The 234966-nt window shown below is 39.9% G+C and overlaps 10 protein-coding genes across 18 annotated transcripts; 4 read left to right on the top strand and 6 right to left on the bottom strand.

Moving 5' to 3' along the window:
- Positions 1-8682: 8682 nt before the first annotated feature.
- LOC134217024 (uncharacterized) lies at positions 8683-13144 on the bottom strand. The gene is made up of 5 exons (XM_062695778.1): positions 13077-13144; positions 12979-13017; positions 12496-12612; positions 8857-9103; positions 8683-8793 (listed from the first exon to the last, which is right to left on the bottom strand). Exons 1-5 carry the CDS (start codon positions 13128-13130, stop codon positions 8744-8746), a joined length of 507 nt encoding a protein of 168 aa, XP_062551762.1. The 5' UTR covers positions 13131-13144; the 3' UTR covers positions 8683-8743.
- A 6978-nt stretch (positions 13145-20122) lies between these two features.
- On the bottom strand, positions 20123-20983 carry LOC134217023 (uncharacterized). Its single transcript, XM_062695777.1, has 3 exons — positions 20736-20983; positions 20395-20671; positions 20123-20332 (listed from the first exon to the last, which is right to left on the bottom strand). Exons 1-3 carry the CDS (start codon positions 20940-20942, stop codon positions 20283-20285), a joined length of 534 nt encoding a protein of 177 aa, XP_062551761.1. The 5' UTR covers positions 20943-20983; the 3' UTR covers positions 20123-20282.
- An 8676-nt stretch (positions 20984-29659) lies between these two features.
- LOC134217022 (uncharacterized) lies at positions 29660-30557 on the bottom strand. Its single transcript, XM_062695776.1, has 5 exons — positions 30460-30557; positions 30339-30377; positions 30161-30277; positions 29849-30098; positions 29660-29788 (listed from the first exon to the last, which is right to left on the bottom strand). The coding sequence occupies exons 1-5, from the start codon at positions 30508-30510 to the stop codon at positions 29742-29744; spliced, it is 504 nt and encodes a 167-aa protein (XP_062551760.1). The 5' UTR covers positions 30511-30557; the 3' UTR covers positions 29660-29741.
- A 9298-nt stretch (positions 30558-39855) lies between these two features.
- Positions 39856-41032, top strand: LOC134217021 (uncharacterized). Its single transcript, XM_062695775.1, has 5 exons — positions 39856-39966; positions 40031-40075; positions 40135-40251; positions 40328-40607; positions 40901-41032. Exons 1-5 carry the CDS (start codon positions 39889-39891, stop codon positions 40945-40947), a joined length of 567 nt encoding a protein of 188 aa, XP_062551759.1. The 5' UTR covers positions 39856-39888; the 3' UTR covers positions 40948-41032.
- Positions 41033-46149: 5117 nt separating this feature from the next.
- Positions 46150-47549, top strand: LOC134217020 (general odorant-binding protein 67-like). The gene is made up of 5 exons (XM_062695773.1): positions 46150-46254; positions 46783-46815; positions 46867-46980; positions 47057-47336; positions 47392-47549. The coding sequence occupies exons 1-5, from the start codon at positions 46165-46167 to the stop codon at positions 47448-47450; spliced, it is 576 nt and encodes a 191-aa protein (XP_062551757.1). The 5' UTR covers positions 46150-46164; the 3' UTR covers positions 47451-47549.
- Positions 47550-57144: 9595 nt separating this feature from the next.
- LOC134212872 (locomotion-related protein Hikaru genki) lies at positions 57145-162794 on the bottom strand. Of its 8 annotated transcripts, none has more exons than XM_062691127.1 (13): positions 162664-162794; positions 88215-88615; positions 87170-87393; positions 64022-64714; positions 63546-63740; positions 62922-63259; positions 62702-62864; positions 62466-62639; positions 62098-62295; positions 61889-62032; positions 59166-59375; positions 58805-58999; positions 57145-58413 (listed from the first exon to the last, which is right to left on the bottom strand). In XM_062691127.1, the coding sequence occupies exons 3-13, from the start codon at positions 87339-87341 to the stop codon at positions 58199-58201; spliced, it is 2697 nt and encodes an 898-aa protein (XP_062547111.1). In that variant the 5' UTR covers positions 87342-87393; positions 88215-88615; positions 162664-162794; the 3' UTR covers positions 57145-58198. The 8 variants fall into 8 exon arrangements, 6 of the variants coding, with proteins under 6 accessions (XP_062547111.1, XP_062547114.1, XP_062547115.1 ...); XM_062691130.1 differs by having other exon boundaries at positions 62098-62232; XR_009979363.1 differs by having other exon boundaries at positions 58274-58413; positions 58486-58999.
- Positions 162795-186827: 24033 nt separating this feature from the next.
- Positions 186828-188389, top strand: LOC134212884 (uncharacterized). 2 transcript variants are annotated; one of them, XM_062691153.1, is made up of 3 exons: positions 186828-187035; positions 187327-187443; positions 187505-188389. In XM_062691153.1, exons 1-3 carry the CDS (start codon positions 187005-187007, stop codon positions 188365-188367), a joined length of 1011 nt encoding a protein of 336 aa, XP_062547137.1. In that variant the 5' UTR covers positions 186828-187004; the 3' UTR covers positions 188368-188389. The 2 variants fall into 2 exon arrangements, with proteins under 2 accessions (XP_062547137.1, XP_062547138.1); XM_062691154.1 differs by lacking the exon at positions 186828-187035 and adding an exon at positions 187172-187218 and having other exon boundaries at positions 187312-187443.
- Positions 188390-188818: 429 nt separating this feature from the next.
- Positions 188819-190348, bottom strand: LOC134212882 (uncharacterized). The gene is made up of 3 exons (XM_062691152.1): positions 190043-190348; positions 189794-189973; positions 188819-189731 (listed from the first exon to the last, which is right to left on the bottom strand). Exons 1-3 carry the CDS (start codon positions 190143-190145, stop codon positions 188854-188856), a joined length of 1161 nt encoding a protein of 386 aa, XP_062547136.1. The 5' UTR covers positions 190146-190348; the 3' UTR covers positions 188819-188853.
- A 3205-nt stretch (positions 190349-193553) lies between these two features.
- On the top strand, positions 193554-195637 carry LOC134217019 (cyclin-dependent kinase 9). The gene is made up of 2 exons (XM_062695772.1): positions 193554-193859; positions 194424-195637. Exons 1-2 carry the CDS (start codon positions 193690-193692, stop codon positions 195454-195456), a joined length of 1203 nt encoding a protein of 400 aa, XP_062551756.1. The 5' UTR covers positions 193554-193689; the 3' UTR covers positions 195457-195637.
- A 26605-nt stretch (positions 195638-222242) lies between these two features.
- LOC134217018 (uncharacterized) lies at positions 222243-224063 on the bottom strand. The gene is made up of 5 exons (XM_062695771.1): positions 223905-224063; positions 223635-223847; positions 223444-223569; positions 223268-223378; positions 222243-223207 (listed from the first exon to the last, which is right to left on the bottom strand). Exons 1-5 carry the CDS (start codon positions 224015-224017, stop codon positions 222724-222726), a joined length of 1047 nt encoding a protein of 348 aa, XP_062551755.1. The 5' UTR covers positions 224018-224063; the 3' UTR covers positions 222243-222723.
- Between the last annotated feature and the right edge of the window lie 10903 nt (positions 224064-234966).

Below are 234966 nucleotides of genomic sequence, written 5' to 3'. Positions count from 1 at the left end.
ACCCTGCGTTGCTTAGGTGTTAGCGGTAAATGTAGCCCCATGATGGCATTTGCATTGCGGTACTTTATATCGATTTCTATATGATTGTATTGAATTTACACATTCTCTAGGGTAGCCGTACCCTTGGAGAAAGTTGCATGAATAGCAGAATTTGAATCCAAATGAGAATGAAAAAATCTCTCACTTATAAGTATACCATCTCTGTATACATTTACGATACGCAGCATATCGTGAGAGTGGGGGGTAGTTCTGTTGTAAAAAAAAGCTTCAAACGCGGGGGTGCACTGGTTCTGATCAGCGATGGAAAACGAATGAATATGATCCGATTTTTTTAACACGTTTATTTGGAAGACTACATTACTCAATTTGGTACATTACAAATACAAACAATTTAAAACCGAAATCTAATGCTTCTGAAGATTTTTGATCTTTGGCTTCTAAAATGAAATTTACATATACAATAAATATTTTTAGAGCTTGGTAGCTACATCTCCTATTCATATTTTCCAATTCCGGAAATCTCAGGCTGGTGAAAGACATCCTTCTACCTATGGTGGATTCCAATCGAGACTGAAGATGATTCCATAATGCACTGGTGTTCCTACAGGTCGCGAATTTGTGCTCTAGATCTTCTTCTGAATTAGGGCAGTATTGACAGCAAGGTGTTGCAATCCGGTTTTGTCGATGAAGTAGTCGAGCATGTGGAATTTTCCCATTTACTAACAGATAGTACACTGATTGTTCCCTCGAGGTTAGTCCTCTCGTATTCAAGTTCTTCCACACTCTCCTCCATGCGATGTTGAGGTTCTCTTCCATGATTTTCGGCTTTTTCAATTTATCTCGGAAGTGCTCGTGTAAAGTTGAAGCAGATGAGTTTTCTTTCAGTTGTACAGGAAGGTATGGTATCACCATGCACGGATATAGCACCGGAAAAGAAGCTATGTTTAGCGGGTTCTCTCTAGCAAAAGGAGTTCGCTCGATTTCTCTCAAATTTAAAATCTCGACGAGAGAAGCGATTTGCATTTATACATTGGAAGGTGCAAGTTTAAGCCCCCCATGTCTTTCGGTAGCGTCAGTTGCTCAATGGGAACTCTGGTTGGAAATCGTTCCCAGATGAAAGTTCCTATATACGAAGTCAAACGTGCCACACTTTGATTTGGGACACTTATCACCGATGACATAAACCAGAGTCTCGATGTAATGAATGTATTCAATACAATAACTTTCTGATGCAACGTAAGGTTTCTTGACTTGAACATCCACATCAATCGAGATGTTTTTCTAATAATACTGCACGGTCACCTCTGAACGCTCCATCAAACTTTTGGGGGTAACGATCGACGATAAGCTCACCTTTGGTAGCCACGTCAATTACGCCTGCAAGCGTGCCTCCACAGCTATAGTGGCATGTCCCGGTCCCGGATGATGTCCAATAGCTCTGCGGTTTATGTCAGCAAGCGCAAGCTTCTGGCTAGCGTTGCTCTGTCCATACTGAGGTATGGGGGGCCAGCTTGGGGCACGGCCCTGCGTATTAACTGCTACAGAACGAAGTTAGAAAGTACGTATAGGCTCATGTGCTTAAGAGTTGCGAGTGCGTACCGTACCGTGTCGCACGATGCACTTTGCGTCATCACCGGTATGATGCCTATTGACATCGTTATCGGTGAAGACATAGAGTGCTTCGAAATGTGCGGCACGAGAGGCATCCGTAGGACTGTCAGGTTGTCCTCAATGGTCAAATGGCAGCGTGCGTGGGACAGTTCCACTAAGGGTAGATGGACTGGACATATAGGTTGATACCGGAGATAGGTGCGTGGGTCAAGAGGCGCCATGGGGAAATCACTTTCCACCTGACCCAGGTCCTTACAGGCCATGGTTGCTTCAGACAGTACCTACACCGGTTCGGACACTCGGCCCCGCCCGAGTGTCCGGTGTGCGCAGGTGTGTTGTGGCGGTGGCGGAACACTACCCCGGACAACCTAGTCCGGAGGATGTGTAAAGATGAAGTTGGCTGGAACGCCGTTTTATCGGTTATCGTCCAAATCGCCTCGGAGCTACACAGAAGGTGGTGCGTGGACTCGAGGAATGGCTAGTTCAGGGGCAAATAAGAGGTGGTCCAAGGGTTCGGAGTCGGCTTCATGGGTCATACCGGTGCCCTGTGGTCGAACTCAATCCTTTTATCGAACAAGTGGCCGCGTGAAGAACAACATGGTATTGTCGTTTTCGCGGCGTCGGTCAACCGTCGGGCGGGTTCCGAGCACGAGGACGGAAAGGACTCCTCGTCAAGGCTGGAGCAGGCGTAGGCACCGCATCGGCAAGTCCCTCTGTGTGCTGGCGTATAGGCCCTATCACAGAGAGGTCAATTTGGGGTGCACGCGGCATCACTAACCTCGAGGGTGCGTTGTGCACTGGCCCCCCTTTGAATCCTTGCTTTCTGGTTGTACCGAAGGGACTATGGGCTTGGCGGCAATGGAAACGGTTTAGCGGGTCGGGGATGTAGTCCTGCCTCCCTCGTTTGCTGTTGGAGGAGGTCCCCCGCACTTCCTGGACAACCCAGGATGTCTGTTGAGCAGATTCCCCCTCCAAAAAAAAACACACACACACACACACACACACACACACACACACACACACACACACACACACACACACACACACACACACACACACACACACACACACACACACACACACACACACACACACACACACACACACACACACACACACACACACACACACACACACACACACACACACACACACAGACATCACCTCAATTCGTCGAGCTGAGTCGATCGGTATATAACACTATGGGTCGCCGGGCCTTCTATAAAAAGTTTGTTTTTGGAGTGATTATCTAGCCTTTACGTATACTTAGTATACGAGAAAGGCAAAACGTGTATCATAAAATTTAAAGCATTTTCACGAGGTAAGTGTTTTAGTATATTCTATTCTATTCAATTTTATACAAATTACATTGTTATGCTTTTCGTGTAAACAAAAATTAGTTCAAAATTCGAAGAAAATTTGTGTAGAAGAAAAAAAAGAATGTCGCACAATCGTTACAGGTTACAAAAACAAGCTTATGGTAACCTGATATAAGTACAAAAGAAAAATAGAATCTGAGCAGCAGCTCCACCAACAAGTTATGATTAAACGCTTCAAAATCGCTCATTTGCCGGTAGGGATCATTGTTTTTTTAGCATAGCTGTTGAGAACCAGTGAAATAGTAATATCAGTACCGGTACCCACAGTAATTGTACCCAGGCTTGTAAAATGTCATCTGCATGTCATTTGACTAATTTGTTTATAACTTTCTTTAGAAGCAAAATTTCTTCCATTTCTTGAGTAGGGTTATATTTTTGTCCAAGGGTACATTGCTCTAAGTATAACATCAAAGGCTGGAGAGTGAAAACTCTCCAAAATGTCACGTGTCATTTGACATAATGTCATTTGAATGACATTTTGCCTCCCACGCCCCAGATTACATATTTACAGCAAAGTCTCGTTAGACAAAGTTGTAGGCCCATTTAACCGCTATAAGTTCGTCATACAACATGAATTGATAGCTACCTTCTGAAAAAAGTTCTGGGAAAATTATACAAACGAATGCAAATGACATTTTACAACACTGATTGTACCTTCTTCTAAAATAAAAATTATCAACAAGCATTTTCTCCAAATCCATTCATTTTTGTTTCAGTTTGCGAAAAACGTGCTGACGCTTAAGGCTCTTTTGTTGAAAATTGTTCTGCAAATACAGTAACATCCCGATTTTATCACCCCCCTGGTGAATTTTGGGGTGATAAAACAGGGTATGTGACAAAATCGGTAAAAAAAAATATTTTAATTTTTTTATTCCATTTCACAAATATGAATCATTTTATGCATTGGAAAGGCAAAATGCGTGAACGGTACCAGTTTTTTCTGATCGAAAATGCTTATAGAATCCTTCCCAGGTACTCAGAAGTCATTCATAATGAACTACTAGCGGTGAAAGTTATTTCATGGAAATCAACGTTGTTTGCAGTATTATTTAAGAAAATAAAAAGAACGACTAGAATTTTCAAAATTTTTTGGGGTGACAAAATCGGGTCGAAAAGGTGACAAAATCGGGACGTGACAAAATCGGGTCGAAAACGTGATAAAATCGGGGGTAGACAAAATCGGGGAGTGACAAAATCGGGTCAATACTGTAGTTACTACCTAATATCGATCAGTTTCGTATACGTTTCCTCAGTTGTTAATCATAGACTTTTCTATGCCCCTCATTGCATGAGTATGTATCTTGTGTGGAAGAACAGTAGATACACTATCCCCTGTACGGCAGTACAGCAACAAATGTCCAACAAAATAATTTCTAATTTTAGACAAAGATCGTTGCAATCTTTTATTGCAACTATTAGCTTTTTGTACCCTTAGTATGAAATAGGTTGAGTTTAGTTGAAGTTGAAAACATTGTAAGTCCTACATGGTCCAATTCAACCAGAGGAAAAATCCTAACTGCCAAAGACAATTGAAATGTATTAATAATAAGTAAAAATGTATCATAACGAATAAGGATTATAGTGTTAAGAAGACATGGGAACCTTTTCTAAAAGATTAATGCATGTATTAGTTAAAAAAATGAATAAAAAATAAAAAAGAAAATAAACTCTACCAATGATGCGGTTTTTTTACTATGCACACTTTCCTTTGCGTTACTGGCAGGGTTTGCAAAAATCGCTCTCAATAGATAACGAACAACGATAAAAGAGAGGCAAAAACAGTTCCGAAAACAAATTTATCAAACTTGTATACAAGTGCGAAAAAACAGAACCGGATAGGCAGCCCGCACAGAAAAATGGTGATTCTCGCTTTGTTTTCGCTCCTTTCGTGTTGGTTACTGCACAGCTGTGTAGAACAAGTTGAAATGCATCATCAGAGCCAGTGCTCCCCGCATTTGGAGCTTTCTAAAAGAAATTTATCATGGGGTATAGCATCTCGAATCAGTTCTCTATCATGACAGCTTGCGAAAAAAGTTTCTCGCGGTATGCTACATATCGTATATGTAAACAGAGATGATAAGTGAGAGACTTGCTCTTTCTCTTTAGGATTCAATAGACGAATCCAAGTAGAAATAAGAAGAAGACACACGACGGTGTTAACGTTGACAGATCCTACAGCACAGCATAGGAAGATCATTTTAAAATGCTTATAATAAATTCTTGACAAAATGTAAATTAATTCTGATTGATGTATGATACAGAAAAAGTTCTGAACTATATGATAGATACATTTTTGGAAAATATTCAAAAAATTGAGATGGCTTCCAGAACTTTTTCCGTACCGTACATCAATCAGATTATAATTACAATTTGTCTAGAATTTATTATAAGCATTTTAAAATGATCTTCCTATGCTGTGCTGTAGGATCTGTCAAAGTTAACACCGTCGTGTGTCTTCTTCTTATTTTTACTTGGATTCGTCTGTCCCTGGTTACTGGCATTTATGATGCTCACGATCTGCTCGTGAGTCACCGGCTTCGGGGTTGACGATTCGTTCCCCATAGTGAGATAAAATTGCACTTTGTCACTAGGAAAACTACTTTTGAACGCGGGCGCACTTTTCTAAAACTTATCTTTGGTCACGGTCAGCCATGAGGCTTCACGGACTTTGGATATGAAGATAAAGTTGAGAATAGGATTGCATTTATTTTCATTTGAAACCTAAAAAGAAAGTTTGTGCATAACAGAAAATAGGAAGAAAGCTGATGTGTTATTTAAATAAAAAACGAACAGTGGGTAATGTCTGTGACATAACCGCTAAGTGGACGTAGGACTTGACTTGACCATACCTTAAAGATACATAATATGTCCAAATTTCTCACATCAACTATTTTGGATAAATAATAGGTGTTGCATACCATTCCTTGGCAAAATCTTCTCATCAAACCGACACAGAAATCAAATCTACCTCGAACAAGAATCATCAAAAAAATTCAGGAAGTATCTGTCCGGTCACGAAATATTAGCCTCGACAGTGGCAACCTTCCCACTGAAGGACTGCCTGAAATAAACCACAAGTTGGCTCAGCAGGGGATGTAGACTGTATCTCAGCCCTTCCACTGAAGAGCCTTGTAATCCGTGCGATAGCGACTGAAGGAGAACATTATTTTTAACTCTTAGAGCCTTGAAAAAGGCTGTTTGCTTCGGCTAAGTGCAAAAAGTAAGAAAATGATCTTTTCAAATAACCGCGAATTTCTAGTGATGGTATAAAAAAGACTGAATGCTCAGCGAGCGAATGCACTTTTCTTTTATACCTTATTTTGAATCTTCTCTGCTTCCCAATTGGTGGGCCAATCAGCTAGTGTCTTGTATCCCGCTTCTTTGTCAGCCAAAGCGTCATCATCATCAACGCGTTCGAGAAGGGCTCGCTGCTGGCGTCTATTTCCTAACGGGACTTTTCGCTAGATACAGGCCAATAAGCCGGGCAAGCGAGCTTAGAATTGCAGTTCAGGTGGGAAGTACGTGTTCTTTTCTGAGACAACACTGTTAATAGTAGAAGGAAGGAAACACCCGGACATGGGATTTCGGGTAATAAGATTTAGAATTGGTAACATGGGACGATCATTCAGTCACGTTCGCTTTGTGTGCGGTCAGTATCAAACAATGTTTATCTACATATTTTTTTATCAATGCCAAAAAATCCAACATTTGATGAAAAATCGATTGATAGTTTATTAATGTTTGAGCTGTTATTGGTGTTTTTTTTATCCAAATAAGATTATGTGAGAGATTTGGACATCTTATGAATCTTTAAAGACATGGTCAAGCGAAGTCCTTCGTCCACTTCGCGGTTAAATCAGAAAAATTATCCACTGTTAGTTTTGGCGCTATTTATGAAAATCATGCATAAAATTTTATCTCTAGAATATTGGATTTGGCACCCAAGTACAATTTCTATCCCGAAGGGTATTGAAAGCATTGATATTGATCTCTATTATTGGCTCTCTGAAGAACCGTTTGTTTTTTGGACATACATGCTGCATCATGTGGCTTTTCTTCAGCCTGTCTCGGCTCAGCACCGATGCCGGCCGGTCTCGGCTCGACTCTGCTGCTGCTGCCGGTATCTGCTCAGCATTGCTGCTTTGTCGGGTCTGTAGAGTGGACTGCTGATGTACTGGCTAGGTTTCGGCTGATGATGGTCGCTTCGATGGTGTCGAGCCGAACCGAGCCGAGCCGGTGCAGACTTCATTCCCTGCTAAAAGGTGTGAGTGCTGTTCAATCGATGATGCGGTTGTTTTGCTTGTCCCGGTCAGAATGAAAGGAAAAAATCGCGTTGCGCTATTTTATGGCTTCTCGGCAGACCCAGCGGCTGCTCATTCGCTGGTGTCTGCACCAATGAGAACGTGGTAATGGAATGATGCAAGAATTATGCGGTACCCATATTTATAGGTTCCCTTGATCTCAATGTTTTTCATTGAAAACAGTTTCATGCCTATTGAAACAAGTTTTTCGGGTCTTATCAAGCATGGACATGGAAGGCATACTTGAAATCTGTCGGTTGAGGGGCTTACCGCAGAAATTCGTCCACTGAGACGAACGCTATTAACGTTTAAAATCTTTCAACACAGCGTAACGCGGTCGATTTGAATATTTTGAAATGACACCCGGTATAGTAAAGAGAGACGTAAGTCCTACGTCAAAATAATGAAAGAACGACGCGCTAGCATTGTTTGGTAAACTGTTTGGCTCTTGTATATATGCGTGTTATTTATTGCGCGCATATGGAATGAAGTAAGGAATTTGGTTGTAGGTTTCTGTGTCACGCTGAGTAAGTATTTAATTTATGACTGCAAGAAATGATTGGGTCAAGAAATGTTGAAACGAGGTTTTTCATCTTTGAAGTGATCTCATAGCCTTAGTATATCGAGAATTTATAGTGAGCATCAGTAGCCTTGCGAGCTAAGGCGTAGGATTGCCAAACCCGGAGATGGCGAGTTCGATTCTCGGACCGGTCTAGGATTTTTCGGGTGGGAAACCTTCTCGACACCCTGGGCTTAGTGTATCTATTGTATTTGATACACAAGATACATACTCATCCAATGGCGGGCATAGAAAAGCTTTCAATAATTATTAATAACCGAAATTCTAATGAAAAGCAGGCCAAGTTTCAGTTGGATTGTAGAGCCATCAGGGTTTGAATCTAAAAGAGAATTACAAAGTCTCTCCCTTATCGTCTTTGCATACATATACGATATGTAGCATACCGCGAGAGACTTTTTTCGCAAGCTGCCATGATAAAGAACTGATTCGGGAGGTATACCTCATGATAATTTTTTTTAAAAAGCTCCAAACGCGGGAAGCACTGGTTCTGATGATGCATTTCAACTTGTTCTACACAGCTGTGCGGTCCGCAACACAAAATGAGCGAAAACAAAGCGAAAATCATCACTTCTGTGTGGGGGCTGCCTATCCGATTTTGTTTTCTCGCAGTTTGATAAATTTGTTATCATGGCTTGTTATGATTCGGAACAGTTTTTGCCTTTCTTTTATCGTTGTTCGTTATCTATTGAGAGCGTTTTCTGCAAACCCTAAGAGCCATTGAAGAAGAAGAAGAAGAAGAAGAAGAAGAAAAAGAGGAGTAGTAAACAATACCGTATTTCTACATGTAGTTAAATAAAACAAAAACCTCTAACTGTGAATGAGGAATAAACTTTATTCTATGTTGGACCATCCTGGTTGGCAATATTTTCATTTTACCTTGAGCAGAATTCGGCGCCTGCCCTTCTCTTGTCGCATAATTCACCTAAAATAAAATAACAAAATCTAAATGATTGTTCTTAAAAAAATGACATCCAATTATTAATACTCGGATTATAAAGCTCATCCGGGCATTGTCGGTGGATCTCTTCCAGAGTGCAAACTTCAAGATCCACTGCATATGAATGGCATACGCTTTGTGATCCAGTTGTTTTAGCATCACATTTTCTGTACGCTGCGATAACCGTGCTCCGAACGTCCTCACTCATCGGCTGCAGATATTCGGATACTTTATCAAGGTTGAGCGTATTATTGACAATCAATCCGAGCCGGATGGAACGACATTCAATAATGCACTGCAATCAGAACTATGATTAGTTAATCTCTCATGCAGGGGATGTCCAAAATGTCTAGGATATCAAATTTAGGGTATAATTGAACCGGTGCCAACGAAAGTGGTACTGGTACATAAACCATTTTTGTCGATGTTGTGTTTTTTACACCAACGGCTTCTGTTAGCGAAGATCTAGTATGGGAATAACGAAAAAGTGGTTTTTGTCAACGAAATCTGGAGATATGCACTTTTTAATTTCTGGTATACATCACTTCACAATGGCAATTTCGTTGCCAGGAAAAGTTGTACAGTTCTACCCACGAAAATCAGCTTATTGAAAAGAAAATTTGACAACATGGATGTTTCCACATCAGATTTTAACCCAATTATGAATTTCAAGATTGTTTATTGCTGTTTAAAATAGAGGCCTTGATAAGAGAAACGCGGATAGGAAATGTAGCTCTGCCAACACTGCAGCCAATCTTCTTCATCAAAGAACAACATATGAAAAGGAAGAATGATTTATCCAGGTAAAATTTTACATATTGCTATTCAATGTGTTCACATCACATGACAATCGAATCCAACAAATAAAACAATTGCATTTCATAATCTATCATTGATTTGCAAAACAAATTAAAAATGCATTTAAAATTGGTTCATTCATAAATGGTGTTAAATCGAATTTAGCCGTTTTCAGTATTTGAGCCGATGTTTTGGCTGCTTGACAGGTCTCTTGCTCGATTGGCTGCTGTTTTTTGACGGTTCGATTGGCGGCACATGTCAATCCGCGTTTCTCTTATCAAGGCCTCTAGTTTAAAATAATTGTATAAATGTACATGTACCACTTTTACTGGCAACGATTTTCGGTTTCTGTTGCATTTTGCTCCCATTAGTAGTGGTACATGTGCATGTGCATCACCATTTCCTCCAACTCCCCTACATTGACTTGCATTCTGACGTGGCAGGCGCCAATATGACCTAACAAATGAGATCATAAGAAAATTATTTTGAGCTTTTTAGTGAAATGTTTTCACTTGTCATAAGACGAGTTTATACAATCCCATTGAATTCCACCACCTAATTGTATCTTGACAGATACGTATTTCGACCTCAACAGTAAGGCCGTCTTCAGTGTCTAGTACTTGTCAAGTAGTACTAGTACTTGTCAAGTAGTACTAGTACTTGTCAAGTACTAGACACTGAAGACGGCCTTACTGTTGAGGTCGAAATACGTATCTGTCAAGATACAATTAAGTGGTGGAATTCAATGGGATTGTATAAACTCGTCTTATGACAAGTGAAATCAGATCACATTGAGATCACAATGAGATTGTACATTGAAGATGTGAGCTAGTCCCAAGCAAACATCCGTTGGTTCCCTGTGCAAGAACAGCTGATCTGGTCGTAATGGAGTTGCAACTACGAGCAGTCAATCAAGCTCAAGCTCAAGCTCATTTTGCTCCCATTAGTAGTGGTACATGTGCATTTTGTTCCACCAAACTTGAAATTTGTCAAAAACTTCGCATATTTCTCATTACTACACTTAGGCACATCAGTTATAACTCATTGGTGCAGTTGAGATGCAGAAAATTGCAAATTTGTATTTTATTTTTGAGATTTTTGAAAAAAGCGTCTCCTGTAAAATTTATTGAATGTAACATGTATCACTTTCGCTGGCACCGGTTCATAGATGTGTTAACTATGTCAATTATAATCTGATTTTGACAATTGAAGGATGCCTGAACTAGAAATTTATTGTGGTTTTACGATATGTTCAAGGAACCGAACATGGCCATTGGCTAAATACTGGAAAGATTCCAGGTTTTTCGAAGGTAGGTTCAGAACCGTAAATGAGTGATGGGTATTAGGATAAGTTGTGGTTGAAAATAGAACAATATTAGTAATCATTAATAAAGCAGGGCTTCTGTTGTAATTCGAAATCGGACTAGAAGGGGACATTTCTGTTTTAGCGCCAAAACTAGTCATTTGATGGTTCTTTTTGACGTAGAATTACGCATTTCGGTAAGATAGGAGGGTAATTCCAAAGTTTCAAATTTGGGACCGTCACGAAAAGTGGTCAGGAAGTAGAAGCCAATAACTCAGCCGTTTTTCAACGGATTTTGGAGATTTTGGTATGAATCGATCAGTAATCTCTCTAAGATTTCATAAAGCTATTGTAAACAATTGATTCAATGCATTTCAGTAAGTTGGAATTTCACTTTTTCAGTAAATTGCTTACATTTCGGTTATTACCCATCCAGCATTTCAGTAAGTTGGAATTTCACTTTTTCAGTAAATTGCCTACATTTCGGTTATTACCCATCCAGCATGCATATGCACAAAATGTTCATGATCGAATTTTGAATCCACTATCGCATTATACGTAATTCTACGTTCAATTTGCGGTCGTATCTTTGATACAACCTTCGACTTTTTCATATGGTTTTCTATCAGTAAGCGTGGTATGAATATAAAACTGACCATTGACGACTTTGACCGCTTCCGGGACCTACGGATTGTCCCGGGGAACCTGTATTTATATTCATACCTCGCTTCCTGATAGAAAGCCATGGAACAAGAACCGTAGAATGACTAGCTTTGGTGTTAAAACTAAAATGTCCCTTCTACAGATTCCCTGAGGGCACCCCAGTGACTTCTTTTTGGTTGGTTCCTCATTCTTGACGTGTCAGAAGACTTCTGGAATGTAGTCAGAATGGAAGATCGGTCAAAAAGCATTATTCAAATAAATTTGTGGCCTGATCCCTTTTAAAACTATCGATCGGCAACGATTCGAAACAAATGGCGATAGCCTACTTGATTCTGGTCCGATTTTGAATATCAATCATAAAGAGCCCTACTTTATTTGTGGTTACTAATATTATTCTGTTTTCAACCACAACTTATCCTAATTGATAAGAAAATTATTTTGAGCTTTTTAGTGGAATGTTTTCACCTGTCATGAGAGAGTTTATACAATCCCATTGAATTCCACCACTTAATTGTATCTTGACAGATACGTATTTCGACCTCAACAGTAAGGCCGTCTTCAGTGTCACGTACTTGACTCGACTTGAAGTCGAGTTGAAATACGTATCTGTCAAGATACAATTAAGTGGTGGAATTCAATGGGATTGTATAAACTCGTCTTATGACAGGTTATCCTAATTCCCCGGCAATACCCACCACAAATTTACGGTTCTGAGCCTATTTCAAAAAACCCGGAGTATCTCCAATATCCGATGGCAATGGTCGGTTCCAAGAACATATCGTGAAACAACATTAAATTTTGAGTTTGGAAATCCCTTAATTGTCAAAATTGGATAATAGTTGACATAGTTACAACACATCTAATTATACTCAAAATTTAGTTTGGACGTCTCCTGTTAATCGTGTATTACAAAACTGTTATACCGATAAAAGTTCTGCTCTATTTGTTCCGGTTTTTTCTGCTGCTGGTTTAGCGCATTGATTAAAAACGGCCCGAGAATAAGGCAGGGTATAGTTGCAGCACGCCAGGATCTCTTCCCTCTATATAGAACGAATTGATAAATAAAATCAATTTACTGTGTTCTGAAAACTCATATGTGAATATGTACTATAGGTGGAAGACATTGATTTGAAAAATGTATTGGAGGTTACCACTTTCCCTTTGATGGGACTCGAACCCACGACCCTCAGTAGGTTCGAGTCCCATCGAAGGGAAAGTGGTAACCTCCAATACATTTTTCAAATCAATATCTTCCACATAATATACATATTCACATATGAGTTTTCAGAACATAGTAAATTAATGTCTACGTCGGGTGGTTTAATCCCCGGAATATAGGCAATTAACTTTGTTGAACTGAAAAAACAATCATTAAATTCAATTCAACAATATTCTTCCATACTTACATGTTCATGGAATCTAATGCACTCTTCTGCAACAGCTACCTAATTTTCGAAAATATAGCGTCAATTACGATTTTCCATTTGGATATGCATTCAATTACCTTCATGATCACTATAGAAACAACAAGTTGCCACAATAAATTTAAAGCTTCCATTTTCCGAAAGAATTTTTTTTTCGCTCAACAGTATGTCGTTGCTTTGTATTATATAGTAGGAAAGTAAATAAAAGATTGTACATTTTTTGATAAATTACTAATTTACGCCCGGCGGGCTTCACTATTTCCGATTTTTTAATGACAGAAAAATCTAGATTGCGAATGGCATGTAGAATAATTGACACTCTTTGGAGGATCTATTTTAACCACAGATAACAGATATTTAAGCAAGAACAAATTTTAATCTTGTGTGAACTTTTAAGTTGATATACGTTAATTCATTACCGAGATATTTCTGAAAAAAAGGAAGGAAAGGGATACTGATGGAGTTTCCCGAATATTTTTAGGCGAATATTTCGGACGATTTCTTGGGATAAAAAATTCAGGGAAATTTCTGAAAGAATACGTTAGGAAGTACCAGTACCCTCTCATTTGGGGCATAAATTTATACTCCAATGTCAAAATGCTCATATACTATCATAAATTGTCGTGGTATTTGTGAAAATTAGTATTGTTCACCGTTTTTACAAAAGAGAGTGATGTCGAAAGCACATATTAAATAAAATATTGCAACGAACAAAAAAAAGTAATGGGTAATGTTTTAAACATAACCGCGAGTAGACGTAGGACTTGAATAATCGTAACGTATTTACATTTATCTTTTATGGGGTTTGATTGGTATAGGTATTGATATTGGAAACGACAACATTCATACTATGTAGAATTATCAGCGATTGGTTTTTTTTTCAAATATTCTGGAAATGAAACTAATAATTAAATACATAATTAGAATCGCATTGTTTCTAACTATGGAACCCTTATTTACTCAAACAAATGTAGGGAATTTATAGATTTTAGAAATTATTTTTGCAATTTCTGATCATAATACCTGGTTTACAGTTCGTCTTTGAGTGATAAAAGATTTAATTTTAACAGCCTCGTTGGATAAACGTACAACTCGTGCTGAAAAAAATCATCTTTTTGCAACTAGTTGCACAAACTACTATTATAATTTTTTGGTTCCAAACTATGAGTTCAGTTCATTAATTCTCAGAAAATGAGAACCAAAGTATAAAATAATGTTTATTACAAATATTCTTCTGGAAATTATTTATTCGCGAAAAATTAAATAAAATGTTTCTTAACTAGTAAATCCCAGAACAAATTCCTTTACCTTTTTCATCGGACTCAAGTTTTTTCTATTTTTGAATAGTTTTCCAATATATTTATCAGCACTATCTCAATACTCTCCATTGCTTCAAGCTCATTTAAAGCGTCATGTTTGATTGGATCCCACAAATGACAGTTCTTGATTTCCAAAAATCTAAATGACACCCAGTATAGTAAAGAAAGACGTAAGTCCTACGTCAATACACCAAAGCCGTTAAAATGTAGTGTTACTTTATTCCTTACGAGAAATATGCTCTCTGTGCTGAGCAGAAACAGTTGTTTCTGGCATTATCAAAAAATTTTGCGTATCATAATGCAACGTACACACCAGTCAAGCAGTTCGACGAACATTGACTCCACCCCCAAGAAAACGCTTCGGTTGCTGCTTTGTTGGAACGTGTGTGAAGTTGTTCGAACAACCATTTGACAGTTGGCGGCTCGGTTGGAAAAAATTAAAACGGTTTGATTTTGGTTTGAGTTGTCGGGGGTGGAGTCAAAGTTCGCCGAACATGTTTGAGCATTTGTAGTGAAGTTGCACAAACCCCCATATATTTTTTGATGGTTGGTGCTCAAGTTGTCGCTTCGGTCGTTCGTGTGTGATATTGTTGGTCGAATAAATTGATTGTTCGTGCCGGTGTTGGTAAAACTTGACGGATGTTTGAATAAACGAGAGGTGGAGTCAATGTTGGTCAAACTGCTTGACCGTTAGTACGTTCCATAACATTCTCACTAACTGCAGTGTTTATTTTTCATAGAGTACGGCGTAGTGTTAGTGCCGTCGGCATTCGCTTGATTGGAGGCAACCGAGGCAATAATCGTTTAACAGCTTAAAAACCGCCTGGGATTAGTAGTAGCACCCTTCGTTGCTCATGCAGTAAATGTAACCCTAACCTTGTTTGCATCAAGGCACTTTAGATCGATTTCTATATGATTGTATTGAATTTACAGACTCTCTAAAGCAGGGTTGCCACATATACAGATTTTTCTGTATTTTACAGATTTTTGAGGTAAGGCTGTGACCTGGGAGCTGCGGATAGAGTCAAAACGAGTGCCAAATAATCTCCCAGGTAAGCTGTCAAAAAGTATCCATCGCATCGAAAGAGGTTTTGTGCATTTTGAGCGCATCCGAGAGAGTACACGTATAAATCAACTCATACTAAATACAGCTCATTTTGAACCAATTTCAATTTTCTGGCGTCATTTCAAATATATCGGCGGATTCAAAATAAGTGGACGGTATGAATTAGTTTTATATTCGACACGTTAATTTATGCGATGCAGTAAATTGACGAAATCTTTGTAATTAATTCTATAAAGATAAACACAATAATAATTCAATGTGAGAAAATCGTAACGTGTACATTGAACACCGAGAGGAAATTTGCGAGTTTCAAGCAAAATATCTTGAAAATTGGATTCGATCGAGTCCGCAGCTCCCAGGCTGTGACGAAGAAACTGTATATACAGATATACAGATTTTTGAAAAATTTACAGATTTCACAGATTTTTTGAGGATTTTAGTACCGAAAATTATTGTAATTTATGCACCTCTAATAGAAGTTAACTGAATCTCAATTTGAAAATGTAGAACTGTTAGGTTTTGTTCTTAATTAGCAATTTATGCAGATTAATGATTTTGAAATTCGATCAGATTATGTTCCGGAAAATGTTCAGATTATATTTTAATAGATGTGGTCTCAGAAAACGCTCTAATAATAATACTAAAGAATCAGGTCTAACCATCATTGATCATATCTGATATGCTTTGAAACAGTTTATCAGTACTTCTTTTCAGTGTGGCTGAATATTAGTCCAATAAAGTTGTGCATATTGCTATAATGGATCCTTGACAAATGTTATTCGTAAATGATCAAATATTCAACCTTGAGAAAGCAAACATTGTTGCCTGTATTTCTTTATTTGTAATCCTTGTGAAGAAATGTGTAAAAAATTTGCTAAATCTTGACATGTCTTATTATGCATCTCGAGATAAAATAGAATACTGCAGTTTCCTGCTGGTTGCTTCTCAGGTAATCGCAACGGTCACTAAACACAACAGAGTCAATAAAAATCTCACCCTCCGTATGCACTTGCCATGATAAACACTATCCATGTACTCAGTGACTCCGGTTGCCTCTCACTAATACAATCGAACACTGCTGTCATTTCGCGAAAAGCACGTGGTTTTGTTTTGAGCGGGAAAATTCTGCCTATCTTTTAACACGGCGGCTATCTTGACGTTTACCTTCGCAGTCGAGACTGCGAGTGTAAGACCGCCGCAGCACTCTAGAAAAAGATAAGCGCGACAATACTTGAAGTTCCGTATAGTATTTCCGTACTTTATCTTTTGAAAACTAACTTTTTTTAAAACTATTTTGATTTAGTTCAGATGGATACAGATTTGTAATACAGATTTTTTGACTTGAGATACAGAAATAAAGATTTTCTGGGTTAAAAATACAGATTTAAATGTGGCAACCCTGATCTAAAGTAGCCGTACCCTTGTCGAAGGTAGCATACATAGTAGGGCTTGAATCCAAAAAAAAAAGAAAAAAAATTCTCACTTATCGACTTACAGAGACATTTACGATATGCAGCATCCAATAAGAGTCTTTTTTTCTAACTGGGGAGCTATACCTGGGGTCTGTAGCATAATCGAAATTTTACTAATAATATAAGCAGAGTAGCTTGTAACTTGTTTTTTTTTCGTTGCATAATTAATCTACAAGTAACAATTTACAAGTCTAATATTACAAGTGAAGCGCACCGCTGTCTCCGTATCGCGTTAGGTTGTATGAATTCGACTCATACGATGAGTTTGGAAGTACTTGCGGGAGTACTGCCGCTGACAGATCGTTTCGCGGAATTATCGCTCCGGTTCCTCATCCGCTGTGAGGTTCTCAATCCATTGGTCATTGACAACTTCGAGAAGCTGCTCGAACAAAACCCCTCAATCTCAATTCATGAGTATTTAACACTGGTTTATGACGCTGGAGGTAAGCCCATCTTCGGTTGACACCAATCGTGCTAAATTCTTAGGCTCTAACAGTTCCTCTATCAGTTTTGATCTGTCCATGTAGCAGGAGCTTCATGGAATACCAGACTTCCTTCGTGCGGAGGTCATTCCTCCAATATTTGCAAGCAAATACGGGCATGCTACACAGTATTAATTTTCCTGTAAATTTACGTTTATTTTCATGCACATATTTGGAGCATGAAAATAAACGCAAAAATGAGTCAAATATTAAATTTACACTGATTGAAAATGTAGTCATGTAAAATTACATGACATGTAGTTTCAATTGAATCTTTCCAATCTTTTAATTTTACACGATAGTGTAATTTTAAATGATGATGTAATTTCTCATTTTGCTGTGCTTTTTTGTAGATTTGGTAGAAAAATTTATGGATTCAAATGGACGATTTAGGTCAACATTTGGATAGGACGTAACAGTAATCATTCCATTTAGGGGAACTGTTCCATTTTCCATCTCACTGAACATATATTCATCTCATCGCGACACAAAGAAAGACGGCACCAATTTCGTCGCTTCTTTTTGCTAACATGCGTGCTCACTGCTGAAAAATTCACAAAAATAATAAACAAACCAAATACCTTTTCATTGCTTTGTTTTTCGTGAGACCAATATGAGATGAAGTCCAGGAGCAGTAACCCTAGACGAAAAACTGATAAATGCAAATTTTGGCTATTATGTCGTTTTGAAATATTGGTCTGGAATAATAAAAGGCAATATGAAGGATACAATTTTTTTCTTCGAGATAGTCAATTTTATTGACGGAATGGAATGGAACGCAAAATCACAATTTTTAAACGGAAAACTGTATATTATATCGCCCTTCCTAAGAGTTTTATGTGGGCTTCGTGGCCGTGTGGTTAACGGCGTCAGTTGTCTAAGCGCATTTGCGTGCCGTTGAGTGTGGGTTCAATTTCCAACCCAGTAAGGAGAAAACTTTTTCGCAAAGCGGAAACTTCTCTGCTGACCCATTTGGTGTTGTGTAGTCCTGTCCGTTGTCTAATGCTTAGGCTTTCAATATTTAGTCTGTGTGACTTATGGTCGAAGACGGTGATCCTGCCTTTTTAATATTCCTGGGTGAAAATATAGAAACATAAACATACGTCAAAGCACACATAAATGTCAGTTCAATTGAATGGTAACTAAAGATAATTGCGACAGTATTATTTAAATAAAATAGTGTGGAATCGAGTTCTATAACTTTTTTGCCTTTCTCGTACAACAAAGTTGTACCGAAAGGCTATCATTTCACTCCGAAAACGAACTTAATTTAAAGGCCCTCCTTAGCCGTGCGGTAAGACGCGCGGCTACAATGCAAGGCCATGCTGAGGGTGGCTGGGTTCGATTCCCGGTGCCGGTCTAAGCAATTTTCGGATTGGAAATTGTCTCGACTTCCCTGGGCATAAATGTATCGTCGTGTTAGCCTCATGATATACGAATGCAAAAATGGTAACTTGGCTTAGAAACCTCGCAGTTAATAACTGTGGAAGTGCTTAATGAACACTAAGCTGCGAGGCGGCTCTGTCCCAGTGTGGGGATGTAATGCCAATAAGAAGAAGAAGAAGAAGAATTTAGTAGGTGAAAGTTAGAGTGTAACATCAGACAGTGTAATTCAAGATTTTTTTATGTACAGGTTATCAGACTTGTCAATATCCCCAACTCAGCCATCTTGGATTTTTGTATGGAATTTATGCTCGTTTGTTTACGTTTTGCACTGAAAATGTATGTTTCCCCCCCACGCTGGTTATTCCCATCTACTGACGAAGTCGGATAACCTGTACTTAAAAAAATCTTGGTGTAACTGTTTTGCTTTTCTTGTACATCATCAAGGTGTAAGCGTAAAGGCTACATTTATTACCTTTCTGCGCGAGAAAGGCACCATCACCGCTAGGTGGATTAATCTGGGTTTTTAAAAGGTTGTGTGATCTTTGATAATTGAAAATTTAGATTAAGAAAAATTAAGAAATCTTGCTCTTAGGATCATACGGGCGTAACTGAATTGATCGATTTCTTTTCGTCGACGTTTTCTTCCCATCATCGTAGCGAATTTAGGAAGTTTTCCGTAGACTTTATGATTTGGGGCGATAAAGGATGGTTGTATCTTGTAATCGAGAGAAATATTAAATATAACGCCATCTCACTCTGAATAAAGGTATATAAGCATGAAAATTAGTTAGTTGACATGGATGAAAATACCCAAACAATCCTGCCTATCCCACCATGTGGTAATACACCTTCCTCGTGATTAATAATAATGAATTTTGGTCATAACACTTAATCCCCGATCCAAAAAATTTTCATTTGAAAACTATGGCACCGGATTCCGCGTTGAATGCCACATGTTGTGAGCAAATCAGTTGAGAACTGTCCACAATAAAACAATGTGCTGACATTTCACGCGAATGATACTTATCAAATTCGCTATAAGTGGTCACTGTTTTAAAATAAGCAGGGGTGCCTCTAACCGGGCAATTTTCTCTACATTTGGGTATTTCCACAAAATTGGGCACAACACAGGAACGAAAAAAGAACATCCCAGAAATTAAAGGAATTAAAAAAAATCACAGGTTCGAGCATAGTTTTTTTTTTCGATTTTCTATATGAATTCCTCATGAACATTCTTAAATACTATGATTAATGAGATGAATGTATGTATTACTTCTTAAATAGTTGAAGCGGATCAAAAATTGAAAAAAAAATAATGCCAATGCCCAATATGCAAGTCATGTTAACTCTAACGTGTTTGTTCAAAACTTTATGAAGAGTCTTAAGAGAAATTAAATAAAGTCTAAGAACACCCTCGTAGGGAATTTTATTAAACATACTAGAAGTTTTAAGTTAGTCGAGGAATTTTATGTGGACACCTTTTAGATGCACACGAATACAATTGTTAAAGTTTCTTGTATTGTGGAGCGCTCTCTGAATTGATTATCCAAATACACAATCATTAAGTAGGGCAAAGTGTTTGTCCCGCTCTAACTTGATTGCAAAGTACACCTGAAATACGAGACAAGAACATATTAACAATCGTTACTACTCAAATATCGTTGAAATAGTACTTTCGAAGAAGTAATCCTTCACACTATCATCCTTGCAACGTTCGTCTACGATTTTTTTCACACAATCCTCCATAAGAGCAGGATATGAGCCACACATTGCTTTAAGGACGTTATCCTTTTTTTTCAAAAGCGATTCTTCGCAGGTCCTATAAGCAGTTTCGTATGTCGTTTGCACACGTTCATCCATTTTTTCCAGAAATTGCCTTATGCGATCCATGTTGAGTATGTTATCGTCAGCCAAAATTCCCAACTCCTTGTAGTAGCATTCCATTTTACACTAGAAACATTTTTTATTTTCATTATTAGAATATTATGTCTATGTAAAAATAAAACAAATGTACCCAATGCAAAACGGCTGGAGAAGCTGATGAAAGCTGCCTTATTTTGCGACTACAAGCGAACAGAACGTTCCGTGGAAACGGCTTAGGCATCAGACAGCAGTCTTCCATTCTGGCGGAAAGAGATCGATCGATACAATCCTGACTTGTGACGAGAATAACACTTCTGTAAATTAGAACAACTCCCAAGAGAATAGTTGTAGGTAACATTTCGTGTGGTTCAGCTGTATTTTCCGTTGTTCGTTCAATGACGTCGGTAGCTGCGAGAAGCGATGATTTATATAAATGGTTCTCTTCCTCTAACACTTTTAATAAGCAGTTTTGTTACTGGATTGAAATGGCAGATCTCATTACTGCAATTAAATAAAATGTTTTCAAGATAAAACAGCTAAACATGCGTTTGCTCGAGCTATATAGAATCCGCATCTTTAATTAAACAAAAACGACTGTGGTGTTCTTGAGAAGAAAAAACTGCACGTCTATATTATCAAATGCCGGCTCAGAATCGATGAAAGGGTGACGCGACGGAAGCATAATTGCATTCCAATTCCATTTCTTCAAACATGTCTTTTAGCCGAACATTAACTAACTATAACTAACTTTTTTAGCTGAAGCCTAGATGATACCTCGTTTCCACTTATTTAGTAGCTCAGTCTGTGAAGACAAATAATAAATAACCCGCAAGAGCTAGGGTCCATCTTGATGACTTCAACTCTGACATATTTTTTATCAGTAGCTTTATTATTTTGGAGCTGTTGCACGGCGTTCTGGACTTCCCTTGTTGAATCCCATCGTTGTGTTCCCATCGTTTGTTAAACTATGTCCATCAAGATGTTCCTATCCTTTTCTAGCAGATCTCGGCTTATGGCAAGCCTTTGCGGGATGCGTTGAGTTTCTGATAGAACATGCATGTTTCTTGAGAACAGCACAGCTGATCGATGTCCCCGCACTTGGCTTCTTCCAGACGGCGTTGTTTCCCTTAAAGATGCGAGTCTGCTGTCTGCGAACTCCAAAGAAGTATCATTAGAATTTTGGGAGTAGATAGTGCAAAACATTTCCGAATTCAACCGGCCAGAACGGTATCAGCAGTTAAACTCTAAATATGGACAAAATGTTAAACTATATCCTCACCTAAAAGGACTTTCATGAAGCGTGGAAGTGCACTTTACAACGGTGGCCAAAACGGTGATGCGTCTACCCCCACATGACCGTTTACAGGCTTGGCTACTTTTGAGATTTGACGAATTTGAGTTTCCGAAATAGAGAACATTATAAAAAAAAATACTGGCTGTGAATGTGCTAAGACAAGACAAGAGAATATTATACAAAAAAAACTAAGGGGTCGCACTCTAATAACGTAAGCATTTATGTGGGGGGGTTGGTTCTGACATTTTCTTACTCTCCATATAAACAAAAAAAATATTCGTATGGGAAAAATCTTACATGGGAGGAGGGGGGTTCGACAAACCCTGAAAATATTCTTACGTAATTAGTGTACTGCCGTCATACGCACATTTGTCCCATGTTTGGTGGGATTCCCTATATATATTGGACAGTTATGCGTATAACGGCAGTGTACGACCCCCAAGGGCATCTGAGAAAAAACTCCACCAGCATAAGGTGCCCGCCAGAGTAGACGCGACGTGCGATGCGACGCGACGCGACTCACGTAAAAGAATAACAATCATTATCAACAGGCTGTCAAATTGCACTGTCGCGTCGCGTCGCATCGCACGTCGCGTTTACTCTGGCTTCGCCCTAAGAAACGGAGGTTCGACGAATAAGTACTCCGGAGGCAAAGAGAAGCTTTATTGTCAAAAACAACGCGCGAAAGTTTTACAAAAACGATCAACAGCATGCGCAATAGAAGCGCACCGGCGCCAGTTATGATCAATGATGGTTTACTTACTTATGGGTCCTGTACATCTCCCGGTGGTGCAAAGGGCCGACTTGAAAGATCTCTATCCTGAGCGTTGTCCAGCTATCGCTTTAACCTGTTGCCAGGTTAAATTTCGGTCGACTTCTTTTATTTCTTTATTGAAACTTCGACGCCATGAGCCTCTGGGTCTGCCTCTGCAGCGATGTCCCGCTGGGTTCCAGTCTAATGCTTGTTTACAGATTTCGTTTCCGCCCCTACGTAGAGTGTGGCCGAACCAGCCCCACTTCCGATCCCGAATTTCTGTTGCTATCGGCCTGTGGTGACAATGACGATGGAGCTCGTTGTTTGAGGTCCAGTTGTAAGGCCACCAGGCCGTTGAGTGTTCTCCATTGATACACATCATGTTTCGCTGACTTATAGCAGCACAGATTTCACGTTAGAATTGAAATATTGTATTTTGGTGCGTTCAATTATCTGCCTGTTTTCCAGATATTTCTTAAACTCGCAAAGGCAGCCCTTGCTTTCTTGATCCGTGCGCCTATGTCGATCTTGATACCGCCTTTTGACGCCATTTGGCTACCAAGATATAGGAAGCTTTCAACATTCTCCACTGATTGCCCGGTTATTGTGAAACTGGATGGGGTTTCCGTGTTTACATCCAACGATTTGGTTTTGTTGACGTTGATGACTAAACCTGCCGAAGAGGAGCGCTCGGCAAGGTCGTTGAGCTTACTCTGCATATCAGAGCGCCATTGAGCGAGGAGTGCAACGTCATCAGCCAATTCGAAGTCGTTTAGGTGCTCCATGGTTATAGGCTGCCATAGCAGCCCGCGGTTTGGTTCACGGTCAATCGCACCTACCAGAATCTCGTCGATTACGATGAGGAACAGTAACGGTGATAGAATACATCCTTGCCTCACATCAGCTTTGACCCGGATGGGGTTAACGAAGGATCGTTTCACCGTGGCATCATCCAGTCGGCGTGTGCTGAACCGTCGTCCAACTCTTTCCTCCTGCCGACGAATCCGCGCAATGCGCAGGCGTATTTCGCAGATGAGAAGCTGATGATCAGACGCGATATCGGCACTACGTTTATTCCGTTCCGTACATCAAGAGTAGGACTGGTGGTGAATGCGTCAAAGACAAAGTACATGCTTGTGGGCGGAACCGAGCGTGACAGGGCCCGCCTGGGAAGCAGTGTTACGATAGACGGGGATACCTTCGAAGTGGTCGAGGAATTCGTTTACCTCGGATCCTTGCTAACGGCTGACAACAACGTTAGTCGTGAAATACGAAGGCGCATCATCTGTGGAAGTCGGGCCTACTACGGGCTCCAGAAGAAACTGCGGTCAAAAAAGATTCGCCACCGCACCAAATGTGTCATGTACATGACGTTAATAAGACCGGTAGTCCTCTACGGACATGAAACATGGACAATGCTCGAGGAGGACTTGCAAGCACTCGGAGTATTCGAGAGACGGGTGCTTAGGACCATCTTTGGCGGTGTGCAAGAAGACGGTGTGTGGCGGCGAAGAATGAACCATGAGCTCGCCCAACTCTACGGCGAACCCAGTATCCAGAAGGTAGCTAAAGCCGGAAGGGTACGATGGGCAGGACATGTTGCAAGAATGCCGGACAGCAACCCTGCAAAGATGGTGTTCGCTTCCGATCCGGCAGGTACAAGACGGCGTGGAGCGCAGCGAGCGAGATGGGCAGACCAGGTGCAGAACGACTTGGCGAGCGTGGGGCGTATCCGAGGATGGAGAGATGCGGCCTCGAACCGTGCATTGTGGCGTCAAATTGTTGATTCAGTGTTATCTGTTTAGATGTTAACTAAATAAATGAATGAATGAATGAACATCAAGAAGGCTCCGTTTCCATTTTTGGCTGATGCAGATGTGGTCGATTTGATTTCTGTAAAGCCGTCACGGGAGACCCACGTGACCTTGTGAACCGGTCGATGAGGGAAGAGCGATCCCCCGATCACCATGCCATTATTACCACAGAATTCTGCGAACAGCTCTCCGTTTTCGCTTATTTCTCCGAGATCATGGCGTCCCATAATGCGCTCATGGTTCGAGTTGTCGGATCTGATCTTCGCATTGAAGTCGCCCATACAGATCGTGATATCACCCTTCGCAATTCTATCTACGACGGCTCTGAGTTGGCTGTAGAAGTTCTTGTTGGATTATAGAAAGGTTTCGGACCCATGTTCTAAATCTGGCAACGATTATCCTTTCACTTATAGGCTCCCACTGATCAATGATCCGATCCAAAAACATGTTGACCGACCAAGCATGGGTGACTGCTAGCACTATAAGTCATTGTTGAATGGACGTTGGACAGAGAAGGCACAAACAGAATCAGGATAGAGGATGATGAACAAGCTGTCAGCGGCACCGCCAACGACGAAGTGAGCATGGCTGCTCGAGAGCTGTAGAATGTTGAGGTCAGTGGGAAGGACGAAGTCCCGACCAAGCTTCTAAAAGCTGAGAGTGACTGGCTGAACGATAAACCACCCCCTCCCTCACAAAATAATCTCCCTATTTTTTTAGCAGGTGTGTGCGGTGTCCCAATCGTCTTAATCGTTCTTCCTGAAAACCGCTTTGATATACAACGACAAGAATATCAAATCAGTTTTCGATACGGACGATTAACAACGACCCTGATGTTAACTCTACTTATCGCTTGCCCTTGATAAATTTCGAGAACAGAACTTAAGAATGTCGTAATTTCTGGTCCTTGATGCACCAAATCCTTCTTAGTGGTTTCCAAACCAAACGATGAGTCCATCAAACTAGGAGTCTCTTGATAAATCTTGCTCCTTATTTAGTTTTGAATTATACTGGACCCCCAACCAAAAGTGGACCCTCTAGCCATTTTTGCATTTTTACAGCACAATTTAAACATTTTGCTATGAAATTCCATAAGGAAAACCTACCTTACAGTCCTATGATTTGATTACATGCATTAGAAATGCTATGGAAAGTAAAATTAGATGATTTTTTACAATTCTATGAAAAATAAACACGAGAATGTCCATTATAAGAATATTTTGGGGGGTCCATAATAGGGAAGAAGAACATCCCGAAACGGAACATAAAAATCAAATAGTCGACACTATAGGGAAGCAATTTCCTATTATGGACCCCCAGAGGCTCTACTATAGGGCGAATTCAGTCAAATTAACTTGTTATTAGATATAAAGCAGAATTAATATGTTGAAAATTTCTACTCCTTATGACAGGAAGATCAAAATTCCGCTACTAGGGGGTCCACTATTGGGCATTTTACCTTAAATAGGGGAGGAGAAGACCGCCAGCTGTCATCGAGAGAAAAAGAATCATTGAAATTTCACACCTTGTGGTATAGGAAATGAAACATATTTTTGTTATTAAGCAAAAATTTAAGATGTTGTTCAAAAAAAATCTTGGTTTAAGGGGTTAGAATTTTAAAAGCACGCAAAATAGATATCTCTTCTTCATTGGCATTACATCCCCCACAGGAACATTACCGCCTCGCAGCTTAGTGGCACCGGGAATCGAACCCAGCCACCCTCAGCATGGTCTTCCTTTGTAGCCGCGCATCTTACCGCATGGCATACCCTAAAATAGACATGATATCTTGATTTTTATATTTTTTTCGAATAAGCTGTTAATGCTTAAGATTCAGGAATTTCTAACCCCACAAGTTAAAAACTGTTTGGCTAAAAAAAATTATATCGTTCTACAAGCTACATTTTCTATATCATGCCATGTCAAATTTCCATGATTCTACTTTTTATCGAAACTTTTCCAGGTGGCAGCACTGATGAAGCAACCGCCCTCATTAAACACGTCTACCTAGGACCCACGGTATACAGTGTATGCCGTGCCTAGGACCTAGGTGATACCGTTATAAGAAGACACATATTAGCAAATAACATGCCTGTTGCAATGAAAAAACCGATAAAACCAAATAGTGTCAGATTTAAATATATTTATAATGTATTTTCAACACATAAAATCTGTAACTAATGGATTGATTTAATTTTTATTTATTTATTACCAGACCAAGGCCGGAGTGGCCTGTGCTGCAAATAAAAGTCTTCTCCATTCAGCTCGGTCCATGGCTGCATTTCGCCAACCATCCACCTGCACGCTGTGACCGATCCACCTGCACGCTATGCACCTCGCCTTCTTGTTCCCGTCGGATCGTTGTCGAAAACCATTTTCACCAGATTACTGTCCGACATTCTGGCTATGTGCCCGGCCCACCGCAGTCTTTCGATTTTCGCGGTGTGAACGATGGATGGTTCTCCCAACAGCTGATGCAACTCGTGGTTCATTCACCTCCTCCATGTACCGTTCGCCATCTGCACCTCAACTACCGGTCTTATAAGCGTTTTGTAGATAGTCAGTTTGGTACGGCGGCGAACTCTATTCGATCGGAGCGTCTTGCGGAGTCCAAAGTACGTATGATTTCCAGCCACTATGCGTCTCCGAATTTCTCTGCTGGTATCGTTATCGGCGGTCACCAGTGAGCCCAAGTACACGAATTCTTCAACCACCTCGATTTCGTCACCACCGATAGAAACTCGTGGTGGGTGGCTTACATTGACCTCTCTTGAGCCTCTTCCTATCATGTACTTCGTCTTCGACGTGTTGATGACTAGTCCAATCCGTTTAGCTTCGCTTTTCAGTCTGATGTAGGCTTCCTCCATCCTCTCAAAGTTACGTGCCATGATATCAATGTCGTTGGCGAAACCAAATAACTGGACGGACTTTGTGAAAATCGTACCACTCGTGTCAACCCCTGCCTTTTGTACTACTCCCTCCAAAGCGATGTTGAATAGCAGACACGAAAGACCATCACCTTATCGTAACCCTCTACGCGTTTCGAAGGGACTCGAGAATGCCCCTGAAACTCGAACTACGCACATCACCCGATCCATCGTCGCCTTGATCAACCGTTTCAGTTCATCCGGAAATCCGTTTTCGTGCATTAGCTGCCATAGCTGGTCCCGATCGATTGTATCATATGCGGCTTTGAAGTCGATAAATAGATGATGTGTGGGCACGTTGTATTCGCGGCATTTCTGCAATACCTGACGTATGGCGAACACCTGGTCTGTGGTAGAGCGCTCACCCATAAATCCCGCCTGGTACTGCCCCACGAACTCTCTTGCAATTGGTGTTATTCGGCGGCATGAAATTTGGGAGAGTACCTTGTAGGCGGCGTTCAGCAATGTGATTGCGCGGTAGTTGCGACAATCCAGCTTATCGCCCTTTTTGTAGATGGGACACATGACACCTTCCATCCACTCCTGCGGCAGAACCTCATCCTCCCAAATCTTGGTAATCACCCAGTGCAGCGCTCTAGCCAGTGCATCACCACCGTGTTTAAACAGCTCTCCTGGTAGTTGGTCAACTCCAGGGGCTTTGTTGTTTTTCAGCCGGCCGATCTCCTCCTGGGTTTCCTGGAGATTCGGAGCCGGAAGTCGCATGTCCTGCGCGCGTGCTCCTAGGTTCATTACCATACCGCCACCGTTGTCTGCCATATCACCATTCAGGTGCTCTTCGTAGTACTGCCGCCACCTTTGGATCATCTCACGCTTGTTTGTTAGAAGCAGAGATGCATCTGAACACGAGAACGCGTGTTCGTGTTCAAAACGTTCTGAACTCTGCACACTGTTCAAGAGCACTGACCTAACTTAGCAACTTGTATCCTAGGAAAACAAATTCAAGCGACGGCATGCTACACATTTTTCGGCTAGTAATGGAACACGTGGGCATCTAACGGATAGAAAAAAAGCATGCTCGTATATTTTTGCATAGTTCTAAATCTAAGGAATCTTAGTTTCCATGATCGTTTTGCTTGAGTACCAACCCAGTGCACACTAAACTGTGTTCAGAGTTCAAAACTAAGAACACCAAGGCACGCTCTTGGCTCATGTTCTGTTCAGGATGCATCTCTGGTTAGAAGATTCCCGTTTATGTCCTATTTTATAAAGGTTTAACAGGGCCCACTGTCAAACCCCACCACATCCTAGGCAGGCGCCACAACTCGCAGATGGCCTGGGGAGGGATCGTCAAGCCCTTGGACATAGTCCCTGCTGCCCCCAAATTTCATAATAATATTGAATTTATTGTCTTATTCTCTACAGGACTCATCATCTGTTTGTGGACTATAAGGTAGCGTACGACTCAGTGAAATGGAATGACCTGTGACATATAATGCTGGAACATGGCTTTCAGGGAGAAGCTTATTAGGCTGATTCGTGCGACGATGGATGGGTCTAAATCGAGCGTCAGAATATCTTGTGAGACATCCGAATTGTTCGTGATGTTAGATGGATTGAAGCAAGGCGATGCGCTCTCTGATCTGCTATTCAACATAGCTCTGGAAGGTGCAATTCGAGGATCTGGTGTGCAAAGAAACAGAACCATCATCAACAAGTATTTCATGCTTCTTGGTTTTACGGATAAAATCGACATTATTGGTGTCGATCGCAGAGCAGTTGAAGAGGCTTTCATACATTTTAAAGACTGAAAGGAGAAGGCTGATCAGAGATCATAAACTCTGTCAAAACTAAGTATATGGTGGCTGGCAGAAATCGGGGCAGTCCAAACGAGGTTGATCGCGAAGTGGAAATGGATGGAACACTTGTTACATGTGATAATTATGTTAGGTGAGGTGAAAAAGCGTGTTGTACTTCCTACGGCTTACGTAGCCGGCTAAAGTTTTGCATCTTACAGGCACGGACAAAACTAGCAATGCACACATCGTTGATTCGTTCAGTCCGCTATGTAGGCATCGGCCCAAAAGATGCAGACTATCGATTTCGGGGAGTGTTTGACCGGAAATTACTGCGTTCAACACGTGACGGCGTGGTGGGAAATGATGAATGGTGCAGACGCATGAATCTTGAGCTAAATGTACAAAATTGCAGTCATCGGCAAGCTGATAAAATACCTGAGATTATATCAGGCCAATCATTTAGTGCGTATGCCGGAAGAGAGGTATTATTCGTATTTTGTATAGATTTCTTAATAATAAATCAATGTATAGAATGCAAACTCTCAAAAGGGGAGGGGTTGTTTATTTCACATAGCATCACCATAAATATTATTTTATACAATTCTCAAACATCAACGGCAAATCTCAGCACCAGCCTTGAGTTTATCGCAAATTTCGCCTTAAACAAAACAAATTAAATTGAAAACAACTAGACACAAATTCTTCTAACTCATTATACTTGGATTGTAGTATTCATCCGGACACTGCTGATCCAATTTTTCCAGAACACAGCCTTCGAGTTCGAGCGCGAACGAATCACATTGAGCCCGTTTCGTTCCAGCAGTTGACGCAGCGCACTCCTTGTACGCTCCGAGCAGAATATTCCTTGCCGTCTCGTCCAGTGGTTGCAACAGCTCGGCCATTCTACCCTCATCGATTGATTTGCCGTTGACTGCGCCGATTTTAGCGAGATAACATTCCATCAAGCACTGCCAGAACAAAAATCTTTAGCTCAAAACACGATAATTGTGATACTGCACTGGGAATCTACCGAGTAAAATTCATGTTTGTCGCCTCCGGATTTCCCTTTCGCGTCCTCGACACAACCTTCAACGGCATCTTTCGGAAAGGGTGCTTCATACTTGCAACATTTTACAATTTCATCTTTCTAGGGATTATGACTGATGTGAGCGGCACAATGTTTTGTATACTTAGCACCTCCTACTTACATGCTCTTCAAAGCTTATACATGCTTCTGCATTAACCACCTATAGCATCGGAAAATATATAGCAGGAAGTTCCGCAAAATACAATGTTCGGAAATAAATTTTACGGGACTGATGCACTCACCTGCATAATCAAACATCCCAGAAAGAAGCTTGATATATTACGAACTTTCATGCTGCTGGTTTCTGGATCAACGCGGGATATGTGAAGTGAGATCAAACATTTTTATAGTTTGAAAGTTTGGAAAATATTTCATTCTTGTAGCATTTAATAGTAGCTTATCAAGAGATTTGATTCCCCGCTGAAAAGTTTACACTTTTAATTTTGAAATTATTATGCGAGACTCGCAGTAATAACTACTCTGATAATCTGATAACTATGTCGAAGGTGCACGCAGAAAACTGTTTGTTTTAGTCGGGTATTAGCAAATAATTGTATTACGTATGATTTATCTGAACATAAAATAATGTTATTGGAAAAGAAACGATTTCTTTATTTTCTTGTTGGCATTACATCCTCCACTGGAACGATGCTCTCTCATAACGTGGTGTTCATAAAGCCACGTGGCTTCACAAATTTCATAGAATTTAATAAATCTAAGATTGAGGGAAATTTCCGTGACTTCGCTTGTCTTCGTAATCACTGCTAATTGGCTTTTCCGCTGAATTTTTTTTCAGAAAGCTGATTACAACAATTTTCTGAATGTTTTTAATTTATAAAATAAAGACGTTTTTGGGAAACATAACATTTTAAACATAAATAAATCCAAGGAAATCAATAAAGTCGAATTGGCCTTATTTACAAAAAAAAAACAGAATTATCCACCTAGCGGCGATTATGCCTGTCTCGTGCATCGATCGGCTGACATCAGACCTGGCGGGTCGCAAGCCAGTAGTCGGCCGGTGGCCGTGTCCTGCAGTGGAGGGTCGACGACGGTTACACCCATAGTGACCATCTGGCTCTCCGGTACAGGATAAGCAGCGAACCAAAAAAAGTGTCGGGGAGCCACTCCTCCTACAACCAGAGCGTGGAAGGTCGCCCACTTCGACAGTAGAACCTTCAGTGCCTCCGGGCTAGAAGAAAAACGCAAAGGATACGCTCGGCGGAAGTTAGAGAGGAACGCATCGAGCAATTCAAAGCAGCAAAACTGGCTCCAAACGTAGCTACTTTCAGAATCGAGTATAGATCTACGAGACAGACGAAGGCTTGGCTAGCGCCCCCATCTCGGTAGGTGTCCCACAGGGATCAATTTTGGGTTCATTGCTGTGGAACGTGATGTACGATGGCGTGCTGAGGTTAAATCTCCCACCAGGAGTCAAGTTAGTGGGATTCACCGGTGACGTAATCATGACCGTGTATGGAGAGTCTATCGAGGAAGTCGAATTGACTGCAGCCTATACGATCAGTCTAGTGGATGAATGGTTGCACAGCAAGAGGCTTTAGCTGGCGCATCATAAAACGGAGATGATAGTCGTTAACAACCGGAAATCGGTTCAAGAGGCGACTATTAGAGTCGGCGGCTGCGACATCACCACCAAGATATCTCTGAAACAATTGGGGGTGATGCTCGACGATAAGTCGAGCTTTAAGTCATGTCGACTACGCCTGCAAGCGCGCGTCGATGACGATAGCGGCACTATCGAGGATGATTGCGAACAGCTCTAGCGTGTGCTCCAGAAAGCACAGGCTGCTGACAAGCGTGGCGGTTTCAATACTACGATACGGAGGTCCAGCCTGGGGATCGGCGTTGAGCGTAAACTGTAACGTGCGAAAGCTGGAGAGTTCTCATAGGCTAATGTGCCTGAAAGTCATCAGCGCATATCGCACCGTATCTCGCGAAGCGGCATGTGTACTCGCAGGCATGATGCCTGGTCAAACTGGTGGTGGAGGAAGACGAGGAGTGCTACGTCCTCAGGGGCACCAGTTACGCTTGAAGGAGTATCAAGGCAGCAACGGTAGCCAAATGGCAGAGGGAGTGGGACAACTCGGCTAAGGGAAGGTGGACCCATCGCCTAGTCCCAAGTGTTTTTTTTTTCTTCCTAAGCAATGGAGGGGGAATCTGCTCAACAGACATCCTGGGTTGTCCAGGAAGTGCGGGGTTATAGATCACCTCCAACAGCAAACGAGGGAGGCAGGACTACATCCCCGACCCGCTAAACCGTTTCCATTGCCGCCAAGCCCATAGTTGCCCATGTTGTTCTTCGCGCGGCCAATTGTTCGATAAAAGGATCGAGTTCGACCACAGAGCATGACCACCGGTATGACCCATGAAGCCGACTCCGATCCCTTGGACCACCTCTTATTTGCGCCTGAACTAGCCATCCTTGAGTCCACGCGCCACCTTCTGTGTAGCTCCGAGACGATTTGGGCGATAGCCGATAGAACGGCGTTCCAGCCAACTTCATCTTTACACATCCTCCGAACTAGGTTGTCCGGGGTAGTGTCCAGACCACATGTGGCAAGCATGTGGTCACGCATTGCGCGAAAACGTGAGCACACGAACAACACGTGTTCCGCCGTTTCCTTTGAACCGGCGCACACCAAACACTCGGGCGATGCCGAGCAAGCCAGCTGCGTTACCTGCACTGTGATTTTGCAGCACGCTTAAACGCCGGGCACATCGAACCCTCCATGGGGTGCTTGCTATTCACAGCTTTGCTGGAACAAATCAAACAATAGGGAGGGTTCGTGCAGCATTGTGCCTCCGCAGCGTCGGCAGAGATTGCTTCTGTCAGGGCCTTTGCAGTTCCATTGGTTGTACCCCGGTTCCAGGCACTTGAAGCAAACTTCGGGTTTGCTCGTATATGCCCACAGGGCCGAGGGGGCGTCACTTTGCGATTGCACACTTTGCTGCGAAATCTGATTTAATTCTGGTCGAAAACCCATCGCCTTCTTTATCGCACCAATATTATTAATCGCAATATTAATCGCAAAATCGCGTCCCATCGCACCTCATCGCTATTTGTTTTTGCTCAAATCGTAAGAAGCAATCTAGCAGCCATGCCAATCACATTCGAGCTGTTTTTTTCCCGTTTCTGTCAACAGAGTAAAAACGACAGGATCTACAAGGTAAATTAGCATGGGAAATGATAACTGACAGAGCTGCTTCAAATGATACCTCCGCAGTAAATTCGACAACATGCGACAGCAACATGAATTACTACAGGCGCTGTTTATTTCAATTAAAGTTCCCAAATTCATTTACCGTATAGTGAATCTGACGGTAATCCGTCTCTGACCTCCAGGGATCACTAACATTACTGGACCGCATCAAAAAAATAGCTCGTCCAGAAAAGAAGTAAAAGTGAAAAAGATTATTATTCCGAAAAAATAGTGGTTTCCAAGGTGGTTTCAGTGTCGGTATGTTTCAATAGGAAAGGCTGAAATTGCCAATGACCAGAGCCACACGACCTGGCCTCCATGTTCACCAGTATGAAACGACGGATCGTAGATGCCGCCAGGGACCAGATCGCCATGAATCCACTAAACATCATCTTCGATTTCAAGCTTCTGAACGGTAACAAGTACAACGAAACAGCTATCCAGGCCGACATGAAGCACTTGGTCGAGGCCAAGCCAAATATTCTGGTGGCGTCAGGCCACCAAGTATGCCGGTATAATGTCCGGATCAAACACTCTGCGTATCATCAATGAATTGACAGTCACTGCCGTTTCCTATACGGTCTGGAGTCTGAGCAAGATTGCTGTAGCTTCGATGATGGTATCCTGTCTGTCGATGATGGTATCCTGTCTGTCGATGATGGTATCTTTGAGATCAAGACCGATTTGTGAATCGCCTCACCCAGAAATGCAAGCATAAAAAGCTGAGAATAAAAAGGATCTGTCGACGCGCTGTGTCGTCTCCACAAGCATAGTTGTCCCACGTTTATTTTTTACGATGCCATTCTCCAGACAAGTTATTTCTCAATCAGACATCATGGCTAGGCTTGCCAGCAATCCTTTCTAAATCGCAAATACATTGATGGATTGTTGTTTTGTTGGCCAACAGGGCAGCAAGAAGGCTATCAACTAAACACGACATGAGACGGCAGGTACTCCATGTCGAAGAATAGCCAAAGATAACCAGCTAGTCAGCGGTCGCACGACCTTGTCAAAACTAGGTAACGATTTGACTTGCAATTTGAAGACCGTTCACAAATTGCGTAACGTATTTCTGGGTAGATTTAACCCTCCTCTCTCCCCCTCGTAACGCATTCTGTATGGATGATAACGCTTGGTTTGACCCCCTCCCTCCCTCAACGACGTTACGTAATTTGTGAACCTCCCTTATTTGCATTCGATGAATTACTCAATAAAAAATGCATTTAATTGAATTTATTTTGTTGTCCGTACTTTACAAATCTTCAGAATACAAACATCTTTGAATCTTCTTCTTCTTCTTATTGGCATTACATCCCTAAACTGGGACAGAGCCGCCTCGCAGCTTAGTGTTCATTAAACACTTCCACAGTTATTAACTGCGAGGTTTCTTAGCCAAGTTACCATTTTGCATTCGTATATCATGAGGCTAACACGATGATACCTAATGCCCAGGGAAGTCGAGACAATTTCCAATCCGAAAATTGCCTAGACCTGCACCGGGAATCGAACCCAGCCACCCTCAGCATGGTCTTGCTTTGTAGCCGCGCGTCTTACCGCACGGCTAAGGAGAGTCATTGAATCTAGTTCGACTAATTGAAAGTTATTAGTTAAACCATTTCAACTAAAAATAGGTTTCCTCACCCCTATCACTATTTGAATTAAATTTTGCTTCAGGGTTGTTTTATATAACCTTATAGAGAAGAGCTTCCTTAGCCTAGCAGTAGAATGCGCGGCTACAAAGTAAGACTACGGATAAGATGGCTGAGTTCAATATCCCGAGCCGGTCTAGGAATGATAATGATTATCTCAGTACAGGATGCACGTACGTTGCATATGGATGAATGATTATATTTGAGTTTTCTTTCTTATTTTCTTCAAATTAGGCCGTTACAAATATTTAATTGACTTTTTGTCCTACTAGTCTTCGAAAGGTCAAGGGGGGGATAATAAAAAATAAATATTAAAATGGAAAAAATCAAAAAACTCCTCGGATTTGTAAAAGAACGCTTTGAAAATCCTCAAAATTATCCAAAACTTATTTTGTTGCCTCCTCAAAATAATATTTTTGGGCAAAAAAAATCCGAGGGGGGGAGACAAAATGGATTTTAAATATTTGTATCGGCCTTAGTACTTTCTTATTTTAATTAAATTAAATTATAAGATATACTTTTTCAAATTTAAATCATTTTTTTGATTTTATCGAATATTGTTTCCTGCTCATCGCATTACACACCATCGTCACGCCACCTCATCGGCGTTTCCGTTTGGACCAGTACGATGTTCTTTCGTTGATACTTCCAAGCCCTAGTATATCCCAGATAATCACGCTGAAACTAAAATGTTCAATTAGCGCCCACACGGATATAATGGCCATTGTTTCCTAAGACTGCGGCACTGAGGAATTGCTGTAAAAAGCTAACAGGAAGGCGATACAACAACCTTCTTCTTCTTCTTATTATTATTATTATTATTGGCATTCCATCCCCCACTGGGACATTGCCGCCTCGCAGCAGTTATTAACTGCGAGGTTTCTAAGCCAAGTTACCATTTTTGCATTCGTATATCATGAGGCTAACACGTTGATACTTTTATGCCCAGGAAAGTCGAGACAATTTCCAAGCCGAAAATTGCCTAGATCGGGAATCGAACCCAGCCACCCTCAGCACGGTCTTGCTTTATAGCCGCGCATCTTACCGCTAGGGTGAGGGGAGAAATTAGTGTACGAGAAAGGAAAAATGTCAACTTTTACCAATTTATAAATAGAGCAAAAAAGAACTTCTATTCGATGTCATACGCATTTTACGGAATATTCATTTAACCATTTCAAACAAAAGAAAAAAAGGATTTTGCTTGGAATCCATAATTCATCTTGAAATAAACAATGGATTTCACTCGAATCTCCTAAGGGTTTTCTCAATTACGATCGGTGACTCCAAAATATGTCGTTAAGAATCTCCAATGAAGTTTGTATATGTTGTCCGAATCTGAAAGAAAATTAGGGATAAACAGTAAACTCTTTTAAATATATATAAAAAAACTCACCAACGTAGATATTATGGACTTTTCCTTCCCCATTAAAAAGCTGTAACACTTGATGGTGATCTAACAGTCATGAGAAGATGAGATGTACAGCAAGCCCTGTAGACTGCGTCGTTATTGACGAACATTTTCGCATTTTACATCGTCCTGTAATTGCTCGTGGGTCTTGGCGAGTTTGCAATGATCATTTCGGGGATGAACTTTCGACATATGTCGAAGCATCCGAATCCGAATTTCTTTATCGTCTGCTATTAGAGTGAGTGTTGGATGCGCTTTCGTAAATACTGCAAATGGGTAAAGAAGATGCGACTGAGCCTAGTGCGGAAGGTGCTGGGTTCTGCTGCTTATGCCCTGGATAAGATTTTAGAAGAGTCTAACTTTGCAGCAGATGAATATGGCGATGCGGGACTGGATGATGTTATTACTGGTTGAGAGGATAGACCAGCTTCAGATCAGGCATTAACAAATAGGCCCGGCACACCTTGCTTAGATGCCGCCGGCACACGTTGCATAGATGCCACAGATGACTCCCGAAAGTGTTTATCGGATTTACCGTAAATATCAGCCAAGTGGCTAACGGAACGCAGCAGAGAACACACCTAAAGACCCGGAACTCAGTAAACACGAGATAAATGTTCACTGACAAGCGAAACTGTTATTAATAAAACTGATCGAATATCTGAAAACAAGAAATGTCATATCATTTTTGACGGTTCTTGTTGTAAAATTTTTCGAGCAGTTGCATACTGTCACCGCGTTTATCGCATCGTTATCGCGCTTTCATCGCGAGTGATCGCGTTAATCGCACGTAAAAAGTTTAATCGCAAGAAAAAATCATTCCAATCGCGAAAATCTTTATGTTAAAGAAGCTTCATCTAGGGCTCATCGTGGGAGTGGCGCACCCTCGCACAGGGCATATATATACCAACCATCCCACCTTGACGCTCCCTAACTTAACTACCTTGGAGGCGTCCGCTGCAGATAGCCGAACCAATGCTACCTGCGTCCCTGCCGGACCTTTCCGTAGCCGAACGAACACTGTCGCCGCAGTGCCGTGACGAACTCTTCGACTTCGGTGATCTCGTTCAGGTTCACCTCCGTAGTGAGTGCCCTCACCTTGACCGTCTCGCCTAGGACTTCCTCCGCCAACTTCTTGTAGGCGGCACCCGAGACGGCGCGAGACGCCCCGCTCCTAGTCCCAAGTGTGTCGGCATGGATTAGCATACCTCATGGAGAGCTAAACTTTGGCTTGACCCAGTTCCTAACTGGGCACGGATGCTTCAAGTGGTACCTACACTGGTTCGAACACGCGGCTTCTCCTGCCTGTCCGCAATGCCCAGACGTGACAGAAACGGCTGAACACATCCTGTTCACATGTCCCCGGTTTGGAACGGGGAGGCGTGAGATGTTGGAAGCATGCGGAACGGACACTACCACCGATAACATCGTCAGAAAAATGTGCCAGAACCCAGAACAGTGGAGAGCGGTCGAAAAAGCGACGTCCAGGATAGCCGACATTCTACAACGAAGTTGGCGAATAGAGCAGCAGCAAGCAGCCTTTACGGATAGCGAACCATGAGTACTCCGCCGCGGAAGTCATCCCAGACAACCACACATCGCATAAGAATGCACGATCAAAATCGTTTACCGATCCAAGTTTCATCAGAATCGCATTGTTGTTCAAAGCTCATCAGTTTATTTATAAATTTCCCGCACAGTAGGCTATTTTACGAGTTTATTCCAGCTTCATTTGTTGACATCGCATATTCCTGCAATCAAACTCACATGAAATCGGATTATCTGTCAAACAGAGTTTGTTATCACAAACTTCATCGCAATGCATAACGAACAAACTCGTATAAAAATCGTGCACATCGCATACACTTCCGTGCAACGTCGGATAAGAAATACACATATATCGCCTCCACTTTTGTACGTAAAAAGTGTTTTCGCGACTGGTAAGCGATGAAATTTGTGCGCATAGGCATCGCATAACAGAAAAACAATTCTATTATGCATGCATTCTGGTTGTCTGGGATGAATACATATGTCGATAATGAATGGGAACGCCAGCGCCAGCTACGGCGGGAACATGCTAACCAGGTGAAAGTGTAGTGTTGGTAATGTAACAGCCTTCCACGGAAGCGGGTCGTCGGTATCGCGGGAGCAAAAGGTCGAAAGACAAAAGGTCGAAGGGACAAAAAGTCGAAAAGGACAAAAAGTCGAAAGGGACAAAAGGTCGAAAGGACAAAACGTCGAAAGGGACAAAACGTCGAAAGGGACAAAAGGTCGAACGGGACAAAAGGTCGAACGAAAACTATCAATAAGATCAAAAAGGCGAAAGGGACAAAAAGTCGAAATAGACAAAAAAAACTGAAACGGAGAGAATCAATCTCGCACCAGAGTCACATAGTTGTCAAAAAAATCTGCGCTTTTATTTTTCACAATTTTAACAATTAAATAAAATTCATTCAGTGATTACAACTAATAGATAGATGTTTGAGTTTTCTAAATGTCACTTCGATTTGTCAAAATGGCGCACGCCGCACATTTTGATGTGTATTACACGCAGGTGAATTTTTGAATTCTAACAAAACTATCTAGATATTCATAATATTGTTTCATAGTCATTACTCCTTCTTTGAAAGTTGCTCATTCTTCAACTTTGATTAATGAGATGAGTATTTTTTCTGTTTGAAGTAAAATGCATTTCAAAAATTCCTTTGGAATACACAAAATCTCAACTTGTTCATGATCGACCTTTTGTCCCTTTCGACCTTTTTGTCTTTTTCGACCTTTTGTCCCTTTCGACCTTTTGTCCTTTTCGATATTTTGTCCCGTTCGACCTTTTGTCCCTTTCGATCTTTTGTCCCTTTCGACCTTTTGTCCTTTCGACCTTCTGTCCCTTTCGACGTTTTGTCCTTTCGACCTTTTGGATTTTCGACCTTTTGTCTTTCGACCTTTTGTCCTTTCGACCTTTTGTCTTTCGACCTTTTGTCATAGATTCATCATGGAGCCGAGAATGTTTCCCACCATAAAAACAACCTAGGCTGGACCGAGAATCGAACTCGCCATCGTGGATTGGCAATTCTACGTCTTTGCTCGCAAGACCTACTCGCGAGACCCAGATCATCATCAATTTGCAAAAACTACTCCAGTATCCATCTCGACTTAGCACATGAGTCAGATATTATTCATTGCCATGGCATTGTAATTTGTAAATGAATCTAACATCAGTTATTAGGTGATGATCTTTACTGTGCTAATAGCACCCTTTCCAGATGGAATCTATCGAGCATCATTCCATCCTACAAAAGCGTCACTTTGGCAGTAACACCAATTATCGTTAAAACGGGTATATAAAGCCTTAGCTTTTTTGCTATCATCGAAAATCGTACTTGTGACATTCGTATGGGAAGAAAATCAGTATTCAATATGAACTTCATTGCTTTCATCGCTTTTCTGGTGCTAGCCGTTGATACCGATAAGGTTTGAATTGTGATCCTATTCTCTAATATAGAATACCGAGACAAGATTTCCTCTATCATTGTAGGCACCAGTAACCGCCAACCAGGATTGTATCGACATGGAAAAAGATGTATGATTGAATTATTTTCCACATTATAATCAGTTCTGTCACGATCAAATTAATTTCAGGCTGAAGAAATAAGACAGTGCTGCGATATCGCTAGTCCACTTGAGATGGAGAATATTCAAAATTGCAAAGACAAATATCAAGCCGAGCTAGGATCAGACATGCCGAATTTTGTGAATGCAAGTGTTTATTTCCGACCTGATACTTATTTGAAGAACTCAAATCTAATCTTGTCGTTTAACCCATTGTATCCAGTGCATCTTCGATTGTCACGCCCGTGAGCTCGGAGTGCTGAACGATAACCAAGAGATTGATGAGGCGAAAATGCTGGCAGTTGTCGAACAAATGCCCGACGAGGACGTCAAGAAACTGGTGGGCCAAAGCGTAAAGGAATGTTTCAAAGCTAAGGATGAAATAATGGAACAGAGCAAGGGTCACAGCATGAAATGTCACCCGCTGGCATTCATGCTAACCGAGTGTATCATGCATGCCGTGTTTGCCGATTGCGAATCACTTCCAAACCACTGGAAAGACTGTAAGTATGAGCTGGGCCAATGCCATATTGGTATGATTTCTCATAAGATTCGAAAGTGGAGGCACCATGAGAGAAAATTCAAACCTTATTTTAAAAAGCTATGAAAGGAACAATGTATTGCCGGAGCTCTACTGTAAGCTTGTTTGCTCTGAATTTGACGATGTAGAAGGGCGTGCCGAAGCTCAATACCCTACTGCCAAACTAAGCCCTTCTCTCCACAAAGTCTTTCGTTCTTATGTAACAGCACCTGTCATGATGATTTTTTAAATAATTTGTTTTACTCATGCTTTTAGCCGAGATTTGCACAAAGATCAAAAATGGAGCAGCACCGTGCGCTTAGGAATTCAATGTCAATACACACATAAATGATAATTGCATAATGACACTGGTAAAATTTAAATAAAGGACGAAACTGCTGGAACATCACTTAGCCAAATTTGCAAAATATCCGAATACCTACTAATGAAAAAATCAAACAAGAAACCCACGGTGATGAATCCTCCAAAACAGAGAATACCAAAACAATTTACCTAACCATAATTTTGAAACATAGAATGTCAATTTGAAGACCAATGATGGTGCTTTCTTAGCTCCACGGTAGCCACATGAAGCATTCGTTTTACTACTGGGCAATCCAAAATGTCATTGAGTTCGGGACATGAGATCTACAGCTGCTTAGAAGCTCTTTTCGATACTCAAAGCTTCAATATCCGTTCAATTATATCCATTACACCTCTCGGGAGGACAAAGTATATCGTAGGATAGTTATGAGATATTTTGGACAATCCAAACTGTCTTTGAGATCGGAATTTGAGATCTACAGCTGCAAAAAAATCTTTTGATTTGGTGCTGGTATATTCAACTGGAATAATCACATACATATAGTGACTTTGAGAAAATGTTTATATAAGCTAGGCGTTATAAGCTTTAAGCATGTTTGCACTCCTGGGGCCCTCCCTCCTTAGCCGTGCGGTAAGATGCGCGGCTACAAAGCAAGACCATGCTGAGGGAGGCTGGGTTCGATTCCCGGTGCCGGTCTAGATAATTTTCGGCTTGGAAATTGTCTCGACTTCCCTGGGCATAAAAGTATCATCGTGCTAGCCTCATGATATACGAATGCAGAAATGGTAACTTGGCTTAGAAACCTCGCGGTTAATAACTGTGCAATGTCCCAGTGGGGGATGTAATGCCAACGAAGAAGAAGAAGCATATTTGTACTGTGACAGCGTTATAGTCGCACGTACGGATTTTTTAAATGCTTACGGTTAGCTGGAAAAAGTACTGCTGTGCCTGTAGATCGCATCTTTTGAACTCAAAGACGGTTTTAATGACCCAGGATATAAAAAAAAACATCTTAACATGTCCCTTGATGTTCAGGAATGTATCATGGATCGCAAGTTCTGAACTCAAGGACGGTTTGGATAACTCAGGATGTCCCAAAACCAACTTACCATGTCCCCTGGTCTCCTGGAATATGTTATGGACATGCTTGAATACATATCCAAGTCTCTAGTGACGAGACGCTAATTTCGTAGATCGCAAGTTCAGAACTCAAGGACAGTTTGGATGACCCAGTACCATCTAATCATGTCTCCTGATCTTCATGAATATTTTATGAATATGGTTGAATACATATCCAAGCTTGGAGCGATGAAAAATACATATCCAAGCTTGAAGCAACGAAAACAGCTAAAGTGGGGCAAGTTCTAAACTCAAGGATGGTTTGGATAACCCAGGATGTCCCAAAACCATCTTACCTTGTCTTCTGGTCTTCTGGAATATGTTATGGTAGGATACATATCCAAGCTTGGAGCGACGATTAAAATTAGAGTGGTGGTTGCAGATCGCATGTTTTGACTTCAAGGATAGTTTGGATGACCCAGGATATCCCAAAACCATCTAACCATCTCTCATGGTCTTCTAGAGTATGTTATGGATATGGTTGAACACTAGGGTGGCTCAAATTAGTATGGGAAAAACTTTTTTCAATTTTTTTGATGGGCCGCCCTCTTATTCTGTTCTATTTGATGCTCTGATACTCTGGACAAAATTTCAGCCAAATCGGTCAACATTTGGGCGGTGCTAAACTCGTTGGAAGTTTATATGCAAAAATGTATGCAGAAACATCCAAAAACAGTAAATTGCAGCTAGACTACACAACTTACGATGAAGAACTATGATACTCATTCAGATATTGGAGAATTCTGCGGGAAAACTGCGAGAAGATTAGAGTTTGCCCGGCTAAGCTATTAGCATTTCTCTGGAGTGGGGTTTGAGTAAATTTCGTTTTTTTTTACCTTTGAAAAGAAATAAATTCACCCCTACAACCCTCCAGTAAAATGATTATATCTTTGCGTAATAAACTCTAATCTTCTCGCGGTTTTCAGCATAACATTCTGTATTTAATTCTACAAGAACTGAAAGAGTATCATGGTTCTTGATCGTAAATTGTGCCGTCCAACTGCAAATCACTGTTTTTGGATGTTTCTGCATACATTTTTCCATATAAACTTCCAACGAGTTTAGCACCGCCCAAACGTTGACCGATTTGGCTGAAATTTTGTCGAGAGCATCAGGGCATCAAATAGAATCGAATAAGAGGGCGGCCCATCAAACAATTTGAAAAAGTGTTTTTTGAGCCACCCTATTGAACACATATCCAAGCTTCTAGTGGCGAAAAAATCAAGTTTCGTGGCTGTAGATTGCAAGATCTGTACTCAAGGACAGTTTGGATAACCCAGGATATCGCAAAACCATCTGACCATGTCTTTTGATCTTTAGGAGTATGTTATGGACATGGTTGAATAAATATCCAAGCTTAGAGTGATCGAAATGTAGACCAATTAAATCATAGCCACGCTTGAAGGTGCATCATTGCTCATATCGACGCACAATTAAAACAAAACAAAATGTCAAACAATTAAAACAAACGTCATGTCATCCTCCCAATCATCTCAAGGCCCCGTGAGTACGTCGGCTTCTACTTCCCAACCAACAAAAAAATCCGGTCATCATCTCGACAGACTTTATTGCCTAATCGAGCTCATTTTCTCATATGATACTAGCAAGCATGAAATTTCCTTCACTATCCTTTTGGTCAGCTCATGGAGCAGCTATCCAATTATCAGTTTGGACTTGCATCTGATGAATATATAAGGGGTCCCATACATGCTCCGACATGTTGTACAACTTTGACACCGCCCCCAGAAAATTTGGTTCAGTCGGATTAAAGTCGGACCGTCTGTGGGCAAGTTGTACTGTCCACGAGTCGTATAACTTGCCGACAGATGTCCGACTTTACTCTGACCGACCCAAATTTCCTGGGGGCGAAGTTAAAGTTGTCCAACATGTCGTAACGTGTATGGGCCCCTTAACAGACCAAATACTAACAGACCAATACGTAGGCGAACCAATAGAAGACGTTAATAGCTATCTCAAGATAATATAAAAAAATAACACAGCAGGTGATTCTTAAATATTTTTTTACAATCAAAGGGCGATCTAGATGTGGTCGTTCGAGATCTGTTGGGACCCATTAGATGAACAGTCATAAATCAAGAGAGTAAAGCATGTGCCTAATAGTCGGTTACCGTGCGTGGATGATCGCTTCCCATGCTGCATACATGAGTTTCTCTGGTTTACACCCTTTGGTGAACCCTCGAGACCTCACCAGATCCAGGTTACCAGGTTTCTATCATTTCTTTCCAGGGTGAGGCTTACATCTGGCACAAAGAACACCAGCACAGATAATCTCTGAAACAAGCAAGTAGTTGACAATATTTGGAACGACACAATATCTTCAGGGGTTTCAAATGTACCCATCTGTGCTCTTCCGGAGTCTCGCGGAACTCGTTATTGTCTTCGGTATTGCATACTTCCTCCTGTTGTTACTTCTTACAAGTGGGTACAACCCAAAATCGGAGGTGCTCTTTCCACTAAACAAGCCCGTTCTTGAGGCCCGTTGGTTGAGGATTTCAAAGGCTGTCATCACAACAGTAACAATTAAAAATTATGGTCAGCTTGATCATTTTTACTAAAATGGTCCGACTTTTCAGCACCAGGCTACATTGCTATCAATAAAAATGGTTCCCCACTGGCATGTATGTGATATTGAAGAGTGGGCTATCTTGTACTTAAATATCTTTGTTTCTGTCTCCTATTTCTGCAATGCCGCAGAAACATCTACCCCCGACACTCCTGCCAGGCATAACAAGACTTTCATGTCCCCTAATTCTGAGGTGCTGCAGAGGTATCTGCCTCCCGACACTCCTGCAAGGCCTAGCGAGACTTCACTCAATCCGTCACTGGCAGCCGGATCACAGTACTGCCTAAGCAGTCACTCTGACCAAACGTACCATGCGAGACTTACTTGTGTGCTCGCCCATACATTCGGTCCCTCACTCTGTGGGCGAATCACTTGTAATATCGCCATCTGCCATTCGCTTGCACCAGTTGTGCACCGCTCTCCTGACATTCAGTCTCTCACTCCGTGGGGATTCTAATGCCCCCATCTCCCATTTGTATCCACTTTGTGCACCTCCTGTGCATCATTTTGGGCGTGGAACACTCGGCACATCATTTGTGCCTAAACACTCACCTACCCGAAATTTGATACCAAACAGTGACACCGTTTGGGTACCTTGCAGGAGATACCCCCTGTTGGAAGTTCATAGCTCCGTCCTGCAACAGAGTGGCACCACCTACCTTACACGTCTCCGATTTCTGAGGTGCCGCAGAAGCATCAGCCCCGACACTCCTGCCAGGCATAGCAAGACTTTCGTGTCCCCTAATTCTAAGGCTTCGTAGAGGTATCTGTCTACCAACACTCCTGCCATGCCTCACCAGACTTTAGTCATTCTATCACTACCGACCATGCGTACCATGCGAAGCTTACTTGTGAGCTCACCCATACGTTCGGTCCCTCACTCTGTGGGGGTATTTTGTGTAATACCACCAGCTCCCATTTGCTTGCACCACTTGGGAGTGTGCGGGCCGACGGAGGTCCTTCGTAGCTTAGTTGGTTAAAGCACCAGTCTAGCGTACTGCACGGTCGTGGGTTCGAGTCCCACCGAAGGGAAGTGGTTACCTCAATACATTTTTCAAATCATTATCTTCCACATAATGTACATATTCACATACCGCAATCTGCGCGTAAATCTAAATAACTGCATAAAAAAGATTCGACCGTAAGTATTTTTCACGTATCCTTAAACCATTCTTGAAGAATCACGTAAAAAATCTCGGTGAAAAATCGCGGAAATCCTAGTGTACAGTGAAAGCTAGCTGTTTTTTTTAAATGTTTTATACCGTATGTTTTCACCAAAGCAAGTTCTGTTGAGTATCGTGCAAAACACAGTACACTGGACTGATGAAATAATTGGTGTGAATTAATGTCGCACATTCGATACAGCAGAAGATATCATGCTTGTCATTAGCGGTAATAACCATGTTGAGTAATTGTGAATTTGAATGCCATAAACAACAATTAGTTTTAGAAAGCTTCGAGTATGAAAAATAGCAACTGGATGCTACTCACTTTGTAATTGAATTCCGGTAGATGCGCGCTTTACGGGTTGCTGCCGATAAAATGAGTAAATTTATTTTGATTCTAGCTCAACTCGCTATATCCATTACAGTTTTCTCTCAAGTAAGTGTAAATTAAATATGTTTGATATAGTTGTAGTTCTCCTAAGTACCCATCACCAATGGAAAAAATTTTCGACCAATTTTTCAAACTAGTTCACTTGTCGCAGTTTCAATTACTCACAAATCATAGAGAGTTCTTACTCAGTAGTTGATTGTGTTGGGGAGAACGATTACTAATAGTGAAACAGTAACTGTGATTTTTTAATAAATCGACTAGATACTGATGATAAAAAGACAACATGAAATTAACATTCTTCGATAGAAAGCATTCCCGCACACGACGGTATATGAGCAAACGCCGAAGCACCTACCTGTTGCAGTGAAAAAGAATATTGTTTGTCCCACTAATACTCATTCCCTTATTTTTCAACTGGAAGCTTGACAAAAGGAAACGCTCATTCCATTAATATTTAAAAAAACGAAATTCTTTATATTTAAAACATACTAAATTATTCGACATCACGTAACTTCACGCAGAAGTAATACTTACACTCATCCCATCAATTAAAGTAAACTTGATTTATTCTAGAAAAACGGATCCGATTGTATCGACAATTCAAAGGTATGCTTTATGACAAATGTTGCAACGTTTTAATACTCATTTTTCACACAGAAAGCAGAACTCCACAATTGTTGCAGTTTTCCAACCCCCATACCAAATCATGTGGTTCCTGGATGTCGGGCAAAGTATCAAAAGCTGTCGAATGATCACCGTAATCACATAATCGTAATATTGTCCCATGAAACTTGATCCACAAATAACCGTATATCAACACTGCGTTTCAATTCCAACCAATTGCCAGTGTATAGCCGACTGTCATTTCACCGAGATGGGCGTTTTGAGGAATGGAAAAATCGACTTGAAATCGCTGCGTAATGTGACCAAAAATGAGCTCGGACCGAATGAACCCGAGGCACAGGATGCCATCAGTAGGCTGGCGGAAATGTGCGTTCGAGTAACCGGCGAGCAGAAGGACGCAATCGCAAAAGCCGGTACCAAATGTAGCGTATTGGCATACGCTTTTTTCAAATGTCTGGGCGATGGAGTTTTTAGCAACTGTCCGGATAAGTATTGGAGCACAAGTATGAATCGATTGAGCTGCGTTGGATAAAATTATTCATTCAACGTTTTTTGCAGGAGAAATTTGTACGATATACGACAAAGGGGTCCCCTTATGTGAGGATAAAACAAATTAGATTGGTCTTCCATTTATTTGATGGAAACGTTGTTGAATAGATTTTTTTTCCAATTCATACTGCGTTATCACTACGTTCTATTTTTCATGGCTCACGTACTATGTTTCCGAAAATTACTCACCTCTATTTTTCAAATAAAATACGGATAAGAATATGTTGTGATTTTAAATGAATTTTCATGCACAAATTTAATTGAATATCGAATGTTAACTCGTTTGAAGGTATGAGTTGCAATTCTACACGTCGTTGAATTTTCAAAATTATTTGCTGTGGAACTTACTTATCATTCTCATACTTACATACTTATTAGCTTGCTTGCTAGCTTACCTCTAACGTGACTGTACGGATGTCCAAGAATCCAATTGTTGAGTCGCGCTGTTTTCCGCAGTTCAATCGCTGCAGCCACAGCTTAGCGCATAACATAACTTAAAACTGACGGAAGAAGGGAAAACTTTTCAGAGCAAAAGACAAATATTTGGAGAGGAGGATTTGCGCAATAAACAGATCAGAATGTCAGTTAAACGATGACAAAAATCAGATCGCATTTAAAAATAAAACAAAAAACTTCGGAGAAAGCGTGGCTCACTCTGAGAGCGACAGCTTTCGTATTCCTGCTACACAGGACTTGGTCGGTACGATGTTAGCGAAGTTGGGGAGGAAACGCAGCCATGGGGACTGTGGGAAGCGTGGGGACTTACAGCCCTGGGAAGACCAGGGCGGCTCGCACACCTCCATGGATGGGACTTATTTCGGGTTTGGGGTACCCGGAAAGTCAAGCTGGAAATGTCATATTCGCGGATTTGTTTTGAGAAATGGCACTTTCGAGGAATTGTCATTTTTGGGCGGAATGTTATTTCCAAAGAAATGTTTTCAAGGATAATATCCTTGTATCATATTATGATACTTGCGGAAAATGTTATTTTTGGGAATATGTTATTTCCGGGATTTTTTTTTATGTTTTTGGGAATTTATCAATATCCAATTAGCTAAATAAAGAATGAGAAATTTGAAGTATGCCCAACATCCGATATGCCTATTGTACATTATACCTAACGTTTTTCACTCCTGACGTACTGACGTACCTCGCGCACCTTACTCCTCCTTTAGAGCTCCCCCTTTTGCATTCAACTCCATCTATAATCGCCTTCTTAGAATAAAGGATATATGTCTCAATTTTTCAGGATATCAGTCAAAGGGTTCAGAAGTTTTACTGAAGTGGTTGTTTTTTATATAATATACCCCACGCCCCGCTTTTTGCGATGACCTATAATCGTCCCCTAAGGATTGAGAGTACGTGTCCCAAATTTGATTTAAATGTACCCATGCGTTTGACAGAGGGACGTTAACTAAACAATAACCCTCCCCCTATCTTCCCCGATTTCCTAATGACTCTCTCAACCCTTCTGTTTTCTTCCCCTGGGGATACAGACTGCGTGTTCCTAATCTGGTTGAAATCGGACCTTGGGGATGGAAGTTACATTGAATTGCTCGTTTTCCGAAGATAACCTCTTCTCCTATACCCTCCCCCTTTTTCCAATGACTATTCCACCCCCTTTGTAATCTTTTTCTTAGGATAGAGAATGTGTGTACCAAATTTAGTTGAGATCGGTCCAGGGGTTCAGAATTTACTCTGAATTGCTCGTTTTCTGAACAATACCCCTCCTTCCAGAACTCCTTCCACCCTTCCCCAAATTACCCTCCCATATGAGAGTCTCCTCATAGTGAATATGTGTACAAAGTTTGGTTGAAATCGGCCCTGGGAGTTGAAAGTTACACAGAACCGTTCGTTTTTCAAACCAAACCCCTCCCGCTCTACACAGGAAAAATACCACCTAAAAATTACCTGCAGCAGACGAGGAACTGACGCATTGATCACTGATATCGTTGGATCCCATTGTATCAAAAGCCAAGAAGTCGAAGGAAGGTGCTTCCAGAAGATATTAAACTATTTTATTGAAAGTGTGAAAGCGATGACAAAGAGAACGACGAATACAAATCCTATTGAATTTGGAAACAACTTTTCCTTTGGTATTACAAACTTTGCATTTCACGTTATAACAAATGCGGCGATGAAGCATAGTTTCTATATTATTGATATAACAAACTTAACATGGTTTATGAGGAAATCCCCTAAAATCATTCTTTTAACTTAAACTAACTCTAATGATTTTTCACATTTTCCGTCTCTTCTACAAAGTTGTCAAACCAGCAAAATTACATGTTTTTGCTGAACATTGTAACTTTCTATCTCTTATAAAACAAAAGTTGTTCAAATATTATGATTTCTCATAAGTTTTTAACACAGCATTCGAGAAGACTCTTGTCGACAAAAGTTTTCAATATCAGTATAAAAATGAAATAAGCGATTTTCAGCATATCGTGAAGAAATTTGCGACTTTTTGTAATTAAGGGAGTAATCACAAGTGGAAATGCCTTTAAAAATATGTATAATTTAAAGATAACTTTTGTTGTATGTGAGATGGAATGTTACAATGTTCAGCAAAAACATGTAATTTTGCTTGTTTAACAACTTTGTAGAAGAAACGGAAAATGGGAAAAATAATTGGAAAGAGTTAGAATGAAAAATAAGATTTTAATGGTGTTTTTACATGAAACGACTTAAGTTTGTTATATATAAGAGATAGAAACTCGGGATGTTCAGCGAAGTTGCTCGTGTTAACATTTACTACAACTTTGCGGAAGATACTACGTGTCTATTTCATTCTGGTGGAAAAATAATTTTCTCAACTCACTTTTAGGGGGTTTAATCATCAAACTGTTTTTATCGAAAGATGCGCTCCTAAATATCTTGAAACTTCTGTGGACAAACCCTATATCTAAAATCAACACTTTTCGAGTTTTTGAATTTCGATCGTGAAAATGACGAAATAAAACAACTCATGACCACCCCGGCACAAAGCCGCTCAAGGCTTTTCTGCGAGGGCTCCACGACATGAAGGAAGAAGATCTCATTGCGGAACTCGAGAGCTGCAGCCTGAAGGCAGTGGCCGTGCACAAAATTGATCGTCAGGAGGAGATATCGCGACTAGCTTTACCTGGTCAACCTGGAGCACGGCTTCACCACGTGAAAGGACCTGAAGCTGGTTGGCGTTATTGATTACATCGTCGTTGACTGGGAGCGATATCGGCCAGTGCACCGCGACGTCGCTCAGTGCACCAACTACTTCAACTTCGGACACGGCACCAGAAACTGCCGCATAAAGTCGCGCTGCAACAAGTGTGGCGAACCCCATCCGACCGAAAGTGTGACAAGATGGAGGTGGCTGATCAGAAATGCGCCAACTGCTGCGACAAACATCTGGTTGCAACCAAGAACTGTCCGAAGCGGGCGGCGTTTTTGGAAATCCTGAAGAAAGTCTCCACCAGGACCCTACCGAAGAAGAACCGTGTTCCTGCTCTCAACGAGGTGAACAACCGCACAAGTGACTGGCAGCGGCAGCTTAGTGGGTTCAAGCTCTAGTACCATCGGCACCATCCACCAGCGAATGACCCCCACTTCCTCCCCCTGGATTCCATCACCAGGACAATGAGCCCCTTCGAGCCGAGAGCGACCCACCGCGACTACGCGATTGCAAAACACGCTTCGACCAGATCTTCACCCTGGGCATGTTCGTCATTGAAAATGGCTGCTAGGGTGGGTCTGGTCAATTGGAACGCTTGCTCACTTAAGAGCAAAATCATTGAGCTGGCTGGTTTTCTCAACGAGAGAGAGATCGACGTGGCCTTTATCACGGAAACGCACCTGAAACCCGAGGTGAGTGTACATTAGAGTGATTCAAATGTTGACTTTTTTGCCCCCCGATGCTTAAACGATTGCATTTGCCATTTTAATAATCCTCCTAAATTTTTAGCAATTTTGGATGTAATTTGACTGTACACACGTCATTTAAAGTTTGTATGGAAATTACTGTGAAAACTGACCCTTATGCGAAAGACCGTTCTGTAGGGTGACCCATGAACTATTTAAATATAATCAACACATTGCCTCCACAGAAGACTTCTCAAGTTGAAAGACAGTTGTTGTTGCGAAGCGATTTCTCGTTTGGAAGCACTTCTATCGGAATAATCACCCTCATTGCGGCAAACTGCCCAACTCAAGCCAAAGATATCGATGGTACATCGGCCGCCCTTCGGAGGGACATTGTCAAGCTGAACGCGAAGCATCAAGCCTGGGGCAACAGTCGCGGCAATCGAAACGGTGGCATCTGGAGCAACGACATGGAGGAAGGTCACTTCACGATCCTAAGCCCGGATTCCAACACTCGGCTGAGTCGGTCCGGAGTCCACGCAACGTTAGATCTGTACATAACCAACATGGACGATCACATCTCACAACCGATCGTGTACCAGGAGCTCAGCTCGGATCATTATCCGGTGATGGCCGAAATCGGTTCGTCGATCAACCATCACCAACTCTCCAGCAGGAATTACAATCGAATGAACTGGCAGCGGTTCCAGCAGTACGTTGACACCACTATCGACTACAAGGTGCGTCTGGAAACGCCAGAAAGTATCGACCGCCAGCTGTGCGCCATCGAAGAGGCAATCTCGGTGGCCAGAGAGCAGCATGTTCCAATGGCTCGTCAGGTAGCGAAACCCTAACCATTGACAACGTGGTTCGCAGACAGTACCAACGTACTGGGCTGCCTGCATTCAAAACCCGTTGCAATCGCTTTTTTGATTTTTCCAATAAGATCCGAGCTCTCCCAGACTGCGCTAAGCCGTTCTGGAAGTTGACCAAAATTCTAAAATTCAAGTCTCGACCCATTCCACCTTTGATCCCATTAGACAGCAATGGCTCTAAGGATCGCTTGATAACTCCTGCAGAGGAGGTCACTTTGTCAGCTCGCACAATCCTGGACAGAACATCATCACTTCACACGAAGGAGCCGTTAACGATCATGTTAACAACATCCATCTTATTCCCAAGGACTTCTCGGAGGGGTTGGAGATCTCAGCTGATGAATTGACGGCCTATATCAAATCATTGAAGAGCATGAAGTCCCCATTGTCTCTAAAACATCCGCCATGGCCTTACTCGATGTCGAGAGGCATTCGACAATGTATTGCATGATGGCCTGGCCCTGCTTTTCAATCTGTTCACCTCCGACATACCAGAACCTCCAGAAGGCGGCATTCTGTCTCTGTTCGCAGATGACACCTCCATCGTCTACGACGATAGAGTGATCAGAGCGCTAGTGGCAAAACTCCAACGAGGCCTGGATGCCCTGACAGAGTACCTCATTAGTTGGAAGATTTGTACAATCGTGGTAAATACAGTTCATCATTTTTCCCCACTCTAAATCCCCTAAACATGTTCCGCCTGGGGACTGTAAAAGCATCCTCAATGGCACGACTGTGTAATGGGCCAATGAGGCCGACTACCTTGGCTTGATCCTTGACAGCAAGCTTATTTTCCAGCAACAAGTTGACAAGACGGTGACAAAGTGTAACATTTTGTTGAAGTTACTGTACTGCCGTTATACGCATAACTGTCTCATTTACATAGGAAATCCCAGCAAACATGGGACAAATATGCGTATGACGGCAACCGTCGGTCGTCATTGTCCCTGAATAATAAGCATTCTGTCCACAAGCAAATTATCCTCCCTGTGATCGAATATGGCAAGCCAGTTTGGGAGAGCTGCGCTAAAACTCATCATTTGAAACTGCAACGAGTGCAAAACAAGTTCCTGAGGATGATCCTCAACACTCCCCAAAGGACACGAACTTCTGAGGCCCACCGTCTGGCCAGGGTCAAAACATTACAAGACCGCTTTGGTGAGTGCAAGGGAAGGTTTAGGATTTGTGCGCCTTTCGGACCAACCAGCGATTAGGGCGCTCGTTCCAATCTAGGTTATCAAATTTGTATGTATATATTAGTGTAAATAGGTAGTTAGGTTATCAAATTATTAGTATTAAGTTAAACATAAAACAAAATGATGCCAACGATGGTAAAACTGAACAATTTTGCAATGCAAATTATTATAAATAGAATACTAAAATTAAACTTTAATATAAAGATGAAGGACCCTTGGTCAAGCACTTGCGCTGTATGAAAAATTGTTAAACCAAAAAAAAAAGAGCAAATAAACATAAATTTTACTACTACTGCTGAAAAGTGCAGCTTAGAGATGGTCGGGTTTCACATTTCGTCAACCCGAACCCGACCCGAACCCGATTTATAAATTCTTTTCAAACCCGGACCCGACCCGAACCCGGAATGAAAAATCTTATCAAACCCGAACCCGACAATTTTTGCAGTCCTAAACCCGAGCTGGACCCGAACTAATTTTTTGGCGGAGAACTCACACTAGATATTTTATATTTCTCTTTACACTCAAAAGGGTATAGGCCCAAACAACAAACAAGCCTTAAAATAACCAGAAGTGAACAAAAAAATATTCAATATTTTATTTCTTAAACTCGTACCCGACTCAGACCCGACATTTTATCATCTCACAAACCCGTACCCGACCAGAATCCGACATTGTTCTAATTTTCCAAACCCGAATCCGACCCGAACCCGTCGGGTTCGGGTCGGGTTTCGGGTTTTAAAACCCGAACCCGACCGTCTCTAGTGCAGCTTTAACCCTTTATAAGGCAGTGGCAACCAGGCTTGTAAAATGTCATCTGCATGTCATTTGACTAATTTGTTCATAACTTTCTTTAGAAGCCAAATTTATTCCATAATTTTAGATGTATTTATAACGCTAGTGTAGGGCTATATTTTTGTCCAAGGATACATTGCTCTAAATATAACATCTGAGGCTGGAGAGTGAAAACTCTCCAAAATGTCACGTGTCATTTGACATAATGTCATTTGAATGGCATTTTGCCTCCCACGTCCCAGATTACATATTTACAGCAATGTCTTGTTAGAGAAAGTTGTAGGCACATTTAAGCCCTATAAGTTCGTCATACATCATGAATTGATAGCTACCTTCTGGAAAAAAATCTGGGAAAATTATACAAACGAATGCAAATGACATTTTATAACACTGGTGGCAACTATATTGCCACCAACAAATTATATATTTTTCTATTTATTAACAAGAGCTCTACTTATTATTTCACATGTAGTGGCTTTATTTGCCCCCCTTGGGAGAAAAACGCGAAACATTTTTTCACTTATAATGCGTTTTCTGACTAGGACTCTTCACCAGAAAAATGTAACGTACTTTGATTTGACTGGTTCTACGTAAAACCAAAATTTTAAAAATCTTTTTACATTTTTGTTGTTGCCTGTTTTCCCGAGCTTCCCGGGCAGTGGCAACTATATTGCCACCAATGTTTTGCCGCTTGCCGGGCAGTGCACACTGGTTCAGAAGCCCCCAAAACGTGCGTTTTTTAGTTTTCGACCTGAAAACTATATTTTAGAGTCATGATGTCTTCAGAAGAGTTGAAGGATATTTCTTGGGCTTTCTTTTGATAAGAAAATATCAATGATCTATCCACCTTGAAGGGCGGTATAAAATAAAAAATTTACGCAGATGTACAAAAACAGTGGTTGTCCTCTGCAATGTTATAAAGAATGTGAATTGGAACATCTTTTCTGTAGACACAATATTGGACAAACGGTTTTGTAACGAATTAGAGCACGTTTTGTATGAATGACTCCCAATAAACCATATTTTGAGGATAACTTTTTTGAAAATGACTTTAGCACTATGGTTTATTCTAGAAAGTTGTGCATAATGTCAAAAAACATGTTTGCCTAGAAGACTTCTTTAATCTATCTTAACATCTGTCAAAATTATTGAGGAATCAAAAGAAAAAATAGTCCATTTTTACATCAAAATACCAAAAATCTCCATCGAAGACGAAACAGCCACATTTAAGACGAATGGCTGTCATTTGTTGAGATTGTAACCATACAATAAATAACCAATCATATTAGCCACTTTCAATTGTTTACTTAACAGTTGTACTGAAAAACGTACATTAAAGACTATTTTAAGTTGATTCAAAATAATAGTGGAACACGGCGGAACAAAACAAAACATTGTGCATTCGGTAGCTTAAAACCGAATCTTTCAGATGGTGGCTGTTTGGCTTGCCGCCTCTTGCCGCTTTTCATGGTGTGTTGATGTGAAAATTGACTATTTTTTCTAAAGATTCCTCAATAACTTTGACAGGTTTCAAGATAGATCAAAGTAGTCTTCTAGACAAACATGTTTTTTGTCATTATGCATAACTTTCTAGAATAAACCATATATAGATCTAAAATCATTTTCAAAAAAGTTATGCTCAAAATATGATTATTGGAGGTCATTCATACAAAACGTACTATAACTCGTTACAAAACCGTTTGTCCAATATTGTGTTTTCAGAAAAGATGTTCCAATTCACTCACATTCTTTATAATATTGCAGAGGACAACCACTGTTTTTGTACATCTGCGTAAATTTTTTTGTTTTATACCGCCCTTCAAGGCTAAATTTCTAAAAAGATTTAATAAATTTGTGCAAATAACGCTGACTAGTCGATAAAATGATTTAATGTTCCTGATTTTCGAGTTAGAAAGAACATTATTGAAGAAGAAACAGGTTGTTTACAATAGTTTGATGCGCTTTCATGAAATAAAAATCTGTGAAAATTTTGCGAAATTCCTTTCATTGTTTATGTTTTCTATGAAAGCGGGAGAAAATAAAATGTAAATATCGCGTGACATCTCTCAATGAAAATGAAAATGTCAGTTCTGCTGCCAAATACTATGGTGGGTGACCATGCGTCTTCATTTACATTCAGTGGGGTACAGTTATATCGAAAAACGCAAACTTCATCCAATCAAGTGAAATCAAGGTTTTTCTGAATCGTGTTGGGTCCCCAATCAACTGTGCAAAAGATGGGCTCGATTGGTTGCGTCCCCATTTTCCGAAATTTGTATGGAAAATATTATGGGAAAACGGTGACTTGCTAAGTTATCACATAGTCTGAAAGATATCGGAATACGGAACGTCTACACAAAATGTTAGGAGAGGAGGGTGTACGCCCGGCCCCTAAGCATATGGTTCAATTAAACATAATGGAAAGCTCAAACTTCTGTAATCTGCATACAGAATTTTTCTTTAGGTCATTATTTATGCATTGTAAACATTAATGTTTAATGATCTTAACATACAGATGAAAAAACAAATACAGTAATATCCCGATTTTATCACCCCCCTGGTGAATTTTGGGGTGATAAAACAGGGTATGTGACAAAATTGGAAAAAAAATATTTTCATTTTTTTAAATTCATTCCACAAATATGAATCATTTTATGCCTTGGAAAGGCCAAATGCGTGAACGGTACCCGTTATTTCTTGTCGAAATTGCTTACAGAATATTTCCCAGGTACTCAGAAGTCGTTCGTAATAAACTACAGGCGGTGAAAGTTAGTTCATGAAAATCAATGTTGTTTTTGGTATTATTTACGAAAATAAAAAGAATGACAATTTTTTTTGGGGTGACAAAATCGGGTCGAAAACGTGACAAAATCGGGACGTGATAAAATCGGGTCGAAAACGTGATAAAATCGGGGAGTGACAAAATCGGGTCAGTACTGAATGCACATCAATCTTGACCTCATAACTTAAGTGCAGTAAGTTGTATTAGACTATTCAATCGTGTTCTAGGGAATTTGCTCAGAATCGGTTGCAACTTTTTGGAAATAAAACAAGTATTACGAGCGTTTTCGTCCGCTTTATTTTAGTTTTCATGCGACAATAATTCTGTTTCACAGTAACAATGAAAAATGTATGCATTATAATATATTTCAAAGAATGATATATATTGTGTAGTATCATTTTGTTCAACTTAACCCGAAGCGTATTTCAAGACGCGATATATATGATTTAAACTTCTGGTACTGTTGTATTTTTTGTTGTAGATGTATAATAATTATGCTTCCAGTTTTATAGATTTTTCTTCATATTCAAACAAGTAAGTCGTGTTTAATGCCGCGCAAAACAGTTTCAACGTTCAATATTGAAGTATCTTATATTTCTGTTGTAGATCTCCATATATAGGATGTCTGGTGGTCTGGTTTTCAAAACATATGTGACAGTGAATACTATGTGTGTTGATATATTGGTAAGTGAAATGTGAGTTTTAGTCATCAGAGTTATAAATGCAGCGAGAATAGTTGCAATCTAAGCGTTTCACACAGAATCAAGTGTTACATGGTTTTTGATAGACAAAGTGAGTTACGTACGTATAGGTGAGCTTCTTTCCAAGATATGACTGATATAGATAAAAATCTTATGGAGAAAGTGTGCCAAGGTCTAGTAAGATAGATTTTGGTGGGATTTAATAAACAAAGTTAGAGTTTTTTTTACGCATTTCTTCCAATATCTGTACAATTCTTCTGTCAAAATGGTGTCTGATTTACAAGTTTTTTTTTTCTCTGCACTATCGAAAGTAAATTCGTCAAGGAATTGCTTTACGGGTATTTTGTGTGACCCCACAGGTGAACTAATGTTATCTACTAAGGTACAGTACCACATGTCATTTGGATGGCTTCGAATGCTACATTTTGTTTTTTTTTTTCTACTGGGGTCAAACCGTTTCAAGTTGTACTTTTATAAAAAACATCAAACCATTATTTTCACCCGATGTCGTCGACAATCGGTGCTTCTCATTGCCTCTCGTCACACAAGAGCATCCTGTATCAGCTCCGCTGTTATCACAAATATCTATTTCGTAACGGATCCTGCCAGATCCTCCATTCCGTCTTAATATAGTTAAATCTCTTCATAACTCCGGCACTGGGGAACCGGTCCGGACCAGTCCCCTTCCGGCGTACAGCGTGGACGTTCCGGTGGTCCTCCATTGGCGCCATGCTCGACGAACCCTGGTCGACACTGAACCGTCAGATAGTCTCCGGGATCGTAGTGGAACTTCAGTGGTGCTATCAACCCATTCGGTGGATCACCCGGATAGGGACATTGGGCCTTACCTGGTGGATGGGGGAAATATCTGGTTAGGGTTCGTAACTGGTCTGGACGCGTAATACAATCGTGACACTAACTAGGTACACACGTCGAGAGCTCGTAATTGTGCCATCGCGTGCCAGTCTCGAACCAATCGGAGTTAATTGTTTGCAATGATTGAATTTCATTCGGTTAGATTTACTTTTGACATTTTATTAGATTTTGATTTGGAATCGCGTGCAAGACTTGAGCAAGCAAATTGTTTTTTGGGCGACCTAATTCATGATTCAACTAGAGATCTCTCTAAATATGCTCTAACAATGATAATCTACTAAGAAATAGGGAATTTAGAGTATCACAAACTTCTACAACAAGAAGACGAAGATAGTTATGATGCGATGAGGGAGATTTACTTACAAAACGGTGGAGGATGAGACCAAAATCCAGTTTCGGTGCAAACTATCGACGCTTCGCCAACGAGCAGATGTCCTTCGGTGCAACTAAACGTTACCAATGCTCCAACGGCATAACGGCGCTGACCAAACGTGTTCAGCCCGCTAGTTCCATCTATTCGACCATTGATAGGGACCAGTGGTTGTGGGCATTGGATCGCTGGATGTGATGGTAGAGATAGAAGGTTTGTGAAGATTACGCCATTGAATGAATGAAAGATATACAGGTGAAAAATGAATCAAATTATACGAGACACCAATTGGCTTGCTCGGGGATTTCTTCTAAATAAACTTAAGGGAGTATTTCCTTGCATTAAGAGTCATACCGCGGCATCTTGGAATCGGGCCACTCCAGTGACCATTTGGCTCACACTCCAGTCCTGGTGGACCACTAAGTCGGTAACCCCATGCACAACGGAACACAGCCCGTCCCCAGGCGGAAGTGTTCAACTCCACCAGGCTTAGATGAGGATCTTCCAGGAACAGTGGAGGGCACTGAATTGGATGACAGTTGGGAGTTGGAGATGACCAGTTACCTAGAATTATGAAAATTAAAACTTTTATTGTTCATCACTGGGTTTGCGGTAGAAGTTCAACGCAATAGAATGATAAATGACAACTAGCAGAGTAGCAATGTGGAAAAATAGGTAGGACAGATGTATCATTCTGATGAGACCAATGAATTCTACGAAACTATATTTCGCAAAAATTTTGCGCTGATAAGCATCTTAATGAATACATGGGCTCAATTCATAAATTAAATTGCATTCATGAACCAATAAAAATGTATTGGTTGTCAATATTTAGACATAAAACTCTGATTTATCCAATCGACCGCCAGCTAAGGGTTGTGTACTTAGCTGGTAGTGCAGCCTGGGCACTGTTGTCAGCTAGAGTGAGAGGGTGCGACCAAGGGGACCATCGTCCCTAACCCCTAATCCCAAGGCGTTAAGCGACCCGTGCCGAGGGGATGCATGGCCAGGGGGGTGAAATAATGAACTACCCTAGTAACATTTAGGTTTTATGCAAGTTTTAGAACACTTTTGAAGAGTAAATTATGGTCTTCAAGAGCGTTATAAAACTTAAAATGTTACTAGGGTAGGCCTTTAACGGAGCCTGTGGGGTACCTGGGCACCCTCCACAGTAATTGTCCCTTACCGCGTCATGCTGGGCTCTGGCGTGGTGGACCTCTTTTCCCGAGCAACACGTGGGATCCAAATGGAAAAACAAGTCAATTCATCAATTAGTGGTAGTAGTGTAGGCGACAACCCCTTCGCAAGAGGTGGGTTGTCCAGGTCTCCACCTACACAGATAAAAATATGTTGTGATTTTAAATGTATTTTCATGCACATATTTGGAGCATGCAAATAAACGTAACATTCAATCGATCTCACTGTTCTTTTAAATCGAAATAAATTTAAACTGTGCTTGCTTGTAAAATTCAATCAAATTTAATTGAATGTCGGATGTTAATTCGTTTAATAGAGTTAGCTGCAATTCTACACGTCGTTGAATTTTCAAAATTCTTTGCTGTGTAGGAGGCCAGAGGCAATAGTCGGCAGCTCGGTGCGCAGCGCCAGCGTGTGGCACTTAACCTTTTCCCCGGCTACGCCGGTAGAGGTTATGCATGGCCCATGGCTTGTGATGGGGATGAACCGCAAACGCGATGGGCTTTCGGCCTTCGAGATGGCGACGGAACAGCTCTTTTTGGCTTTATTAAGGAGACTTTCAGCCCGAGGCTGGCTCGTCTCCGGAGACGGAACAGCTGTTCGCCATCATCGACTTTGCGTCATCGAAGCATAATATCAGTAAGGGCCTGAAGGGAAGCTTGCTGAAGCTTCACAAGTCGATGTTGACGCCAAGCTGGAAAGGGCGGCCGGGACGGCCAAGTGCGAACCCGTGAAATCCGTGGAGTCGAGGTCTACTCAGATTGAGACCCAAGGATTCGCGGGCTCGGGCAAGGTCGAATCGGTGGTGCCAAAGTCTACCCAGACTGAGGCTCAAGAATTCGCGGGCACGTCGGGGATGACTGCTTCAACGGAGCAGACACAAAAACGGGGGAGCCAGTCTCCGGGGGATGAGCTCCTTGGAGGCCACTCCAAAACGCGGAGGGTTACTACCCCGAACAAGGGTAGTAGGACTGGGAAGCTGAACCCCTGCCAGGTACCTCCAAAACCGGGGGAGGAAGGACCTGGAAAGGTCCGCCCACCCAGGAAAGACGGTGGTAAGGGGTTACGGCAGGCTGAGAGCTCTCAGCCGCCACAGACCAGGGGAAATATAAGGGGGTAACGCCTCCTGGACCCTAGTCAAGAACAAGAGGAAACCGAAGACGTCAAGGGCCGAAAAGAAGGCCCAGGCGAATGAGGGTAGCAAGAAGTCTAGGGTAGGCGCCAATCGCTTCAGGGGCGATGCCCTAGTCATCAAGGCGGACAATGCTAAGTACTCGGACGTCGTGAAGCCGATGAGGAGTGCCGTCAAGCTCGGTGAACTCGACGTCGACGTACGTCGAATAAGACGTACCCGGACGGGCGAGATGATCCTCGAGCTGAAGCGAGGTGTCTCGCAAAAGGGCGTCGCCTACAAGAAGTTGTTGGAGGAAGTCCTTGGCGAGACGGTCAAGGTGAGGGCACTTACGACGGAGGTGAATTTAAGGGTTAAAGACTTGGACGAGATCAGCGAAGTCGAAGGCACTGCGCCGACAGTATGAAGTGGAGGCCGATGCCGTACTGACGCGCGTGCGTGCATGAACGAGTCAAACCACTCGTAAAACAGAATATCAGCAAGAGGAATTATTTTGTCTTGGCCGCGTTCGCGCACGCACACGCGTCAGTATGTCATCGGCCTAAGCAGTCAAATTCCATGGCGTACCAATAACCAATTGAGCTGATCTGCCTGTAATCGTATAATCCTGTCTCATATGAATGAGAAACGATAAGGATAGATGTGCGATTAGAGGCCGTGAAGTTTTAATAGAATGTTTTTTCACCCAAAATAAAAATCGGTCAGCTTAATGTGGATTTTATAGGAAAACCGAAACTAATGCACTTACCTGACGCTAGACATGTTGCGTTCGCCGTTCCTTGTAAACTGTAACCAAGAGGGCACCTATACAATGCTCGCTGTCCAAGCTTTATACCTTCCAATCGTAACGATAAAGGTGGCTTTGGTTCCAAAAGAGTAGAGCACTGCGATACTGAAATAGTGAAAGCAAATTCACGTTACTCGATTTCTCCAATACCAAATAACATCCATCCGTACTAGCCACAACGATTACAATACTGTTGGTTAGTCCCCGTGGCGATGCACAAGTGTACGTTCCCGAGTCTTGACTCTGGATGTCCTTGATGGTGAGCCGATAGCGAGATGCTTTCTCCTCCGGTACGGCGGACCAACCTATATTGAAAAAATCAGGAATCGGATTGAATTGGTTAACAGCAGTACCACTGCCGGGGGTATCTACGAGGGATTAGTATCGGGAGTAGAGCAGAATTGGAAAACGTCTTGTGAGATAGGTGAGAGGGAATTGCAACTGTACACAATGGGGTGCTGTAGATTTTGAGTAGATTTATTCCAAGCTTCAATCGGTTTATGGGAAACATGAGAAGTTTTTGAGATATTAATCGTACCAGTTAAGTATTGACGGAACCAGCCGGTCCAAGTCCATTCCGGAGATCCCCGACGTCGAGGATACATGCAGTCTAGGTGAATTGTACTGGTGGGCAGTACAGCAAGCACGCCGGATGGCTCATAGGCTGCAGATCCCACACCCACCTTTATGCGAATGGATGGTGGACTGTCATCTGAATGTTCAAATTATGAGATATTAGCGAAGAAGTTAATGTTGTATAATATAGATAATTACCCGAATAATTCGTCAGAAGAGTAGTTGGTACACAAGACGGCATCTTGGGGGCCCACATCCCGTTTGAGCAAAGAACCTTGGTTTCACCCAAAAGCTTGTACAGACCCAGATCCCTACATCTTGCTTGCAATGTATGACCATGGGGGAGGTCCCAGCCAATTGTCTGAAAAAAATGTTTTGCACACTTTCAATCTAACTTTTCAAAAACAGAAGAACTTACCACAGAAACGTTTTTGTAGCTAAGAAGCAAATGCGGTGGAATGTGATCCACCACGCATCGTTTGTACAAGGGTTCAAATTTAAGCTGTCCATTCTCATCTTGTTCGTGTTCGTTCATGGCGCAAAGAGGACCCACCCAGTGGCCTTTAACGCATTGTATCTTGCACAGTCGATGTCCACCCAGTGGTCCCACCTCTCCGGGAAAGCGGACTTCGCTAACCTCACGGAATTGATGTAGCTCGGGGCTTTCTTCGATCTCTTCGCTTTCCTTTTCCTCATCTGGGCTCTCGTGCGAGTCCGGAAGCGGTGGAACGTAACTTCCATCTTCGTCGTATTGACCTAGGATTATTGCATGGAAAGGATTATTGCACGATCACAGCTCCATGCAAGTCATTGCAAGCATAAGCGAGTGAAAGCTGAAAACTTATCCAAAATTAATGCTGACTGAAATGGTCAATTGGCGGATAAAATGTTTCGTATGAAGGCGGTTTTGATGTCAGTGATTGGTCTAATGCGAAGCGAAGACCTCAACTGAGTGTTCTCTACTCCGTTGCGCAGACATAGCGAGCGATTTGAGGCGATGTAATGTTAAAGGGAATGAAACTCTATGAACTAGCAGGCTCACCTTTGTTGGCATTTCGACTGATACTTTTACTGCCGCTATCGCTACCACCCTTCGGACGGCTTAGAGCACCAGTTGCCTTACCAGATTTACGCTTCTCCCTCACCATCTTTTCGTCTCGATGGTAAGGTTTGGCGTCCTCTGACGTGCTAGCCTCATCGTGCACCTTGCGGTCATCTTGCTCCTCGTCCAAGATATCTAGATTATGTTCTATTCTCAGTATTGGTCAATTAAGGAGACTCTTAACAAGCTATCTGCTTTTGGGCTAGGAGGTATGAACCTTGCCCAAAATCAGCCAATCCATGTTGTAATTTAGAATTCCATACGCATCTATCGCCAATTATTTACCTTCGCCAAATCATCAGACCAGGATTGTGATTTTATTCTTCAACTACCAAACTCGAGCAACACACTAATCCTTACAAACTAGTTTGAAATTAAGTAACTTCTAACCTACTTAACAATAAAACGAACCTCACCTTGTTTGTTATGTCTGGTAATACTCTTGCTACCGCTGTCGCTTCCGCTTCCCTTGGCTCTGCTCAACGCTCCAGTTGTCTTTCCAGATTTCCGCTTAACCCTCGTTTTCACACCACGGCCATCCACCACCTCCGTCTCCAGTGCTTCTCCAATTTCATTCTGATCCACATAGTGCTCCTTCTCTTCATCCAGTTCCTTGTCCAATTGTTTTCCACTCAGAAACACATTATCAAACACGCTGTGATCGCTATCGTTCTCGTTGAAAATATTGTTTATTACAACGACGGGCGTCAACTCCTGATGCAGTAGTTGGTAGTCGTCCCCGTTTGGATCGATTGCCGATCGGCGCACTCTGTGACTTCTCCTCAAGCCTCGCTTGGCACGCCGCTTGTATGATGGGAACGAAACCGCCGCTAAGGATTCCCTCGCTTCGGCATTTTGGATTCCCATTTCCCACCAGAACGGCGTGTCGTGAGAATCGTGCAACTGAGCATCCTGGCTGTTCAGCAATGCGCCTTCGGCAATTGAGGCGGACTTTTTGTTGTCGACGAATTCGAAATCAGCGGTCGTAAAATCCTGCGGGAGATAGATCTGCGTGGTTTCGAATGTTACAAATGGTGCCTCCGTTGTTGCATAGTTTTTCCTGGAGCGGGAAATCTTTAGATCTGGCGGAGGACACCCTATTTCCGTTTCTGAAATCAGACAGAGAGCTGAACGTTAGTGACGTGTATTCAAAAGGTGTTTTGAAATACGATTTTAGAGGGAATGTCAAGTGAACTGTGGGACTGCTACAACTGGGTTAAATACATGTACGCATATTATTCCTCAGTCCCACGCAGTGCAATAAATTACTTCTCATGATTGATTGCTAAATTGTTCCATATGAACAGATAACGATTTGAAGGTTCCCCCAAACACACGCGACACGACAGTCGCGACGCGATTCTATCGCTTGGCGACAGCGATTCTGTCGCCGTTGGTATGGAAGCGTAAATAGAATATTGCCTGCAGCGACCCAACGATAGAATCGCGGCGACTAGTTGTCGCCGTCGCGGCGATGAAATCGCTTAGGTTTGGGGAGCCTTAATGCGTCGTCATGCAAGCCTCCAGATTATTTATTATTCGAACTAGAGGAAAGCTTTCGGAAAGAATTTTTTTTTTTTTTTTTTTTTTTTTTTTTTTTAACTAAATTTATTTGCTAATTATCTAATACATGCATTCATCTCTTAGACTAGGTGTTCCGTGTTTTCTTAACACTATCATCCTTATTTGCTATGTTACGCTTTTAGTTATTATTAATACATTTCAATTGCCTCTAGCAGTTAGAATTTTTTCTTATGGTTGAATTGAACCATGTAGGAATTACAATGTTTTCTACTTAAACTAAACTTAACCTCTTTTATACTAAGGGTACAAGGAGTTAATCGTTGCACTAGAAGATTGCAACGATTTTTGTCTAAAGTTGGGAACTGTATTGTTGGACATTTGTTGCAATGTCTCAATATTAGAAATTCTATGAAGTTCATTGGTACTATACCACGGAGGCAACTTCAGAATCATTTTCAAAATTTTATTTTGAATCCTCTGGAGTGCCTTCTTTCTGGTATTGCAGCAACTAGCCCATATTGGCACAGCATACAACATGGCAGGTCTAAAAATTTGTTTGTAAATCAAAAGTTTGTTCTTAAGACAAAGTTTTGATTTTCTGTTTATAAGTGGATATAGACACTTAATATATTTGTTACATTTGGCTTGAAGGCCTTCAATGTGATTTTTAAAAGTTAATTTTTGATCTAGCAGAAGTCCTAAATATTTAGCTTCGCTAGACCAATTAATTGGAACCCCATTCATAGTGACAATATGTCTGCTTCTTCTTCTTCTTCTTATTGGCATTACATCCCCACACTGGGACAGAGCCGCCTCACAGCTTAGTGTTCATTAAGCACTTCCACAGTTATTAACTGCGAGGTTTCTAAGCCAGATTACCATTTTTGCATTCGTATATCATGAGGCTAACACGATGATACTTTTATGCCCAGGGAAGTCGAGACAATTTCCAATCCGAAAATTGCCTAGACCGGCACTGGGAATCGAACCCAGCCACCCTCAGCATGGTCTTGCTTTGTAGCCGCGCGTCTTACCGCACGGCTAAGGAGGGCCCCTGCTAAGGAGGGGTCTGCTAGAAGGTTTCAAATAAGAAGCTCTCGGCTTATGTGGGAAAATTATAAGCTGAGTTTTGGAAGCATTCGGGGAAATTTTCCATTTTTGCAAGTAAGTGGAGAAAATATCCAAACTTTTTTGCAATCTACTACAAATGACACGAAGGTTTCGCCCTTTGGCTGAAAGGCCCGTGTCATCTGCAAACAAAGATTTTTGACACCCTGGTGGTAAATCAGGTAAGTCAGAAGTAAAAATGTTATACAATATGGGCCCCAGTATGCTGCCTTGGGGGACACCAGCCCTTACAGGTAATCTATCAGATTTAGTATTCTGATAGTTTACCTGCAGTGAGCGATCTGATAAATAATTTTGGATCAGTTTAATGATGTACAGAGGAAAATTAAAATTCATCAATTTTACAATCAATCCTTCATGCCAAACACTGTCAAATGCTTTCTCTATATCAAGAAGAGCAACTCCAGTCGAATATCCTTCAGATTTGTTGAGCCGAATTAAGTTCGTAACTCTTAATAACTGATGAGTGGTTGAATGCCCATGGCGAAAACCAAATTGCTCATCAGCAAAAATAGAATTGTCATTAATATGAACCATCATTCTATTTAAAATAATCTTTTCAAACAGTTTGCTTATTGAAGAAAGCAAACTGATTAAGGATAACTAGAAGCCTCAGCTGGATTTTTGTCCGGCTTCAAAATTGGAACAACTTTGGCGTTTTTCCATTTATCTGGAAGGTATGCCAATTGAAAACATTTGTTAAACAATTTAACCAAAAAGGATAAAGAGCTCTCAGGAAGTTTTTTGATAAGTATGTAGAAAATACCATCATCACCTGGGCTTTCATATTTTTAAATTTTCTAGTAATAGATCTCACTTCATCCAAATTGGTTCCCAACGAAGGGTCAAAAACATTCTCTTGATTGAGAATGTCTTCGAAGCTCCGTGTAACCTGATCCTCAATTGGACTAGTGAGACCTAGACTAAAATTATGGGCACTCTCGAACTGCTGAGCAAGTTTTTGAGCCTTTTCGCCATTTGTTAATAAAATTTTATTTCCCTCTTTAAGCGCTGGAATTGGCTTTTGAGGTTTTTAAGAATTTTGTTAATTTCCAAAAGGGTTTCGAACTGGGATCCAACTTCGAGACATTATTCTCAAAGTTGGTATTCTTCAGAATAGCGAAACGTTTTTGAATTTCATTTAGCAAATCTCGCCAAATAACTTTCAACGCGGGATCGCGAGTTCTTTGGTATTGCCTTCTTCTCACATTTTTAAGACGGATCAGTAGCTGAAGATCGTCGTCAATAATAATGGAGTTGAATTTAATTTCACATTTAGGAATTGCAATGCCTCTGGCTTCGACAATTAAATTTGTCAAAGATACGAGAGCATTATCAATATCACTTTTGGTATCGAGAGGAATATCAACATCAAAATTCCTATCGATATACGTTTTATATAAATCCCAATCAGCCCTATGATAATTGAAAGTAGAGCTGATTGGATTATAAATGGCTTCTTGTGAGATTTCAAATGTCACAGGAAGGTGATCAGAGTCAAAGTCAGCATGAGTTACCAATTGGCCACACAGCTGACTTGAATCCGTTAACACTAAATCAATTGTAGAAGGATTTCGACTGGAAGAAAAACAAGTTGGTCCATTGGGATATTGAATAGTATAATATCCCGCAGAACAATCTTCAAATAAAATTTTACCATTGGAATTGCTTTGAGCATTATTCCATGAACGGTGTTTGGCATTGAAGTCACCAGTTACGAAGAATTTTGATTTGTTGCGAGTCAGAATTTGAAGATCAGCTTTCAACAAATTCTTTTGCTGCCCATTGCATTGAAAAGGCAAGTAGGCTGCAATGAAGGAAAATTGTCCAAAATTTGTTTCAACAGAAACTCCCAAGGTTTCAAAAACTTTGGTTTCAAACGAAGAAAATAATTTATGTTTGATACGTCTATTAATGACGATGGCGACCCCACCACAGGCGCTGTCAAGACGATCATTTCTGTAGATAAAATAGTTTGGATCTCTTTTAATGGAGAGTCCTGGTTTTAAATACGTTTCAGTTATAATGGCAATATGCACATTATGAACTGAAAGGAAGTTGAATAATTCATCTTCCTTACCCTTTAGAGAGCGGGCATTCCAATTTAGAACTTTCACACAATTATTTGGATCCATTGAAACGGAGTCCGATAACAATTTTTGTGTGTACTTTATACCAACCTGAACAGCTTCAGGAATGGTATTTGCTTTGAACATTGCATCAATCATGTGATGCAATTGTTCAGTTAAAAAATCAAAATCGGAAGCAGTCATGCTACCTGAATCGGCAACATGACCGTTATTTTCCGTTGGGACATGGGTATAAACCTCATTTTGAGAAGAGAAATTTTGTCTACCAGCAGCGATGTTTGCATACGTAGGTACATTGGAATTTACTGAAGTGCTTGCTACCCGTTGACGAGCGGCAAAATTTGTTTGTGAATTGTGGTGGGTATGAATTGCTCGACCGGTAACCGGTTTCGAAATTTGAGCGTTTGAAAAATTTCTACCCGTCGAATCTGGGATCCGATTGGAATTTCCCGTCATCAATTTTGCACGGAATTCAAAACTTTTTGCGTGAAGGGCATTCCCAGAAATTGGATTTATGATTGCCCCACAGTTTGCGCACTTAAATTTATTGGAATCTTCTCTCACAGGACATGCGTCCTTGGCGTGAGAGGTTCCACCACAAATCATGCATTTAGCATCCATGTGACAATGTTTGGTTCCATGACCCCACTTTTGGCACTTACGGCACTGGGTAGGGTTTTGGAAATTTCCCCGAGGCCTGCGGAAATGTTCCCATGTAACACGGACATGAGACATAATACAGGCCTTTTCCAAACTTTTCGTATTATTTAGTTCACTTTTGTTAAAATGAACTAAATAAAATTCTTGAGAAATGCCCCTCTGGGAAGTACCAGAATGATTTCTTTTTCATCTTAATTACTTGGACTGGTGAAAATCCAAGTAAATGAGAAATTTCAATTTTAATCTCATCCAATGATTATCATCACTGGGAGACCTTTCAAGACGACTTTGAACAATCGCTCAGTTTTGTCGTCGTATGTGAAGAATTTATGGCGCTTCTCAGTTAAATAGTGAAGAAGACGTTTGCGATCGTCAAAGGATCCCGGCAAAACGCGGCAGTCACCCTTCCTAGCAATCTGAAATGAAACCTTGATCCCCTGAAGGTTACTCAAAATCTCATTCCGGAAGCCAGAAAACTCGGCAACAGATACCACAATTGGCGGAATCCTTTGCTTTTTCGCATGAATCGAATCACCTGGGCTAGAGGTAGATTCGATTTGCTCAATTTCATCATTAATCAAATCGAACTGATTGCTTAGTTCGATTGGAGAAGAATTATTTCCGATATTAGAGTTAGAAGGAATATCTGAATTCTCCAGCTTCCTTCTATTTTTCCGCGCTTGGGCTGGACGGTCTTGAAACCTTGTTTCTTTGAAGGAAGTGGAGAATTCAGAGACTCTTCCTCTTGTTTTTGTTAATACTCATTGCTGAGCGTGGAGACGTGACCTTCTAAGAGGTTTTTTCCCAGAACGGTGTCCCTGCAGGATTACCACCGCTTGTCGGAATTTTACTTCCGCAAACGGGTCCAACGTAAAACGAAGGCACGGGTCCTTGCAAAGATCGTAACGGGATCAGTGGGTACAAATAGCGCTAAGAAGCACCGTTGAAATTAAAATAGCTTCCTTCCGCAAAGAAAGAAAGAACCGCACAGCACGAAAGCACGATGCGGTCTGTTTTCGAAAAGAATGATTTATTTATTCGTTCGAATAATCTTAAATACCTAGTTTTCAAAACATCACAGTTTAATTTCTATTCGCATTCTTCTGTGACAGTTTGAGGTCATTTTTCAATTGATCTTGCCCGTAAGAAATGTTTTTTTTCTCAATTGATTCATTCACTTTTTTAAAGTCAACTTTCCCAAAGAACCTATATTTTTGACACCCCTAACTATAATGAAAATATAAATTAAAAAAAAAATCAGATGAATTGTGTACAAGACACGACCGCCCGACGTAAACTACGTAAAACCTTTTGGTGCAATGATCATTGTAGTGTCATGTAAATATTAGGATGCTGAACGCTACTGACACCATCCATGCGAATAAAATTATTGTAGCGTCCGTAAAATTAATTCCGTTACCGATAGCACCATTCTGCGCCGGCAAGCAATTGAGGTGTCCGAAAAAGTCCGTCTTGGATTAAGAGAAGGACCGATTTATTCTCAATACACATTTAAAATTACTAACAATACCAACCGAACTCAGAATCTTGCGAGAAAATTTCACTGGATGTCATGAATTTGCTACAGTAACCGCAAAACGGTTTGCGTTCTTCCAAATATAATGGTGGTCCTGATTAGAACCTATTTATTTTCAAAGATGTGCCACTCCAATCACTATCAGTAACCACTCAACAGTTTTATCCCGCGAGAAAAATGGGACTTAAGAACTGCTTCCATTAAAGATGACCATTTGGTTCTGCAGAAAAATTTCACTTGAGCGCAGCAGCCAGCGCGACCAATCCAATGATTCGCCGCTTTACCGTGGATGACCGCCACTGAATGAAGCCACTGATGTCGCAGCCACTGGCGAAGTTAAACTGGGGCATGTGACCTATCAAAACGGACATATTCCTAGAATTTCTTAGTGTTATTTCCGAAATAATTGGAAATTCTGATAAGTATTATTCCGAGAATTTCATTGGAAACTTTTTCGTAAATTTCTTTAGATTTTTTTGCCATCTTCCAGGTTTTGCTTAAGAAATTCGTTCAAGAATTCATTCTTAATTTTCTCCGAGGATTTCTTCGATAATTTCTTTTGAAAATCCTTCAGAATTTCTTTTCATTCCAGGAATAATGTAAAAAATTACGTTACGTTTGCCGTTCCTCCAGGGATTCCTTCGGCAAATCCTTAAGAGGCCTTTTTAAATTCATCCGGATATTTCTTCAGAACTTCCTTTTGTTTTTAGTAAAGCCATACAAAATTTCTTCTAAAACTGCTGCAGGAGTTATTCCGGAAATTTTGTTGGAAGATTTTTTCCGGAAATTTATTATAGAATGAAATAGAAAACCATGAAGGAGTTTTCGGAAGGGTTTCTAACGGAATTATTAATTGAATTTCCAGATGAAATCTCCGACGGAACAGAACTCTTGAAGTTATTTCTGAATGATTCCATAAATAATGTCTGAATAAATTTCTAATTAACAAAAGAATTTCTAAAAGATCCTGGGTGAAATTCTGAAGATATAAGAGGAATTTCAAAGGAATTTGAAGATTTTTTTCCTACAGTTACGGAAAAGATTTCTTAAGGAATTAATGGAAGAATTTGTTTAAGAAATCCTAAAATAATGGCTGATGCAATTAATTTAAAAAAAAACGAAGGAGTTCATAATTCAATTTCGGCAGGAATTTCTAAAGCAATTTCCAAAGGAATTCATAAAAAAAAATCATAGTAGGAATTCTCTTAAAAAAAATTTGGAAGGTTTTCTTGAAACAATTTCCGTAGGTATCGTTTTCGACTTTTGTCTAACTTTTTATTCTGTGGAAAACCGAAAAACCACTGCCTACCAGAGCTTAAAATATTCATCTTCATGAAGCAACTTCAGTCCAAATTTTGACAAACATCGCATGAATATTCAAAACATAGAATGAAATAGTCAGACGACTACTCCACGAACTCATTCATTTGACTGTCACTGAGTGTGTTCACTATGTGCAGAAAAAAAACATAATTAGCATTGTTTATGTTGATGTTTGCCGTTGAAAGTACCTCGCGGATGAAAATCGGTTTCAGTCCTGTGTGATAAATCACTTTACTCATTTGAAACGTGTTCAGATTTCAGATAATTTATCAATTTGTAAAATGTTCATAAATATTCAATGACTAATATTAATATTGTGTCGGAATTGAACTGACAAATGAAGAAAAATGGACTTCACCAAAAAATTTCGATTATTTTACACTCTGCTGCCTACCGGTGGGAATCTAACCTAAACTTAATGAGGATAGTATTGAGTTTACCGTAGTATAGTGGTAGAGCACCCGTCTATCCCACTGGGAGGTGTGGGTTCAATTCCCACCGGAAGGCTGTGGATATTTTTGCATATTTCATAAATATTCTCTTCCTCAAAAACCCATGTTTTCCGGTCTTCAGTATCGTTTTCTTCATGATATCCTGAAATGAATTTCTAAAGGATTTTCCGTAGGAATTCGAATCCAATTTTCAATGGAATATGCAAAGGAATTCCTAAAGGATACGCAATTAATTCATAAAAGATTTTCGATTCTCGAAGGAATCTCTATAAGCATTTCCGAGAGAATATCTGAAGGGATTTCAAAAGGAATTTTCGAAAATAATTTGAGCTCTACGAGGAATTCCTAATTCCTAATTTCTAAATGATTTTTACTAAAACAATTGCCGTAGGTATTCCCAAAACAATTTTCGTAGGAATTACTCAGGAATTCCCGGAGAGTTTTCCAAAGAAATTCTTAATGGAATATACAGAAGAATTCGTAGAGGAATTTCCCGAATGGAATTTCCAAGTTTAATTCCCAGACATTCTTAAAATTTTGCAAGAATTTCTTAGGACATTCCTCCAAGAATTCTTTCGGATTTCTTCTGAAAATCTTCCAGAAATTACTTCGAATATTAATTCAGGTTTTTCTTTTTTCCTCATAATATTCCTAGGAAAAATCAAAGATGGAATTCTAAGAACATTTTAAGTGCCTACAACATCTACGGAAGCTGTTTGAGGATTACCTTTGGAAAATCCGTTAGGAATTTCATCGGAATATATTTAAAGAAACCTGCCAGTATTTTCTCAATAAATTCCTTTGGAAGCTCTAGGAGAAAATTTCCCTCAGGAATTTCTTCAGAACTTCCTCCAGGAATTCTTCCGAAAATTCTTTTTGGTATTCCTTCGGTCATTCCTCCGGAATTTTCAAAGGAATTTTACATTGCTTTACTCATGAATTTTCTGGAGAAATTTACAAAGGCATTTCAGAACGTTTTACTAAAGAATCCCTACAGGAGGAAATTAATAAATTATTCCAGGAGGAGCATCTGAAGAAATTCTTTCGAGAATTCTGTCAGGAATTTCTCCGAGGCCTCCTTCAAAAATTCGGACAGTAGTAAAAAAAAAGCCCAGAATAATCCACCTAGCGGTGATGGTGCCTTTCTCGTGTATTATAAGACAAGAAAACACATAAGAGTAACAAAAAAAGCATATAAGAGAGGTTAAAATTAGACTTCAGGGTGATAGATTCAGTCATTTCCATCAATTCACATTTGTTTGCGTTCATTTGAATGCATATCAGCAGTTTTTGAAAAAAAAAATTCGGCTTTGAAATTTTTTTTTTCAAGGGGGTACCATTGGGAAAAATGGGGAAAAAATAATGTTTTTTTTATTAAAACGCAATGGCCGATTGGGCCAATTTTCAATAGCAAAAATTTAGGAATGATTCCGCGTCGAACGCAACCTGTTGCAAGCAAATCGGATAAAGCTAAGTACAAAAAAGTGTGTACCACATTTTTTTGTACACACACACACACACACACACATACATACACACATACAGACATCGGGCTGCGAAGTGGTGAGTTGACATCTGGGAAGGAAGGTTGACACACTTAGTTCAGCTCGGCATTTTTTGATTCTTTTGCCGAGATCCGCACAGCCGAGCGCTCGGTTATGATATCTCAGCTGAAAAAAGCTATTTGTTTACTGCGGCATTCAAAGAAGCCGCCGTAATCATACGTCTATTCAGCCGGTATTTCAGCTAACGAACTTTAACCGAGATTTGCACAGCCGAGATCGGTGAAAAAAATTAAGTGTGTACACAGCTCTGATCCTCACAAGTTCCAATCCCACGCTTCCACGGGTCTTCCTATGACAATCGACCGCCAGCTAAGGGTTTTGTACTTAGCTGGTAGTGCAGCTTGGGCACTGTTGTCCTTCTGACATCAGCTAGAGTGAGTGGGTGCGGCCAAGGGGACCATCGTCCCTAACCCCTAATCCCAAGGCGTTAAGCGACCCGTGCCGAGGGGATGCATGGCCAGGGAGTGAAATAATGAGCTAGGCTTTTAACGGAGCCTGTGGGGTACCTGTGCACCCTCCACAGTAATTGTCCCTTACCGCGTCATGCTGGGCTCTGGCGTGGTGGACCTCTTTTCCCGAGCAACTCGTGGCACCAAAATGGAGAACCAAGTCAATTCTTCTATTAGTGGTAGTAGTGTAGGCGACAACCCCTTCGCGAGAGGTGGGTTGTTCAGCTCTCCGCCTAGGAGGCCAGAGGCAATAGTCGGCAGCTTGGTGCGCAGCGCCAGCGTGGGTCACTTAACCATCTCCCAGGCTACGTCGATAGAGGTTATGCACGGCCCATGGCTTGTGGAGGCGATGAACCGCAAACGCGATGGGCTTTCGGCCTTCGAGGGGCGACGGAACAGCTGGACGCCATCATCGACTTTGCGTCATCGAAGCATAATATCAGTAAGGACCTCAAGAGGAGCTTGCTGAAACTTCGAAAGTCGATGTTAAACGCCAAGCTGGAGAGGGCGGTCGGGACGGCCAAATGTAAACCCGTGAAATCCGTGGAGTCGAGGTCTACCCAGACTGAGGCCAAAAGATTCGCGGACTCGGGCAAGGTCGAATCGACCCAGACTGAGGCTCAAGTATTTGCGGGTACGTCGGGGGTGACTGCTCCAACGAAGCAGACACAAAAACGGGGGAGACAGTCTCCAGGGAATGAGCTCCCTGGGGGCCGCTCCAAAACGCGGAGGGTTACTACCACGAACAAAGGTAGTGGGGTTGGGAAGCTGAACCCCGGCCAGGTACCTCCAAAACCGGGGAAGGAAGAACCTGGAAAGATCCGTCCACCCAGGAAAGACGGTGGTGAGGGTTACGGCAGGCTGAAAGTTCTCAGCCGCACCAGATCAGGGAAATAGAGAGGGATGACGCCTCCTGGACCCTGGTCAAGAACAAGAGAAAACCGAAGACGTCAAGGGCCGAAAAGAAGGCCCAGGCGAATGAGGGTAGCAAGAAGTCTAGGGTAGGCGCCAATCGCTCCAGGGGCGATGCCCTAGTCATCAAGACGGACGAGGCTAAGTACTCGGACGTCTTGAAGGCGATGAGGAGTGACGTTAAGCTCGGTGAACTCAGCGCCGACGTACGTCGAATAAGACGTACCCGAACGGGCGAGATGATCCTCGAGCTGAAGCGGGGCGTCTCGCAAAAGGGCGCCGCCTACAAGAAATTGGCGGAGGATTCCTTGGCGAGACGGTCAAGGTGAGGGCACTCACGACGGAGGTGAATCTAAGGGTTAAAGACCTGGACGAGATCACCGAAGTCAAAGAGCTCGTCACGGCACTGCGGCGACAGTGTGAAGTGGAGACGCCCACCGCAGCAGTTCGGCTACGGAAAGGTCCGGCAGGGACACAGGTAGCATTGGTTCGGCTATCTGCAGCGGATGCCTCCAAGGTAGTTAAGTTAGGGAGCGTCAAGGTGGGATGGTCGGTGTGCCCTGTGGGCATATACGAGCAACCCGAAGTTTGCTTCAAGTGCCTGGAACCGGGGCACAAGCAATGGGACTGCAAAGGCCCTGACAGAAGCAAGCTCTGTCGACACTGCGGATTGGAGGGACATAAGGCACAATGCTGCACGAACCCTCCCAATTGTTTGATTTGTTCCAGCAAAGCTGTGAACAGCAAGCACCCCATGGGGGGTTCGATGTGCCCGGCGTTTAAGCGTGCTGCAAATTCACAGTGCAGGTAACGCAGCTGGCTTGTTCTGCCTCACCCGAGTGTTTGGTGTGCGTAGGTTTAGAGGAAACGGCGGAACACGTGTTGTTCGTGTGCCCACGTTTTCGCGCAATGCGTGACCACATGCTTGCCACATGTGGTATGGACACTACCCCGGACAACCTAGTTCGGAGGATGTGTAAAGATGAAGTTGGCTGGAATGCCGTTTTATTGGCTATCGTCCAAATCGTCTCGGAGCTACACAGAAGGTGGCGCGTGGACTCAAGGATGGCTAGTTCAGGCGCAAATAAGAGGTGGTCCAAGGGTTCGGAGTCGGCTTCATGGGTCATACCGGTGCCCTGTGGTCGAACTCGATCCTTTTATCGAACAAGTGGCCGCGCGAAGAACAACATGGTATCGTCGCTTTCGCGGCGTCGGTCAACCGGGCGGGTTTCGAGCCCGAGGACGGAAAGGGGTCCTCGTCAAGGCTGGGGTAGGCGTAAGCACCGCGTCGGCTCTGTGTGTTGGCGAACAGACCCTATCGCAGAGAGGTCAATTTGGGGTGCACTCGGCATCATCATTCTTGATACCAGTCGTGCAGGTGAAAGCAGGCGCGAAGTCGACCCTTCCCACCTTCCGAGGACTTGGTAAGGCCACCTGGAAATCCGGCAATGCGCTGACACGATACCATGGTGTTCTTCTAAAAAAGCGAGTCACGATGTTCGATGCTGCAAGGACACGCAGCTAACCTCGAGGGTGGTGCGTTATGCACTGGCCCCCCTTTGAAGCATTACTTTCTGGTTGTACCTAAGGGACTATGGGCTTGGCGGCAATGGAAACGGTTTAGCGGGTCTGGGATGTAGTCCTGCCTCCCTCGTTTGCTGTTGGAGGTGGTCCCTAACCCCGCACTTCCTGGACAACCCAGGATGTCTGTTGAGCAGATTCCCCCTCCATTGCTTAGGAAGAAAATAAAACACATACAGACATCACCTCAATTCGTCGAGCTGAGTCGATTGATTTATAATACTATGGGTCTCCGAGCCTTCTATCAAAAGTTCGGTTTTGGAGTGATCCTATAGCCTTTACGTATACTTAGTATACGCGAAAGGCAAAAAACATGACTGGAATTAAGATTTGCCAAAAAATCAAAAATATCAGGATTGCACTTCTACGAATATTCTCGAGAATTCCTTGAGAATTTACTTCAGAAGTTACATCGGAAATTTGTTCAGTAAGCATTCAGGCGATATTTCGTGAATTTATTCAATAGTTCATTCGACAAATCCTCCCCCAGGCATTAATTCAGGCACACCTTTAAAAATTCCTTCAGGAGTTCCTCCATCGTGAATTTCTTCTCTCTCCTCTAAACATTTCTTCAAAAATCCTCCGCAAATAAATTTAGAAATACCTTCAAAAATTCCTAAGGATTTCTTTAGGAAATCGCTTTAGGAATGTTTGCGGAAATTTGTTTAGGAAATCCTTCGAACTTTTGTTAAAGAAATTGCTTCATCAATTATTCCAGAAATTTCTCAAATAAATTCTTCCAGTCTTTAGAAATCCCTTCGGAAACTCTAGCAAGAAAATGCTGGAGTTCTTACGAAATTTCTTCAAAACTTCATCAAGATATTCTTTTGAACTTTTTTTAAAATTCCTTTGAACATTCCTCCGGTAGCTTAATTAGAAATTCCTTGAGAACTTCGGATATTCCTTCAAGATTTTTATTCGGGAATCACTTCTGAAATTCTTTTAGGATCATTCGGAAATTACTTTATAAGCTCTTTCATAAGTTTCATGAATTTTTTTCAATGATTTTCCAATTTGAAATTTCCTTTAGAGACCCTTCCGGAAATTCCTTTAATATTTCCTATTTCACTTTTTTTAATTCTCGGAAAAATTCTTCCATCAAAATTGCCTGCCAGGAATTTTGGAAGTAATTTAATATGGTTTTACTAAAAGAATTTACGAAGGATTTCCCGGAGGAAGTTTCTAAGGTATTTCCGAAGAAATTTTCAATATAATCAATTTAAAAGGAATTTCTAACAGAACATCTGAAAAAAAATCTGAAAGAATTCGTCAAGGAATTTCCGAAGATATTTTTTGAAATTTTTTATGAGTGCTTAAAAAAAGTCTTGAGGAATCTCCAAAGGAATTTCTGGATTTATTTCCGAAGTAATTTCCAGAGGATTTTCAAAAAAATCCCTAGAGTAAATCTCGAAAAATACTTGAAGGAATGTCCAAAATAATTCTAGTACAAATTTAATGTCGGAAATTCAGGAGTTCCGTTAGCAAATCGTTCGGAAACTGCTAAGGAAGTTCCTAAAATTTTGTCCTAAATTTGTAAAAAAGATTTTTGCTGGAAATACCGCAGAAATTACTGGAGAAATATCAGAAGGAATGTAATTTCCGATGATATTTTTGTATTGGAAGTTTTTTGGAAGAACATTCCAAAGAATTTCTAGAGAACTTTTCAATAAATTAGACGATTGCATTGCATTTCATAGACGGTAAAATGCAATAAAAATTTTGTAATATTCGAAATTGCCTGACATTTTTGCCTTTCTCGAACAACAACAAAAAAATCCAAATATAGGGTCAATGCATATTAAATAATGCAAAAATATAAAAAATGATAGAATGCGATCTAGACCCCTAAAGTGGTTTTCTGACCATTCTAATGTGATTTTTTAATACATTTTATGATGCACGAGAAAGGCACCATCCCCGTTTGGTGGATTAATCTGTTTTTTGCCTTTCTCGTACAACTAAGTTGTACCGAAAGGCTATCATTTCACTCCAAATTCGAAATTTTGATAGAAGTCCCGGGGACCCATAGTGTTATATACCATTCGACTCAGCTCGATGAGCTGAACAAATGTCTGTCTGTCCGTGTGTGCGTGTGTGTGTGTGTGTATGTGTGTGCGTGTGTGTGTGCACAAAATGCCATAAAAAACATTAGCCAAATTTTCACATAGAAACTCTTAACCGATTTTCTTGCAACAAGTTGCATCCGACAGAGACTAAACCGCTGTTGATCACTATTGAATTTCATAATAATTGCAAATTGCAAAAAGAGATAATATTAAAATAGTGATGAGACATAGTTACATAGAACAATAATGTGTTATGAAAAATGCTTTGCATCTATGAATATTTTATCCGTGGCTTCCCATTAAGAGTTTCATCGCACTATAAAGATGCTCATGTTGCACGCATTTAGGCGTAAGTATGCTCTTCGTTCAGTTTCATAGTACTATGAAATTGTCCGAAAGTCAAAATTCGAACATAGGAAATTCGAGAAACTTTTGGCAGCGCCATCTGTCGTCTACTAGTGTAAATTTTCTATCATAACATTAGACGGTGTAACTGTTTTGCCTTTCTTGTACATCATCGAGGTGTAAGCATAAAGGCTACATGTATTACCTTTTTGCGCGAGAAAGGCGCCATCACCGTTAGGTGGATTAATCTGGGTTTTTTAAATGATTTATCGCTTGATTGATTGATGCCTCCAACTGTAGTTCTTACTACTGACGCCAAATTATAAATGAACCAATTACGCCAAAAATGGTGGTGCCCTACCATTACCAGAGCTCTGGCGCCGCCAGTAGTGGTCGCAGTTACCTCCCGCGGATGGAACCGCTACCGGACGCTGTCGACCGACCTCCTTGGAATCTCGAACGAAAATGACACGCGCGCGAAACATGGCTCTTTTTATGCACAGAGAACATGAAGCGGTGGACGGGTTAGCTTCGCCTTAACAGTAAATGTGAAAACGCATAATCAAAATATGCTACCATATCGTTTAACGAAGGGGTGGGGCTAATGGTGTTACTTTTTTAGATGCAAGAAAGCTGCTAACTCACGGGTGTGTCATTTTGAACGAGATTTCGCTGTTTCTACGGTGTGGCGATGGCGTCGGTTGCGCTCGCAGCGGCATCAAGTCACTTGATTCAAGTGGAATTTTCTGGACGGTGGTTGACAGCGCGGTTGCTACAGAAAATTCGGTGTGGCGATAGTGGGTAGTGGCTAGAGATGTCGCAAATTAATCGATTACTTTTGAATCGATTATTACCCAACGATTAATCGATTCAATAATCGAGAGGAATCGTGAGTAATCGATTAGTTACTAATCGATTAATCAGAATTTTACGACATCATAAGGATGTCGAAAATTAATTGATTATTTCGATTAATCGATTCATCGTTGTGATAATCGATTAATTTTGAATCGATTACTATACAATGATTAATCGATTCAATAATCGACAAGAATCAAGAGTAATCGATTAGTAACTAATCGATTAATCGGGATTTTACGACATCTCTAGTAGTGGCATCCATAACGTCAGAGACGATCATCGATGGTGGAGTGGCCAATCATCGGCGGTTGGGCCGATAGCAGCACTCATGAAATTTTTCGCATCGGTGGTGTCCACAGAACTGGGTGGTCGGGAAGCAGCATTCAAACTATTGAGAAGTTGCTGATAGTGATTAGAAATATTATTGGAAATAGGCCAACCATTACATTCCGAAGAAAGTGGCCGTTGGCGAGTGCTTGCTGCAAAAGCCTATTGACGTCTTCATCGATTTACTAATTTTCAAATTTTCATTTTACACCCTGTATCCGAGCCTTTCCCTTAGACGTAATTTACGTAAAAAATCTGCTTTCTAATTCAGTCCGGACATTCTGTTGGTTTCCAATCAACAAAGCTCTCGGCAATGTATAACACACATCGAAGTCGATCGCCGCGCCTAAACCTTGGGCGGCCACAAGACGGTAGATTAGTCCAAGACTATGCGCAGCAGCTGGAAGTGACACTTCGAATGGATAAGCAGCAAAGCAGTTTCCCTTGAAAATGGCTAGAGAGATATTCGGTCCGCCATTGGTATCAACCATTGAATTAGCACGGTGACCCTAGATCAGAGAAATGACTGGTATCACGATTAATGTGAGCAGTTAGTGGAGTAGAATAATGCAGCATGGGCGAGATTTTTGCTGCATCGTACGAGGGCGAACTAGGCACGATACAAACGGGCACTAAACAGACAAAACTCGATTTCCGGAGGAAAAAGTGCCAGCAGGTGCATCGGGACTGTGAGACTGTGTACCGCGCTAATACTACACGAAAGTTCTATGAGAATTTGAATCGGCTACGTGCCACAACATATCAAGTGTAAGGACAAAAACATGAGCCTCCATGGCATGGTAGCAACACTACGAAAGAGCACCTGAATGATGATGTGGCAGACAACGATGGAGATATGAAGACGAAGCTGGGAGCACGCGTACAGGACATACAATTTCAGCTTCGGATATCCAGAAAATCCAGGAGGAGATTAACCGGCTAGAAAGCCTCTGGGGTTGACCAACTACCAGGGGAGTTATTTAAACACGACGGTATGGTACTGGCTAGAGTGTAGCACTGGGTATTTTTTTGTCTTTATTTGAGAGGATTTCAGCCCTACGCGGCTCAGCTCTTACACACTGGGTAATTGACCATTCCCGTATTTTTTTAAAGATTAGCCTAACATCGAGTTTTTTAGGCCAGTTCACACGTGCAGCACTTTTTCGGTCTTTGTTTTAGATTTTTAAAATAATTAGAGGCTTCAAAAAATATGGGCTCTTCGGGAAAGATGAACTAAAATAAGCCAAAGAATCGACTAAGATAATAAAACGTTCGCGCTAGACTCAATGTTAGTCAATTTGTTAGTTACCGCATTATTTGTAAGGCTTTTGTCAATTAATTGGTGGAAATTGTACTCCGTATGAATATAGCGGTGATTAACAAATTGACTGCCATCAAGTAAGTTTGTAAAAAAGGAAACAGTTTATGTTTGTTAAGATTAATATTAAAATAAAACAGCAGACCCTTACAAAGATTCCACCCTGGATCGAAACATCGGCGATGAAATAAAATTGACAACGCTATTATTCACGAGTGAAAGCACCTCCGAACATCAAATAATAATAAATAACAATACGCACTATCGGTAAAATTTTTAAAATTCCGATAAAATGAGTAAATATGCCACTATCTCAGCGTAACCTTCCGCCGTCAAAATGTAAGCAGCAATTTTGCATATAATGGTAATGCATGGTTTTAAATATCACAAAAAAAATCCTTTTACTCTATTAAAACGCCCACCCTCACAGCGGAATATCTATAACACCACTGTCTACACAATTTGAAAGCTTCTCCTTCGCAACTCAACGGTATAACTATCCAGATGTACAACAATTTGATACAGCGTGACTGGTGCGGCGACCCGTAAAAATAAATAAATCAACTTTCTCCTTCCTCCACTATCTCTGGTATCACACAAGGATTCGCAAGAACATACACTCGCGTTCGCTCCTTCAACATCGGAGGTGGTGACACACATTTGCACGTGACCTGCCCCCCCTTCTACTTCTATGGCATGCCTTGCCACATTTCATCTCGTCTGCAGTTATGGATAAAATTGAATCAATTTTCTATTTCAGGCTCCCTGCGGTTCTAACAGTCAACAGAACGAGCGGAGTTGAAGGTAATTGGGGTTGGAAATAACCCAATGTAGCAGCTATCTAATCTATCTCGGGAAACACTTCTGTACGCTCCACACACGGACAATATTGATGTGGAAAGTGGGATATAGATTGCAATCGAGTTGCTTCGTCATATTCTTCAAGATATGATTTTCTTTCGCTCGTAAGAACACCAAGACGGCCGCCAAGATTGGGCGCAAACCACCATAACCGATAGATGGATGAACGGATGGATGAGTGGATAAATGGATGGGTTATTCCATTTAGCCGAGTCAGGATACACAAGCTTCGTAATAGTTCAACTATGCGCTTTTGTAATGAATTCTGAGTACTCATCTGGCTCAAACAGAATCTGCATATCAACCAGATGGAGCCGGCGTTTTCTCAGCTACGGTATGGAGGAGAGCGAACTCGAGCATAAACTTGTTGTCTTTCACATCCAATAATGCTTGAAAGTAATTAGATTTACAACCTGGATGAATAATGGGTTTCGCCTTGTATGAAAGACGGCCGATTCTATCTACGGGATGGGATTTACTGGAAGGAAATTTCCTCATGCCTTGATTGATATTTGCTTTTACTGACATAAGGACTTTGTGGTTTGTTTTGTGGTAGCTGGCAACATGTGTGTGTACTCAATTAAGTACATAAGGCTAAACAAGATCCAACAAGCTGATTGATTAATAGCAAATCCGAACTTCATACGTATAACAATAATTAAGCATCGGTTGACCAACATCTTGGAACAGGAACTATGAACAACGAACAAGCAAAACTTTTATTAAGACATAAACTTAGATGTTTCAATTTGTTTTTAGTACCTACTCAAATATCAAAGAATACTTTACAAAATCCATGAAATTTTAATCCTCCAAACTAAGTAGGTATATTTGTACCGACACAAAGTAGTGGTAGATGGCTAACAGTATGGCTTCTCAAACTTTGTGTACAAAGTCTTTCAAACGGATCCACAAGATTACTCAATTTTGGGTTTCTTTTAGAGTCCACCATTAGTCGGGCTCAAAAGCAAAACCATGCTGAAATTATTGGCTGGGTTCGATTCCCGGTTAGATCTAAAAAAATCCGGGTTGAAAATGGTCTTGACTTCCTGGGAATCAAAGGATCATTGTGTTAGCGTCATCATGATAGACGAATGCATAAATGGCTTAGAAACCTCGCTGTTAATTACTGTAGAAGTGCTTGCTGCGATGCGGCAATGACAAAGTGGAGGATGTTGGCATTAATGAGAAGAAGAAGTAGATGAAGTAGAAGAAGAATAAGAAGAATAAGACAAAAAAAGGTTCCTTTGATTAACTCGTGGTGGGTGGCCTCTCTTGAACCTCTTCCAATCATGTACTTCGTCAACGTTTTGATCACTAATCCGAACGTTTTAGCTTCTTTCTTCACCATTTCCATAATATCAATGTCTTAGGCGAAACAAAATAGATCAACGGATTTCGTGGACCCGTGTTAATCACTGCACTTCGTACCCTCCAAAGCGATGTTGAATAGCAGGCACGAAAAACCATCACCTTACCGTAACCCTTTTTAAAAAGACTCGGAAGCCTCCTATCAAAAGGCTCGGAAGCCCTCTTTCAAGAGGCTTCGAAGCCTCCTTTCAAAAGGCTCGATAGCCTCCTTTCCAAAAACTCGGAAGCCTCAAATCAAACGTCTCAGAAGCCTCCTTTCAAAAGGCTCCGAAGCCTACTACCAAAAGGCTTAGAAGCCTCCTTTCAAGAGGCTCGAAAGCCCTCTTTCAAGAGCCTCGGAAGTCTACTTTCAAGAGCTTCGGAAGCCTACTTTCAAGGGGCTCGGAAGCCTCCTTTCAAAAGGCTCGGAAACCTACTTTCACGAGGCCCGAAAGCTTCCTACAATAGGCTAAGAAGTCTCCTTTCAAGAAGCTCGGAAGCTTCCTTTCAAAAGGCTTTGAAGCCTCCTTTCAAAAGGCTTAGAAGCCTTTTCCGGCTCGGAAGCCTCCATTCAAAAGTCTCAGAAGCATCCTTTCAAAAAGCTCGGAAGCCTCCTTTCATAATGCTCGGAAACCTCATTTCAATAGGCTCGGAAGCTTCCTATCAATAGGCTCGAAAGCCTCCTTTCAAAAGGCTCGGAAGTCTCCTTTCAAAAGGCTTAGAAGTCTCCTTTCAAAAGGCTTAGAAGCCTCCTTTCAAGAGTCCCGGAGGCCTTCTTTCAAGAGCCTCGGAAGCCTCCTTTCAAGAGGCTCGGAAGCCTTCTTTTAAGGTGAGTTACGGCGGCGTCCAAAAATGGCAGCCACAATGGCCGTGCTATCCCTCACCTCGCGTTTTTGCTCGCACAAATGTGAATATTTAGGCGGTTAGCACATCTGGAAACCATTTTTTCGTGTATGCTGCAAGTGAGCAAAGGTGAAAAACTACTTTCCGTTTATGTCTGTCGTTTACTTTTCGAGTTATGTGCCCTTCAAAGCGCTATGTAGAATTTTAATTGGACTCCAACGCGATTCACCTTAAGATGCTCGAGTTTCGGAAGCCTCCGTTCAAGAGGCTCGGAAGCCTCCTTTCTTGAGGCTCGAAAGCCTCCTTTCAAGAGACTCGGAGGTTCAGAAGCTCGAGGTTCGGAAGCCTCCTTTCAAAAGGCTCGAAAGCCTTTTTTCAAATGGCTAGGAAGCCTCCTTTCAAGAGGCTTCTTAAGCCTCTTTCCAAAAGCCTCGTAAGCCTACTTTCACGAGGCCCGAAAGCTTTCTTCAAGAGGCTCAGAAGCCTCCTTTCAACAGGCTCGGAAGCTTCCTTTCAAAAGGTTTTGAAGCTTTCTTTCAAAAGGCTTAGAAGCCTTCTCCAGCTCGGAAGCCTCCATTCAAAAGTCTCAGAAGCCTCCTTTCAAAAGTCTCAGAAGCCTCCTTTCAAAAAATTCGGAAGCCTCCTTTCAAAAGGCTCAGAAGCCTCCTTTTAATAGGCTCGGAAGGAAGCTATCAATAGGTTCGGAAGCCTCCTTTCAAGAGGCTCGGAAGCCTCCTTTCAAAAGGCTTAGAAGCCTCTTTTCAAGAGTCCCGGAGGCCTTCTTTCAAGAGGCTCGGAAACCTTCCTTCAAAAGGCTCGGAAGTCTCCTTTCAAGAGGCTCGAAATCCTCCTTTCAAGATGCTCGAAAACCTCCTTTCAAGAGCCTCGGAAGTTTCCTATCAAGAGGCTCAGAAGCCTACTTTCAAGAGGCTCGGAAGCCTCCTTTCAAGAGGCTCGGAAGCCTCCTTTTAAGAGGCTCGGAAACCTCCTATCAAGAGGCTCGGAAGCCTCCTTTCAAGAGGCTCGGAAGCTTCCTTTCAAGAGGCTCGGAAACCTCCTTTCAAAAGGCTGGGGAGCCTCCTTCCAAATGGCTTGGAAGCCTCCTTTCAAGAAGCTCGGAAACCTCCTTTCAAGAGGCTCGAAAACCTCCTTTCAATGAGCTCGGAAACTTCCTTTCAAGAGGCTCGAAAACCTCCTTTCAAGAGGCTCGAAATCCTCCTTTCAAGAGGCTCGAAAACCTCCTTTGAAGAGGCTCTGAAGCCTCCTATCAAGAGGCTCGGAAGCCTCCCATCAAAAGGCTCGGAAGCCTCCTATCAAGAGGCTCAGAAGCATCCTATCAAAAGGCTCGGAAGCCTCCTTTCAATAGATTTGGAAACCTCCTTTCAAGAGGCTTGGAAGCCACCTTTCAAAAGGCTCGGAAGCCTCCTCTCAAGAGGCTCGGAAGCCACCTTCCAAAAGGCTCGGAAGCCTCCTTTCAAGAGGCTCGAAAACCTCCTTTCAAGAGGCTCGAAAACCTCCTTTGAAGAGGCTTGGAAGCCTCCTATCAAGAGGCTCGGAAGCCTCCTATCAAAAGGCTCAGAAGCCTCCTTTCAATAGGTTTTGAAACCTCCTTTCAAGAGGCTCGGAAGCCACCTTTCAAGAGGCTCGGAAGCCTCCTCTCAAGAGGCTCGGAAGCCACCTTCCAAAAGGCTCGGAAGCCTCCTTTCAAGAAGCTCGGAAACCTCCTTTCAAGAGGTTCGAAGACCTCATTTCAAGAAGCTCGATAACGCTCCTTTCAATAAGCTCGAGAGCCTCCTTCCAAGAGTCTCGTAAACCTCCTTTCAAGAGGCTAGGAAGCCTCCTATCAAGAGGCTCGGAAGCCTCCTATCAAGAGACTCGGAAGCTTTTTTTCAAAAGGCTCGGAAGCCTCCTTTCAAAAGGCTCGAAAGCTTTCATGGCAATCGGCATAAAGTGCGCTTCATGGCAATCGGCATAAACTGCGTTTTACTTCGTTTTATGCTATCCCGTTTTATGCGCAAAAAGCGGTTCTACAGTAATTAATACATGAAGCTTTCAAATAAAAACGTAACGAAAAATGTCGAAAAACTTTGAAGCGAGGTCAGAAATCTGAAAAACAAAATGACTGTGATGAAAATTTGCAGAACTACCAAACACTCGTTTCGAACAGCACGTTGTTCTAATCCTTCAACAAGAACAACTGATGCAAATCCGGGTTGGTTCCACATCCAAAAAAGTGTCACCCATGTTGAAATTTATTTCCGAGAAAAAGGACTCGAATTCATCAGCGTGGTCAAACCGACACCCGAAATAACTACACACAGATGGGCACATGGCTAACAACATATAGGGGGACAATATAAACAAAAACTTACCGGCTTCAGTTGTTGGCGCCGAATGCTGGGGGTCCGAGGAGGATGCATCGTCGGTGCGAATCGCTCGGAAGCAAACACTCGTTAGCAGTGTGACGAAAAGCAAACATTTTCCGAATTCAATTTTACATACTTTCCCCGCCGACGAGGAAAAGTTGGCCACCATTTGGGGCATCCTTTTTTCACTTCAGCACTTGTACCAGTTCTCGTTTCTATTTCCTCGGAATCTGCAATTGCTTCTGCATTAGGGTGTGCCAAACTTACTCAATGTTGGAAAAACATGGTACTCAATCTTAGAATGAAAGATATCCAAAAAGCATTCCAGTGTGGCTATTATTATTGTGGCTATCTTATGTTCTTTTTACAATTTTATTGTTTACTTTTAAATTAGCAAAATTTATTTACAGCTCGTTCAATAGCCGCCAAGTTACGAAACCCGATGGAGGTCCTTCGTAGCTCAGTTCGTTAAATCACCATACTGAGGGTCGTAAATTCGAACCCATCCAAGGAAAGCTGTTACTTCCAATACAATTTTCCAACTGAATATTTTACATACTGTGCAGATGTACATCGATTTTTCAAAACATTGTAATAAATTAATTTTATGAATCTAATGAAGCCACTAAATTACTTGTCAATCTTCTTCAGCTAATTCGCAAATACGAAGCAAAATTCTTCACTCAACCAATAACAGTTCTTTACAGGTTTTTACAGTAGAGCAACTGAGAGGAGGAGATGGCGGCCATGTTTCACTCAAACTCTGACAGATAGCAATGGGGTTTTCCATAGGAGGGAAGAACAGAATTTGCTTCGACTTCGCGAATCGAATGCCTTAAATTCTCAGCGCATGTATTTTTTCTGAATGAAGAATTGATTTTCTGAAAGCCACTAAATTACTTGTCAATCTTTTTCAGCTTATCGAATGCCTTAAATTCTCAGCGCATGTATTATTTTCTGAATGAAGCTTCATGATTGTCCAACATTTTTATGGATTCCTTAAAGACACCCTACTCTGCATACACCAACAACTTTCCCATCATCCACCCACCTGCACTGGATATCGGTGCGTCAACGGTGCTTATTCGATGAAATCTGATTTCTTCCACTTGGCAGACGATTTCCGTGTGTTCGCTCTAGCGCAGCGTCGACAGCACCGTATCGTCGTAAATGGCAGGCAGAGATGGTAAAAGCCTTCCGAATATGTTTGCTCAGGCAGAAGCTGTCACTGATTGTGCAAACATCGGCTGGGGCAATAATATTCCAAAGTGATATGGAAATATAATCCCCGCCGTGCCGCGTCCGTTGTCACACTCAGCCGACTGGAAGAATACGACGACGACGTATGAAATGACACTACTGTCCTCGGGGGATCTTCACTGATGTGGACTAGCGGCTGAGCTTTTGTGTCAAACAGCTAGGAACGGTGGGTGAAGTGATAGAATGTGTATCCTGGAATGGAAGAAACGAAGAAATTAACTTAGTAGAGAAACATAGCAGGGGTACCTTGGTACCAGGTATAGAACAAAATAAACCCCTTCAACAATCCAAACCGAACGATAGCAAACCATGGAGGGTATTTTTAGTATACGACCAACGGACATATATCGGTGTGGAAGCTGTTCGGTTTCATGGGTAAAACAAATGCGGATGTTTTTTTTAGACTTTCGCCTGAGCGGATATTGGATGTCCGTAGGATATATTTAGGTGAGATGTCAATATGAGCAACAAAAAAAAACTACCCAATGAAAATGACAATAATGTTAGGTAACAATGACGTTGTCCAAATATTTGAAAAGTTTTTCCCTACATATTATTTTAGTCACACGTGGCGTACCTCATGTACATTGTACATGAACATAAAAGCATAAAGAAGAACACAACATGTATTAAAGAACAACTAATTGGGTACAATCAATCTTAAAATATACAAAATACATTTGATAAAAACTAAACCCGTAGGATAGATGGTTGTTTTTTTATAAGAACATTTCGCAAGTTTGTGATCTTATACCAGAGAGAGGCTCCAAACAAAAGATTTCGTTCGGACTATTCAAATCGAAATCCCATACAATTCGTTTACAATCAAATGTTCTATTTAAATATTGATTCATTTCGAATCTCAAAAGTTGACAATGAAAAAACCCGAATCACGCAGACTGCAACTGCAATTGAAATTGAAAACTAAAAAGCTTCTAAATATCAAATGGGTGTCAAACGGAAATTCAATTCAAATTGGAAATTTTTTTATTGTTTATTTTTCCTGTTTCTGCCTCTACGGTCATATTTTTACAGGATGTAGCGGTCTTTGAAGCTCTATTAATCTTGTCCCGCGCATAAAGTACACAGGTTGAAAAACAACGGAATCATTGAATTCATCATGGGTGTCGACACTGCACGTTGCTCAGGGCGACATGATTTATTCTGTTCGATGGCGATGAAGAAGGCTTGGTGACATTTTGATCCGGTTTTGTGGAATGGGGTTTTCGAGCCACGAACATTCGCTGAACTGAACCATGTGGTAATGAGATTGCATTGGAATCGGTGCAGCATTTTATGGGACCTTTGTGATTGATTTCCCGAGAAACAAGTCAGCATTCGTATGTACTCCCAATAACACGATGGAGACGCAGGATGATTTGATTGGCTGAAAATTTGCCTTGAATCAACCAGAACTTATGTACAAATCTCGCGCTTAGTTTCATAGGGGCGTAACTGTATTGATCGATTTCGCCTTGTCGATGTTTTCTTTTTATTCTTCTTCTTCTTCTTCTTATTGGCATTACATCCCCACACTGGGACAGTGCCGCCTCACAGATTAGTGTTCATTAAGCACTTCCACAGTTATTAACTGCGAGGTTTCTAAGCCGGATTACCATTTTTGCATTCGTACATCATGAGGCTAGCACGATGATACTTTTATGCCCAGGGAAATCGAGACAATTTTCAATCCGAAAATTGCCTAGACCGGCACCGGGAATCGAACCCAGCCACCCTCAGCATGGTCTTGCTTTGTAGCCGCGCGTCTTACCGCATGGCTAAGGAGGGCCCCAATTTCTTTTTATTATTTACTTTTATTCTTTTTATTATTGTACCGAATTCCACTAGTTTGTCGATGATTTTATGGTTTGGTGTGATAAAGGATGATTGTATCTTGTACCAGAATCAATAATCACGGTTGTAGCTTTTGAAACAATTGAGTTGGGCCGATACAAATATTTAAAAACAATTATGTCTTCCCTTTTCCCTCGTTTTTTTTTGCCCAAAGATTTTATTTTGAGGGGGCAGCAACAAAAAATCGGACAATTTTGAGAATTTTCGAAACATTCTTTAAAAATCCGAGAAGTTTTATTGATTTTTTTCCATTTTAATATTTATTTTTTATTATCCACCCCCCCTTTGACCTTTCGTAGACCAGTAGGACATAATTTAAATAAAATATTTGTAACGGCCTTATTAACAAAATACAAAATCGATTAAGAGAAATCGATCAATACAGTTACGCCCCTATGAAACAAAGCGCGAGAAATGTTCGTGTTGATAGTTAGATATATGACTCTTACGGGAAGCTGAAGTACATTCTCGAAAACAATAATCCAACGTGCAGAGCATGAAGGAGAACTATGACGACTATCAACGAGTACTTAGGTACGTATTACGAGCAGCCAGCAGCAATCAGTTTCAGAGTCAAGGTTCCCCCAAACACACGCGAAGGAGTTCTGTCGCTTGGCGATTGCGATTCTGTCGCCTTGGTATGGACACATAAATGGAACATTGTTTGCAGCAACCCAACGATAGAATCGCGGCGACTAGTTGTCGTCGTTGCGGCGATGAAATCGCTTTAGTCTGGGGGAGCCTTTAAGGTCCCCCCAAACACACGCGACGCGATTTTGCCATTTGGCCACTGCGATTTTGTTGCTGTTGGTATGAATGGAACCGTAAATGGAACAATGCCTACATCGACCCAACGATAGAGTCGCGGCGATGAAATCTCTAAGGCGAGCATTTCGTGATTAAGTGAATTCCCACGGAAATTCTCACAATTTGTTCAGGGATTCCTTTGAAAATTCGCACGGGAATTCCTCTGAAAGTTGCTAAGCGAAAACATCCGGAAATATCTACGCGTATTATTTTGAAAATTCTTTTATAAATTTCTCCGAAAAATTTCCGGAAACTGCTCCGATAATGTCTGCGAGCATTCTTCCAATGAGATTTTTTTTTAAACTTCCACACGAAATTTCAAATTAATTGTTAACTCCTCAAACAATTCCCGTTGCAATTCCTTTGTAAATTCCTACAAAAAATCCAACTAAAATTACTTCCGGAAATGCCCCAGAAAAGTATTAGGATAGAGTCGTTTTGTCACTTGACCGAAGGCCGTTCGATAATTATTTGGTTGAATTTGTCTATTTGCTCAGATCGATTAACTGTTTTTATTAAACGCTTCTTTGTTCGAAACACAACAGATATATTAACTACATTTATTCACTAAGAAACTAGAACAAAAAATATAATGTGATCGTTTGGCTGGAGCCTTGTTGATCGAATGCCTGATGATCGCTGTTCCTTCTATCATCGTTTGTTTCTGGGCTGTGTAGAAGCCACAATCGGTGAAAGAGAGAACCGCCGTGAAGTGTTTCGAGCTGCGAAACTGGCCTTTAACAAGGCCGCCATAAGAGAGAGTGTTTCGACAACCTATGCGAAGGAACCAATGCGAATCCGTGGGGTGACGCCTACAGGATAGTGATGGCCAAGTCTAAAGGGAGCTCTTCCCCGGATAGGATGACGAGGATTATCGAGGTACTCTTCCCGTCCCGAGCCACAAGTCCCTGGCCTCCTGCACCGCAAGGCAATATAAATGCGGCCGAAATGGTGGCTCCGGTGACAAACGAAGAGTTACTCGCGGTGGACCAAATCCATGGTAACGAACAAAGCTCCAGGGCCTGATGCAATTCCGAACAGCGCTCTCGCGTCAGCAATCATAGCGAATCCGAACATGTAAAGGCTAGCTATGCAGAGATGCCTAGATGAGTGTAGATTCCCCGAAAGACGGAAGACGGAAACTGGTGTTGTTGTCAAAATCCGGGAAGCCGCCGGACGACCCATCGACGCATTGACCAATCTTTCTTATAGACACGACAGGCAAGTTGCTAGAGAGGATCATCCTCAACAGGCTGACTCCGTACTCAGAGGGTACGAACGGCCTGTCAAGCAATCAGGCAAAGGTAAGTCCACGTTGGACGCTATTTACTCGGTGGTAAAGACCGACGAAATAGTGATCCAACAAAAAAGGCGAGGTATTCGATACTGTGTGTTCATAGTGAGACTTGATGTGAAGAACGCATTCAACAGCTCAAGCTGGGATGCCATCGCGCTCTCGTTACACCGGCTTAGCCTGCCGGTGGGCTTGTACCTGATTTTGGAAAGCTATTCCCAGAACCGTGTACTATTATACGAGACCGATGCCGGTCAGAGAAGCATACCTATTACCGCAGGAGTTCCGCAAGGTTCAATACTGGGCCCGGTATTATGGAACCTTATGTATGACGGGGTTCTAAAGCTCTGGAGGGAACCTGGTGCTAAGTTCGTCGGCTTTGCCGATAATGTATCCTTGGAGATCTACGGAGAGTCCATTCCCGAGGAAGAACTTACCGTAGCACACGCGATCAGCGCGGTGGAGTATTGGATGAGTCGGTTCAACATACAGTGATTCACGTGGGTGAAGTCGCGATAGCATCAAATCGGAGTTTGATGCTCCTTGGGGTCGTAATAGACGACAAGCTTACCTTCACCAGCCATGTCGACTATGCGTGCAATGCGGCTTCGACTCCTGTTGCGACATTATCGAGGATGATGTCCAACAGTTCCAAGGTGTGTGCCAGTAGACGTAGGCTACCGGCAGGCGTTGCCTTTTCTATTTTTAGATACGGCACACAGAAGGACCAATCTTCAAAAAGACGGTCAAAAACCATTTTTTCAAAATGATCCAAATTGATAACTTGAGTCATGGGTTGTTAGTAGAATACTTGAAGATGATGTAAACATAGATTTAAGTCATTTTATTTGGGTGTATCTTACCTTTACAGTCAATTCAAGTTGAGCATTTTGTCGATTTTTAATTCTATTAAATCTTGTAACATTTATCTTACTGCTTCATTATGTTGGCCACAACGTATACATCGCCCAAACCTATTATATTTGGCACCATTACAAAGTGTAGCCCTAAAACTAATAAAGCCACGCTTAAACGTTCGTAAATTATTTTTGATCGCGCAGAAAGTACTCGGTCTTTATTATGTATAAAATTATTATTGTATTATCTTCTTGCTGTATTCATTGTAAAATTCAAAAAGGTACCCATCGGTACCCATCAATGAAATTCACACTGAAGCTTCATTTTTTGTCAGGAATCCAATCCTGAAGAAATTAGGTTCCGCCACCCTCCGCCCGCTCAGTTATTTCGGTTTTACTGACGGTGGTCCTTTCGGCCTTGCCAATCAATTTTGATAAGTGCAGCAACGCACAATTTGTTTTCACTTCTCTTTCTACTTCTCATTTGCCCCAATGCAATGGTGTGACATCAGCTTAAAATTGTCTAGGGGTCGTACACTTATTTCGTGAGCATTTTTTCTGTGGTTTTCGACGCCCCGTCCCTCATGTAAGATTTCTTTCATATAAATGGTTTTTTTTTATTTACATGGTCCGTGAGAAAACGATAGAAGCCAACCCCCCATAAGTGCTTACGTTATATATGAGCGCCCCCTAGCACCATTTGTTCTTGTCTCACGCATACTTTTGTTAGGGAAATACCACGTGATCATTAGTTCTTACAGGCTCCTGCGCTCTGAGATTTTGAAAATATTGATAATGAAAGTAGGATAAATTATCAAGTCATGTTATGTCTAATCGCGATGGATAATTTCGAGAGAGGATTTTATTTTATCCCTTACTTCTAATTTTTCAAACTTACCCTGTAAAAATATCATGAGTTTTTCACATGAATCGTAATATCAAGTAACAATTTGGGCCTCTACAGCTTTACTTCGTTTAGGGACGAAACAAAACCTATTCCATATGTTTTCAATTTCTACGGTGAGGCGGCTGAAATCGGTAATTAAATACTCATAGAAAAAGAACACCACATTGATATTTGATGGGGCACCACTTGGTGCAAGCACGTTGTCTTAGAGAACTATAGCGTGCTTGCGACGACTGGTGCCCCACCTCTCGCTCCGATAGTTGTACTTTAGCTTACGGGTCGTTGATGCCGAGAAGATGAACCATCTATTCAATGAAAAATCACAATATGTGGCCTGCTAGACCATTTTATTCACTTCTAACATTTATGACCGTCTTTTTTGGAATTGGTCCCACTGTGCGTCAGTCCGTCTTGGGCGAGAGCTCTGGGGATAACCAGTTACCTGCGGAAGCTGGAGAGCACGTACCGCTAGATGTGTCTCAGAGTGATATCTGCCTACCACCAGGGTTGTTAACGTTAATCAACGATTAACATCGTTGACGTTAATTTTTCGAAATCTTAACGTCAACGACGTTGCGTTGAATGTTTTGAAAATAAACGTTAATGTCAACGCAAAGCATTGAATCAACATCAACGCCAACGTTGATTCCATCATTAATTTTCTCAAGAAGCAATGCATCGTCGGAAGCGTTGTCATGGTTAACGATTTGATAAACAAGTGAAAATTTAGGGATGCCAATCCAAACCAAACTTATACTTTGTCACTAAAAAGGTGCTCGTGGTACGGGAGTGAAACTGCCGGGTGCTACCGACTTCGACATTACAAAAATAGTTCATTTATTAGTACCGGATTGTAATTTTGTACATTATGTAAATATTGTGGAACTGCTTTACTAAGGTTTCTGTTAATCAACGGGATAATTAACGCGAAACGTAATGTTAATTAAAGAATTTCGTTAACGTTAACGTTAACCAGGGCATTAAGCGAGCCATCGAAGTTTGCGTTGAACGTTAATTTAACGTCAACGATTCAACGTAACTCCGTTAAACGTTGATTAACGTTAACAACCTTGCTACCACACGATATCACACACGCAGCCTGCGTGATTGCGAGCATGATCCCAGTCGGGCTTGTCATCCGGGAAGACGAGGAGTGTTTCGAGGTGCGTGGCACCAGAGGAGCCCGCGAACGCATCAGGGTGACTTAGGTTTCCAGATGGCAGCGCGAGTGGGATAACTCTTCTAAAGGTAGGTGGACCCACCGGCTGATACCTAACATACCGAGCTGGGTGGGGAAACTCCATGGGGAAGTTCACTCCATCTTACACAATTCCTGTCAGGCCATGGCTGCTTCCGGCAGTACCTGCACAGGTTTGGGCACGAGGAGAGCCCCGTCTGCCCAGACTGCCTAGGTGTTGATGAAACTGCAGAGCTATGCTAGACGTTTGCGGTCGGGACACAACCCCGGATACCCTTATCCAGAGGATGTACCAATCGGTGGAGAAGTAGGTCACCCAAGTAAGCCTCATACGGATCGCCAAAAAAATGTAATTTGGCAGTCTCTCGACTGTTCGCTGTGGAAAGTGAGATCTGAGAGAAGAAGTAGGAAACGGGAAGAGAGAAATATAAAAGAGACATCTCTCTCATTTCTCACTTTTGATCTTTACTGTGTTCTTTACTGTTAAAAGTTAGAAATGCGAAGTGAGAAATGAGAAATGAGAAATGAGAAGTGAAATGTATCACGTTTAACTTCTCACATCCCATTTCTCACTTTTTTATTTTTCAATCATTACTTCTTACTTCTTCTTCTTCATTGGCATTACATCCCCACACTGGGACATTGCCGCCTCGCAGCTTAGTGTTCATTAAGCACTTCCACAGTTATTAACTGAGAGGTTTCTAAACCAGGATACCATTTCTGCATTCGTATATCATGAGGCTAACACGATGATACTTTTATGCCCAGAGTAGTCGAGACAATTTCCAATCCGAAAATTGCCTAGACCGGCACCGGGAATCGAAGCCAGCCACCCTCTGCATGGTCTTGCTTTGTAGCCGCGCATCTTACCGCACGGCTAAGGAGGGCCCCTTCTTACTTATCGCTACTTATTCTTACTTCACATCGTGAGAAATGGGAAGGGAAAAATGCGAAATGAGATTAATATTAATAAAGGAGTAGGAAGTGAGTAATGAGAAGTGTGGAATGAGAATGAAGAAAAGAGTTAGGACACACATCACTACTCACTTCCCATATCTGATTTTTGTCCTCTCATTGTGAAAAGTGAAAAATGAGAAGAAGGGAATGAACAGTGAGAAGATATAGTTGCCAGTTGGGATATTTAACTCTTTACTCACTTCTCATTGTAAAAGTGAGGAATGGAACATAAGAAACGAGGAGTGAAAAGTGAGACGTCTTACTTAACGATGAGAAATGAAATGGGATGTCTTACCTATAACTTCTCACATTACATTTCTTACTTCTTACTTCCCAATTGTGTCTTCTTACTTTTCACTTCTCAAGGTGAGAAGTAAGAAGTGAAACGTTATAAGTGGAAAGTAATAAACGTAGTTTGAATGTTTCAAAAATATGTAATAAAGCAAAAATTGAATAAAAAATAGATTTACCTTCTACGAAATCTATATACATAAAATGATTTTCTGTCTGTCTGAACTTTATAGACTCGGAAGCTACCGAACCGATCGGCGTAAAAATTTGTATGCAGAGGTTTTTGGAGCCACGGGAGGTTCTTAAAATGGTTCGAGACGAATCCCCGCTTTGAAAACGGGGCTCCCATACAAATGAAACACAAATTTCTTCATAACTCGAGATGTAATCAGAGAATAAATCAATTTGGGCGAGACGGAGTTCGCCGGGTCTGCTAGTTTAAAATAAATTATGGAAAATGAGCCGGATTTGAAAATGTTCGTCCGCTTCATTATATTGTTGTTCAGGCTGACGTGTCCTGATTTTCGGGAAATGCTGCAACTGCAGAAAAAAACGGAACTCTGTAAAAAAACAAATTTCTAGAGGAATTTACAATCAGCTTGTTGTCACAAAATTTTGGAAACCTAAAAAATTTCTCAATGAAAAACACATTTCAGCAAACATAGCATTCTATTTAGGACAATATAAATAACATAAACCAGAAAATGTCGATTTAAAAAAAAAATAAAATCATTGAAAAAACGGAGCAAACTAAAGATTTTTCAGATCCGTCGTAATCAGTTCAATAATTAGGCCTGAAAACGGTACTGTCTAGTTAAAAATGATACATTTGGTCAGCCTAAATGTCAGGTATCTATGCATATTGGCGTACTGTAGAATTCGATTCCTATGCCCTTGTATAGAGAAATTATTATCGTTAGGCGGAAAGCTACCTAGTAGTCCACTGGGTTTTGTGTTAGTATCCTGCCAGTAACATAATGCTAGGTGTTAAGTGCTCTGTTGGTGCCCCTTTGGTTCTAAGAGGATTCCTACAGACCTTTTTCGAAGATACTTCGAGCATTCCTCAAGAGAGTTCTAAATGGTTCCTACAAACATTTATGCTGGAAGTCCTCCAAAAATGCTTACTCCGGATATTTCTACGAAAATTTAAAACTAAACGAAAATTCTTCTGGAAATTAAATTTGTAAGTAAATTACTTCGAATAGCCGAAAAATGGTTCGTAAATTCCAACGAAATATGAACGGGGAATCTCGTTGACAATTCTCTTTTGTCATGATTCCACACCCTAACTTTCATCTACTCAGTGACTGCGTAAAATTGTATTGCCTTCTCTTTTTTCCCACGGAAATTTAACTCAATTTCCATTAAAAGCAGAACTACTCATAGTTTTGAGGCACTGAGTAAGTGAAAGTTAGCGTTAGTTCACGTTAGCGTGAAACCATGGGATTCACACACATACAAATATTTCGAATCTCTGCAAATCATCTTTTTTGCCATTCTCGTACAACAAAGTTGTACTCAAAGGCTATAATTTCACTCCAAAATCCAAATTTTGATTGGAGGCTCGGAGACCCATAGTGTTATATACCATTAATGAAAAATTAACGTAGGAATTTCTGAACGTACCCTCGTGAGCACTTTTGGGGAAGTTTCGTTCAAAGTTCCAAAGAACTTCCCGTTGAAATTTCCGTTACATTTTCCGTATAAGCAACGAAAGTAAGATTAAATCAAAAACCTAGGATACCTAGGATGTTTTTACTACATCGGCTTTTTTAATTATTATTCTTCGCCTTCTCATGGCAGATATTAAAAACATGTGGTATCATTGACGTTTGAAGACTAAAACAATGAAAACGTAATTCATACTTGATTATTTTTCAAATGATTGTTCGACTTTGAATCACAAGCAGGCGTCGCTGTCGGAATAGCCTGTTCGTCAAACGGCAATATGGGATATTGAGGAGTGAACTATCTTGTACTTAATGGCCAAGAAACCATTAGCACAGGAAAAGCTTATAATACTATTCGTACACAAACGGGCGCGAACCATCGCATCGTATTATTGCCGACCTGAAGAACTTTTCTTCAGTGTCATTGCTATTTGAAAACATTGAGCACCTTCTCAATGATGTCAAAATCGTGCGACTGCCAACGAATTGCCAACATTTGTAAGTCGAATACGGCATTGTCACAAAAAATTCACCATCTTTGTGACGAGAGGCGTATTTGCCTACAAAATGACGTGGTTCTTTTAACAAAAAGTACCGAAACATTGGCACCATCGAGCCAAGAATCAAAACTTCAAGAAATTCACGACGAAGTAAAATTAGTGTCCGCGAATATATTCGCCCCACAACTAAACACAGCGGGAACCAGTGCTTGCCAGCCGAAATCTCTAGAGGAAGAAATAACAGAAAATAGTACTGCCGTTATCTGAAAAAGTGACGTATGCGCCAAATTACGACATACTAGTTTTTCATTTTTCTGTTAAGGAACACGATGAGTATTAGGGTTCCCCTACACATACGCGGTGCGACAGTCGCGATGCGATTCTATCGCTTGGCGACAGCGATTCTGTCGCGGTTGGTATGGGACCGTAAAGAGAACATTGCCAGCAGCGACCGAACGATAGAATCGCGGCGACTAGTTGTCGCCGTTGCGGCGATGAAATCGCTTAGGTCTGGGGGAGCCTTTACTCGTTAACACCATTTTCGGAAAATGGTTAAAACGTCACTTTTTCAGATTACGGCAGAGTAGCCACCCCGCTTCAACAGTGCGCACAACAGCAGCTGCAACCAGACCCCCTATCGCCCACTAAGAATAAACTTGCGCCTAATGCCATTGCTGAGCGTCGTGCAAAAATGTTAAGTACTGATGCTCAAGTAAAAGGAAGTTGGTCTACGCATATCAACGAACCCTGCTGGAAATGCTTTCATGGTGGGGAAATGAAATGTAGGTGGAGCCCAGACTGGAAAAAAAATGGAACATAAACGGCGTCAGCAGAACATCACCATTCAAAACAAACGTCTCATTAACATCACCAATACCCAAGGCAGCAATATCAAAACCAGTGGTGGAGATACTCGCTTCACGAGTAAGAAAAGAGTGTAATTGGGCCTACCAAAAAATGCCACACTCTCGCGAACCTTCTGCCTGCATTTTTCTGGCGCTTGCTTTGTTCGCAAGTACGGACAGAGCAAAGAGAAAAAGCAGGGCAGCATTTTGTTCGGGAGTAAAAATCACGGTCGCGAGTATTTGTGGTTATTTTGAATACAATGGATAAATTTCACTTGTGATAAACAGAATAACTATAAAAAGGTGTTCTTGCTCGAACACCTCGAACATCCGTGATAAACATGTTCCGAAGTTGTTTTATGACATTTTGCCAATTAACCCAAAATGACTCGCGAAACTTCACGAACATTTTTCGGGGTTCGTTTTCTGTTTTCTCTGCGAGTAGTAGGTGGGCAAGAAAAGGTAAAACAAGTGTTCGCGAGTATTTTGCATTGCCTACTTCTCGTTTTGTGAGCAAGGTTCACAGATTTCCACCACTGATCAAAACCAACATCGTTAGCAAGACGAATGTCAAACGAACCAATGAAATGGTTAAGGCCCGATGCCCACGTAGCGTCTTTTTCCCAGCTGAGTGCATACGGTGTTAAAAGGACGCATGTGTGCATTGGGAAAAGCGGTAACGCAGCGTCGTCGCACAGATGCACACCTGCGTTTTTCAACGCCACGTGCACGCAGCGTTGAAAAAAACGCTACGTGGGCATCGGCCCTAAACGACCTAAACGACGCAGTAAAAGCAACAACAAATCAAATGACAAGCAACTACTGCTAATGGCAAAAAGACAATTTTCTGGTCCTCCAATAACAATAGAACATCCAATTGCAGCTCTATCAGCTCCTAGAGCAAAATTTTTCATCCACTTTAAGAAGGGTGAAACCAACTGTCCAACTGAGAAATCACAAATGGAACCACAACCACCTTACGCTAATACTCAACAGCAACGGCAGCAGCAGCAACAACAGCATCATCATCAGGAGCAGCAACTACAGCAACAAGAACAACCACCAAATCCTGACGGCCAATTCGAACTAGACCCAATGAGACCACCCGCAATAATCTACGGAAGACGACGGGTGGTTCCTAAAGCCAGACTACGTGGCGCTACCATCATGAGGGTTGTTTGGTTGTATCTTGCGTACATGAAAGACCAGCCCCCAAATGTATGCATCGATGGAATGACGCCAACCAGCATCAAGATGCTTCTTGCATCTGAAGGACTACCATCGTCTCCTGAACACCTTCATCGCATATTCACCGAAGTGCATCGGGAATATGGAGTTGGGCCAGTTGAAGCCGCAGCAGACCTGCAGTCTTATCGCCAATACCTTTCGAGTGAGCGGACACATCGCTTGCAACAGCTAAGGGAGAGCTCAACCAGGTTCCACTCTCCTCCTTCCCCCAGAAATTTTCGCAAGTAAGGACGCCTTCTTCGCCTGAAGTAAGTAGCACTATTTCTTTGACCGACGAGCAGCCAAAAACTTCTTCAGAATTTAAACAGAATTTGATTGAAGTTTTGATATATTGTCAAAATTTCAATCGCATGAAAAGTTCAGCTAAAATTAAGGAAATTTATAAAAACATTTTGTGCACGTATTTTTCGGCCATTTTGGCTACCGAAACTAGCTGGGACGAAAGCGTAAAAAGTGAAGAAGTTTTTGGAAGTGGCTTTAATGTATTTCGAAATGACAGAAATTTTTATGTGTCCAATAGAAAATCAGGTAGGGGAGTTCTTGTAGCTATTTCGACTACTCTTAATTCAGAGATGATTTCTACATCTAAATTTAAAGAATTTGAGCTTGTTTGGGTGAAATCATACATCGCACGTGAAATACACGTGTTTACCTCGGTGTATTTTCCACCTGACCATGCTCATAAAAGCACGTATGAAAGATTTTTTCCAATGTGCTGAACAAATTTTATCACATCTCCCTTCAGAGGAAAAATGAAGCGTTTCACACAGCAATCGAATATTCTTTAATCTTTCACGCCCACCAAAGACCCAACGACTATGAGTACGAGGAAGTCTTCGAATACCATTCAGCAGACTATGAAAGAATTAAACTAAGATTAAATAGTATTAATTGGCAGTCAATTATAAAGAATAAAGGAAACCTCGATACTGCTGCATACACTTTTAACGAAACTTTACAGCAAATAATTAAACAAGAAATTCCACTAAAGAAAAACCCAGATTAATCCACCTAACGTTGGTGGTGCCTTTCTCGCATTTAGTTAAGACACCAACCTTATATGGGGTTTATATGGTCCGATGTACCATTTTCTTCATAACTTTTGAACGCAATGACCGATCGTTATAAAATTCAATAGTGATCAACAAGGCTTTGTCGAATGAAACTTGTTGCGAGAAAGAGAACGATCGCGAGGTCGGCCGAAGTATTGTGTTCTGCATTGCGCGGCCGGTAATAAAATTAATCAGTTCAATGTGTGGTCTCTCTTGTTTCGGAATATCAGCAAACATAGCATTCTATTTAGGACAATATAAATAACATGAACCAGAAAATGTCGATTTTTTTTAAATAAAATCATTGAAAAACGGAGCAAACTAAAGATTTTTCAGATCCGTCGTAATCAGTTCAATAATTAGACCTGAAAACGGTACTGTCTAGTTAAAATGGTACGTTTGGTCAGCCTAAATGTCAGGTATCTATGCATGTTGGCGTACTGTAGAATTCGATTCCTATGCCCTTGTATAGAGAAATCTTTATCGTTAGGCGGCAAGCTACCTAGTAGTCCACTGGGTTTTGTGTTAGTTGCCTGCCAGTAGCATAATGCTAGGTGTTAAGTGCTCTATTGGTGCCCCTTTGGTTCTAAGAGGATTCATACAGACCTTTTTCGAAGATACTTTGAGCATTCCTCAAGAGAGTTCTAAATGATTCCTACAAACATTTATGCGGGAAGTCCTCCTAAAATGCTTACTCCGGATATTTCTACGAAAATTTAAAACTAAACGAAAATTCTTCTGGAAATTAAATTTGTAAGTAAATTACTTCGAATAGCCGAAAAATGGTTCGTAAATTCCAACGAAATATGAACGGGGAATCTCGTAGACAATTCTCTTTTGTCATGACCTACACTCTAACTTTCATCTACTCAGTGACTGCGTAAAATTGTGTTGCCGTCTCTTTTCTTCCCACGGAAATTTTACTCAATTTCCGTCAAAAGCAGAACTACTCATAGTTTTGAGGCACTGAGTGAGTGAAAGTTAGCGTTAGTTCACGTTAGCGTGAAGCCGTGGGATTCACACACATACAAATATTTCGAATCTCTGCAAATCATCTTTTTTGCCATTCTCGTACAACAAAGTTGTACTCAAAGGCTATAATTTCACCCAAAAACCAAATTTTGATTGGAGGCTCGGAGATCCATAGTGTTATATACCATTAATGAAAAATTAACGTAGGAATTTCTGAACGTACCCTCGTGAGCACTTTTGGGGAAGTTTCGTTCAAAGTTCCAAAGAACTTCCCGTTGAAATTTCCGTTACATTTTCCGTATGAGCAACGAAAGTAAGATTAAATCAAAAACCTAGGATACCTAGGATGTTTTTACTGCATCGGCTTTTTTAATTATTATTCTTCGCCTTCTCATGGCAGATAATAAAAACATGTGGTATCATTGACGTTTGAAGACTAAAACAATGAAAACGTAATTCATACTTGATTATTTTTCAAATGATTGTTCGACTTTGAATCACAAGCAGGCGTCGCTGTCGGAATAGCCTGTTCGCCAAACGGCGATATGGGATATTGAGGAGTGAACTATCTTATACTTAATGGCCAAGTAACCATTAGCACAGGAAGAGCTTATAATACTATTCGTACACAAACGGGCGCGAACCATCGCATCGTATTATTTCCGACCTGAAGAACTTTTCTTCAGTGTCATTGCTATTTGAAAACATTGAGCACCTGCTCAATGATGTCAAAATCGTGCGACCTCTACAATTGCCAACATTTGTAAGTCGAATACGGTATTGTCACAAAAAATTCACCATCTTTGTGACGAGAGGCTTATTTGCCTACAAAATGACGTGGTTCTTTTAACAAAAAGTACCGAAACACTGGCATCATCGAGCCAAGAATCAAAGCTTCAAGAAATTCACGACGAAGTAAAATTAGTGTTCGCGAATATATTCGCCCCACAACTAAATGCAGCGGGAACCAGTGCTTGCCAGCCGAAATCTCTAGAGGAAGAATTAACAGAAAATAGTACTGCCGTTATCTGAAAAAGTGACGTATGCGTCAAATTACGACATACTAGTTTTTCATTTTTCTGTTAAGGAACACGATGAGTATTAAGGTTCCCCCAAACACACGCGATGCGACAGTCGCGACGCGATTCTATCGCTTGGCGACAGCGATTCTGTCGCCGTTGGTATGGGAGCGTAAATAGAACATTGCCGGCAGCGACCGAACGATAGAATCGCGGCGACTAGTTGTCGCCGTCGCGGCGATGAAATCGCTTAGGTCTGGGGGAGCCTTTACTCGTTAACACCATTTTCGGAAAATGGTTAAAACGTCACTTTTTCAGATTACGGCAGAGTAGCCACCCGCTTCAACAGCACGCACAACAGCAGCTGCATCCAGACCCCCTATCGCCCACTAAGAATAAACGTGCGCGTAATGCCATTGCTGAGAGTCGTGTAATTTTTGCTAAGTTCCGATGCTCAAGTAAAAGGAAGTTGCTCTACGCACATGAACGAACCCGGCTGGAAATGCCTTCATGGTGGGGAAATGAAATGTAGGTGGAGCCCAAACTGGAAAAAATTGGAACATAAACGGTGTCAGCAGAACATCACCATGCAAAACAGACGTCTCATCAACAGCACCAATACCCAAGGCAGCAATATCAAAACCAGTGGTGGAAATACTCGCTTCACGAGTAAGAAAAGAGTGTAAGTGGGCCTACCAAAAATTCCATACTCGCGAACCTACTGCCTGCATTTTTCTGGCGCTTGCTTTGTTCGCGAGTACGGACAGAGCAAAGAAAAAAGCAGGGCAGCATTTTGTTCGGGAGTAAAAATCACGGTCGCGAGTATTTGTGGTTATTTTGAATACAATGGATAAATTTCACTTGTGATAAACAGAATAACTATAAAAAAAGGTGTTCTTGCTCGAACACCTCGAACATCCGTGATAAACATGTTCCGAAGTTGTTTTATGACATTTTGCCAATTAACCCAAATGACTCGCGAAACTTCACGAACATTTTTCGGGGTTCGTTTTCTGTTTTCTCTGCGAGTAGTAGGTGGGCAAGAAAAAGGTAAAACAAGTGTTCGCGAGTATTTTGCATTGCCTACTTCTCGTTTTGTGAGCAAGGTTCACAGATTTCCACCACTGATCAAAACCAACATCGTTAGCAAGACGAATGTCAAACGAACCAATGAAATGGTTAAGGCCCGATGCCCACGTAGCGTCTTTTCCCCGCTGAGTGCATACGGTGTTAAAAGGACGCATGTGTGCATTGGGAAAAAGCGGTAACGCAGCGTCGTCGCACAGATGCACACCTGCGTTTTTCAACGCCACGTGCACGCAGCGTTGAAAAACGCTACGTGGGCATCGGCCCTAAACGACCTAAACGACGCAGTAAAAGCAACAACAAACCAAATGACAACTACTGCTAATGGCAAAAAGTCAATTTTCTGGTCCTCCAATAGCAATAGAACATCCAATTGCAGCACTATCAGCTCCTAGTGCAAAATCTTTCATCCACTTTAAGAAGGGTAAAACTATCTATCCAACTGTAAATTACAAATGGAACCACAACCACCTTACGCTAATACTCAACAGCACCGGCAGCAGCAGCAATAACAGCATCAGCAGCAGCAACTACAGCAACAAGAATAATCACCAAATCCTGACGGCCAATTCGAACTAGACCCAATGAGACCACCCGCAATAATCTACGGAAGACGACGGGTGGTTCCTAAAAGCCAGACTACGTGGCGCTACCATCATGAGGGTTGTTCGGTTGTATCTTGCGTACATGAAAGAACAGCCCCCAAATGTATGCATCGATGGAATGACGCCAACCAGCATCAAGATGCTTATTGCATCTGAAGGACTACCATCGTCTCCTGAACACCTTCATCGCATATTCACCGAAGTGCATCGGGAATATGGAGTTGGGCCAGTTGAAGCCGTAGCAGACCTGCAGTCTTTTTGCCAATACCTTTCGAGTGAGCGGACACATCGCTTGCAACAGCTAAGGGAGAGCTGAACCAGGTTCCACTCTCCTCCTTTCCCCAGAAATTTTCGCAAGTAAGGACGCCTTCTTCGCCTGAAGTAAGTAGCACTATTTCTTTGACCGCCAAGCAGCCAAAAACTTCTTCAGAATTTAAACAGAATTTGATTGAAGTTTTGATATATTGTCAAAATTTCAATCGCATGAAAAGTTCAGCTAAAATTAAGGAAATTTATAAAAACATTTTGTGCACGTATTTTTCGGCCATTTTGGCTACCGAAACTAGCTGGGACGAAAGCGTAAAAAGTGAAGAAGTTTTAGGAAGTGGCTTTAATGTATTTCGAAATGACAGAAATTTTTATGTGTCCAATAGAAAATCAGGTAGGGGAGTTCTTGTAGCTATTTCGACTACTCTTAATTCAGAGATGATTTCTACATCTAAATTTAAAGAATTTGAGCTTGTTTGGGTGAAATCATTCATCGCACGTGAAACACACGTGTTTGCCTCGGTGTATTTTCCACCTGACCATGCTCATAAAAGCACGTATGAAAGATTTTTTCCAATGTGCTGAACAAATTTTATCACAACTCCCTCCAGAGGAAAAATGAAGCGTTTCACACAGCAATCGAATATTCTTTAATCATTCACGCCCACCAAAGACCCAACGACTATGAGTACGAGGAAGTCTTCGAATACCATTCAGCAGACTATGAAAGAATTAAACTAAGATTAAATAGTATTAATTGGCAGTCAATTATAAAGAATAAAGGAAACATCGATACTGCTGCATACACTTTTAACGAAACTTTACAGCAAATAATTAAACAAGAAATTCCACTAAAGAAAAACCCAGATTAATCCACCTAACGTTGGTGGTGCCTTTCTCGCATTTAGTTAAGACACCAACCTTATATGGGGTTTATATGGTCCGATGTACCATTTTCTTCATAACTTTTGAACGCAATGACCGATCGTTATAAAATTCAATAGTGATCAACAAGGCTTTGTCCCCTGTCGAATGAAACTTGTTGCGAGAAAGAGAACGATCGCGCGGTCGGCCGAAGTATTGTGTTCTGCATTGCGCGGCCGGTAATGAAAATTAAACAGTTCAGTGCGTGATTTCTCTTGTTTCGGAATATCAGCAAACATAGCATTCTATTTAGGACAATATAAATAACATAAACCAGAAAATGTCGATTTAAAAAAAAAATAAAATCATTGAAAAAACGGAGCAAACTAAAGATTTTTCAGATCCGTCGTAATCAGTTCAATAATTAGGCCTGAAAACGGTACTGTCTAGTTAAAAATGATACATTTGGTCAGCCTAAATGTCAGGTATCTATGCATATTGGCGTACTGTAGAATTCGATTCCTATGCCCTTGTATAGAGAAATTATTATCGTTAGGCGGAAAGCTACCTAGTAGTCCACTGGGTTTTGTGTTAGTATCCTGCCAGTAACATAATGCTAGGTGTTAAGTGCTCTGTTGGTGCCCCTTTGGTTCTAAGAGGATTCCTACAGACCTTTTTCGAAGATACTTCGAGCATTCCTCAAGAGAGTTCTAAATGGTTCCTACAAACATTTATGCTGGAAGTCCTCCAAAAATGCTTACTCCGGATATTTCTACGAAAATTTAAAACTAAACGAAAATTCTTCTGGAAATTAAATTTGTAAGTAAATTACTTCGAATAGCCGAAAAATGGTTCGTAAATTCCAACGAAATATGAACGGGGAATCTCGTAGACAATTCTCTTTTGTCATGACCTACACTCTAACTTTCATCTACTCAGCGACTGCGTAAAATTGTGTTGCCGTCTCTTTTCTTCCCACGGAAATTTTACTCAATTTCCGTCAAAAGCAGAACTACTCATAGTTTTGAGGCACTGAGTAAGTGAAAGTTAGCGTTAGTTCACGTTAGCGTGAAACCATGGGATTCACACACATACAAATATTTCGAATCTCTGCAAATCATCTTTTTTGCCATTCTCGTACAACACAGTTGTACTCGAAGGCTATAATTTCACTCCAAAAGCCAAATTTTGATTGGAGGCTCGGAGACCCATAGTGTTATATACCATTAATGAAAAATTAACGTAGGAATTTCTGAACGTACCCTCGTGAGCACTTTTGGGGAAGTTTCGTTCAAAGTTCCAAAGAACTTCCCGTTGAAATTTCCGTTACATTTTCCGTATGAGCAACGAAAGTAAGGTTAAATCAAAAACCTAGGATACCTAGGATGTTTTTACTGCATCGGCTTTTTTTAATTATTATTCTTCGCCTTCTCATGGCAGATAATAAAAACATGTGGTATCATTGACGTTTGAAGACTAAAACAATGAAAACGTAATTCATACTTAATTTTTTTTCAAATGATTTCGACTTTGAATCACAAGCAGGCGTCACTGTCGGAATAACCTGTTCGCCAAACGGCAATATGGGATATTGAGGAGTGAACTATCTTGTACTTAATGGCCAAGTAACCATTAGCACAGGAAAAGCTTATAATACTATTCGTACACAAACGGGCGCGAACCATCGCATCGTATTATTGCCGACCTGAAGAACTTTTCTTCAGTGTCATTGCTATTTGAAAACATTGAGCACCTTCTCAATGATGTCAAAATCGTGCGACTGCCAACGAATTGCCAACATTTGTAAGTCGAATACGGTATTGTCACAAAAAATTCACCATCTTTGTGACGAGAGGCTTATTTGCCTACAAAATGACGTGGTTCTTTTAACAAAAAGTACCGAAACACTGGCATCATCGAGCCAAGAATCAAAGCTTCAAGAAATTCACGACGAAGTAAAATTAGTGTTCGCGAATATATTCGCCCCACAACTAAATGCAGCGGGAACCAGTGCTTGCCAGCCGAAATCTCTAGAGGAAGAATTAACAGAAAATAGTACTGCCGTTATCTGAAAAAGTGACGTATGCGTCAAATTACGACATACTAGTTTTTCATTTTTCTGTTAAGGAACACGATGAGTATTAAGGTTCCCCCAAACACACGCGATGCGACAGTCGCGACGCGATTCTATCGCTTGGCGACAGCGATTCTGTCGCGGTTGGTATGGGACCGTAAATAGAACATTGCCAGCAGCGACCGAACGATAGAATCGCGGCGACTAGTTGTCGCCGTTGCGGCGACTAGTTGTCGCCGTTGCGGCGATGAAATCGCTTAGGTCTGGGGGAGCCTTTACTCGTTAACACCATTTTCGGAAAATGGTTAAAACGTCACTTTTTCAGATTACGGCACACAGCAAAAAATATATTAATATGCTGCGACGTATTTTCGTGAAACGTACATGAAAATCCGACGTAATAACGTATTTTACGTAATATTGTGCAATATTGGCGCTTTATTAAATTCCTCGTCGCAACATTCAATTGAGAAAGTTCATTTCTCAGATACGTCGATCCAACTTTAAATTACCTGCCAAATAGGTGAATATCGCGAAATCAGCGTAATATTACCGCCACCATCAGTGATATCGCTTCATAATGCATGCTGTAATGTCAACAAAGCCGGCAGTCAGTCAGTTCAGTTTTCACTCCATTCTGTTCGCATTGGAATACAATTATCATTTAAATATTGTTAGTTTAATTGGCTTTTAAATACTAAATTAAGTCGTTAGGTGAATGAAATGTGACAACAGTGTTTCCGAGACCTGGAATTGTGAGAAAATCTGTTAATGGGTAAGTTTTGTATGACTCGGGCTGAAAGTCTCTTTAATAAAGACACAAAAAAAAAAAAGTTTTGTATGATTTGTTTGTACCCAGCCGGTGCATTTTATCATATCATTTTTCAGAGAGGCAAATGTCGAAAGGATGCTATGGAGCTGCAGAATTCGTTTATAACCACAAGGAGCTGGCATTGGAAAATGGATTTGTTTAGGTAAGTTTCTGAAAGATGATTTTTCTCATCGCCTGACGACTAATTGTAAATTTGTTTACATCAGATTCAAAATCGCCCTAATCGACCCAGAAACCAATCTCTACGCAATCAGACGTCAGTCTTTCCTGCAGAGCCAAGCTATCGAGATCCTTATAACCTTACCTCAACAAAAAACTATTTAGAACGGATCAGAAGCAGGAAAAATGAAACCGCGCAGGTAAGTTATAATTTCTGATCAACTAAAATATAACCTTGATCAGTACTGAACAGTTAATGAATTATTTAATATTTGTTACAGGTACGGAACAAATTGTCGGGTTCATGGTCCCACCTACTATCCGGTGCAAGAGCAATCAGTAGACTGAGACTTAAGGAAGTAGTTGCGAACGTAAAAAATTAAATCTTAAAATCTTAAAATCTTAAAATCTTAAAATCTTAAAATCTTAAAATCTTAAAATCTTAAAATCTTAAAATCTTAAAATCTTAAAATCTTAAAATCTTAAAATCTTAAAATCTTAAAATCTTAAAATCTTAAAATCTTAAAATCTTAAAATCTTAAAATCTTAAAATCTTAAAATTCAAAATCTTAAAATCTTAAAATCTTAAAATCTTAAAATCTTAAAATCTTAAAATTCAAAATTAAAATCTTAAAATCTTAAAATCTTAAAATCTTAAAATCTTAAAATCTTAAAATCTTAAAATCCTAAAAATTCAAAAATCTTAAAAATCTTAAAATCTTAAAATCTTAAAATCTTAAAATCTTAAAATCTTAAAATCGTAAAACCTTAAAATCCACAAATCTTAAAATCTTAAAATTCAAAATCTTAAAATCTTAAAATCTTAAAATCTTAAAATCTTAAAATCTTAAAAATCTTAAAATCTTAAAATCTTAAAATCTTAAAATCTTAAAATCTTAAAATCTTAAAATCTTAAAATCTTAAAATTCAAAATCTTAAAATCTTAAAATCTTAAAATCTTAAAAATCTTAAAATCTTAAAATCTTAAAATCTTAAAATCGTAAAATCTTAAAATCTTAAAATCTTAAAATCTTAAAATCTTAAAATCTTAAAATCTCAAAATCTTAAAATCTTAAAATCTTAAAATCTTAAATCTTAAACTTAAAATTTTAAAATCTTAAAATCTTAAAATCTTAAAATCTTAAAATCTTAAAATCTTAAAATCTTAAAATCTTAAAATTTTTAAATCTTAAAATCTTAAAATCCTTAAATCTTAAAATCTTATCATAAAAATCTTAAAATCTTAAAATCTTAAAATCTTAAAATCTTAAAATCTTAAAATCTTAAAATCTTAAAATCTTAAAATCTTAAAATCTTAAAATCTTAAAATCTTAAAATCTTAAAATCTTAAAATCTTAAAATCTTAAAATCTTAAAATCTTAAAATCTTAAAATCTTAAAATCTTAAAATCTTAAAATCTGAAAATCTGAAAATCTGAAAATCTGAAAATCTGAAAATCTGAAAATCTGAAAATCTGAAAATCTGAAAATCTGAAAATCTGAAAATCTGAAAATCTGAAAATCTGAAAATCTGAAAATCTGAAAATCTGAAAATCTGAAAATCTGAAAATCTGAAAATCTGAAAATCTGAAAATCTGAAAATCTGAAAATCTGAAAATCTGAAAATCTGAAAATCTTAAAATCTTAAAATCTTAAAATCTTAAAATCTTAAAATCTTAAAATCTTAAAATCTTAAAATCTTAAAATCTTAAAATCTTAAAATTCAAAAATCTTTAAAATTCAAAATCTTAAAATCTTAAAATCTTAAAATCTTAAAATTCAAAATCTTAAAATCTTAAAATCTTAAAATCTTAAAATTCAAAATCTTAAAATCTTAAAATCTTAAAATCTTAAAATCTTAAAATCTTAAAATCTTAAAATTCAAAATCTTAAAATTCAAAATCTTAAAATCTTAAAATCTTAAAATCTTAAAATCTTAAAATCTTAAAATCTTAAAAATCTTAAAATCTTAAAATCTTAAATCTTAAAATCTTAAAATCTTAAAATCTTAAAATCTTAAAATCTTAAAATCTTAAAATTAAAATCTTAAAATTCAAAATCTTAAAATCTTAAAATCTTAAAATTCAAATTAAAATCTTAAAATCTTAAAATCTTAAAATCTTAAAAATCTTAAAATTAAAATCTTAAAATCTTAAAATCTTAAAATCTTAAAATCTTAAAATCTTAAAATCTTAAAATCTTAAAATCTTAAAATCTTAAAATCTTAAAATCTTAAAATTCAAAATCTTAAAATCTTAAAATCTTAAAATCTTAAAATTCAAAATCTTAAAATCTTAAAATCTTAAAATCTTAAAATCTTAAAATCTTAAAATTAAAATCTTAAAATCTTAAAATCTTAAAATTCAAAAATCTTAAAATCTTAAAATCTTAAAATTCAAAATCTTAAAATCTTAAAATCTTAAAATCTTAAAATCTTAAAATCTTAAAATCTTAAAATCTTAAAATCTTAAAATCTTAAAATCTTAAAATTCAAAATCTTAAAATCTTAAAATCTTAAAATCTTAAAAATCTTAAAATCTTAAAATCTTAAAATCTTAAAATTCAAAATCTTAAAATCTTAAAATCTTAAAATCTTAAAATCTTAAAATCTTAAAATCTTAAAATCTTAAAATCTTAAAATCTTAAAATCTTAAAATCTTAAAATCTTAAAATCTTAAAATTCAAAATTCAAAATCTTAAAATCTTAAAATCTTAAAATCTTAAAATCTTAAAATTAAAATTAAAATCTTAAAATCTTAAAATCTTAAAATCTTAAAATCTTAAAATTAAAATCTTAAAATCTTAAAATCTTAAAATCTTAAAATCTTAAAATCTTAAAATCTTAAAATCTTAAAATCTTAAAATCTTAAAATCTTAAAATCTTAAAATTAAAATCTTAAAATCTTAAAATCTTTAAAATCTTAAAATTCAAAATCTTAAAATTAAAATTCAAAATTCAAAATCTTAAAATTAAAAATTCAAAATCTTAAAATCTTAAAATCTAAAATTCAAAATTAAAAATTCAAAATTCAAAAATCTTAAAATCTTAAAATCTTAAAATCTTAAAATCTTAAAATCTTAAAATCTTAAAATCTTAAAATCTTAAAATCTTAAAATCTTAAAATCTTAAAATCTTAAAATCTTAAAATCTTAAAATCTTAAAATCTGAAAATCTGAAAATCTGAAAATCTGAAAATCTGAAAATCTGAAAATCTGAAAATCTGAAAATCTGAAAATCTGAAAATCTGAAAATCTGAAAATCTGAAAATCTGAAAATCTGAAAATCTGAAAATCTGAAAATCTGAAAATCTGAAAATCTGAAAATCTGAAAATCTGAAAATCTGAAAATCTGAAAATCTTAAAATCCTAAAATCCTAAAATCTTAAAATCTTAAAATCTTAAAATCTAAAAATTTTAAAATCTTAAAATTCAAAATCTTAAAATCTTAAAATCTTAAAATCTTAAAATCTTAAAATCTTAAAATCTTAAAATCTTAAAATTTAAAATCTAAAAATTCAAAATTAAAATTCAAAATTTTAAAATTAAAATTAAAATCTTAAAATCTTAAAATCTTAAAATCTTAAAATCTTAAAATCTTAAAATCTTAAAATTAAAATTCAAAATTCAAAATCTTAAAATCTTAAAATCTTAAAATTCAAAATCTTAAAATCTAAAATCTTAAAATTCAAAATCTTAAAATCTTAAAATCTTAAAATTAAAATCTTAAAATCTTAAAATCTTAAAATTCAAAATCTTAAAATCTTAAAATCTTAAAATCTTAAAATCTTAAAATCTTAAAATCTTAAAATCTTAAAATCTTAAAATCTTAAAAATCTTAAAATCTTAAAATCTTAAAATCTTAAAAATCTAAAATCTTAAAATCTTAAAATCTTAAAATCTTAAAAATCTTAAAATCTTAAAATCTTAAAATTCAAAATCTTAAAATCTTAAAATCTTAAAAATCTTAAAATCTTAAAATTCAAAATCTTTAAAATCTTAAAATCTTAAAATCTTAAAATCTTAAAATTCAAAATTCAAAATTCAAAAATCTTAAAATCTTAAAATCTTAAAATTCAAAATTCAAAATTCAAAATCTTAAAATTCAAAATCTTAAAATCTTAAAATTCAAAATCTTAAAATCTTAAAATCTTAAAATTCAAAATCTTAAAATTCAAAATTAAAATCTTAAAATCTTAAAATCTAAAATTCAAAATTAAAATCTTAAAATCTTAAAATCTTAAAATCTTAAAATTCAAAATTAAAATCTTAAAATCTTAAAATCTTAAAATCTTAAAATCTTAAAATCTAAAAATTCAAAATTAAAATCTTAAAATTAAAATCTTAAAATTAAAATCTTAAAATTAAAATTCAAAATTCAAAAATTCAAAATTAAAATCTTAAAATCTTAAAATCTTAAAAATCTAAAATTAAAATCTTTAAAGTCTTAAAATCTTAAAATCTTAAAATTCAAAATTAAAATCTTAAAATCTTAAAATTCAAAATCTTAAAATCTTAAAATCTTAAAATCTTAAAATTCAAAAATCTTAAAATCTTAAAATCTTAAAATTCAAAATTAAAATCTTAAAATTCAAAATCTTAAAATCTTAAAATCTTAAAATTCAAAATCTAAAATCTTAAAATCTTAAAATTCAAAATTAAAATCTTAAAATTCAAAATTAAAATCTTAAAATTCAAAATTAAAATCTTAAAATCTTAAAATCTTAAAATCTTAAAATTAAAATCTTAAAATCTTAAAATCTTAAAATCTTAAAATCTTAAAATCTTAAAATCTTAAAATCTTAAAATCTTAAAATTAAAATCTTAAAATCTTAAAATCTTAAAATCTTAAAATCTTAAAATCTTAAAATCTTAAAATCTTAAAATCTTAAAATCTTAAAATCTTAAAATCTTAAAAATCTTAAAATCTTAAAATCTTAAAATCTTAAAATCTTAAAATCTTAAAATCTTAAAATCTTAAAATTAAAATCTTAAAATCTTAAAATCTTAAAATCTTAAAATCTTAAAATCTTAAAATCTTAAAATTCAAAATCTTAAAATCTTAAAATCTTAAAATCTTAAAATCTTAAAATCTTAAAATCTTAAAATCTTAAAATCTTAAAAATCTTAAAAATCTTAAAATCTTAAAATCTTAAAATCTTAAAATCTTAAAATCTTAAAATTAAAATCTTAAAATCTTAAAATTCAAAATCTTAAAATCTTAAAATCTTAAAATCTTAAAATCTTAAAAATCTTAAAATCTTAAAATCTTAAAATCTTAAAATCTTAAAATCTTAAAATCTTAAAATTCAAAATCTTAAAATCTTAAAATCTTAAAATCTAAAATCTTTAAAATCTTAAAATCTTAAAATCTTAAAATCTTAAAATCTTAAAATCTTAAAATCTTAAAATCTTAAAATCTTAAAATCTTAAAATCTTAAAATCTTAAAAATCTTAAAATCTTAAAATCTTAAAATCTTAAAATCTTAAAATTCAAAATTAAAATCTTAAAATCTTAAAATCTTAAAATCTTAAAATCTTAAAATCTTAAAATCTTAAAATCTTAAAATCTTAAAATCTTAAAAATCTTAAAATCTTAAAATCTTAAAATCTTAAAATCTTAAAATCTTAAAATCTTAAAATCTTAAAATTAAAATCTGAAAATCTGAAAATCTGAAAATCTGAAAATCTGAAAATCTGAAAATCTGAAAATCTGAAAATCTGAAAATCTGAAAATCTGAAAATCTGAAAATCTGAAAATCTGAAAATCTGAAAATCTGAAAATCTGAAAATCTGAAAATCTGAAAATCTGAAAATCTGAAAATCTGAAAATCTGAAAATCTGAAAATCTGAAAATCTGAAAATCTGAAAATCTGAAAATCTGAAAATCTGAAAATCTGAAAAATTAAATTAAAATCTTAAAATCTTAAAATTCAAAATCTTAAAATCTTAAAATCTTAAAAATTAAAATCTTAAAATTCAAATTAAAATTTAAAATCTTAAAATCTTAAAAATTCAAAATTAAAATCTTAAAAATCTTAAAATCTTAAAATCTTAAAATCTTAAAATTAAAATTAAAATCTTAAAATCTTAAATTAAAATCTTAAAATCTTAAAATCTTAAAAATCTTAAAATCTTAAAATCTTAAAATCTTAAAAATTCAAAATTAAAATCTTAAAATCTTAAAATTCAAAATCTTAAAATCTTAAAATCTTAAAATCTTAAAATCTTAAAATTAAAATCTTAAAATCTTAAAATCTTAAAATCTTAAAATCTTAAAATCTTAAAATCTTAAAATCTTAAAATTCAAAATCTTAAAATCTTAAAAATCTTAAAATTCAAAATCTTAAAATCTTAAAATTCAAAATCTTTAAAATCTTAAAATCTTAAAATCTTAAAATCTTAAAATCTTAAAATCTTAAAATCTTAAAATTCAAAATTAAAATCTTAAAATCTTAAAATCTTAAAATTCAAAATCTTAAAATCTTAAAATCTTAAAATTCAAAATCTTAAAATCTTAAAATCTTAAAATCTTAAAATCTTAAAATCTTAAAAATTCAAAATCTTAAAAATCTTAAAATCTTAAAATCTTAAAATCTTAAAATCTTAAAATCTTAAAATCTTAAAATCTTAAAATCTTAAAATCTTAAAATCTTTAAAATCTTTAAAATTCAAAATCTTAAAATTCAAAATCTTAAAATCTTAAAATCTTAAAATCTTAAAATCTTAAAATTAAAATCTTAAAATTAAAATTCAAAATCTTAAAATCTTAAAATTAAAATCTTAAAATTAAAATTAAAATCTTAAAAATTAAAATCTTAAAATCTTAAAATCTTAAAATTCAAAATTAAAATTAAAATTAAAATCTTAAAATCTTAAAATTAAAATCTTAAAATTAAAATTCAAAATCTTAAAATCTTAAAATTCAAAATTAAAATCTTAAAATCTTAAAATCTTAAAATCTTAAAATCTTAAAATCTTAAAATCTTAAAATCTTAAAATCTTAAAATCTTAAAATCTTAAAATCTTAAAAATCTTAAAAATCTTAAAATCTTAAATTAAAATTCAAAATCTTAAAATCTTAAAATCTTAAAATCTTAAAATCTTAAAATCTTAAAATCTTAAAATCTTAAAATTCAAAATTCAAAATTCAAAAATCTTAAAATCTTTAAAATCTTAAAATTCAAAATTAAAATCTTAAAATTCAAAATTCAAAATCTTAAAATCTTAAAATCTTAAAATCTTAAAATCTTAAAATCTAAAATCTTAAAATCTTAAAATCTTAAAATTCAAAATCTTAAAATCTTAAAATCTTAAAATCTTAAAATCTTAAAATCTTAAAATTAAAATCTTAAAATCTTAAAATCTTAAAATTAAAATCTTAAAATCTTAAAATTAAAATTCAAATCTTAAAATCTTAAAATCTTAAAATCTTTAAAATCTTAAAATCTTAAAATCTTAAAATCTTAAAATCTTTAAAATCTTAAAATCTTAAAATCTTAAAATCTTAAAATCTTAAAATCTTAAAATTCAAAATTAAAATCTTAAAATTCAAAATAAAAATCTTAAAATCTTAAAAATCTTAAAATCTTAAAATCTTAAAATTAAAATCTTAAAATTCAAAATCTTTAAAATCTTAAAATTCAAAATCTTAAAATTAAAATTCAAAATCTTAAAATCTTAAAAATCTTAAAATCTTAAAATCTTAAAATCTTAAAATCTTAAAATCTTAAAATCTTAAAATCTTAAAATCTTAAAATCTTAAAATCTTAAAATCTTAAAATCTTAAAATCTTAAAATCTTAAAATCTTAAAATCTTAAAATCTTAAAATCTTAAAATCTTAAAATTCAAAATCTTAAAATTAAAATCTTAAAATCTTAAAATTAAAATCTTAAAATCTTAAAATCTTAAAATCTTAAAATCTTAAAATCTTAAAATCTTAAAATCTTAAAATCTTAAAATTAAAATCTTAAAATCTTAAAATTAAAATTAAAATTAAAATTAAAATCTTAAAATTCAAAATCTTAAAATCTTAAAATCTTAAAATCTTAAAATTCAAAATTCAAAATCTTAAAATCTTAAAATCTTAAAATCTTAAAATCTTAAAAATCTTAAAAATCTTAAAATCTTAAAATCTTAAAATCTTAAAATCTTAAAATCTTAAAAATCTTAAAATCTTAAAATCTTAAAATCTTAAAATCTTAAAATCTTAAAATTCAAAATCTTAAAATCAAAATCTTAAAATCTTAAAATCTTAAAATTCAAAATCTTAAAATTCAAAATTAAAATCTTAAAATCTTAAAATCTTAAAAATCTTAAAATCTTAAAAATCTTAAAATCTTAAAATCTTAAAATCGTAAAATTAAAATCTTAAAATCCTAAAATTCAAAATTAAAATCTTAAAATCTTAAAATCTTAAAATCTAAAATTCTTAAAATCTTAAAATCTTAAAATCTTAAAATCTTAAAATCTTAAAATCTTAAAATCTTAAAATCTTAAAATTCAAATCTTAAAATCTTAAAATCTTAAAATCTTAAAAATCTTAAAATCTTAAAATCTTAAAATCTTAAAATCTTAAAATCTTAAAATCTTAAAATCTTAAAATCTTAAAATTAAAATCTTAAAATTCAAAATCTTAAAATCTTAAAATCTTAAAATCTTAAAATCTTAAAATCTTAAAATCTTAAAATCTTAAAATCTTAAAATCTTAAAAATCTTAAAATCTTAAAATCTTAAAATCTTAAAATTAAAATCTTAAAATCTTAAAATCTTAAAAATCTTAAAATCTTAAAATCTTAAAATCTTAAAATCTTAAAATCTTAAAATTCAAAATCTTAAAATCTTAAAATCTTAAAATCTTAAAATCTTAAAATCTTAAAATCTTAAAATCTTAAAATCTTAAAATCTTAAAATCTTAAAATTCAAAATCTTAAAATCTTAAAATCTTAAAATCTTAAAATCTTAAAATCTTAAAATCTTAAAATCTTAAAATCTTAAAATCTTAAAATCTTAAAATCTTAAAATCTTAAAATCTTAAAATCTTAAAATCTTAAAATCTTAAAATCTTAAAATCTTAAAATCTTAAAATCTTAAAATCTTAAAATCTTAAAATCTTAAAATCTTAAAATCTTAAAATCTTAAAATCTTAAAATCTTAAAATCTTAAAAATCTTAAAATCTTAAAATCTTAAAATCTTAAAATCTTAAAATTCAAAATCTTAAAATCTTAAAATTCAAAATCTTAAAATCTTAAAATCTTAAAATCTTAAAATCTTAAAAATCTTAAAATCTTAAAATCTTAAAATCTTAAAATCTTAAAATCTTAAAATCTTAAAATCTTAAAATCTTAAAATCTTAAAATCTTAAAATCTTAAAATCTTAAAATCTTAAAATCTTAAAATCTTAAAATCTTAAAATCTTAAAATCTTAAAATCTTAAAATCTTAAAATCTTAAAATCTTGAAATCTTAAGACCCTAAAATCTTAAATTCTTAAATCATGAAATTATAAATTCCTTAAAAAATTTAAAATTAAAAATTGAAAATTAAAAATAAGGAATTAAAAATTAAAAATTTAAAATTTAAAATTAAAAATTAAAAATTAAAAATTAAAAATTAAAAATAAAAATTAAAAATTAAATATTAAAAATTAAAATAATAAATTAAAATTAAAAATTAAAATTAAAAATTAAAATTAAAAATTAAAATTAAAAATTAAAAATAAAAATTAAAATTAAAATTAAAAATTAAAATTAAAAATTAAAAATTAAAAATAAAAATTACAATTAAAAATTAAAATTAAAAATTAAAATTAAAAATTGAAATTAAAAATTAAAATTAAAATTAAAAATTAAAAATTAAAAATTAAAAATTAAAAATTAAAAATTAAAAATTAAAAATTAAAAATTAAAAATTAAAAATTAAAAATTAGAAATTAGAAATTAGAAATTAAAAATTAAAAATTAAAAATTAAAAATTAAAAATTAAAAATTAAAAGAATTTCAAGAGAAATTTACGAAGGAACACCTTGAAGAGTTTCAGGAGAAATTTAAAAACTCTCAGAAACTCAGGGAGAGTTTTTGAAGGATTTTCTGAAGAAATTCCAGGTGGAATTTTCAGAGGAACTCTTGGATGACTTTCCGAAAAAAACTCTTTGATATATTTTCGGAAGAATTCCTGGTGAAATTTCCGAAGGAATATCTGGGGAAACTTCCAGAGGAAAACCTGGTGGAATTTCTGCTGAAACTCCTACAGGAATTTTCGGAAGAACTCCTGAAGGAATTTCTGGAGAAATATTTTTTGTAGGAACTTCTTATAACTTTTCGGAGCTATTCTTGAAGGAATTTCGGGATGAAGTCTAGGGGGAATGGTCGAATAAACTCCTGGAGGAATTGTCTAAGGAACTCTTGGAGAAATTAATGGAAGATTTCGTGGAAGAATTTCCTAAAAAACGGCAGGAGGGATTTCCCAAAAAACTTCATGAGGAATTCCTGGAAGTACCTGCCGAGCTATTTCGGAAGAAGGTTCTGAAGTCACTTGCGGAGGAACTCGATGAGGAATTTCCGAAGAAACTCTTGGAAGATTTTCAGGAGGAACTCCGGGAATAACTCTTGAAGGACCTTCTGGAAGAACTAGATGAATTTCCGGAACATTCTCTTGAAGAGTTTTCAGAAGAACTTCTGCAGGTTTTTTTCTGGAGGAATATCCGTAAGAGCTCCTAGAGGAATTTTTGGGGCAGTTCCTACCAAATTTTCCGGCGAAACTCACACACAATTCTTGGAGGAGTATTTTGAAGGACCTCTTGATGGAATTTTCGTAGAAGCTACTGAAGCAATTTTCGGAGTAGGCTACTGGAACTATTTCCGATGGAACCCATTTAGGAGAAGCTCCTGAAAGATTTACATGAGGAACTCCTGGAATAATTTTTGAAGGACCTTCTGGAGGAACTCCTGGCGGAATTTCCGGAAGAAATATTGAAGAGTGTCCGGAGGAACTTCTGCAGGTATTTCTGGAGGAATATCCGAAGGAGCTGCTGGAGGAATTTCTAGACAAATTCCTGAAGGAATTTCGAGGGGGAGTTCCTGCCGAAATTTTCGTAAAAACTTGTGGATGATTGTTCCGAACAAATTTCCGAAGGAACCCTTGAAGGAATTTCCGTAGAAGCTACTGCAGGAATTTTCGAAGTAATTCTTAGAGGTATTTTTGGAAGAATTCCTGAAGGAACTCGTGGAAGAATAGTGGAAGAACTCCTTAAGGAAATTCCGAAGGAGTTTTTAGACAAATTTTCGTAGAACGGCTGAAGAACTTTTCGAAGGATTTCTTGGAGGAATTTCGGGATGAAGTCTAGGGGAAATTGTCGAATGAGGTCCTGTAGGAATTTTCTTAGGAACTCCTGGAGGAATTAATGGAAGAATTCTTGGAAGAATTTCCTAAGAAACTTCTGGAGGAATTTCTGGAAGTACTCGCCGAAGTATTTCGGAAGAATGTTCTGAAATCATTTCCGGAGGAATTTGTTGAGAAATTTCCGAAGAAACTCCTGAAAGATTTTCAGGAGGAACTCCGGGAGTAACTCTTGAAGGACTTTCTGGAAGAACTCCTGGCGGAATTTCCGGAAGAAATATTGCAGAGTTTCCAAAAGAACTTCTGCATGTATTTTTGGAGGAATATCCGCAGGATTTGCTGGAGAAATTCCTGAAGGAATTTCCGGGGGAGTTCCTGCTGAAATTTCAGAAGATACTCATTGATAGTTCTTGGATGAATTCCTGAAGGAGCTCCTGAGGGAATTTCCGGAGAAGCTACTGAAGGAATTTTCGCAGTAATTCTTAAAGGTATTTTTGGAGAAATGTATAAAGGAACTCCTAGACGAATTGTGGAAGAACTCTTTAACGAAATTCCGAAGGAGTTTTGAGAGAAATTTCCGTGGAAACTTCTGAAGAACTTTTCGGAGGATCTCCTGGATGAATTTCAGGAGGAAGTCCAGGAGGAATTGTCAAATGAACTCCTGGAGGAATTTTCGAAGGAACATCTGAAGGAATTCTGAAGTAACTTCCGGAGAAACTCGTTTCCGAATAAACTCCTGGAAGATTTTCAGGAGGAGCTCCTGGAATAATTCTTAGAGCACCTTCTGGAGGAACTCCTGGAAGAATTTCCGGATTTTTTTTTGAAGAGAACTTTTGGAGGAATTCCCGTAGGTACTTAAGGATGTATTTTAGAAGCAGTTTCTGAAGAAACTTCCAGAAGAACTCTTTGAGGAATTTCCAAAATCTTGGTGGACTTTTCATTGGAACTTTTTGAGAAATTTTCAAATGAAACCCCGGAACAATGAGTTAGCAGGAATATCGGGAAGTATTTTCGAAGGAACTCCGACCAGATTCTTCGAAGTAAGTCTGGTATGAATCCCCGAAAAATTCCTGTATGAATTTCCGAAAGAACATTTGGAGGAATTGTCATAGGAACTTCTGAAGGAATTTCTGGATGAACTCCTGGAGGAGTTTCTGGAGGAATTTCTAAAGAAACTCCTTGATGAATTCCTGAAGGAATCAGCGGAGGAATTTCCGATGGAGTTTTTGGAGTACTTGCCGGAGTAACTCCTGGAAAAAGTTCGGGAGGAATGTTTGGAAGATCTCCTGGTGGACTTTCCGTCGGTACTCATTACTCATTTCCGGAGGAATCGTTGAAAAAAATTCCGAAGGAACTCCTGGAGGAATATTCGAAGGAGCTCCTAAAGGAACTTTCGGTGCAGGATTTTCTGGAGGAGCTCCTGGAGGACTTTATAGAAGAACCTCTGAAAGAATTTTGGTAGAAACTGCTAAGGAATTTGTAGGAGGAATTCTTAGAAGAGTTTTTCATGGAGGAATTCCTGGAGAAGTTCCTTAAGGAATTTGCGGAGGAATTCCCGAAGGTGTTTTTTGAGGAACTTCCAAAGGATTTTTTGGTGCAGTAAATTGTGCAGTAAATCTAACATTGACAAAAATTTATTGTATAAAATAAGTCCACGCTAACTGGAAATGATCTGTTATGTCATGACGACAATAATTTCCACTAAAAATCCACAAATATTAAAATACTAAACCAAAACGTAAAGCCTGAAAAACTGAAAATCGTATAATAAAAACCTTATAAAACAAAGCATTGCCATTTGTTCCCACTGTTTACAATAACTCGATGTGTCAAAATGCTGCAAATTATAACGAAAATGAATAATTTGTTATCATATTGTATATTTACGTGCAAAATTATGAGAAATAAAATTTAACATTTTTTAGAATTGTATTTTGGAAGTATGAAAAAAAAAATTCCCGAACACCCCTAACCCAGCTGCCGAAAGCAAGGTTTCTGCTGGCTGGTTATTACGTCGTTTTTGTCATTACGTCAAACATATTACGTTTTACACAGTTTCATTTTGGCAACGAAATGCCAATTACGTCACTTATTGTTACACAAAACAGATGTAATAATACATATGATTTACGACGGCGATGATGTGCATCAAATCTGATGTGATATTACAAATTTTTTTTTGCTGTGCAGAGTAGCCACCCGCTTCAACAGTGCGCACAACAGCAGCTGCAACCAGACCCCTATCGCCCACTAAGAATAAACTTGCGCCTAATGCCATTGCGGAGCGTCGTGCAAAAATGTTAAGTACCGATGCTCAAGTAAAAGGAAGTTGGTCTACGCATATCAACGAACTCTGCTGGAAATGCTTTCATGGTGGGGAAATGAAATGTAGGTGGAGCCCAGACTGGAAAAAATGGAACATAAACGGCGTCAGCAGAACATCACCATTCAAAACAAACGTCTCATTAACAGCACCAATACCCAAGGCAGCAATATCAAAACCAGTGGTGGAAATACTCGCTTCACGAGTAAGAAAAGAGTGTAAATGGGCCTACCAAAAATGCCACACTCGCGCGAACCTACTGCCTGCATTTTTCTGGCGCTTGCTTTGTTCGCAAGTACGGACAGAGCAAAGAAAAAAAGCAGGGCAGCATTTTGTTCGGGAGTAAAAATCACTATCGCGAGTATTTGTGGTTACTTCGATTACAATGGATAAATTTCACTTGTGATAAACAGAATAACTATAAAAAAAGGTGTTCTTGCTCGAACACCTCGAACATCCGTGATAAACATGTTCCGAAGTTGTTTTATGACATTTTGCCAATTAACCCAAATGACTCGCGAAACTTCACGAACATTTTTCGGGGTTCGTTTTCTGTTTTCTCTGCGAGTAGTAGGTGGGCAAGAAAAAGGTAAAACAAGTGTTCGCGAGTATTTTGCATTGCCTACTTCTCGTTTTGTGAGCAAGGTTCACAGATTTCCACCACTGATCAAAACCAACATCGTTAGCAAGACGAATGTCAAACGAACCAATGAAATGGTTAAGGCCCGATGCCCACGTAGCGTCTTTTCCCCGCTGAGTGCATACGGTGTTAAAAGGACGCATGTGTGCATTGGGAAAAAGCGGTAACGCAGCGTCGTCGCACAGATGCACACCTGCGTTTTTTCAACGCCACGTGCACGCAGCGTTGAAAAAACGCTACGTGGGCATCGGCCCTAAACGACCTAAACGACGCAGTAAAAGCAACAACAAACCAAATGACAACTACTGCTAATGGCAAAAAGTCAATTTTCTGGTCCTCCAATAGCAATAGAACATCCAATTGCAGCACTATCAGCTCCTAGTGCAAAATCTTTCATCCACTTTAAGAAGGGTAAAACTATCTATCCAACTGTAAATTACAAATGGAACCACAACCACCTTACGCTAATACTCAACAGCACCGGCAGCAGCAGCAATAACAGCATCAGCAGCAGCAACTACAGCAACAAGAATAATCACCAAATCCTGACGGCTAATTCGAACTAGACCCAATGAGACCACCCGCAATAATCTACAGAAGACGACGGGTGGTTCCTAAAAGCCAGACTACGTGGCGCTACCATCATGAGGGTTGTTCGGTTGTATCTTGCGTACATGAAAGAACAGCCCCCAAATGTATGCATCGATGGAATGACGCCAACCAGCATCAAGATGCTTATTGCATCTGAAGGACTACCATCGTCTCCTGAACACCTTCATCGCATATTCACCGAAGTGCATCGGGAATATGGAGTTGGGCCAGTTGAAGCCGCAGCAGACCTGCAGTCTTATCGCCAATACCTTTCGAGTGAGCGGACACATCGCTTGCAACAGCTAAGGGAGAGCTCAACCAGGTTCCACTCTCCTCCTTCCCCCAGAAATTTTCGCAAGTAAGGACGCCTTCTTCGCCTGAAGTAAGTAGCACTATTTCTTTGCCCGACGAGCAGCCAAAAACTTCTTCAGAATTTAAACAGAATGTGATTGAAGTTTTGATATATTGTCAAAATTTCAATCGCATGAAAAGTCCAGCTAAAATTAAGGAAATTTATAAAAACATTTTGTGCACGTATTTTTCGGCCATTTTGGCTACCGAAACTAGCTGGGACGAAAGCGTAAAAAGTGAAGAAGTTTTTGGAAGTGGCTTTAATGTATTTCGAAACGACAGAAATTTTTATGTGTCCAATAGAAAATCAGGTAGGGGAGTTCTTGTAGCTATTTCGACTACTCTTAATTCAGAGATGATTTCTACATCTAAATTTAAAGAATTTGAGCTTGTTTGGGTGAAATCATACATCGCACGTGAAACACACGTGTTTGCCTCGGTGTATTTTCCACCTGACCATGCCCATAAAAGCACGTATGAAAGATTTTTTCCAATGTGCTGAACAAATTTTATCACATCTCCTTCAGAGGAAAATGAAGAGTTTCACACAGCAATCGAATATTCTTTAATCATTCACGCCCACCAAAGACCCAACGACTATGAATACGAGGAAGTCTTCGAATACCATTCAGCAGACTATGAAAGAATTAAACTAAGATTAAATAGTATTAATTGGCAGTCAATTATAAAGAATAAAGGAAACCTCGATACTGCTGCATACACTTTTAACGAAACTTTACAGCAAATAATTAAACAAGAAATTCCACTAAAGAAAACCCAGATTAATCCACCTAACGTTGGTGGTGCCTTTCTCGCATTTAGTTAAGACACCAACCTTATATGGGGTTTATATGGTCCGATGTACCATTTTCTTCATAACTTTTGAACGCAATGACCGATCGTTATAAAATTCAATAGTGATCAACAAGGCTTTGTCCCCTGTCGAATGAAACTTGTTGCGAGAAAGAGAACGATCGCGCGGTCGGCCGAAGTATTGTGTTCTGCATTGCGCGGCCGGTAATAAAAATTAATCAGTTCAATGTGTGGTCACTCTTGTTTCGGACAGCAGAACGATCCACTATGGGGAATCAGGTGGCCGAAAATAAAAAAATCGACTTTCTCTGATTCGTAATTCAAGTTGACCTACTAAATGCTAATGCTTTGGAGCATTAAACCCCAGCATATCAGCACTCTAAGCCATATGGTTATCAAGATATAGGCATTAGAGCCAGACACTTTTTAGTTCTTGAAAAATCAATGCATTATTCAACTGTCAATATCTTCGGCTACAGTAGCTCTTTTCCAACTCTTAAAAAGTTTCTGAAAGCTTGTTTCATGGACTTGCGAAGTTATGGGAAAGTAGGTAGTGAAACATCCGAAAATGACCCGAAGAAAAAAAAATTTTTTTTTCACACAAAACGTTCCATAACAAAAAAGATTCTCAAGGTTTCGCTTAACGACTATAACTACGTCTTTCTTTGGACCTCCCAGAAGGCATTAAATTTTTTAATTCCAGCTGCTTATGGCTGCAAATCTGCGATTCCGATCACTTTTTCGAAAAAAAGTCATTAATTTTGAAACATTAAATGTAATTATTCTCATAATACACGGCATACTGTGATGGGCTGGATACAAATCCCATGCGTATGACAAAAGAGCATCAAGAACAGTTAAAATAGAGATAGTAGATAACACGAAAAGTGTCGTAGGCTTCGTGGTAGGCCGTGTACACGATAGCTTATGCAGCTATATGATACTCCATTTGGCGTAGGCTCACCAAGAGGAGGCAACTCATTATCTATCAAGTATAAAGCAAATAAATATGAAAAAAAAAAACAATATACTCTTGAGGGTTACGAAAATACTCTTTGAAATTATTTCATAAAAAGTAAAATTTTGATATTAATTAAAATCCAATATGTGAATACAAGAAGCAAAAATGTCTGTACCTAAGGACATCTTTCGATAATTATTGGTATGTACCTAGGTGAAATAAATAAACAGAACATTTATGAATGTCTATCTGAGTGCATAGTGAGCTGTGATTGCGAAGGTAAATCGTGTGAAGTGTTTGTACTTATTATTTGGTGAATCATGAATTATAGGCAACTCATTGAAGTATTTAGAGCTCACGAGGGACGTCAGGTAGATCGCGTTGAAAAAGCTTTGGAATATATCTGCCAAAGCTTCGCTGTGGATAAACAAAAAAAGAGTCAACAAATTTGAAAAAAAAAAATGGCAGGCCGCATCCTGGTCCAAAACTTACTTTGACTCACATAATGAGGAATGGCTTGACACAGAATTTGAATTAGAAGAATTTTATCATGCTGAGCCAGAGCCAGTGGCTTCAACATCTCGTGAAAGACCATCAAAAAATTTTGAGGATTTAAGTGAGCGTACGAAGCGCAGAAGAATTAATGACGAGCTAATGGATCCAAGAGAGGATACCATAGAAAAAGCGCTACTGGGAGCAAGAAGAACTGCCTACAACAGAAGTGATACGAGTATGGTGAAAGTGATAGGCCATATTTTAAAAAACCGAGATCACGCTTCCAGAATGTACACTACTCTAAGTGATTCTCATGGAATGATGTCCGATGAAGAAACTTTTGAATATTTTCTCGATTGTGATATGAGTAAATATGTGTACGAACAAACACATAAAAAAAATCCTGCAAGATTTCCTACTTACAAAGTGATACAAAAAATGAAAGCGATATGTTCTCCTCCGCTGGATTCCATCGAAAAACGGCAACAAAAATACAGGTAATGAAAGATAGATCATCTCCCTTGAAATGGAATAATATATGTATTAGGGTGGCTCAAAAAACACTTTTTCAATATTTTTGATAGGCCGCCCTCTTATTCGGTTCTATTTGATGCCCTGATGCTCTGGACAAAATTTCAGCCAAATCGGTCAACGTATGGGCGGTGCTAAACTCGTATGGAAAAATGTATGCAGAAACATCCAAAAACAGTGATTTGTAGTTGTACGGCCTAATTTACAATAACGAACTATGATACTCATTCAGTTCTTGTAGAATTAAATACAGAATGTTATGCTGAAAACCGCGAGAAGATTAGAGTTTATTAGGCAAAGATATTAGCATTTTACTGGAGTGTTGTAGGGGTGAATTTATTTCTTTTCAAAGGTAAAAGAAACGAAATTTTCTCAAACCCCACTTCAGAGAAATGCTAATTACTTGACTGGGCAAACTCAAATGCTTTCGCGGTTTTCTGCATAACATTCTGTATTAAATTCTTCAAGATTTGAATGAGTGTCATAGTTCTTCATCGTAAATTGTGCCGTCCAACTGCAAATCACTGTTTTTGGATGTTTCTGCATACATTTTTCCATATAAACTTCTAACGAGTTTAGCACCGCCCAAACGTTGACCGATTTGGCTGAAATTTTGTCCAGAGCATCAGGGCATCAAATAGATCCGAATAAGAGGGCGGCCCATCGAAAAAATTGAAAAAAGTTTTTCCCATACTAATTTGAGCCACCCTAATATGTATTCATATTTTTCTTTTAGGTTAGAATACAATCGCTAATGCAACATACTGTAGAACGAATAGTGAAATCATTGAAACACGAAATCAATCAATATATGGATGAAAATAACCAGGACTTCGTCGAAATGGTCCTTTTAAGTAGTTGGGGTATGGACGGATCTGTACATAATGAATAAATAAATGTTGTTGCAGTATACTTATATATCTTGAAGCTTTTATTGCATGGAGTTCGTTTAGCTTTAATAGAGCTTTATATTGTATTCCCTTTACTTGTTTTACGGGTTAAGAGCCTGAACCAATCTGAAAAATCCTACAAAGACAACCTGTTACGTATGTAGATGCAATGGCCTGTATTTGACGGAGTCCTTGTGCAACTTAGAACATCTGTACAACTCAATTCACATAAAAACAGTATACAATTTTCTAGTTTGAACTCTACAGGTCTGCGCTGCAATAAAATACACATCTATAGACTGCTGTGTACATGAGACATTCGTAGATAAAAGGGATATATTCCATAGAGATCAGAAGTAAGGAGACCTTAGAAGTAATAACGACCTGCAAAACAAGTATTTCACATCTTTTAGACAATAGTCTACGATATAAGTGTGAAATATTGCAGAAATGAAATGAAAATATTTTCGGCCACCTACTTGTATGGAGCCGCCCCATAGTGCGATCGCGCGGTCGGCTGAAGTATTGTGTTCTGCATTGCGCGGCCGGTAATGAAAATTAATCAGTTCAGTGCGTGATCTCTCTTGTTTCGGACAGCAGAACGATCGCGCGGTCGGCTGAAGTATTGTGTTCTGCATTGCGCGGCCGGTAATAAAAATTAATCAGTTCAATGTGTGGTCTCTCTTGTTTCGGACAGCAGAACGATCGCGCGGTCGGCTGAAGTATTGTGTTCTGCATTGCGCGGCCGGTAATGAAAATTAATCAGTTCAGTGCGGGATCTTTCTTGTTTCGGACAGCAGAACGATCGCGCGGTCGGCCGAAGTATTGTGTTCTGCATTGCGCGACCGGTAATGAAAATTAATCAGTTCAGTGCGTGATCTCTCTTGTTTCGGACAGCAGAACGATCGCGCGGTCGGCCGAAGTATTGTGTTCTGCATTGCGCGGCCGGTAATGAAAATTAATCAGTTCAGTGCGTGATCTCTCTTGTTTCGGACAGCTGAACGATCGCGCGGTCGTGTTATTTCCCATCCCATAGATCGCATAACGTACCGAAGTGAATCCAGATAAATTATCCTTTGTAACTAAAACGAAATCCTATCCCAAGACAATCGTGGAGATGCAGAGGTATACTCGGTCTCTAGTAGCAACGAGAGTCGGACTAACAATCCTTCCATTCCTAAATGACCGTAAGGACGTGGCCGGCGCCGTTATTGACTTTAAATATTTGAGCTCCCGAAACGTGTACATTGAGAATGGGTAGCTAACCCCAAGCCCCATTCATTGTGTTCTCTGTACAATTTCGCAAGTTCAGTCAATCACGGAGTAGCAACTACGAATTGTGCGGTCATAATGCTCATGCTCATGTCGAATGAAACTTGTTACGAGAAAATCGGCTAAGGATTACTATACGAAAAGTTGTCTAATGTTTTCCATAGCTTTTGTGCACACACATACACACACACATACACACATACATACACACGGACAGACAGACATGTGCTCAGCTCGTCAAGCTGAGTCGATTGGTATATAATACTATGGATCTCAGAGGCTTCTATAAAAAGTTCGTTTTCGGAGTGAAATGATAGCCTTTCGGTACAACTTAGTTGTACGAGAAAGGCAAAAACGACGACAAAGAAATACAAAAAGTCCAATCTGGTACAACTGTCAAATCAAAAATTTGAAAAATCGCAAACAAAAAGCACATAGGTAAAATCTACAAGAAAGACAGACAATTTTCCATCTGTAATGCACCTCGACGAAAATGTTGGCGATAGCTCGGAAAAAAACTGTAATATATTTGCCAATTTTTTTCCAAGAAATCTATACTACATTTTTGGAAGAATATCACGACCGCGATTATTTCGCGTTTTATCCAGAATTTTTCAGAGATGTTGTAAATCAAGTACAGGAAATTTTCGACGCTCTAATGAACTTGGACGCTCCCAAGGGACCTGGCCCGGACACGATTCCACCAGTATGGCAAAAGAACTCACTACTCCTCTATATTGGCTTTTCAATAAGTCTCTGGAATCTGGAATCTTCCCAAAAATATGGAAAAGCTCTTTTCTAGTACCAATATTTAAATCTGGTCGAAAATCAGACGTACGTAATACGGACTTTAGCAAGGCATTCGGTCGTATTGCTACTTTTTAAACTACACAAAAATTGAGGGGGAGGGAAGAATATCAGTGTGGAAGCTGATATATCTCCACTGGCTTCCACACTGATATTCTTCCCTCCCCCTTCATACGGGAGCTTGGCAGAAGGAAGGTCGTGCGATATGTGCCATCACAAATATTGCCCTCCGCTCGCTTTCAAATCGACTTCTATAAAAACATTCTTCATGCCTGCCGTATCCTAACGGAACTATCAATTCTATACTTTCGCCTCTAATGCTATCATGAACATGTACGTCCAAGTTTGGAAGATGATATTAGCATTTCCATATCATTGTAAATCGTTTAACTTCACGTAGAAGTAACACACACGAAATCATTAATTAAGTTTTATATTCCTTCAAGGCAACTTAGAAATCGTACTTTGTTTATAACAAACTATCATCGAACAAACTATGCCAAATTTGGACCTTTGAATCGAATAATGGACATTTACAATCAACACTGCGAAGCTATCGACTTTACAATGTCTCGACAGAATCTTAAAACATATTTTAATAGAATTCGAAATCGCAACATATAAGACAAAAAATATAACATTTTTTATCTGCACTATTTAATCTCTAGTTAATTTTTATTATAAATATATGTTAAATATTTCACAATCTATGTATATTTGCATTAAAAATGAAAAATTATTTATATTTATATGTACTAGTCTACGACGGTTGACGAAATAAATAAAAACGCCGGACCCACTAAACCCACCCAAGCAACGGAAGGTTACTTGAGTTACCCTCTCTACAAACACCCTGGTTCCCCCCAAACTACCTCCCAGCATAACTTCTGGGGGAAGGTGTTGGCTATTAGCTTTGGATTGTTATCCTTATACATATTGAGTTGGAAATAAATATAACGCTATTCCACTTGTATGAACCTCCATATAAAATAATGACTTAACAAATAATGATAATTATTTGAGTCTGACAAGTACGTAACCAGTCACCATGCATACAAATAACAATTATTGTTTCAAAATTGAGGTCATTTTGAGCTGGGTGGCAGAACAGTAGTCGATCTTTTCGCTAGAAGTAGAGATTTTGTCCTCAAACATGACCAATTTGTATGAAAATCAGCATTGGCGTTATAATTACATATTTCTGTGGGTGCATTAGCATTAAAAGCGCAATAAAGCACTCACGGTGGAGACGCGTGGTTGATTATTATCGTCCCCACTCAACAGTATTCCGCTTCCTCACTTCGCTCTCTCAAAACAAAACTATCATTCACTCATCCCCTTGTTGTCGCACCGCTTATCATAAACGCTGTAAATTCTGGGATAAAGTTCGGAAATTACACCACTTCCGTCAACTCGACTCTCAAGTATGGCTTCAGCGACGCGTTTGCTGCACCGTGCACATCGAATCGGCGGCGCGTCCCGTTTTGCGTACCAACCAACTTACCGCAACCCGCACCGAAACCGGCAAACGAGCAGGATTGTTTTCATTCCACGCTGATAAATTGTTTGCGTTCTACTTTATTTCCGGACGCTTTGCCTTCCGAGAAAAGCTGCTCTGTTGCGGTTGCGGAGCAGCAATATTGCCATTCTCTCATGACTGCTATTGCTGCATCAGTGTCGGCAGCAGCAGCAGCAACATCAGCATTTTCCTACTTGCTTTGGAGTGGCTCGATCCTCGTGTGGAAATCTGGGCCACACAAGCTTTGGTGTGAATGGCAGGAAAAATCATTTTATTGTTTTCATTTTTCTTCCGTTCTTTGAAGATTGCATCAGTGTTTTCCCTCGCAGCGATGCTCTGGCTTCTCATTCGCATATAAGTGTCCATGTAAGTATTTTCGGCAGACTAAAATAATGTTTCATAATCGAACCATTTTTTTCATTTTTCCGGCTGAAGGCTGAAGAAAGCAAGAAATTGGAATACAAATCCATACATCGATATTAGCGGTGCTGCAGTACGAATAAGAAAAGAGCAGCTGCTTCGCCAACCCGACAATGATTTTCCAACTCTATAATTGATGCATTGTCGTCAAGTGGCCCTCTAGTTACTCTCGCTCCCGCCCTAACAATATCCGATCCAGTGTTGGGAGTGCCTAAAATATGGCATCAAGTTTAGCTTCACTTCAGAAACCGGGGCCTCCGCGGATGGCTCTGTCTTCGAATAGTGCGCTCCAGCTGGGAATATATTCAGAATGTTCGTACGAGATTTCAACTGCGCGCTTTTAAGGTGAAATGTTTGGAAAATGTTAACACCAATCGGACGACAGTATCTGGATGGAATCATCACCTACCTGAGGTTGCTGCTAAACATCCTGTTCTTGTGGGTAATAGAGGAGACAACAGCTCAGAGAGATTGGTCAAAACACTGCACAAGTAAGATCTATCCAATTCAATTATTTTTTCCCCTCACCATATGACCATGACTGTTCTCGTGCACAAATTCGATTATTTTTGTTATATGTAATCGAAACTATTCACTCACTTAGTAATGGGGATCTAGGGTTCCCTCCATCCTAGGCGGAGACCTTATGAGATCTCCATCCTGGGTGGCTGCTCGCTTTAGCTTTGACCTGCAGACCCAGGTCAGATTTAATTGACTTCCTTTACTTCTTTGTTGAGGATTCATCACCGCGAGCTCTTTTGCTCTGAAGCTATTCGGGATCACAGATTTCTTTTTCAAATAATGTCCCCAGGTTTCAATGAAATATTTTAAAATCTGATTTGTAGTTTCGATAAAAATAACTATCACTATAAGCCTATATAATTTGATATAGCATATCTGTCTTTTAATGCTTAACGACTCTATATTCCTACTGGAGCTTGTTGCGCGTTTCATCTAAGTTTTATTTTAATACATCTGTCTTAATTTAAAAGCTAATTTTGTGACCGTTAACAATTTGTTCGCGTGTACCACTGTGACCAGCTATAAGACCTATTGTAGCGTTCCTCTTATGCTTAGTTCCTTTCATTGGTTTATGAAGAGGTAGATTGTACGTATTTAAACTTCTGACTCGATTTTTTTACATGGTAGATGGTTGAACATGAACCCTATAAGTTGTAGTTAATGCAAGTGCTACACAAGCAAAAATACACATATTTTTATTGAGAAAAATCTAAAGAAATTTGTAAATAAATTTTATGTGTGCGTTGTGTTCACGCTTTAGGAAAATACATAAAAAGATTATAAGTCAATAAGGGTTATATGTGTTTCCACATTTATGCCACACGTATTCACATGGCCAATATAATGGAAATGCTATACAGTCCCTTCCCGATTTTGGCAACACGACCGGATTTTAATGTTGCCAAAATGGGGATGTTGACAAAAATGGAAAAAAAATTCAAACAAAATTTCAATTTTTTTTTGTTTGCATGATTGAAGCTAAATACTTAGAATATGTACTACAAAGTATGTGGAGTGTATTTGAGTGATGCACGTGCATCATAATTTACATTTTTAAGATATTATTTATAACTCCGAGATTGTGTTCGGTCTCAAAACCAAAATATTAGCTCAGGTGCCGTATTTTATTTCGAGGAAAACGTGTGCATGATTAACATTCGCCTAAATAGTGTTTTAATGTAAATATAACCAACTGTTCATTTTACCACCTCTTCCCCTATGATACTGCTCTCCGTCTTTTCATTTCATCTTTTCAGAAATCAAGAAGACTATTTCTCGATCCTTGAACCAGAACGAAGTATGTTTCTCGATTTAAACCAGAACTATTGGTTCTCCATATCTGAAGACAGTATAAATCTAAAACTTGCTGTTGTTGAAGAAAGGTCATCCAGAACAAGCGAATTGAAACTTGGTGAGAGAATTCCATTATACATTTTTACCAAATTATATTGAAACTATATGATTATAAACCATAAAAATCCATCAGAGTCAACCTTATTGAAGCGATTTGGATAAGAAGAGTGGGATTAGCAACTTCCTATTGTCAACATCTCGTGGATAAAAGGCGGGCTCTTCTCCCCATCTATTGGGCCAATCTGGGAAACGAGGGCTAGCCTGTATTATTGTATGTACGAATTTTCTTCTGGAAGGAGATTCTCTATTCATCCCGTGGATTCGCATAAGTGTCTCTGCTTATGGAACCACCCCACCCATTTTTGGCCCTTCATACAGGAGTTTGATGAAATACAAACAATAGTATAATCATGATCAAATCGTTTGTCAGATATGGCCAGTGCTATCGGCAGGTGCCTTGCTACAATAGATGGTAGTATCATCATCATCATCATCATCATCATCACTAAAATAATGTTTCATAATCTCGTTACGATTGTGATTACTGACTGATCAAATATATAGACTTACGTTTTATCTTACCGAAGTTTAACGATCCCTCAGTATTTCGTAATGTGTGGTTGAAATCATCAAGTTGATGCTTCCCAGGTAAGACATTGTTTCGTTAAACCATAAAAAACGTATCAGTGCAGTGGTTGAAGTTGTTGTTTATTGGACAAAAAAAATCGGCTGCTGTGATTTTGTTTTTCTTTGACTGCATAGCAGGATAAACGGTAAAAAAGTCAACCATTCCCGTCCCTGGAATCATCATTTCGTTATAAAACAGCGCCCCTTTGTCATACAATGTTCAAACTATTGACCATATTCCCCAAGTAACAATCGATTGTTGATTTTTGATTATGTGTTTTATTTATCAGTGATTATCCATGATAGAGAAAAAGGATCTATGTACGAGGATGTTACAGTGAAATGAAGAGTGGAACAATTTTTCTATCACTTCGCTGAGCTGAGCCGATTATAAAACACAATGGCATCCTAATATGAAAACTTTGAATGCACAGGTGTATACAATTTTCATAATTAACTCAATCAGCTCCAGAACTTCAATTCAATTACAAATATTTGAATAAATCTAATCAATCTTCTTATAACCCAATTTAATTAGGAAAGCTTTGATCACCGCTGACTTTATCGAAATTAATTAATTGGCTTTTTTCGGTGATAATTATACTTCTCAAAGCGAAAGGGAGTAGATGAAAGTAATGAAGATACAGATTTGATTGACACCAAGCAGGCAGCAAGTGTGAAATGAATAGAAACTGAAGATTAGCAGAGGCTTGTTCCATATGAGAGAACAAGCATTTTTGAAATCGCTGTTATTCTGCCTAACGTTCACCCAGGAACGGCTTGGATCACTGTACCAAGACAGGCCTGTCTTTGAGTACAGTGAATTATCACCGAAAAAGCCAATAAATTAATTTCGATATAACCCAATTTAAAAGACCTAAATTAAACTAATCCGAACAAAATTATGGAACATGTGCTGATGAAGTTTGAAACTTGTTGAAGTGCTAGCTGAACATTTCCAGATGCCACTTTCAGCGACACGAAGCTGAACATGTGTAGTGGGGACTGGAGACACACGCCTTGAGGCAGGCCGAAAAGATAGATGAGAAATCCGCAACAACGAACTGGATACAAAAACATTCATCTCTTCACATATCCTGCCGTGCATCACTGTTCAGGACATGTTTACGTATCATACATCATAGCCAAGCTGGGCCCTCCCAGACGATTGAGGCGCTTGGTCGCTCTGCCGTCCGTGCTTCTTGAATACGTATCCATATGTAGTATGTGTCTAGTCTACCCACCGGGGACGTATCGAAATCGTGACTGGGAAAGGATACTCTTTATGTTGTTTCCAGGACCTCCAGCCCAGCAATTCCCCGTGGCATCACCACCACATGTTCCAACGAGGCTGATATAAATGAATTCTAAGAACAGAACCTAATGGAACTACTCGTGTGGAAGCCTCTTACTGCCGTTTGTGTCGGGATGGGGAAATATTCAATTTGTTATACCTCGAAAATATTAATTGCTTCTGGTATTTGTGGCACATATATAACGTAAGCATGAGATGTGGCGAATAGACCGGACAGCTAAATGCCCTTTCCTGTTGAAATGCTGGTGTCATTAGTGTTGTATATTTGGGAATGATCTATTTATGTAGGACGGGATACACCTTTACACTATTTATGCTCTTAATTTATATTCACCCACAATTGAAATCGTTACATTTTTTTTTTAATTTTTGGCTAATGTTTCACCTTGAATTATCAAATTCGGCATTCCTAATAGCTGATAAGAGGGGGGGGGGGTCCCGTAGCGTAGTTGGCTACACGTTCGCCTTATAAGCGAATGGTCATGGGTTCGATTCCCAGCCCCTCCACCAAACCTTCGTCAGTCGCCAGAAGCGCAGTCCGTACGGTGGCGTTTTAGGGAACGCGCCTCACCGATTCGGCTGCCTGATGACGACTGACAAAACTGTTCTTCTCGGAGGCACTCCTCCAGCGTACTTCAATTAATGGCAACTGAACAGCCCAGTCAACACAAAATCGCATATGCAAGCGAATAAGTGTACAAGGTGGAGGCGATATAGTCGCATTCCTCAATTCGACTTGCGTGCAAAATGCACGTATATGGCCTCCACTTTGTATACTTATTCGCTATGATATACGATCTTGTGTTTGCTGGGAAAGTAACGATCACTGGATCACCACCACATGGACAAAATGAATACAATGGACACACGGTGATATGGACTGGCAACGACAACGATGACGAATTATGGACATCTAAAAATAGATTCTGTGTGGATTCTGTAAATCAGAGTGCCACAGTAGATCACGGCACAGTAGCGGTTAAGAACACAGAGTGTTCCACCACTCCACTACCAAATAAATATATGAATAAAAAAAATAGCTGATAAGTAATTAAACAGTAGACCATAACAAAAACTAAACTGCTTTACAAGAAGAATGTTGAAAATTTCATCACCTTGGCCACATATTCATTCTTTGGTGAACGGTGAACGGTGTAGTTTGTGCAGTGATAAATTAAAAATCAATTAACGTGTGAAAGTGATCAAGTGCCGCGGGAAATATATTTTCTTTGCGTGCCCAAGTGTTTTCTGCATCGAAATAACTAGCCGACAGGTTGTCGCTGCTAGTTTTTTTTAGTTTAATTGTGGATTTTCTGCCCCAGCAGCTAACCAAACTAACCAGCGGCCGGTAACATTTGTTTTTTTTTTCAAGTTCGTTTATTTGGTAGGCTCAGGCGTGTATAACACTTTACGGAGCCATGGTTCTTTGTGATATATACAATCAATATCATTTAATTTTTCAGTTAGTAAGAGAGGGGTAGAAGCCAGCGTACTCGTGGTGACTCGAGGTTAGTTTACAATGTTTAAGGATGGACAGGGCTTAGGATTTGGGATCAGGGAATTTCAGCTTCTCATCCGGGTATTTGGCGTTAGGGACGATGTGGCGTGTCGTCGTGCTCGAGGAATGGTTCGACTGGGAGCATCTTCCGGATGGCAGAGCTATGGTGCTCTACGGAACAGAAAGCAGAGACTAAACACAAAAAAAAACTTTGAAGAAAAAAAAAACTATTAGATTTTGATATCAGAAGCACAAAGAAAACTATAAATGGCCTGCATATAGACCACATCACGATCTCCCAAAACACCTCGAACTTCCCTGAAGGGTTGTTTACCTCGGGCCACAAGGGTATCCAATAATTGCTCTCTGGAGGCGTCATTTTCCGAGCAGGACCAAACTACGTGATCGATGTCATCATAACCGGCTCCGCACCTACATAAGTTGCTATCGACAAGGTTTATTCTGTACAGATGTGCGTTTAGTGAATAGTGATTAGACATAAGTCTCGACATCACGCGAATGAAGCCTCGACTTAAGTCCTCACCTCTGAACCACGCTCGCCCAGAAACTTTTGGAACTATAGAAAATAGCCACCGTCCGAGTTCGTTGTGTGTCCAATTATTTTGCCAACTTTGAAGAGTACTCTGACGGACTAATGGGAAAAACTCGTTGCTCGAGAATTGTCTATCATAAACCTCACCTTCCTGTGCGCCCACCTTTGCCAGCGAGTCCGCCTTCTCATTGCCGTAGATTGAGCAGTGAGAAGGGACCCAAACAAAGGTAATCTTGAATGATCTTTCGACCAAAACACGCATCTGCTCTCTTATGTTTGTAAGAAAGTAAGATGCGTGCTTAACGGGTTTCATCGACCGGAGTGCCTCTGATAGAACTAAGACTATCCGAGAAGATGAAATAATGGTCTACGGGCTGATTGGAAATTATCCCCAAAGCGAAGTTAATTGCTGCCAGCTCAGCAACATAAACCGAACACGGTTCCTGAAGTTTTTGGAAGGTGGTTGAAGTCACATTGAAAACACCGAAGCCAGTGGATCCGTTGATGCGAGAACCATCAGTGAAATATCTGTTGTTGCAATTGACATGTTCATATTTTTCAGAAAAAAGTGAGGGAATAGATATTTGTCGAAGATGATCTGGTATTCCTTGAATAGCATGTTTCATGGACAGATCGTATACAATTGAGGAACTGTCGTTGGTGAAGTGAACTCGAGGTGGATTATAACACGGAAGACAAAGATCTGATGATATGTAGTTGAGATAAACTCTCAGGAATCTTGAACGACAAGTTAGTTCAAGCATATTATCGAAGTTATCTAAGACAAGTGTGTTACTTGTCCCACATTTGATGAGTATTCTAAGTGAGAGCTCCCAGTAACGGTGCTTTAAAGGAGTGACTCCAGCAAGCACCTCCAGGCTCATGTTATGCGTTGAATGCATGCAGCCAAGGGCAATACGCAAACAACGATACTGAATTCGTTCCAATTTGATCAGGTGGCAATCAGCTGCTGAGAGGAAGCAGAAGGAGCCATACTCTAAAACAGAGAGAATAGTCGTTCTATAGAGTTTGATGAGGTCTTCCGGTGAGCACCCCACCATGTTCCGGAGATAGAACGTAGAAAATTGATCCTTTTCCGGCATTTTTGTATCAAATACTCAATGTGGAGTTTCCAGGTACATTTGGAATCAAACACGACCCCAAGGTATTTAGAAGATAAAGATTGGTTGATGTCATCATTCAACAGCTTGAGTTTCAGTTGAGCAGGATACCGCTTCTTAGTAAACACAACCAACTGAGTTTTTTGCGGTGAAAACTCGATCCCTAGATGTCTGGCCCAAACAGTCAGATTATCTAAGGTACTTTGCAATGGTCCTTGCAAGACAGCTGCACATGGACCTCTTAGAGAGACCACGGCATCATCTGCAAGTTGTCTGAGCGTGCATTGTCCTTCCAAACAATTGTCAATATCTTTAACATAGAAATTATAAAGCAAGGGACTTAAACATGAACCTTGGGGAAGGCCCATGTAACTATTTCTGGAAGTTGTCAGAGTGCCGAGTGTGAAGTTCATTTGTTTTTCTGACAACAAATTGTACAAGAAATTATTTAAAAATACGGGTAGCCCATTACTGTGCAGATTGTCTGACAGTACTTCAATGGAAACTGAATCAAAAGCGCCCTTAATATCCAAGAATACTGAAGCCAATTGCTCCTTGTGCGCAAAAGCCAGTTGTATATCTGAAGAAAGCAACGCTAGACAATCGTTTGTTCCTTTACCTTTACGAAATCCAAACTGAGTATTTGACAGTAATGCATTTTGCTCGACCCAATGGTCGATTCTTGAAAGGATCATTTTCTCCAATAATTTTCTCATGCATGATAGCATGGCAATCGGTCGGTATGAATTGTGATTAGACGCTGGTTTCCCAGGCTTTTGAATAGCTATTACTTTGACCTGTCGCCATTCAGGTGGCACAATGTTGTACTCCATGAAACAGTTGTACAGGTCAAGTAATCGTCTTTTGCGATATCTGGGAGGTTTTTAGAAGATTGAATTTGATGTTATCGCATCCCGGAGCAGAGTTATTCGATGAAAGAAGAGACATAGAAAGTTCCAGCATTGAGAATGGTCCACCCAAAGAACCGGGATCAGTGACTGATTCTCGAAATAGCAGTTCTGCTGGTACGGAATCTGGACAGACCTTTTTTGCGAAGTTGAATATCCATCGATTGGAGTATTTTTCACTCTCGTTGGTGGAAGTGCGGTTCCGCATGTTGCGGGCCGTTTTCCAAAGTGTTGTCATTGAGGTTTCTGGCGACAAAACGTCGCCAGTAGCTACGTTTTTTAGCCTTGAGAAGATTTTTGAGCTTTCTTTCAAGCCTCAAATACTCTTCGAAAAGCTCAGACCTTCCGTATTTACGGAAAGCCTTGAAGGCATCAGATTTCTCAGAATACAACTTAGTACATTCATCATCCCAACCAGGAGTGGCTGGTCTTCTTATGACGGATGTACTTGGAACGCGTCGTTTCTGAGCTTCTAGTGCGCTTTTTTTAATTAATTCGGTAAGGAATTGATATTCATCCAGCGGTGGAAGAACATCAGTTGATTCAATACCAATATTTACCGCCGATGCAAATTTCTGCCAGTCAATGTTCTTCGTGAGGTCGAAAGGAACATTAACTGGCTCAGATTGTTGATAGCTACTTTTAATTGTGGTAACTATCGGCATATGGTCACTACCGTGGGGATCTTGGATAACCTTCCACGTGCAATCTAACGATAGTGAATTTGAACATAAAGACAGATCAATACGGCTTTGTTGACCATTTGGTCCTATACGAGTTACTTCACCAGTGTTCAAAATATTCAAATTGAAATCGTCACACAAATCATAGAAAATAGGCGCTCTATAATCGTCATACGTTTCGCCCCATCCAATACCATGTGCGTTCATATCACCCAATATCAATACTGGAGATGATAGAAGGGAGACTGCGCTCCAAAATGTCGACGATTAATAGAGGCATTTGGAGGAATGTACACTGAAGCTATGCAAAGATCTTTATTCTTCACATTTACTTGGCATGCGACGATTTCTAAGCCGGGAACAGTCGGAATGGGAATTCTGTAGAAGGAGTAGCATTTTTGATCCCCAAAAGAACGCCACCATAATGATCATCCTGATCTTGGCGAATAATGTTAAAATCGTGGAAGTTGATTTCATCTTCAGAAGAAAGCCATGTTTCACAGAGTGCAAATATATCGCAATCGGAATTGCGAATCAAAACTTGAACACGTCTAATTTATTTTTAAGACTATGACAGTTCCACTGCAGCACAGTGATTGTATCTTGTGTAATAGCCGTATTATCCATCGAAAGATACAATTCCTGCAAGAAGGGGCCATGAAACAGTCAATTGCTTCAGATAACTTTCCACTGTTGGTATAAAGAGGTCAATGATTGGCCTCAATGAATTCGGAATATTGAATAAATTCAAAAAACGGTCCACAAGGTCCTTAAAGGAGATCAATCCTCGCTTGGACGGAGTACTTTTTGGGAAGAACGAATTGAAGTTTTTCTTTCATTGATTCTTCCTAGCCGGATGTTTCTTGGAAACATCGGTTTTGGGCAATGGCAGGAATGTCTTGCTGCAAGATGGATCCAAAGGAGCAGTGAAGACAGGTTGCTTCGGATTTTAAATAATCCCCCATTGCCTTCAGATTTGGTCAAGCTTTTATGGATGACTTTTGATTTCTTACGGCGCGATCCCGGGAAGACGGTTGCTTCCTCTTTTCGGGCACGTGTACCTCCGTAGAATCATCCATATCAGCTGTGTCAGAGTCCAATTCGTCAATGCATATGGAATCATAATAATCACTTACTTGAACGGTAGCTGAAATAGCAGCCTTTGCAGTGGTATCGGCGGATGTGTCTTGCGCTTTAACCATTTCCGCATAAGTCTGCTTGGAGCGCTGTACCAAGGAACGCTTCACTTTTTGGGTGCGCTTTCTGTACACCGGGCAATCTTGCAAACCATGGGCAGGAGCCATACCGCAATAAGCACATTTTGTGGCTTGTTGCTGGCAGGATTCCTCCGATGTCTTTCGAAACATTTACCACAACGTGGTTTGTTGTCCTAAAACTCGGCAGTGTGACCAAGTTGTTTGCAATTGGTACAATTAAATACCCTTGGTACAAAAGACGCACCGGAAACAACATATTCTCTAAATCGACATATTTTGGGAGAATCGAACCGGCAAACGTCACCCGAAGCGAGCCTGACTTAGAATATACCTTTTGCCATCTACCATGGTTGCTGAGTGCAATTCCTTGCAATCCAGAATATCCACGGTAGACTCCATTGCGTTCTTTAAGCGGCCTTTTCCCGCAAGTACATCCTTGCAAGTCAGGCTCGCTGCGTTGATTACACCTTCGATTTCGACCTCCCGCGAGGGGACATAAACTAAATATTCTACATTGTACGCCTTGTCTTTAGCAATTTCGTTCGCCACCTGATATGTAGGTGCGGTGATTCGTAGCTTGTTCCTGTTGATCTGACTAAAATCAAGCTTCGTAAAACGACGCGTCAAATCTCGCTTAATGCCGAGAAAGTCTAGACTTTTCACTTTCTGCCGAAAGTAAACAACCCAAGGCCCAGGCGAAGCCGCATGGTACAATCGTGTGCGGATATCTTTCAGAGGACTACCGCCCTCCATAGTCTCTGCCTCCATTCTCACCTCGCAAGGTGGAAGGACTATTAATTCTTATACTAACTTAGAACCAATAGCAAATTAGAAAAATATATTTAAAAAAACTAATTTAATGTATTATAATTAATCCCACTCTGTATCGGAGAGATGGGAGAACAATAAAACAATGCCTTCCACTTATCTGCGCTGCTGCTGTAGGTAGCAGCAGAAACAATAGCCTGCTTCACTGGCGTCACCAGAAGCAGCTACTTCGCTCGCCGACAGTAACCGCCTTGGATCCGTAGGTAGGCACCACACAATAGACACGCACTACCGAACAAAACCCGCGATGAGACACAGCACACACGTCTGGCTCGTTCGAACTATCGGCACGGAATGAGGTAACATTTTTGCGCCTTTATTGTTTCTTTGTGTTTTGTGTCGTCTGCATTGGTACCGTTTGATAGCAGTGTAAAGGTATTAGCGAGATGGTTGAGTGCAGTGAGTGCGGTATGGGGGTCCTGCCCAGCGATTTGCCTATGAGTTGTTCGGGTTGTAGTTGCGCTAAAGTGTACCACTACAAGGGCACTTCCATGACCAAACCATTGGCAAAGCTGGTCACGGAGAATGTGAATGTTGTGTTCAAGTGTGATCAATGTTTATCAAGCCAGTGTTGTGGCGAGCAGAATATTCTGTTCTCGAACACACAAAAGTTGGAAGAAGAGATGAAGAAGATTTCTTCACTCTCTGATTCGATCGGTGGTATTCGAGACAATATTGCTGCTCAGATAAACATCGCGTTGAAAGACAGGGATGGAGCAATTGGGGAAAAAGGTACAAAATGCCTTAGACAATGCAGTCTCTGGTTTTCAGGATTTAATTGGAAATGAGTTGGAAAATATGAAAGGTTCATTTTTACAATTTGATGCGCGCAGTAAAGTAGATGCAATGAATGTAATGCAAGGTTCATCTCGTTCGACTTCGGAGTCGGCACTTAATCCCAGAGGTAAAAAGCGAAAGGTTCAGGAAGCAGACGACGCGTCTGATGATGTTTTTAATGAAAAGGTTAGTTTCGCGGATATTGTTGAGAAGAAGTGCACTGGGATGAAAAGTAATCTATCTATCTATCTATCTATCTATCTATCTATCTTCTTCTATATATATAAAACTCAATGTTTGTATGTTTGTATGTATGTTTGTATGTATGTTCCAGCATAACTTCTGAACCCATTTACCGATTTTAACCAAATTTGGAACACACATTCTTTATCTTGAGGAGACGACGATAGGGGGGCATGCTCTTTGGAAAAGGGGGAGGGTGTGGGGGGAGGGGTATTGCTTAGTTATCGGTCAACTCAGTGTAAATTTTGAACCCCTTGGCCGATTTCAACCAAATTTAGAACACAAATTCTTTATCTTAAGGAGGGACGGTCCAGCATGCATTTTGGAAAAGGGGGAGGGTATGAGGGGAGGGGTATTGCTTAATTATCGATCTACGCAGTTTAAATTCTGAACCCCTTGGCCGAATTCGACCAAATTTGGAACACAAATTCCTTATCTTAAAAAGGGGACGATAGGGGGTTGAGCATGCTCTTTGGAAAAGGGGGAGGGTGTGGGGGGAGGGGTATTGCTTAGTTATCGATCAACTCAGTGTAAATTCTGAACCCCTTGGCCGATTTCAACCAAATTTTGAACACAAATTCTTTATCTTAAGGATGGACGATAGGGGGGTTGAGCATGCTCTTTGGAAAAGGGGAGGGTATGGGGGAGGGGTATTGCTTAGTTATCGATCAACGCAGTTTAAATTCTGAACCCCTTGGCCGATTTCTACCAAATTCGGAACACATTTACCTTATCTTAAGAAGGAGACGATAGGGGGCTAAGCATGCTCTTTGGAAAAGGAGGAGGGTGTGGGGGAGGGGTATTACTTAGTTATCGATCAACTCAGTGTAAATTCTGAACCCCTTGGCCGATTTCAACCGAATTTCAAACACAAATCCTTTATCTTACAGAGGGAACGAAAGGGAGGTTAAGTATGCTCTTTGAAAAAGGGGAGGGTATGGGGGAGGGGTATTGCTTAATTATCGATCAACGCAGTGCAAACAACAAATTTGGAACACAAATTCTTTATCCTAAGAAGGGGACGATAGGGGGTTATGCATGCTCTTTGGAAAAGAGGGAGGGTGTGGGAGGAGGGGTGTTCTTTACAAAAGAGGGAGGGTATGGGGGGAGGGGTATTGTTTAGCAATCGATCAATTCAATGTAAATCCTGAGCCTCATGACCGATTTGAACCAAATTTGTATCAAATATTGTCTGTTCTAAGGAAGCGATTTTAGTGGATGTGGTTAAGTAATTTTAAAAAAAGGGGAGGGTGTGGGAGATGGGGTATTATTTAGTTGTCGATCAATTCAGCATGACTTCTGAACCCATTTATCGATGTCCACTAAATTTGGAACCCATATTATCTGTCTAAGGAAGACTATATCAGACTGGGTATGAGTGCCATAGCTAAATGAGAGAGAGGGTATATTCATTAAACGAACAGTTTAGTATACCTTTTTATCGCATAGGTCAATTCAAACCAAACACGTAAGCACGTAATCCCTACCCAAAGGAAACTATTATAGAGAGGCTGGAAGGGACTTTTGGATTGGGATGGGGGGGGATATTGGGATTGGGTATTGTTGTTCATCGGAATAATTGTATGCCCAGTGAAAAGCAATGATTAATGTGTTTCCTACTGAATGGTGGATGTGATTGCTTCTTCAAAAGTAGGCATTTGCCCGGAATAAGGCAATGGTGGGTGTGATCCCTTCTTTAAAAATATGCGTTGCCCGAATATGGCATCGATGAATGTTTTTCCTTCTTTAGAAATAGACGTTTTCCCGGAATAAGACCTTTCAAACCCACGATCCCTTCTTCAAAATCAGTCAATGTTTCCAAAAGCCTTCTTTTAATCAAATGATAAAGTATGAATAAGTAAACACAGCTACCCTGTTGATCAATTGGTTTTATCATTTTCCGATTGTAAAAGAAAACTGCAAACCAAACTGGCAATTCGAGCAAGGCCGGGTACATAAAGCTAGTAGTAGTAATAAAGCTAAGACAAAAGTACGACCGCTAATGATGTGAAGGTTGTTCGTAAGGCTCGTCCGGTTATAGTGATAAAACCGAAAGAGTCCAACCAGAGTAGCGATGATACTCGGAAATTTTGACCACCAAATTAGATCCAAAACACACAAAATCAGTAACTTTAAAAACGGGAAAAACGGCTCTATTATTGCTGAGTGTGCAACAGGATTGGTATTAATGTTGTGAAAGAAGGCATTCAAAGCGAGTTGGGTGAAAATTACAATGCTGTTGTTCCCTCATCGGTGCCAAGGCTAAAAGTGATGGGCATGAGCGAGAAACTTTCATCCGATGACTTCATTCAGATTTTAAAAGATCAGAATGAAGACATCGCTATCAATGATGAAAAAGTAATACGGGTGTTTTAAAATCCTCGTTTCAAATACAACAAGTACAACGTTGTGATTGAAGTCGATAAAGACAGCCATAGCTGTTTGTTGACCGCAAAGAAAGTAAATATAAGGTTTGATCGGTGCCTTGTTGTTCCTGAGATTAATATTCTTAGGTGTTTCCAATGTGGAGAATTTGGGCACATGAGCACAGATTGCAAAAACGCTATCGGGTGCTCTAAGTGCAGTGGACCTCACAAGAGATCTGAATGCACGTCATCTGTATTGAAATGTGTTAATTGTAATAAAATGAATCAAGAACGTAAAACGAATTTGGACGTTAAACACGGAGCATTCAGTACTGAATGCAAAGTGTATAAAAGATTAGTTGATCGCAAAAGAGCAGCTTGCATTTCAATGAATAGCAACCAAGTTCTAGTATGAATGTAAATAAATTCGATATTTTGTATTTGAACATTGCAGGTCTCTCTACAAACTACGTTGCATTACGTCAGCTTGTAGAAGAAAAACGTCCATTTTTAGTCTTTTTATCTGAAACGCATATCGTTGACAGTGATTCTTTCGAACAGTACAGTATCCCGGGTTACAGTGTAGCTGCTTGTTTATCACATTCAAGACACACTGGCGGTGTTGCTATTTATGTCAAAGAATCGGTTCAATTCAAGCTTCAATTGAACGAAGTTTGTGATGGTAACTGGTTCTTAGGCATTGCAGTTGAAAGTGGCATGAAGATGGGTAACTATGGAGTTTTATATCACTCTCCCAGTTCAAATGACCAGCGATTTGTTGAAATTTTGGAGAACTGGTTGGAGATGTTCATAGATCCTAGTAAATTAAATATACTCGCTGGCGATTTTAATATCAATTGGTGTGACATCCATAATTCGAATCATTTGAAACGGTTAGCAGACTTTTTTGATTTGAAACAAAAGGTCTTCGATTACACACGTATTTCTCAGCACAGTAGAACTTTAATTGATCATGTATATTCTAATTTCGATTCCGTTAATACGGTAACGATTTGTGATTTGAAAATAACCGATCATGAAACTCTAGTAATTAACGTAGATGATAATAGTTATAATAATAGTGATCTTATCAAATTAAAGTGCTGGAGAAAATATTCAAAACAAGCTATCTCAGGTCTTGTCGCAAGAAACGTGGATTTTCAATCAAACGTCGGTTCGTTAGATCAAAAATCAGCTGCTCTTACTGACGTTTTGAAAACCTGTACCAAGAATCTAATAGAACATAAATACGTATCTCTGAAAAACTCGAACAGCTGGTACAATCTGGATCTTTTACGATTCAAACGTAAAAGGGACAAACTGTACAGAAAAATTTGTAGAAGTAATAATGCTATTCATTGGAAAAGGTATCAGGTCGCGCGTAATAAATATTCGCATATGTTGAAAAGACGAGATGCGAATATATTCAGAGGAAAATTGATCAGCATCATAACAACAGCAAAGAGTTATGGAAAATTTTGAAGTCCTTGTTAAAACCTAATAGTAGCAAACCGCGATCCACAACCTCCGATGGCACATTAGAACAGTCAGAACAAGTTATTGCAGATAAATTCAATCAATATTTCGTCAACAGTGTCTCACTGATTAACCAGTCAATTGAGTTAGTTGATGAGCCTGACGAAATAAAACAGCCGATTAATTTTAATTGTAGATTTGATGGATTTCACCCAATAACATTAGAAGAACTTGAAAATATTTGCTTTTCAATTGGAAAAACGGCTGGAGTCGATAATGTTAATGCCAAGGTAATACAAGACTGCTTTGATGTCATCGGACACAACTTGCTGGACCTTATAAATGAATCTTTACGAACTGGGCACGTGCCACAAGTTTGGAAGGAATCTCTAGTGATTCCGATTCAAAAGTTGCTGGGACGATTAAAGCCGAAGAGTTTCGTCCTATCAATATGTTGCACACATTAGAGAAAATTTTGGAACTTGTAGTAAAAGGCCAGCTGCTTGAGTATTTGAATAGAAATAACTTGCTGATACCGGAACAATCGGGATATCGAGAAGGTCATTCTTGTGAAACCGCATTGAACTTGGTATTAGCTAAATGGAAGGAAAATGTAGAGCGTAAAGATACGATTGTTGCTGTGTTCTTGGATCTAAAACGCGCTTTTGAGACAATTTCTCGGCCCTTATTGTTGAGCACAATCAAGCGCTTTGGAATTTCGGGATCTGCATACATTTGGTTTGAAAGCTATTTGTCTGACAGATCTCAAAGGACTGCTTTTAATGATTCTGTTTCTAGTCCCGTGGAGAACACGCTAGAGTGCCACAGGGAAGTGTATTAGGGCCTATTTTATTCATTATGTATATAAATGACATGCGACGAGTCTTACGATTTTGTGATATAAATCTTTTTGCTGATGACACCGTGATATTCATTGCAGCTAAAAATTTAACAGATGCCGTTTCACGCTTGAACGAGGATTTACACTCTCTAAGTAGATGGTTGAAATACAAGCAATTGAAATTGAATATTAATAAAACAAAATACATGGTAATTTCGCGAACCCGAGTAAATGAGGATGTCTCTGTTAAAATTGATGATGAGACAATTGATCGCGTCCGCGATATTAAATATCTTGGCGTGATTATTGATGACAAGCTAAAATTTGACATACATATTGACAATGTTATCAAGAAAATAGCCAAGAAGTATGGAATGCTCTGTCGATTAAAACACGATTTGACTATTGGTAGCAAAATACTCTTGTATAAATCAATCATCTCTCCTCATCTGGATTTTTGCCCTTCCATCCTTTTCTTGGCTAACGAAACACAAATATCGAGATTGCAGCGCTTACAAAATAAAATAATGCGTTTGATTTTAAAATGTGATAGATTCACTTCCTCAACTTTCCTGTTGGACGCCTTACAATGGCTGTCAGTGAAGCAAAGAATAGTGTACTTGACTATGGTGTTCATTTTTAAAGTAATAAACGGTTTACTGCCTCGATATTTGTGTGATCGAATTGAAAGAGGAAGTGATATTCATAGTTATAATACTAGACACGCGGATAATGTGAGAACACCCTATTTTCTGTATGGCGCTTCACAAAACTCTTTGTTTTTAAAGGTATAAATGTTTTCAATTCGATGCCTTCACACATCAAACGTGCAGTCACGCTAACACAGTTTAAGAGACAATGTATTTCACACGTCAAAGCTGCCTTTTGAACAGCTACCCGGCAATTTTTACCCGTTAACACATGTATCTTGACGAAGTTTTAACAACGGATGATTTTTATGGACCATTTTTATTTTTATCATTTATTGAGGCATTAATAAGCTATAACGTTCGCCTCGATGATGATGATGGATTTTAATTTATTGACGTAGTTTATTTTTGAACCTTCCTTTGTGTAGTCTACAAAAGTTTGAGCATCGCGCGCGGATTACAGATATGAATGATTTTGAATTTATTTAAAAACTTGCATATTTCGAACTGTTGAATCATGCTCTTGAATTAGTAGTAAGCCTTCTGGTAGATTATTTTGCACTCGCGGTTGTTCCGAAACTTTTGTTATCGACGGAGCGGTTACACAAGTTTTGATGTTTGGTTGTCGAACCTAATGATCCATGTTCAGATACATGTGAGTTTTAGATTGCGATATTGGTTTGTGAAAAGAACGCGATGTTTGGCGGAGCTTTTGAAATCTGTGCGAGAGGTTTCACAAGTTTAGCTTTTGATGAGCTCCATGTATCACTACTGTTGATTACGAAAATTCTAGGTGTAGTTCTCTAGATCATTTTACCAATTTATTTTTGCTGTACAGTATGGAATTTTATTTTGGATTTTATATCTGTATATACAATCGGATCGTTTGTATATACAGATCGATTACATTGATCTTATTTAATTATCTTAAAGATAACTCGTCCAGCTCAAACCTTTGTAGGGGTATGTGGCGGGACCATCATCATCATCATCATTATGCCTTCCCAACGTATTACGACCACGTGATCATATGGACTCGGAACGGACATCCCGGAATAGGTTCCCGTGGGCCCTATAGTGGCCGCAAATTTATTCCTGGCAATGTGGGTATCAAAATTCTTGAAATTGTTTCGGGAACATGTTATTCATATAGTTGAAACCATAGGATGGATATGAACCGGAACGGTCATTCTGGAACAGGTTCCCGGAGGTCTCGTAGTGGCCAAAAACTCATTTAGAATAAACCCAAGCAATATGGGTTTAAAAATTCTTGGAATTGTTCCGGAAACATATTTTTCATGTAGTTGAGACCATAGGATAGATATGAACCGGAATGGTCATTGTGGAACAAGTTCCCGAAGGGCCCGAAAGGCCCGTAGTGGCCAAAAACTCATTAAGAATAAACCCTGGCAATATGGATATCAAAATTCTTGGAATTGTTCCGGAAACATAATTTCCATGTAGTTGAGACCATAGGATGGATATGAACCGGAACGGTCATTTTGGAACAGGTTCCCGGAGGGTCCGTAGGGGCCAAAAACTCATTTAGAATGAACCCTAGCAATATGGGTATCAAAATTCTTGGAATTGTTCCGCAAACATAATTTCCATGTAGTTGAGACCATAGGATGGATATGAACCGGAACGGTCATTCTGGAACAGGTTCCCGGAGGGCCCGTAGTGGCCAAAAACTCATTTAGAATAAACCCTGGCAATATGGGTATCAAAATTCTTGGAATTTTTCCGGAGACATGTTATTCATGTAGTTCAGACCATAGGATGGATATGAACCGGAACGGTCATTCTATAACAGGTTCCCGGAGGGCCCGTAGGGGCCAAAAACTCATTTAGAATAAACCCTAACAATATGGGTATCAAAATTCTTGGAATTGTTCTGGAAACATATTTTCCATGTAGTTAAGACCATAGGATGGATATCAACCGGAACGGTCATTCTGGAACAGGTTCCCGGAGGGGATGGCCTAAAGTGATCATTAATTCATTTGGTAGAATCCCTGGCAATATGGGTATCAAAATTCTTGAAATTGTTCCGCAAACATAATTTCCATGTAGTTGAGACCATAGGATGGATATCTACCGGAATGGTCATTTTGGAACAGGTTCCCAGAGGGCCTACAGTGACCATAAACTCATTTGGGAGAATCCCTGGCAATATGGGTATCAAAATTCTTGGAATTGTCCCGGAAACACGTTTCCATGTAGTTGAGACCATAGGATGGATATGAACCGGAACGGTCATTCTGGAACAAGTTCCCGGAGGGCCCGTAGTGGCCAAAAACTCATTTAGAATAAACCCTGGCAATATGGGTATCAAAATTCTTGGAATTTTTCCAGAAACATGTTATTCATAAAGTTGAAACCATAGAATGGATATCAACCAGAACAGTCATGCTAGAATAAGTTCCCGAAAGGCCTTTAGTGGCCACAAACTCATTCAGGAGACACCCTGGCATCAAAGTTCTTGAAATATTTTCGGAAACATGTTTTTCCAAGAAGATGGGACTGATGTTGGGTCATCAGGCTGAATGGCTGTTAGGCCGAATGGTTATTGGGTCGAATGAGAAGTGAGGAGTGAATAGTGAGAAGTGAGCAGTGAGAAATTGAAAGTAAAAAGTGAAAAGTGAAATGAGAGAAATGAGAAGAGAGAAGTGAAAAGTTACACAGTGTTGACCCGATTTTGTCACTCTCCGATTTTATCTACCTCCGACTTTATCACATTTTCGACCTGATTTCATCACGTTCCGTTTTTGTCACGTTTTGACCCATTTTGCATCCATAAAATTTTTGAAAATTTCAGTCGTTCTTTTTATTTTTGTAAATTATTTAGCAAACACCAATGATACTTACAGCGTCTGTGGTTCATTATAAATCGTTTCTGAGTACCTGTCAAGAATTTTCAAGTCTTTTTGACAAGAAATAACGGGAAAAGAAGAGAGCAAGTGTTTCTTCTAAATGAGGGTCCCCTCGGAAACCTGTTTGAGAATGACCGGTCCATTGTCAAACCATCTTATGGCCTAATAACCCAAAAGATCATGCTTCCGATACAATTTCATGAATTTTGATACCCATATTGCCAGGGTTTCTTCAGAATGAGTTTGTGGCCACTTTAGGCCCCACGGGAACCTGTTCCAGGATGACCGGTCCGTTGTCAAACCATCCAATAGTCCAATTACTAATCAGATCATGCTTCCGAAACAATTTCATGAATTTTGATACCCATATTGCCAGGGTTTCTTCAGAATGAGATTGTGGCCACTTAAGGCCCCACGGGAACCTGTTCCAGGATGACCGGTCCGTTGTCAAACCATCCTATGGTCCAATTACTTATCGGATCATGCTTCCGATACAATTTCATGAATTTTGATACCCATATTGCCAGGGTTTCTTCAGAACAAGTTTGTGGCCACTTTAGGCCCGACGGGAACCTGTTTCCGGAATAACCGTGCCGGTATTAATTCATAAAATGGTCTTGTAACGTAGTTAAGTTATATTCTTTAAATTTCCAACGAAGTTGATTAGTCATCACGCAAGAAATCTTCATTTGGTTGAATATATATCTTCAATTCACACATACTTTGGGACTTTGCCCAGTTAATCCGGAATTCCGGTCACCAGGTATTCCGAATCGGTTCTCTGTTACATGTATCGAATAGCGGGTAAGTTCCTGCATCCGAAGCAACCAAAATCGTCGAAATCGGTGAAAAACTGACTATGTTATGATCATTTTAAATCCGTGGGTACCTTGTCGGTAACGTAAGGGTGTTTTTTCGTCGGTAACAAAAGGGTTAACCACGAGGGATCAAATTCCCGATCATGTGTTGGTCGACAACAAGCGGTGTTTTGTAGATGCCCTGAATAATTAACAAGGTATGCTACCGTAGGTAGTGCCAAATAATCACGTGGAAGCCAGTGACGAGTGGCTACAGTTCGGCAGGGATCCCGTTCCAGGGGACAAGTATCTCCCTTTTTGGCCCATCATTTCGTTTCGGATCTACACGAACCCGGAAGAACACCAGTGTTGTGTGCATTTTCCAACCATTCTGGTCAGCACCCGTCTCCGGAAAAAAAAAACGCCAAACCACGTGTCACACCAGCCCGTGGCCTAGAGGCCAAACAGGACCTGTGGGATCAGCCACCTCACACCAAGCAGGCCCTTCCACGTGCCCGTTGAACTGACAGTGTGGTCCGACACCATCATTTCGTTTCGTCAGCACCGTTTAACGGTCGTCTTGCCATCTAATCGAGCCACCGTCCACCGCACCGCTAGACCACCTCAAGCCACCCTCGAAGCCATCGTTCGCCGCCACGTGTCGACAGCAGAACCTCCAAACCGTCTGCGAGACCGCCTCCCACGGCCACCTACCCGCCACCGTTTCATCACCGTAATCCGCCAAACGCCCATCGAAGCCGCCTATCATCGCCATCCGTCTCCAACTCCACACCCACTGTCGTAGGAGTCACCTCCAAACCTTATCATAGTGCCTATAACTGTGCTCCATAAAAGTATATAACCGACCAGGACATTGGATTGACCGTAAGTAAAAACTTTAAAGATTGGTTTCCGTACTCCGAAAGCTTCCCCAGCGTATTTACACCCTGAGACCCCGAGCCAAAAGAGGTCTTTTGTTCCCTCACCGGAGGCTGCCGTTGGCTCTAGACCAGCAGCCTGGAATTTGATGCCGATTTCCCTCTGAAATCGAGCCCTGCAGTTCCGGGACTAAAAAGAGGTCTTATATTGTCTATGGTAATTTAATATTTATTTGTTGATAAAACCTTGCTTTCTTTATTGGTAAATTTCTTATCTTCTTTTTTTTCTTCTACCATTTCTATCTTTTCCTCTTTTTCTTTTTCTTTTCTTCTATATATAAAAATGAATTTGTATTTTCTTTGAGGCAATATAAGTCACGAACGGTTCAGCCGATTTTCAAGATTTCCTCACTAATCGATTCGTCTTGGGATCAGCTGTGTTTGTACATAGGGTAAAAGTTCCGATAGTCGTGGGTGTTCCAATAGTTGCGGTAGTGTTGTTTTTACACAATCTACGTATTTAACGCACCACCCATATAGTATATCAATTAGTTGACCTGTCATTACTCGAAATATAGGAAAACAGGTTAAGAATTGCATCAACATTTGTAGAGTATCCCTAAAATACCTTATCCTTTTCTCTGCTTTGCACCAATAGTTGCGGAAGTGGTCCTATAGTTGCGAGTCCCATATGAAAACAATGGGATTCGCAACTTTAGGAACACGAATTAAAAAATATCGCAACTATTGGAACACTGCACCAAATATTGGAGGTACCATTTTAGGTAACAATGATGGATGCTGCTGCAATTAGAATTTGACAAAGTTGAAAAGTTGTCAAAATGCAACAATTTCATGAGTTCTCAAGAAAGCAATCAAGCTCGAACTGAAATCGATCTAGAGTGCCATGCTGCAATCAACTGAATGATTTACAGATCGAAAATAAAACCCGAGCAAGATCAGGCAGGTTCGCCTAGCTTTTTTATATAAAACTAGTTGACCCGGCAGACGTTGTCCTGCATAGTAGGTGAAAATGCGCATTGTGAACTGCCTATCCGAAATTCCCATACGAATCTTTTTTTGAGTTTTTCACGATTCACTCAACCCTACTCGTGATTATCGCATGAGGAAATATCATATAAACACGTCGGAAACTAACGAACGTAACTGCTGAAGGAATGAAGAAAATCCATCCAGCCGTTTTCGAGTTATGCGGATGCGAACACAGACCATTTCATTTTTATTATATAGAAGATAGAGAAGAAGACTAGTCGACCCGGCAGACGTTGTCCTGCATAGTAGGCGGAAATGCGCGTTGCGAACTGCCCATGCAAAATTTCCATAAAAATCTTAAATTTAGTTTTACACGATTTAACTTGGCGGTAAAGAGCAGAATAATGTAATCTGGTGGTGAAACATGAATCTCGAGTTAAAGCAGATGATGATGATAATGATGGTCCCGCAACATGTACGTATAAGGGGCAAGCCAGAGTAAAGGCTCCCCCAGACATTAAGGCTTTTTAGATCATCGTCTTCCTGACGTAGAGCATGACGAACATTTGGCGAGTTAGACAGTCAATTCCTTATGTGGAATCCAGCTTGTGCGTGAACGTAGCTTACATCTGCTGCTAGTTGGATAGCTTCTGCCTCAGTTTCTACGCTATCCACGTAATGTCGTTTCGTTATGGCTTCGACCGCTCTGGGATGTTGTGCTGTATATTTCTCTGCATTCGAATTTTTGACATATTGAGCGCAACTGGGTGAGCAGCAAGAACCAAATGTCATCACTTGGGTCACGAAAGTACTGGGTAATTCATTATTCTCGTTCTCTTTCCACAGAATTAGCTGGCAGTATTGGTCTGTCTTGGCTATCAGTACCTGCAGATATATCTCTTTGATATCGCCGGCGAGTCCTATCTTGTTTTCTTGAAATTTGTACAGTACGTCGTTCAAGGGTACAAGTAGGTCCGGCCTTTTGACAATAGCGAATTTATGGATACTCCGTTAACTTTGGCCGCAAAATCCCAAACAATCCTTGTCTTTTCCGGCTTATTGGGGTTAAACATAGGAAACACAGGGATGTACACACTTAAAATTTTCCACCGATCTCGGCTGTGCAAATCTCAGTTAAAGTTCGTTAGCTGAAATATCGGCTGATTAGACGTATGATTACGGAGGCTCCTTTGAGTGCTGTAGTAAACAAATTGCTTTTTCAGCTGAGACATCAGCAAAAAATCGCGAACCTAATGCTCGGCTATGCGGATCTCGGCAAAAGAATAAAAAATGCCGAGCAGAACTAAGTGTGTACCACACTCGACGCGTCGCCATTTCTTCTTCTTCCGCTCTCGTAAGTCGTCTTATGTATCCTTTCTTCCGGTAATCGTCCATTTTCTTCCGTACGATGGCAGACAGATTCGGATCCTTCTGCATCCTAGATTCGAGGCAATGGTAACGCTTCAAAGCAACAGGTTTACTATTCGGAAAGCGGAAATCCTTGTATTTCCACAAAAGACTCTGAGTCTCATAGTGACCGTTGCTTGTTTGAACAACGATGCTCAGGATTTCATAGGCTTTTTCATCGTCCTTCGATAGCAACGGCTTCTCCGGCTTTGAGAACCCAAGTCCTTCTAGCGCAAAATAGTCTCGCATAGCCCGGCCTAGGTCACTTTCCGTACACGTACACGTATTGATGCTGTGGAAACCTAAAAACGCTTCGTGTTCATCCGAGCCTCCGTGAATCACCCAACCAAGTCTAGTCTTCGTTGCTATGGGCTCATGCATCCGCCCTTCTTTTCCTTTCAGAGGATAGCTAAGATTCGCGTTGTTAACTCCTATAAGGAGACGTGGTTGTACATCTTGATATGATGCTACCGGGATTCCGCGAAGATGTTGATATTTCTCACTCAGTTCTTGAACGCTGATCGTTTGCTTAAACAGTTCTAAACTTGATACCGTATGGACTCCTCGAATGTCGTACACTTTATGATGCCCTTCGATTCCAGAGATCTGCATAGATATGTTCATTGATTCGTTCTCCATGCGACTCTTTTTTACAGTCCACTTGAGACATAGAGGCTCGTGTTTTCCACTGATGTTGAGCTCCGTCGCAAGCGTGGCATCCATGAAGGAAAGCGATGATCCATCGTCAATGAAAGCATACGTCTTCAGTCGCTTATCGGGTCCGTACAATATCACAGGCACAACCCGGAACAGTACCTTATTGGTGATTTTGTTACACTCGGTAGTTGTGGCGCCGTCGCATCACGTTGATAATTGTGCAGAAGCTGATGGTGCTTAAATTCGCATCCATTTTTTCCACATATTAGTCGAGAGCGGCATGTTCCGTTGTGTTTTTTAAGGCACTTTCTGCAAAGACCTAATTCCTTAACGCTGGCCCATCTTGCGTTGTAGCACATAGTTGTAGCTTAAGTCTTCAAAATTCTGACATTTGTCTGCACCAGTGCAACTGCCCAGGGTAGAAATATTTCACAGTCAATGCAGTGAAAAACATGGATCTCAGTCCAATCTACCTTCTTCGCCGCCGTGGTGAGTGCGACTGGGTGCAGCCGAAAAATCATTTCCAACACCGATGGTTCAATTTCGCATTCAGCCACTCACAAGTCGCTCTGACAGGCTGCTCAGTTCGTCCCTTACCGTATGATTGTGAGTGGCCCATTTAAACGCGTGGTGATTTTCTTCAATTTGCTGGGTGAATGTGTACATTTTGCTGTGGTAAATTTCATCTTCGCGGCGCAGTGGGTGATGTGAGTTCTGTTGTTTACTTTTCTGCCTCTCCGGGAATGTGAGGTTGATTTCAAAGCAGGAAGAAAATAAAAACATGATATAAAAAACATCACCTTCATCCAGTGCTGCCGAAAATTTACAACCCTGCAACTGCCTTTACATATAAGGCATACTTTGTCCGTTTGCTTTGATGTAACATGGATCGGAATTCGAAGGGTGATATCAAGATCTGTTTGGGCGACTTCAATGCGAAGATCGGATCCGACAACTTGAACCATGAGCGCATTATGGGACGCCATGATCTCGGAGAAATGAGCGAAAACGGAGAGCTGTTCGCAGAATTTTGTGGTAATAACGACATGGTGATCGGGGGATCGCTCTTCCCTCATCGACCGGTTCACAATGTCACGTGGGTCTCCCGTGACGGCTTTACAGAAAATCAAATCGACCACATCTGCATCAGCCGAAAATGGAAACGGAGTAAACGTAGTGCCGATATCGCGTCTGATCATCACCTCCTCATCGGCGAAATACGCCTACGCATTGCGCGGATTCGTCGGCAGGAGGAAAAAGTTGGACGATGATTCAACACACGCCGACTGGAAGATGCCACGGTGAAACGGTCCTTCGTTGAAGAACTGGAGACGCGTGCTGCAGATATTCAGGAAGGTGGCAGCGTGGAAGACCAATGGACCGCCATCAAGAATGCCTTCATCACCACCAGCGAGAATAATCTGGGCGAACTACGCACCCAGAGAAAACAATGGATCACCGATGAGACCTGGAGAAAGATAGAGGAGCGAAGAGAAGCCAAAGCCGCGATAGAGCGATCGAAAACCAGAGGAGCCAAAGTCTTAGCCCGTCAACGATACGCGGCTCTTGAGAAGGAAGTAAAACGCTCATGTCGACGGGACAAGCGAGCGTGGGCAGACTCTCTGGCCGACGAAGGAAAGAGAGCCGCTGCAACCGGGGACATTCGCCACCTCTACGATATCTCACGACGCTTAAGCGGGACGAAGATAAATGCAACAATGCCTGTGAAAGACGCGAATGATCAGTTATTGACCGACCCAACTGACTAGCTGAAACGCTGATTCGAGCACTTCGAACAACTTTTTTAAGTGCCAGTCAGACCATCACCACCTCGGCATGATCTGCCTAGGATCTGACGTATAACACGCGTCAATGCTGAAGCTCCATCACTGCTAGAGATTCAAACAGCCATTCAAAGCATGAACTCGAATAAAGCCCCAGGGGTCGACCGCATATCAGCCGAGATGCTGAAAGCTGACCCCATGACATCCGCTCAACTACTGCATCGTTTATTTCGTAATATCTGGGACACCGCAACTTTCCCGGTCTTAGTGAAGGTGCCCAAAAAGGGTGACCTGACTGTATGCGATAACTGGCGAGGCATTATGTTGCTGTGTACCGTTCTCAAAGTTCTGTGCAAAATTATCCTAGTCCGGATTCAGGAGAAGATCGATGCGACTCTCCGGCGGCAGCAAGCCGGATTCCGTGCCGGAAGATCCTGTGTGGACCATATTGTCACGCTCCGCATCATTTTGGAGCAGGTCAACGAATTCCAAGAGTCCCTTTACTTGGTATTCATTGACTACGAAAAAGCTTTCGACCGTCTCAATCACGAGAATATGTGGGGCGCCCTGAGACGCAAGGGAGTTCCTGAAAAAATCATCGGCCTCATCAAGGGACAGTACGAGGCCTTCTCGTGTAGAGTGCTGCACAATGGGGTCTTGTCCGACCCTATCCGGGTCGTAGCTGGTGTGAGGCAAGGATGTATTCTATCACCGATACTGTTCCTCATCGTAATCGACGAGATTCTGGTAGATGCGATTGACCGTGAACCTAACCGCGGGCTGTTATGGCAGCCTATAACCATGGAGCACCTAAATGACTTCGAATTGGCGGATGATGTTGCACTCCTCGCGCAACGGCGCTCTGATATGCAGAGTAAGCTCAACGACCTTGCCGAGCGCTCCTCTTCGGCAGGTTTAGTCATCAACGTCAACAAAACCAAATCGTTGGATGTAAATACGGTGACTCCTTCCAGTTTCACAGTAGCCGGGCAACCAGTGGAGAATGTTGAAAGCTTCCAATATCTTGGTAGCCAAATGGCGTCAGACGTCGACCAAGGTCGACATAGGCGCACGGATCAAGAAAGCAAGGGCTGCCTTTGCGAGTTTGAGAAATATCTGGAAAAACAGGCAGATAAGTGAACGCACCAAAATACGAATTTTCAACTCTAACGTGAAATCTGTGCTGTTATACGCTAGCGAAACATGGTGTGTATCAGTGGAGAACACTCAACGGCTGCAGGTGTTCTTTAACAGATGCCTGCGGTATATAACTCGGGCCTGGTGGCCTCACAACTGGATCTCAAACAACGAGCTCCATCGTCGTTGTCACCAGAGGCCGATAGCAACAGAAATTCGGGATCGGAAGTGGGGCTGGGTCGGCCACACTCTACGTAGGGGCGGAAACGAAATCTGTAAACAAGCATTAGACTGGAACCCAGCGGGACATCGCAGCAGAGGCAGACCCAGAGGCTCATGGCGGCGAAGCCTCAATAAAGAAATAAAAGAAGTCGACCGAAATCTAACCTGGCAACAGGTTAAAGCGATAGCCGGGTAACGCTCAGGATGGAGATCTTTCAAGTCGGCCCTTTGCACCACCGGAGGTGTTCAGGACCCATAAGTTAGTAAGTAAATCGAATTTGATAGGTGGGGGAAGTTTATCTACCAGTTCTCGTAATAGTGTCACATTATAAGTGTACTCATCCAATTGGCACGCTTCGATCGTAGCGCACAAATTTTGAACAGCTACGGCAAATTCTATTATCGTATCTAGCTTATCCGCTTTGGGAGCAGTAGTAGAAGCAATTTTTCCAATCAAGTTATGTATGATAACCTCGGGATTACCGAAACGCATCTTAAGGGTAGCGATAATCCTGGAAACGTTGGATGGATGCATCAGCATGCATGTAACTGTCTCGAAAGCTTTACCTGTGAGACATTTCTGTAAGCGCACGAGGTTTTCTTCGGAAGTGTAACCACACATGTTAGTAGTGACGAAAGACGAAATGAACAAGGCTTGACGTGCCACGGCTTGACTACGAGTGAGATTAATGCTATTGTCCTCCGGTTGGGCGGGAAACGATGAATAATCTTCGTTCACTCTCATACGCTGAAAATCCGGGATGATTTGGGACTGATTCATCCGCGCCGAAGGAATCTGCTGACGTTGCCCTCTAGCAATAGCTTCTGGAGTATACTGTGGGTAACGTCAGCAGATTCCATCGGCGTGTTTGTATGAGTTGCGTCGACCAAGGGGTCGTGACAACTATGAGTGTGATGAATTAAGTACAATGCTATATTCGCATTCAAAATAAAGTTGTGATGCGCTGCTGCCGAAAAACTTATAGAAAACAAAGCCCCTGTGTTTGGGCAGTGGGTGGAGACTCTCCTAAACCGAAGCGATTTCAACGCAGCGCATATAATGCATTATTTACGCTTCAATAACAACGGCAACAGTCGCGCCGCACGTGTTTTAAAAATTCCCTCAAAAACCAAATGAAGAAGATCTCCGTTTTCACACCTTTCTATCGATTTTGACACTTTTTTCACTAAACCCACATCATTTTAGGCTTAGTTTCGTTAAGTCCAACTTAGCCTAGGGAATACCTAAAAGATATTTTGTCCTGTGGGGAAGGGGAGTGTTATGGACGCACTTCTTCTATAAAAAATCAAAAGGGATTCTTGCTTTCTGGATCCGAGAAAGGAAATTTCATTTCTTGTAGGTACTGGAATTGTTGTGCGGGAGAAACTCTTGATTCCATGGGCAACGGTGGTGCTAATATGTGCACAAAGTTATAAACCAGGTAAGGGTCCCATGAGCATTTTGAGCCACAAAGAAGAAAAAGGACGAATCAGAACAAAAAGTTTATCCATCATTCCTCGTCAAATTGCGCAATTTTTGTTTGCGCCAATGCATTGTACACCATCGCTTGTTTAGTACCGTGTTGGATTTGCCTTTCTTTCTGCGAGTTTAATCAGCATTAAAATAAAGTTTACTTCTCATCCCTTGCAAATATACCGAGAGCATAATAAAAAGAAAATATTTCAGATAACACATTCCGTACAGCAACTCTTTCAAGTGCTATGGGTAGGGAACATTTTTCTGAACATGCGCGCTTCCATGTTGTTCGTTCCCATCCACATCCTTTGACACGGGGACACGAGATTTCATTCTTACGTCTAAATATCTCAATTTATCATTTTATTCTTACTCTAAGCCAACATTAGCTTTCGTTCGTTCCGTGCGCTTTGCATAATAATGGGATCAGATCTTGGACTCTTGGGGGATATACCGGTTTGAGGCACGGTTCCAATAGCGTAGGTAAGTTTATGTAATCATCGTGTGAACCTTTTTGGGAAAACAAATTTCCTTGTCGTCTCCCAGAATGGCAGTGGCCTTCATCTTTGAATGTAGTCTTTTGTTTCGTGATTTATTTAGGGATACACCTTTGCTATTACATTTAGAGCTTTTGATTATTTTCTCAAATCTAATAAGCCCTTTAATGCAACATTTTGTCTTCGAGAATCACTACCATCTGAAAATTTTTAGAATCAACACGTGAAAACTTACCCAATCAGTAGCAGACAGCCTCCAGATAATTCATGTGAAAATCTTAAAATTTACACACACACAAAAATACCTTATCACTACACACCTGCAGACAGGACCACTTCTGCACACCTCGAGAGTCATCTGTGGACTGACGGATTTTCCAGAGCCATCATCAGGTTTTCATTTCTCTCGGAACATCATCCCACTAATGGCCATGCGTCGTCGACGGCGATCAAACAGGAAAGGAAAAGGTGCAAAAACAAACCCGTCCTCAACAAATAGCCCTGTTCCCGCCAAAACCGAACCCCACAGTTTAGGTTCGCGAACGCACAAGCCTTCCGGTGGTATGCCGAAGAACCACGTGGTGCCTGCTGCTCGGAAATTGAGCGGTGAGCGAAAAACGGGACGTCGACCGGGAGGGTGGTAGTAGCTGCCGGTAGTTCAAGGCGGCAAGCCGTCTGGTATAGAGCAGGAATCAAAACAAAATTCACATTGAACACAGCGGTTTTCTCTTGAGCAGTTGCGCGTGAGGAATGCAAATGTGAGAGCATCAGAATCGCCTTGAAGAAGCTCCAATATCAGAACTAAACTTCAATAGCGATTCAAGCACAAAATAAATAACGTAAGAATAACCGTTTTGATTCCCTCCCTCCAATGTAACACTTTTGTCTCTCTCGTACATGTTGAATGTATTTATTCAAAATTAGATTTACGTGCTAAACGTTTACAAGTCTGATTACTTATCCCCTCAGACTCTTAGGACATTTATATTCGATGCCCACGTAGCGTTTTTTTTTTCAGCTGCGTGCACGCCGTGTCCACGCAGGCGATCGTGGCTGCGTCAAATTTTCCGAACTAAAATCAAATTAAGTTTAAAAGGGATAGTTCAAACATCACAAATTACCTTCTTCTTCTTTTTTATTCGCATCACATCCTCCACTGGGCCATTGCCGCCTCCCAGCTTGTGTTCATTCAGTACTTCCACAAACTACAAGGTTTGCATTCATATATCATGAGACTAACACACCGATCCACTCAATTTATTTGTATCGCAGATGATATGGACTTTGACATTTTGTGGAAGTTAGGCCCAGAAGAAGCTGTGACCAAAAAAGAATCATACCCGCAGTGAATCTACATATGTACCAAACCCTCATAAGACTGGTTCCAAAGGTGGTCGGTATTGGCCATTTTTTTGTGTCTTTATTAAGGAGACTTTCAGCCCTAGGCTGGCTCGTCTCCTGGCCATTTTTGTAAAATGCCGGTAAAAATTACGTGATGAACCTAACATAATTAAAAAATAACTAATAAAGTTTAAAAAATGGCGTTTTTTAGGATGTCTCAGAAATTAAAAAAAAAACTTTTTATGAGGATTTTTGGGCGAAAACAGTAATTGAATCAATCGGCCGAAAGTGAATTTGGACATGGAACAGAAACGAAGCTTACATCCGCTGTTAGATGAAGGCAAGCTGGAAGCTATTCAAGGTGCTGTTCCGAGGATGCTAATTGGATCTAACAATGCTGGTCTAATTGTTCCTTTGAAAACTATCCAATACTCACTTCACGGTCTACAGCTGACGCGTTGTCATCTAGGTTGGACGGTACATGGACAAATTGAATCAACAGAAGCTGATACCGTCGAACAATTCCACATACTGATGTGCTCCGAGATGGCTGATCTTGATTTGACAGCAGTGGTCAAGCAAATGTTCGAAATTGAGGACTTCGGGATAAAATTCCAAGATCCGAAGATGTCTGAGGAAGACGAACGGGCTCTGGACATAATGAACCGAACGTTGAAGCGTTGCAAGGATGTTATCGATCATTTAGTAATCTGCGTTCGATCATTTAGTAGTTTGATAATAACTCATTCCATAGGCTAAATTTTAAAATGTATTGTATGGTGGACTTCTACATGGGGTTTATCTACAACTCTGCCTAACAGTTCGTTGTTTGAATGTCACTAATAACGGAGTTATAGCTCCAGTAGCAGTAACTTATACTAAATGATTGCAATTTTATTATCATTTAGTATAAGTTACTGCTCCAAGCGCTGTAGCTCCATGGCTTCTCACTTAATGATCTCCTACTGAAAGGGCCAGACTTTGTTCCTTCATTGATTGCCGTGTTGATTCGAGGACGGCGGAGGAAGATCGCTTTCATGGCGGACATACAGGAGATGTTCCACCAAATCTACATACCTCGCGCTTAGTTTCATAGGGGCGTAACTGTGTAGATAGATTTCTCTTAGTCGATGTTTTCTTTTTATTATTATTGTGGGGTTTGAGTATATTACCATCAGCGTGTGATTATACATTAACACCTCAGCGTGTCGATCAGTGCGCAGCAAGCCATGACTCGTCCTCTTCTGGTCAGATATCCGTGGCGTGCACACGCACCCATGGAGAGCTGCTGTCATAACAATTCGCTCCGGCCATTTGGGGCCACACATTTTGGCGATCCTGCCAGGTTATTTTTTGGATCCTGACGCTGATTTCAAAAGGTGAGTTGAATTCAATTGGTAAATGTGCTAATATTGCTACAAAGCGCGTCTGGAAGAACACTGCAAAATGGATTGTGGTTTGCAAAATCACAAAGCGTGTCTGGAAGACCGCTGGAAAATGGATTGTGGTTTGGAAAATCACAAAGCGCGTCTGGAAGACCGCTGGAAAATGGATTGTGGTTTGGAAAATCACAAAGCGTGTCTGAAAGACCGCTGGAAACTGGATTGTGGTTTGAAAAATCACAAAGCGTATCTGGAAGACCGCTGGAAAATGGATTGTGGTTTGGAAAATCACAAAGCGCGTCTGGAAGATTGCTTGGAAAATGGATTGTGGTTTGGAAAATCACAAAGCGTGTCTAGAAGACCGCTGGAAAATTGATTGTGGTTTGGAAAATCACAAAGCGCGTCTTGAAGACTGCTTGAAAATGGATTGTGGTTTCAGACCGTATCGTGCTTTCGTGCTGTGCGGTTCTTTCTCTCTTTGCGGAAGGAAGTTTTTAATACTACCCGAAGCTATTTTAATTTCAACGGTGCTTCTTAGCGCTATTTGTACCCACTTATCCCGTTACGATCTTTGCAAGGACCCGTGCCTTCGTTTTACGTTGGACCCGTTTGCGGAAGTAAAATTCCGACGGTGGTAATCCTGCAGGGACACCGTTCTGGGAAAAAACCTCTTAGAAGGTCACGTCTCCACGCTCAGCCATGAGCATTAATAAAAACAAGAGGAAAGGGGAGTCTCTGAATTCTCCACTTCCTTCAAAGAAACAAGGTTTCAAGACCGTCCTGCCAAAGCGCGGAAAAAATAGAAGGAAGCTGGAGAATCAACCTTCTAACTCAAATATCGGAAATAATTCTTCTCCAATCGAACTGAGCAATCAGTTCGATTTGATTAATGATGAAATTGAGCAAATCGAATATACCTCTAGCCCAGGTGATTCGATTCATGCGAAAAAGCAAAGGATTCCGCCAATTGTGGTATCTGTTGCCGAGGTTTCTGGCTTCCGGAATGAGATTTTGAGTAACCTTCAGGGGATCAAGGTTTCATTTCAGATTGCTAGGAAGGGTGACTGCCGCGTTTTGCCGGGATCCTTTGACGATCGCAAACGTCTTCTTCAGTATTTAACTGAGAAGCGCCATAAATTCTTCACATACGACGACAAAACTGAGCGATTGTTCAAAATCGTCTTGAAAGGTTTCCCAGTGCTGATAAATCACTGGATGAGATTAAAATTGAAATTTCTCAATTACTTGGATTTTCAAGTCCAAGTAATTAAGATGAAAAAGAAATCCCACTCTGGTACTTCCCAGAGGGCATTTCTCAAGAATTTTATTTAGTTCATTTTAACAAAAGTGAACTAAATAATATGAAAAGTTTGGAAAAGGCCTGTATTATGTCCCATGTCCGTGTTACATGGGAACATTTCCGCAGGCCTGGGGAATTTCAAAACCCCACCCAGTGCCGTAAGTGCCAAAAGTGGGTCATGGAACCAAATATTGTCTCATGGATGCTAAATGCATGATTTGTGGTGGAACCTCTCACGCCAAGGACGCATGTCCTGTGAGAGAAGATTCCAATAAATTTAAATGTGCAAATTGTGGGGGTAATCATAAATCCAATTTCTGGGAATGCCCTTCACGCAAAAAAGTTTTGAATTCCCGTGCAAAATTGATGACGGGAAATTCCAATCGGATCCCAGATTCGTCGGGTAGAAATTTTTCGAACGATCAAACTTCGAAACCAGTTACCGGTCGAGCAATTCATACCCACCACAATTCCAATTCTGGGGGGAAGATGATCATTGAGGTGAAGATGATCATTTGATGTGTCAGTCAAAAGTGCTAACTTTTTTTATGAAACGGTAGTCAACAATATTCTCCGTTCGAGTAGTGTTACCGCTAGGTAGAAATCCGAGTTTTTCGGTTATAATCATGAAAATGTATTTTGTGGAAGAAAGAGAGAGATAGTCATAAATGACGCTATTCTCGTTTCAAATATTGACTTCTTAGACTTCTTTACGTAGTAAATTCAACATTCATACAGATAACCTAGTGTATTTTGACTACTAGGTCATAATGGTTTTAGTAGAGCTGTCTTGATCAACTTCACCCCAAACCAGATTACTCAAAAAATGTGTAATAATTTAATTTATTTTAATAAATGCGAACGCATTTAAGAAAACTAAAGTTGTTGATTATTGCAACGTATAGCAGTACATGTTTTGAAAATATTTGTTTCGATTTAAAATGTAAACACACATTGTTATTGCATGTTTTGTCTTAAAAATGATCATCTTCCCACAGTTGACGGTACCTACGTATGCAAACATCGCTGCTGGTAGACAAAATTTCTCTTCTCAAAATGAGGTTTATACTAGAAATACTACAATCTTCTATTGCAACGATTAACTCCTTGTACCCTTAGTATAAAATATGTTAAGATTAGTTTAAGTTGAAAACATTGTAATTCCTACATGGTTCAATTCAACCAGAGAAAAATTCTAACTGCCAGAGGCAATTGAAATGTATTAATAATAACTAAAAATATAACATAGCAAATAAGGATGATAGTGTTAAGAAAACACGGAACACCTAGTCTATTTTTTTTTCCTCGTTTGTCGGGTGAAGATCACTGCGTCCAGATTTTAGGACTATTGTGATATACCCTTTTACTGTGAAATACGCAAGTTATCTCAGTAACATGTTTGTCACTGAGATACCTTGGTATCGACTGAACTCAAGACCATCTATTATTGATGAATAGAGATCCTGAGTTACAGTATGTGACTCCCCCATTCTGGCGAGACTAGCTTTATGAAGCCAACCACGTCCTTGGGGGATAAGATCCATATGTCAGCAGGCCCTAAAAGGGCTTGCTGAGAACTTTGAACCTACGTTGGGTGAGTGCACTGCAATAGCAGAGGATGTGTTCTGATGTTTCTCTCTCCTCGTCACAGAAGCGGCAATTTGAGGTTTGGATTGCTCTGATCTTTTGTAGATGGTATCTGCAGGGGCAGTGTCCAGTTATTAGACCGGTGTAGATGTTGAGATCCCTTTTGTTGAGACCTAATAGTTGTTGGGTTTTCTTGGGGTTAATCGTTACGAGCCTTTTGGATTGGCTCGTATGGGGAAGTGCATTCCAGTTTGATGTGATTTGACTGACCATATATTTGTTCAGTTCCATTTTTACAGAGCAGTCTGAGATCCCGCAGAAGGGCTCAGGGCCAATGAACCTTTCATTAGATCCATTCCTGGCTAGCTCATCAGCAATCTCGTTTCCCTCTAGACCCGTATGTCCTGGGATCCAATATAGGTAGACTCGATTGCGTATGGATAAGTTTTTCAAAGCCAGAATGCATTCCCACACTAGCTTTGAGTTACAAGTGTAGTTATTAAGCGACTTATGTTGCTTGGCTGTCAGAGAAAATACATATTTTTGCAAATCTATACTTTCTCCTCAGGCATAATAACACGCATTCTAATATTGCATATATTTCCGCCTGAAATACTGTGGGCCACTGTCCTAAGTGGACAGAAATTTTTGTTGTAGGGCCATAGATTCCGGATCCTGTCAGATTATTCATTTTCGAACCATCTGTGAAGAAATTTATAGAGCCTGTTGGAACGATGGGTCCACCTCCTTCCCACTCCTGGCGGGAAGGAATGAACACATCGTAAGGTAAGTCATAATTGACTACCGTTTCCATCCAGTCACTACAAATTCCTATTGCGGGATTTATGGCAAATTCATTTAATATGCTGAGGTGACCTGTAAGGTCTCCTGACAGCAGTGTTTTTGTTCTCTTTAACCTTAGAGCACTTTTTTCCGCTTCCAGCTTTATGAATTGATCTAACCGGGGCAGGTGGAGCATTGCGTCTAGGGCCAAAGTGGGTGTACTACGAACTGCACCAGTGATGGCTATGCAAGCGGTGCGTTGGATTTTGTTGAGCTTTGCCCTTGCAGCAGCCTCATTAGTTTTAGGCCACCAGACAAGGGAAGCGTAAGTTGTCCTGGGACGGACAATGGTTTTATATATCCACATGATCATACTTGGTTTTAGGCCCCATCTTTTACCAAGGGTTTTTGAACAAACCCAAAGTGTATTGAGACCTTTCTGCACAACTGATTGGAGATGAGAGTTCCAATTAAGCTTTGCGTCGAGTATGACACCTAGATATTTTACTTCACTTGAATAAACTTATTGTGTTTGATTCAAGAAAAGGGGTTTCAGTTGTATCTTTCACCGTTTGGTGAATGGGATAATGGAAGGTTTTGTAGGATTTATGCCTAGTTGATACATTTGACACCAGGAAAAGTGTGATTTAGGGCAGATTGCATTCTTTCCACGATAACACTTTCGAATTTGCCTCGTACAATAATGACAACGTCATCAGCATATCCAACCACTTCGAAGCCTCTTCTCTAAGCTGTCCAGAAGCTCATCCACCACCAGTGACCACAACAAAGGAGAAAGCACTCCGCCTTGCGGACACCCTCTTGTTGCTTTAACAGTGATGTATGAACCGCTAAGCTCAGAGGAGATTTTCCGATTAGCTAGCATAGCATGTACCCAGGTAACAATGCATGGGTCGAATTTTCTCCTCAACATTGCTGACCCTATAGACGAATAAGAAGCGTTATCGAATGCGCCCTCAATATCAAGAAATGCTACAAGAGAAATTTCTTTGCATTAAGTGTTTTTTCGATTTTTGAACTACCGTATGTAGTGCCGAGATCGTAGATTTTCCACTTTGATAAGCGAATTGGTTTTTTGACAAAGGCATTGCTTTCATAAATTTGTGATTTATGTACTCGCATAGTACCTTTTCCATAATTTTGAGCATTACAGAGGATAAACTTATCGGCCTGAATGCTTTGGGGTTGGTTTTATCTCTCTTGCCTGCCTTCGGAATGAAGACAGCCCGGATTTGACGCCAATCGTTAGGTATGTGCCCCAAAATCAGACTCGCCTTAAAAATCTCAACCAAGGGTGGAACCAGTGTTTTCTCCTCTTTTGGATCAACGCTGGAAATATTCCATCCATGCCAGGAGACTTAAATGGCTCGAAAGATCTCACAGCCCTCTCAACCCTGGCCCGAGTGAAAGCTTCCTTTGCAACCTTTATTGCGTCTTTTTTAGACCCAGAAACCCATGATTGGATCTCTTGTGGATCTGAGACAGCAATTCCAGTGCCTTGGTCGCCGATGCTCGACTCAGGGATTGAATCAGGGAAGTGGATCTTTAACAATTCGCTCAGTGTATCGCTAGGCTCTACAGTGAGCGAACCATCCGTCTTTCGGAGGCTACCCACACCATTGGAGTGGTCTTTGAAAGAGTTTTTGGAGTCTGGCTACTACGGGTGTATTCTCTATGCTTTCACACATTAGAATCCACGATTTCCGTTTGGCTGACCTTATTTCTTTGTTGTAGTTCGTCAGGGCCTTTCTGTATAGGCTCCAATCGCCGGTTCGCTTAGCACGATTGAACTCCCTACGCGCAGTTTTCCTAAGCTTCTCAAGAGTTTTATTCCACCATGGAACGTCTCTACTCGAACTAGTTGATTTAGTTGGACAGCTCTCTTGGTAGGCGTTAAGGATTTTGTTTTTAATGGATTTGGACGCATCTTCCAATTGTGTTATGGACTTGATGTGACTTTCTATGATGTACTCTTCGGATCGTAGGATAGCTGAGTAGGATTCCCAATCAGTTTTCTTAGGATCTTTAAACGTTTTTCCATCGTTAGACCCCTTCCCATTCGAAGATGATGTGTTTATGGTCTGACATTGATATTTCTTCAGAAACATGCCAGTTTTTTATTTTATCAGAGATAGACCGACTACATAGAGTCAAGTCCAAAACTTCCTGACGAATGGAGTTTTCAAACGTGGGCTTGTCACCAACATTACAAATGTCAATGTTCTTGGAAGAGAGAAACTGTAACAGGTACTCACCTCTGGTGTTTATATTGGTACTTCCCCATACACCTAGTCTAAGAGATGAATGCATGTATTCGATAATTAGCAAATAAAATTAGTAAAAAAAAAAAAAAAAATTGATTGTGGTTTGAAAAATCACAAAGCATGGGAGACCGCTGGTTTGTGGTTTGCAGTACCACAAAGCGTGTCTGTGAGACTGCCGAGAAAAAATTGACAATCTAGAAAATCCCAAGGTGGGTCATGGAAGCATTTATTTTGGTTAAAATAAATTTAGTTTGAAATGTATAACTTAGCGACTTTAGTGTACATGAGACTACCAGTTAAGCTAGTTCTATCGAAATCTGAGAGATATGGAGATCTATCGTATGCTACAAAGTTGTTTGGAAGGCTTAATATATTATCTTGAAGTTCATTTTGGAATTTACCTACTTAGTAGTCGTAGCGGAATTACTTGTTGGATGAGATATCCAACATTCATGAAGCTCAAAAAACGATGCCAGCATTCACAAAGTCATAAGTTTGGAGTTATTGGCTAATAGTACTGGTTAACATAAGTCTAAAATTGAGGTATATACTTATGCTATCCTATTTTAGTATGATATTTCTGCGAAATTTTAGATAAATATCATATCCCAGGCCAGATGTTACCAAACTACTTTTACATGCGACCCACCTAGCAGAATCGCATATTGCTTGCGACCCTCCCACATTGGCTTTTAGAATTTGGATAAAAATAAGTTCGCGTTAAATTTAACAAACCATTATGAATTGCTTCATATCCCATCATTATGTTACTTTGAATGGATTATAAATGATTTGGAATTCAAACGGATTTGGATTAGATTGGAATGGATTTGAATTGGATATGGATTGGATTTGGATTAGATTTTGGTTAGATTTGAATTTGATTTAGATTTGGATTAGAATTGCATTTGATTGGATTTGGAACGGATTTAGATTGGATTTGGATCGGATTTGGATTAGATTTTGATTGCAGTGGATTGGGAAAGGATGTGGAACGGATTTGGATTGAATGTGGAATGGATTTGGATTGGATTTAGATAGGATTTGGATTAGATTTTGGTTGGATTTGGATTTGATTGGAATGGATTTGAATTGGATATGGATTGGATTTGGATTTGGAACGGATTTAGATTGGATTAGGATTGGATGTTGATTGTAATTGGATTTTTATATAGAATTGGATTCAATTTGGATTGGATTTGAATTGTTTGGATTTCTCGCTTAACTTTTCAAAAGGACCTAAGTAACATTTTTTTCATGAATTAATTTGAATGGCGCAAGCAACAGAACAACATGAAAGCTGTTGATTGCAGTATTCGGATTAGTTCATGAAAAAATGTTACTTAGGTCCTTTTGAAAAGTTAAGCGAGGTTTCATTGTATTTGACAAAATCTCAAAATTTATTGTTCTCCATTCACTACATAGATCCAAATCTAATTACTGTGATAGATTTGTGGGACAAAATAGCGACAAAATAATTAATCAAGATTCGTCTTTTGCTTTCGTCATCATTGATCAGCCCACGACCTTCCTGGCAGTCGCGGCCCACAGTTTGGGAACACATGTTCTAAGCGGTTGTTAGCAAGTTCAACATCGATATGTTGAAAGTCAGCTTGCTTGTATTACTATATATGAAGCTGATAGTTGGATTTAATGGACGGTATAAGATATTTAGATTATTGCTACAATATAAAATGTTTTTGTGAGATCAATTATAACATTTTAATGATACAACCTATTGGCTTGCATTTCGTTGTTCTGCGATTGAAAACCACGATGATCATACAAGTTTATTTTGGAGTTCAGTTTTCAAAGGAAATTATCGGTTTCTCAAAAGCAATATGTTCATCTTCGTCTCGCGCAAATAACTTAAAATAAATCCATCCGTTCTATGATAGAGGATTTTTTTTGCCTTTTTTTAATGAGAAAAGAAGGGAAATGTGGAGTATGAGTATTAGGGTGGTTCAAAAAATCGATTTTGCTCCACAGTGCTCATTCGATTTTTTACCATGTTTTGAGTGTCCTCTGAAAATTTGAGCTCATTTGGACTAAAACTGATTTAGCACAATACTGTTAATGACGCTTCCCCATCAAGCGCATGTTAAAAGAAAACCTACATAGCTAAAAGGAATACTCAACAGCTTTCACTCAGTGAAAACCGCATGTTGATTAATCGTCCCAATAATTAGTAATCGAATTTAATCTATACCGTGGTTTTCTGGAGCTAATTGCATAACTCATCAACAGGCAACATTGCTGCTCGTGGCGCGAAAGATAGCACACACAAATTCAGGCTACTATGTTGCACTGCACTTTTCAGTGATGCCCTCAAAGAAGTTTAACGATCATGACTAAAGATTCGCAACCTGTCTTAAAATCGATTACTAATTATTGGGACGATTAATCAACATGCGGTTTTCGTTGGGTGAAAGCTGTTGAGTATTCCTTTTAGCTATGTAGGTTTTCTTTCAACCTGCGCTTAATGGAGAAACGTCATTAACAGTATAATGAAAAAATAAATTTCCCCATACTAATTTGCATGCAAAGTTGAAACAGCTTGTGCTAAATCAGTTTTAATCCAAATGAGCTCAAATTTTCAGAGGACACTCAGAACATAGTAAAGAATCAGATGAGCACTGTGGAGCAAAATCGATTTTTTGAACCACCCTAATGAGTATATTACCATCAGCGTGTGATTATCCAGCTTTCCACGCTCGGTATGGCGGCTTGTCGGAGTGTAAAAATCAATCGGTCACTGTACTTTTTGACACTAGCTGGAGGAAAGCTCACTGGCGTTCCTGGATGAGGGGAAGGGAAAAAAAGCCTTTTCGCCGATGAGTTTTCCTCCAGCTAGTGTCAAAAAGTACAGTGACCGATTGATTTTTACCCTCCGACAAGCCGCCATTACCGAGCATGGAAAGCTGGATACACCACAGCGTGTCGATCAGTGCGCAGCAAGCCATGACTCGTCCTCTTCTGGTCAGACCTCCGTGGCGTGCACACTCACCCACGGAGAGCTGCTGTTATAACAAGTTCGCTCCGGCCATTTGGGGCCACACAATTATCCAGCTTTCCATGCTCGGTAATGGCGGCTTGTCGGAGGGTAAAATCAATCGGTCACTGTACTTTTGACACTAGCTGGAGGAAAACTCATCGGCGAAAAGGCTTTTTTCCCTTCCCTCATCCAGGAACGCCAGTGAGCTTTCCTCCAGCTAGTGTCAAAAGTACAGTGACTGATTGATTTTTACACTCCGACAAGCCGCCATTACCGAGCGTGGAAAGCTGGATATCGCTAGTTTGTCGATGATTTAATAGTTTGGCGTAATAAAGGATGATTGCCTCTTACACCCGAATCAATAATCACGGTTATAGCTTTTGAAGCAATTGAGTTATTAACCTGTCCGTCCCCGACGTCTGCTTTTAAGGGCTTTCAAAAATGTAAACTTTTGTAAAAACCGCATTTCTTGACCGATTCTTTCGCAAGTTACATTCCATCCGGATGGATCCCAGTTTTCGATTTATACTAGTTTCGAGGCTATCCACAATACGGTTCCAGAATTATTCCAGATTTCGTTGGGGTCAGTTGTCCCCGGAATAAGTGGCCATTTACAAATTTAAGTCAAAACAGGTCGTACGACACCTCAAACTTCATGATTTCACAAAGCAATTATGAGAATGATATTTTTGGGGTTCCTGGCCCACTCGGATTCAATCTGGCCACATCGGCCACAATCCGGGGACCTACGGAATTGCCATTTTTTAAATTGATTCAAAATGGGTCGTGCGACACATCGAACTTCATGTTTTCACAAAGCAATGATGGGAATGATATTTTTAGGATTCTTGGCCCACTCGGATCCATTCCGGCCACAATCCGGAGGACCTACGGAATGGCCATTTTCTAAATCAATTTAAAATAGGTCGTACGACACTTCAAACTTCATGATTGTACAAAGCAATGATGGGAATGATATTTTTAGGGTTCCTGGACCACTCGGATTCAATCCGGCCACATCGGCCATAATCCGGGGACCTACGGAATGGCCATTTTCTAAATTGATTCAAAATAGGTCGTGCGACACTTCAAACTTCATGTTTTCTCCTTGAAATCCTTCTAGAAGCTCCCCTGCGAACTTTTAAATTCCTCCGGAAAGTTATCCACAAACTCTTCTGAAAATCGCTCGAAAATCTTTCTCATGTAATTGTAATTTCTCCTTATCTAGATACCCCTCACCGAATTTGTTTTTTTGGAAATTCATGAGGAAATTACTTGCAGATTTCTTTTTTCTCCAATTTTCCCTTCTAGACATTTCTTCGGCTATTCTTCCAGAAAAATCTCCGGCATTTCCTTCAGGAATACATTCGAGAGTTCCTTCAAGAATACATACGGAATTTCCTCCCAAAATTCCGCTAGAAGTTTCTTCAGAAATTTATGACGGAAATCCTCCGATTTCGCTCCATAATTTCACTTGTAAATCTATAAGAAATTCCTTCGGAAATTCTTCTAGGAACTTCTCCGGGCATTCCTCCAGGAACTCTTCCTTTAATTCCTCCGGGATAACTTTCAGGAGTTTTTCCGGGAATACCTCCATAAATATTAATAGCGAAATCCTCTAGGATTTCATCATTGAATTCTTTCCGCTATTACTTCAGAATATCCTTCAAGAATTCCTCTAAACATTTCTTTAAAAATTTTTCCAGGAATTCGTCCCCGGAAATTCTTCCATGTATTTTACAGGAAATTCCTTCAGGTACTTTTCCGCGGAATTGTCCTAGAATGCTTTCCGGACTTCACTAGGAATTTAGTCCAGAATTTGATTCGGATATTAATTTGTGAGTTCCTCCAACATATCTTCCAAGAGTTCTTCCAGGAATTTCTTCAGAACTAACCTCCAGGAATTCATCCGGTAATTTCTTCAGCAACTCATCTGGGAATACTTTCAGGATTTCATCTGGGAATTTCTGCATTAATTCATTTTGGTATTTTTCCGGGAATTCCTTCAGATATTTATCCAGAAATTCTTTCATGGACTGCTCCACACTGGTAGAAAAAACATTTTGATTTTCATAAGTCTTGCCTTATGAAAGCCTATGAATTCATTTTATTTTCATTTCATAAGGTACCAATGGGAACCATAAGTTTGCCTTATGAAATTCATACGTTATGTAAACTTTTCATAAGGTATTCTTATGAACAGACCTTGTTCATTACAGCGTTCATCCTGACCATCTTGACAGCTAGCAAAAAATGGCTCACTTCTAGCTGCATTTTTTCCACGCCATCAACGTGAGTTTTTTTCGACTGAAATAATCATAAATTAATTTACAATAAATTTATTTCCTTCTAATATCTATTTCAGCGACATTACAGCAACTGCAGTGCCAGAAGGATCACCGAAAATCTAAGACGACTGCCTGTGCATGAATTCAGTAATTGAATCAATTCGCCCAAGGCACTCTCCCAAAGTCCTCCAAAAGCGGAAACAACTGCAAAAGACCTGCAGCTTTGCCTCCCTCAACGATGTACGGTGTCCTCTACTGTGCACAATTTGTACACGGTGCGAAGACTCAAGACGTCCAGCTTCTCGCCCCATATAGTATAGTGTAATGACCCTGTCCCAGTGGAATAAGATTATCCGGTTTCCTCCGGCTTCGGTATACGGTCACTGGCAAACGGACGAATGATGCCGGAAAGCGACAGGTTTCGGTGAAAATCATCAAGGTAATATTAGGCCGCAAGGTTTAGAATTGCGTATAGAAATAACTAGGTACATACAACCTTTTGATTTTTCAGATCAGGAAGACAGATGCGGTCACGATGAATTGCATCAGCAACTTGTCATTAAGAAGAAAGCTCTATGGTACACAAATAGACTCCGAGCTCCGGACTGCAGTGTATACGTTCAACGTGGTAATACTCATAATCAATGACTGATGCCGTGAGGTTGAAAACAGATTTTTCTTATCAATTTCAGGAATTATATGGACGATCCGAAACTGCTTGGCGTAGCTTGACCTGACATCAATAGTATGCTTACGGCTAGACCGCTAGACTAAACGGTGCTCCCGATGGCAGTAAGGCGAGAAAAAACAACTATTCGGGCATCTGTAGTAGCCGTTTAGTATTTAATCAGATGCTGAGGAGCCAGTACTTCAACTTCAGAACCATACTGGTCAACACTCAACACACAGTGCCGGTGTCAGTTTTCATGCCCTCACTATTAGGGGCTGTCCATATACCACGTGGACAGGTTTTGATTTGTTTAAGCGTGGACAACAGCTCATATAAATTTTCAACAATTTGTATGAACCGTGGACATTTGTCATACACCCCACTCCCCCTAAACTGACCACGTGGTATATGGACAGTTCCTACCTAACAGCATATCAGCATCTCGGTCAGTATGGTCACCAGCGAGAAAGTGTTGCTTGAAACAGCTCCTTTTGATTATTTTGTAGTGGGGTGTTGATCAATAGTTTGTGAGCTAATCCTAAAGTTGGGACCTTCCTTGTGGTATGATAGGCGGCTACAAAGCAAGATCATGCTGAAGGTGACTGTGTTAAATTCCTGGTCCCATCATGGGAAATTTTCATTCTTGGCTAAGTTGCAAGGCAGAAATGCCACCACAGCAATAAGAAGAGAAGGAAATCGGCGTTGGAAAATGTCTTGAAGAAATCGTTGCTATATGACTTCATGCGATAACCTTCCGTGCATGTGTCGGTATCACTGGGCCAAGGCTGTCTATTTACTACATACTTTGATACATTACAGTAGTAATATGTACTAATTATATGGTTATAGTATTGCTACTTAGCAGCTGATAGGGATGCAGTTCCTTGTCGGTGTAAATAGTTTAAGTAGAAAGTCCAATTGGTTGTCTTCACGTATCGTATCCGTAGTTAGTTTCTCCGGAGGCGATTTTCAACGATTGCACATGATTATCATATTTCTTAATATTCTGAAAGTGTAGTTCTGCTTATTGCATTCTTTGCGTTATTGAGCGTAGACATTTTGCCACCGTGATCTTCCCAAGTACATTTCCCAGACCACGCCTTTATACGAAGTTGACCATTTGCATTATTATAAGACATGTTTCCTGTACGAATAAAACCAGAATATAGGGTTCATTTTTTTTAATAAAGATATAATGATTTAAAAACGTTTTATCAACTTGGTTTTAATTCATAATTTTATTTCAATTTCGAAAAACAAAAAAAAGGAAATCAGCACTTCATAACACTGCCTTATGAAATTTCATAAGGTTAATCAATGAAAATTTTAAGGCAAACTTTAAGAGGAACATATGTCCCATTATGAGCAAAATTCACCCAGGGTTCATTCAGTTCCATAAGACAACCTTATGATTTTCAATAAATTTTCTTGTGGCTAAACTTCATAAGGTAAGTTAATGAACTTCGAAAGGTTTTTTACGGCAGTGCATGAATTAGTTCAGGACTTCCTTATAAGAATTCTTCCGGAAGTGCTTGTGGGAGTTCCTCCGGGACCTCCTCCAAGAGTTTTTCCAAGAGTTCCTCCGGGAATCCCTCCAGGAATTTCACAGGGAATTCCTGGAAGATATATGGTAGGAATTTCACGGGAAATGGGATTTCGAACGTTCCTCTAGAAATTCGGCTGTTCCTCGGAGAATTTCTCTTGGAGTTTCTCCGGGAATTCCTCCGGGAGATCCTTTGAGAATTCTTCCAGGAGTTCCTCCTGGAATTCTTACGGAAGTTCATTTGGGAGTTCATCCTGAAGTTCTTACGAGAGTTACTCCAGAAGTTCTTGCTGTAGTTCCTTAAAAAATTCCTCCAGAAGTTCCACCGGAAGTTCCTCCGAAAATCTCTCTTATATTTTTTGCGGAAATTCCTCCACAAGTTCCTCCGGGAGTTCCTTCTCAGAGGAACACTCGGAGAGACTGACGGTGAAACTTCCGGAGGAATGCTCATAGAAACTGCCGGTGGATCTCCCGGAGGAATTCCCGTAGAAGCTCCCGTAAGAACACCCGGAGGAATTTCAGGAGGAACTCCTAGAACTCCTGAATAATTGATGATGATGATGATGATGATGGTCCCGCCACATACCCCTACAAAGGTTTGAGCTGGACGAGTTATCTTTAAGATAATTAAATAAGATCAATGTAATCGGTTTTGCAAACAAACGATCCGATTGTATATACAGATATAAAATCCAAAATAAAATTCCATACTGTACAGCAAAAATAAATTGGTAAAATGAACTAAAGAACTACACCTAGAATTTTTGTAATCAACAGTAGTGATACATGGAGCTCATCAAAAGCTAAACTTGTGAAACCTCTCGCACAGATTTCAAAAGCTCCGCCAAACATCGCGTTCTTTTCACAAACCAATATCGCAATCTAAAACTCACATGTATCTGAACATGGATCATTAGGTTCGACAACCAAACATCAAAACTTGTGTAACCGCTCCGTCGATAACAAAAGTTTCGGAACAACCGCGAGTGCAAAATAATCTACCAGAAGGCTTACTACTAATTCAAGAGCATGATTCAACAGTTTTTAAATAAATTCAAAATCATTCATATCTGTAATCCGCGCGCGATGCTCAAACTTTTGTAGACTACACAAAGAAAGGTTAAAAAATAAACTACGTCAATAAATTAAAATCCATCATCATCATCGAGGCGAACGTTATAGCTTATTAATGCCTCAATAAATGATAAAATAAAAATGGTCCATAAAAATCATCCGTTGTTAAAAACTTCGTCAAGATACATGTGTTAACGGGTAAAAATTGCCGGGTAGCTGTTCAAAAGGCAGCTTTGACGTGTGAAATACATTTTCTCTTTAACTGTGTTAGCGTGACTGCACGTTTGATGTGTGAAGGCATCGAATTTAAAACATTTATACCTTTAAAAACAAAGAGTTTTGTGAAGCGCCATACAGAAAATAGGGTGTTCTCACATTATCCGCGTGTCTAGTATTATAACTATGAATATCACTTCCTCTTTCAATTCGATCACACAAATATCGAGGCAGTAAACCGTTTATTACTTTAAAAATGAACACCATAGTCAAGTACACTATTCTTTGCTTCACTGACAGCCATTGTAAGGCGTCCAACAGGAAAGTTGAGGAAGTGAATCTATCACATTTTAAAATCAAACGCATTATTTTATTTTGTAAGCGCTGCAATCTCGATATTTGTGTTTCGTTAGCCAAGAAAAGGATGGAAGGCCAAAATCCAGATGAGGAGAGATGATTGATTTATACAAGAGTATTTTGCTACCAATAGTCAAATCGTGTTTTAATCGACAGAGCATTCCATACTTCTTGGCTATTTTCTTGATAACATTGTCAATATGTATGTCAAATTTTAGCTTGTCATCAATAATCACGCCAAGATATTTAATATCGCGGACGCGATCAATTGTCTCATCATCAATTTTAACAGAGACATCCTCATTTACTCGGGTTCGCGAAATTACCATGTATTTTGTTTTATTAATATTCAATTTCAATTGCTTGTATTTCAACCATCTACTTTAGAGAGTGTAAATCCTCGTTCAAGCGTGAAACGGCATCTGCTAAATTTTTAGCTGCAATGAATATCACGGGGTCATCAGCAAAAGATTTATATCACAAAATCGTAAGACTCGTCGCATGTCATTTATATACATAATGAATAAAATAGGCCCTAATACACTTCCCTGTGGCACTCCTAGCGTGTTCTCCACGGGACTAGAAACAGAATCATTAAAAGCAGTCCTTTGAGATCTGTCAGCCAAATAGCTTTCAAACCAATTGTATGCAGATCCCGAAATTCCAAAGCGCTTGATTGTGCTCAACAATAAGGGCCGAGAAATTGTCTCAAAAGCGCGTTTTAGATCCAAGAACACAGCAACAATCGTATCTTTACGCTCTACATTTTCCTTCCATTTAGCTAATACCAAGTTCAATGCGGTTTCACAAGAATGACCTTCTCGATATCCCGATTGTTCCGGTATCAGCAAGTTATTTCTATTCAAATACTCAAGCAGCTGGCCTTTTACTACAAGTTCCAAAATTTTCTCTAATGTGTGCAACATATTGATAGGACGAAACTCTTCGGCTTTAATCGTCCCAGCAACTTTTGAATCGGAATCACTAGAGATTCCTTCCAAACTTGTGGCACGTGCCCAGTTCGTAAAGATTCATTTATAAGGTCCAGCAAGTTGTGTCCGATGACATCAAAGCAGTCTTGTATTACCTTGGCATTAACATTATCGACTCCAGCCGTTTTTCCAATTGAAAAGCAAATATTTTCAAGTTCTTCTAATGTTATTGGGTGAAATCCATCAAATCTACAATTAAAATTAATCGGCTGTTTTATTTCGTCAGGCTCATCAACTAACTCAATTGACTGGTTAATCAGTGAGACACTGTTGACGAAATATTGATTGAATTTATCTGCAATAACTTGTTCTGACTGTTCTACTGTGCCATCGAAGGTTATGGATCGCGGTTTGCTACTATTAGGTTTTAACAAGGATTTCAAAATTTTCCATAACTCTTTGCTGTTGTTTTGATGCTGATCAATTTTCCTCTGAATATATTCGCATCTCGTTTTTTCAACATATGCGAATATTTATTACGCGCGACCTGATACCTTTTCCAATGAATAGCATTATTACTTCTACAAAATTTTCTGTACAATTTGTCCCTTTTACGTTTGAATCGTAAAAGATCCAGATTGTACCAGCTGTTCGAGTTTTTCAGAGATACATATTTATGTTCTATTAGATTATTGGTACAGGTTTTCAAAACGTCAGTAAGAACAGCTGATTTTTGATCTAACGAACCGACGTTTGATTGAAAATCCACGTTTCTTGCGACAAGACCCGAGATAGCTTGTTTTGAATATTTTCTCCAACACTTTAATTTGATAAGATCACTATTATTATCACTATTATCATCTACGTTAATTACTAGAGTTTCATGATCGGTTATTTTCAAATCACAAATCGTTACCGTACTAACGGAATCGAAATTAGAATATACATGATCAATTAAAGTTCTACTGTGCTGAGAAATACGTGTGTAATCGAAGACCTTTTGTTTCAAATCAAAAAAGTCTGCTAACCGTTTCAAATGATTCGAATTATGGATGTCACACCAATTGATATTAAAATCGCCAGCGAGTATATTTAATTTACTAGGATCTATGAACATCTCCAACCAGTTCTCCAAAATTTCAACAAATCGCTGGTCATTTGAACTGGGAGAGTGATATAAAACTCCATAGTTACCCATCTTCATGCCACGTTCAACTGCAATGCCTAAGAACCAGTTACCATCACAAACTTCGTTCAATTGAAGCTTGAATTGAACCGATTCTTTGACATAAATAGCAACACCGCCAGTGTGTCTTGAATGTGATAAACAAGCAGCTACACTGTAACCCGGGATACTGTACTGTTCGAAAGAATCACTGTCAACGATATGCGTTTCAGATAAAAAGACTAAAAATGGACGTTTATCTTCTACAAGCTGACGTAATGCAACGTAGTTTGTAGAGAGACCTGCAATGTTCAAATACAAAATATCGAATTTATTTACATTCATACTAGAACTTGGTTGCTATTCATTGAAATGCAAGCTGCTCTTTTGCGATCAACTAATCTTTTATACACTTTGCATTCAGTACTGAATGCTCCGTGTTTAACGTCCAAATTCGTTTTACGTTCTTGATTCATTTTATTACAATTAACACATTTCAATACAGATGACGTGCATTCAGATGTCTTGTGAGGTCCACTGCACTTAGAGCACGCGATAGCGTTTTGCAATCTGTGCTCATGTGCCCAAATTCTCCACATTGGAAACACCTAAGAATACTAATCTCAGGAACAACAAGGCACCGATCAAACCTTATATTTACTTTCTTCGCGGTCAACAAACAGCTATGACTGTCTTTATCGACTTCAATCACAACGTTGTACTTGTTGTATTTGAAACGAGGATTTTCAAACACCCGTATTACTTTTACATCATTGATAGCGATGTCTTCATTCTGATCTTTTAAAATCTGAATGAAGTCATCGGAGGAAAGTTTCTCGCTCATGCCCATCACTTTTAACCTTGGCACCGATGAGGGAACAACAGCATTGTAATTTTCACCCAACTCGCTTTGAATGCCTTCTTTCACAACATTAATACTATATCCTGTTGCACACTCAGCAATAATAGAGCCGTTTTCCCGTTTCTAAAGTTACTGATTTTGTGTGTTTTGGATTTAATTTGGTGGTCAAAATTTCCGAGTATCATCGCTACTCTGGTTGGACTCTTTCGGTTTTATCACTATAACCGGACGAGCCTTACGAACAACCTTCACATCATTAGCGGTCGTACTTTTTGTCTTAGCTTTATTACTACTATTACTTTTCATCCCAGTGCACTTCTTCTTAACAATATCCGCGAAACTAACCTTTTCATTAAAAACATCATCAGACGCGTCGTCTGCTTCCTGAACCTTTCGCTTTTTACCTCTGGGATTAAGTGCCGACTCCGAAGTCGAACGAGATGAACCTTGCATTACATTCATTGCAGCTACTTTACTGCGCGCATCAAATTGTAAAATGAACCTTTCATATTTTCCAACTCATTTCCAATTAAATCCGAAAACCAGAGACTGCATTGTCTAAGGCATTTTGTACCTTTTTCCCCAATTGCTCCATCCTGTCTTTCAACGCGATGTTTATCTGAGCAGCAATATTGTCTCGAATACCACCGATCGAATCAGAGAGTGAAGAAATCTTCTTCATCTCTTCTTCCAACTTTTGTGTATTCGAGAACAGAATATTCTGCTCGCCACAACACTGGCTTGATAAACATTGATCACACTTGAACACAACATTTACATTCTCCGTGACCAGCTTTGCCAATGGTTTGGTCATGGAAGTGCACTTGTAGTGGTACACTTTAGCGCAACCACAACCCGAACAACTCATAGGCAAATCGCTGGGCAGGACCCCATACCGCACTCACTGCACTCAACCATCTCGCTACTACCTACACACAGCTCAAACGGTACCAATGCAGACGACACAAAACACAAAGAAACAATAAAGGCGCAAAAATGTTATTGGCCGCCAGCTGCTGCTGGGTCAGAAAATCCACAGTTAAACGAAAATAACCAGCAGCGACAACCTGTCGGCTAGTTATTTCGATGCAGAAAACACTTGGGCACGCAAAGGAAATGTATTTCCCGCGGCACTTGATCAATTTCACACGTTAATTGATTTTTATTTATCACTGCACTGCAGAAACAAACTACACCGTTCACCGTTTCACCAAAAAAAAAAATGAAATAATTTCCTGGAAGAGCTACTGGTGGAACTCCAGGAGGAATTGCCGGATAAACACCCGGATGAATTGCCTGTGAAATTCCTGGAGGAATTCTCGAAAGAACTTTCGGAGGAATTTCTGAAAAAAACTCCTAGGAGAATTTTCAAAGGAACCCCCGGAGGAACTGCCAGTGAAACTACCAGAAGAATTCTCGGAAAAAATCTTGCATCTTATAGAAAAATCTCGTCTAGCTGAAACCTTTTTAGGAGTATGTAGCTGGACCATCATCATCATCAAAGGACCTCCTGAAGAATTCGCTCCCAGAGCTCCCAGAGACATTCTCGGAGGAGCTTCTGGAGGAATTTCTATATAAATTCCCGAAGAAACCTAAATGAATTTAATAAAGAAAGCTTGAATAAATTCCCGGAGGAAATTCTGGAGAAATTCCAGGTAGAATTTTCAGAGGAACCCCCGTATAATCTGCCGATAGAACTACCGGAATAATTCTCGAAGAAAATCTTGCACGAACTCTTTGAGAAACTGCCGGTGGAATTCCCGGAGGAACTCCAGGAGGAATTTTCGGAAAAACTCCTGGAGGATCTCCCAGTAGAAATCTTGAAGAATTCTATCAGGATTTCTTTGGGAATTAATCTAGGAATTCCTCCGAAAATTCCATTGTTGATTTAATTTTCGATATAATTCCTGTATAAATTTTCGGTGGAATTCCTGGTGAAATACTTTGAAATTTTCACAAGAAATTATTCGAAACTTTCACGGAAAATTTTATGGAATTCACACAAAAAAATCTAAGATTTTCGCGAAATTTTCAGGATTTTTTACTGACTATTCTACGGAGTTTCCACGGAATATACTAAGGAATTCCACGGTGCAATTTTTTAGAAATGATTTGAGATTTTTATGAGAAACGGCACGAAAGAATTATCTGAATAATTTCCTGCAGAACTTATCCAGCTTTTCGCGCACGGTAATGGCGGCTCTGTGGGTTTAAAAGTGTATACGTCCCTGTATTTCTTTGACATCTGGCTTAGGTTTGACATTCCGTTTTCCTCCTGTTCCATGATGAGGGGAGAGGGTAATCGAAATGTCAAACCCAAGTCAGATGTCAAAGAAGTACAGGGACGGATACACTTTCAAACCCACAGGTCCGCCATTACCGTGAGCGAAAAGCTGGATACAGGAGTTCGTGGAGGATAAATGGTGGAATTTTCGGATATAATATATGCCTATTATATAATAAATATTGTTTCAGAGAGGATTTATTATAAATTCAGTAGAAAACCGAATTACAGCAGCTATCGAAATTGGATTTTTCTCACAATCCATACGTTAAACTTAATTTCGGAAGTAGTGCGCTGTATTTGAAGTAGCACATCACCAAATGAAAACAGCGCACCAAATCCGAAGTTAGATTTCTCGCTTAACTTTTCAAAAGGACCTAAGTAACATTTTTTCATGAATTAATTTGAATAGCGCAATCAACAGAAAAACATGAAAGCTTTTGATTGCAGTACTCAAATTAATTCATGAAAAAATGTTACTTAGGTCCTTTTGAAAAGTTAAGCGAGATTTAACGTATGAATTGTGAGAAAAATCCAACTTCATTAGCGGCTATAATTCGGATTTGCACTGAATTGATAATATTTCTCGCTTAACTTTTCAAAAGGACCTAAGTAACATTTTTTTCATGATTTAATTTGAGTACTGCAATCAAAAGCTTTCATGTTTTTCTGTTGATTGCGCTATTCAAATTAATTCATGAAAAAAATGTTACTTAGGACCTTTTGAAAAGTTAAGCGAGATTTAGAGTGGGCAAGGAACCCTAAAAATATAATTCCTATCATTGCTTTGTGAAATATTGAAGTTGGAGGTGTCGCACGACCAATTTTGAATCGATTTAGAAAATGGCCATTCCGTGGGTCCTGGATTATGACCGATGTGGCCGGATTGAATCCGAGTGGGCCAGGAACCCTAAAAGTATCATTCCCATCATTGCTTTGTGAAATCATGAAGTTTGAAGTGTCGTACGACCTGTTTTGACTCAAATTTGTAAATGGCCACTTATTCCGGGGACAACTGACCCCAACGGAATTTGAAATAATTCTGGAACCAAACTGTGGATAGCCTCAAAGTTAGTCCATCCATCCGGATGGAATGTAACTTGTTGCGAAAGAATCGGCCAAGAAATGCGGTTTTTACAGCAGTTTAGATTTTTGAAAGCCCTTTAAAACAGTCGTCGGAGACGGAAAGGTTAACGTCTCGTCAAAAGGCCCATTCCCTTAAGGAATTCCTTTTCAGTGTGCATTTGCAGAATCCAACTACTAATTTTGCAAATAAGGGAGGAAGTTAGCCCTTTGCGCACTCATTTTGACGTATGACGCATTGTTTGTTTTTCATCCTGCAGAAGCAGACGCGCGAAGTCTTTCGACAAGTTGTTCTTCTCCGGTTGTTTTGTTTTAAAGTTTAAAAAATATGTTTGAAATGCTGAACTGAATAAATAATTGGTACCTCTAATATTTTTCTTGAAGTTGTGTGAAATCATTTATTACTATATTTACAAGCTGCGCAATAAGATGGACTATGAAGCATACTCGGATTACGACGGTAAGATTAGTGCTGTCCAATGAAAGCTTGAAGTAGCTCGAAGTTTTTTTCCTGTCCTGCTCATGCCCATTTGTTAACAAAAAAGAACGAGCAGGACGGGAACAACTTCGAGCTACTTCTAGCTGCTCATTGGACAGCACTAAACTGTGATTGTGGAAGCGCCCGAAGAAGAACTAGTAACTGGTAAGTAAATCAGTTTTCCAATTGGTTGTATTGTGTATTGTTCTTTATTTGTATAAAATTGATTTCAACTAATAAGTACTTTTATATCTTCAGACAGTTATTCATCAGCTGAAGAACCATGTGTAGTACAACCGGTCAAGAGAAAGGTTCCGATTATTCGAAAACCGGGCGAGATTGTGACTCCAATGCGTATTCCTATCAAAACCAACTTGAATGGTTCGATATGTTAGTTTCCAATTTTTTTATTTGATTTATAAATCCTAATGTTCTCAAGAAAATATTTTAGTTCCTGCGTCGAATTTACCAAACAATCAAACTCTAACTCCCAGACCAAGAATAAGGACGAACATCAAAACGGAATGGAAGAAAGTGGAAGCAATATCCAAAACATTACTGACGCCGGATGCTGGGACTGATCGCAAATCCACAGTTCACAGAGAATTGAAGTTGAAGCCCAAACAAGAATTACGAAAGATTTCGATATCTGAAGTTATCAACGAAATTAAATATGACAAAAATGATGCTACAGAGGACAAGAAAGAGACGCAGCTGGACCGTATCGAGCGTAAAATGGATGAAATTTTGGACAGATTGGAACGACAGGAGACTGCGTTATTGCATATGAAGAAGGATATTTTTGATATCAGTAGCGCGACGAAGAGCTCAGTTGTTGAGCTCGATGAGAACGAGGAACGGCCAGTGAAACCTGCTAAGCGAAAGTGCTTGGTGGTGTTCCCTGTGGCGGACGACGATTACCTGCTCCGGTTGGAAGAACTCGTCAGTTCAGATGAAGACATAATGGAAGATTTGATCAGTCTCTACAAGACAGCACCAGTCAACAGTGCTTATGACTTTCTGCGCTTCAACATCAATGCCCTATTCAAGAACTGTTCGAAGTACACGTGGACGGGAAAACCCCCGAATTCATGCCCCACGGCTCTTCCCAGTAAAGCTGCCGGTAGTCTGTGCTTGATAGATCATTTGATCCGCTGCGCGGCGGAAACATTTCCCCATGTGAACAGAGACCTGATTCAGAAAGACCTCCGACGTGCATTAGCCAACTTCAATGAGAGCAAGACCAAACGAATGAGCAGACACCAAGAGCTGGGTTTGATCGATGTGTTCAAAACAGTTGACTACGGTGAATAAAGTTGATTGATGTTGCTCAAAATCGTGGAAATTAATCACATTTAATTTTGTGAAAAAACCCTGTTTATTTGAGATTTTCAAGAAGGTTAGCCTTTCTTGATTAGATGCATGAAAACAAAACAAACTAGTGATTATGGTGGCTGGGTTCGGTTCAGGATATATTTGAAATGGAAATATTCACCCCTATTCTTGTTTACGGACGAACGAATGCAGTTCTAAATGTGCATCAGCTTTCGTTCGTAAGTAAACAAGAATAAGGGTGATTGTTAACTTTCCAGAGCATAAGAGCATTTTTGTTTAGGCCTTATGTTGGGCAAATGTAAAAATGGTTTAGGAAATTTATGTCCCAGCAAAATTGCCGATTATAAAGGCGGTTTTTCTTTCGTTTTGAAAAATTGAATTTCACTCCAAATGGAAGTTTTTTTTTTGTCAAAAATGAAAGAAAAAAATGTAGGTATCAAATCAGAAACCGTATTTATTTCATCATTACCCTGACGAATGCTCGCCCTCGTCCATCATCTCGATAGCGGATTTGTCAATCCCCCGCTTCAGCCTAGCCATTCGTGATTCGTTGAAATTGGCCAACGCTCGGCGAAATTCGCTCTTGATCGCATCGCGACCCAAATGGGGAAATTTATCACAACCGCACGTGATCAGCACGTCTACGATGGCCAGTTGGTTCGCTGGATTGTGAGCCTGGACGTTCGCGGCATTGTTATGCGATGATTTTCCGGTCCAAGTGTACTTCGACGTGTGAGCAAACAGCAATTCAACATTTTTACGCAGGAAGTCATAAGCGCTTTTTGTGGTGGCATCACCGAAAAGGGAAATTACATCCTCTTGGATTTCTCCGTCGTCCCGAACCAGATCTTCCAGTTGCAAGAGGTAGTTATCGTCGGCAACCGGAAAAACGACCAATCGCTTTCGTTCTCGCTTCACAGGAATTGGTTGATAGCTGGTCTCGCGAGCGTAGACAACCGCTTTATTTGCAGTATTTTTTAGGTCAGCTCGTAAGTGTTTCATGCCGAATTTCAGAGTTTTCAGCGCAGCGTCGTGCTCTTCCTGCTTAGCTACCACCTGTTCTAGCAACTGCTCAATGCGTGTTAGCTTGCTCATAGCTTCGGTATCTCCTGATTCAGGGAACTTCGAATGCTTATGCCACTGATCAGAATTCTGATGTTGTGTGACATGGTCATCTTGCGGAAACTCATCCACTGCATCGCTCACTGAACCAGATAGCACCTCATCGTCGGTTGGATTAAACTTGACCGCTGTGAGTGGTGTTTTTGAGTCATGGGGCAAAGCATTGGAATATTCCGAGCGGGAACGAACGAGTGCTGGTATCTCCAAAGTGGACGAGGAAACTGAAAATGCACGTACGTATTGAACGGTACCAATGTGAAATCTCACTCTTACGTGCTCTTACCTTTAACTACTTCTGCGGGTTTCCGAGATGGGGTGACCACTTCTCCTGGTTTACGAATGATGGGAACTTTCCGCACAACTTGGGATGCTTGTTTTCTACTTTCATTAACGATGGTTGGGGAGGATGATTTCTTCACCGAAATACTTTTTGGGAGGTTTAAATTAAATTTAAATCTGGGAACTACGTTGGTAATAAAGTAAATTTGCGAACTACTATTAGAATAATATAGATATTAAACGAGTTTATTACCTGATAGTTGTGTTTTTGGCGATGTTTGGTCATGGGTTGGATAATCCGTTTCATCATAATCAGCCTCATTTTCATCAACAATAACTTCTTCTATTTCTAACATTGGATACGCGTACAATATTAGTGCTCGACAGTGTAACTAACAGATTACAGTACTGAATAAAATAACGAAACTTAAACTAAACCAACTAATTTATCGAAAGTTCAGAAATCCGAAACAAACCACAGTGTTGTTTGTTTTACTTTTTTTAACATTATCATACTATGTTCAGGCTACGGCTTTGTATCCTTTTTTATCTTTTAGCATGGTTATCTTGATGAAATTTTTTATGTGCGTAATTTGAATAACAAATGTAATTCCGTCTAAAGTCTGAACGTTGTATATTCCATTTTGACTAAACATGAGCTGACTTGGCGTCAGTCGCGGGAAGTTTTGACGTAGGACCTGACTTCAGCTCAGGCTGGTCGATATGATCCAGTGCACTGCAGTGTATCAAAATTGGCCTTTCAGCTGATTTTATCACCAATTGAAGTTCTTCTATATGAATGTGACAGCTTCGGGTTATGCGGGCCTGTTCAGCGTTTGTAAACAAGTGCAGTCTCGAGAGTGTCAAATGAAAGAGTCTATAAACTTAAGGGCCTGTTTAAATATTACGTAACGCAATAGGGGGTGGGAGGTTAAAATGATTTCCCACGAGACGCTTCAAATCAGTTGATTTTAAACTCGATTTTAAACGTCTAGTGAAAAGACCTATTGTCCTACAGTATCCGCGTGGATCTCTTTATTTTGGAATTTTCCGGATTAAAAAGTAGCAACACCAATTTAAACCGACCATGTGACAACCGCGGTGTCATCATCATCAATAGACATAGACCGCTGTCATCATTGAAAAGTAGTATGAAAAAAAATTGTGCCCGGGACATCCTGGCTACGATTTGGCGATGTTGGAGATATGTTGGAGATCAGCAAAGCATGCTCTTTATCTTGGTGGTGCGAATAGAATCAATTTGGTTGTCAAACTGAAGCCAAACTTCTCTATTGTGCCGGAGCCAAACATTGAAGATTGTGGTTATGTTCTTTTCAGATCCTATATTGAGAAGTATAGGATTGGAAAGCGAAATTCGAAGAGCGGGAAATGTTTGACAGCCAAGCAACTGCAAAATAATTTTGCTTATTAGATTGATTTCAAAATATCCCTCTACTCGCTTGAGAGCAGAAAACCTGCTCTATCCGCAGCACCCAGCTTTTTATGTTAAACTATAGAAAACCTCATATTTTTCTTTTGTTAAACAACGAGGGAGCTCCATGCTCCCATAGTGGCGTGTTGGCTGTTCTAACGGTCTAGGCCTTTCATTTGTGGATTGATTGCAGCTATTGATCACATACCACCTAAAAACCACTAAAATTCGATCATCGCCGCCGAACACCCTTCTGCAATGCACAACCAGAGTCCTGGAAATATTGAAATTAGTTGCATATTCAGGAGTATACGAAATACAAATTTATTTTCGCACTAATTCACCAGTTTTCCAAAACAGTTATTTTTAAGTTAGCAAATATGACAGATACATAGAATCTAATTCATGGCTACCAAGATATCCTACTTTGAAATAGGTTCACGGCATATGTCAAATTTGATTCATCCCTTGTTAATTTATATATAAGCTAGCGTAAAAACCTGGATAGCTATTTTATGTCGAAAAATAGCCCGTCGATTCCTCCGAAGCTTTGTTATCATGCATTAAACGAAATTAAAACAAAAACATTTTACACAAAAGATATTTTGGTTACTAGATAAAGATTGTCGCTTCGGTTCCCTTTGTTCTGCTGTCCGAAACATGTGTGGTACATACCTGTCAAATCGTATGGATTTTCCTTCTTTGACATTTAGCTCCCCTATCCTCGCCAGCAAAAGATGTTCCGGACAGCGACGACAGCGACAATTTTTATCTAGTAACTAAAATATATTCAGTCCCCTGATATTGTCGCGCTTATCTTTTTCTAGAATGCTGCGGCGGTCTTACACTCGCAGGCTCGACTGCGAAGGTAAACGTTAAGATAGCCGCCGTGTTAAAAGATAAGCAGAATTTTCCTGCTCAAAACAAAACCACGTGCTTTTCGCGAAATGACAGCAGTGTTCGATTGTATTAGTGAGAGGCAACCGGAGTCACTGAGTACGTGGAGAGTGTTCATCATGGCAAGTGCATATGGTGGGTGAGATTTTCATTGACTCTGTTGTGTTTAGTGACCGCTGCGATTACCTGAGAAGCAACCAGCTGGAAGCCGCAGTATTCTATTTTACCTCGAGATGCATAATAAAATCAGCTGATTTGAAACGGCTCGTGAAAAGGCCTATAATAGTCCAGCCATATCCCGACCAACCATTTCTTCAATTTTCTTTAAAATTCTTCATATAGATCGTTAAAGGTTTTCATATCAACCGTCGATAGCGATCGATGCCATTTCATGAAGAATTTTAAATTAATCAAAAGTTAAAACACGGAAAATTGTTATCGATCTTTTTCCAAAATATCGATATCAATTGATACCAACAAAAGTTATTTATTTTACAGTTCTACTTTACCGACCTGTCAAAATTTCCAACAAAACAAAAATAGATTCTTCAGAGGTTTGCTTCTACATTTTTTGTTTATTTATTTGCTTAATCGGGAATCGAACCTGAAGAAGTGATGATGTTATAAATTTGCCCAGAGAACTTAACCACTAGCCCACAATGAAATGATGATTGTAAGCAGCTAAGTTGCATCAACATGCTAAAACTTGAAATTTTCATTCGCATATTACTTGCATATAGGGGGATTATTTCCCACTTAACACCATTCTCACATTCATCTTACTTCAATGCGTACATAAAATGACAGCTGCTGTTAATTGGTTCGTAAACTACATTACGGCTTTTAGAATTGAAATCTGAGTGTCGTTTCATTCAACGTCCGTTCATTTTTAGAAAATTTCTAAATCATAATTTTGAGATGTAAACAAACCGCAAAATATCCATCGGTGTTTTGGTATCCAACGATATGAATCGATGGACTAAAACGTAATGAAGGTGCAGCGATGTTCGACAGTAAAATTCGTTGTCAAAATATATCATAAAGTTGAGATCGTACTTTATCAGAAATCTGATAACGTTTCATGAATATTCATATCGTTATTGTGATTAATTTGATGGTAAAGATGTAGCGATGTTCATCTTTCAAATACTTTGTCAAAGTATATCATTGCGTTGATATCATACTTTATATGAACTATGATAACGATTCATTAAGATTTGTATGTGAATAATGTAGTGTAAAGAAATACCAGCAAAATTATTTGATTTTAGATAAATAACTTGGAAGAAGTTTGACGAATGGTTGGCCGATATTTGTCGGCATATGGAGGGTTATACTGTAGTTTTGTCCGTGCACTTAGCCCTTTTTGACGCACAACGCTCCCCATTCATCCCCGTCCCCGATCCCCTTTCAGCATTCCTTCCATCAGCAGACTGCAGTCAATCGCGTCATTTGCATTCAGATAGTGAAGGAAACAAAAGGTGCTTTTCTTGATCGAACGCAAATCGCATTGTTTTCCATTTCCTAAAATTGTTGCTGATTCGAGTTTTCCGTGCGAAAATAAATCCGCCATGAGCTCGTCCGGCCGCGAGGGACATTCCTCCGGGATGCAGGTGTCCACCTCGAGTACGGTGCTCAGCATGACGGAGAAGCAAAAATACATCGAAGATTACGATTTCCCCTACTGTGACGAGTCCAGCAAGTACGAGAAGGTGGCCAAGATTGGGCAGGGAACTTTCGGGTAAGTATTGCGCTGAGAAAGCTAAGTGTCATGCCTAGGTATCATTAAAAATCAGATTTTTGGAGTCAACTGAAATACAGGGCTGGTTGCGAATCACTTGACAATGTTTCTTTATTGCAGCCATTTTGTCGATTTACATTATTTTACTATTAATTGATGTACTGTTAACAATTAATTGTATTTGAATACATATTGTCATGATTTCATGATATAAGGGCTTAAGTCAAAAATATAATCCTACTTTTCGATTTATATCTTTCGAATGAAAGTAGAGCAGTTTTTTATCAGCTCAGAATCAAAACAATAATTAGTGCTGTTCAATGAGAGCTTGAAGTAGCTCGAAGCTTCTCCCTGTCCTGCTCATGCCTATTTGTAGACAAAAAAAAAACGAGCAGGACGGGAACAACTTCGAGCTACTTCGAGCTGCTCATTAGACAGCACTATTATTGTATTTGCGAATCGTGTCCTTGTCAAAGTATGTGGACCATCGGTCTCTTCTAATCAAGAATTTGAAACTTGGTTTGCACTTGTTTTGATATACTTCTGTATTCTACCTTTTTACAGCGAGGTGTTTAAGGCACGCGAGAAGAAGTGTAACAAAAAATTCGTCGCCATGAAAAAGGTTCTGATGGACAATGAAAAAGAGGGATTTCCGATCACGGCACTACGCGAAATTAGGATCCTTCAACTATTGAAGCACGAGAATGTGGTAAATCTAATCGAGATCTGCCGAACCAAGGCAACAGCCAACAATCGCTATCGGTCAACGTTCTATCTGGTGTTCGATTTCTGCGAGCACGATCTGGCCGGGTTACTGTCGAACATGAACGTGAAGTTCAGTTTGGGCGAGATCAAGAAGGTTATGCAGCAGCTGCTGAACGGGTTGTATTACATCCACAGCAATAAGATCCTCCACCGAGACATGAAGGCTGCCAACGTCTTGATCACGAAGAATGGCGTCCTCAAGCTGGCTGATTTTGGATTGGCTCGAGCGTTCAGCATTACCAAAAATGGACAAGCCAACCGATACACTAACAGGGTCGTTACTTTGTGGTATCGTCCTCCAGAATTGCTGCTCGGTGATCGTAACTATGGACCTCCCGTGGATATGTGGGGCGCTGGTTGCATTATGGCTGAAATGTGGACTCGTTCGCCTATCATGCAGGGTGCCACAGAACAGCAGCAGTTAATCTTTATTTCGCAACTTTGCGGATCTTTTACGCCGGACGTATGGCCTGGCGTAGAAAGTCTGGAACTGTACCAAAAAATGGAACTGCCTATGGGACACAAGCGCAAAGTGCGTGAACGGCTACGACCGTACGTCAAGGATCCGAACGGTGTCGACCTACTTGATAAGCTGCTTATTCTCGATCCGAAGGAGCGCATTGATGCCGATTCCGCTCTGAATCATGACTTCTTCTGGACTGATCCGATGCCGAGCGACCTGAGCAAAATGTTGTCTCAGCATACGCAGAGTATGTTCGAATACCTGACACCGCCAAGGCGGGCTTGCCAGATGCGCCAATATCAACAGCAAATGGTCAACCCGATGCAGCAGCGTCCCCAGGACAACAGCTACCAGGATCGTGTTTATTAGATGACGTCAGCTCGGATGTCGTTTTCGAATTATTCTTTTTATGTAATCAAAGGGTTAGAATTAATGAACTAGAACGTTATTCATTTATAATAATTATTTCTTTATTGCTGAAAACAGCGTGGCGTTACATTGATATGCGCGAAACCTTATCAATAAATTATTCCAAAAGTTAACTTTGTAATTTTGACTGTTTTAAAACTGAAGTAAATGCTCTTTGATAATGAAAGAAAATGCATAACAAAACTCAATACCTTCAAACGTGCCTTGGGCTACATTAGGTCTATGGCTTTTTATGAAACGCGACTAATAAATTGGCAGTCAAGCAACTTTGAATGAATGCCAGACTATAATTTCATATAAGGGGCATATTGTAATCTTGGTAACTGGAACTTCTTCCTGGCAAGTGGAACTTGTCACCCCAGAATCAAGAAGACTATAAAATCCTCATCAGCATCGGTCCATCTTGTATGCCGCTTGAGAATTTTTTTTCGTGGTGTTATTTAACGATGATAGACCAATTGATTGCTGGCTGTTCGGCCACATTGAGAGGTGACGTAAAGTAAACGGCAACTTCTCTCCCCGAACAGCCAAGATAGCTGTGTGGTGTCGGCAGCCAGTTATCTGGCTAAGAATAACGCTACGGATTGCTTGTTCCGGTGGTATAAGTCCACCATACAGGTGACCCCAAATTCTTGGTGTGATGCGGCTTTATGCTTACCGTGCCTACGAATGAATGGTTAGGGGGTCTAAAAAAACCTAACCGCTAACGGAGCCTGTGAAGCACCAGGGCACCCTTCACAGTATCTAGCCCTTACTGCGCTAACCGGAGCTATGGCGTAGTTGACTTTTTGCTTCTCCGAAATAATCGGCTACTCTTATTCAATCTCAACTTGAGGTTAAATAAGGGTGGGATTATGAGCATGTTTTTATTTAGTTTTTCAACAAATTGTCACCTATATGGATTCGCTTTATGCGTTATACACATTGTACTCTGTGTTTCGTTTTCTTGATAAGATATCAATTTGACTTTCATCGTTGCTTTTCATATTAATGCTGAAGTTGTGGAGTGCATTATCTTAATTTGCAATGGCTTCAGTTGAGATAGCTCAAATCAATCTTCAGCATAAAAGAACAGCAACGATTAATCTTTGTAGACTTATGCAAAATGGCAAATCCCAAGTGGCTTTGGTGCAGGAACCCTATTTTCGCAAGGGTAGCTTCTACCTAGGTAACCTAGTGAACCCGGTTTTTGCTGCTTTCAGTAAAGAAATGGCAAACTCTCGATCAATGCCGCGTGCATGTGTGCTTGTTAACAATGCTATTGTTGCTACACTTATCTCTGAACTAACAACCAGAGATGTATGTGCTGTCACAATTGATGTAACTGGCGGAACCCCCGTCAGGAAATACGTCTATTGTTCGGTTTATTTACCACATGATGAACCATCCCCTACGGATGCTTTCAAACGAGTTGTCATATATTGCACTTCAAAAGGCCTTCCGCTAATTGTCGGCAGTGATGCTAATGCTCATCACATCATCTGGGGTAGCTCGGATATCAATCTGAGAGGCTCCAGCTTGATGGAATACTTAAGTAGTACCGAACTTAGTTTACTTAACATAGGCAATCGCCCAACCTTTATGGTACAGTGAACGTTCGCTAATTGTTTTTTTTTTAGTTGGGGCGCTTTTTAGTTGGGGGTTCGCTAATTGGGGCGAAACCCAATTAAAAAGCAGCTAAACGTCAGAATGTGATGTCAAAAACGCGTTGACGTTTTGTTTCCGTGTTTGGCGGGATCGATATTTTCCATATTTTCTGGCGCGTAAAATTTTCTTTTGTTCAATGCAAAAAGTAAACAACATTGACGCTTGTCAAACCGCCCCAATTAGCGAACGGCATTCGCTAGTTGGGGTGAGGTCGTGCTCCAATTAGCGAACGATCACTGTATCTAATAGAGCAGAAGTGTTAGACATAACCCTTTGCTCCAATAGAATCAGTCACGAATTGACTAATTGGCATGTGTCAGATGAGGAATCGATATCTGACCATCGCTACATCTACTTTGATCATTTGAATGTTACTTCGCAGACCTTGCGTTTTAGAAATCCCCGTTCAACAAACTGGGATCTTTACACAGAGTTGCTCTCTACCAAATTTCATGGATATCTACCTTCTATAGAAACTCCTACCGACTTGGATGATGCAGTTGATACTACAACGTTGCACATCATGGAAGCTTTCGAAGAAGCTTGCCCTTTACGTTCTGTAAACACCTCAAGAGGAACCCCTTGGTGGAATTCCGATTTGGCTAAGCTAAGGAAGCAGTGCAGAAGGAGTTGGAACAGACGCCATTCAGCAGGGACGGATTCTTTCAAGTTGGCTCGCAAAGCTTACAAGAAGGCTCTACGATCTGCTGAACGATCCGGCTGGAAAAACCTTTGTGCAAATGTTTCCAATTTGAGTGAAGCCAGTCGATTGAATAAAATTCTTGCGAGATCCAAGGATTTCCAAGTTGGCGAAATTCGCAAGCCAAATGGCGACTACACTTCTTCTGATGAAGAATCGTTAGAGCACTTATTTGATACGCACTTCCCTGGATGTGTCGATATAACATCTTCGGATGATCCTGATGTCTTTTCATGTAGCTATGGGTCTTGGGCTCAAGCACGTAGAATCATAACTACTGAATCGATTCAATGGGCACTTAACAGTTTTGCTCCCTACAAATCCCGTTATACTTCAGAGAGGTTTTGAGCATATCAAACATGTTTTGAAAAAGCTTTAGTATGCAGTTTTGCTACTGGGCATATTCCCATATCCTGGCGGGATGTCACTGTAAAGTTTATCCCAAAAGGAGGACGTGCTTCGTATGAAGAAGCAAAGAGTTTTACACCCATCAGTCTGACCTCATTTCTTCTAAAATGTTTAGAACGTATTATCGATCATCTCATACGTGATGACTGTTTGGCAAACATGCCTCCTCATGTTAATCAACATGCTTACCAATCTGGAAAGTCCACTGTGACTCTTCTACACAAGGTTGTGTACGATATCTAGAAAGCATTCGCTCAAAAGCAATCGTTCTTGGGTGCTTTCTTAGATATTGAAGGTGCTTTCGACAACGTGTCTTTCGATGAAATATGGGCTACCTAATATTATTACCAAATGGATTCACCAGATGCTTAAAAACCGACATCTCTACTCGACATTACGTCAAGCAGCGATTAGGAAATTAAGTGTCTGCGGATGCCCTCAAGGGGGAGTATTATCTCCACTTTTGTGGAATCTCGTTGCAGATACGCTATTGAGGTTACTCAATAATGGCGGTTTTCCTACCTATGGATTTGCCGACGACTATCTTACATTGATAGTGGGTTTGTGCATTACTACCTTATTCGACCTGATGCAAAATGCTCTTCAGGTAGTTGAAAGTTGGTGTCGCCAATATGGCCTTTCGGTCAATCCGAATAAAACATCTATTGTTCTTTTCACGGAAAAACGTAATCGTAATGGTATTCGTCCATTACATCTTTTTGGTTCTGAAATCAATGTAACTGATCAAGTGAAGTACGTGGGTCTAATTTTGGATTCAAAGCTTTCCTGGACTCCTAACATTGAGTTCAGAATCAAAAAGGCGTGTATGGCTTTCGGCCAATGCCGACGAACCTTTGGTAAAACTTGGGGTCTTAAACCCAAATATATCAAATGGATTTACAAAACAGTTGTACGACCAATTTTGGCTTATGGATGTCTTGTGTGGTGGCAAAAGGGGGAAGTGAGGACAATTCAGTCTAAATTAGGCCATCTTCAAAGGATGTGCCTAATGGCAATGACTGGTGCGTTCTCTTCAACTCCCACGGCTGCTCTCGAAGTTCTCTTCGACGTGGCCCCACTACACATACATCTCAAACAAGAAGCATTTTCTTGTACTTACCGACTATGGGTACTCGGTTTTATGGAAGAGAATCCTGTAAACCGCAGTTCTACACACACTTCGTTGTTACCGCTTATGGTTAATTGGGACAAAATTTTCCTTGCTCCAAGTGATCTCACACACGTTAGTAGTTTTCCTTATAGGACATTTTCAACACAATTCCCCTCGCGGGATGAGTGGACATCTGGCTATTTGGAGAGAAGTATGTCGGACAGCATTGTTTGTTACACTGACGGCTCCCTCCTCGAAGGTAGAGCAGGTGCAGGCGTCTATTCGCGTGAGCTGAGATTGGAACAGTCACACTCACTGGGTACACACTGCACTGTCTTTCAAGCGGAAATATTTGCCATCATGTGTGGAGTGCAATCTGCACTGCAGCAACGCATTATGGGAAAAGTAATATACTTCTGTTCAGATAGCCAAGCAGCTATTAAAGCTCTCGCCTCGGCCAACTCAAGGTCGAAGTTAGTAATCGCATGTCGAACTCAAATGGAGGAACTGAATTCAGTTAATACTTTACACCTTATATGGGTACCTGGCCATTCTTCCATAGCTGGAAACGAATTGGCTGATGAGTTAGCTCGTAATGGAGCATCGCATGACTTTATTGGTCCTGAGCCAGCTATTCCAATATCCAAGTGTTGGGTGAAGCTTTTGATCAACTCTTGGGCTGTCACTCAGCACAAATGGCATTGGAGTAGTCTGGATTCATGTCATCAAACAAAATTGTACATCCGGGAGCCATCTCCGGTAGTGGCAAGCTATTTAGCTAATCTGTCTAAACAGAATTGCAGTGTCTTAGTCAAGGCCTTGACAGGTCACTGCCGACTGAACTATCACATGGCAAATATTCAACGCGTTGAATCATCTGTTTGTGATAGTTGTGAATCCGATTATGGAACTTCTTATCATCTAATATGTAACTGCCCAGTCTATGCACAATTGCGCTTCCAAATATTTGGTAAACACTTACTTAGTGAAATTGACTTCAGAAACCTGAATCTTCAGAGTATTTTGTTGTTCATAACCCGTTGTGGTAAGGAGTTATAAGCTCTTGTACGTTTATGCGTTGTATGCCCTCTTCAAGGGCCCTTTTCCAAACATTCCCTTTGTTATCCCATCCACATTCCTTTCCTTTTTGTTCACTTCCTTTTCCGTCAGGTGTGTGATGGAAAAGGCTGTGAAGGCGATGGCACAAATCTCCCAAATTGAGGTGAACGTGCCCCTGGAGCCGATGTTCTGATACCTGATACCTGATAGGCTACATTAGGTCCATTTAACTTTTTATGAAACGCGACTAATAAATTGGCAGTCAAGCAATTTTGAATGAATGCCAGACTATAGAATCATATAAGGGGCATATTATAGTCTTGGCAACTGGCCCTTATTCCTGGCAAGTGAAACTTGTCATCCCAGAATCAAGAAGACTATAAAATCCTCATCAGCATCGGTCCATCTTGTATGCCGCTCGAGAATTTTTTTTTCGCGGTATTATTTAACGATGATACCAATTGATTCCCGCAACAGCTGTTGCAGTTCATAACACACCACCAAATTATCGATTCGTATTATTGAATTATCTAAGGTTGATAATCTCTTGCGATTTGTTTTACTGTAGATCTTCCTCCCCATAGTAAGATTTTTGCATACCTACTTTTTTTTTTGTTTTTGGATGATGATACTGCACTCAACCCCATTGTCGAAACAAACGAAAAATTCTAGGGGGGGGGTGTGGTGGAGCGTCGCCTCTGCTTTGTTCTCTCCGAGGCAGCCAAGTTGGTTGTGACGAGACGGACGCAATGAGAAAACAGAACTGTGCAATAAAAATCCTATTCGACTAAATGCTGATGTCATATTAGAAATTTGGAGACAGTACTCGTCGATAGCAAATCCTTCCGCACGCGATGGCATATGAGCAAGTCAAACCACCTTCCTTTTGCCAGTGGAGGTATATCAGCTTCCACACTGATATTCTTCCCTCCCCCTTCATACGGGAGCTTGGCAGAAGGAAGGTCGTGTGATATGTGCCATCACAAAATATTGCCCTCCGCTCGCTTTCAAATCGACTTCTATAAAAACATTCTTCATGCCTGCCGTATCCTGCCGTATCCTAACGGAACTATCAATTCTATACTTTCGCCTCTAATTCTATCATGAACATGTACCAAGTCCAAGTTTGGAAGATGATATTAGCATTTCCATATCATTGTAAATCGTTTAACTTCACGTAGAAAGTAACACACACGAAATCATTAATTTAATGTATATTGTTCAAAAGTTGGTCTACCAGTTTAATATTTTAACTCATCTTGCACAACATGTGAAAGATTTAGTTAGGTTAGTTTTGTTAGGAAAAGTGTATTGGATGGTAACCACTTCCTTCGGTGGGGTTTGATCCCACGCCTATTAATTTATTTATTATCAGACTAAGGCCGGAGTGGCCTGTGAAGCGCATAAAAGTCTTCTCCATTCAGCTCGATCCATGGCTGCACGTCGCCAACCACGCAGTCTGTGAAGGATCCGCAAATTGTCCTCCACTTGATCAATCCACCTTGTTTGCTGTGCACCTTGCCTTCTTGTTCCCGTCGGATTGTTGTCGAGAACCATTTTTACTGGATTACTATCCGACACTCTGGCTACGTGCCCGGCCCGGCCCGGCCGCATTCTTACGATTTTCGCGGTGTGAACGCCCAACAGCTGCTACATATAACTCGTGGTTCATTCGCCTCCTCTACGTACCGTCCGCCATCCGCACCCCACCATAGATGGTACCCAGCACTTTCCTTTCGAAAACTCACAGTGCGCGTTGGCCCTCCACGAACATCGCCTCGGTCTCGTGTCCGTAGAAAACTACCGGTCTAATAAGCGTTTTGTAGATAGTCAGTTTAGTACGGCGGCGAATTTCTCTGCTGATATCGTTATCGGAGGTCACCAGTAAGCCCAAGTACACGAATTATTCAACCACCTCGATTTCGTCACCACCAATACAAACTCGTGGTGGGTGACTTGCGTTGTCCTCTCTTGAGCCTCTTCCTATCATGTACTTCGCCTTCGACGTGTTAATGACTAGTCCAATCCGTTTAGCTTCACTTTTCAGTCTGAAGTAGGGTTCCTCCAACCTCTCAAAGTTACGTGCCATAATGTCAATGTCGTCGGCGAAACCAAATAACTGGACGGATTTCGTGGAAAATGAACTTCGTATTACATACTCCCACAAAAGCAATGTTGAATGCAGACACGAAAGACCATCACCTTGCCGTAACGCTCTGCGCGTTTCGAAGGGACTCGAGAATGCCCCTGAAATTCGAACTACGCACATCAACCGATTCATCGTCGCCTTGATCAACCGTATCAGTTTATCCGGAAATCCGTTTTCGTGCATTAGCTGCCATAGCTGGTCCCGATCGATTGTATCATATGCGGATTTGAAGTCGATAAATAGATGATGTGTGGGCACGTTGTATTCGAGGCAATTCTGCAATACCTGACGTACGGGGAACACCTAGTCTGTAGTAGAGCGATCACCCATAAATTTCGCTTGATACTGCCCCACGAACTCTCTTGCAATTGGTGTTAGCAGCCGACATAAAATTTGGGAGAGTACCTTGCATGCGGCGTTCAGCAATGTGATTGCGCGGAAATTGCTACAATCCAGCTTATCGACCTTTTTGTAGATGGGACACACGACACCTTCCATCCACTTCTGCGGCAGAACCTCATCCTCCCAAACCTTGGTAATTACCCAGTGCAGCGCTCTAGCCAGTGCCTCATCACCGTATTTAAACAGCTCTCCTGGTAGTTGGTCAACTCTAGGGGCTTTGTTGTTTTTCAGCCGGCCGATACCCTCGTGGATTTGCTGGTGATCCGGAGCTGGAAGTCGTATGTCCTGTTCGCGTGCTCTCAGGTTCATTGCCCTACCGCCACCGTTGTCTGCCACATCGCTAAAGCATGAAATCGAATAAAGCCCCAGGGGTCAATCGCATATCAGCCGAGATGCTCAAAGCTGACTCCATGACATCCGCTCAACAACTGCATCGTTCATTTAGTAATATCTGGGATACCGCAACTTTCCCGGTCGTCTGGATTTTTTTTTTCCTGGTCGGGTGTGCCACTGCGAGCATTTATTAGATCTATTGTAGCGTTACCCGTATCCTTAGTGTTTAAGTGCATGTCGAATTACTCCATTACTATTGATAAGCAATGCAGTATCGGTTTCGATACAGTTGTTGTTTTGTTTTCTCAAGAGCACCATGACAAGGTCCCGCTATTTAGACCCTTCACAGAGAGCGATCCCATTGAAGGAGCGCCCCTTATCAATAGGAAATCAATCCTGTCTTGAGAAAACAGAACAGTAATACTGTTTTTGGCCATGCATCGGAGCCCTAGCCACATCCTTGTCTTGCTTCTAGAATATCACCAGTAAAACTCTTAAAACCCGGGATTTAGCTCTGTCTACAAGACCATTTCAAGCAAGAGAATTTGTTCAGTAATAAGAACTTCCGTGTGTTCCTCTCACTACCATTGTTCACCAGTTCAAGAAGAGTTAGTACGTCTTTAAACCCCTAACTCGATTTTTCCAGCAGTCAGTTCAGCCTAGGGAAGGGTACCGAGGTTTTTTAACTAATTGCTTGAAAAGTTGTTTCCGCTGCATACAGTTTAGCCTCAAACCAGAGGAATTCGAGTCTTTCAACTGTCTGCAAGGTAACATTAATTATGTTTTATTTCTGAGACTGCTGTTGGTAGCGGGGACTAAATACGATAAATCCTTAATTACCACAACTTATTGCCCTAGCTAGTGTGGTAGTTTTCCCCTTTCGGCTGGCCTCTCTTGAATTCTTGGTGGGGTACCAGTAATGATCCTACCGACTGCGCCGGGTATTCATTCGACCAACTTTGCGACGCACGGACGTATCAATTTTTGTGTCCGTAATCAAAATGGCGGACCAGCCAAAATTCAAGAGAGGCCAGCCGAAAGGGGAAAACTACCACAGCTAGGAAAATGGATTAAGCTAGGGCTCTGTTTGGTAGATCTTACACCGCAACACACTACGTCAAAGTGATCTACCGTGTTACGGGATCGGTCGTCTGGATGCAAGGTATCTTAGTGAAGGTTCCCAAAAAGGGTGACTTGACTGTATGCGATAACTGGCGAGGCATGATGTTGCTGTGTACCGTTCTCAAAGTTCTATGCAAAGTTATCCTAGTTCGGATTCAGGAGAAGATCGATGCGACTCTCCGGCGGCAGCAGGCCGGATTCCATATTGTCACACTCCGTATCATTCACTTGGTATTCTTTGACTACGCAAAAGCTTTCGTAGCTGGTGTGAGGCAAGGATGTATTCTATCACCGTTACTGTTCCTCATCGTAATCGACGAGATTCTGGTAGGTGCGATTGACCGTGAACCAAACAGCGGGCTGCTATGGCAGCCTATAACCATGGAGCACCTAATTAACTTCGAATGACGTTGCACTCCTCGCTCAACGGCGTTTTGATATACAGAGCAACCAAATCGTTCGATGTAAACACGGTGATCCCTTCCAGTTTCACAGTAGCCGAGCAATCAGTGAAGAATGTTGAAAGCTTCCAATAGCTTTGTAGCCAATTGGCGTCAGACGTCGGTACCAAGATCGATATAAGCGCAGGAAAAAACAGGCAGATAAGTGAACGCACTAAAATACGAATTTTCAACTCTAACGTAAAATCTGTGCTGTTATACGCTAGCGAAACATGGTGTGTATCAGTGGAGATCACTCAGCGGTTGCAGGAGTTCATCAACAGATGCCTGCGGAATATAATTCGGGCCCGGTGGCCTCACAACTGGATCTCAAACAACACAAAAACGGGATCGGAAGTGGGGCTGGGTCGGCCACACTCTACGTAGGGGCGGAAACGAAATCTGTAAACAAGCATTAGACTGGAACCCAGCGGGACATCGCAGCAGAGGCAAACCCAGAGGCATGGCGGCGAAGCCTCGATAAAAAAATAAAAGATACCTACCTGGATACCTGGTCGGCTACAGCGTCAATACACCTATGCCTGGCGTATTGTAGAGCTCCATAATCGCCGGTCTTGGGGGATGTTCCTTCAGCTCCAGTTTCTCCGAACGTTCAGGGTCCCCAGGTCTGATTCCACCGCGTGTAGCCAGCATGTTCGTGGCCTTCCACGAAGTCGCCGGCCTCTATCTAATTCTCTGTTGAATATTGTTTTCGTTATTCTCTCTTCCGACATTCCGAGTTCTAACAGTTTCGCCGGAAAGAAAGAAATAAAAGAAGTCGACCGAAATCTAACCTGGCAACAGGTTAAAGCTATAGCTAGACATCGCTCAGAATGGAGATCTTTCAAGTCGGCCCTTTGCACCACCGGAGGTGTACAGGATCCATATGTGAATACGTAAAGTCTACCACAGATCAGGTGTTCACCGTACGTCAGGTATTGCAGAAATGCCGTGAATACAACTTGCCCACACATCATCTATTTATCGACTTCAAAGCCGCATATGATAGAATCGATCGGGACGAGCTATGATAGCTAATGTACGAAAACAGATTTCCAGATAAACTGATACGGTTGATCAAGGCGATGATGGATCGGGTGATGTGCGTAGTTCGAGTTTCAGGGGCATTCTCGAGTCCCTTCGAAACGCGCAGAGGGTTACGGCAAGGTGATGGTCTTTCGTGTTTGCTATTCAACATCGCTTTGGAGGGAGTAATACGAAGGGCAGGGATTGACACGAGTGGTACAATTTTCACGAAGTCTGTCCAGTTATTTGGTTTCGCCGACGACATTGATATTATGGCACGTAACTTTGAGAGGATGGAGAAAGCCTACATACATCAGACTGAAAAGCGAAGCTAAACGGATTGGATTAGTCATCAACACGTCGAAGACTAAGTACATGTTAGGAGGAGGGTCAAGAGAGGACAACGCAAGCCACTCACCTATAACCCCCTAGGCTATGCTCACGCTCAGTGGAAAAGGGGATCTTCAGGGTCGGAAGAAGGGGAATCGACACAACAAACTCAACGTCACTCGATGATCCACCTCTATTGGGAACTCACTTTAAGGTGCAACATATCCATCAGCATAACTCGGATGGGTGAAACTCACAAGCCACTTCTTATGATTGAACCACTCAAAGGCCACACGGCGAACAAAATTCTAATAGGACCGTTAGGGAGTGAGGCATGGTGACCCCTTTCTGGGTCCGGGATAAAACGGGACAAACCAGACTTATAGTGAAACTTTCAATACACTGAAATTGTACTAAAGCGATCGAATTCATGCACATACGTATAATTACAAACTTTACATTTGGTATCTACTTTTGGCCATTTCTTACTAACTATGTGACGTCACAGTTTCTACTTGCGGTTGTTAGGTCTAGGTTTTGGTGGTACGTGATGGTGGTAGCAGACGATGGTGACGGTTTCGGGCCAGCGGTCCGGAATTCGAGGTCGGACGGTAGGACACTATCTGAGCGCCTGCGACGAAACGGATGACACAGCGTCTTGTTGTGAGAACCCCAGGGTGCTCGCGAATACTCAGGACCCTTCCCGAGGCTGGCGAATTATTGCGGGGGCAGACCGGCTTGGCCTCGATATTGCCGCTGGACTTTCTATCCACTCCGCACTTCTGATCCGAGCTCAAGATGGCGACCTCGTATCGTTAATTTTCCGTCCCTTTCTCGCCTTTCGTCACTGCGCTATTATAATGTGCTGTCCGTTGTTTGCCCGACCGCGATGGCGTCGCAGACAATAGCTGGACCGAAATATAAAAGAAAAAGGTCCTGTCTTGGACCTTTTTCTATTCGATCTTCAGTGTACTTAGTTACACGCCACGGGGGGAACTAGCATTGAAACACCACCCTAGCTTTAAGATACAATAGGTTTTAGATTTCTTTTTGGTATCTATCGTTTTTTTTACACTACTAACCACTTGTATATAATAGTTAGATCACTACTAATACTATTTATAGCGTAATTAGCTATTTAATGCCACTAGACCTAAGAAAGAACAATACAGATATATTTAAAAAAAATCACTATAAGTCTGAAAACGCACTTTTTGCGAACTTTGATTTAACTCACGTCGCGCACTTACTGCTCTCTAGCACGCTCCGAGCAGAATTAATTTCACCGTGCTAGCATGCCGAGTACGACCTTAATACATTCTCATAAGAATCCGACCAAACCCGAGTTTGACGAATTTTCTATACGTGCTACGTGAGTTCTACCGCTCCTTGTCCGGCCCTGGATGTTGCACGGAATCTTGGCTGAGTTTTTTGCCACAGTTGTTCTAACCGATGTCAGCAAATCTACCGAAACGAGAGTGAGTGTGTCGTGGAAATAGGGAGAGGCAGTGGGAGAATGGGAGATCGCTCATTTCTTCCCTTGAGCATTGCCCAGAGTCGCATCAAGTACTTATAGAAAATTATTTGTGACCGAGTCACAAACCTAAATTATGTAGCCGTCGGTTACAATACCCCTCCAACCAACTGCGAAATAATACTATTTTTCGCCCAGTAAGTGCTAAAAGCTACCATCGAATTAAACAAACGGCATAGAATAAGTTATAGTTGCTCAATTTGCGTTCTTTTGTTTTCGTTACACACGTCAAAACTTAGTAGTTCACCCTACTTAATTCCCGTGAGTTCAAGCTGAGAAGTTCAACCTACGTGAGTTACTTCAGTATTTCCAGCTGTCAGTTATCGTTCATCCTAAATCTCATTCGTAACAAAACAAATCGATCCGCGGAAAATTAATCATTTAGAGCTCAATATTGACGATTCCTCCATCTATGATCATCATCCGGTTTTGTTGTCATTCTACGTTCGTGTTGGAGATCGTCTTGAATCAAAATTCCCGGACCAAGTAGTTTTGGACCATCAGTAAGTACTCCTATCCTTCACTGTGTAACTTCTGTTGACTATCTCATTGACTCAACCATTCATTCATAACTTTTCCGTTTCCACCCGGTCTGCAGTCCCGAGGAAAACATCAAATTATCAATCAAGCTTAAGTATCCTATTTTCATTCACGTCAAGCTGATGTTGACCAAAAAGTTTAGTTATTTTACCTTTCTATTTTCTCTATTTTCTAGGTACACGGTTTCAAATCAGCTGATGAGAAGATACCGATCGACTTTCCTGAATCATCGACAAGGTCGTAGGAGCTTGTACCCACCCGAGCCTTGACTATACACGGACTGTAACACGGAGCTAATTTTGCGTTGAACTTGTCAACGGCAGAGGACTGTCTGAAGTTCCTCTTCAGGACTCTCTCGCCTACTTTATACACTGGAGCTGCTTGTTTTCTACGTAAATTGTAATAGTGTGAATTTTTATTGTAGCTTTTTTTTAGATTATTAATAACTATTTTGCGAATAGACTGATCTATCATAAATTTGTTCTCTAGTCTAGACTGTTCCGAAATTTCCTGTTCGTCTCTATCTGCTCGATGTTCGTCACCTCTTCCCAAAGCTTCGTGGCCGAAAATGATTTTATATGGCGAGAATCCAGTAGAACTATGTGGAGTTGTGTTTAAGACGTGTTCTATCTCTGAGATACGTGAATCCCAGATAGTTTGATCAGTTCGGACGTAGGAACGAATACACGCATTAATCGTCCTGTTAAGTCTTTCGACGGGATTCGCTTGGCAATGGTGTCTGGAATTAGCCCAGTGCCGTATGCGAAACTTCTCAAGGAGCGCTTTGAATTCCTTTGATAGAAAGGTCGACGCGTTGTCTGAAATAAGACACTCTGGTACGCCGTAGCGGCGGAACCAATTGTCTTCCAAGATTTTGGTAACTTGTGACGTAGATATTTTCTTTAGCGGAAACAATAAACAATACTTTGAAAATAAGTCCATCACCACCAGGAGGTGGCAATTTCCGGATTTGCTTCTGGGAAGCGATTGGATAAAATCCAATCCGATTATTTGGAAGGGTTTCGTCGTGACCCGTTGCTGTCCCATCGTGGGTTGTTGGGACTGGTTACTGGGCTTGCTCTCCTGGCAAATTCTACACCTTTGCACATAACTTTTAATCTCCTTGGCCATGTGTGGCCAATAAAACTTCTTACGGATTCTTGCCAGTGTCTTTTCGCTTCCCATGTGTAAGACTTCGTCGTGCTCTTCGAACAAGATTTTCTCACGTAGAATGGTTGGTACACAAACCTTCCATTCGAAGCGATAGTCGATATTTTCGGGATTAGAAACGAATTTTTTCAAGATGCCGTTTTCAACGCGGAAATCTTTAAAATTCTCTGGTTCTTGTTGAACCTTCCTCACCATGTAATTGTACCAGTCGGCCTTCTCCGACACCAAACTGACTTCCTCAACGGCTCTAGACAGAGCGTCCGGGACTATATTGTCTACTCCCTTTCGGTGTTTGATCTCTAGATCATGTTTTTGGAGCTCGAGACTCCATCGACTAAGTCTGGATGACGTTTTCCAGCTGCTTCGAAGTATGTAGGTTAAGGCGGAGGCGTCGGTTATCACCGTGAACCTTGACCCTTCAACATAGCATCGAAACTTCTCCAACGAGTTCAAAACGGCTAGGGCTTCCTTCTCGGTCGCCGCGTAACGCTGTTGAGTAGCACTCAATTTTTGTGAGAAATACGCTACTGGTTTCTCAATGTCGTCGTGTAATTGGGTCAACACTCCGGCTATCGCTGAATCGCTAGCATCGCAGTGTATGCTGAACGGCTTCGCAAAATCCGGGTTTGACAAAATAGGCGCGCTGATCAGAAGCTCTTTGATTTTGATGAATGCGGCCTCTGATTCGTCATTCCATTTTACAGTTTTGGGCCGATTTTGCAAAAGGTCGGTTAAAGGGCGAACTATCTCGCTGAAAGTGGCGATAAATCGCCTGTAGTAATTACACATGCCCAAAAATCTCCGAATGGCTCGGAGAGTTTTGGGCCTCTCAAAATTTACAATTGCTTCGACGCGATCTGGATTTGGACGGAGTCCATTTCGACCAAGAATATACCCTAGGTAAGGAACCTCTGGTACGCAAAATTTGGATTTCTCCAGATTGATGGACAAATTCGCGGCTCTGAGCCTATTTGCCAACTCTGTGAGCTTGTCCAGGTGCTCCTCAAACGTATTGCTTACCACGATGATGTCATCGAGGTAAACAAATACGCTTGGTTCCAGTTCACTCCCACCCAATACCCGATCCATCAGTCTGGACAAGGTTGCTGGACTGTTGGCCAGACCAAAAGGCATTCGAGTGAACTGGAACAGCCCTCTCCCTAACACAGAAAATGCAGTAAATTTCCGGGACCGTGGGTGTAGCGGCACCTGTAGAAACGCTTTAGATAAATCTATAGTGGAGATGTAACGACTGGGTCCCAATCGACTAAGAATTCTATCTGCATGTGGGAGAGGGTAGGAGTCTCGGACAGTTCGCTCATTAAGCTTTCTGGCATCGAGACACAGGCGTACCGATCCATCCGACTTGTCAACGGGTACAAGACGGAGTGCCCAGTCACTGTATGACCGTTCAATAATGCCACACTGTAACATATTATCGAGTTCCTTGTTTATCTTTTCTTGGCGAATAGGGGAAGTTGGGAACGGATTGATACGTACCGGGGGAAGCTTTCTGGCCTCTTCCGATAGCTCTATACGATGGTTGATCATCGACGTAGTGTCGAGTCGACCTTCAATCGCTGGTTTGAATAATTCCATCACTTGTTCAAGCCTTCTTTTCTGATGATCCGATAGAGGAGTTTCCTCTCCGTGACTGTCGAGTTCATCTACCTCAATGGACTCATCCTGGATTGCCACCGTTGGCACGATCCCGAATGATTGCCAAAAATCGGAACCGAGTATCAGTTTTCTTTTAACTGATGGGATAACGAGGGCTGACAAAATCTTTGTCACTCCTCTAAACGTAATTGGTAATGCCACACAACCAGCAACATTCAATTTCTGACCGCTGGCGGTAGAGATATCTATGTTCACCGGCTGAATGCGAAGTCTGCAGGCTTTTATAAGTGATCTGGTTCCTGAGCCAAGTATACTCCGGTTCGCTCCGCTATCGAGCAAGCCGATTAAGGGTATATCCAAAATATTGATTCTCACAAACGGTCTATCATCCTCCGCAATTTTGAGAAAATGCTCGCTGATCTCTACGCTCGAGCAGTGCATGTATTCATCTTCGTCTACTTCTCGTTGACCAAGTGAGCAAACTGTGCAGTCTAAAATAGTAGGGATTTTGGGAATGTCTTCTACTGCCGCCTGCCCCTTCAGACGGGTATTCAGGCGTTTTTGCGCAGTATGGACAATCCGCCGTTTCGACATTATAGAACCCACACCTAAAGCAAAATTTGTGTCTAGGAGCCCTGCACTCCGATTGATGGTGGCCTGATATCCGGCAGTTAAAACAAATACCAGGCTTGGGAACTATATACTTCTCCAGCCGAACCAATAATCCCTTGTCTTGAATATTATTGTGCCCTTGATTCCTCTCGACGGGTTGACACTCTGCCGCATTAGCCTTTTTCGAATTCTTCTCCTCGGTAGCTTTGCTGATTGGTCTCTGTTCCAGCCAGGATTTCTCTGGACGACTGACCGAATTCGTCGGTTTAGACTTGAGGTTTGTGTTTAGTTCACTAACCTGATGTCGATTTTTAGTGTTTTCTTCGATGTTGCGGCTCTCATACTTGTACCAGAATGTGGCATCAAGCTTTCGGCCAAATGGTTTCAGATCGGCCAGGTTATCGATGCTAGCTGCAACAACGTAACCTTTGTAATCAGCCCTGAGATTCCTGAAAACAATCTCGTATTTCTTGCGCTCGGAAATCGGCTTTGTAAGAGAGTTGAAGAGTCTCTGCATATCAAAGAAGAAATCTTGAAATTTTTCTTTGGGTCTTTGCTTCCTTTCAATAGCCCTAAACTCACTGACATGGTCATGGTCTGGGCTTAGAAATTCTTTCTTCATTTCTGAGACCAAGTCCTTCCATGAAGCGAACTCTCCATTTTCCATGCCGGACATGAACCAAATTTTGGCTGCGCCCGTAAATAAATGTATTGCGGAACGAAACAGCTCTCTCTCAGAAATGTTTTCTGAGTTGGCATAGAATTCCACTTCTTTAATAAACCGCATTAGACCTTGACCACCATCTCTACCGTCGTATCGCAAATTCCAATCTGACACAGGTCTACTACGTCTCGTATGAGACCTTTGTGATCTAGAATTGAATCTATTCGGTGGAGATAATGACGAGGAAGAATCCGAATCTACTTTCCGATAAATCTTTCTGGCAGAATTTCGAACGTTACCTGACAAATCAAAACGGTTTAAAACTATCTCTCTGTTTTCCGATCGATTGGAATTCAATCCCGAGCCCGACTGTAGTTGCGACCGTGTTGGAACTCGATCAGCAGTTCGAAATTCCTCGACTTGGTCAAAATTTGATTTAAGCTGTCTTCTCGCTGGGCGAGCTCCAGCGCCATCATCGCTATGACCGACCAGATCATCATCTGTCTGCGTACCCTGTGACCTACTTTGAACTTCCTTCGAAACTCCCGAGGTACCAGGCTGGGCCAACTGAAGCTGAGTGAGAGAATTCGAAATTTGCAACATGATTTCCTTCCGAATGGATTCATTTGGTGTGAAAATGGTGAAAAAACTATTGTATAACTGACGAACTGTGCTCAAAATCTTATCCAGATCTTCAAGATCTGCATCTTCTTCGGCGGCTTCTTGAATGGTCGAGCATCGCGCAAAATAATGTACTAAGCGCGTCTTCAACGCATCCTTAGTACCCTCAAAGTTCTTTTTCTTCTCTAGAATGTCTTTTATATCCCTAACACTGTCATCGATCAACTTAATTTCATTGTCTATTGACCGGTTTACGCATCTAGCAAAATCTAGTTCAATCTGCTTGTTCTTTTCCTGCTTCAAGGTTTCTCTCAACCGCCTCCTTAGAACTCCTACACTTTCCGTTTGTTCGAAAGCTACGGCTCTTACATCTAGCTCGAATTCTACCTCTTCCTTTTCTAAATGGTGTACCAGTAGGCTCTTGTATTTTATCTGGATTTGAATCCATGGCTGAATAATCTGCGTGATGTTGGGGTGGTCAGGATGTAGGTAGTGCTTGAATCACGGCCAGATCATCATCTGCGCCCGTTGCAGACTCCCTCTTATATCCACCTGTACTCACCCTTCACAGTCGCGATTTCATTCAACCGGACTCCAGGACGATTTTAAAACGGCCTCTGTGATCCACGGGCTCACTTCTTACCTCCTGAACACCTTCAACAAGCACGAAAACTTCTCCGCCAGTACCTAAAATCATAAAATAATTTGAAAAATCTACTTCAACACGAATGTAAACATGCAACAAAACCAAACCAAATTTTAATAATCGCACCGGGGGTGCATCGATGAACGCTTCGAAACGCAACGCATGCAAATTGTAAAATAAAACCTAATAAATTGCCGTTCAGAGAACGCAAAGCTCTGAAAACAGACTTCGCTGTTTTTCTTCTCCCTCTCACCGGAGTGGAACGATGTTGTAATCGACTCAACAAATTTAATATTCTAGTTTTTTATGCTGGGCGCCAATTTATAACCCCCTAGGCTATGCTCAGTGGAAAAGGGGATCTTCAGGGTCGGAAGAAGGGGAATCGACACAACAAACTCAACGTCACTCGATGATCCACCTCTATTGGGAACTCACTTTAAGGTGCAACATATCCATCAGCATAACTCGGATGGGTGAAACTCACAAGCCACTTCTTATGATTGAACCACTCAAAGGCCACACGGCGAACAAAATTCTAATAGGACCGTTAGGGAGTGAGGCATGGTGACCCCTTTCTGGGTCCGGGATAAAACGGGACAAACCAGACTTATAGTGAAACTTTCAATACACTGAAATTGTACTAAAGCGATCGAATTCATGCACATACGTATAATTACAAACTTTACATTTTTCTAATTTTGGCCATTTCTTACTAGCTATGTGACGTCACAGTTTCTACTTGCGGTTGTTAGGTCTAGGTTTTGGTGGTACGTGATGGTGGTAGCAGACGATGGTGACGGTTTCGGGCCAGCGGTCCGGAATTCGAGGTCGGACGGTAGGACACTATCTGAGCGCCTGCGACGAAACGGATGACACAGCGTCTTGTTGTGAGAACCCCAGGGTGCTCGCGAATACTCAGGACCCTTCCCGAGGCTGGCGAATTATTGCGGGGGCAGACCGGCTTGGCCTCGATATTGCCGCTGGACTTTCTATCCACTCCGCACTTCTGATCCGAGCTCAAGATGGCGACCTCGTATCGTTATTTTTCCGTCCCTTTCTCGCCTTTCGTCACTGCGCTATTATAATGTGCTGTCCGTTGTTTGCCCGACCGCGATGGCGTCGCAGACAATAGCTGGACCGAAATATAAAAGAAAAAGGTCCTGTCTTGGACCTTTTTCTATTCGATCTTCAGTGTACTTAGTTACACGCCACGGGGGGAACTAGCATTGAAACACCACCCTAGTTTTAAAGTACAATAGGTTTTAGATTTCTTTTTGGTATCTATCGTTTTTTTTACACTACTAACCACTACTAACCACTAACCACTTGTATATAATAGTTAGAACACTACTAAAACTATGTACAGCGTAATTAGCTGTTTATTGCCACTAGACCTAAGAAAGAACAATACAGATATATTTAAAAAATCATTATTAGTCTAAAAACGCACTTTCTGCGAACTTTGATTTTACTCACGTCGCGCACTTACTGCTCTCTAGCACGTTCCGAGCAGAATTAATTTCACCGTGCTAGCATGCCGAGTACGACCTTAATACATTCTCATAAGAATCCGACCAAACCCGAGTTTGACGAATTTTCTATACGTGCTACGTGAGTTCTACCGCTCCTTGTCCGGCCCTGGATGTTGCACGGAATCTTGGCTGAGTTTTTTGCCACAGTTGTTCTAACCGATGTCAGCAAATCTACCGAAACGAGAGTGAGTGTGTCGTGGAAATAGGGAGAGGCAGTGGGAGAATGGGAGATCGCTCATTTCTTCCCTTGAGCATTGCCCAGAGTCGCATCAAGTACTTATAGAAAATTATTTGTGACCGAGTCACAAACCTAAATTATGTAGCCGTCGGTTACACACCACGATTTTGTATTGGTGGTGACGAAATCGAGGTGCTTGACAAATTCGTGTACTAGGGCTCACTGGTGACCTCCGATAACGATACCAGCAGAGCAATTCGGAGGCGCATCATGGCAGGAAATTGTACGTACTTTGGATTCCGTAAAACGCTCCGATTGAATAGAGGTTGTCGCCGTACCAAACTGACTATCTACAAAACTCTCATTAGACCGGTAGTTATTTACGGATACGAGACATGGACGATGCTGGTAGAGGACCTCGTAGAAGACTTTTATGTATTGCACAGGCCACTCCGGTCTTAGTCTGGTTATAATGAATAAATTATATATGAGTGAAATGGGTAACCAGTGTCAACTCAAAAACCTACAGTTCAGAGTCAACATTCAAGCAGAGATGTGTGTGGCGTTGGACAGGCCTATAAACACGAACAAGTCTAATATACTGTTCTTCAGTCACATGACAGATCGTAGCAGCCATCGCATGCAAGAGACATATTCGCGGTCAGTCAATTCTTCCTTCATCACGAGGTCAGTCGCGAGTGCAAGCAATGTAAACATGATGGGTGATTCGTATGTGCGATGTGGAATTGCACATTTGGCGATCCTGCCAGGAGTGTGTGCTGGCGTTGCTTATGGAATCACCCATCATGTTGTGTAAAGATGTGTGCTAAGCAGTTTCGAACGAACTTCACGGGAAGCCGAAAAGAGGTTGGTGCGTCAAAGCACTTTTTTGCATAGGTAAGAAGTAATGGTTTCGTTATATTTGTGTGGATGCCGCTCTCGGGCTGGGAGCCGCGGACTCGAGAGATTCTAATTTTCAAAATGTTTTGCTACAGACCCGCAACTCTCCTCTCAGTGCACACATTGCGATTTTTTCACGTGGGATTGTCATTGTGTTGTTTTTTTTAATTAGTTCCAACTATTTCTTCGATTTGCCGCATTGCATAAGTGATCGCACCGAATGTAAAATTAATTCATACCGTTCACTTATTGAGTTTTGTTGGTAGTTAGCTATAAGATATTTTATGAGACGTATAGCGGCAGCCCGATTAGTTACATTTAAGGTTTTGTTTTGATATGATTCTGCTTGAACATTCCGGTAGATCCGAACACAAAATGATGTTTGTAACGTTTTACTTTTTATTAATGTTTTCTTCAGCATTTTATACCTAGAATGTAATGACAAGAATAATCTAGCAGCAAACAGGCAAGACTGACATTTCTAACAGAAAACAAAGAAATGCTTTGTAAACAATGATAATGATAAAAACCTCAATAGTATGAGTTTATTTTCACGTATACTGTCTCAACTGCGCTCAGAATGCGATTTAGATGTGTATCTATGCGAAGAATACACGCTTAACTTTTCAAAAGGTCCTAAGTAACATTTTTTTCATGAATTAATTTGAATAGCGCAATCAACAGACAAATATGAAAGCTTTTGATTGCAATACTCAAATTAATTCATGAAAAAATGTTACTTTGGTCCTTTTGAAAAGTTAAGCGAGAATACTTTTTTACAGCTTATAACGGAGATTTTCTGACAATGATTTTTGATGTTTTGATTTTATCCATCGACCCAGCCGTTGGGTGCTGTTCTTGGACATTTGAAAAACATCGGATGTTTGGGACGTTTATGTGCTGGCATTTTATGGTTTTATGGTATGTAAAACAGAGTAACTTTCGTAAGGCTTTCTTTAGATTAGTTAAATAGAGTAGTAGAAGAGTAGAGTAGGATTTGTTTGTTGATGGATTATTCCAAGTGTGCGATGGGTGAAAGATGATTAACTTCGGAGCAAGGCGATATGAACCGGTTTAAGTAAGGCTTTTTAAATTAAAGTATGATTATCAATACACACACAATAAAATTATTGATAAAAATGAAAGTACCGTTGAAAAAATATAGGAGTGATTTTCAGTAAGACGAATGAAAATTTGAAATTTACTTTTGAGAAAGAGTTGTTCCATAAATTACTATTTACAAATTCCATTTCCAAAACTATGTGTTATGTTCAATGTTGTTGTTTTCAGAATTTTCTTCTTGATTGCAATATTTGAATTTATCGAAAATATGCAATCGCAATGCTCCTTGTATCTGAGTGTAGTGAAATCGAATGATACTGTGACATAAAATATCTGCAATGCCGTGTGGATTGGATGTATTGTGCTTAGAAAGCAATATTTCCATTAGGTGAATTTTGTTGGTGGCATGTGTAGCCAAAAAAAATCGTTAAATTACTTTTTGAATGTTGTTGATCTTTCTGTTGAAAAAATTAAGCATGTTAGTTCAGCAAGGAGTTCAATAAAGAGAGTTTTACTTTTTTAGTTAAGCGTGGAAAGACGTCCGCATTCAGTAGATTCTTCCTCTGGGTTGGTGGGACGCCCGCAAGTAGAATGGTGTTATTGTGGATCGGAATGATCACAATTCAGCGTGGTGGGACGCCCGCATTCAGTAGATTCTTCCTCTGCGTTGGTGGGACGCCCGCAAGAAGAATTGTGTTATTGTGGATCGGAATGATCGCAATTCAGCGTGGTGGGACGCCCGCATTCAGTAGATTCTTCCTCTGCGTTGGTGGGACGCCCGCAAGAAGAATGGTGTTATTGTGGATCGGAATGATCGCAATTCAGCGTGGTGGGACGCCCGCATTCAGTAGATCCTTCCTCTGCGTTGGTGGGACGCCCGCATGAAGAATGGTGTTATTGTGGATCGGAATGATCGCAATTCAGCGTGGTGGGACGCCCGCATTCAGTAGATTCTTCCTCTGCGTTGGTGGGACGCCCGCAAGAAGAATGGTGTTATTGTGGATCGGAATGATCACAATTAAGCGTGGTGGAACGCCCGCATTCAGTAGATTCTTCCTCTGCGTTGGTGGGACGCCCGCAAGAAGAATAGTATTACTACAGACCGAAATGGTGAGAGCTCTGTAGTAGAACGTCCGCATGCAAGATTTTAATTTCTCCACAATGGTAGAACTCCCATAAGAATTAAGATTTTATCGTGGATTCGTAAGGTGCTCTTGGAGATTGATTGCATTGGGAAAAGATATCCGCCTATAGTTAAGAACAGTTTACCGATACTATTCCGGATCGGTTTCTAGTTTTTGTTGCTGGTTGTTTGACATTTATAGTTACATATTGAAATAGACGTGTGCTCAAAGAAAGTAAAGGTAGTATAAGTACTGATGATTTTTACTAGAAGCAAAAAAGGGTTATTAAAAATTGTGTTTCCATTGCGAGTTACCACTGCACGGGAAAGTCTTGAGAATTATTTTCCATATTTAGTTGGGCAACCATAATGATAGTTTATCCATAGTGTTTTTCGATTACGAAATTAGACGCTCGCTGTACAATAATGCGCCGGAAGTGACAGTTTGGTTCAAGATGCCTTTTTATCATTGTGAAAGACTATTCCTATCATTAATAATATGTCGGTAAAGTTTTTTTTCTTTAAACATAGATGCCAGTCGTTATTTTTTTTTTAGAGAAGAGGGGAGATGTGTGGCGTTGGACAGGCCTATAAACACGAACAAGTCTAATATACTGTTCTTCAGTCACATGACAGATCGTAGCAGCCATCGCATGCAAGAGACATATTCGCGGTCAGTCAATTCTTCCTTCATCACGAGGTCAGTCGCGAGTGCAAGCAATGTAAACATGATGGGTGATTCGTATGTGCGATGTTGAATTGCACAAGATGCATCGTTTCGTTTATTTGCCGAAAAATGATTTCGCTCCAAAAAGTGTCTAAACTCAATCGAAGCGTATTTTAAGTTTACGTATGGATTCATTCAGAGTGTGAAATAATCGAAATTTGTTGGGTCAAGTCTACCTTTCTTCACTTGTCAACTCATTTCCAGATACATTCATATTCGGCTCTGGACTGTCAATATTCGGTTGAATATTAGTCATTGAATATTTCTCGCGTGATTTTTAAAAACGTCGTAAGTCCAAAAGAGAGGCTCGTTTTGTTTACTTTCTCAATCGATTATTACGAAGCCATTCTAACATTTAGATCGGATTTTACAGGGATCTGAAGCGAATTGCTTTGTCTAGCGTGTTGAGCTGAAAACATTGCTATAAATGCAAAACTAGCTTAGATATTAGTGAAAGAGTGCGTAATGAAAGAGAGTCTCTCATTTGGACTTACGACGTTTTCAAAAATCACGCGAGATTTATGCACATTCTACTAATTGGTAAATTATTTGAAATCTGAACACGTTTTAAATGAGTAAAATAATTTATCACATAGAACTGAATCCGGTTTTTATCCGCGAGGCACTTTCAACGTTAAATATCAATATCAACAATGCTAATTATGTTTTTTTCTGCACATAGTAAGCACACTCAGTGACAGTCGAATGAATGAGTTGGTGGAGTAGTCGTTTGACTATGTCATTCTATGTTTTGAATAATCATGCGAAGTTTGTCAAAACTCGGACCGAAGTTGGCAGCGTCTGTACGTAACCTCAAACTGATGACAGATTAGTAGTACTTCGCGTTAAACTCGGGGGCAGCCAACCAATCACGAAGTCGAACCTTGTCGGAGTCCTCGTCGGAGTCAGTGGATAGTACTACTGAACTGTCAAAAAAGTTCATTTGACGAGGACCGAATTCATTCGTGACGTCATGCTGCAGAACCTATAATGCACTGAGTTCATCATTGACGTTTAAGCGGTGCGCTGTTTACTTAGAATGAATACTTTTTCATTCATCGAGTTCATGCAAGTGTTCATTTTTAGTAAACAGCGCCCGACTCAAACGTCATTGTGTTCATTCGGTGCATTGGACCATTGTTTTAAGCACATACAGTGGGTCCAAAAAGTATTCGTCTAGCTGCATATTCTTTAGTAAAATGTAAAACTTAGGCGTGATAGAAGTGAGATCAAAAAACTTTCTTCTAAGTTTGGTAGAAAACTTATCAACACATGATTATTATTCAAAAACAAATAGAAATTTCAATTACTTTTTCTGGTATGTAGAAAATATCTAAATTTCGTCAATTTCGCTCGCTCAAAAAGTATTCGTCTATTCAGAAAATAATCGAGTGAAACACGAATATAATAGTTTTATTCGCATGTAGTTACACTAGCACACTCTAGTGATGTCTAGCGACATTTTTGCCAATATTCAATGACAGATCAAAAAATGTTTTTGTTTTGTTTGAACTTGGCGCGGGAAATAGAAACACCATGTGTGGGAAAAGTAAAAATATGAGTCCAAATGAAAAAAAAACTTATTCTACGCCTGCATAATTAGTGCAAGTTGACTTATGACTTTGCAAGAAATGTGGGTAGATCAAGGGTAGCAAGAATTCAACCATTTAATTGGTGATTGATCGCATCAGCGCCACAAAAATCTATCAAAACAAATAACAGAGTGGTCGTCAGCGATGGTAAACTGATAACGATGAGCGATTTATTGTGCGGAAAATAAAAAAAAATCCTTAAAAAACGAGTTCACCCATATAGGCAAGTGAGTTGGAGAGAAGAAGTGCTCAGATATGAACCAATACGAGCAGAAATACATGTGAAAAGTATGGGTATAATGGGCGAGAGTCGCGGAAGAAAATTCAAGTGAGCCATCAAATTATCAAAAACAGCTCGATTTCCGCTAAAAATCTCGCTGGAAGAAGGATGACTTTTCGTGAAATTCGTGAAAGTCATATTTCGAACAACAACGAATTGAAATTAGTGTTGAAAGAAAAATGGAAGAATATTCCGTCCCCCAGTACGACTAATTTGGTCAGTTCCATGCCACAAGAACTATAGCCCGTCATAGATACACAGGGGAATCCAACGAAATATTGAATTCCATTCTACAACTCCTCTTTTCGTTTCAAAAGCGCGCTAAACCTGACTAGACGAATACTTTTTGAGCCCGTATTTAATGAATTGTTATGTTTTGTTACCTTTGTTTTTGTTATTGTTTTATTTTTCTGTTTGATTTTAAACAGCAAAGATGAATTGATTAATTTACTACACAATGTAATCGATAGTTTTATTTTTTTGAGCTTACTAGATTCTATCTTTGACATTTTCTAGAAAACACACAGCTAGACGAATACTTTTTGGACTCACTGTAAAGAAAATTCGATGAGTTCAAAGAAGAACGAGTAGAAGTAATGCAGTAAGAATCATGAACGAGTCTCTGAGTCATGAGTAGGGTTGGGTTTGACGCGCGCCTGATTTTAGTCGTGGCGTGGATGAGATTTGAGAATTTGGGCTTTTCCCAACACTACTCAGGATTCCAAAAGATGAATCATTCAACTTAAGGAATTTCTACAAAATCTCAAAATCCTAGGAGTCTAGAGTTTAGAAACATAGTAGGACTAGAAGTTTCCAAGACCGGAAAGTTTTGCGAATTTCCGTAAAATCAACAATAGTGATCAAAAATTGAGATCCAAATTTAAAATAAATTATATATAAATTTTAAAACTGGATATATTTTCGGATTAGAGCTAAATCAAATGTATAGTTTATCCATTTATCCTTTTTAAGTTGAGAGGACATCGCTACAATATTGTCTAGATCTTGTATATCCAGCCAAAAAATCTTGGAGGGTACCACAAGCGATGCCAAATTCTTAGATTCCTTAGATTAGTTAGATTCCGCTTTGGACACGGCGTTCGCTAGGAGCTCACGCTACGGCTCTGAAAAATAATAATATTTTTGAATTTACTACAACAATATGCGGAATGCTTCGATAGTGAAAACAAAAATAATCTTGATTAACTATAAAAGGTAAATATTTTTATTAGGTAACAATATTTATAATTAATTTTGAACTCCCAAACAGACTAACGCAGAATGAACTCCCCATATAAGTTTTGACGTTATGAGAACGCTCATGTAAGGTTTTCCAATTTTACGGAAACCAGATTTGCTGAAATGTTTATTAGGCATAAATCGCTGGTTGTATCGGTTTAAACAAGTTATTTAAGTGAATTGGATATATTGTGTAGGTAACAACAGATCAATGTGAGTCAATATCTAATGGTTTCTTATCATCTTTATACCATTAAATAAAAACAAATCTTTCTATTCTTTAAGCACCTTGCAATCCACTATTGGCCACTAGAATAGCTGGTTTACACTCCCTCTCATTTTTGGAAGCACAAATATCAATAAATTGATCAAAATTACGCCGATTTTTGCTTCTAGAATTTAAAAGTCAATTTTGAAATCGGATTCTGATATGCTTCACCTTAGGAAAGAGTATGTGGTTTATGGATAATTACATTCATGAAATTTTGAACGAATCGTTGTAGAGTGCCTCCTACTTGTGAATAAATCCAAAAAGCTGCCTGTCCCGATGCTATTAAAGCAGTGTTGAAACATCGTCGGAATAATTCATATTTCAGAAGCACTTCGTGAATAGTGAGAATTAAAAATAGCACGACACGACTTTTCCATTCCATGTTAAGCTGCAACTTTGAATCATCATTGTCCTGAACACTATCCGTGCACCAATACTGGCTAAATTTCGATGAACCCACGACTCTTCCCGCGCAATATGTTAAAGCCTTGTAATCCAGAAGCACATTGAAGCACCACAATCCTTCCAAAAGATCACGATATGCTTCGTCACATTTCTCAGTTCGCTGTTCGAATGATGGTTTTATAAAATTTTCTAGAAGTGTTTCCATGCGATAGCAAGTCTCCTGAAACGAATCCGTGCACAGATTGAACCTGAAATCGATTGTCTGATGCATTATGAACAAATTTAGAGAACATAAATTTCCTAAATACCGGTCTTCCATTCCAAGTAAATATCCGAAGACTCTCCAAAAGTGACACATAGCATCCAGATCTCTTGGATCGTTTTGAGCTCCTAATTTATTCGGATTCAATATCACAAACCTGTTTTATTCATATAATTAACTGTTGATTACTTTTTGCACATACGTACACCGTTGCATAATTACCCAAAAAAAGCGAACTGTGTAATCGCCATATCCCTCTGTGAGATGATCACTCCATAGTTGCTGGTCTTCGCTCGCCTCTGAATGGAGGAATGAACCTGTCGCACGTGCTTTAGTGATTGCCAAGAGCTGCAACGTTCATAAGCTCATAACACAGATGGTTGAAAACGTGAATAAGACAGTCACATACTAACCTACTTTCGAGCAACTTTGGGTCCTCACAGTACCAGTTGATTGTATGTCTCAAAGCTCCTAAATAGCGACGAGCTGCAACGCGGAAGGACGGTTTACCGCCGGTTGCAAAAACTAAGGCATTCAAAATCGACGGAACTGACATGACGGCCAACAATCCGCAGATGGTTCCATAGTAGATGGCGGCGAAGTTCCGTTGGAAATAGCGTTGTGCCCTGAAAGGTGTTCTTATGTATTTTAAATATTGAGAAATTTAAAAGATGAGTAGGTACCTTTTGAACTTGCGTTCATCGAACCAGGCCGGAATCGCAACACCACTTAGATCATCCTTCAGTGGAGTAGATTCACCTAAGGTGAGAAGATTCTCCACATAATCAGAAGCCATCGTGCTTGCTCGATTGTTATGACGGTACTGATCAGTGAATAAACTGCATATGCACGTGGTGCTGTGCTGATGCATTTCGAGAATGATGTTTTGATATAAAACCATACATACTGATACAATTTGCTGATAAGAACTGCGGAAATGGAAATGCCTGATCTGGTGGTAGGTATTCGAAAACAAATCTGAATAAATATGTGATTTCGAGCAGCGCAACTAATACGGACTTAAGTAATTATTAGAAAAAACAGCTTTATTAGAACAGTATTCATTGTTGCCGTTTTCGTACGCGGTAATATTCATCTATTCTCAGTTGCGATTTACACTCGCCAAGTAGTTGTGCGTCTGATCCGCGCACCTGGCGTTTTTGCTTTTTTTTCTTCCTACATTCGCACTAAGTGGCCAGCCCTTTGAAGTCGGCCGTATTTTATTCGATTTATATCGTTTTCTTCTTCGTGCACTTAAAACAGAGCGTGATTTATGCGTCTGCATACCACATCGTTTTGTTTTTGCTTCCCACGAAATATTCCTCTCACTCGAAATCTCTAATAGGTTTCCAGTCCACCTCTCTTAACCACGGGGCTGATGTTTTGATAGTGTTTTCGTAGTATATATGCAGTCTTTTTTCTTCTGTTTGCCGTTTATGCATTGTGTTTTTTGAAGCCCCCTCCCTCCATGTAATATTTTTTCCATACAAATTATTTTTTGTTCAACCGTCTAAGACGAGTTTAGTACTCTCCATTTAATTCCACTACGTTGTGAGGTCGTCTTCAGTGTCTTGTACTTGACTCGATTTTTGTTTGAAGAAAGCGTAAGAAAATGACAGACCTCTCTTCCCCCATAAGTGCTTAGTTAACAAGTGTACGACCGGTAGAGCAGATTTCGTTTCCGTCTGGAATCTACATACTTTGGAATTTAAGCCAGGTTACGTAAGCCGTATGAGGTCCTATTCACAGCTGTTGCTGCAGCAATACGTTTTCTTCACTTCACGTGAAACATCATTTTTACATGTCAAAAGCGTTCCTAGATAGGGCAATAACGGCTTCGGCGAGTTTTGTTCTATTATTGCCAGGGGGTTTTCTATAACTAATTATGCTTACGAGATGAACCGGCATAGGGCCGAAAATCTCGTAAATAAAGATAATTCAATTCAATTCAATTATGCTGCAATTTGGCCTAAACATTCTTTGCATATCATTTCATAAAATTTGCTCAACAAAAACCCCCTGGCGGCAATAATAGAACAAAATATGCAAAAGCCGTCATTTTCCCTATATAGATTCTTCAACAAATTTCAAACTATAGATAGTAAAATCTATAGATGAGCGAAAGCATGGTTGAGGATAGGGACGACACCAAAAACTTGATATCGACCGTTGTACGTATCTGTCAAATCAGCTTCGCCGGAAAGCCATGTTCAGACTATATCTGCCACATGTCATTTTTCATTGAATTTCATAGTTTCAAATAAAAGCATTGCTACATTGACGCCCCTTCCGTTGAAGAAATAATGATGGCATTGAAGTTTTTTTTTCTTCACATTCAAATGATCAATCGCTCACTTTGAGTGATTAATTGTTTATTCTCACGATGGATGAACAATTGAACACCTATTTTAAAAGATCCTAGAACCTATTTTAAAAAGGTGTGTGTACAAAAATGTGAGACACGTTTTTGGGTATTTATTTGGGTATCCGATATGCTCACAACAAGTTGTATTCGACGCGGAATGCAGTCCCATTGGTTCCTATTTAAAAATAGATCGATCGAACTTTGCCTTTCGCCTTTTGCGGAATGCAGTCCCATTGGTTCCTATTTAAAATTAGATCGATCGAACTTTGCCTTTCGTCCTTAATAAACTATGCCAAAGGACTGTTTTTACGGTGCAAAAAAAGCAAAACGCCCCAACCTGGATTCGAACTCGTGATCTCTGAATCGGGAAGCGGCTACTACATCAGAGCACCATTAATACACATAGAATGTAACAAGATACATACAAATATAAATCATTGAATTAGGCATATATTCATTGCCTATATAAGTATCAGAGTTTATCCTACAAGGATACCGGTTCCTACACTGTTTTAATGGATTGAGAAAAGAACATATAAGTTTTTCTCGTTGGTTATTAAAATATACAGTTTCAGCTTGAAAGATCATGCTAAAGTGCGCGTCGGTTCGATTGAAGTTACGCGTTTTTCGGCATACAAAAGTTACAGAGCTTACATTAAGGTACACCGGGGCAAGTTGAAACGGTTTTTTCAAAGTTGAACTTTGAAGTGCTATAAAAAAATCGCTTTTTAATAAATTTTGAATCCGTTTGCGGTGTTTGCTAGTTCGGGCCAAAGATTATACATAAAAAATAAGCAACCTCATCAAACTTTTTTGTAAATATTTTGTATATTGAAATTACTTTTTATGTGCATCATTTCAACTTGCCCCGCGTATCGGGGCAAGTTGAAACACTGCGCTACATACAGAGATAAATTATTTTCTCCGTATTAAAATCACAATATATGTACTCAGTGAGACTCAAGATGCACGAGGTTGTAAAGGTGACTAAATTCGCATAAGAGTCCCATGTAATTTTTTGATGATTTTGATTTTCTTTCTAGAAACTAGCCTAAAATTGTCTCCTGTTTAAGAAAAACTGATAACATAGCAGGCTTTGTTCTAAATATTTTCATACCAAATCGCAAATTGTGTCGCCTCATCTTGATATTTACTAGCATAAAAGTCACATTCCAGAAAAAAAATGTTCCCTTGCGAAAAATAAACATAGGCAGGGATTGCGTTTTTGTAGCTGCAATCTTCCGGGAATGGCAGTCAGAAGGTGCGTTCAGGGTAGTAGTTTGTTGTAAAAAATAATCAGGGCATTGGGTCATTGCCGATCCAAATTACAGCTTCCGTTTCAACTTACCCCGCATTTCAACTTGCCCCGGTGTACCTTATGCGAGATTGGGACAATCCAGGTGATGAATAATAGTTGATAGAGTTCATTAGTGCGAGTCGGTTCGGTCATATAAGCAATATGCAGAAGCCACCGGACCTGCATTGTGTTAGTTTTAAAATATTCGTCGCAATACCATAAAGGTAAAAGTGTTTTTCAAATTAGTGTTCGTTTAAAAGTAGAACGATCTCGAGGCCACGGATTTTTGTTCTACTTTGTGCGGTAAGTTTATTCAAATAATGAAGTGCGCGATTGAACGTTTTTGTTTAAAACAGAACGGTCTCGTGATCACGGAATTTTTGATCTACTTAGTGCGGACAGTAATTGAACTAATTAGTACACGATGATCAAACTACACGTTATACACAGCATGCCGTTTACCAAGACGAACCCCGCTACATGTCCTACCCCATATATCCACCATCCCAGTGATTTCTCGTGGAAGTGCAGATGACTCGTCGGCTTCCATCAAAGCGAGTATCACGTCAACATTTTCCTACCCCTGCATTCGGACACGGCCGGCGCTGGTATTGCTTTATATTGGGTCACCAGTTTTTACACATTGAGGATGATGTTAGTCCCAAACATTGTCTGTTGGTTTCCTGTGTAATGGATCAATCAATAAGCAAAAACTGCCGCTATGAAACTAACAGATCGAGCCACCGTAGACATGTTCTGTCAAAACAACACGAATAGAAATATGCGTATACAGTGTCGCCGTTGTTTCGATGCGGTGAGTGCAAAGTGAGTTACCTTGATTGATCCATTACAGCTGACCTGGCAATAACGGAGTAGCAATAGCAACCATGGGCGGTTAATCATGCTCATGCTCATGCCACATGTCATTTTTCATTGAATAGTACGCTGCCTCGAAATCAATGAACAGCTGGCGATTCTGTATATTGTATTTCCAGAATGTATCAAGGATCATGCATCGGCCAATCATCTGACACGTAATTTATCGTTCTGTATGTACGTATGTGTGTATGGAAAGGAAACCATTAATTGTTTCATGGCACAACCGTTTGACAAAAGACTGTCCTCATAAACCTAGTAATTTGGAAAGTATTTTGTTCTGATCAGCATTTTAGTATTTTAGATCAATGCTAAACATCTTGAAACCTCTCACACTTTATCTTATACGAATGAAAAGGATATCCTAATGAGTGGGGCGAATTGCATTTCCTCTTTCAATAGTAAGTTATTTTAAGGAGTTGGCAATTCTACTCTCTCAACCTACATACTTTGCAAAACAACGGTGGATGATGCGCAAAACTGTGTGAAGATTTAGGGCGAACTGGTGTGTTCGAATCCTGCCGGGGACTAAGCAAGGATTTTGTAAGGACTAAGATGGATTTTCGTACCTGTTGTCAGTATTGAAAAAAAAAAACTCAAACGATTCAAATCAGACGTGAGTTGAAACGCATCCAACCCTCTACCTACAAACTCATGACTGAAATGAATCATCCATTTGAATCGTCGTAGGTTTTCTTTCTTCATTCATTATAAACAATGAATTGAAGTCCGTCACATAAAACAATAAATTGTCCTTAACCTTCCGGGACTCTCATCGTTGTAAAAAGTACAACACATTGAGTAAAAATGAGATTTTTTTTATTCTTTATTAATGTGTTTTTTTAATCTATAGATTAAGTTCAACACCGGAAAAATGAGATATCTTTAAAGTCAGTTGTCCAATTTGCACCAAACCACCATGTATTCCTCAAAGAATTAGTTCTTCATCAATTGAAAAGATAATAAAATTTATTCGATAGAAGGCTCGGGTAAATATAGCTAAATAAAAAGCTCAGGTGCACAGGGAAAAGTGACCAATAATGAATTATTCATTTATTTCATGAACAATTCATCCTAAAGTAGCGCATTTTTTTCTATATTATTTCTGATGATAACCTTGGAGTTAATTCGCAGTTCACATTCACCCATGATCGTAGGTGGCCACCAGGCGGCCTGCCGGAAAACCCGAATCGTTCGTAAAAATGGTCATTTTGGAAAGTTCGTCTTACAGCAGCGCATTTTTTTCTAACCATTTCTCATGGGAATGTTTGAGCTAAAATACATTTCTCACAATGCTATGACCACAGGTGGCCACCAGGCGGCCTTCCGGAAAATCCGGAACGTACCTTCTCCATCAGAATAGTTCTCAAGCGTGACTGTTTGTTTTCCTTGCATTTTATGTCCTTTACAGCGTTTTAAAAGTATCAGACATACCTTTCTCAGATGCGAGTCTGACTTGACTTCAACTTCAGTCCATCGTAGTATATGCGTCCTTTCATATTTCGAAAATACACCACCTCAGGAATCATCTTTTCTATCTCGATGTAGCTACCACAAACTCCGGTATACATATCGAGCTGGTATACAGCCGGAAACCGTTCTCGAACTGTGCGCTTCACTTTTCCGAACTTTGCCATCTTATTTATTTATTACCAGACTAAGGCCGGAGTGGCCTGTGCAATACATAAAAGTCTTCTCCATTCGGCTCGGTCCATGGCTGCACTTCGCCAACCACGCAGTCTGTGGAGGGTCCGCAAATCGTCCTCCACCTGATCGATCCACCTTGCCCTCTGTGCACCTCGCCTTCTTGTTCCCGTCGGATCGTTGTCAAGAACCATTTTCACCGGATTACTGTCCGGATTACATTCTGGCTACGTGCCCGGCCCACTGCAGTCTTCCGATTTTCGCGGTGTGAACGATCGATGGTTCTTCCAACAGCTGATGTACCTCGTGATTCATTCGCCTCCTCCACGTACCGTCCGCCATCTCCACCCCACCATAGATGGTATGCAGCATATTTCCTTTCGAAAACTCCAAGTACGCGTTGGTCCTCCACGAGCATTTTCCAGGTGTTCGTGCCCATAGAGAACTACCGGACTAATAAGCGTTTTGTACATAGTCAGTTTGGTACGGCGGTGAACTCTATTCGATCGGAGCGTTTTCTTCAACCACCTTGATTTTGTCACCACCGATAGAAACTCGTGGCGGGTGGCTTACATTGACCTCTCTTGAGCCTCTTCCTATCATGTACTTTGTCTTCGACGTGTTGATGACTAGTCCAATCCATTTATCTTCGCTTTTCAGTCTGATGTAGGCTTCCTCCAACCCCAACCTTCGTATTACTCTCTCCAAAGCTCTGATGAATAACAGACACGAAAGACCATCACCTTGCCGTAACCCTCTGCGTGTTTCGAAGGGACTCGAGAATGCCCCTGAAACTCGAACTACGCACATCACCCGATCCATTGTCGCCATGATCAACCGTATCACTTTATCCGGACAAATCAGTATAAGGAATTTCCGGTGACAATATTGTAGTATTGGCACCAGCTACCGACATGTGAACTACCACCTTTTTTCCATTGGTGTAGAAGAAAGGTAATGAAGTATCGTTGTTCTCCAAAGTAAATTTCATCCCTTCTTCTGATTTAAATTGTCTTCTTCTTCTTCTTCTTCTTGGCATTACATCCCCACACTGGGACAGAGCCACCTCGCAGCTTAGTGTTCATTAAGCACATCCACAGTTATTAACTGCGAGGTTTCTAAGCCATTTGCATTCGTATATCATGAGGCTAACACAATGATAATTTTATGCCCAGGGAAGTCGAGACAATTTCCAATCCGAAAACTGCCTAGACCGGCACCGGGAATCGAACCCAGCCACCCTCAGCCACCTTACCGCACGGCTAAGGAGGGCTTTAAATCGTATGAAGACAGACTTTTCATCGGAGATCTTTTATGCTGTCTTCATCATGCGTTGATCGCCTTTCAACGATTTCACGAATCGAACTATACCAGTCAGAGTTGGTTGCATAACGTTGTTCGGAAGTATAAATGTCAGTGTGTTTTAACCGCCACGTCGCATGGCATTGTAACCGCTAGGTACAAACAGAACGTACGATAGAAACAGCATCGATAATAAGGCTGCGAGTTGAAAAACGCGTCTAGACACAGTGAGCTGTGTTCGTTCACTTAGTGTTAAAGGTCTTATTTAGCCAAAAAGAAGCTATTTCAGCTAAAAAACTTTGTTGGGATGTGATAAAGCTTGATACACTTAGTATATCGCCGCACGAAATGAGACATTTCTTTGCCGAAAAAGTACATAAAAAGGTGGTTCAGGTAATAAAACCTGAAGGAATTTAGTAAACTTTGAAGGAAAACATATCGAAAAATTATTCATTGGCATTTCGGATGAATTCTCGGACTTTTCTCTCAATACCACTCGTTATTTTTTGCACAGTAGAACAGTCAACAGTCAACTGCCATTTTTTCACCCCAATTCTCCATATAAGATGGTTTCCTGATTGTTTTGCACCATTCCTCAAGTTTCCCCAACTAACATTTTTGGTGCTAAAAGCTTCAACTTCTAGCCTTTGGCTGTATAATATTTGAATAAAAGCAGCCAATGCTGAATAAAAGAAAAGCCTCCACAAATAATCCCTTAAACTTCAACTCGACTATTACCCAAATACCTATCAGCTAGTCAGTGTGCCGAATATATTCAATCTTTTATCGTTTATGCAGCTTTCATATAGTCATAAAACAGCTCTGTCTGAATTAGCAACAAAGCGTATCGGTTAAGAGCTCATGTATGTAACTGAGTTGCTTGTTAGCAACTTCCCATATTACGGTGAGTAGCATTCACAATGAAAACGTTTTTGCTGTTGTTATAGCACTAACAATATAGCGTAATGGTGCTATAAATGAACTAACGAAGCTTTTAGGCAACTTCTGTACCTTTGAAGATTACACAACGTTTAAGTAAACCTATTACTGCTTCTTTTAATAGCATATCAGTATGGAACGTCAAAACCGCTATGTTTACATTTGATTTTTGTTGCCGGAGCTGTGTATGAGCTATTGATTTCTGTAATGCAGCTACAAAGATATTCACCTGCTCTTATAGCAACTGACAAAGCGCTGTCATTAATGCTAGCAGATAGCGTAAGAAAACAAGCCATTTAGAAGCGATATTTCTGTTGACGGCTACTGTTAAACGATTAGCAGCAAAGTAGCATCTATACAGGTCGAGAAAATGTTGCCTAAAAACAATTTCAGGGATTGATGATGGATAAAAGTTAGCCAACAGAACATGCTGATAGATGTTTGAATAATGGTTGAAATAATGCTGAAAGCATAATTTTTAAGCTTATGTGCTGAAAGCAGCATGTAGGCCTCTTTCTAACGTTTATACAGCATGAATCTGAAAATAGCGTTAGTAAAACAACCTATAGGGTATGCGAAGAAGCACATCCATAATTTTCTTTTGTTATTTACATATGTCAAAGTGACGGTGATGACAGAGCAGCGGCCATTGAATCAGGAGATCAGGAGTTCGAATCTAGGTAGCAACAAAATTGATATTTGAGTTTTCACAAAAAAACATTGAATAAACTCCCGAAATTTACTCTCCTCTCAAATAATATTTAATCAAATTGAATTCAGTGGCTGTATAAAACTTATTTAACAGATTCAAAAAATCTGAATAAGCGCCATTGAAGCGAATTATATTACTAAATGGTTTGGAAAAGATTGAAAAAAAACTGTGTAACATGCTGTAAAGTAGTTGTGCAGACACGTCAAAAACAGCTGAATAGATTCGCCAGATTTGCTGGTAAAAGCATTGAATAGAAGTTCTTGATCATATGTATAGCACACATATTCAGCTTGAAGCCGTATAGACGAGTTGAAATAACATTTACATTGACATTAAATGTTAGTTGGGTTTCTATTATACCTACGCAATAAATATTTTTTGCTGCCAAAACTTCATCACATCTATCAAATCTATACAAAATTAGAAGTCTGAATTCAGATTTAAATTTTTTTGAATTTTTTCGCCAAATTTTTGTATGGGTGACTAATGGGGGATCAAGTGTCCCCATATTGAGGCAATAACTTCAAATCCAAATATCCTAAAACTTTGATGGAATTTTGACATTTTCATCAGTACAGATCATTAAGCATATTTATGGCTTTGTGCTGTGAAAAAACGAAAGCATTCGGTCATTGTTATGAAAAGTAGTTCAAATTTTGCGTGGCCAATAAAAAAAATCTTTGGGAAGGTCAAAACATACAAATCGCCCTGCAGAATAAATAAGGTTGTCAATCCAAAAAATAACTCACCACATAAAGGTCATTTGTTTAGAGGATCTATATTAAAAAATACGCTAGAACAAAACTACTTTAGTTCTCGATAAAACAGGGGGTGATCAAGTCTCCCCGGGGATCAAGTCTACCCACCTTCCCCTACCTATAATCAAACTCCATAGATCCAAAAGTTAGAAGTTAAATGTAAATACGTTACGTTTATGCAAGTCCTACGTCTACTCGCGGTTATGTTAAAAACATTACCCATCGCTCGTTTTTTCAAGAAAAAATTGTTGCTTCAAAAGCGTTTCGCAAAGTTTTTCGCTTCAACTTTCATAACACGAGAACTCGCATGTTGTTGAAAGTACAACAGTCCTAAAATCCGTTATAATGAAGCCAATTCAAATGATATCAACGTGATTTTTCGGGAAAATAATAAAGGGGATGTAAACTTTCATTGAAGACATTTTTAAGGTCCAATGGATCTTCTGCTGGTCCTCCGGAAGATCCGGAACGAACGGAACATCGGTGAAAATAGTCCACCTTCTCAATAAATGGCGCATTGTTTCTTATAAGAATTCTAAAAACTCTGAAAAACTCTAAATCCATCTATAATATATGTATGAGTCAAGAAAAATTGATTTAGAATTATCCCACTGAGCGGCACTAGTGTATATAAAAATACCAGTTTGGTTCGATATCTCGGGATCTACGGGATTGAGTAAGTTTTCGTCTTCTACAGTTGTTCGAGGATTGGAAATCAATATGTTGAGAAACTGTTTAGTTTAAAATTCAGCCGTAAGGCGGCGCTAAACCCCGGATCTGTGATATTAGAGAGTGGCCGCCTTCTTCACAGCTATTCGAGGATAAAAACCATTATTCTGGAAAACTGTTGAGTTTGGATTACATCCGCTGGGTGGTGAAATATGGATCAACCAGTTTTGTTAGATATCGTAGGATATGTGGGATTTAAAAGTGCCGTTATTTACAGTTATTTGGGGTTTGAAAACCAATGTGTTCAGAAAAGTATGCTTGATAGTCATATAACTACCGTATCTAGCTCATACACAGAAGGTTTTGGGTTCGATCTCAGGCCCATTTCATTCGCCTACTTTGTATCTATTTGTATATTTCTCATGTTACAGCAATCGCTAGAACAGGAAATGGATTTCCGTAGCGTTTCCATTTCAGTCCTGTACCTTCAACTTGACAGTAACTGTTAGAGTGGGAAATGCAGGAAAAACTTGTTTCTTACATCCCATTAGAATTCCATATTTTGAGTGTATTAGGCTTTCAGCGATCGTGTACGTACACGCACGTTTCACTCACACTTTTACTCGGTTTGTTTGCAACCACGAGCAGCTGTCACGGCAAAATCAAATGGGATTGTTTGCAGCCACGGACCAGCGTTCGTGTTGGTGAGAAATGTCGGCGAGACCCTAATAAAGCTCGATCCACTTAGTATTTGGTCGTTTCTTTCCAATTACTGCGGCGCCTCTGGTGGCAGTACCGAGAAGTAAAATATGTCACATCGTTGCAGAAAGTTTGTTTAATTTATGGTGAAAGTTTCATCAGTATTGATGCTCATGTTCAAAAATTATTGAAAATGGAATACGAGAGATGGGAACAAATTTTGCACACTCACGTTGGAAATCCAACATGGTCAGGAGGAATGATTTCAACGTATCTAAAATTACCGAAATTGACTGTAAAAACTGTCAATTGCTTTGGCCTGACTTAAATAACAAGCTGCCATTACAGACGGGATGTAATGGAATGGTATGAACCGTCCCAACGAAAAATATTAGGCAAGTATCATAGGGACCCAACTAACATTTAATGTCAATGTAAATGTTATTTCAACTCGTCTATACGGCTTCAAGCTGAATATGTGTGC

Source organism: Armigeres subalbatus, chromosome 2 (genome assembly GCF_024139115.2).
Source record: "Armigeres subalbatus isolate Guangzhou_Male chromosome 2, GZ_Asu_2, whole genome shotgun sequence".
Classification (NCBI taxonomy): Eukaryota; Metazoa; Arthropoda; class Insecta; order Diptera; family Culicidae; genus Armigeres; species Armigeres subalbatus.
The sequence above is the reverse complement of the archived record's forward strand: the minus strand, read 5'-3'. Positions and strand labels throughout refer to the sequence as shown.

What these genes read in the sequence shown, in the direction of transcription:
- LOC134217024 (XM_062695778.1), bottom strand. Translation starts at nt 13,130, where the DNA reads ATGGAAGCTTTAAATTTATTGTGGCAACTTGTTGTTTCTATAGTGATC. An exon ending in GCATTAGATTCCATGAACAT is followed by an intron (nt 12,613 to 12,978) that starts GTAAGTATGGAA and finishes CGTTCTATATAG; the next exon opens with AGGGAAGAGATCCTGGCGTG. An exon ending in GGATGAGCTTTATAATCCGA is followed by an intron (nt 8,794 to 8,856) that starts GTATTAATAATT and finishes ATTTTATTTTAG; the next exon opens with GTGAATTATGCGACAAGAGA.
- LOC134217023 (XM_062695777.1), bottom strand. Translation starts at nt 20,942, where the DNA reads ATGTTACCTACAACTATTCTCTTGGGAGTTGTTCTAATTTACAGAAGT. An exon ending in CTCCAGCCGTTTTGCATTGG is followed by an intron (nt 20,672 to 20,735) that starts GTACATTTGTTT and finishes AAATGTTTCTAG; the next exon opens with TGTAAAATGGAATGCTACTA. An exon ending in GAAGGATTACTTCTTCGAAA is followed by an intron (nt 20,333 to 20,394) that starts GTACTATTTCAA and finishes CTCGTATTTCAG; the next exon opens with GTGTACTTTGCAATCAAGTT.
- LOC134217022 (XM_062695776.1), bottom strand. Translation starts at nt 30,510, where the DNA reads ATGAAAGTTCGTAATATATCAAGCTTCTTTCTGGGATGTTTGATTATG. An exon ending in TGGGATGTTTGATTATGCAG is followed by an intron (nt 30,378 to 30,459) that starts GTGAGTGCATCA and finishes CCGATGCTATAG; the next exon opens with GTGGTTAATGCAGAAGCATG. An exon ending in ACAAACATGAATTTTACTCG is followed by an intron (nt 30,099 to 30,160) that starts GTAGATTCCCAG and finishes TTGTTCTGGCAG; the next exon opens with TGCTTGATGGAATGTTATCT.
- LOC134217021 (XM_062695775.1), top strand. Translation starts at nt 39,889, where the DNA reads ATGGGAAGAAAATCAGTATTCAATATGAACTTCATTGCTTTCATCGCT. An exon ending in TAGCCGTTGATACCGATAAG is followed by an intron (nt 39,967 to 40,030) that starts GTTTGAATTGTG and finishes CTATCATTGTAG; the next exon opens with GCACCAGTAACCGCCAACCA. An exon ending in GTATCGACATGGAAAAAGAT is followed by an intron (nt 40,076 to 40,134) that starts GTATGATTGAAT and finishes AATTAATTTCAG; the next exon opens with GCTGAAGAAATAAGACAGTG.
- LOC134217020 (XM_062695773.1), top strand. Translation starts at nt 46,165, where the DNA reads ATGCGCGCTTTACGGGTTGCTGCCGATAAAATGAGTAAATTTATTTTG. An exon ending in ATTGTATCGACAATTCAAAG is followed by an intron (nt 46,816 to 46,866) that starts GTATGCTTTATG and finishes TTTTTCACACAG; the next exon opens with AAAGCAGAACTCCACAATTG. An exon ending in ATCACCGTAATCACATAATC is followed by an intron (nt 46,981 to 47,056) that starts GTAATATTGTCC and finishes ACCAATTGCCAG; the next exon opens with TGTATAGCCGACTGTCATTT.
- LOC134212872 (XM_062691127.1), bottom strand. Translation starts at nt 87,341, where the DNA reads ATGCCCCAAATGGTGGCCAACTTTTCCTCGTCGGCGGGGAAAGTATGT. An exon ending in CGCAACATGTCTAGCGTCAG is followed by an intron (nt 59,376 to 61,888) that starts GTAAGTGCATTA and finishes TCATAATTCTAG; the next exon opens with GTAACTGGTCATCTCCAACT. An exon ending in CCCGATTCCAAGATGCCGCG is followed by an intron (nt 59,000 to 59,165) that starts GTATGACTCTTA and finishes CATCACATCCAG; the next exon opens with CGATCCAATGCCCACAACCA.
- LOC134212884 (XM_062691153.1), top strand. Translation starts at nt 187,005, where the DNA reads ATGGACTATGAAGCATACTCGGATTACGACG. An exon ending in AGCATACTCGGATTACGACG is followed by an intron (nt 187,036 to 187,326) that starts GTAAGATTAGTG and finishes GTTATTCATCAG; the next exon opens with CTGAAGAACCATGTGTAGTA. An exon ending in CAACTTGAATGGTTCGATAT is followed by an intron (nt 187,444 to 187,504) that starts GTTAGTTTCCAA and finishes AAAATATTTTAG; the next exon opens with TTCCTGCGTCGAATTTACCA.
- LOC134212882 (XM_062691152.1), bottom strand. Translation starts at nt 190,145, where the DNA reads ATGTTAGAAATAGAAGAAGTTATTGTTGATGAAAATGAGGCTGATTAT. An exon ending in GCCAAAAACACAACTATCAG is followed by an intron (nt 189,974 to 190,042) that starts GTAATAAACTCG and finishes TTACCAACGTAG; the next exon opens with TTCCCAGATTTAAATTTAAT. An exon ending in ACCCGCAGAAGTAGTTAAAG is followed by an intron (nt 189,732 to 189,793) that starts GTAAGAGCACGT and finishes GTGCATTTTCAG; the next exon opens with TTTCCTCGTCCACTTTGGAG.
- LOC134217019 (XM_062695772.1), top strand. Translation starts at nt 193,690, where the DNA reads ATGAGCTCGTCCGGCCGCGAGGGACATTCCTCCGGGATGCAGGTGTCC. An exon ending in ATTGGGCAGGGAACTTTCGG is followed by an intron (nt 193,860 to 194,423) that starts GTAAGTATTGCG and finishes ACCTTTTTACAG; the next exon opens with CGAGGTGTTTAAGGCACGCG.
- LOC134217018 (XM_062695771.1), bottom strand. Translation starts at nt 224,017, where the DNA reads ATGGCTTCTGATTATGTGGAGAATCTTCTCACCTTAGGTGAATCTACT. An exon ending in ACACAGTTCGCTTTTTTTGG is followed by an intron (nt 223,379 to 223,443) that starts GTAATTATGCAA and finishes TGAATAAAACAG; the next exon opens with GTTTGTGATATTGAATCCGA. An exon ending in TTACTTGGAATGGAAGACCG is followed by an intron (nt 223,208 to 223,267) that starts GTATTTAGGAAA and finishes AATCGATTTCAG; the next exon opens with GTTCAATCTGTGCACGGATT.